Here is a 229959-nt window from a genome sequence, read left to right on the forward strand (position 1 = left end):
TATATATATATATATATATATATTAAGAAGACAAGGGAAGGGGAGTGAGGGGTTTGTTATATATTTGAGAAGCCAACATTGATACACTATAGATACGGCGTCTCTCATAGCCTTAGTCGCTTTGGGACGTTAAACCCCATAAACCAAACCAAACCATATATATTTATATCAAAAATTATTTCTTGGAAGCTGATTGATTAATATAAGATAGTCACCAGAAATTGAAAAACATAACAAGATTTAATTCACGACATTTCAGCTGGAGGACCAGTCTTTTTCGAGTGTATTCACTCGAACACATTCGAAAATACACTCGAAAAAGGCTGGTCCTCCAGCCGAAACGTCGTGAATTAAATCTTGTTATGTTTTTCAATTTCTGGCTCGTATCTGTAAAATTATAGGCACTATTCAATAAATGAAGAAGAAAGAAGCACAACGCGTGGCAACGCGCCGGTCTGCAGATTTTTATTTTACTTTCTGTAAATTTTGTGTAATCGGCAAAATGAACAAATTCTGTTTGCCGCCGGGACATCTGAAATTCGTACTGTTTCGGGGGATGGCAACAACCTGCACTCGGGATGGATGTGCTCTAGACCCATGCCCACAAGACCGGTGCCGTTAGTGGCTCGTGTCTGCATCTCTTTCATATCCTCTTTCACAACGATTAATTCCTTCTTGATGATATTTTGAGGTTTTCACACTAGTCATGCGTGCCGTGGACGAAAATCAGAAAAAGCTTCATTCGTCGTCGACTGCCTTGTACGGACATGCTTAATGTTTAACTTGTCAAGTCGTCTTCTGTAAACTAGATACTGTGGAGCGACATCCTGCTTAGAGATCCTGCCTCAATGTGCTGTGCGCCTCAAAGTTTACTCACAGCACCGTGAGGCGCAGTCAACCACTGACGTAACTCTGGGCACGGGTATAAATCGTCTGGTGCGATTATGCCGCTGGGGCTTTCATTTCCACTTCGGGTAGCCTCTGGTGAATGCCCTGTGACGTCATGAGTGACGTCTTTTTGTCCGTACCAATCAGCCATTGGCGCGCGTTGTCATCATTCTGTCTAATCAGGATGCCGCATTACAGCTGGTCTGTTATATACCAACGACGCCAACATCGCGTAAGCAGCAAACGTGGACTCAGCAGCTGCTACCGCTTTAGAACATTCGAGGTTGTTGTCCACACCGGATTTCTACGCCACCCTTGTTGTACAGGGAACAAACGCGGGTGAATGACAGCCTAGTAGAAGTCAAGAGGAAGAAATGGGCTTGGGCAGGGCATGTAACGCGAAGGCAAGATAACTGCTGGCCCTTAAGTGTACCGGAGTTGATTCCAAGAGAGGGCAAGCATAGCAGGGGGCTGGGGAAAGTTATGTGGGCGGATGAGATTAAGAAGTTTGCGATGATATTGTGGCTGCAGCTGGCAAAGAAGGGGGTTAAATGGAGAGACACGGTAGAGGTCTTTGCCCTGCAGGGGGGGTAGTCAGGCTGATGATGATGTTAAAAAAGTGGCTCCTTAGACCAAAAATTGATTACCACTATGCCTTAAACGGAAGCGTAAGCTTGGAAGCACCTTAGCCCTCCTAGTCCACAGCGCCAATGCGGCCAACGCGCGGATAAAATTATGTTGTTAGTTCATGCTTAGTTTAGTCTGTGTCATGCACCAATAGCCTTTTTTTGTACGGTCAAGCAGCGTGGTTGCTCCCTGTGAACCATTACTAACGAGGCCACATCCTCCCGTTCCTGTCTAGTGATACGTACCCAAAAATTCTGGACAAAAGCATACTTCAAGGGGAAAGGGTATATGAGGGAAATTTCTTAGTGTGTTGTAAGTTTTCACTGTAACAATCAATACATCCGCAGATCAACCACCGGCAGGCTTGCATTTTGTTCTGTTACTAACGTGTTCGTTATCGTCAAAAGTGTTCCCCATTAGTTTTCGTCTTAACTGCTCGATGCGAGCGACGGAAACACTACAAAAGATTTCGTTACATTGGAAAGAATGTACCATTATCTTCAATATTTCCATATCAGTACCTTACAGTTTTTCAATATTCAAAAATTTTTGAGCAGAAATGTCGGACATTCGCTACACGATAACGCTGTGCTAAAATTCCTTATTAATGCCAAAAAACACTACATGGCTATGTCGCGTTATGAAAACTAGTCCGCACGATTGTGTCGTCCATTGAAGATGTCCCAAGTTTTGATTATTTGTGTTAGTGCGTGATGAGATCGTCCTGTGGGAACAGTTTTGTTCATGATTTGTGATTATTTAATTAATTACACGCTAAAAATACACTTAGACGCCAAAATAGACACGGATGTCGATATAGTACATGGACATCAGAACAGTCCCGGACGTCGATATAGTATGTGGACGTATTGCTTTCGCATTGCTCCAATGCGGGTCGCCGCAATGATCTCAGAGTTTTTGCCACTTGCTCTCCATGTTACCAGAAAAATAGTATGAAAGAAAAATTGTGCCATTGTTTTTATTTGTTAATTTTTTTCTTTCCCGTAAATTCAGCTTTATAAGCACGTTCGAGCAGTCAAACATTCGCGTATGCAACAAACCGTCTCCTGTTCCGGCCCATGACCTTTGGATTCCTTCGGGCCACAACGTCTAAGTCGACGACCGCACGGGCAGAGACATGACATGACGACTCGCATTCATCCCATCTTTCTCGGCCCCGACCGCTTCCGTGGTTTCTCGCATCCAGATCCTCGCACGGACCCGCACAGCTTGAGGAAACACGCCCGAAGACGCAGCGTCGCAACCGTCACTCCATTTGCGGCACGGCCAAAAGCAATTCCCCTGGCGGCGAACACACGAAGCTCGGTCGAGCCGCGATGAACCGAAAACGGAGTGCAAAGATAAAACATGAAGATGAGGCAGGAAAAAAACGAAGACAAAAGGATGTTCGCGATACAGGCGGCAGGCCGCCAGGCTGCATCGCGAGAATCCACGACGAAAATCTCGTTAATCTCAATCGTCCGCGCTCAGCCCTGCAAGCACCACCAGGGTGCGCGGGCGGCAAGAACGCCCTTTTATTCCGCGGAGGTTGGCGGCAATCCGGAAACTCTCCCGAGGTTTGCCGATGTCACTTGCGTTTGCTGTGCCCTGCGTGTCCTCTTCGAGGCGTTAATGTGGTTCATCTTTTTCTTCTTCCTGCACTCATCTCCTTTCTCCTTCCTCTTTCACTCCCTTTTCTCTCTTTCTTTATTGTTGTTCCTTTTTTTTCTTCCGTTGCACAACTTTGCTTTTATTTTTTTCTTCCTGAAGCCGTCGCTCTTTCCTGGCAAACGCTAATTCGTTCGGATGACTCAGCTCTCGGCGATCTTCAGGAAACACCAGCTCCAAAGTTTGTGACAGACACTACTCAATTCTCCCTCTTGTTGTTTTTTTTCTCTCTCTCACTTTCACTCTCGTTGAGATCTGACAAGGTTTCTCTGTTCAGGTCCTCCTTCTGTCTGTTTCCTTTGAGGGGAAGGGTCTTTCGTTCGCGATACAGCGCCTCGCTATTGCCGAAGCTAGCAGGGCTTAAAACACTATCCTCGTGTGCTGAAAGCTTGCATGAAAAGAAAATGCCAAGAATAATGTCGAAAATTCGGAGGTATTTTTGATGCCTTTCGCGAGTCTGTTGAACGCTTCTCAGTGAATTCGGCGAGCCATTTTCTCGAAAGTCATTTTTTCCGCTTCGAGATGTCCATTATTTTCAATAAAGCTATAGCTAGAATCGGCGGCTATCAGGTTAGATGCCCAGCAATAAAAAAAAAACAAAAGCATCTGCGTTTAGAGACATCAATAACATTATCTATTCCTGTCATCACTGTGTAGAACAGCTTCTGCTTGTGATATCACTTGCACTCTTTTTCGGGAAGGCAAGATATGGTGATTGCGGAATTCATTGTGGTTCTCCTCCAGCGTCGGCATAATAAAGCTGTGCCTCTAAGTTTGATGCGCCGTAATTTTCGGACTACAGTCCGCATCCAGCATGCAATTGCCGCATATTACGTAGGGCTCATTTTTTTCTTAAAACATTTTTTTACTGCACTGTCCGCACCGATATGAAGCCCGCGAGAGCAACGTGTGCAACCAGAGCATTAAAATATACGTATACTCATAGCGCCAGCATCACAAAACATCCTAAGAGAATAAGCGTCGCAAATTCAATGTTCGTGTCCAACATTCTGGAACAAAAATCTGAAATATTGGGAAACTTTTAGACACTCTTATGGAAATATTGAAGGTAATGGTCGATTCTTGCAATAGGTAGAAAAATATTTCGTTTAAAGTGTCTTCATTGCTCGTATCGAGCAATTAAGACTGCCATAAAAAACCAATGGGGAACGCTTTTGTCGATAGCAAAAACGTTGATAGCACAAAACTCTAAGCCTGCCAATGGGATATCGGTGGATATATTGATCGTTATAGTGAAATATTACAATATATGAGCAAAATTGCGTCTATGAACTCTTTCCCGTTAAAAAATGGTTTTATCCAGAACTGTTGGGTATGATATCCCGCAATGTTGAAAAAACAAATGTACTGAGCGCACATACGGATAGTACGCAAAGAACAAAATTTCATCTTTTAAACAAAATAGCCCTCGGACTGTATAGAGGAAGCGCCGGTATCTTTTGAAACTCATAGGTTCTTCGGTTTCTATAAATTGGGCACATCTCCAGACCATACTGTTGCTTTTTAAATATTCTGTAAATTTCCTTGCAACCTCAGAGAGCAGTGGTACCAGCGGTGACAATGACGTCATTGTTGTTAGTGTCGCTGGAAATTTAAAAGTGCTTTCAAAATCTAAAACTTCCGTAAATCCGGTGCTTTACTGAATACATCTTGTAGCTCATAGGTTTTTCGAGTTCTGTAATTTAAAAAGAGGATACTTTCTCTTAAATTGCATGGCTAACGAACGCTTCGATGCTTTCCCAGCAATAGCGGCTTGTTTTGAGTCGCTGGCTGATAAGAGAGGCTCACGCAAGTAATATGATGAGCTATTACTCGAGAGATCAAGAAATTCAGTTTTATATAGTTTACAGTTCTGCTGGTATTTCTGGCACAACTATAGCTATGCCGAGCTTGCTACTTGCAAAAACGCTCTTTTTGGGTCTGCATTTTTTTTTTTGTCCCTCGTACATATACATTGCTGTCCTGCAGGGTCTCTAACGGATCATGAACCAAATAGCTAGAACTCTTGTACTCATGATGCAGAAAACGCCCGATCGCTCGAGATTGGGATTCCCAGCAGAGATTCGAATTAGACCCCAGTTAGACCAGTAGAATTGTGATAAATATTTCCGCCGATTTCGTCTCTTTGGCTCTAAGTTTCTGATCAAGGAATAGAATTTAAGGACGCATTGTGTACAAATTCATGCTTCTAAAGTCACATTTGTACTTGAAGGTACTTCAAGGCGTGAATTAATCACAGTTAATCCCATTTTTGAATCTACTCAGAAAGGACACCGTGATTACAACCAATAAGTAGGGTCTGTATAGTTTAGTTTTACTTCCAATGTGTGGGTGTGCGTTGATCGCAAATCAATGTCTGAATATAACAATAAGAAATGTACCCGTCATAATTTTATGCAATGATAGCAGAGTAGGAATTTCATAGCACTGTTAGATGCAGGTATTTTGGGGCTGCATTCCTTCTTCGTTTGTGAGTGACCTCTTCCACTGCTCTTGTGTTCAGCTGTTTGGGCTGTACAGGCGCGGGCAAAAGTAAACGGAGCACGCAACTGGCTTCGAATATTTTTCACGCGTCACCTAATTGAAATTTCCAGCAGTGGTACGCGCAAGCTGGTAGAGGAGGTTGGTGGGCTTTCTTGTAGACAAACAACGCTTCTTCATTACCCATGGAGAAAGCGTGATTGAACTTCGAACGCAATAGCGTGCTCCGTTTACTTATGGCCGCGCCTGTACGTCCCAGCAGAGGGTGCAGGGTTGTTTTCAAGCTGCTTCAACGCAGCTTTTTTCCCCGCGTCCTTTCTCAATGGTCACTTATGCATCCTTGACAGACTTAATAAAAAACTTCATTCATTCATTCATTTTGGGGGTACTTTTTTATGCAGCTGTCAGCACCGGTGATGTATACAGTCAGGCCGTATTGAAACGCGAACACGCATATGCGAAATGTCTACCCTGCAGCGAGATATTCCTTTACAATTGGTTTATGGATATGTGCTCCTTTGCCAAAAGTAACCGAGCAACAGGTGTTTGCTTCCTAGCCGTATAGTGGAGCATTTACTTCACCCCTGAAGACCGGAAGGTGTCAGAACGTAAGGGAAAGGGTTCACCTTACTCTACACAGAATCAGAGCTCATAAGCTGTTATAAGTGCTTCGCGACGGGGTTGAAAAACAAAACATCACTACACGATTACTTTTGGCAAAGACGGTACCTCGCTAGACCCTTTTTCTAGAAACATGAATCAGGCTAGGTGTATCCTGCGGCTAAAAGTGGAAGAGTAAAATGTCGTTTTGTTTTGTTCACAGGCACTGTTTACGTTTTATTCCAGCTTGACTGTACTTCCAGCTCAACTGCACTAGCCATATGCAAGGCATCGTCGGAGAACGAGGTTAGCGCTTTTTTTCACCCAAAGCCCGGACTTTGTGTCCTCATTCTGGGTTACAGCGAGAAGTTCGACGAAGGTGCGATGAACAGATCATCGACATAGTGGTTACCGAAACAGTGCCTCATAGGTGTGAATAACATACTGAAAACGTCACCTAACGCATTTCCAAGCTACAATCGCTGAAAGACAGCGTTGTGTCCCCTGTGTCGTCTCAATTCTTCTCCTTAACTCTCGCATTCCCTTTCCCACTTCGTTATGTGAAATTCGGCTAAGTTATCATTACCACTCATTCATTCTCTAATCCACGTAGTTCCCTCTATGTTTTCGAAAGTTCGCTAATCACTGACGTCATAGCTTCATGTCACAAACATTACGCACCTCGAACAAAGTACGCGGACTGGTTATGCAAGTTAGGGCAGCTCCGGGAACTTTTTTCAGACAGCCATATTTTAATATTTATAGTGTTGGTTTTCTCGCTCCTTCAAAAATACTTCCGCCAAACTTGACCCCCATGTTACATTTGATTCTGGCGCAAATCGGTTTTAGCCTCGCGTTTTCGGAACCTCAGTAAACATTTCTATGGGCATTGCATTCTCAACGTCATAAACATTTCTCGCATGTTAATAGCCGCTTCCTGCTTTTATAATAAAATTTTTAGTCTTGTATTAGGTCGTCCTAGAAATTTTAGGAAACGACTCATTGTTTTCAGTCGATAATTTAGCCATTCATGGTGCGTACGTGCTCTTTTCTTAATAAAATTTGTGAGGTCGTCACAGCGTCACGCGAAGTATTGTGTCTGGCCACGGACTTATTTTTGTTTTCGGTTTCTTGTGGCGAAGAGAAGGGACTCCAAGGAATGTGATGTGACTGTCAACTAAAACTATTCGAAAAATCACCGGAGTTGCTCGTGAATGGATTATAGGCACCAAAATTTCGCTTGCGTGTTTTCTGCTTTTAAATAATGCCTTTGACATTATTATACTTCTTGAAGAAAAATTGCAAAAAAAAACACCGGGTATGGGGCTCAAACCCGAGTCCATCGCCTCACCAGGGCAGGCACCCTACAGCAGCTGAGGTAACCGGGAAGGCTAGTATACCGAAGGGCGAGAGCGACTAGATCCACAACTTCCTAAAGCATTTGGCCAACACCTTTCCCATTTCGAGTTGTTCACTTTCCTGTAGCCTTACCATATGATAGCTCTCCCGGTTATTTCGGTTGACACAGCGACTGCCCCGATGAGGCAGTGGTTTGGGATTGGAACCTCGAACCAGGATCAGTTTTTCAAGTACAGAGTCTCTGCGTAAGTGGTTTAAGTTTTCTCTCTATGGAGAGATAAGTTAAACCACTAAGCCCTAAGGCTATATAACCTTAGGGCTGCGCTAAAGTGGGTGCTAATGAGTAGTTACTCCCTTGCTAAGAACCACAAGTGGTCAAAATTAAGCTAGAGCCCTCCACTACTATGTTTTTCGTTGGCCAGGTTCAGGAAGATAAACCTCACACAGTCCTCACGTACAGAGAAGCAGGAGATGCAGGAAATGCCGTTAGTAGTTTTGCCGTCTGATATGGAGCGCTACTCGGCCGCTGTCAGGTATAGTAAGCGAAGCTTCAAGTCTCTCGAGTAAGTTAACTCGTCTGAGCTTCTGACGACTCAGGATCCTCAGGAGGAAATGCTGCCCACCGCTGGATGCCCACGTTTCATGCACGAAGCTCTCAGCAAATGTCTGTCCGTAATTGGAGGAGTGATGCTGACAGGGCAACACAGCGATTCCGAGCTTGCTTGCTTGCTGTAGCACTTAGGTGCAGTCCGCCTATCCGTCACAGCTACCTAGAACTATGTATCAAAGCAGTCACTAAGCACATGTCAGCTACCTGATGCTACCTTCATGACAGACGTGGCAACGACGTCCAACTGGAGTAGACACGTGACACGTGGGTGGTTGGCTATTTCGATGATTTTTGCCCAGGTCTAACAGACAGGAGGATACCCCAAGCCTCATCGTTCATGTGCAAGGATGCGATAAGTGTCGCCGATGTTTTCCCAAGAGGCGTATCCAGCACGCAGAAACAGCCGCTTTGACAGACGTTCCTCACTGAGCAAAGCGGTCTCCGGACTGTCAAGGCTGTAAGCTAATTTGTGGGGGTAGACTGGGGAGAAACAGGGTTACAGCTCCCACACTTGTTCGCGCCTCCTGAAAAATACACAGGTGCCCACAGAGAGAAAAAATTAGATATTAGCTTTCACTTGCTTTTTTAATTCCAAAGCGTTTCATGTTATTCGAAAAAAGTAACGTGTTGTCAGCTATCGTCGCTGTGTTTGTTACGAGTAACGTTGCTCGCCTATCAACTTAGCTTCCGACTGGTGTTTTCAAATTGGCAGCCTTTGAACACTGGCTATCTCACGTTTCATGCTCTTATAGCCACATGTAGATGGATTGAGTGTCTCATGCAAAAAGAAACAACCATAGATAGTTACATAGTGCAATGAAGTATGTACGAAGCGACCATCTGGTAACATCACACACGTCAGTTTAATGAAAGGTCACTTCTGATCCATGGGCTACTAATCGGCCAGTGACAGATGGGCGGATTGGTTTACTATCAGAATTAAGCAGTTGACTGAGTAAATCACCGACCGACCGACCGACCGACCGACTGCCGATTAGCTGCCTTGATTAGTGTCTTTCCTCTGCAACCTGTCACTCACTTAGAATGAATCAGTTTTTGTTAATTACATCACAAGTAGCTATCCCCATGCCGACGCGTGAATTTTGCTCGCAAGTTGGGGTGTGGACACGTAAGAGGGAACAGGACGCTTTAGCTCCTCACTTCTGCAGCAAGGCGTGCCTTCAGAGTACTGCGGCAACTATTCGTTGTCCCACACACTCTTGAGCTTATTATTACATAATATCTGTCCTGGCATTTTGATAATGCAATCTAAAAGTGCCACGTTCAATGCAAACACTAGCCTCGTGCGAGCTTATCGTGAACGCGTTCTATATAGGCCGCCGACGCTGACCCCCAGAGCTTCCGTGGCCTTCTAATGGCAACGGCGTTTGACCCGAAGAAGGTTAATTAACCCACGCCACTAACATCGTCTATGCACGACGACGCGCCGAAGTCAGCCATAATTAAGACTGATTCCAATAAAGTCCCTTCGCGTTAATCTCGAATGCCACACACCGTTAATACACCGCGCTCGATATTCGCTCACTGCTTTGGGGCCGCATGCTGGCGTCTGCCGCTGGAACGAAGCAGTGGTAGCATATGGGCCGCGCACAGAAGCATCCGAGGTTGCACTGGCGATTTCGAGCATAAAAGGACGCCACGTGGCGCTCGATACCATTGAACGAGTGCAGTTGCAGGTCGAAAGAAAATGCTTGAGGTTTCATTTCATCTTGTGATGGGGGCATAGCATGACAACGTCGCATATTACCCTGGCTCATCGTTTAGCCCGGTGATTTCTGTATGTCGCATACTTTTCAGGCTCAATTAATGTCAGTACTTCTCGTGTTTGCTTATGACCGTATACGATGATGATGAATTTTTATGGCGCAAGGATGCATCTGCGGCCAAAGAGCGCCATGGCACAAGGTTTTTTCGTTTTGCTCAAGGTGGGGTCAAAGACCCGTTCCCAAGCATTTCACCCTAAAGAAGCCGAGCACTAGGTCAGGGAAGCATGCACCAATCGTTTCACCGGCTGGGTACCCGGCGGCACTGGGGGATCGAACCCCACACCTACCGCATTATAGGCGGATGCTCAAACGACTATAGTCCACCGCTGCGGTTATAACTATCCTCACGGCATCGCCCGAGCAGCGCCCTCCAAGATATTTATAGCGGCAAAAAGGACGCGGATAATGTCTTACGTATAGGAATACATATCGCATTACTGTTAGTCATTTTGGTGTCTGCTTGCAAGAGTTTATCACATGCTACCACCACTAAAAAAGATGAGCTTGCCGAAATATTTCCGAAGCTAAGTGACCATGCCTGCTTCAGGGTTCACTACAGAATTACTCGGTGAAAAAATTCACTGCTGTGGATAAACACCCAAGATTTCAACTTGTGCACTGGTTCATGAGCTGGCGATTTATAAATTTTATGAATTTCTAGGATGTCTCTCTGCACATAGTTATCGTCCTAACTTGACGTTCACAGAGGATCATAGTTTGCTCATTTTAACTGCATGGACGTATTAGTGTTTACTACAAAGCTATCGGTCCTTTTTATTTGTATTTTCTGAAATTTATGGCTAAGTCGAGAAGGAAGGCTGGCAGTTCACAGATCTAATCTGTCATTTTCATTTTCTGGGAATTGCAGGACTAAACAAACAAGATTCTAAAAAACCTTGTTGGCTGAAAAACGTAATTTAGATGAAAGCAGTGATAGAACCGGGGCTAGTTGGTTTTGCATCTTGTTTATAGAGCGCTACTAAACATCACAAGTGGCAGACGAAGAAAGACACGCAAAAAATGCTTTGTTTGTTGCGTGCGTTTTATCGTCTGCGATTTGTGTTGTGTAGTAGCACGCTTTAAGCAAGAAGTAATTTAGATGCCTGCGTTATTCATTTGCGCAGAACGCATATGCTTACTAAACACAGTTTACATGCGGGTATCCCATCATGAATTTTGGGCATAGTCCCCTAAACAAAATTTTAATAAGCTACACCAATAAAACGGCCGAATTTCATCAAGTGCCGCGAATTCTAGGTTAGGTATCAATTGAAGATCCCAAACTCCATGGAAAGGACGCAACCTTCGCCAAAAAGCAGCGTCCACATGGCTATAGCCGAGCATGGCACTACCTTCGGCGGCTTTCTCGTCTATCGCGAAGGCACAGCCCCTTGTGAAATCGCCAGGTAGCCAGGGAGGCGTGGTACACGTTTCGGCTGGCGCGGAATGTACGATAGGGCTCTGACGTGGCTTGCATGTGCGCCTGGCAACGGGAAGGAGTTATGGGCTCACCGGGGATTGGCACGAGGTGGCAGGTGAGGTGGTGGCAGGTGCTACCTCTTGCAGGCACCAGAACTGGCAAGCCAGGCTGGGCAGGAGGTGCCATGGGACGGGAGCTCGCAGGGGGATGGGCTTCCGTAGCCAAAGCGGGCTGCACCGTTTCTGCGGCAGGACGGTGAAGTAGCATGCTGGAAATATTGAATGTAGTCCGTGCTCTTTCCCTGGGCTCAAAGTTGGCCGTGTTGTGCATTCGTCATCTCTCCTCTGCGTCAGTTATCTTTTTGGCTTCGTGCACATTATGGAATACAAGCCAGCCCGTCAGCCCGCCCTTGTATAGAATGACAACCGCGTTTTTAAAGACCCTTCGAAGAGTGAATGCTTCCGTCCAGTAGATAATCATCCGCGCTTACTCGGCAATCGACTCTTATCTGTGTTGAACATTTGAGATAGCTGTCTTTGTTTCTCATTGTGTGGCCTAGCTTGCGCACATTCAGCATTCTTATGGGCAGTTTCTGTTTAGTTCGTGTCGGTGTTAATTTTGCCATTTCGTTAGAAGCTACTCATTTCGTATTTCTACTTTAAACTCTTGCGTTTTGTAGTTAAACATTTAGTACAGTATTTCATCGCATTACATTAAAGCACTGCTTCTTCTCTTACTTTTTTTTCTTGCTTCTTATGTATTGACGCCATAGTGTTAAAGGTCCCATTGGCCAGAAAATCCGGTGTCGGCATTGCCGGCGTTGTGAGCGAAAAAAAAATTGGCAGTGGTTTAGCTGTGGTTAAACGTGGAGGATTGCGAAAGTAACGAGGAGAGAGAGAGAGGCGATGGAGAGCCCGCGGCAGCGGCGCGGCCCCGGCACGCTAGCTATGCGCCGCTTCTGCGCATGCGCAACTGGAGAGTCACCCTCTGAGTCACCCGCGCAGCGACGGCGGCGGCGCGCCAGCTGTGCGCTGCGTGACGTCACTGCTCCTCGCGAATGCGCAGTATGGCCTTTCGTCAGCTCCGCGAAATGGCTCGGCGACTCGCGTAGTGTTGCTCTCGCAACAAAATCTCTGGTGTAGCTCTGGCAGGTGGTCCCCAGAGCGCAACCTAGAAGGCAGGTGGGCCACCTAGGTCACGCGACCTTACGGCGTCACCACTACTTGTCCGCCGGGTACTGAGAACACTGCACACCGTAGCAGGTGGCAGTTAAATTAATGATTGATCGCTCGGGAAGAGCAACTTCTGCCGCACAAGGCCCACTGTTGGGAGCACCTGCCGTCGCAGAAGATCGGGCGCATCGCTTAACCGCTGCACCACTGTGCCAAGCGTGGTATGAGGACTCCTAGGGATCTATGAATGTGAGTAGAAAATGACCTTCTGCGTATATGGGAATTAACTCATTACGCTATCGAGACATACCCTTTAGGCGGAGCTTAACTGCCCCTTCCAATTTTATATCTAATTGTATTCGTTGTTTGCTAACCCTAGTCGAATGTGTGATCTGTATTTTGAATATATACCTGGCAGGACGCCCCTATAAAGCACTAACATCCCTCTATATAGGTGCTAAAAAATCCTGCAGTAAAGGCTACAAATATTACCAGCCCCTCACTATACACTTGTCTGGAATCCTGGTTAGCGCTGACAGCAAAGAGACTTCACTCACTTGTCATTCCTCTCTGTTCGAGCTCAGTGATAGGGCTAGTTTCTTTTTCATAGAAGCTGTTGCCATTCAAAAAATCCTCTTATAGGCTACAAATCCGTCCGGCTGCGTTCACCGAACGCTAAACGTTGTTCTTGTTTCAAGTTGGGCATCCAACTAAGAGGTTTCGGGGGGAAGCTGGTAGACTGTGTTGTCAAGCTGGGACAGGCTGTTGTGGCAATGTGTTTAAGCGAAATTTGAAACAAATACCACGGGTGATCAATGTGATTAATGCATAGTGAACGCGATAGCATGTGGGCTGAAATTCAGTGAGCGCTTTGTGCTGAAGAACTTAATCCATACTCACCAAAGACATTTGGAGTTCTTTGTTCCCCCGCTATGGTGATTCAAATTTCCCGTTGTTCCATTGTTCCATATGAGTTCCTCCACGGTTGATTGTAAAACATTTTATTCGTCGTAAAGAGCTCGGTGCTAAGAGGTCTCGTTAAGGGGTCGAGAGTACATAGCCCTCGGCGACTTCGTCAGCAAACTCCACCGCCAAAACTTAAGTTCTGGGCTCAGAGCTAGCCAGCACGGACTCCCACCGCTCGAGAAAAGGAACGTTAACTAGACCACCCGGAGGTGGCTCTATTTTACAATCCCACAGGGTGGGATCGTAGTTGGCTCGTTGGCCACAATGTTTACAGTTTGGGTTGTATAGATCCGGATAAATATGCGCGAGGAGTGATGGGGTGCGTATCGATCTCGTCTGTAGACGACGCCACGTAACCTTTTGTTGTTTAGTCAGGCTTTTGTCCGGAGGGGGAAAAGTTCTTCTCTCTAGTTTGAAATGATTGGTGAGATCATGATAAGTGACCATGGAGTCGTTCGTGAAATTCAGGAAGCCAGACTCACCCACTGCCCGGTCGACGAAACCTCGGGCTTTATTGTGGGCTGCCTCGTTCCCCGGATTACCCGAATGGGCTGGAACCCATATCAGTTCGGAATAATTTGGTGAGAATTTGGTGACGTTAAGAATTCTAAGGGAAGTGTTTGTAATTCCACGCTAGTCAGGTGGCGCTGGTGGTTCAAATCTCCCGCCATGCCGTCCGACCTCATCCGTGCTCGTTAGATGGCGCTTCCCTTCGCTTTTCTTTTTTTGCCCTGGCGGCCGCGTGTTTCAGCGTTTGGAAGGAGACCTATCTTAATGAATGAATGAATGAGTGAATGAATGAATGAATGAATGAATGAATGAATGAATGAATGAATGAATGAATGAATGAATGAATGAATGAATGAATCCTTTATTGCAAGTGAGGGATAGTATTCAGCCGATGTTGAGGAATCGGGAGGAGGGAGGGGGTGTAGGTGCAGAGGCAATTTCTTGTCGGCCGTCTTCATAGCCTGCAGAGCTGCGCGTCGTAGGTCCGTTGACCTCTGTTAAACAACTTGAAGCAGGCCTCTCTCACTAAAGTATGTCACAATGGCATGTTGTGCTGCGTTGCTTGATCGTATCTGGTATGCTAGGGTGGTCGTGTCGTCACGTGGTATGTGCTGAATTTTGTGTCTCCCTCGCGAGAAAAATAGGCAAGTTCATAGAAGATGTAGACCTGCTCTAAAGTGTTCTTGGCAGTGGGTGCATCTGTTGTGCTTAGGCGTTTCGTGACTGGCAAGACAACACTTGTGAAGTATGTAAGGGGTGTACACTGCGTTTTCACTAACTTTAAGAAAATCTTTTATGGCCGATTGAGCTCTCCCGTAGTCTCAATCACCGGCGCTGATGTTGGTTCTGATGCCCGACGCCCGCTGTCTGCTTTCAGTTTGGTGCGAACGTAGTGCATAAATACGTTGCCGGGGGAGCCTTCATTGAACGTCGACTGCCAAAGCAGAGTGCGAGAGGTAGTGATGATAGTTGAAGAAGATGATGACATCCAAAACAAACACAAAGCGAAAGGCTAGCAGTTGTGCCATTTTATGAGACCAACGACATATAACATACAAAGCACCTGCCTCGCACTCGGGAGGTGCTGGGTTCGATCCTCAGAACCGCCAGATACCCAAAAATTTCAAATGAGCACCACATGTCCCCCAGCCTGGTGCTCGGCTTTTAAGGGGTGAAATGCTTGCGAAAAGGGCCGCATCAGAGCGATGACTATGTGGTAGATCAAGCACCTCTCATTCGGGAGGTACTAGGTTCGATTCCTTGTGCCAGCAAGTATATACCGGTTTTTAATATCTGAAAAATTTCCATTGACCTGGTACTCGCCTTTTCTCGGGTGAAATACTTGGGAAATGGGTCCTGGGAAAAACCTTTGCCACGTCGTCTGAAGCAGCGATCAGTGAAGCTCATCTGTTAGCGCCGCCAGGGGTTCGAAGCCCATTGATGGCCGTAAGAATGATAAGGTTTTTTTTTAAAAAAAAACTGCTTTCAGGGAGGCTGCTCACGTACAGACCGCTTCCTCCGGGATTTGGTTCGCATAAGCCTTCAAATGCGAACCTATTAATAGAGAACGATGGCGCATCACTCAATAATTAGTTTGCTCACTTACAGGAGCCTATGAGAGATGTCACCACTTCTGCATCAGATCAGACCTTACATAATATTTGACATGAGAAGACCAGAGCAGCAAATATTTCAATGCCCACCACAAAACAATGTAAATGCCACTTGGTAGAGCAGTCGCTGGCACCACGTCACCTGCGTCAGAGCTTGCCAAGTAAAGCTATGATTTGCCCATCGCATCGATGCCATTATCAGAAACTTCGATGAGAGCTTTTGAAGACTGCCATTGTTCTTTACTTGTTTATGTTCTCAATTACTTGCTGCAATGTTCTATTAAAATGACAGTTATTCCTGCGTGAAGAACGTTCAGCCAATGCAAGAGGCCAAAACTATCCAGTTAAGCCTTTCATGGCATTTAACAGCCGCTTTGATGATGTGAGTGGCTGACGTAACAGAACGTGCATTGACATCACCGGGATATGATCTCACACTACGTGGTACACGGCAGGTCACCATAGACACAAGTTCGTGCCATTACATGACAGCTGCCTCTGTGGCATAGTGCGCTTACGTCCGAGAACCTTGACGTCAAAATTTCGCGGAATACAACAGGCATTACCAATCATAAGAAAGCACTGCGCAATTACTGTGCGGATACAATGCAACTTTTTCGGTGAATTCTTGCACACAATAAGACTGGACGGCGGTTGCTTTCTTTTTTACAAGGATAGCTATACAAGTGCATTTCTCTGGGGCAACCAGCGTAGGTGTCGTAGTGTGTCGTAACAAAAACGCTGCAGTTCAGCCGTTCGTAAATGTGAATTTTTTTCGAGCTCATTGTGTAGTAGCCACACTTCAGAATGTAGAGCCTTAGCGAAAATCTCTCTGGCCATATGGCTTGTTTTTCAGCCATGTAGTTAAGCAGACAAGACTCAAACCCAGGCTTTTAATATACGCAGTGTATGGTACACTCTTAGCCTCACTTCTTCGAAGGTTTTGTTCTTCAGGGGTACCGTAAGTCCCCGACATTACGGTTCAGAAGCAAATCTTTAAGCCTGAAGACATTTCACAAAAGCTGTACTTTGTGCGACTACGTAATTAAGCCCGTAGGGTTTTGCTCATGTGTGCCTTGTTTGGATTCAGCACTAAAAATTGGGGCAAGGCGCGAGGGGGGAGGGGGGGGGGGCCCTAGCTAACGTCTCAGTTCCTTGAAAGAAACGAGGATAAAAATAATGCGGACATTTATTTTTAATGCATAGCGACGCAATCAAAACAGAAGAAAGTGTTCGTTAAGATATCTCAATCTTTATTCTACATGTACAAAAAGAAAAAGAACTCGGGGAGTTTACACACAACATTCAACATTTGACGCAGCTCTATAACGGCAGCGTCTCTCAACTTTGCGACAAAAATAATAAACATGATGAGGTTGAAGATGAAACAAACAGAATTGCACAAGTCGTGCCAGCTAAAGGGGTCACAGAACACACATTCATTCCGGAACGCCGGTGAGGATTCTCCAGAACGGCGACCGCAACCTGACTTAGGAAACCATGAGCGCATGCTGGCCACGAACTGTTTCTGTAAATATAACCATTTCACTTTAATGCTTCTATCTCACACTTTATACGACTAGACATCGACGCTAAATAAGTTCTTTCTGGGGAATAAAAGTAAGGAAACAACCATTAGTATTCGTAAGCACAACATGTGGGGGAATATAAAAGTACAAAAAGCGTGCGAAAGCACCGTAAGAAAAAGTGCGAGGAATTATTTGCGGCTGCTCGAAAAGCGCAACTCCAGCACATTTCGCACAAGTAGTAGTAAGTTGATTACATCGATGCCAAGGAGCATTCGCTTAACAATGAATGGCAGTTATTCAATAAAGGGGTTAGGAGACTGAAGCGCTCAGTGGCAACAGGTGGTTGCATTGCTTTGCGGGTATAGTGACTAACGCACAACGCTATTGGCAGAAAAAGAATAATGCACAACTGTAGTCAAACGGCAAGTAATGGCTATGTACAAATACACGGAGAAAAACCATAGTTCCATTTACAGCATCACTTCTCACTCTTATATACAAAAGTTATACATGTATTTATATGTAGTGGGCACAGCATCTTGTATGCTTTGTTAGAATTTGCAGCTCCGAGTCGCAGCGGCCCATTCGAGCAAGGCTTAAGACAAAGCAATGAAAACAAATTTGACGCATAGCCTCACCCCCGCAAGAATATGTGTACCTTCTCACGGCACACCTCTTCTAGAAAAGAACCCTCTACTTTTCCCATTAAAAGTCCTCATTTAATGAAAATGCATGAGTGAGGAAGAGTGACGAAAAAAATTTCCCCACATATTTTAATAACTCTTCATGCGACAGAGGAAAATATAAGACCTTCAATACATGCGCTACCTACTTATAAAGAATTAAACTAGACACAGCCCAAATTTTACAGTCGATATGCGCACGTTCGCAAAGAATGACTGGCAAAAGACCCGTTAGCGACTGGTTCAGGTATGTTAAAAACTAACAATGAAACGACATGACGGTATCATGAGTAAGATGTTAAGACTTATGTTATTACTAGCAGATGTTAGTTTAAAATGAAGTAAAACTGTGCCAAGGAGTAGAACTAGCGCTGAAAAAAAAACCCTACAAGCGTAAGCTGGCAGTGATTATAGAACAATATATCTACAAAAGAAGACTTGTCTTTGCTGCCGGAGAGTGGGAATCTCCGGAATCTCCGGTAAAACAAATTGAAAAGTTTGCTGCCGAAGATATGGTGACACTCAGCGCTAAGACACCTGGCGCATTGGATTATCAATTGATAGTTTTCATTAGTAACAATGACAAGGGCAACACAGCCTACTATAGCTCCCTTCTTTATATAGTACTTTATATATTACAACCACGACGCGTCACGAGATGCTAGTTGCGACTCACGTACAGTCAGAACTTCCGCCTAATTTGGTTCTGTTTCGTTGCTTCTAAAATTCCAAGCATACGAAAAGCCGCAACAAAAAAAATCAAGGAAAATTAATAGCTGAATCTTTCGAGCTAATCATCGACAATAGACGGAGAGCAAGGATATATGCCATATAGAGTATTTCGTGAAGTAAACATTCTACAATTTTCATATTTCTTTTTGTCTTCACCACGTACTCCCCCATACAGCTAATGTCACGTTGACACTTTTGTAAGCCGCCTGTTACGACTTTCCATGTAAATACGCTTTTCCAAAACAATACTTGACGTGCTTGCCCTCAGTCCTACAGCTGAAAAACAAAAAAGTTTGGATCACGCAACTTTTTGGAGGGAAAAGCGTACATATCTCTTAGAAATCACTTTAGACATCGCGATTCGTTCCCCCGAAATCATTCGTACCAGTTATTGAGCCGACTAGGCCAAGCAGACAGAAGGCATGGATCAGACACCAAAGGCAAGATTCTCCGTAACGACCTCCTTGCCCAATGAGACAAGTGATGCCTGCACAGGCAGTACTGTTTCCTTCCACGTTTCAGCAAGTTTGCTGCTCTGATTCAGAGAGCATCCAAGACTATGATCATGTTATCAAACACGGGATGAAACATGTGCGCCAGCTATATAATGTGCTTTCATTCACTGATGTTCTCGAAGCACAGCATTCGTTCCTTCCAGACTGCCAATAACCTTGTTCATCTAAATTTCGCCTCTCCCTTAAATGAGCCCAAAAAAAACTACTGCCTCCTTTAGCAGAGGCATACAGACTTCGTCCAAAACACTCTGGAAAAACAGAGCTTCACATGAGTTGCCCGTGAGGGACGCGAGGGTATAGAGCAAGGGGATTTTAGTGCCTCGTAAACATAATGAGAATGTCGAGAAGTTGGGAGAAAAAGTTCCTTAACTTCACAAAAGCCCGGAATAACTGCCAACACACAAAACCCCGCACATCTTTACCCGTACGTCCCAATGATATCCTTTGACAAACGGTGTTCTTCTGAGTCAAGACTTTCTTTTCTTCTTTACCGGACATCAGAGGAACTTTCTTTTCTACCGGATATCAGAGGCAAGATGAATCAAAGGTGACCTCCATGCACATAAATGGTTAGACCGGACTGCGAGACTAGGCCTCATGACTTTAGTTTCCGCGGTATGATGCGGTCCCGAGAAACGTCATGTACGGCCGACCCGTTGACCACCACATGATGTCCGTTCTCGGCTAGCAGCGATGCGGCGTTGTTGGAGGCCGGACTGCTGCCTCGGCGTCGGTTACGACGCGTCTTGGAGAACTCGTCGCCGAAGACGTCACCCGTGCGCAGTGCCGATATGAGGTCGTCGAATTCCCCCTTGTCCGTTGTGCCTCCACCGTTCAGAGTTCCGGGCCCACCCTTGAGACTGTTCAGGGACCCGTTGAGCGTCGCCGAGCCGTTGGCACGAAGTGCGGCCAGGCCGCGTAGGGTGCTGTCCTTACGCTCGCGCTTCTGTAAGAGAAAACATGAACCAACAGTTTACCTACCTGAAATCCATAAGTTACGACGCATGAAGGGTTACGGTCGTTAATATCGTCTTAGTCGTTAATATCTCTTAGTCCTTCACAAAAATCGCTCAGAGATAAAAAAAATCCCTGGCTCGGAAGTCAGGGTTTTGGTTTGGTTTATGGGGTTTAACGTCCCAAAGCGACTAAGACTATGAGAGAAGCCGTAGTGGAGGGCTCCGGAAATTTCGACCACCTGGGGTTTTTTAACGTGCACTGACATCGCACAGTACACGGGCCTCTAGAATTTCTCCTCCAAAGAAATTCAACCGCCGCGGCCGGGATCGAACCCGCGTCTTTAGGGTCAGCAGCCGAGCACCATAACCACTGAGCCACCGCGGCGGCGGAAGTCAGGGTTTTAGAAGTTGAGGGCTCGGAAGTGATGCCATCACAAGTCAGGGGCTCAGCACTAAAGGGCCTAAGTAGTCAATCGTCTCAGGAGCTTTCCTTTTCGGTCTCGCATTGCATTTAGCGATGTCAACGTTTGCCGACTGTCCACGAGGCACGCCGAGCTTTCACTCAGGGTGTGGTCGAGAATAATTCATCCGGAACACTTCATATCTCATTGTACATCTGATCACAGTGTAGAAAAAAAGGGCACCAAAGTTTTAAAATTAGTCCTGAGAGGGAAAGACAATGGCCTCAATAAGCAATACATACAAAGCTTCAATGGCGAGGTAGAGGTTGTAACGACGTTTTAAGTGAGCATATGTGTGAAAACAATGTGGATTTCGCTGCTAGCTGCAACTCACTTTCAGATAAAAAAACAACGGTTCGGTAAAAGCCGGGGTAAAAAGATGTAGACGGGGGATACAAAGCATTGTGTGCGTCCCTGCTGTGTCGTTCAGTCTATGTCTTGCAAGGCTGCCGAAACACCGCCAAGATGTGCTCCCCGTAAAAAGCAGCGTCTTCAAAGGGGGCACTCGCCTCGGCTTCCTGCCTGCTGCGGCGCTCCTCGTCCTCCTTCTTCCGCCTGAAGTTTTCGTTGTCGTTCTTGGCCTCGTTGAACGACGCCAGGAACGAGTCGAAGATGCTGAAGAACTCGTCGGGGGGCACCTGCGCAGGGTCCTCGCCGAAGCGCCGCGCCGTCTTCTCGTACTGCACGACGAGGAGCGAAGAAAACAACGTGACGGTGAGCCAATACATCATGCTAGGGAAGCGACCGTCATGCGCTTTCAACACGCTCTACTTACGCAAAAAAATCACTGCGTCAGAATTGAACTGGGGAAGGTCGCAAAAGCTGTGCTCAAACTGACTTCAATAGGAGTATTAGAATGCATGTTGAAACCACGAAGAAAGGCAAGGGACGAGGTATAAACCAACAAGGCAGATTTCGGAAATTCAGTGGAGTTTATTACACAGGTGCGTCAGATTTATACATTCATCGCAATAGCAACTCTTCAGAACGGGCTGGAAATGTGTAGAAAATCCAAGTGTTGATATTTTATTCACAGTAAGGGAAACATTTATTACTTAATAAAAGTGTCCACGTCCAATATGCGTAACACTAAAGCGAAACTGCCGCGTTCCGCCTAAAAGCTGCGGAAGAATGCGTCCTCACTTTGCGATTTTCTCCTTGTTTTACTGCCCTCACTTCCACGAATAACAATAAGAGCATGACCATGGACCATTCCTTCAAGAACAACTATTTCATGAGCAATGACATAAAAAAGTCATGTAACTCTTCTAAATCGTTCTACGGCTTCTCAGAAATCAAGGGGTTTTTTTTTCGCTTACTATAAGAAAACTGAGGCGCGAATAGTTAAAAAAACAAAGAAAGCATTAAAAACCTACAAGTAGGATATGAAGACCACAAGGACGCCTTGTCACTTGTTTTACTTTCTTTGTCCCTGTTAGCACAGCAGCATTTAAATCGCGCTTACAATAAACCAACACCAACTTGCACGTCGACTTTTCTACTTTGTTGACTTGCGTAATTTTATGACTTGCACATTATAACGAAAGTTTTTTTTTCGACAAATCTACCAGCCAGTGCAGACCTCGAACCCGGAGCCTTACGTTTGCTATTATGCACACCACTTACATTAGAGGCCGTATGCACTCGGAGCACATAACGCAACTCAAGACCACGTGCGGCCCTTCCGAATGTTCCGCTCTGTTTCCGACCTTATCACCCTGGCACTGCGCTTGACCGGTCGTTGCTCGTGATACGAAAGCGGCAAAGTAAGAAGACCGAAAGCAGCGCTGCGAGGCAGACTTATGTCAGTGATTCAGACCGTGTCCGGAGTTCACCAGTATCACCAGGAAGCCATGCAGAATTTGAATGCCTGCATTTTGGCGAGGATTTCCGTGCACTACGTTTGATACAGTCACGCGCTCAAGCACTGCTCGAAGCAACAAGGAAAAGAACGCTTGAACTGCAGGTATTCTGCGATTACTGCGGCAGTATATACTACGGAAGTAATCTATGAGTGAGAACCTTCAACTCTTCCTGTTCTTTATCAGCCGTGGTCACGTTATTCCACCAAACTCCATACTCTACTCACTCCATGTCACTCTCTACAATCACTGATTATGTTCGCCTACTCACGGCTGCCCATGCAATCCACTCTGACCTTTACAGACCACGGGGTCTTCATCTCTGCTCATTACGTATCCTGTACATGCACTTGGCTTTGGCCTTGGTTTGGTAACTATGTTTCGAAATGCGGTTTGCGCAGATTTCTTACGCTTCGGTGACCGAAACTTAAAACACGAAATTATTGTCTCCGGTATCGTGCTGCTACGCCGGACATTAGAGCTAGCGCGCATTGCTCCTTAATGTTTACTAACGTTATAGATATCGTTTTCCTCTCCATGTATGCTGCAGTGTTTTGACCTGCATATGCTCAGCAAAGACGATAATTGCGATGATGATAGTGATTATTATGAGCGAGGACAACAATTTTTCATGAATAATTTTATGCTATGCGCATGATTCTAATAGTGCAATTTCAAGGTTGATCTTGATGAGGATACTGATTCTGGTCTTGAATGAAGACTAATTGCTCGTACATCTATTGCGAATTCAAAACCCCATCATGGCATGACTGTATCGCATACGTACTTTTCTTATTTTTCCTAGTACTTCCCACCGCTCATGACACTCGGATGATAAAAAAATATAAGGGCGATCATTGGATCGATGCGGTGTAAATGCGACAGCGTTCTTCTTTCACTCGCCAATCTATTCCAGTTCTGATTCTATTCTAAATAAACTCTATTAAAATTCTGACTCCATTGCCTTTCACTTCCCAATCTACTGCACTTGTCATTCTTTTCCAATTCCGACCGCGCAACTCCGCAAAATGCGTTACACTGCTAGATCGCAGCGCCTCCTCATACCACTACGGACACAGTGGCGCTGCGGTTAAGCGATGCGCCACTGCACTGGCATGTGACTGCTTGAAACACCGACGCGAGTGGGGCTTATGAGACCCGGGTTGCTCTTCCCGAGCTTCCGTAAGGCTCATACGCAGCACCGCGATGGGCAGGTTGTGATAATGTCATAGATCATGTGACCTCTCCCAACCAATCATAGAACTTAGTGACAGAGAAGCCAGATTTTTTTTTTGTCCTTAGACGACAACCTGAACGTTATCGCATTAATACCAGTATAGGCTAAGTGTGCAATGACTGCATTCGGCGCAGCCTTCATAAAAATGATCTATAGGCAACCTATAGACTTATTATAGACTCTATTGCCTTCCTATAGATATTTCTCTTTTCTATTCATGGTCTATAGAAAAAAGTCTACTAAAATTGTATGGCCATAAATCTATAGATTGTCTATAGACTGTCTATAGCATTTGTATTGCCCATAGACTACTCTATGGGATTTGTCTATACAGAGTCCATAGACTTTATAATAAAGACAGAAGTCGGTAGAAAGTCTATAGGCTGTCTAAAAAAAATTTTGCAAGAGGGGAAGCAAAGCAGAGTGCTGCTCACCCTTGACTTCATGTCGAGGAAACTGTCCTCAAGCTCAGAGAACTTGTAGGTGGCACCGGTGATGAATTCCTTCATCACCAGGACGAACTTGTCACCTGGCTGGGCGGGCTGCCCGCGTAGGTAGTCGAGCTCTTTCTGAACCTCGCTCAGGCCGGTTTTCAGGTCTCTGATCTCCCTTTCCAGCTCGCCCAAGCTGCGAAGGAAAGCGTTGGGAATCTTTCAATGATTTCCTTATTACGTCATACCACCTGATATGGTTCGTTAATGTATAAGCTTATCTCTCTGGTAAAAACAGCGAAACATAAACAGGAAATTATAAAATATTTTCAAAACCGACAGAAGGAAGAGCGCTTGAGTGACAATGAAAAACAAAATAACAGTGTCAGAGCACTATTAGATGGGTAAACCTCGAGCAATATCGTCGTCTTCGTGAACTTCCATCTGCGGCGCAAAGACACAGGTGGAGTATTCTTTGTATTCGTCGCCGTCGTTATCGTTCATGCAATTTTGCTTTCGCACATTTATAAAGTTTAAGCAAAAATTATTCTTCATTTTTTTTAAGTAGCTCTAGTGCTGGAGCTGTACGTGCACTGCTCCTCCGCAATGTTGGTAGGTTGATCTGTCGCAATGGATAGTACAAGCTTGAAAGCTCAATACAAGCATTTTTCTACACTTCAATACTGCAGAAATTGCCCAGAAAGTTCAGTGGTGGCCGTAAGATTTCCAGCTACTTTAAAGATATAGCATGTTATAAACAAAGACAATCATTCCCTCAACCTTTCTCGTTATAGATAAAAGAAAACCATCTTTACTTACTTGACTTTTGCTGCTTTCTTGACGTGGGGAATGTCTTCCTCGAGTTTCAAAGTATCCTTGAACTGCAAATATAAGCGGCAACCTTATTACCACTCAAGCTTTTCCAAGGAAAAAAAAAAATGAAGTCAGTGCTAAGCTGCCCAATACACTGGCTTCAAGAACTCAGTTGCAGCCTCGCGCTTAGTATTTGGGAAGCGGTTAGCCCATTTTCTTCTCAAGTCACACTTAGATGGCGAGGCAGAACTAACTGATGCTTGGTTTGGTTTATTAAGGTTTGACGTCCCAAAGCGACTCAGGCTATAGAGGAACGCCGTAGTGAAGGGCTCCGGAAATTTCGACCACCTGGGGTTCTTTAACGTGCACTGACATCGCACAGTACACGGGCCTCTAGAATTTCGCCTCCATCGAAATTCAGCCGCCGCGGCCGGGATCGAAACCGCATCTTTCGGGTCAGCAGCCGGGTGCCGTAACCACTGAGCCACCGCGGCGGGTTTCTAACTGATGCGTTAATACTAATAACAAACACCTATTAAAAAACTCCGCTTCCTCTAAGCCCTACCTAATTCATGAACTTTCTTCTTCAAAGCACTTAATCAAACTCAATGTCTGATGAGAAGGAAAACATACCAACACGTACACTAAAACAAAAACAGGCAATTAATTTCTTAAAAATATAAAAATGCTTATTATAAAAGAGAAACAACGTTATAAGTTGTAAAGAGAGAAAGCTTTCGTCAAGTAAATCACTATTTCAACATATATCCAACAAAAGCATCTTCGCCTCAAGGAAGTGCGTCTGTCAGGTCTAAATAATCAAATAAGCGCCATACAGTGGTTGCAGCATTCAACATCACTAGCCTACACGTCAGCCCCCGTATTTCCTAGCGCGAAACTCGGTAACAAAAGTCTACAAAACTCAAGAGCACCTTCTTTTCCAGGGTCTCGATCAGGTAGTGCAGCAGGGTGAAGTTGCGGTTCGTACTGGACTTGGTGTCGGCCAGGTGGTTCAGGCTGGAGAGCTTGAAACCGACCGCATTTCCGCGTTGACCGCGATTCATGTAGTTCCCGAACGCCAGCACAACTTCGAGAAGCTTCTTGAGGCGTTTGCTGCGCTGTACTTCCTTCGACGCCTCCAGGACGGCTGAAATAAGAAACGACCACAGTGCTTGGCATCATCACCATCTAATTTCGACATTCATACGTCAGGCATATGGCTAGAATAAAAAGGTATGGGCAGCGAACGCATCGCGCGTCTTTGCAAATAGAATTGACCCTCGTTGTAACGAAGTTGAAGGGGCCGGCGACTGCTTCGTTTTACTCGTAGATTCGTTACAGTCCCTGTTGACCGAGCTTCCAAGGAGAATCATCATTCTTTCGTTATATCCAATATTTCGTTATGAACCGCTTCGTTATAACGAGGTTCGGCTGCATACTTCACGGCAATCTTTTCTGACGTTTCAGAGCATGTTACCTGCAAAGCGTTAACTCAAGTTACCTTTTGTGATCCCTATATGCAATGAATGCGGCAAACAAGAAATTGAATTAGCCTTTTCCCAGCGTTTCCTCCTTGGCAGTTCAATGAGAGCAGGTTCTCATTTCTACTAACATTGACACGGAGCAGTCGCTTCACGAATGGATCGTTTTTTCTCGAAACTCTTTTAGTGCCACAAAAAGTAAATGTCTTTACAACCTTACAACCATCACAGTATTGTTTGTACGCACATCCAAATGCTTATCCGTCGATTCTAGAAACTCACTCTGGGTCATTTGATGCGATTCCGTGATTTGCGAAGTGCCACAAATGCAAAGACACCGCTTGGACGCATATAGGGACTGGGCTCAGTATTAGTTATTAGCTTAAGCCTACGTGGCACTATGCAAGTCAGTGACGATTCGCGGAGTTCTGAGGCAGAAAATTTTGGACATTTGCGCCTAAAGCATTCTTAACGAGGGGACGAAGGTAAACGAGGGTGCCGTACTAACAGCACTCATGCCAACTATATTTACACTGCCTGTTAGCTACAAACGCTCAAGTTTTCCGCTGATATTCTGGCCCTCGCATCTGATGCGATTAGCGAGCTAAATATCTCGAAGCTGACTATAACATTCTTTAAAAAACATCTGCCGTGTACCCCTAGAAAGACATTCATGACTGAGTAAATGAATTAAGGACCTTCAGCAAAACCTCAGTCGATTTTGCAAAGCAGATTTACCTTTTGTTCTCAAACATATTTTCTTGCATCTGTGCATAAGCACATTCATGTCATTACATGGCAACCGTAGTCTAATCAATAAAACTGAAGCAGAAAAATAGTGAGCCGCAAAATGTCACTGCTTGAACTAAGTATCAGATTACGAGAGAGAACAGACGTCACAAGTATCATGAAGCGCTGAGAACCAGAAGCCGCCTAATCTTATGATGCACGTTTAAACTGAAGGAGCAGTCCCACTCGGCAGGGATGGTTGCAGCTTTCGATTTAATGGATTACGAATGCATTTTGTGCCATTTATATACTGTTTCATGTGCAGTCGAAAGAAAGATATCCTAAAGGTTGCTTAGGAAGTATGCACTCGAAGTCGACAATGCACCTTGTCAAAAACAGACTGCGAACTTAAGGTAGCTGAAAAGTAAGTTAAGAGTATAGAAAGAAAAGTCGAAAAAGAAATCTTCTATTGGCGCTCGTAATGTTCGGCGCGTTCCTGTCTTTTTTTTTTCTGTGTGTGCATATCTGAATGCAGAAGCTAGAGCCAGTGGGCGATCTCAACAGTAACCTAGCAGGCTCGTTTTGCTATCTGACTGTAACAATGTTAATGCTTTATATTACACTGTCGTACAGTTCTGAAAGTATATGTTTGCAGCGATGGGGGTTCGTTCGTCTTTTCTTTGTGTAATAGAGTCATCAGTTTATTGTTACTGAATTTTATGAGGGAGGTGTAAAGCTTGGCGCCGTTTCGTTTAGCTCGTGTATAGAGTCTGGAGCGAGCATAAGTGGAGCCTCTCTGCCGAGCGGACTACTCAAGGCGGTTAAGATGTCAGATGCCTTTAGATTAACCCCACTTCTGCCATCAAAGACCAACAAAGAAGCCTTGATAAAAAGGCGAAACATACAGCTGAGTTTTTATATGCAAACTAATCCAGATATGCACCCACTCAGAAACATAGAAGAGTAAATTGTGGGTGCTTCCGTAGTTCAAGAGAAGCGCAGTCTCTAGATATTAATAAGCATTGCAGTAACTAAGTCCCCTGCCACTGGTTATGGGAAATTCATACGTCGCGAGTAAAATAGATAATGAAAGTGATGGAACTGAACTAAGGCAATAGCATCGTTTGTTCCTGTCTAGTTCTGGTTGTGTACCAGTTTCCAACATGCATTTTTTTTGTTTCCCGAGAAATACAATTCAAGTATGAAACCATCTGAAGATCAGCCGACAACAATGCAGAAAAAATGCGCCTTTGCGTGTTCATGAGTAAAACTATACACAAACATTGAAAATTCAGTTATAATCAGAAAATAAAACTTCTTTACACAAAAAGGTCCTTCTTTTTATATATGTTTCCTTTGAAGCTAGAACATAAGCTTCAGGAAAGCATACAGGCGTCATGCAGTCCGACCGGTTAGACCTGGCTGAAAAACATCACTCATAACTCACCAACAATTTTCGGTTTGCAGTCAGACACCCTTTCCTGGAACTTTTTCTTGTAGTAAAGTGTCCTCAGTCGTTGCTCGTAGTGAATAATTCTAGAAAAAAGATGAAAGCCAATTTAAGCTTTAGTAAACCAAATTTTCAAATGGCAATGAAGTTAGCAGTAATTTCTGAAGGCATATAGAAATGCACATAACTTCTTCAAAGGAAAGTGTGATTGGCGAACGTAAGGACAGTATTCCTCTGCTACCCACCTGCTGATTTCGTAGAGAAATCTGTCCGCCTTCGCCATACTTTCCATCTCACTGCTGTGCTCCTCCAACAACGCTTTCTCTTCAGGGCTTGGAAGGAACTTGAGTAGCTGTCGGAGAAAAATAGGCTTGTTTATCCACTCACGCCCCCATAACATGTGCTCCCTCCTTTTTCAGTGTAAGTTGCGTAAGAATCAGCTAACCACGCTACTGCACCAGCAACTTTGACCAACACCTAGACAGAAGTTTAACCTATCTCTCACTACGTTGCTTCAGCTCCATACCAGGTCCTTTAGGAGCGATTTTTACCAAACGGCGTGCGGTATACTGTGAGAACGGTCGGAGGCAGATGTCTTCCGCCCGTTTTGCCGATGCTAAAACCGCCGCGCAATCACCGTAACCCTCCGACACTCGACATCAAAAAGCCTAATGTAATTTCGAAAAGCCACACTCTTTATAAAAACGCATTCCAAGAAAAATAACTAGATATAAAAGTGACTGAGAGCTTTAACGTTTCTTTATCAACATGTGAGAGCGCCATTCTTTGCATAGCGTCTATCTGCGCTACCAGAGTTGTGCGTCATACATTTAAGGGCGTCAAAAGATGGCAGGTAGAAAACATGCACAGCCTGCTGTTCTTTACATTTCCTTGAAGCTGAATACAGAAACTACCCACGAGCGGAAAACCTAAGTAAATTTGAAGCGTCGACGTCGCTGATCCTGAGGAGAACAGTGCGCTACATCAGAAACAAAACAACCTTTACAAGTTCAAAAGTTTTAAACACGTTTTTCTTCCATATTTAATCTTATCAAATTAATCTGCAGATTCATTTTTTATTGCATAAGGTAGACACTTCGGTTCGAGTATGAGTGCATTTGAAAGTAAAATTATAACCAAGACCTACGGACGTAATCAAAAAACATCCAATATATGGACGACTACAAGAATTTCTTTGCTGTATACCATTTCATTCCAGCACTAGCGGAGGAAAATAAGCTTATTTAAAGGGTCTTCACGAAGAATATAATAAGTTATTGAGGTAAATTGGCTATATGTTGTGTGCTCTCAAAGTAGCAGCGGTCAATAATTAGACAAATTCGTAGCTGCAAATCCTTCCACTCGCCCACTGTCAGAGAAGAATAATATATATCGGATGTCTTTTCGAGCACGATAGCTAGTTTTATGCTATCACTAGAGGAAATAGCATACCTCAACGAATAAGCCAGCAGACTGGCGTATTTTAATCAATGATATATTTAATCTTACAATCTAATGCATTGTTTTTCATTAGTTTGCTTGTTTTGTAACTCTCTCTCCTAAAGTATATTTATTATTTCACTGAAGTGAAGATCATCAGTCGTGAGCCAATTCTGTTTGTCATACCTGCTCTCATCTCGTCCAAGTTTCACAGTAGCCATCTTTCAGCGAAGAAGTTATTGAATGGGTTCGCTGTGTCTCGTGTGCATTAAAAGCAGTACGGTTATTAGAGAAACTAGTGCTATAGTGTTCTTAAACGAGTGCAAACCATGGAAATGCGGCTGGCGCACCTGTTCCACCATGTCCTTTGGCAGCTGGTCCTTGGAATCCATGGAGAGGATGGCCCGGCAAATCTCGTCGTTGGTCAGCCTCAGCTTGGACAGCAGGATGGTGCAGTTCTGGGCCCGGCGGCCATCGATGAGCGAGAGCTCCCGGACCCGAGGGCTTCGGCTCGTAAGGGCGGGAATGTCCTCCAGCGAGCCGTTGGTCTGGGAGAAGATAAAACCCCGTTAGCCCTAAGCCTAAAACTACAGGCCTAATTGTCACACAAATAACCACTCCTGGAAGACACACACACGTGCTGAATTCGTAATAAGGGAGTAATTACTCATTGACATCCACCCAAGCGCAGCCATACGGCTACAAAGGAAAGCTAGCTATACAGCTTTCTAAGAAGCTTCGCAGTTAAAGAAAAATTCGTCCTGGTCCGGGATTCGAACCCGGGACCACGGCTTCACCGGGGCAGTCGGTTTATTTGCGACTGGCTCTTTAATCGAAACTCGCTCATTATTCCATTCTGTTACAACTTTACATATTTCGAGGACGGTTATTGCTATAGTCCAGATCATCGCAGAATTAAGCTCGTGTAACAACACATGAGCTTATTTTATGAACAGCCGTTTTGTAAACTGTCATTTTGCGAACGGTCTCGTGTTATAAAGCTTTCTGCAAACAAACACAAGTTAACTCGCGCCAGCTGTGTGCAAGCCAAAAATGGCGAGGTCATTTTCAGGACATTGCTAAACTAGAACCTTGACCGGTTACTGAACTTCGTGGCAATACCTTTCGATAAGTTAACTGGTATCATGAGTTATTTTTCCGCTGGACACTGCCGTGGAGATGTACGTAAGAGGGGCCTTATGAAGGTTTTGCATTTCCAGTCCATGTGTGTGGTTCCATAGAGAGAAATTGGTCACTCGCTCTTCCGCTGAATTGAGAGCTAGCAGTGTAGTTTCCGAGGGAGGTTAGTAAACTGTTATGCATTTCCGATCGCAACAAGGTACGTACCCCGCACCCTTGCTGTTTCTGGTAGGCTGAGAACGTTCTGTCAATGTCGGCCAGGTCAATGTCCTTGTAAAGCTTTGTGTCGTCCAACTCCGTCCACACGGTGCCGTCAACCCTAGTCTGCAAAAGCCAAACGAGCATTAGAACACAGTCCGCCTTAGCATGGCCTTTCATAATTTTTTCCTCGGCCTTCATGGGGTTCGGCCCTACACCTGACTTCCATAGACTACGAATTAATATCATCCCAGGGACAGTATTATGTAATGATTAATTCCGTATTCATTTCGCTTTTTTTTCCTGCCATCGGTCGCTGTTCCACGTGACGTAGAACCTGGAAGAAATAGTCGCGCTGATAGCGGCCCAAACATGTCCCTATAATGCCCCTTGCACAAACGCGTCCTACATTTATGTCTATCTGGCGTATTAGCGCTGGCGCCGGCTGCGACGCCAACGAATGACGAAAAATGGCGACGCGTTTCCCATGTGCCTGGAAACTTACCGACGCTAATACCGCCTCGGTTGGGCTTCGAATCGGAAGAGCACGGTTCGCCTGGTTCGGCCGGACTAACTGCGATGGCTAGAGGCGGCGCGCGACCAGACAGGCCGTGTCTCTGATTGATTATGGTCGCCCATATATCTTGTTGTCTTCGTCGTAATTTAGGTCACGGCCAGATGAAATGAGAATGAAACGAGCCTTAACAAAATACGGCTCTAGAAGTCATTAACCACATTCCGTGCTCTTTATCTCAACGAACAACACAGCACAATGCTTGGACGACAGACTGCACGACATGACGGAACCGTGTCGGGACTTTTCTTCCTGCGTCTAATTCGATGGTTACACCTGGAAAAAAAAGTTTATAACAAGCGCCATTCAATGCCCTCCTATTTGTGCTGCAGCCGTGTCGTACTTGATGAAAAATCTCTATCAAATGCCAGCGCTATGCGCAATAATCAAGCGCTATAACTATTATGACAATTCGAAAACGACGGCCAAATAACCACCTTAAGAAATCAACACACAAATGCTGCAGATATGCAAGACTAGTAGAAACAACTAAGGCGCTCACCTCTGGCAACTTGGACCAGTTGAAAGATTTGAGAGGGTTCGTCGGCTGAGGAATGTTCTTTATCTTGGGCGTCCGTGACATCGGTGGCAAGCAAGGTGGCGGTGGAGGTGCCATGCCCATACCTTGGAGAAGGAAAAGCGTTTTTTCTTAAATTTTCAGTGCGACACAAGAGGTGCTGACACACGTCCCATCATACTTGATGAATCCTGGAAAGCGTGCTGTCGCAAAATGCGCATTCTAGATACTTTTGAGTCCGCGCAACGTGTGTCATATCTACATGCAGAGGCTTAACTGCGCCTTGTCCAGTAATAAGGGCGACTGGAAACATACAACCGTCAAAAATAAATGCGACATGTGCTGCTCCTTCATTACAATGTACTGCGCGATAGTAAATGGCATATACGTCCTGGTCAGGAACACCTTTAAGGAGCTGCGTGTTGTTGTCACTGCCGATGTTGTAAGCACTTTAAAAATCAACAGCCCAGTTAAAGACGAAGAGAGCACATGGATGGAGTGCTTTTTCTTCTGGTCCACCTTTTCGCAAGCTATTGTTTTTCAAAAATGCTTCGCCAGCTAACTGAAGAGTCCGCACTACTTGTAAGTAATGTCGCGGTACGATATTATAAAAAAAAGCTCTCTGACCAGAAAACCTGAAAAGAAGCATTGTTCATAGAGCTTAAAACCGCAGCTGGGATAAGCTGAAGATAATATCTAGCAGCAGGAGCAACGTTCTGAAAATGAGAATCTCGACGAAGCACTACGCCGAAGGCGTTATCGAGTACTGCGTTATGGAGCAGTGCGGCATTAAATGTTTTATATAATATCTCCTGTGCTTCCCCCAGTTCTAGAAACGTAACTAGGAACAGAATCGAAATCATCTTTCTTTCTACGGAACGTCTCTGGCAATCAGTACCTGCTTTTATTTACTCCAGTATTGCGGCACCAGCATGTATCACCAAAATTGTGCAAGCAAGTTCATTCGAAAGAGAATGTCCCATGGAACATGTTCCTCCGCAAAAGCTGATTTTTAAAATTTTACGCATCCAAATACACTTCCGTGTGTACGAAACTGCGTTTTACACACTTCCAGAATTTTCCTTTTTTTTTCTTTAATAGGACGGTTAGCAAAAAAGACAGGCTAGGCTTCATTTGGCTCTTGACTTGTGGATTTCTGCAACTACAATGGGCTTCAGTAGGGTCCCAGTAACGGTTTTCAGCGTAAATAAAAAGATGCACGTTTCAAAGCGGAAAGCAGAAGAGGAATACACCTCGTGCCCAATCCCAGAGTCTATAACTCCGAGAAAAAAGGGAGTTTCCTCACAGTTTACTCCCACCTACCAGGGAGTGGTGGGGGTGCCGGCGGCCCTCCCATCGAAGGCATCGGAGGAGGAGGCGGAGGTGGCGTACTCAACGAGCCAATCGGAGGCAGCGCGCCCGCAGGGAGGCTCCCTCTGTGGAGCGACAATCGAGAATCCTCCGGCAGGCCATTCCTCAGTGTGCTCGCAGCGTGGCTTCGCTCGCGCCTCTCGGAGTCCAGCTGCAGAGGCAAGCAAGTGGCCAGAATCATACCTCAGCCCGTAATCAGGCTGGTGACAATGCGCTGAATTCGTCACAATTACCAGCGTAAGCACAGCGTCCACTGCACGGCACAGGTATCTCCCACTATACTTTAATCAACTCTTCCCTGTACCAGCTGCGGTCACCTTTTATCCGCATAACTTCCTAATCCCTGCCGCACCCACTGCTATGCTTGCTTGCAGTTGCAATCAACTCCTTCACTGTGAGCGATCATCGGTAATCTCTTAGTTCCCGTGTTGAAGATAAGCCTATCATCAGAGTAACTACGACTAATAACGCAGATCAGCGAACCGACAGGGCCAACAGAGAAATCTTTAGGGCCGATATTTTCTTCAAGATTCCCTGCTTGGAAAAGCGCGTCAGTGCAGCTTTACACTACAATAATCACTGTAACAATCATTCCTGACTGGACGCAACTTGGTACAGGAAAGAAGCACCACGGTGGCTCAGCGACTTCCGGGTTGCTTTGTAAATAGTAAATAGCTCCTCCATACGTTACACTTTTTCACCATAATAAATAGCTTACCGGAAATGAACATAAATAAAAACAGGCCCGCGCTTTCGAACTAGTCTATAGCGACCGCATTTCATGGGAGCAAAACCCTCTTTCATGGAGATTTCCAAGGACCCCAGGTCAACTAAATTTATCCAGAATCCTCCGCTCCGGTGCACCTGAGTTCACAGTGCTACCCCGATTTTAAGAAAGGGCATTTATTTATGTTAATTCTGTAAAAGGAGCTATTCATTCCTTGTTTTTTTCTACCGCTACAAATGTACCCCATTATTATACGCTGTAAAATTAAAAGAATCATCCCTTAATACTCACAACACCACAAAGGGCTAACAGCAGGCTCCACTTCTTTCCTCGCAAACACAACGTAAATCCTTTGGGCAGGTAACCTCATAATAACCCTCGGCACGGATATGTCCACTCATAGGACACTCACACTGATCGTCAATTAGTCCCGCCCTGAGCCGACCGCAGCCACCCTATCCTTGAGAATTCCCTCTTTTCATCCCTCTGCCTGACTCCCTGCCACCCTGGCTACAAGTTCATTTCCTTGGAATACTCCCTCTCAAACTAAAGTGCCATAAGTTGTTTGTTCGCTAGATTACATGCCACATCTGTCATTTTCCTCTTCACGATTCAACATAGAATACCGTCAATCCAATTTTGCTTTCCATTTCACATTCTTTCTGTCTCCTAAAGCTACCCCTGCCATTTTCGTTTCCTTAATACACTGCGCTGCCCATTCTCTATTTCACGCTTCTTCGTTAGCCCGCACGTTAGTGATCCATGGCTGAGTGCCTCCAGGACACAATTGTTATGTACGTTCGTTTTGAACGATATCGGCAAACTGGCGCTCCTAATTTGAGGGCGTCCGCTACGTGTCCTTGCGTGAAATGTAAGTCATTACCGTATGTCAGCAGTTCTTCCTGTCACAGGAAGGAAGATTTTATTTTTAGACACTTTTGCTCGTCCCAGCATAATCTTTGTGTCTTGCATACTTCAAAAAACTAGAAAGGCATCGAATTGAGGTTGGAAGCAAAGCACATACCTTTTGCGTCATTTCCCTTATTCGGTACTCCAGTTCCTCGATCCTTTGCTTGTCCTCCAGGTGACTCACTGTCTCGCGTTCTAACTTATCCTTCGTCTTCGCCAGCGCTGTCTGAAGGTCCTCCTGTAAGAGTGGTCGTTTACTATTTGACCCCATTTCCACAAAATAATTACCTTTGTCTTATTACTGCATACTTTACACAGAGCATGCGGTATCCTTCAGGCGAGTTCTGGCAGAAACCGCGTCCAGAAGATCTAAAACGCTTTTTGTTCACGCGGTCTGCCACCCCGTGCCGCGCTGCACTGGACATTTATAATTAACCCGGGAATATCAACACTTAAGCACACATCCAAATGATTATTCATCCTTGTCAGAACTAATCAGTACGAGCGTGAAAACTACGTTACAAGTTGGGTTTTTGTAGCTCTAAGAGTAGGCCATCATTAATAACATAACCACATCTCCGCGCTTTATAGCTTTCTCATAACTAGAAGTTAAAATATCCCCACAGAGTTAATTGGTGGCTGTTCCTGGCAGTTTAAAAACGGCGGTTATGTCCAGGAAAACTGATCTTGCGGAAAAGAAACGCATGCCAAAATTCTGAGCTGCGGGGCTAGTGGCTGCGCTTGGTATGGCTTATAAAAACATTTCCTAGAATTCTGTCTTGCGCTTTCTTTGTTCAAGGAAACTATCCGTGGCAGTTTAATCCGACAGACACCGTTCAATTCGCTTGAAGGTCCGGTGCTGAGACAAAGCTTGAATGTCCCTCACCTTTTCCTGTACACTCTGTTCTAGTTCTTGCTCCTTCTTGACGATCTGCGTGGCCAGATCAATGTTTTCCTTCTCGAACCTCTCCGCATTCTCCTTGGCGATTCGTAGCTCCTCTTCCGTGGCAAGCCTGAGGAATACGGAGACATTGCCGTTAAGGGCCAACCAGAGGACAAATTTCAAGTAAACCCACTTTTTGGTATGTACTCACGTAGGCTTCACAAGCGAACTCTACGCGCTATTCAAGTGTTACGTTAATCATAATCTGCCAAAATGCATCCACTGCAAGACAAAGGCCTCCCTAAACGCTCTCCAGTTATCGCCGTCTTCAGTTATCCGCTGCCACCCAACCGCGGAAAACTCTTAATTCCTTCTCAACTGATTTTAAGAAACCTAGGAAGAATTACTGGGTGTCTGAAAGACACTTTCTTTGGAGTCCACTCTACGCGCCAAATTGCAATATCTTGCTCAGGTTCGTTTTTAGTTTCACTTTGTTATATTTGCGATATCATCAGCTTGAGCTTATCTCTTATCCACGATGCTTTTTTTTTGCTTGTCGAGGTTACCCCTTTCTGTTTGTGCAGTGTGACCTTACTGCACTGATAAGAGAGCATAAAATGAGTAGTGACAGATACTTTCTAATTCACCTTTGGCGCGTGAAATTAGACCAAAAGCTAGAACACAATGTACGAATTTCGTCTTTGACTCATTCAACAGTATGACACCATTCAGTTAGGCAAAGTGCATCCTGTAAGAGCTCACTCTAAAACAAACGCTTGCTAGAGCTACTGGGAACTAATGCGAAGTAAATACTTCGGCATTGCTGCGTGTGGCCCCTATTTCTGTTGGTTTTATAGTCACACCGAGCGACAGTATTTCATTCATTAAACATAACATAAAGTTAGGATTTCCAGAACTAGCATAAATAAACAAGGATAATCATATTTACACTAACAAATATTTAAAGATATGTTGGCATCATATGACAGTGAATAGTTGTCAATATTTCTGCAGTAAAAATACTTACTCCTTGAGTATTTTCTTCACGTTAATTTCAATGGGCGCAAGGTCATAGTTTTCTCCATTTTCTCCCTGGACGACAATTTGTTGAATGATCCGGTCAAACAGTATCCAGTGTTCTGCAGAGCCTCCAATATCTGAAGAACAAGAAAACAGAAATTAAACTATATTCAACGTGAAATAAAGCACTGGTTGACACTGTGGCGTCTACTGGAGTTCAGAAATCTTCGTTGTGCATTTCTACGAATGCTAGTCGTCATATTCTATGGCAGATCAATATGCTGGTTTCATAGCAAAACAGATCAGGAATTACTTTCATAACAGGTTCTATTCTAGCTCTTCAGTTCAATACTAGTTCTCTTTTCTTATTTCTTCAGTCCCAAATGCCAGACTAGCAAGTTTATAGTCCACAAGGCTGTCTTAGCTATTGCATAGAACAAAGCAGCATGAACAGTTGTTTATTAAGGATCCATAACCTGCATCTCTACCCACATGTGTGAGCAAACCACCAGTAAAGCGCAAATCTAAGTGTCAAGTTAAAACAATCAAGGAAGCATTAATTGAATAAAGAAATCCACGGTGCTTACATGGTATGAGTAGTGCATGATGAAGGAGGGAGAGAAAGTGCGGATAAGCTGGCGTCATGGAAAGCTTCTTTTTGATGGCTTCGACCATCGCTGTACAACTCTTCGTGTCTACGTGCGCCTGGTGAAAAAAAAATAAACAACCCGCGGTTGAAGCCAGATGCCTCGTCTACAACAACCGCCTGTTAGTGCTTTGTAAACGAGGACATGAACCTCAAATATGCCATAATTTCGGTGTACTATCACAAAGCCATAACGCACCATGTCGAACTTCCTTGCCAGCTCTTTTTCATCTTCAATCCGGACCATGTCAAAGATGTCGAGATGCCTGAAAGTGAAAAGAAAGGAAATCACTTGAACGAAAAATGGGCATTCAGCGCCTGTCAACGTCTCTTTCCCGCTCTTGTTCGTTTGTTTTCCGTATCTTTTCGTACAATTAGTCACCCTGCCAAGCCGAATCAGTCGGACCAAGTTTCCTTCATTTTTTTTTTTGCTACCAACTATCAAGCAGCGCATTCCACTTGCTTGCAACATCGAGTTATAGGTGCGTGCAAAAAGTACATTCCCAATACTAAATTGAACACAAATAGTGACGTTTTCCTACTGAATCTAATACGAATCGTGTAGCCGAATAACCAATCAAATAAGAATCAAATAGTGGTAGCCCCAAATGAAATGCAAATCAATTTTTTTACAAACGTTCGCACAACCAGCGAATATTCCTGCAAAGAGATTAATCCAGTGATACTGGCGCTGCGGTAAGGAGCTGTAACTTATCAAGTTACGGGTATAGCTGTCAACAGACACAATATTGTTCGCCAGTAAGGTTACGCAAAATAGACCGTGTACGAACTTTATGGCGGACATTATACGTGTAGAGAAATTACCTTCTGTTACTGATGACAACCAATAAACTAGCCCCACGTCTTAGTATATAGGAAGGTCTAAAGCTGCGTATCAACCATGGCATCAATTCGGGCATTAAGGCAGGGTTTGCTATACCTGGCTGAGCCATGCCCGCCGCTTAAGCTTGAAAGCCAGGTACGAGCATTCTGAACGTCGGCACACGAGCTAACCATGTCGCGGCGCTGGAATTCCATCATAAGCAGACTGGTGGCGGTAGCATCTTGTGCGGAACCCAGCTGGGACGTTTTGGAAACGGTTCTCGAAGAAAACAACGGCCTGATTGAACGAAAAATTGCGCGAAACAATCGAGAAGTATTCGAAAACTGAAGAGCGTATTAGACTGCTTTGGAATAACTTTCAGCATGTAATACTAGATTCATTCAACGGATTGAAAAGCAGATATCCGATTCACTGCTCAAGAACTTTGAAAATCCCCCCACCCCCACCAATTTACTCCATGTTTCGATGTTAATACCAAAGTACTGAATGTGTTGACTACATCGCTTTGTGTCTGCTATTTTCTTGTATAGCGACTTTTTTCCTTTCACGCATATTTCTCGGATACAGCATTCGATACCTTGACATCATTGTGCTGTCCACAAAACATGGTCCTGGTTCATCCCTTCGAATCACTGATGTAATATGCCAGTGGAATTGAGTGCAATTCGCATTTCACCTCAGCTGTATTGTACGCCTGCTTTAAAAACTGTGTAAGCGAACGTACGCATGCAAACCTGTCCGTTTTTTTTTTTTTTGGAGGACGCTCTCTCCTCCTCTTTTACAAGGGAATGAAAACATTGTGAATGGTAATGTTTCCCTTAATTTTATTCTGATGAATATATCATAAAGAAGGACTGCGTATTTCTACCCTCCTTTTCTCAGACGCCGTCAGAGAGGACTGCAGCTCATTTGAATGCGAAAATGACATAAGCGCTAAAAGATCATATGCGGGCATGCACGTAGCATGAAATAATATGATAACGTTGTAAAATTGCTGTCTAAGTAGCAGTAATGTCAAATACTACTCGGAACGTTATGCTGGTGCTAAAAATTCACAAATAACACTTTATGTAGTACCTTAAACATTAGTTTAGCCTTCAAACTAAGCACTTCCTCATGCTGCGTTAAATGTTGTTTTAATGCTCAAATCATGAATATAACGTGGTGGTACAAATTCCAAATGTGAATACTTAACTATAACTATAGAACAACTTTACCAATATGCTTCCTGCGCTCTTAGAACTTTTCCGACTGTTCGTGCCGTAACGGTTTTTTTTTTTTTGCGCTGGAAGAATTTTGCAGTGAAATACCTCAGATGGTACCTTCTATGGATTGCATGCAGAGGCCAGAAATTTAAATAGAAAACTTTTTATTACTCATTCACTATAATCTCCCTTGAAATTTCGTTCAAAGCTGTCTCATAAGCTTGAGACCATGATATCCACTAAAATGTGAGTAGATGATTTGTATCTATCAGTAAAACATTGTAATGTCTTTAAGCCTGCGGTTTAACTCTACTTCCCACCACACACACACATATATGTATATGTATGCGTATATGTATGCGCGTATGTATGCCTATAAGTATGAGTATACTTATGTGCGTGCGCGTGCGCATGTGCGTGCGTGCGTGTGCGTGTGCGCGTATGCGCGCGTGTGTGCGTGTGTGTAGACCTACACTACATGCTTAAAAACGTAGCAATAGTTCACTGACCAGTCGAAACGTCAGCAAACCCTTTTTATGTTTTGAGCGTGTATCAGTCTTCTTTATAAGTATACATAACTTCTGGTCCATACATGTTTTGTTAACCGCTGGCTGGAGACAACACTTGTGAGGTACAGGTTGAGATCTCTTCCTCTAACGTGTGGCCGTTAAACGAGATACTTTTTGGTAGAACATGGCACTTACACACGTATTCTGCTTTCTCGAGCTTCCCGGAGACTTTCGTTTCTGATACTACGCCTACTATATTCTGTGCTCGTCCCAACTAACCTGTCGAGAGTGGCGTTCTCGTGTCCCCTGAGCTTCTCGATGATGGGTTGGATGCCGAGCATGAGGAACTCGTAGCGGAGGTGCAGCCGGAACTCGAGGTGTTCCTGGCCCGGACCGTAGTTGAGGATGGCGTTCACGAATGACATGATGGCCGTCTTCAGGTTGACCTCGTCTCGATACACGCCCGTGCTCCGGTCCAGGTCGTTGAGCACGGTCTGTGGGCGACACAGGGAAGCGTTAGGAAGGGTGATTACGGACTGCTCGTAATGCGCGTATTTAGAAAACGCTGCTTAACCGGAAAATGACTAAAAATCTTCTGCATTGACTTCGTGTTTGGTGCAGTGCTTCTGGTCCTTTCACTGCATCTCGGGATCCTCATCTGTTTGCAGGGAAAGCGTTTAGACTTAACTGTGTGGGAAATTTAAACTTCTGCAGACTAAAGGAAAGGATGTCCTGTTCCTGAAACATCTCCAGATCTGTCCTTTTTATAGCGCAGAGAAGGTATTAAATCAAGATACCTAGTTAGGCCCGCTTTCCGTACAGGTTGTTCAAGGTCATTTAGTCGTCCACTTTCCTGTAGGCTATATTGACGATTCCAACAAACATATTTTTCATGGTTTCTTAACATCTGCAGTTCTCTTCCAGAAATAAAAACTGAAGAACGACCCCTCACTTTAAAAAGAAAAAATCATTGGTCCCGCCTCTCGGTTCTCTAGCTGGAGAGACTGTAGAGATGGGCAGGGGTGCAATCTCACCTGGAAGCGGGTGCGTTCGTAGGCGTGCTTCTGGAAGTGGAGCATGGCCTCCAGAACCTTCCGGTGGCCACCCGGCACCAGGCACATGGCGCCTAGTATTTCAAGCACGGCTATCTTGGTCTTGATATTCTCCGTGCTCAGGCTCTGGGCGATGGTGTTGATTGCCGTCGGGTGAGCCAACACGTGGGCCCGGCCATTCTGCAGTTCGGAGAGAACAAACCACTGTGGAACCTGCGCTTGGTGAACTGCAGAGTACCTTGATCCGGCTTTGGTACTGCTGTAATACGTAGGTACACCCATGGGCAAAAGTAACGACCCAGTTCTCTTTATTCATTGCAAATTCTGTTTGCTCTCCAACAACACTAATTATCGTATATATGTTTCACGGTATTGCAATTTTCTCAATACCGCCTTCAGTAACAAGTCATGCATTTACCACCTGGAAGCAGTATCTCATAATGGAAACAGGTCTATTTTGCTCTCGAGTGCACTTCTGAATGCAGCACCCCAGAGAGAACATCAAGGCACTGCTGGCGAATGAAGGCAAGAGGTGAGGGGGGTGGGGGAGGTATCCGTTACTCTCGTCAAGTTTAGGCCTTGCAGCAGTTAGCTACGTGCTCCGCAAAAGAAGGATGGAAATAACGCTCGGACTCCGACTAAAATGCTTAAGCAGTCGCAAGTTCTCTACCTGCACCAATCGCCACAACTGTTACAAGACACAAACATTATCCCCGGCGTAACATTGCTTCGCAGTCAAAACTGCCATGAATATATGTTATCAGCCATTTCATTCATGTGCACTGACGCAGATCTCGTTATACGTAATCATGAAGTCCACCTACGAACAAGTGGCTAATTTTGCCCCAAAATTTTTCATGCCTACACGTGGGTCGTGCTCAAACTGGCACACACTGCATTTGGTGTTAATTCCTATTTAAACGCCTGCGAATGAAAACAATAATGAACGAGACTGACAGAGTAAGTGTCTGGATAGTTTCTTTCTGTATAGGTGACGAATTAGAATTGGTCGGTGACACCAGCGTTGCTATTTTCTTTTTTGTGCCTTTCCCTCTGAAACATCGCTGTTAAGGGAGATTATCCGGAGCGATGAGAAAGCAGTCTTTGTAAGCTTAAAGCGGCCGCTCCCCACAACTTGGCCCGGCAGTCAGACGGTCCAGGTCGCGTGAGTAGATCAATCGAAGATGAAAGCAGAAGCGCGTCGTGCTGCCTCATTGAAATTTTTTTGCAGAGGTTGATCCCAGCTGCCACAGCACAGGAGTAAGTGCAGTTAAGTGGCAAAGGAATTTGTCCTCCTGACAGGTAGGCCTTACATCACAATCAGGAAAATGATGGCTCCCAAGCTACTCAGCGCAGGAGCTGTGTACGATAATCGCTGCTTAGGAAATAGCTCTGCCGACATCACGTTAGATTCCATGCATACACAGGGAAGCGCTCAACATTTACAAGAGCAGAGCTAAAGCGTACTTGTTATAGCAAAATTATTTTCCCCGAGAAGTACTGAAAGAAACAATTAAGTCGGAGACCTTATTTCTTGGTTTTGTCAAAGCTAAAACCATAAGAGGTAATAAGGGAGTAATTATTCATTGACATCCACCCAAGCGCAGCCATACGGCTACAAAGGAAAGCTGTACAGCTTTCTCAGAAACTTCGTAATTAAAGAAAAATTCGTCCTGGTCCGGGGTTCGAACCCGGGACCACCACCTGCCCGGGGCAACGGCTCTACAAATTAAGCTAACCAGGACGACAAGCTTATGGTAGGGCGAGAGCTTATTGATCAATGACTCAAAGTGGGAACAGTGTTTGAGAAGCCGGGTATCATCGAAGCCCATTGGTTGCAATCCTTGACTTTAAGCGCCATACTGTTTACTAATTGTGGGAACGTAGAGCCGCTTTCTTACCGAGTTGTTCATGAGTGCCTTGACGCAGCCGATGAGGGAGGTGTGGATGGGACTTTGAGCCGTGTTGTAGTCCATTCCAACGAGGAAATTCAAAAGGCAGATCAGCCCATCTTGGTCTAGGAAGCGCGTGACAAAGCTGCAAAGAAAGACACACGACGCATCAGTAAAACTAGGGAATAAATACTGGAGCATGTCAGAACAATTCAGCATGCCAAACACACATGTTGACGCAATGAACACGCTGCGTCCAATTTGTTATGATTACGCTGACAAACACTGTAAATTCTAATCTCATTACACTGATATCAGTTATTGAAGAATTGCAGCTTTTTGAAGCACCCAAGAAGTTTTAAACAGAAAATTCTTACTGATCCTTACCGACTGAAAAACCATGGAGCGATTTGTGTACTCGCGGTGCAACATGCCTTCTTTCAGGCTGCGATCGAGAGATGACCTGCGACGGGCACTAAAACATGATGCAATTAACCTGTGCCCTTCCTGTCAGTTCTCCTTGTCGAAATGTGGCCTCTGAAATCTGCTCCAGCATACTAGCTACCCGACTCATTTTCTAAATGGTCTTTTATTATAGGAGATCTTAGCAAGTTCCAAAACATTGCATACCTTCCTTCGCCGTGGTCGCAAATATAGTGACAGATGGCTGCACGCACCTCCGCAAAGCGGACGAGTGAGGCTTTTTTAACACTCAGGGCGAAATAACAGGAACCAGATTTGCAGGAGCTCCTAATCACGTAATACATGTGTTTATGGACAACAGTGTTTATGGACAACACAAACCGCAAATCGGCAATCTATGGGCCGCTCCCGTTGAACACAGAAAACTGGTTTCTACGCCGACAAGAAGTCATTATTGCCTTCTTTGAGTAAAACAGTTTGGGATATAATAATAATAGTTATAATATAAGAGCCCCAGTGTACAGTCGTTGCGGTTTTCTCTGTGTGAATAGGATCAGTATTGTTCACAATGTTTCGTGCGCAAAACTTGTTTTTTTTTTTCTTTTTGATTTTGTATGCTGTTGCGTAAAGCTTCACCTGTTTGGTTGTGTCCGCAGAGCAGTTTTCAGGTTGTCCAGAAGTTTGGCACGTGTGTTGACTTCCTCTTCTTCGCGTGGAAACAGCAACTGGAAATGAAAACGGAAGAATAAGTTGACTCGTGTCTGCAGCTATGGCATAAAATCTCTGTCGCCCAAGTAGTGCCAAGTTTTAAACGACGGCGCACTCTGCAGATTTTACTAAAGTACAGTGCTAAATGTAACCGGAAATTGTGCCTAAGAAAATCTTTTGTTAATAAACAAGTAATTATTGCGAAGTGTAGTTTGTATTAACACCTCTTTTGGGGCCAGTTGGTGCATACTTAAATTAGAGGAAAAAACTAGCGCCAAACCAGGCACACCACAAGAGAAGAACGACGTCGAAACGAGACACAGGCACTAACACACAGTTATGAGTTAGCGCTTCTCGTCTAGACTTTTTCTTCTCTTGTGGTGTGCGAGGTTTGGCGCTAGTTTTTTTCTCTAATTCATGTAGTTTGTTTACAACCAAAACTGTGGCGCCACTTCTTCCCTTCTACCTTTCAATGCGGCATTAAAAACGTTTGATCGTTTTTCTTGCATGTTCTGCGATGCTTCTACACCCAAAATCATCCAGCAAATGCCAGTTTCAGTTACTTATACAATGTTGGGCATGCATTGTGAACATAAAAAGCAGGCTGAGGAAGTTCAAAGTTTACCATAGACATGGCGTTTACTCGTTCGATGTAGTAGTCCGGGAAATGGGATGATGTCGTGTCGCGCTGCTCCTGGAACAGTATACAAACCACAAATAATTTTTGGTGCGCGTGTGTCTGGTACAAATTATGAGATGTTTCCATTGCTTCGATACAAACTTCCTTGGAATGCAAAGAAGCCTGAAGTTCGTGCTAGCTTTTCGTATTCTAGAAGGCAACATGGTTTAGTAGAACTCGTGTACGTGCTAGTTAATTCGTTGCAGTGAGTAATTACTAACGCCTTTGTAAAAAATGGCGAAAGGAAGAACATGAAACAGCTCTCATACACATCAGTTTGATGCAACTATACAAGCTTGCAATACCCTGAAAGACCGCATTCGCAGTATGCTACCAAGTAGACACATTTTCAAAGTGTCCAGATATACTTATAAACTCACTTGCAATCTCTAATTCAGGATAGTTGGGGCAGGCATAACTACAGTACGCTGGCTAAACTCGAGAGTCGTCAAAATAACGAGAATAAGGTTAGGCAAGAACTGTAGTACTCCGGACAGTCAAGAGAGTAGACAGGCACTTCCATTGAAAACGTCTGCAGGGTTCTAGTGCAAAGACGTTGGCTTTCAGATGTCAAAGGCTTGTTGAATATAAGGTTACCGGCTAAGGCCACTTTCGACCCCATGCTAGTGTGCCCCACTGACAGCACTTGCCAGATAGACGGCTAACTTCACGAACGGCTTGAAAAGATTCTGAACTAGAAGGAGCATTTTGGAACTCCTTACCGTTTTTTTACTCAGGTACAGCTGCCACTTCTTTTCCGGTGGTAGGTTGAACATCACCTCCTTCTTGGCCGCAGTGAGGTCAAGTTCGTCCTGAAATGCGCAATGCATCAAAATAACGAAAAAGCAACCAAAATGAAAAGAAGCGTCTTAAATTTTTCCCCTCAAGAATTATTCTCAGTTCTATTAAAAAATGTCAGCAAAATCTCGAGCAGAGCGGGACAAAGTATGCAATGCAAATGCAAATATGCAAATATATCATTTATATATGCCACTAACATAGGTCAATAAACATCTGACCATTCCCAACTGCGTCTGCCCTGCAGCGCATACGATAACCATGACTGCGACTAAACATGTGACTGTTCTTTGTAGCACACTGTAGGAAAGAATTCATCGTGGCTGTCACGTTAAGCTAGGCCCACAATAGGCACAAAAGTAATTTCCCCTCAATCACAGCATAACATTAATGTTTAGGGCGTTTAAAAGCAAATTAATAGACATCAAGCGTACAGCATGACGGTAAGCATACCTTCCTTGATGAGTTGCTTGATACCTCGTTATTCATTATTTTCCAGACATTTCTGTGAAGAATAACTTGCATATGACTGCTCAATGTGATTTCAAAGCAAACGCCATTGCATTTCGTTCTGAAACTTTTGCCCCCCAACCTGTTCCTTCCTTAGCCTGCGGTTCCAGTTAACCTCTGGCGCAATCTCACATAGCCGCATGAGCTGACTCTGCGGTCAATACACTCCATCTAGCGTGCTTCGCGCATGCAGTCGTTTTGCTACGGCGCACTTTAAAACGAAACGTATCACCCGTGTTACGGCATATTCAGCTGGTCGGCCCTGAACCGGTTTAAACCGGTCGCTTTTCAACGATGCTGCGACACGTTCTGCAAACTAGCTCGCATTCACGTTCCGCACGGCATAAAGCTTGAAACGTTAAGGCAGAAATTAAAATAAAATCCCCGATATTTGTAAGGGTACTAGTCAAGCCAATTCGTGACGGCCCAGGCGATGTATGGTGACGTCGACCTTGTCTTTTTTGGATACGTCTTCCCGCATAACGGTTGAGGTTAAACCATTATTAGGGTCGAGAACGGTATCTCGAGTCAAACTATTAAGAAAACAAGTTACCGTGTACACTAGACTAAAACTGCAGTAATGAATTGGCCACTCCCCCCCGGAATGCCGGTAATCTGGGCACACAAATCCGAAAAGAGCAACAGGCTTCGCTTGTGTATAAATTTCTTCACACGTAATGCTCCCCGGAAAGCGGTCAGATGACGGAAGCTGTTTGATGTAAGCTGCTTGCGAGTAAGCAGGGTCATGAAAATCGGCCGACGCCATTGGCTGGCAGGGGATTCTTTGACGAGGAAGAGTCGCTTTGTTCGTGCGTTGTATCCCACTATAGCAATTTCTTCCTTTGTTTTATATTTCTTGACCGTTTCGTCTTTATGTTGCCCAAGTCTGTGGCATCACTAATGTGTTTGTTACTGACGTCCAACCGGAGTGAGGCTATTAAAGCACCTTTCCTTCCCTCATAAGCAGCCAACCAGTCAGTTTAGTTGATCACGTGTGGTGTCGTTTAGCTGCTCCCAAAGAAGGCGTGTCGCTTCCACAACGGTAACCGACAAGATGAAATTCCACCAAACCACTCTTGGCTACACTGACCACCAGCTCGGCGAACTTGGCGTTGAGTTCGGCCTCGTCCGGCATCGGGTGGGTGGGCGTGAGTAGCGGGGGCGGGGCCATGGTGACCACGCCGTTCTCGACCACGTGGTAGGTGATCTCCGGCGGCTCGTCGGGACCCGAGGAGAAGCAGGAGCACAGGCCACCTCCGCCTCCGCCTGTGCCGGCCTTTCCGCCTCCCCCGCCGGCTCCGCCGCTCGCCCGATTGCCGGCAACGCCACGGCGCCTCCGCGCGGGCATGGCCGGCAGTCCTCCGGGAAGCGAGAGCACTAGTTGCTGCAATCCAGAGAGAAAGAGAGGAGGAGGTGAGTCTCTGGGAACAAGCCGAATGCTTATGTGACGTATGCGCCAAACTTTCTCAATAATACGACGAGCTTAACGACAGCCGGACGGCTGGACAGCAACTCGTCGCCGTTGTGCTGCCCTGAAAAGACGAGAGAGGGCGCTCACCATCCACTGCGCATGCGCAGTAAACGCACGGCTTAAACGGTATACGGCCGCGCTAGTACATTTTCGCTGTGCTAAACGTCGCTATCTGCTGACATTTGAAGCTTCGTTTTCAAGACGTTAGATGAGGCATTGCGAATTGAACGTTATAACTGTTGTTTCGTTGTATACGCAGACAAGCCTTGACCATGGCGGCCTTGAATGAGATGTAATGAAAACAGCGCGACGTACGAGGACAAAAAAATTCAGGGGGGGGGGGGGGGGGGGACTTTGTTGACTTAAAGAGCGATGAGGCGAAAGCCTTTAGCGCTGTGTTGCTGCTTGTGTCAGTGATGTGTGGTTAAGATGTTAATTAAGTACACAATTGTTTGTGAATCTTAATTTCTGGAGACACTGGAGGGCGTTTGGGAGGCATCCGTCTGATTCGACGCCTTTCTGCAAACACTCTACATATGCGTTGGCAGGAAGTAGCCATTAGCACTCTCGGCTATGGAACGGAAGGATGGTGGCTCGAATCCCATCGTGCACGAAGATTTTTTTCTAGCCTGACTAGAAAAAGTGGGACCCCTCTGCTGACAACCTTCTGTCGACAACGATGAGGCATTAAAGGCTTTCGCCTTAAATAGTAGAACACACACGACAGGACCAGCGCCTACTCGCACTTGAGTATTTCGCATACGCGCCTGCCGTGTCCTGAAGGCTTCTGGGAAAGCATTTTTTCTTTGTATCCATTATTTATTCGCAGACTGATTTATTTCACCGTTAACTTATGGCAAGGACTTTTTCGGGCTCGTGGAGGTGTGTTTAATACAGCAGATGTCCACGAATGAAAGCGTGTGCGCAGCGCAAGCTGCGTCATGCGCGTACAACTTAAGCAAGAATTCGTGGAATACAAATTTCTCAGGAATATTGAATAAACAAGCTGAACGCTGAATCAATCAATCAATAAAGATTAAAGGCAAACGTATCGAGTTTAGAGCGCAGTCAACCATCTACACTGCACGTCAGATGGTGCCCAACAATAAAACGAAGCTTATCTTTATTCTCGCTAAAACCAGAACACGATGATGGCCTCGCGATAACGGACGACACTGCCTGCTGCTACTAGCGCCACACCGCGTAGCTCTTCGCTCTGAGGTTTCTGGCGCTGACGTTTTGCATACGCCACCATGTACGCAGTTGGGCCAGTGTACGCATAGAAGCGTGCGTGAGCCCCACTGCGTCGAGCGCTCAGCCGTGAGCACGAAACGAGGTGGCATGGATGAGTAACGGAGCGTATGCTCAAACCAAACGAAACGTAATCTTCCACGTGTTTGCTTGGCCGGGATATGCAGCGTGGAAGGCGGTTTCGCTAGATTTTGAAGCGATCTCGGTTTTGTCTTGAGCTAGACTGTGTAAAAAAAGGAACGCATGATTCAGGATCAAAAGTCAAGACACCAGCGGATTTTAGCTAAAAGCCGGAAGACCCGGTGAAGCGTTATATTAGTTCAATGCCTGCTTTCTGCGAGCACATTAGAAAAGGAAGCTAGGTCGACAAGATCTCGTTTTCTGCCGCGGTTATGTTTATATGACCACAACACTAACCGCATTAGTGACTCACTTTGAGATTTCCGTGCGTGATGCCATAAGTGGCAGATGTGTATACAAACTTCCATTCCAGAAAACAGTTGCCCTAACATTGACTAACAAACCCAGCCCCCCAGTTTTTAATTGTTGTTTTGGTAGGCCATTACTGAACACAGTTTCTGAGTACAAGTACATTGGAGTAACATTTATGGCTAACATGTCGTGGTCTGTACACATTGATTCAATATGCGGCAAAGTCTTGCATGAAATCGGGTATTTGATTCGTACGTTATCTCCGGCCTGCCAAAAAGCACTGAACTTGTGATGTACAACTCTGTAATTCATCTTTTCCTTGGTTACGCGTCCTTAGCCTGCAGCCTTACCACACACTGTAACCGAAATTACGGAACTTGGGGCTGCGCGGAACCAAGCAGTTTGTTTCCATTTTTCGGCGTTATAGCCGTACCTTCTCCCATCGTCCGCACTCTCATTAGTCTTCAGAACATCGCCACACCAACGCGCCGAAGTTGTTACACTGCTCTGTGAATTCGCCTTACCGCCTGTCATTGCCTAACGTTGACTGAACAAACTTCCTCAAGAAGCTACCATTCGCTGCATATTTCCTTCTTAACCATCAACTAACTTAATAAATATAGCTTCCCTCAAACGACAGATGAATGGAGCTCGCTCCCTAGCAGGAGCCGTGCACTTCCACTGAACCAGTTTATAGGCAGTATCGAAACTAGTTAAGTTTATAGTTTGAGTGTGTGGGTACGCGTGGTATACTATGCCTGCGTGTTTTTTTCTGATGTAGAAGTGTTGGGGACCGGGTCCTTGTTCTATGATACCCTTTCTTGCTGTCGCCCTGGAAGGGCTGCAACATACATAAATAAATAAAGCAAATATGCCACTACCTGACTTGTGTCTTTGTACACTTGTCATTCTAGGCATGTTGCCAACATAACAATATAAAAGCACCTGCTTAGCTCAAAACTGATGGTTTATTGGTTTATTGGGGTTTAACGTCCCAAAGCGACTCAGGCTATGAGGGACGCCGTAGTGGAGGGCTCCGGAAATTTCGACCACCTGGGGTTCTTTAACGTGCACTGACATCGCACAGCCCACGGGCCTCAAGAATTTCGCCTCCACCGAAATTAAGCCGCCGGGGCTGGGATCGAACCCGCTTCTTTCGGACCAGCAGCCGACCGCCGTAACCACTGAGCCACCGCGGCGGGTGGCTCAAACTCAGGAATCGGACCAGTTTTCTGGCTAATAACGGGGGGGGGGGGGGGGGGGGGTGTAAAAGCCTAATTACGCGTACTACTTAGCACCTCAGTTTGTTTGTTTTTGTTTTTTATTAACGAGGCAACTGCTGCTTAAAGGCGCCTGTTTCATTGTCGCTTAAAACGACGGAACAAGTTTCGCTTTGACACTAGCATCAATTCTACCTCGGCGGAACTAAATGCATGCAGCTTCACGCCGAAGCTTCGAGCAAGAAGACGGAGCACAAGCGTCGGATCTGACCTTAATCAAAATTCGCATCACGCACAACGCAAAGGCGATGCATCTTGAGCAAACTAGTTAGAAAATACATGATTGCGCTTGATATACGAGGCCGTTGAAGCAATTCGACCGCATTCATATGCGCGCTTTAAGAGTCCGCATTTTCGAACAGTCTCTGCCGCCGATTCCGCATACAGATCTACAGATAATAGACATTAACCCTTCGCTTAGCTTTAGCGCTAATCTACTATTCATCCAAAGCTGCGATTAATCCTCTCACTGTCCTGATACCGCATCAAAAGCAAGGGATCCTTCCCCCGACGTCGAGATCAACGACAGATAGTTTTAGAAAAGTGTCTGGTCGGAACAGGTCCGTGATTTTAAACCGTACCTGCGTCAAAATTATTTTCAGCGCATTGTCTAGATCGTCATGCCCTTACTATCTCTCGCTGCGCTAACCACTAGGCAAGCTATTACCGGTGTCCTCGTCATCAGCCAGATAAACGCCTCTTCCACTGATCGTCACTTATCCCTGTCCTGATTCTGCCGCGACACTTTACCCATCAGACCTCCGAAAAAAAAAATCGCGAGGCTTAAAAAACAGAGTAAAAAATGTGCTGCCAGTTTCTGACGCTTCCCGCTCGTCGGCAAACGCAGTCATGCTTCGATAAGTTTACCTCTCGCGTCGAGTCGTCGAAATCCATCCTGGTAAGGGCTGTCGACACGACGACGGACCGTCGTACCATAACCGCATCGTTTCAGGCGCAGTCACATCGTAACGCACCACACATCAAGCCAAGGGCAACGGTGTCCACCCACCGACTACACCCGCGATCGCCACACAGCACAAAGTTCTCAGACAAAAGCAGGAACACGCTACTTAAGATGAAAGTCGCTTCCAAAACACGACACGGCACCGTCTTCATCTACAGCAGAGGTCATGCTAAGGCTCGCCTCTCAGGTTACACACGCAAAACGAAAAGAAAAGAAAAAACGCTCAGTTGAGGTGAAAGCAGCTCATTCAACGAGCGGCAGTCACGTCAGATGTCTGGCTCAAGAAAGCCGTCATCGAACGGCGCCGTTTGATGACGCTGTTGGCATACACTTCATGTAACGTGGTCCGCTTTCAGAGCTGGACGCACGCTGGCTAGATGGGTGATCGTTCGCAAGATAACGGCATCGCTGCTAAACGAGTGTGAAATTCGCTTTCACAGAACCACGTCACGGCTCTGTGTCTCACTGCTCCGAACATCCGAATGCGTCCGTTCAGTCTCGATTATACAGGAAAATGTTAACGCTGACAGCAACGTTGAGGCGTAAACGAGAAAGTGTTCAAATATTGAGCAATGGCAAATTATGTGGTCACTAGGGGGGTAGAACTAAAGTTTAGAGTTGGACTACACGCTTGTAAGCCAAGTTTCGATCGACAAGTACGCAAGCTAACATTGAAGCTCTCTTATCACTGATTATAATACTCTTAACCTATCATTAAACGCAAAGTATTCCTTTGTTCTTTGTGTAATGCAGTTTCATGCAGCGTCGTTTAGGACGAGCGACCTAAAATTCATAGCTTTTGCTTCTACAGAACGGCTGTTGGATGGTAGCAGGATGCTCTCAGTTCTCTAAAAAAAAATTAAGAATCAACGCACTGCTAACCGAACAATTATGTAGATTCTCTCAGTATTCCTTACGCACAAGTCTTTTCGTACGCTAATTTAAGCAATAACTCGTTTACGTTAATTCATTTATTCATTCATTCATTCATTCATCAACCTGGCTGGAATTTCCACGCGTTCGTTTAAAAGCGCGTAAGACAAGCTCTACAGCACTCTTCTCAGTGAAAATCAGTATCTCTATGCATTGCGCATTCATTACACAGGCCAAACTAATTTAATCCCTAATTGCGCGCAGTTCCCGCCTAATTCAAGATCGTTATCGAAGCCGCGTTCACCCTCCCTTCCGACCGCCGTAAATCATCTCCACCGTGACCCACAAAAGCTCCTGCATTCACGGCGATCCCTCACCCCGTGCAGTGCGAGGCCTATTACAATGTACCAACCTGACCACATACTGGACCCGCAGAGCTATGCAGTGCGGCGTGACCAATACATTGAACGATGATCGGCAGTGACCACGCACAGGCATGGGCCGATGGGTCATAGGATCGAGAGTGATATCGCTGAGTCCCCCTCGAGCTTCCTCCATCTCACCCTCAATTCCTTTTCAATCACTTCCGCAAGTCGAATGACGACCGTTTAGAGAGGAAGTGGTTTCTTGCTTCTGACTCGAGCACTCGTAGCCCGCTTTGAATTTTATGGCGGCAGGGTTAACCGCTGGGTTAACTAACCCCCGCATGGTAGACCATGTCAGCCATGCACCGCGATGTAGATCGCGACCCGGAAGCGAACAATGGAGAGCTATAGTAGTTTAACACGGGAACGTATCGTGGTTGTCGCGTTTCCGTTACGCCGAGGTGCATCATGGGCGAGCCGGAAACCGCAGCGCTTCTGTGGCGACATCAGTGAGAGCTCCGCTTAACAGAATAATGACAGAAATATAAAAGCTTAGTCTCAGGTCCTAACACTTACTAGCGAAGTCATTACTAAAACTTCATCACTAGCTCAGCTGTTGCCAATGTATCAGACAAACGAACTGCCAGGATGCTATCGATACGACATTCAATGACGCAGTAGATTGCAAAGGTGCTAAATATTGCTCGGTTGATATGCATTGGCTCCAAGAAGGACTCGGAACTCATGATGAGACCACGATCTTTAGCTTGCAGTAGGCAGCTGCACAGTGATTATTGAACGCCTGGTACCCAGAAATTGTTCCAGGGGTTCATATTAGGGTCCGTAACATGACCTCTAGTGTAGCTCTAGTAGCCGGCGTCTTCGCTTCGGCGGACGCGGTTGTTGCGACGTGCGTCTGTTCTTTCACTCTTTCTTCTCACTTTTTTTTTAACTCTCCTCTATCTGCCCGTGGCAGCGATAGTGGCTCGGCTCGAGCCAGTCGGCAGGCCCGTGCACTTTCCTTTTCATCCTTCTTTCTGTCCTATGAAACTTTAAAGCAATCGGAAAAGGGGTGCGACAAGCATACTTTGCACCCTTTTAGGTAGCCATAAAATAAGGGTGCCACTGTAAAGATCCCGTTCTTGCTATGGGTGCAACGAGCATACTTTGAACCCTTTTGAGAGGGTGGAAGAGTGTGAGTAATAGACACGGAAATGGACCCTTAAGGGTGCAAATTTTTTTACAGTGTAGTTACAACCTTATAGACCTATACCTACAGACCATAACCTCATGGACTTATACATCATAGACCTATAAGGCTCCTGTATTCTAATACATGGTCCTTGTGGGGAGTATCGTAACTACCGTAATCAAATACACTGCAGGAACAGTACGTTGTTGGTGGTGTCGACACCGATGCCGATGCCGAGACAGCAGTGATTCGCACGCACCACGGCGTGCCTTAACGCCCAATGTCGCCGTTGGGCGACGTTTCGGCACCGTGGCGCCGGTCGATCCGGCGCACGACTCCGGCAGCAGCGGAGCGCTTCCAAGAGAGGTCGCCCTCTCCTTCCCTCACCGCGGTCGGTCCGTCGAAAGAGGTCAACGGCCATCGGCGTTTCGCCGCCGAGCCGATCACGCATAAAAGGCTGCCCCATTGTCTGTGCGCCGCCGTCGCTTTGCCCACGCCGGAACCGGGCAACGACGCGAAACAACTCCGAGCAAAACAAGAACGAATTGAGAAGAAAGAACAGAAAAGAAAGATAGGAAGAAGCCGGAGCAAAGGCGCCGCTGCGGAGTTGGAGAAAGTGAAAAGCTCTTAGTGGCTGCTGGGGTGCAGGGCATCATCGCGCTGAAAGCCACGGTCTTATGTGGCCTGGGGTCGTGCGGCCGACGCCACAGCACGCAGCAAGCAGTGGAAGGTGGCGCAATACTCGTTCGTGGCGGTTGACCGGGCGCCCAGCAGAAAGCCGGTACGTATCTACACGACCGGCGGTTGCGTATACGCATGGACCGCACTTGAGGCCCGTCGCTTACTGTTCGTACAAATGCGTCGCTCGGTGGGTCGCGCAAGCCACCCGTTTGCAACCGGTATTTCGCGAAGCACATTCCAGCCTGGTGGGCTTACATCTGATGCTGATGGGCTTACTGTTTCACATCTACGCCGTTCCTCGAAGCGTATACCTGAGTACGCGAACGCTTATGCCCGCTTGTGCGTGGTTTTGATCAATCACCTCCCCCCCCCCTTTCCAACCCTCCAAGCTTCTTGTAATGGGTACAAGAGTGTCTGTGTTCCAGGGACGCTTCAAGAACAAGTGTTCGTGAGTTCGTGACGTGTGATAATGGACCGCCAGCTGTGATTTTAGTGTGTGCGGGCAGATTGAGTTAGACGTGCGGCACCTTGCGCTAATAGGAAAGTAGCTCGTCACGCTTCCAATTTGTCGGGATTGAGAGGCGCAGCGAAGAGTTCGCAGTGAATGAGCTTTCGTTTAGACCTTACTGATGGGCGACTGCAGTTTTTGCGGCCGCTTCAATTCATCTGCAAGCAGGTTTAAGCTTCGCCTTTTGAAAGCCTTCCTCGTGATCACGGAGGAGTAAAATAAAAAGAAAGCCATTTGGAGAGTGAGTTAGAATGATAATTGAAACGCTTAGTGACCGCTACTTGTTCGGGTATTAGCAAGGCCTCCGTTATTCAAGCGGTGGAGGGTTGTGAACCTTCGTACCTCATGGATCTTGGAGGACGCTGCCCAACCTCCGTACGTCAGAAATAGAGTAAGAGTTACGCTTTGCAGACAGTTTCATTGAGTTCTTTCAAGGATGTCAGGTGAATCAAATTTTATTGCTCTGATTGCACCCAGTGTATCGACAACTCCAACATCGCTGTTATACAAGTCATTGTCATTGTCATTGTCGTACAAGTCATTGTCATCGCACACCATTCCTAAAGAATGGAAACTAGCTAAAGTGACACCTATACACAAAACAGGAAGCATATCAGATCCCTCAAATTTCAGACCAATTTCACTAACAAGCACTGTATGCAAGTTACTAGAGCACATTATCTTAAAGCACATAACAACCTACTTAGAGGAAAATCAAATTTTAACACCTTTTCAGCACGGCTTTCGGAAAGGAGTTTCTACAGTCACACAACTAATCGAACTTACACATGACATATCCTTCGCTATTGATCAGCAGAAACAAATCGATCTCATTTTCTTACTTTTCGAAAGCTTTCGACCGCGTTTCACATTCCAAACTTATTGTGAAACTTAATGCAACCCTTGGAGCTGGCCCTATAGTAGATTGGATCGTTGATTATTTGACTGACCGTACTCAATTCGTCGAAATTAACAATGTTAAGTCCGAAACAACTAATGTTACATCCGGCGTGCCACAAGGTAGTGTTCTTGGCCCAGTATTATTTTTAATTTTTATAAACGACTTACCTACTAGTATTTCTCACAATATTAAACTTTTTGCCGATGACTGTGTACTTTACCAGGAAATTAACTGCGTCAATGACCATATAGCTTTAAATAACGCTTTAACAGCAGTGACCAAGTGGTGTGAAGAATGGCAGATTACTATTAATGTTAAAAAATCAGTTGCTTTATCCGTAACCAGAAAGATACACCAATCAAATTTTCAGTACGCATTAAACAATATTCCTCTTGATTCGGTGTCCGAATATAAATATTTGGGCATAACACTAACCTCTGACCTCAGATGGGATTCTCATGTTAACAATGTCACATCAACCGCCTTAAAACAGTTATTTTTCATTAACAGACGCCTCAAACTAGCACCATCAGAAACAAAGCTTCTTGCGTATAACACATATGTCAGACCAATTCTAGAGTATGCTAATGTTGTTTGGTTTCCTTTCACTAACAAGCTCATTAAACAAATAGAAGCAGTGCAGAGGAAGGCGGTCAGATGTATATTTAATAGACACAGGTTGACAGACTCACCAACAGAACTAATCAAACACGCAGGACTACTAACCCTTCAAAACAGAGCAAAACTAGCGCGCCTTAAAACCATGTACCAACTCGTACACAATCAATTAAAAGTCGCCACTTCAAGATACATATCACAATCACAAACGCGACAAACACGTAATAAACACATACACACTCTAAACGAGTTTTCATTCCGTGCTGACACTTTCAAATATTCATACTTCCCTCGTGCTATACGCGAATGGAAAACCTTGAACACATCCACTGTTAGTAGTCCATCATTGAATTCCTTTAGCACACGTGTGGAAAATCAGCTACTTATATCTTAGTATTTATTGAGTTCATATATGTCATTACCAAGTTATTCCTTCCGTTTGTGTTTTCACTTGTGGTATTATTGTCCGCCAAAATCATGTCACATGCTCCTCATTCTGGTTTATTTGTTATTCGTATCTTCTAATGTATAATCTCGTGTCATATTTTTTATGTACTTTGATTAATTGCCATTGCTATTTTTTTTGTGTGCCTCTGTACTTTGAATGCCCTCCCTGTTACGATCCCTGATGGGATTGACAGTATCGAATAAATAAATAAATAAATAAAATAAATTATAATCATAAAACTGTTGCAAATAAAAGACACGTGGATTGAAATAACGCTAAATTTTTTCGCTTCTCCAGGATGGCCTGGATTTTTCAGAACCACTCAGTTTACATCAGTAGACAACCATCAAATTTGCCAACGAAGAGTTGATACAGCAACGCGGAATAGTACTCCATTTCAGACTTTACTGCTTCGGAGTTTTCTCGACGACAACTCTGGTAGGGTCCTCATCCTGAATTTTATCAAGAAAGCTTTTGTAAAGAAAGGAAGACATTGAACAATCTCAGGTATAACCTGTCTTTTAAAAACCAAGTAACAGAAACATTTACCCGACTTGTCTTCCGCGCTGTGCAGTTACTAAATTGCTGCAGTGCAAACTAGTCCGGATGTACCCTGCTTTGACACTAACTCGTCGAAATCGACAAATTTTGTCGGGGCACAGCGCCGATGGTAACTGCGTTTTCGAAATTCTGAAAACTGATACGGACACTACTTAAGGTCGGGGGCTGCACGCGTCTAAATAAATAAGGAAACTAACGGCAAAGCTTAAAAATTAGCTAATCAATATTAGTTAACCAACCTACTAGTAAGCACGTCTTAGCTGTATTTTGATGCGCTACACTGCTTACAATGCTATGCCGAAAAAACCGCTCTTCAAACTCAAAAGGCTATTTTTATTTAAATTCCCAAACATCATAGGTGAAGCATCCAGTGTCATCTTACAGGAGTCAACAAGAGTTAAATAGAAGTAAAAATACACTTCCAGATTAACTTCTCATCTCAGTTTCATCGTATCCTACGAAGGTGTCGGTGCAATTTGTTACGCTAATTTCTGTACGCTCTGCACAGCTGCACTGAGAACCCTTCGTCTGGCTCACTTGTTACCCAGGGACGCTGGTTAACTTTCCGCGCAAATTAGATTAGGTATTCTGTTCCTCTCTCCTTCCTTTTTCTCTCTTTATTTATTTCCGCTCTATCCGGCTGAGTGGTCAGTTTCTTTGTTTTGCCTCTTCTGACCAGCGGTCTTCCGATGCTGAGCCAGCCACGGACGAATGGACAGCGCCTGGGTGCCAGAATACTGCCACAGAGTGTTGACCCGTAACGAAGTACGCGCACAAGTGTAAGATACCCCATAAGCTTGCACAGGCGAAAAAGCTGCTATTCTTTCTTTTCTTTTGTGTGTGGCACTTCTTTGTCTTGTTGTCGTTGTTTAACTTAGTGTATTGTCGTTTCCGTTTGCGTCGCCGCTTAATGACTTGGTTCGCGAGAAAAACCAGCCCGTATATGCATTACTGCCCGGGTCGTCGCCACGACACGTGGCCAAGCGGGTCGTTTCAAGAAGCGTGCTTCCAAGAAGCGAGAAGTACCGAGTAAATCGGAGTTGCCACCATCATTGGAGACGCTCGGACGAACACTTTAGAGAGGAGTTCGTGCCCGAGTGATTTTCGAACATCTGTGAGGCGCGCGCGGCAACATGACGCGGAAGTGACGACTGTCCTCCTGATGGGTGCTGCGTCGACTTGCTGTATTGCTTGCAGTCTTGCCGTCAATGTGGGGACGTTGGTACTTGGCAAAGGTTAATTATTTGTTTGCGCCGGGAATATCGCTGGCATACAGTGTGAAAGAAGTAAGACTCAGAAGGAAGAAAACTGAACAAGGCTCTGCTGACCTCTGTCCTTAATTGAGCTAAGACAGAACGCTACAAGTACCCAAGATACTCAGGGGAACGGGTAGCGTTCGTACCGTCTCTTTCGGTCTCCTGTCAGTCCTGTTGCGCAGTAGTGCTTCCTAACGTAGACGTAACCAAACCAGCCTAGTAGAAACCCGCCCTCTTAAGTAGGTGTGCCTATAGCGCTATGAGTCTAAGGACGTGTCCCAATCGGAACAGCATGTTTCAGCTGGTGATTTGAATTCAGATCCTGAGTTCTGATTGGACGGCGACGGATATCTATCTTGCTCCTTAGCGGATTCGGCGAACGGCTTCGGATCGCCCATTGGAATGCTCCGTAGGTGAGCTGCAGCACCAACGATACCCAAGTGTCTCTGCTGACTTTGCATTGTTCTTCTAGTTCCAAGAAAAAAAATACGCTTCCATCCTTTTCTAACTACTTCGGCACTAAGCGACAGCAAAAGATATGCTACCTCTTAACCGTACCCTCCTCCCCACCCCCAATCAGCCATAAGCCTCCAAAGAAGTTGATGTCACTGTGACTTGACCGTTTGAGTTAGGGGAGTCATGGTGCTTACTAACGCAGCATGGAATGAGTTCTGAGGTGCCCCGATTCCGCAATACGAACAGTACGCTCATTCATTGCGAAGGCATTTGTTGGCTTTTAATGAAAACTTCACGTACGATTACTTACTATACGTCTAATTAAGCTGTAGTTCCCACAGGCTTTGCTGCTAAAACAAGGAATCCAAACGACAGGCGTTGAAAGGGATATCAGGCATGGCGCTCTTGATCGTGAATGGCTCCTTTTTCTAATTAGTTCTAATTAGACATTCATGTCTATCGTATATGTATACTTAAGCGAAGACAAATGTAGCCCGGGATGGCAGAAAATCTGGCAGGGTATGAGGTTTGCAAATTTACAGGGCACGGTGGCCACTGTGGAGTCTGTAGAAGGATAATTGTTGGTCATTAAGTGGAGCTTTCTCTTCCTTTAGTCTAAAAGTAACTTGACTCATGACGATGATAATCTGGTGACAACAGAGATGGTTGTAACAGTGACTAGCTATGCTACCTGTAAAGTTGGCACGTTCTCTTTTGATGCTAAGACTTCCCCGAGGTCACTGACCTTGTCCCATTACGACCAAGAACGGATAGCTAGGCACTAAGAGCTCGGTTCCTCAGCCTCCTCTGGCTCGCTGCAGCAGGCGCCCTGCGTTGTCGTAAAGTCATTGTCGCGTTGCGCGAATGCCAGCGGCTAAGCAGTGTGAGGATGAGGGGAACGGGAGGGAAGGTGACCGGAGGTCGTCTGTCCGCGGGTGAAAGTGCTCCCCGCTGATGGCGACCGGTCATCCGTGACCAGACGCCCCAGGAACGCCGCGGCGATCCGCATGACCGCCGGACGACCACCGCCGCTTATAGCGACCTCGCTCGTGGTGAGTAGGTTCGTGCATGTGTGCGTGTGTGTTGGCATCGCTATGACGTCAATGTCCGCCGACGTGGCTCTGCCGGCAGCGGATGCGTCATTGTCCTACGAGTCCCTGGCCTTGTGGGCCGGCGCCAATGAGCCGTCTACAACGAATATTCGAGTAGAACGAAGCTGCAAGCTTCCTTGCTTGTGGGTGCTAAACAGAGGCATTGATATTGGAGATAATAAGTAGGCTTGTTGGTCAATGAATTAACTGGATAAACGACGAACAAAGAACACACCGGAGCGGACACAAAACTTCTGAACTGGACGAAACTGACCGTCTTGTTCACTAAATAACACCTACTTTCATTTTCTTCCTAATATTGATGCGTGGCATAAATCTTAAACCTTGATTCACTTATAATGCTTGGAATAACTTTAGTATATTTCACACCTAAACCACCCTCCTCCTTCCGAATGCAGTGATGTTTCGTTCGGATGCTGGCTTTTACAAAACTTCTGTAGAAAAAAATGTGGCAGAAATATGGATTTTTGGATTTAATTAAGGGAATTGTCGGCTACGGCCGACAATCCGTCCAGTCCTTCCGCCTGAGATTTGACAATCTGTTCGCTTCACCTTGTCTTAGGAAAAATTTCCTTCTCCACACTGGTTCGTTTGTGTTTCTGAACTGCGCCAAAATGATCCTCCTGACTCATTACCTCTGTTACACAATAAGGCTTCTCAGAGGCCATTTTGATCACATCGGGCTATCCGGAAGATTACTACTCTTTTCAGCACCGTCGAGTTTGTCGTCGTTTTCGTCTTGTTCCCAAGCCATGGAGAAGCCAACAACAATGGAAAGCACAGAAGTCGGACTAAGCTATGATAAACAGGCCTGCTGAATAACGCGCAAGATAAACGCCAACGTAGTGAAAAAGAAAGAAACCGGCGCTGAACACGGTAGCACTCCGGCGTACCCCCCGTGACGTCACCGGGGCAACCAGTCATCGTTATCGCCAGCTGGGGAAAACACGGATCGATATAGTCCGCCTTGCGCCAGGTCTCTCCCAGCGCCAAGGCAACGGCGGCTGCCAGCCAAGCCACCCTGAAGGAAAGGAAACGGCGGCGGCAGCCGGGGATTCCGCGTTTTTTCGCGTCCGGTGCAGCAGACTCCAGGGGCTGTGGCGTTAGTGGCGGTGTTGCCCTGATCTCTTTCGGCTGCACAGGCTGTAGACTCTGGAGATTTTCTCCGCTTGGGTTGGTCGGTCTCCGCGCCGCCAGGATAATCCCCTACGATTGCACCCCGCAACTGCTTTGCACGCTTTACTGCAGTCCCCAGGGAAAGACGCTGTGAGTGTCCAAGGCGTTCGTAACGTTTACGAAGAAAGAGAAGACGAAGTAGTCAGGAGAAAGCTCCTTTTAAACCTTCCAGAAAACCAGGACATTCCGGTTTTCTTTACGCGGAAATATTTGCGGACGGAAAACTTTTTCTTTTCCCGTACGTGTTCAGTGGAAGCTCCGTGAGGAATATCATTCGGAGCTCACGGCGGAGCGCCCCATTACCTTAGTGTGTTCTAAGCGAAAATTACCATGATCACTTTCTGGTCATTGAATGTCGTCGCCCTTGAGCGGTTTCTTTAATGAGTTTGTTCTGAAAATGAGAATTAGTTCAGGAGTACTTACGCCGCACAAACCGGGTAGGTGTATTTTACCTCGATAGCTTCATAAGAGCGGCTTTCGCTCGGGTAATCGTGTTCTGTGGGACAGCCATGACCATGTCCGAGCAAACGAATGTACTAAAACTGAGTAGTCCACTGCTAGTGTATTAATCTCTCCAACGAATCGTGTTGGTCCCTCCAGTCGAGTCCTCACATTAAAGTTCAATATAATAAGGTTTCTTGCTCATATCTGAATTTTCCGGTATGACACCAGTTTTTACACCAAGTCGTTGCTTGGTTGCTGCCAGACGACTTTTTTTTTTAACAGCCGGTTCTTTATATAGTTGGGTAGAACTCAAATGTGCACTGACCTGTTATTGTTCCTCCGCATGTGTAAACAGTTAGCTGTTAAAGCGCTTCTAGCTACCTAGACAAAGAATTTATCGCAGCTTGAAATTATGAGCGCAACCGGGCAATGACGAAGGCTCTTTGGTGGTCCACTGAACAGGAACCACGTTTTGTGTTCTAAGCATCAGACCGGCGCGGCTTCAGTGCTGTGAGCGCAAGAACTTTGATGTCTTTGTATTATTTGACAAAGTGAAACCTTAAGGTGGTCGTTTCGTTCAGTTGCGTGATTGGTTAATGTAGTGAAAAAAAAAGGGGGGGGGGGGGGGGGGGCGGGGGTGCAGAAACGCGCCGCAAGGTTTTGACACGGAATTATGACTTTCGTATAAAGAGCTTAGAAATTCGCGACAGTATTGTGGGGAAGACTTTGTCTATCGGAGAAAAATCTGCAGGCGGAAGTTCTAACATAGTATATACAGTGATAGTGCTGGTATTAATAAAATCAATTTTTAAAGCACCCACATTTCATATCGGAGAGAGTAGGCAACACAAAAAAGATTAACAGTTATCAATGCCGTATTAATGTATTCAGGTATTCATTTTTCCCTAATACAATTTTTGACTGGAACAGTGATGTGGTTTGCGCACCCAATTTTCAAACTGTTATTGAAATGATAGCTTGATGTACCTTATGTTATCTTATCGTTAATACTAACTAGTTGTGAAGTGATTTCTTCTTGTTTTCTTAGGTTGTGTTACCTTGCTGACATGTTCCCAATATCTTCTTTGCTTGTGATATTATATGTCGTTAATGCCCTACAATAATCCCTCATGGACGACGTAGGTACTTGTGATAAATAAATAAAAAGTTTAATAAAAATAACACACTATGGGTCATAGGCATTTGTTGCCAACTTCTTTTTTTAACCTGCACCCTTCTCTAGCAGACGACAGTTTAGAGCAGACGACATACATGTATACCATATCGCCCAGCCATCCACAACCACAGCAGTGTACGTGCAGCGGATGTTATCGACTGGTTTCCGTGTTCGTTGTCGTTAGCGTTCACCCGTGTGTGCACTCGGAAGTAATTGATTATCTGAGGGCCTCATCTCACCTGGCGCACTTGTCGAAAGGACGAAAAACATTACTAGGACCAAGACGCAGTTGGCGCAACCCATTTTCCTACCCGTACGCAGTACGCAAAGCCGGAAACTTCCGGCGCCAGAGATATCCGACCCGTCTGAACGCCGGAAAGGTTTGTCCAGGACGTGTCTGTTCCTCCACGCGTCTTATTTCCGGTCTCGCACACACTGTGTGACCGACACATGGGTGTTGAGGCGATTCGCTGCGCCGGGACTTCCTCTCCCGCCTGTCTAGTTGGCGGTGACGCGGAAGTGGTGTCGGGCTGTCCTCTACGCGAGACCCTGGGACAACCAGCCACTTCCGGTTGGTTCCGGAGTGTTCTTCACTAACAATCCGCGTCCCCAAGGTCACAGGTCACTGCTTGAGGCTCTAAGAACGTCGAGTAACGGCGGGACGAGAATATGAGATAACCAACGTACGTTCCTGTTTTGTTAATGCTTTTAAGGTGTCTGTGTGCTCATGATGAGCAGTCACTCATTTATAGTTTTCATTACTCCTTCCCTGCGGTGGTAACACTTCTTTTGCTGCGCTCTCCTGTGCAGCAGTTGTAGTTGGTTTGGTTTGGTTTATTGTGGTTTAACGTCCCAAAGCGACTTAGGCTATGAGGGACGCCGTAGTGAAGGGCGCCGGAAATTTCGACCACCTGAGGTTCTTTAACGTGCACTGACATCGTACAGTACACGGGCGTCAAGAATTTGCGGTCCTACATAGAACTTTAGGGTTTGGGTTTATGGGGTTTAACGTCCCAAAGCGACTAAGGCTATGAGAGACGCCGCAGTGGAGGACTCCGGAAATTTCGACCACCTGGGATTCTTTAACTTTAATACGTGCAATGTATGTATATATTTGTATAGGTTTAGGTGCGTGAATGGTACTTTTCTAAACCGAATCGAATACGAATAGTGTAGCTAGAAACCTAATCTGATACGAATTGAATAGTGGTGAGGCCAAATGAAATACAAATCGAATATTCTTCCAAATATTAGCTACTTGCGCGAATAATCGGACAAAACAAGCAATCGTGCGAAACTTTCAAGCGACAGTGGTGGCGCTGCGGTAGGTTGCTGTGCCTTGTGGAGTTAAACACTATAGCCATGGGCGTCCGGAGGGGGGGGGCAAGGGGGGGCGGCTGCACCCCCCTGGAAAATCACTCACTCGAACCGTGAGTGATGGCCGCACGCCAGGGGCGGTGGTGCGCTCAGTCAAAAGGGTAAAAGCAGCCCCGCATGGTCACATCTGCGAAATGCCGCGTCCGGGCGTGCGTCGTTCCGCCGTTTTCAAACCACGCCATCGTTAGCTCTACTGAAGGGCGACCTGTTCCAGACATACAGCGGCACCGGCGAGCATGTGTTTCGAGCCGCCTTGAGATGGGTGTCTGTTTCTTTGATCTCTAGAGAGATAGCGACACGGAGGCAGACAGTGCACGGGGCATCTTGTTTTCGCCTATCGTTACGCCGGTCACCGATGAATTCTTAAGGAGGGAAGGTAAAATCAGCCGTGTCCACCCCCGCTTTGTCGGGCTGCTCAGGGGCAAGCGGGCGATGAGTTGGCGCCGCCGCCGCTCGCTGTCTCCTCCGATCCACGGGTAGCGCAGTTCGGTAGAAGCGCCGCTTTCAGAATCTCCGGCAAAGGGGATTAGCTGCTTTTGTTCACGGCGACGCAGTCTCCCGAGGCGCCCCCACACCAGCGTTCTTTGCGTCTTCTGCGAAAACCAGCGCCTTTGGTCAACGCAGCCCGATGGCGCCTGCCTGGCTCGCCTGTCACCTCTGGCTGGGCCTCAAATCACAACAGCGCCCATGTACTGTGCGTGTCAGTGCATGGTAAAGAGACCCAGGTGGTCGACATTACCCGGAACTCTGTACTACTCCATCCCTCATAGCCTGAGTCGTTTTGGGGCTCTGAACCCCATAAAAACACAAAAACAAATTTTCCGACTGGAGTGGCGAGTGTCCCTTCCCCTCGGAAGTTGCGCGGCGTTCCTTTCACCCCCAAAGTGCGCATTCGGGGATACTGCGGCAAGTAAGCCCTTGCACGTGTGCGCGCCTCTGTGTTTGTGCTTGGGTGTTTTTAGTGGCCGGTTGTCAGCGAAGCTGAGAACAACCAAGACAGCGGACGAGAAAACGACGAGCGGAGAGCAGTGTGTGTGCGGTTGCTCGACTGTGCGGATGCGCAAGCAAGATGGAGCGAGGTGTATGAAGCTGCGAGCGTGCATTTATCTTGTAAATAAGTTTTCGTTGTATATATAGTCATCTTTTGTTTTCAACGTACGCGTTCAACAGTTTTTCCAATCAATGTGTATGATGAGTGTGCACCGAGAGCGTGTAATGAAGCACAGAAGTGAATTTATCACACGTGTAATTACGCAATTCGCCCAGAAAAATCCGAGGCGCCTACAGTTGCTGTTCAAGGAAGACTGACTGAGTGACTGTAGTTGCGTGTTTGTGAACATATTGTGCTGTGTGCTGGTCATCAATCCGGGTGAGTCGAGAACCCGTATGCAGCAAGACTGAGCACTCTTCTCCACGAAGTGATATAGCATCTTTTTGCATTTTTATTAATTTTAGTTGTTTCTTCGTTGATAAACTCCAATGTACCTCTGCTAGCCGCGCTTTAATTTGCTGTTTGTAATTTTTCTTTCATGTGTGCATTTTGTTTAATTTTTATTTATATATAAATAAATAAATTTACTCCGCAAATAGCGCCTTTCTGCTACGAACATACCCCCCCCCCCCCCCCCGGGGCACCAACGGGGCCCCCCCCTGCAAAAAATTCTGCGGACGCCCTTTACTATAGCCGTTAAAATACACAACAATAATCTCCACTGAGGGGTCGTAGCACGAAGTCAGTTTATTAACTGTACGACCCTGAAGTTGTCATGCTAATTATTCGAAAGGTATTCGAAAAATTGAGAACATGATCGATTTGTTTCGAATAACTTTGAGCATACACCATTTGATCCGTCCGAGCAACTGAATACGAGGATATTCGACTCGATATTAAAGGCATACGAATATTCGCGGACCCATAGTAATAGTAGTAAAGCATTTTATTTCAGGACCTAATCAGGCGCTGTATTTGTAAAGAATCTGATGTAAACTAAAATTTTGCAAACTTAATCATCAGTCCTTTGTGGCACCCTGCACGATATTACGAGTGGTCTCAGGAATTCATTGAACTGAGGAAACAAGCAAAAGAATTTCGTAGTTACCGAACTCGCCGTGAATAAGGGGAAGGATCAAAGTCACACTAAATTTCGTATGAATGCCATCTATCCTGTATTTTTTTTAATGGCCACAGGAAGGCTTCTTCAATGACAAGAAAATGACCTACAACTACCAGTTAGTGGAAGAACCCCGGCATTTTTTATTGCACTCTGTCCTTCATCGTTGAAACTATGTTTGCGGGGTTAGAAAGTGCCGTCATGTTTAAAACAAATGATTTGAAGAAAATAGCGCCAGAGCATGCAAACCACGAAAAGACAAGGACGAGACACAAAGCGCTAACTCACAACTAATTTTATTGAAACCAGGCAGCGCCTTTATATGGAGAAGTTTCACTGAAAAGAGGGAGGAGGGCAGGAAAGGTAAAGATTTCAAAGCGACCATCACAGCGAGCACACATGAGCAGGCGGTAACCAAAACAAAAACAAAAAAGTTAACAAAGATTATTTAAGGGCGGCATCTAAGAATTCGAACTCGGATGAAAAAAGTGAAACAGATGGGGTGCTGACACACCTATTGCCAAGTTTTCTTATGTGAAAAGCCTCCAGACATTCACGTGCCTTCTTATCTGCGCTTTTGCCAAGAATCTTAGTCTGACTGAATCGTGCCTCGCATCCGTCGCACCCCATAATATGCGCTACCAAATGTGCATATTTATCCTTTAAATCTGATAAATTTCGGGCATGTTCCCCCAAGCGCTCGTTGATGCAACGCCAAGTCTGGCCGACATAGGTCTTCCCACACGTTAAGGGGATAGCATAGACCACTCCTGCGGAACACATGATGAATGGAGAGTCGTGTCTTATCTGGCAACCCCGCTTTCTTGAGCTGCAAATACGGGGGCACAGCTTCTTCAGCTTGTTGGGGGCGGAAAAAACGACACTCACCCCATGCCTGTTGGCCACTTTCTTCAAGTTGTGAGCAGTTTTGTGCAAGTAAGGCACCACCAACGGCTTCTGTGACCTGCAACGATCCTCTCCGGAGATGCTTCGTGTTCCTTGCTTAAGTTTCTTTAGAAGGGTCTCGCAGACAGCAGTCAACACTGAGCAGGGGAACCCAGCCGCCGAAAGCCGGCTCACCTGATTGTGGAAGCTAGCCTGCAACCGATGCGGGCACGACTTTTTCAAAGAAGACTCCAAGCAATGCGACGCTATTGCTCTTTTCACCGTCTTTGAGTGCATAGAATCATAAGGCAAAAGATCTTTCTTCGCGCGCGGGTAATAGCCCCAGCAAACATGTCTCTCAAGAAAGGTTAGTTTCAGATCTAAAAATTGTAAGACGTTAGTGTCAGGAAGTTCATGGGTGAACGTGAGCCCAAGTCCATATTTGTTAAAAGCATTTAAAACTTCACCTACTGTAGAGGGGTAGGTGAAGGAAGTCTGCTTTTTTAAAAGCACTAAAAAAGCGGGGTTGCCAGATAAGACACGACTCTCCATTCATCATGTGTTCCGCAGGAGTGGTCTATGCTATCCCCTTAACGTGTGGGAAGACCTATGTCGGCCAGACTTGGCGTTGCATCAACGGGCGCTTGGGGGAACATGCCCGAAATTTATCAGATTTAAAGGATAAATATGCACATTTGGTAGCGCATATTATGGGGTGCGACGGATGCGAGGCACGATTCAGTCAGACTAAGATTCTTGGCAAAAGCGCAGATAAGAAGGCACGTGAATGTCTGGAGGCTTTTCACATAAGAAAACTTGGCAATAGGTGTGTCAGCACCCCATCTGTTTCACTTTTTTCATCCGAGTTCGAATTCTTAGATGCCGCCCTTAAATAATCTTTGTTAACTTTTTTGTTTTTGTTTTGGTTACCGCCTGCTCATGTGTGCTCGCTGTGATGGTCGCTTTGAAATCTTTACCTTTCCTGCCCTCCTCCCTCTTTTCAGTGAAACTTCTCCATATAAAGGCGCTGCCTGGTTTCAATAAAATTTGGTTTCAATAAAGTTAGCGCTTTGTGTCTCGTCCTTGTCTTTTCGTGGTTTGCATGCTCTGGCGCTATTTTCTTCAAATCAAGTATGCACCAACTCGCCCAAGAAGAAGTGTTAGTGCTAAAACAAATGACGTCAAGAAAACGTTGAACAAACGGTTTCACTGCACAAAGCCTCGTTGAATTCACCCAGACGCTCTAATTTCTCTCTTTTCGTGCTCTCGGTGATCTCAGTCTCAGACTATAATTGAGCGTGGGTCGTTGTTACCCAAGAACCGTACCGAGCTTTACACGATGACTCCCTGGAAACAAAAACCGCCTTCCGAGTCGCTACAACTCCACACTCGTCCTTGCTCACAAAGCCTTGGTACAATTCACCACACGCGCCCCAAGCGGTAAGTCGAGGTAAGAACAGCGATGAGGTCACGCTACACAAATTCAGTTCATTATGTCTTGTTACAACGTCGCGGGGAGAACTGCAATTACGGGCAGAGTGCGGACTGTGAGGGGGAAGGGGTGAATAGTCCGTTCGAGTCACGGTCGTTTAAGTCTTTGCGGCTTCCGGCTTTTTCGTTTTTCTTTTTAATTGTTTCCATCTACGTGATAGCAGGGCCAGCGCCGTATGGTTTCGTGCTCTGTTAAGCAGGAAGACTCCGTCGCGTGTTGGTCGTTCCCCGAGTTGATTAATGGTGGGCCGCGCTCTCCCAAACGTACTGACTCTGCGGCCTTGTTGGGCTGTGCAGCTCCGAGCTGCACAGCCTAACAAGGCCGTAGAGTCAGTACGTTTGGGAGAGTGAGGTCCGAGCTGCGCTTCGGGCATTTTGAGTGGGCGGTTGTTTCGATGCTGGACTTTGTACGGGAGTGGCAAAGCGATGCATTGTCAAAACAATAGCCAAGAGGCTTTTTTTGTTTACTTTCGGCACACAGCTTACCTTGCTGACTACGCGCGCACTGTAAGCAACATTTTGAAACCTCCCTACCATTTTAAAACTCATCATTGGACCAAACTTACAAAGCCATTGTCTGTCTTCATTGTTGAAATGAACGCTAACGACTCCCTTATGTGCGGTGCATTTTCTCAATAAACGAACTACAGCATCTCACGGCCATTTTCAGTGCATTATTTTTCCTGAGTTGTATTTTGTTTCCATTTATAAAATTCGTTGTTGTTCTTTCTTGCACTCTCAAACTATTGAATGACCATATTTATGACATTGCAATGTCGTTTTCGACCGAGAACATAAACAGAACCTAGTCAGAAGGAAGATCTCTCCATTTCTTTCTCACAATAAAAAAGGTTTTTGGAGACAGTAAGAACGAGGACACCATATTAATCATTTCTGGTGGAAAATGGTGCCAAGAGCCGTAATTACGTGAATCTAATTAAGTAAAAAGTCATTTCAATTTTCTCTCCTCATAAGGTGTAATTCAGGTTTTAAACTCATTATTGAACAACGAAAATCACCAGCAGTTTTATCAGCTGGACCACTAATGCAATGCAAACCACCGAGGGAGATCGTTCTCTTCAACATAACGAATCCATTTAATAATCTACGCTCAAAACTCCAGAACTACTTTTCTTTTGACTCCGAGTAACATGCGCTAATCAGCAGAGTGAGGACAAACTGCTAGTGGAACAACTCGCATTAATGTCGCTGGTGGCACTCCTGCGCACGTTGCACCTACCTGCTGGTCACCTTGTCTAGCATGCATAAGTTAAGGCAAATAGCGCATAAATATATATACTATTCTAGCCTGAGTCGCTTTGGGACGTTAAACCCCATAAACCGCAACATATATACTCTCTGTAGTTTCCATCCACTTTTCAATCTTTTCAGTAGTATCTATCTATCTATCTCACCTCAGTATATTTTCGCAATCTTTTCGCATTCTAAAGCTTTGTTCGCCATGGTGAGTCAGATTAGCTTTATCGATTGAACGCGTGTTAACATTCCGTCTTTCTGTTCCAGTTCTTCAACCAGTTCAACTCCAAACATGTTTCAGCTGCGCATTTAGTTTTCTGTACAATGACCGGAAATTTCCCTTTACCAACCGGCACTCGCTGAGCCCCGGAACTGATGCAATAAAAAAGGCCATTCGCAAGCGAAAAAAAAAAGAACGAATTGGACGTATCCACAAACAAAAATCGCGAACGACTTTCGTCTAGGGCGCTTTCTTCAAAACCCTCCAGACCAGCACAAAGAAGCCAACTGCCCACTTTCGCCGACCGAACCGTTTCCTTGAAAAGCCCCTCAATCGTGCTTCGATTTCGCGAAATGCGTCTTGGGAGCCGTCTTTCGTACTTTACTGGATAGCACAAAGCTAGTCGTCTCGAAAGCTACAAACCTAAACAACCGCAGCGCAATCCGGGACACACTGTTTTTTTGTTGTTGTTGTTCAGAGCACAGAAATTCTCGATTTCGAAGAGCCTAGCTATGTTCTGCTATCCACGGACATCCGCGTCGGCACGTTTTTGGGGACGGTAATGATTCGCGGACATCAATAAAGTGCGAGAAGGTAGGCTTAGCCGAGATAAAAGCAAAAAGAGTAACAAATTGAGCCGCACGGTGGCCAGCTGCGGAAAGAACAACACGCACCACGCGGTATATCGATCCCCGGAACCTACGTGCATGCCGTAACCCCGGGAGTTTTCTGTGCGAGGGTGCACGATGAAGGGACCTACTGCGCATGCTCAGATCAATACGTAATGCCTGTCCCTTTCCTCATTTTTCCTTCCCCTTTTTTCCCTCCTTTCGCATTTCCAACGCAGAGTCCGGAACGCCCATCGTGTTCGCAGCGTTGGGCCCAAACACCCTCCTCTCCACGATGGCCAGAGTTTGTTCACCTCTGCAAGCACCACGTGGTCTAGCACCAGCAGCACTTAGCCGGGTACGCACACGGCCGAGACGTTGCTACCTGGAATCTGCGAAAGCGTACTTGGGCTGCCTCTTTCTTCAAATCAATAAATCAATCAAGGAAAGGCTTCCAAGTGTTTCTAGAGATCAGGTGCGTGGCTAGGTTCTTCCTTTTAGCGGACGAGTCACTGAAAAATGCCAAATATCTGGAAGCTATCCGATCAATGTACACAATTTAGTTTCTCTCTTTAGGCAATCAGTAAATGAGGAAAGTTTACGACCAAATGCTACGTTCAGCGGATACGTACATGTCCCTGTACATTGCGTTCCCTTTGCAAATATTCAAGTAAATATCCCTCAACATGCGTTGTTTGAGGGCAATGTTTGTACAGTCGATCCCGGATATATCGAACTCGAAGGGGATCGCGAAAAAGTTCGATATATCAATAATTCGAAATATATAATATGCCTATTAGACGCTTATTTTAAAACTGCGCAAATCTCGGACAATTTCCCGGGATCGTAGCAAGTGGGAACTTACCGATTTACTCCTCTCAAGTCCACAAAAACGAAAGCACAACTCCACGATCAGCGCGCTTTATTTCGCAAGAAAAAAGTCAGTGAGCTTTGCTTGCCTCTTCCTCTGCACCATGCAGTTCATTAAGCTGTCCTCAAGCTTGTTGATAGTATCCAAATGAGAAAGTCCAGTGCCCTTCATTGCGCCACAACAGCGACGAATGACGCTGAATGCGGATGCAAGTTCAGCCGCAGTGCATGGCGGCTGGGCCTCTTCGCACAATCTTCGTCACTGCTCGGGTCCGCTTCCTCGGTATCGATGATGTCAGCCACGATGTGAGCAGGGTTTCCCTCTTCCCAGCTCCTTATGGCCATTCCCATTTCCTTTCACACCCCCCACAAAGTTCCCATCACGTGACTAAGAGCGCAGCTGTCCAAGGCCAGCGCCGCGTGAACTCTTATTAGGAGAAGCCCATTTGCAGGAGCGCGCGCTAGTGGAAGAAGCCCACTTCCAGGGTGGCGCATACTGGGAGAAGCGCACTTGCGGGGGCTCGGCATGGCACGGAGTTCGATATATCAAATATAGGGTGCACAGGAGTTCGATAAACGTAAACAAATTTCCTATACTTTTGCATGAGATTCCCAAGGGGATTCTACATCTGTTCGATATAGGCAATAATTCGATATATCCGGGTTCTATATATCCGGGATTGACTGTATACCATAAAAATACTAAGGAAATATTCGAACCTCCCAGAAGGGGTCTGTAGATTCGAAACCCATATAGAATATATCATTATTTGAATTGACGCGTTAAAGGTCTGAATGTTCTCATAACTCAAAAAGTTACCCATATAAGCGTGCGGGCATTTCCCTCCCTATTCTACTTCTGTTTTATTGCTTTTTCTCCTGCATTACAAGTAATTCGAGACAAGCTCCTCTAGTCCCATCGGCTGTCACCATACGGCTCACGGCTTTGAACATTCAAACATAGCACTCTGGCATCATCCGTGACGTAAGAAAGATAATGATCGAGTCACCTCACATTTAAGCGCTATTGGAAGCTAGGCTTAACGACACTAGCTGGTCGCTTTCCCCAATTTCCCCAATTCCCGGTAATGTTGCGGAGCTTTAAATAATGGAGCGCTTTTGCAGCTATCAAGTATTCAGAATGTCCTTCTGTCGACACCACCACAGGGCAAACAAATTCAGGTTTACTTCTTTCACTGCTTACTAAATGTTCACGTTATTACTACCGTTTAGATTCCCCTTTTGACGTCATAACGTGTAGGCCACGGATACAGTGGCCGCATAGTCCGAGGTGCAAGACTATGCTTGGACACTCAACATTCCTTCTCATTGCCGCAGTGACGTTTACCTGACCGGCTTACCTGCCTCAAAAATACACAACCTAATCTAAAAAGAAGCAAGTGCAGTATCGCCGCGTCTATTGTGACTAAAGAATGCCAGGCACAAAGCGCCAGTCGTTTGACACCCACCCTCTGATAGTGAGGACGGAATAACAATAATACTAACAATAAAAAAGAATTTCCTCGGGGCAAGCTTTCGAACCATTGCGACGGCGTTGGGCACAACCAGGGGGCGCGGCCAAGTCTGTCATAAACGCGTCACGACTCTAGCCGTTCGTGACCTCGTCGCCGACCGTGCTGCCCTCTGGAGAACGTTGCGCGATGCATGCTATTTCGCCATACACGCTCGACCTCTATGGCCGCTTTATGGCTGCCGTTGTTCTATGCGTCGCTCCATTTATTTATTTATTTGTTGCGCATAGTCGCCAAAGCAAAGTAAATGAGAAAATTCGCCCTTTACTGGGATAGGGTGTGAAAATGGCCTCCCGGCCAAGCTTTTACAGCACCGAGGACGAGGGGTAAAAAAAGTTGTTTTAAACAAGCAACACAAACAAAAAGATTGTAATTTATGTCTGTGTTTCTCGGGGAAAGGAGGGGGGGGGGGGGGGGGGGTTGGAATACGGCTGCTATATGCGAAGGAAACTTCGACATTACTGCAGAGGACTCTGGCACCTAGCGCGCGAAAAAAAAAGAAGCATGATATGAGCAAGAAAATATCAATATTTATAGAGGAAGGAAATTTCTATCGCGTTCATAATGTGCAGAAAAAAAAAGAATGTTTTATACAGCAGCAACGGGAGGAAATTTTTCCTGCTTTAGTCGTTTTCCCACTCTTGAGTGCATTATTTTACGCGGCATATCGTGCGTTCGCCTTCCGACGAAGTCGTTCAGGAAGATGAAAAAAAAAAAATGTCCCCAGCTCGGGAATTGGCTAGCACTGGCCTGGTGCAAATGGCGCAAGCGCTGCGTGGTTCTAGGCTATATAATGTGGCCTGGTCCATGGGCAGGCACTTACGACAGCTCGTCAGTACGGCACAATAATAGCCGAGGCAGTTTCGCGTTGCCTAGCATAGGGACAAAAAACAGCAGAAATTCTGTGAAGTGCTGATGGCGTTTATGACCTGTATTTTTCGTTCCTTTCATATTTTTTTCTTTTTCGTTTAGTTCAGTTCTACGTATAGGCTGGCGTTGGCCGTTTGCTTTCTCTGGTCAAGTCTGCGCTAGTAACTTCACCGTTTCATTCACTGCAAGCGGCTGGGCCGGAAGTTGTATCGCCAGTTTGCGGTCGCTGCGAGAGTGTCATTGCGTAATTGTGATATGCAAAGTTTCTTCGGGAATTAAAATTTCAATGCGCATTGAAGAAACATGATTAAACGAAACTAACCCTGAACTCTACACTAAACTGTCACAGGGCTCAACGTAGGACGGAAATGCGAAAAACAAAGCTAATTTAACTCTAAGAGATGCGGGTTTGCCGGAATGCGCCAACTTTGCAATTACGAAAACATCTAGGTGATATTGGCAGGAATACAGCCGCACCCGGCGTAACCAGGAGCTGCCAACAAGAAAACTGCACGAACCATGTTTAGTCTTCGATTGCACCGCTTATTGAAATGTGAAATTTTTCCATGACACAAGTAATTATAACAAACACTGTGAGTGTTGATCTCTTTCTGCGCACCAGTGGCTTCAGTTTGCTTGTGGATACATGAAATTGACACGCCGAGAGATGTATAGCTAAATTAAAAACCCGAGACATGGTTCAGGGGCCCTGGGGAATAGCACAAGCGGCATCTAGAAATCTTGTTTTTCGAATGAAATGGCATTAACAACACAAAATCACCGAGTAGCTTACAAGGCAACGCGCCGTGAACGTACCCAGGAACCACAGGGACACGCGAAATACAAGAATACAATCACGTGGGAAGGGGAGGGGGGGGGGGGGGGGCAAATTAATCACAGCACTACAACAAAATCAGCAAACGTCCCAACGAAAACGACCTGAAATCCATGTGATGTACGTGACCACTATAGCGTTGATTCGCTCACGAACCGCCGGGGCGCTGACCCCGTACGTTCAAGCATTTCCGCTTCTACTCGGGGGCCCATCGCCTCCAATCGAATCATCCGCGGCCAATAACCGCCCGACACGCACCGCATGCGTTTAATCATGCCTTCCCAGCACCCCGTCCGCACCGCAGGGTAGGGTCCTTCCGTATGGGCCCCACTCAGTGCTCGCCGACTTTAGCCTACGTGTTGTCTTCCCCCAACGGCGACTGGAACGGGAAGCCGATGGCTAAACACTGATAGACACATCCTCATTCCGCGTGGCCGCTGGGGGCCGCTTTATATGGGCTTTCGTATTGATTCTGACGACAAACAGCCACCCCGGACAGCTGGACGAGTGCTGCTGTGGATGACCTATTTCCTTCCCATGATTTCCTGGCACTGCGGGTGACTTCCTATACGAAGTTTACTAGCGGCACGAGATCTATCCTCACTAAATGAAGAACAGTTCAAACCTGTTCTTCATTTCCTGACAACGATCATTTCCACAGCAACGACCACTGTATGTTCGTGGTTGATGATGATAATGATGATGTCCTCAGGCTTAATGGTACATACCCACGTCGGGGGATCGGCCAGGGTGCATAGCGGATACAAACGCACACATGTACAAGGAATGAACTATTTTGATAATTTTGGGATGTAAAGCTAGAATTTGTACAAAACAAAAAATAAGGAAAAGGAAAAGTAGTGAATTCACATTCAAGCAGAGTGTTTGCGGCCAAGTTCTTCTTTTTTGTCGGTCGTGACGATATAGGTCGCTCTCTAGCTAAGTCGCTGTTTTAAACGCCATTTGTTTTAAACGCTTGTTCGACATTTGTTTTAAACGCTTCAGCAGCGACGGCCTGTTAAAATGCCCCTGCTTCCCCGTCGTGGACACAAAACGTTTTGCAGCTCATATCGATCTCAGGCGGCGCCGTCAGCTGGTAAGAATTTCTATTCTTCGAAGCAACCCTGAATGTACGATCAAGCACGAATGTATTAGAAGTTAAAGAGATGAAGGAAGAGTCCTCAATCTGACACGTCACCAGTCCGGCCATATTTTCTTTGTGCTTTAATCTTCGCACGGTCGTGCTGATACTAACGAGTTCCTGGTTGCTGAATTCCGCGTCCAATTAGCAGTTCCCACTGCGAAGGAACCGACTAATTGATTCATTCTGTATTCAGTTTATCTGCTTTCTTTCCTTTTCTTCAAGTCGCCAACACCCCTTCACACTTCCGTCATGAGAGCGTGGCTTATGTTTCACAGCGGCTAGCCTCAAAGCGTCGATCCATCAAGCCGTGCTACAATCTGACGGCGCCGCGCCGACATCACAGGCGCCGGCGCTGGGTGCCACGACGCGTGAAGTGTTACTTTTTTCATCGCTACCCTTTGAAGCTCACAGAGTTGTCCACTTGCAGAAGAGGCCTGCATTTCTTTATATTTGTTTTTCTCGTTTCGTGTGAACACAGCACCGGCCGTTTGGACAAAATGCACGGATAAGATAATCAACCAGAATCGATGATATTCAATCAGAAATTTAGAAAACATCATGAATTTCGGGTGGTCGTGTAAAAGGTAGAAGAGATAAGAGACGATCCTCAAGCTGACAAAGTAGGTACCATGTCAGGGGGAGAAGTGAATCTGCCGTGGCGCCGGGCCTGCAGAGAAGCAAAGAAAAGCGCAGGGCAGGGGTGTTGTGTGTGTGTGCCTCCTCTGTTTGACCTGCGTTTGTTTTCGCTACTTCCATCCTTCTGTGGTAACTGCAGTTGGTAATGGGAAGACGGGTTGAAAACTGCTGGAAAGAAGTAAGCTAAGCTTAGCTAAGCTGCTGGTAATGATCATGGCGATGACCTAAGAAATCACCTGCGAAGCTGGTTGTCATCCAAACGATGGCCCAAGGTACTAAGGCACTTGGTATATTAATATGCAGCACGGATCAAACCACATACTCTCTATTCACCAAAAAGTCTGTGATGCCGCTATTTCGCACAGATGTAAAGAACGTCAGTCCTGTTATCTTCGGTTATTATCGATGTTTGCGGAAGTAATTTTCAAAGAACGACTTCGTCATCAGGGGGCTGCTTTCAGTTCCAAACGTTTGTGCACCGAATCCTTTAAATTACCGAGGTTATTTATCAACATTTTCAAAGTTTGCAGACAGTTATTTCAGTGAATTCTTTGTACTTGTTGACTTTGTGCTGTTGACAGCGCATCACAAACTTGGATTTACGCAGTTTTCGGTAGCCATAAATAAGTAAACGCTATCTGGAGAACGCTGTGAAAACGACGAGGTATGGTGAACAGTCCTTGTCGTCGTTAAATGTGGCTCGCGCTGCATGCCGCGGCTATGGCAGAGTAGCGCCCATGCCTCGCGTACAACTTAAAAAGGGAAACATGGCGTGATGGCGTGAGCAGGGAGAATAAATAGCAACCCGGGGTTGCAACCCCGCGTGATGAGGGTGCCGACCCTTGTTAAAGACGCACTCCTCCGCCCCGTAGTGGCGACCGAATTAGGTGCCTCGGGACCAGGACTTGTCGACGCCAACCAATCGCTTTCATCTCTGCCCTGTAAACGAGGGCACATCATCTGTGCTAGTCCCGCTGCAAGAGTTTCGGCTCTGGAACTATAGTGACATTTCAAAGCACCTAGGTCACAGTCATTTGAGCAAGATGGTCACAGAAGTTTTGTTCTATATTTTTATTTCTTTTTGTAGCGTGGAAGCTGAGGGACCATAATAAAAAACAACATACACCTCATCATTTTTCGTTCATCAAAGCGAGGAGAACATCGCAGGATGCCTTCTCAATATATCCCGGTGATGTAACATATATGCAGCATTAGTTTCATGGGACGTGACTTTTACCTGCGGAGTGTATGATAAAACTGGACATGAAGCAGTGGTCTGCAAAACGTGTGTTAGTGCTCACGTAAACGCTAAATACACGTATCTGTTTCATTGGGGCCCAGTTTCGAAAGGACACTGGGGTTTATTACAACAAAAAAGAGCAATGCGCACTTCTCGAAGCAATTACCAGAAACAATTAAAACAACTTTGTAACTAAAGCAGAACAATCGAAACTAACCATTCTGCGTGAACATTGAATGTGCGCTTTAAACCACATCTGTTCATCAGGATGTAGAGATTCTTCATCTCACCTGTATAGTTTTTTTTTATATCCTGTTTTTGCTATTATATTAACTACACTTTTTTGGATGCACGCGGGCCTGCATATGAAGACCTCTTGCCCTTCAGGCTATACCGCGAGTTTGCCGGGAAGGTATACCCAAATAGCCCACACCTTATGCTTGAGTAAATACAGAAGTCTTCAGAAAAAAAAATAAAAATGAAGGCCCAGAAGACGTGCCACAAGCTTCCCTCTACCGCAAGCGCCTACAGTTCCTTTTACACCAGAAAGGCCGCTATACTACTGCCTATTCCGCTTTGCCCTTGTCCAAGGCGAGAGCAATTTCGTAATCCCGTCGCGGTCGACTAAAACAAGCCCGCGGAAGACTACGCCACACGCTTATTATACTGTCTAGCTGTCACGCCGGCGACGGCGCTTAACGCTTCTGGCGCGACGCTAAGCATCCTTGCGCAAGTCCTTCCAGTTGCCCCGCTTCTGGATGCAGCTACGCGGCAACCTTGCCGCGTGTACGTGCTAACACTGTCTGCCACCGGCAGTTTCTATTTGTTTTTCCTTATTTGTTCTAAGAAGCGACGATGACTGTACGTGAGGATTTAGCATGAATGCGTAACGCGACAAAAAGAAAGAAAAGAAGAACTCGCGGAATGACGCGCGAGGTTCCAGGAACAATCCTGGGCAAGTGCCTGGAGGAGGCGTCGCGAAAACCGCGTGGGTCACACCGACCACTCCGACCGATGACGACAACGACGTGACGGCAAGGTGGAGGAGGGAAGGGGAGGGGGGGTGGGCGGGGGGGTGACCGATATGCGTGTTCGAGAGCTTGCACCAGTGTATGTCCGAGCACTTACTTAAAGAGCACGCAGCCGCTTTGTCCAAGGGCGCATTCCTCTCTATCTCTCTCTTTCCTGCAGCAGCATCAATACCCAGAGTGTTCGCACGCCTTGACACCCACGGCTACTCCTATGTCTCCTGGCTTGTCTAGACACGGCCGTGAGTTCCAGTTTTTCCGAGACGCTGTTGTTACTAGACCTCAGAAGCGTATATGCATATTACACACGGATTTATTAGGTATACGAACGACGCGCAGAACGTACGAAGGATCTTTTAAAGTGGGTTTGACGTGGACCGTCTGTCCGTCGCTGGGAGCGTGAGGGTCTTCGGCGTGCGCTTCAAGAAGGGGGTGTGCCGTCATCGTGCCTCGTTCAGTGTTTGTGAAGTTTACGCTCGCGTCTGCCCTGAATTCGGTGTTGCGTTAAGTCGGTGTTCGATGCACATTTGTCGGCCTTCGCTTCGCCGAGACCTGTTTCCGTCCAGTGCACCGGATCGCTTCGAGCGCTGCAGCCTGGGAAAGGATAATTCAAGGTTTCACGGGAAACTGACGTATAATCTCGCGTGCCGTGAACAAGAATGCTGGGACTACTATACTAAACCGGGACTGCCTTTGGGTTTCTTTTTGTTCGGAGTTTTGTTTCTTTCGTGCTTTATTTGTTTACTGACCTGCTTATTTTTTTTTTTCATTTTCCTTTTTTCTTTCTAATTTCGTCCGCACATCAGTCGGCTGAAAGGGTCCCCTGTGATCTTTTGCACCCTTTAAAACGGAATGCTGTTTAAGTGGTGTGCTGCTAGCCCACTTTTAATGTTTGGCTGCCTTATGATATAGTCGGATAGAACTCAAGAATGAAGCGGCTTTTGCTCGGCAAAGGACCCCCTTCCAGTCAATGGCGTCGGCCGATTCTAATGAGCCTGCAAGCCTGGCAATGCAGGGCGGGGGGACTATCCCCTATCATCTTCTCTTACTCCCTGCATTGTCACCCTAGCAGGTTCATGAGAGTCGGCCGACGCCACTGGCTGGAAGGGGGTCCTTTGACGGGGAAAAACCGCTTCATTCTTGAGCTGTACCAGACTATAGGCGGTGACCTATATGTTTATTTCTTCCTTTCTCTGTCCCGCTTTTCCTTCCTCGTTTATAACTTGTCCTAAGTGTAAAGTGGACATCATAGCGCGTGTTCTAGTCATGCTGACAGGTAGTCACTGTTACAATAAATTATCTGCGGATTTTTAACGTATCGCCTATTAGTTGTTGCATTGCTTGGTCCTGCACTGTTGTAACTATTCGTTAACTGTTGGCGTCTGAATTGAACAAGAAATTCGACAGACGCATTTAAAAGAGCACTCTTTAATACGTACTACGGCCTCCGGTGTAACCTGCAAACTTGTGACTGTAACTTGTAAGTGCAAATTTTCAGTGGACGCGGTAGTATGAATTGGCAATACCTTTAAAACAATTCACTCTAATTTTGATGCGAAATAAGTTTGCTGTTCATCAGCCCGTTAAAAAGAAATGTCACATGGCACGTCAATATCCAGACGTTCTGAAAACCGCTAAAAAAGCGTTTTTAAGCATGCGCCCCGCCAACAATCTACTGTTATTTGACTGGCTCCTATGTGTTTAAGCTATCAACCCTGGGAAGTCGCCTGACCCTTCCCTTTCGTCATCAATCGGTGCTCCTTTTCTTTCTTTTTTCAAGTGGTACCGATAGCGAACGCATATAGAGTGGCTTATTTTAAATCAACTTTTACGCACCATCATGAGCGATGCGGGTCTTCATCATCATCATCATCATCGCTCATTATGTCCACTCACAACAATGAACTTTCTCAGTGATTTCTAATTAGCGACGTGGGCGCTCTCACCCATATCTGCGGGTGCTGTTTAGGTGAAGTGGGACAATTAATCGGCCAGCGAAGTGCCACGATGATAAGTAAACGCTCGTCAAACCTTTATCACGCTTGCCCCAGAGAACCGAGCAAGAGATAGAACCTTGAGCTTACGAACGAAAAAAAAAAAAAAAACTCAGCGCGTCACGATCGGATTACCTAACCAAGATCCGGGTGTGACAGTTGTCCTCTCTAACTTCCTACTTCAGCAGTGCGGTGCATCTAAATGTGCTGTGCATACGAAGAGTCACGTCCGGGTACCGTTACTCCGAGTAACACAGAATTCAAAGCTTCCTCGTCGACGACTCCGCGCACTGTTCTTATCTTTTCTGCCGCGCACTGTCACCACCTAATTGCCTGACACACACAAAAAACAACTACACTAAAGAGAACTGTTCTTTTAACGTAGCACGACGAACAACTACACTGAAAAGAAGCGTTCTTTTCATGTAGCGTCACGGTTACTTTAAACGCAGTGTGCGAAAGGAGAGTCAAGTCCCGGTACCGCTACGCCAAGTAACACACTACGCGAAACTTCCTCCACGACAGCTGCAAGCAGGTCTGTCCTTTTTGTGTTTTTGTTTTTATCTCTCCTATCCGGCTCCCACGGAAGTCCTCGAACCGCGCATAAGATCTAAACCCACGCGTCACCGGCCGCTACACGCACACTCCACACTCGGGAGAAAGTCGTCAGAGGTGTGGCCGGAACGAAAACTGTGTCGTCGCAATTCATTCGACAGCCCGTACCTTAAGTGCTAACTCGCCCTATAAGTTCTGCGCTTGCATGGGCCGAACTGCGAGACTGTTGCGAGCGGTGAAATCGTCGAGTGTTTTAAAGGAGCTCTCGCCTTCAGTTTCTCACAGGGCGTTTGCGTTTTTACTTGACGCGGCTTTAATTGACAGTGTTCACTCTTCGTACGGAGGCTTCATTGTTTGATTTGAAGCTGAGTCGCCGCGATTTCCGTCTGAGTGTTTGTGTTGTGCGCTCGACGCCACTCCATGTGTTTATCGGGTCAAACTCATTTCTGCTGAGAACGTAAAGTAGGTCGCTGGAGAGCGGTTCGACAGACCGTAGTGGCTGTCAAGCGATAAGCACGATTGTAGATATTTGCTGTCAAGACAGAGTCAAGAATACTTCTTACACCGTGTTCGAGAGTCTTTCGGAAGAGAAGCCCAAGGTAACCGGACTTTATCATATCAAGGCCAGGAGTTGCAGTCATCGCGCTTGTTATGTTTTTCGTTATCTGATCCTAAATTATATCATTAAACGCAAAGAATAGAAGAGCGAACACGGCTAGAGATAAAAAAAAAAGAATAGTTTTCATCTCCTCAGTTTCAACTCATTTATACCGAACTTCCAGTTTCTTCGAAGTGTCGCTCTGGTGCCGTCAACATTTTACCAAGACAAAAGGAGATGCACTTTCTTTCCTGACTTTCCTCTATGGTTATACGTCGGGCAATGCAAACTTCCAAAAGAAAAGGAGTGTTCTGCTAGAGGGAGAGGCCACCAGAAAAATAAAGGTCGGAAAATAAAGGCCACTTTGAACAAAGTCTAACTTTTGCATTGACTCGATGCGCTCCCGCAAAGCCCTTTTGTCTTTCCCTGCACCAAAAACGTTGCGCGGCGAAAAAACATCTCTAAAGCAGCCATGGTTTTGTTTTCAAAATCTTCGCAGACTTAGCATGGAAACCAACACTGAGCCCTTTGCCTCGAAGTCGAAGACTACGAAGCTTTAGCTGTGAAGAAGTGCGTTGTGCACTGTTCAGAGATCAAGCGTCAATTATCAAGAGATCAACAGACCCGTTGCTTTGAGGAGTTTGCAAAGCATTGCGGTGCCTACGTGTGACCGTTTGAGGTCAACTTTAGCGCTGAAATTTTCTACATTCAAGACGCCAGCACATTCAGGTCACGTAATACCGCTTCGTTTATTTTTCACGTGACATATACATGCACCACATAGAACAGTTTATTTGTACAGCCGCTGTGAAGAAATGTCGAATATTACCCTTCGACCAGTATATTATAAAAATTCTTCTCATTGGATTATAGTCAAACCTCGTTATAACGAAACTGTTTATAACGAGGTAATGGATATAACAAAGGAATGACGATTCCCCTTGGAAGCGCGGTCAACACGAGCTATAGTGAAGCTACGGTTGTAACGAAGTAATCGCCAAGCTCCTTCAACTTCATTATAACGAGATTCAAATGTATTCTATTGTCAAACGCCTCGCAGGCGTCACTGATCGCAGGCATAGCCGGGGAGTGGTGGAGTCTGAGCCAAGGGCAACTGACGAAAATGAACAGGACTAGCATATATTTCTCGCTTTATCCCGGTTTAATTCGCACGCAACAAACAAGTTTATTGTTACTTCAACACTGAACTTGAAAAGGCGCACAAAGACAGGAGTCGTGAGTCAGAAAGAACTTGCATAGAAGACAAACCAAGTATATGCATCCAACTGGTTCCCTGCTACAGTCGCTTACTTCGTGGTAATAATGCGCTCCCTTTCGTACTGCTTCGGCGTGTTCACAAGCGCCACCCATACGACGTCGGCTCACATCCCGACCAAAAGCGCTAAATGGCTTATCACCCTTTTTTGTAGTGCCGCCGAACGACGCTAGGAGGCGCCGCGAACAGAAAAAAAAAAACACAACGGCGCGCGCAGCGACGTTGCGAGGCGACCCCTGGGGGTCAAGACAAGAAAACCCTCACGGCAACGACGACGCCGTCGTTCCGGGCTGCTTATCGCGTGATGCGCCTCGGAAACGGAGCGCTATTATTTCTGTTTGTTGTTTTTTCCTTTTCTGTTTTTTGTTATCTTTTCTTTTTTTCCCGTTCCGGAAAATGGCGCCCCTCCGAGGGCCCTCACTCTCACGGTGGATACAAGAAGGCCTTTCTCAGTATCCGCCGAAGAAGAGGTTGCGCTCTTTGGTCGTGGGAAGGCTGCATATAGCCCGCGTTTTTTTTTTGTTTTTTTTTTATCATTCGTAGTCTGTTTATTGTCTGTTGCTCGCTTCCGACATGTGCCGTCGAGGAGCTTTGTTCCCGGGAGAAAATTCCCGCCAAGCTATGGCTGTATGAAAAAATGAAAGATGATGCATTTGGCACCTTGCTTGTTTTGTTGACTACTCCCTCGACAGCAGTCGCAGCGCCACCTATAAGATCTCCTTCCTTTGTTCTCTAGTTCTCCCGTCGCATCCTTCTGCATTCCGTGCAAGGCAGCAGCGTCATTCGGTTCGATTTTTCCCAAGGAAGCTGTAGACGTATTGCGGGACACCCCTCTAAGGCATGACAGGATGATTAGATCCTTGAACACGGTGGTAGTTAGTAGTAGTACGACAGACCACCTTCCTGGCTGCCCTTACGTAGCCCAAAGACAAAAATCCTATTTCTGAGAGCAAAAGCAAACAATTTCTGCTGGAAATAATATCTTTTTGTTGTTGCTTTAACACTCTCATGATGACATGTCGGCCTTAGGAGAAAACCCTGTGACGTCAGTACTGCAATGTCACGTGACCACCTTCTTACCAATGAGAACTGAACACATCGCCTTGTTTACATGCGGGATGTTGTGAACGTGCCGTGTGTGCACTCTAAACACGAATAAGCCTATAAGGGAGTAAAAAGGGGAGTAAGTTTAACTCTATTGCACCTCCTTTGTGCGCTATAGGACAGCTTAGTCTCTTTTTACTCCCTTATGTTTTGAGTGTGGAAAGAAGGAAGAGTGGCGCACTTGCCATTGCCACTTTGCTCCCAGGGAGAAGGATTTGCACAGGATTATTTCTCTCTCTCTTTTTGTCTGTATCTTTCTGTCTTCCTTCTACGCTTTAATTCCTTCTGTGTTTATTTTCCTATCTTCTCCGATGCTTTCTTCTTTAGACCAATTATTAAAGCCCCACGCGCTCACAGTCCTTGCACCCGGATTTCTCCTCGAGTCGCACTGAACCGTAATAGTCCTAAAATAAAAAGAAAACATGAAATAATCCCAAAGCCGAGCATGCGGGCGACCACCCGTACGGTATGTAAACAAACGTTTCCCGCTGACCGTGAGAGAAGAACCTGGCGGTGAGGAAGCGGCGGAGAGTAGGAGTCTTTAGGCAGGAAAGAGAGTGTAGGAAGTCGCCGATTATGCTTTAGCCCCCTGCGGTTCCAGTGAAAACTGCGGCTTGCTTCGAGTTCCCGCGGTACCAAGATTTGCCCGCACCGCGGAAGCCCCTAAAGCAGTAGAGCAAACTTTGCATCGCACAGAGAAGTGCCTTGTTTGTCGGTTCCCGCTGGTCGCTAGGTGCGTTACCACAGCTTTCGCTCGGCACGGCGCTCCCATACACTCCCTATGCGTGCACTGTGCTGTTTGCACAAGGAAAACAATTGAAGCCTCTTCTGGGCTGAGTTTGTTGTACGAATTCTTCGTTGTAACGAAAGGCTGCGTAAAAGGAGAGGTGCGCGGGGCGGTGGGCAGTTTGCTCATCCTATCTCTGCGAAGCACGTGGAATTCAGGTCACTGATTGTTCAAACACTAAAAAAAAAAAAACCTTATGCATACACTAAAACCGAAAATTGAGTGACTTGGTTGGCTGAAGACAAGGCCAACATCCTTGGACAAAAATTTGAATATCGGAAAATTGTAAGGTACTGTTAAAAAAATATTGAAGCTAATGGTCCATTATTTTGATGCGTGGCAGAAGTTTTTCCATCGCTCGCATTCAGCAGTTAAGACTGCCATAGAGAATGAATGGGGAACGCTTTTCACTATCTCAGATGCGCTAATAGCAAAAAAAAAAGAAAATGTAGGCCCGTGGACGGGAGGTCTGCAGTCATATTGATTATTATAGTAAAATCTTACAATATATGAAAAAATTGCGTTCATAAACTCTTACCCATTCAAAAATGCCTTTGACCAGAACTGTTCGGTAACTTTGATTGAAAGAGACAGACTTTTCGCTTGCGCTTTAGTACCTTCCTTAACCAGTTATATTGGCAACCATTGCAGTCTTTGTGTAGCCTCTTCCAACGAAAGGTAGCTTGGCGCTCTATTTGATTCTTCTGTCACAAAAAATTAGGGCAGTTTTCGCCCGATCCAAAACGCTGCCTGTGACTTCAGACTCAGATATGTTAGCACAAAACGCTGTGTCCTGAACAGACAAAACAGAGGCAATTCGCACAGCCTCCAAAACCTCTTCAGGCAGTTGTCCGGAGGATAAAAACAAATCGGTCATCGACATATCGCTTTCCTACACATTTTTGTTGGCCGGGGGAGGCTATAGGCCCCACTTACTGCTATTACAGGCGTCGTAATACACACGCGTCTCGCCATGAATAATACGCTCCGCTGCAAAGCGCACCGCTCCTTATCAGCCCTCAAACTCACTCCCTTGTTCGGCCTTCCACACAGATCGACCTCCTACCACTCCCCCCATCTGCCTGCCCGCATACATAGTACGAGTGGGGCCGAGCGGGCCGCCCGTAATTGTAACCAGGGCGGCGCCAAGGTCGGCCAGATGGCTCTGGCCGATGCACCGCCGAGCTACATCCTGACTCGCGCTCTGACCCGTCCTCCCCTCCTGCATCACTCGTCCGCTCCCACTCGAAGGCTCGTTAACGCGTTCAAGATGCGGAGCGACTCGCCTCGTTCGCCTGTCTTAGGGATGGAGAGGAGGTGAGGGGAGTGTAGAGAGAGAGAGAGAGGTGAGGCCCCAGTTCCTTTGTTTTGCAGCGATCGCGGTCATTCTCATCTTTGCTAGGCACGTGTGCCCTCCCCCCCCCCCCCCCCCCCCACACACACACACTCTTCTTGTGTTATGCCACGTGCCCGAGCCGTCGGAGACCTCTCCAGGGAACAAGTCAGGTCGCGGAGGGGTGGGACGCGTGCGAAGAACAACACGCGTCTGTGTGTTTCTATCTAACCGTCTCCCGCAGCTGCTGATGCACTCCTGTTTCGCTTTGACCTTTAACGAACGCCGGAGCAGTATTTAGAAGGATCGCTGCTTGTAAACAGCGTGTGTGGACGAGATCAACAGTGGGTAGGGAGTAACGCATGACGTCTAAGTTGAAGAGGTCAACGGTCATTGCCGCGAACGAACATCTTGGAATGATTCGTAATCCTGATTTTCGTGAAATTGAAAACAGGATCATTAAGTGCAGTTGAAATTGATAACGACCTTAGGAAGAACTTGCACAAAATTGAATTCTGTGTCCAAACAGCGCTATAATTTTATTATTACGTGTAGATTTTATTCCTGTATGGACACATATTTCCTTCGAAAGACCGCAAGCCTATTAACGCATGTCTCGACATCCGAGGAACACTGATAGATTATTTTGTACCGGCATCTGTATGACAAATGGAAACTATAGCCCTTGTTTTGACGGTCATATATGAAGCAGTACTTTTGCATCAGCAAACAACAAAGTGCAACGCATACTGCCTAGAAGTTTCTAAGTTATCCCTGAAGAACTAAGAGAGGGTGAGGGCCGCGAAGCTACAGCTATCACTTAGAAAGCTGCGCAGCTGCGTTTTGCGCCCATGTGGCTCCACCTAAATACACCCGATTATATGACAACTTCCAAAGATTACAAAAAATGTAGGCAGCATGGATTTCATGAGACACACCGACGAGCGCAGTATAGAAGCGGGAAAACCTAAAGATGACAATGATTTAATTTTAATGGCACGAGGTTAACTTGTGGCCAGAGGGTACCAAGGCTAACGAATTTGGACAATGACCCATTTGCTCAAGTATTTATTTTAAGAGGAAGCCAAGAACCAGGCCATTGAAATGCTTATACTCAATGGAAAGCCGGGAGGGGACCTGACTGCGCTAGGAATCGAACCCCATACCTCTCGCACAGGATGCGAGAGCTCAAACTAGGTATTAGGCCACAGATGCGGTAAGGAAACCTAAAGCCAATGCGAATAGCCTGTATTCGCGTATTCAGCCTCTTCAAAGAGTTACCCAAGGGCCGAGAAAACACGTGTGAGGAAAGAGGCCGGAGGTACGGGTGGGAGAGGAGGGGAGGTGCGGCTGACAAAAGATTCAAAGAAGACAGGGTTCTTTACAATCCTCGACGACGTCGTCGTAGTCGCCGCGGCCGCTGTCACGCTCGTTGTCAAGCCACACTTTCAGCACGCGACTCGACACGCAGGTCCGGCGGCGGTCACACGGAAACAAAGACGACGACAATCTTCCGTCGTCACTTGTCCGCCGGTGTCCCGTCCTCAAACCGCTGCTCGCATCTCAAGAGCACGCTTTGTGCAGTCGTTCCGGCGGTGACTAAACCACGAGGGACTCTTGTATGCCTCGCCAGCAGCCCGTGACGTCCCCTTTCTTCTTTATTTCCTTCTTTTGCTTTTCATCTCTCTTCGTTTCTTTCTTTCTGTCTAGTTCGTTTTCTCTCCCTAAGGCTTTCTTTCTTCGGTTATTTCTTTCTATCGTTCTTTTCTTCTTTGGAGCTGACCTCTCCCGCAAGTCCCTGTACGTCACAGCAGGCTTCTATGCCCAAGTAGCCAGTGGTGTGGCAACGCTCGGCGTGGATGATGGGATGGCTCGCTGCACGTATTCACTTCCGATGTGGGACGCCTTGATTAGGGGGTCAGCGCTCCTGGGGTGGGTGACGATTACTCGGGGCGCGGGGTCACTACCGGCTACACGCGCCTCGTGCTTCTGTAGCGCTTGTTGGCTCCGATGTGTCGGACAGTCGTCCATAGCCCAACCTCCTCAAGACATCTAGCAGTAGTAGTAACGCTATTGAGACGTGTGAGATGAAAGGGTTTTCTTTTTTTCTGTAAGGCGGCAACTGAAGCGTGCAGGTTAAAGATTTAAAATGCACTGGAAAGAAAGGAAAAGGGTGGCAGAGGAGAGGGCAGATGCAGACGACTCTAGATATTTCTAACTTTGGGGAGACCGAGCATTTCTTCGAATTACGCAGAATTCGAAGTAAGAGATACTTTTTGATGCGCTTGATGTGTACGGCACCAACGCGCCATTGTAAAATAAGTGAGTTTGAAATTGCCCTTACAGGAATTTCTTGTTAAACTCGGGGTCGTCGTCCGCGTGAAATGACGTCATCACAGAGCATGGCACGTGATCGACTGTCATTAGTCAGAGGATCAAAAACAGGGGTCACATTGGTCTGCCCAACGGTCTCATTATCGGGTTAAGTGATGTAGTAACTGTCATGTGAGCCGTTGTAACCATTTACTTGAGCCATGTGTAATAGCCTGCCGTTGTAATGTCATCAATTAATGTGGCAATACGTCTAATAACTCTATTAACCCCTTAAAGAACATCCTTTGGCTACCTGAAGGTAAAACCTCGAGTCACTGTCAATATTTTTTGCCACAAAAAAAACATTAAATGTTCGATGTCCGATAAACTTGATTTAATTATTTATTTATTTATTGAGAACATACTGCGAGCCATAGCTTTGGCCCAATCAGGAGGGACATTCCAATAAAATATAAAAGCCACAAAAACCATCAGCCACAACAGCCGCGTCTTAATACAGCACAATAAATCAAACAAACATCATAACAAACAAGACAACGAGCCATGCAATAAATCCTCGAACTTCTTCACAAAATGCTTGGATTTGCATAAAGCCGAAGGGAGATGATTCCACTCCGCGACAGTATTCGGGAAATAGCTGTATTTAAAACCATCGGTTCTAAAATTTAAAACCATTAGTAGTACCTAACCCTACAAAGCAGAACCCTTCCTAGAACACGCTAAAGGTAGCTGCGGTACGGCACAGCCTTCAACCGCACAAGTCCAGCGGCTAAAGTTACCCAACAAACACCGAGAAAGGCGAGCCTAGAGCGACGCTATTCTTGGGGATCGGTGTAAAGTAACCTAAGCGCGCGTTTTCGCGCCATGGTCGTACTATAGTATAGGTATCGAAAGTCGCGTGATTCGACTAGCGTGTCCAGCTGTGCAGCAAAAACAACAGGGTCCCGTAACGTCCCCGTACAGCGTCCTTCCACATTCCCCACGCCCACTCCATACCAGAGGTTCTGTTACTGGATCTCTGCAGCTCGTCAGGAGACCGACCATCCGTCTCGCACGCTTGCTGGGAATGCGGCTTCCATTCGCGCTCTCTTTCTTTTTTCGCTTCTTTCTTTCACTTTTCTTCCTGTCTCTCTATCCGTCTTTGTCCCTCCTTCTGTGCTTCTCTCTCTTCTGTGTGTGTGTGGGCGTGCGTGCATGTATGTGCGCTGTCGTTTTTTTTTTTTTTTTACATATATATGAGAATGCTTTTCAGCTGTCGTTGTCGCCGTCGTGAGCACCCGACAGTCACGCGTTCAGGGCTCTCAGTCATTGTCGTCTCTTTTTTCCCTGAGATTCTCGCCCGTCTCGGTTACCGTTCTCTGACCCCCCTCCCGCCAGTTGAGCTTACGAAGCACGAGAGGTCAGAGTTTGCGAAAATATTCACGACTTGCAGCTCTTCCTTGCCTTCTGTCAAAGACGACGAAGAAGCGAAGCTTCTGCTTCGAGCGACACAGTGTTTGTCACCGGCGATGCCATTGTTCGCGTGTCGTCAGTTACCTATACGCGTCAACGACCGCGAGCAGGCTTATGCGAAAAGCCTCGCTCCCTTGGCAGTTCTGAACGTTTTCAACCAGGGGAAAAAAAAACCGAGACGAAGAACGGAGCGACGAATTAGACATGTAATAATTTTTTGTTTTAATACGGAAGTTGACTTGACAAGAAGGAATAGGCTGTTCGAGAAACTTTCGCAGCCGTCCTTGTGAATGCGATTTCTTTTGCACCATCAATTAGTTAAAAAAGGAGTAAAATACATACAAAACATTTAATGATTGCTCAAATTACGCCAATATAGCCAATGCATTTCTAAGGAAAGGGTTACACGTGCGAGTGTTGCGCGTAGCGTACGCATGCTCATTACTAAGATGCTAGGGCACATCCTCGGCATACGTGTATGTGCATCTTCTAATATTCCACCCTAGCGTCCCACGTCAAAACGTGGTACGGTTTTAACGTACTTAAACTGAATAGACGTGCGACAGCAAGTGTTTAGCCTGTTGACTATTGGTTGTCATATGCTGGGTCGTCAGCACATCTGGCGACGATATTAGTTCATTCTCAATTCTCAACCCTTTTGGACGATATTAGTTCGATAGTAGTATTAGTTCATAAAGACGACAATGTGCAATGCACAGTGCGTGTGTGTGTACATTAGTTCGATAGTATTAGTTGATGAATACGACGATGTACAATACGCAACGCGAGAACGTGTTGCAGTTAAACACGAGGCGGGCCCGGCTGCGGCGATAGCACTACGCTCTCGCGCCGCGAGTTCTGAATCATAGGCGCGGCAATATTTACTTTCTATGTTTATGGTTTCGCCAAGGTCAACCTCAAGGTCACGCTTCACACATTAGCTGAGCCGTTTAGACCTCGTTAAGTGCTCTCGCACTCAAAAGTCCCTGTCCCCTACAGCGACATCAGATGGCGCCTTAATCTCCGCAGGTCACTTAAACGTCCTAATAATTAATTAACGGATGAATCTACCGACATACCGCAGGTCTAGGTACACTGCAACCGTATTTGCGCACTTTCAAGAGCTCGAAAACTTTGTTTTCACTGGTATTCTTCGCTGACCTCACTCGCGTGAAGAATACGGCCTCAACACATACACGCGTCCGTGCCCACGCAGAAAAGACCGCGGACGCGGAAGGCCGCAGGACCTCATTAAGAAGCAAGCTCGTGAATTCTTTCACTTATCGTAGCGGCTACTCGTCAGGCTTGAGTGGGCTTCGCCCTTCGGAGACGGCGCGCCGGTCACGCAGAGATGAAGTTGATCGCTGCAGACGCCTTTCTGTAGACGATTAAATGCGCACAGCTGTTGCGTTAATTAGGGTGGTGAGTATATGGGGTTTAACGTCTTGAAACGTCTTAAGAACGTCTTAAATTGGCTATGAGAGACGCAGTGATGGAGGGCTCCGAGTTAATTTCTACCAGTGAGGGTCCTTTAAAGTGCACCGACACTGCACAACACGCGGGCATGTTTTGCGTCTCCCCTCCGTCAGAATGTGACTGCCGCTGACGAGATTCGCTCCAGCGACCTTGGGATCAGCAGCAGGTCGGTAGGCATTCGATAAGCCACCGAGGAGGGTGCTGCTCAGTTAGGACTTCGTTATTTGAGGCAGAGAAAGATAAGGGTGTTCCGCTGATGCACAGCTTTGTTCAGGCGCGCAGCCACCCAGCCGTGTCTTCTGTGAGGCAATTTTCTAGCGTATACGTATACGCAGAAAGAGCTATTTTGAGCACATTCTGTGTTACTGAATATCCAGTCAACAAAAAAAAACAGCAGAATGTTGCCCAAAATACGAGAGAATGTTTTGCCGTTTTGTCGTAACGACAAATTTTTTTTGTTCTGTTGCAGTATTTTTCTGTATCATGTTTTTCTAGTTCGGTCGCTATAACAAGAGACAGCACAATACTACATGAAATTCTTCTATTACTTCAAAAAGTTCTTTCGTTACTACAAGTTTGTGGCGAAAAATGCAACAAAAAACGCGCTGTGACGGCAGGAAATTCTCTGTCCCGTTTATCGGCAGGGTTATAATCGAGAAACAAATCTGTTCGATGGATTTAATGCGGTCTGCACAGGTAATTAAGAGCCCAGGAGGTGGTTGCCCTTATCTACAGGCCATCTATAGACTTCTTATAGACTATAGTGCCTTCCTATAGAGATTTCCTTTTGTCTAGTTATAGTCAATAGACTGTTATAGACAAAACTCGACTAAAACAGTATGGGCATAAATATCTAGATTGTCGACAGATTGTCCATAGGATTTGTATTGCCTGTAGACCAGTCTACAAAATTTCTCTATAGAAATTCTATAAACTTCATAGAAAAAAGTGAATGGAGAGTCTATACACTATCTGAAGAAATTTTTGTAAAGGACATGGATATCTCATCACTCCCCGCAGCTGGGAACTGCAAAAATTCAAATTTATTTTGTTTAATTTTTTCCATTAGCCCACTCTTCCTGAAAGTAGGCAGACTTCCCACCATATGAATGGCCAAGTGGTCATAAGCTTCTGGTATATTTAGCACAAGGCACACGCACACATAACCAAGAAGTCCCTTAACTCCGCCAGCGGCTTCATTGTCTACCTCCACGAGTCGCTTTAAACGGGAACAGCCTATAAATATCCCACGCCAAAAGCAGCTTCCAAACTGTCGGATCATCGACGCGCGAAGCCGAGCTCCGTGTCACTGGCGAAGCGCGCCGACAGTCTCTGAGCCCGCTCTTTCAGTAAGCGGTTTTGGGACTCACTCCGACCGCTCAATCATGCGCGCCATTCTAAACGGACCGTCGAGAGTCAGTTCCTTCCGTTCATTGTGGGGCAGTGAGTGCACTCACTGAGCCGAGGTGCGCAGTTCCTGCCCGGTGTGTATGTAATCGTTTTTTGCTAAACTTAGGCGCTAAGCCGCAGAGGAATGAAATGAAAGGGCTTCAGCACGTCTTTAGGCGCTTCCGTGAAGAATAATCCCGAATGGAGTTTAGCCTGGTTGGCTCATGGTTTTGCTTTACTGGGTCGTCGTCACGTCTGGTGACAATATTAGTTGGATAACAGTATTATATAGTAGGATACAAAAAAAAAACAGCAGTTGCTAACACTGAGCCGCGGTCCCCGGTGTCTTGTATTACTCCTCTGGCCAATCGCAATAGTAAACGAAGTCAGGTTTTTAATGTTTGACTATATCAAACAATTTACGTATCAAAATTCAACAGCTCATAATTTTTTTTCTTGTGACAAGCTCCTTGTTTAGGTAACAAGAAATGTTTAGGCAGCGGACTACTTTTTCGTCGTGGAGGAATTCTGTGCGCGGAGGCTGAATGTGAGCGGAGCTTCACTGCAGACCTAAGTTGTATCCAATTATAGTTGATGAACACGACGATGTGCAATGAATTAGTTCAAGAATTAGTTCAGTATTAGTTCAGTATTAGTTCAAGAAGACGACAATGTTCAATGCACAGCGCAAGACTGTGCTGCAGTTCAACACGAGGCGTGATAGGCTGCGGCGATGGCATAGTGCTCAGTGAGCAGCGAAGCTGATGTGTTCGCGCCTCCGCAGGTTCGAATCCCACCTGAGGCAATACTTATTTGTCTATTCAAGGTAAAGGCATCAGCAATGAACCGGCTTTTTCAACTCTGATCATGAAGTAGAGCCTTCGGTCTAAAAAAGTTAGCATGGATGTAGTTCGTTCCATAGCATATCTGTATTTGAGGCACTGAGAGTTCAGTGTATCCTATTTACACTAGTTCCAAAACTTCGTTTCAGTATAAAGACCTCATATGTGAGTCGATTTATGGACACTGTGATAAGTGTTTTTTTTTTTTTTTGCAGACACCTAAGAAGACGTTGACTAATATTCTAAGCTAGCGCTCGAGTTTGTGCATACGAATGCGGCAATGTGCAAATCAAGTACGCGAAGCCACAGCCATTTGCATCCAGATACGAGTTGAGACCACACGCCGTCCCAGGCAACGTCTTTGAGTACCATCATTTTAAATTCAGTTCCAGTACAACAGCCAAAATTATTGTGCATCCCTCATATCAAGAAGTAAGGGACATGGTAAAAAAGCAGTCACCTTGAACAGCGTGGAAACAGCTGAAAACCGTTATTGCCCTATTCGAGAGCGCTCTGGTCCCGGTCACAAATTTTCTTTAGACTGTTTATAGACTGTTCACAGACTTCTGTCTTGAAGTATATGGACATTCTATAGACGAATTCTATGCGTTAGTCTATAGGCAATACAAATCCTACAGACAGTCTGTATACAATCTACAGATTGATGGCCACATACATTTAGTAGACTTTTTTCTATAGATCGTCTGCAGACTATGAATAGACAAAAGGAAATACCAACAGGAAGGCAACAGAGTCTATAAGAAGTCGGTAGACAGCGCATAGATCATTTTTATAAAGACCCTCTTGTCTAGCAAACAAAACGACAAGTGATTGTGCAACTGGCGATCAACAAAACAAACATTAAGAGTCGAAAACAAACAACGCTTCTCGCAATTATTTCCGCGGTCGAATGCATTCATCCGGCCAAACCCTACAGCCAGGCCGGATATGAAGCTCGCAGTTCCCCACATCACAGGGCGGATCAAGCGATCTTTAAGACAACCCCATAGACAGTGGCGCCTTTTTTGCCCCTCTAGGCATATTTGAGAACCTCTATAAACGCCGCAACAGCCCCAGCCGCGAAGCGTGACTGCACGCACGGGTCCCGGTCTGGATGCGGGTGAAGAGAAAATTGGTCGCGCCGTCGAAGCGTCCCGGGGGCGCTGTAGTCGCATGACGAGGCTCTGCCACTCGTGGTGGACTGCGAACAAGTTTCGAAGCGATCTCGTACAGGCGTGAGTTTGTACCCGCTTGCACGTCCGTTTGTATTTCAATTTTTTTTTCTAAACTGAACTCGCCTTCTTTTTTCCAGCTGGAGGAGCTCTGTAGACGGGTTGCCGGGGAATGTTTTAATGGGTGCATTTTTTGAAGCGCCATCGATCATTCGGGAAACTTAAATGCCGGCAAAATCGGCGCAGCCGCAGGAGCGAGGGGAGAAAAGAAGGATATAAAGAACTCCCCGAACAAAGCTGACAGGGCTAACAGAGATCTGATTTTCCTTGCCGCCTCGATCAAAGATGAACAGCACTGCGGAGCTAAAAAAATAAGCCGACCAAGAAAGTGTCAGTCACGAAGATAATTTATTTTTTCAAGTTTTTTTTTTTCACAAAAACCAGTTCAAGGCTGTCCGTCATCAAAGGCAGATACGCTCTTAATCGTAGTCAGCCGCAGTTGTTGGCGTTGTTTTAATACGAAAGATGGGGTGACAAGAAATACGCAGAGTTGCATTTCATTTTATTTTTGCGCGAACCTTTGTATTTCGTTTTATTCTTGCGCGAATCTACGAGGATCAGACATTTCGGAGAAGTATGTGATGGGCACCAAAAGCATGAGCATGTCCCAAAGAAATGATTATAGCAGAATTTTTTACAAATTAATTTCCTCCTCTGTTTTCAGACAACAGAATGCTTGTTTGAGGTCATTATTTCAGGTTTGTGACGTAGCGCTGCTTGCTCGCATGAACCAAGTGAACTGATAGCATAACGGGTTCGTCCGTCGTTCGCTCCGCCCAGTGCGCAGAAGCACAATGACGGCACATGTATCCTGTATCCACCATGTATCCTGTCACGCTTGGTAAGGTGAGCTCTTCTTGCTTCACGAGTAAAATATAACATGCACATATTTGTTTCCCGTACATGTATCTGATGCGCGCTATCTTTGCGACCACAACACGCGCACGGTAGCTCTTCTGCGCATGCGTTAAAACTAAACTGCGTGCCCTTTCACATCAGTTCGAGTATGTTGCTGGCGGATAGGAATCAATACATATATTGAGGCGGTTCTGAGGAGAAGTTGCTTTTGTCTCATTTTGGTTCTGTTCTGCCATTAGATTTCTTAATGATATATTTAGATAGCGATTACCACCAATCAGTAGTTTGAAAACGAACTCTACCAATGATTGCGAGCCCCCAAGGACGCATTTTTTGTTTTATAAACGATATCATAATTTGCTATCAATGCGTTTGGCGCTTAATCGGTAGTTCAAAGCTCTGCCAGATAATCGCAGGACAGTTTTGTTAATAAAGCCGAAAGTAAGAAAAGAATATCTCTGTAGCATTTTTTTTTCGGTAACTAGACATTCTTGAATAAGTAAAATAAAAGAGAAACGCTTTCGAAGCTGCCGCCAACGACATCCACCGGTTTTCATCTACCCGGTGCTTATGTCTTCTCTCTCCTTTTTTTTTTCTTTTTTTGGCAGCCCCATAACGCTAAGAAACCCTTCTATCACAGGACTTCCCAGGCCTGAGCCACACCCCCTCAAAGTGAGGCAGACTACAATAAAACTGCTCGAAAACTAGTCCAGAACTATTCTCGACTACGGCGAAATAAAACTCTTCCTTTTTGCATCTCCCAGCACCAATTTCGCGATCCCGTTACCCCACTGTAGGGCGTTTCGTGCGCGTTCCGAGCGGTGTTCACAGAATGTAACCCTGCCCCCCCCCCCCCCCCCCCCCCCCCACACACACACTCTTATTGCCCGTCCTTCACCCCAAAATAGCTCGTTGGGTTCGCGCAAAAACAACGGGCGTCCCACGCAAGGAGCATAGGAAGTATACGTCAATCACAATCATTCTTCCTGGCAGTAGCCTATATCCTGCATCCCACGCCTCCACACCTACCCCGCACGTTATAATTTTTTTTTTCGTTTCTGTCGGAAAGAAAAAAAAAACTAGTTTAGTCGTGCGGGATACCAAGCTGGCAGTAAAGTGTAGCTCGTCAACACTCCCCCCCCCCCCCCCTCCCCCCTCTTCATGGCACCGCAAATTCGGCTCCGCTTCTCTGACAGAGCCTTCACTTAGTTTAGCGGCCCGCAGACGCGAGTACGCTATATGCAGTGTTCGCTAAAAGAAGCCTTCGTTGTCGGAGGAAAAATGCCCTGCTCGTAAACGCGCCCATACCAGACCTTTCCTCACTTACGGGCCAGGAGCAGCGTCGGCTATCGGGACGACGCTATTTTCTGGCAGCTCCTCCGACACGCTTATACTATATCAGCGACGTTCTCTTCCAAACGCATTATCTCTCCTAGGTCTCCAGAGGGAGAGTTTCCGCGTTATGTTTTTTCTTGGTTATAAGCCTTCCGGCTTTTGTTGGTCCTCGCGTCGGTAATACGTGGCTCCAACGATCGCGTGCTAGGATAATAGGTGAGAAAAAAAGACGAGGATATGCTGCTTCTTTTTTTTTCTACGTGGTTGTTTTCTCTGTGGTTCTCGATTCCCTAAATAGCTCTGGGTATAGGAGTCCTTTGCAGATTTCCGTCAAGCAGGGAAAAGATGGGAGATGGAAGGCGATGGCTTTCTCCGAAAGGGTGTCGCAAAGAAGAACGGTCTGCGAAAACGACTGCAAAGCCTGTTCACAAGGAAAAAGTGCGGCATCGATCTTTAAAGCACGTTTTGCGGTAGTGCACGGAACGGTAGAACTGCGAACAGTGGCTCGGCAGATTCGACTTTAAGGTGATCGGCTCGAAGCGTTGTTCTTCATTTTGGTTGGTTGGTTAATGGGGGTTTACCGTCCCAAAGCGACACACGCAATGAGAGACGCCGTAGTGGAGGGCTCCGGAAATTTCGATCACCTGGGGTTCTTTAACGTGCACTGACAGAGTACTGTACACGGGCCTCTAGAATTTCGCCTCCATCGAAATTCGACCGCCGCGGCCGGGATCGAACCCGCGTCTTTCGGGTCAGCAGCCGAGCACCATAACCACTGAGTGAGTGAGTGAGTGAGTGAGTGAGTGAGTGAGTGAGTGAGTGAGTGAGTGAGTGAGTGAGTGAGTGAGTGAGTGAGTGAGTGAGTGAGTGAGTGAGTGAACGAGTATGAGTGAGTGAGTGAGTGAGTGAGTGAGTGAGTGAGTGAGTGAGTGAGTGAGTGAGTGAGTGAGTGAGTGAGTGAGTGAGTGAGTGAGTGAGTGAGTGAGTGAGTGAGTGAGTGAGTGAGTGAGTGAGTGAGTGAGTGAGTGAGTGATTTCAATCCCAGCGTGTTTCCTGAACTTTCTATCCTCCATATAACCTCAGCAAACCTCATAGCAAAGTCGATATCCGTAACTTCAACCGTTTTCTAGTTTCTTTATTACCTTCGCTTGCTAAAAAATACCCATTCCCCAAACGCAATGATATCAGCTGTGCTCTAGATACCCAGTAGGAGTGACCTCATTGCATTGTCCAGTGGATTACAGTTTTCCTCTTTTCCTCAATTATTTACACTATGGGTACTACCCTGCATGACAGCTCCACCTATATAGTAGCTCCGCCATCTTCCATTACACTATAGCATTGTACCAAGCACTATGCAAACTCGGTCGCGATCAAGGCTGCCCTATTTTTAAACACCCTGTGTTTACCGTTGTCCGCAGTTTCTTTCCCGCCCTGTGTTCAATTTATGCAATCAGGATATACTAATTAGACAACATGAAAATTTTCCACCGAACTCCTTCTCTAGCCCTCTCACCCTGCAACAAATGTATCCTTACTGTTTCTCTTTCTACCCACCCCTAATGAGATTCCGCCCCGATAACCATCGCCTGGTGCCCCGAGGTCTACATTTTCCACTGGGGCCCCCCCAAAGCAGTTAAAACAACCACGGGCGCCCTAACGCAGCACGATGAGCTCGGAGCGACTTCGAAGAGCCCCCCAATGCAATCTGGACGCCCATTATATGTGCAGAGCGGCCGTCCAGCCAAGCGATGCACAGGGCCCCCCTCGGGCGCAAGTCCCGGACCAGACCTATGGACGGGTCAGTGGGTCAGTGGACGACGGCCATTGAGGATCATTGAAAGCAACTGCATCGGCGGCTGCCCGGGCACCGAAGACGAGCCGCCGAGAAGGTAGAGTCAGTGGAGAGAGGGTAAGGCCCAGCCGTCTATTACGATACAAAGAGGAGAGCACTCCGCTAAGACAGAGGACGACCAGTACGGCCCCATCGCCTCCTCGGCAAATGTGTAACAACTCGGTCGGCCTTGGTCACGTCGGGGTCGTTAGAGGGCCGCAGATTGTGCGTGCATGCGCTGGGCAGCGGTGGCTTTTGATCGACGCTGGGAGCACGCGTCGGTCGGGAGCGGCTCGATTAGGGATACGAGCACGAACGCTTCGGGCGCCGCCGACAATGAACAACGGGTGAAGGAGCGTGGCCGCGCTACCATCTCTGCGGCGCGGAGACGTCGCTTAAGGCGCGAACCGACCTGAAGATCAACAGTTCTGGGTGTCTATCCTTGCAGCGAAGATGCAGGCTGGTGTAGCAGTTTCGTTTTGGCTCGAAGTGTGACGGTCTGTGTGCGCAAAAAAAGGCGTAACGCTTCATTAACAAAAAACATTGCGAATAAGCCCCTGCTTTGTTTGGCATCGTTTCTTTCATTTTTTTTGTGCTTCTAATTCGTTTAGCTCGAAGTGTGACGTACTGTGCGCACAAAAAGGGGTAACGTATCGTGAATAAAAAAAAAAATCCGTTTGTGAATGGGCGCCCGCCTTGTTTCTCATCGTTTCTTTCATATTTTTTATTCTTCTAATCTTGCAGAGTTAACAAAATCCACTTCGCATTACCGCTTGTAGCGATAAACAGCGGTTAGTATTAGAGGTTTACGAATTGTGGTAGGAGGAAAGTTTGTTCTCTCTTTTTTTTTGATTGAGCTAATGCGACGCAGATCTTAGTACCTCATTGCCATCTGCGTGGCCAAATGTTTTCACGTTTCGAACCGTTCTTGATACCTGCTCCTAATCCACTGCCAATGTGAAGGTTTTCTTTTTTTTAACTCACTCTGTATATTCTCAAATGGGAATATCAGCGGGCATGCTCTTTCTCAAAGTACTGGCAAACAATCTTCCTGGACGAAAGTGACTGCTCATACTAAAGACTCCACATCCCTGAATTCTACTTTGTCCCGATCTTCTACGATGCTTGATCACCGCTCTGCTCGCGCCAGTGCATCGTTTTGCAGACGTCTGCTGTTTTTTTGTTTATTTTGTTTTAATCCCCGGCTGCACCAAACCAGCGAACTGGTTGTGGCCCGTAAGCAAGAGAATGCGGCCATTCATAACACGAGGACACTGGACGTCGCCTTTCTTCTAACACCGGCTCTAAGAACCCGCCGCTTTCTCCTGTCACGTATAAGTAAAACAAAAAAAATAGACGGCAGACAAAGTCGAAGCCGAAGCCCGGCCAACGCTGTACGCAGACGAACACGACGCGCGTTCTGTCGTGAGCCCAACTGTCTCTCCAAAAGTGGCCCACGGCAAGCGAAGCAGTGGATGTGTATTGCGCACACAGCGTTCGTCAAGAGTGGAAAGAAAGCGTAGATGACGGAAGAGTCGCGTAAAGGTTAAATGCGACCGCGACGTGTCCTCCTGCGCTGTTCTTGTGTTTTGTTGGCGTTGTCTCCGACTGCCGCGTGTATGTGAGTGCTCGCACGATGACTACATAGTGGCCTCGCTTGGAAGGTGGCTGGCTGTGCGGGTAGGATGACAGCTTCGGCGGCTGCGTTACGCAGAAGGAAAGAAAGGGGGGGAAGGGCGACGGCCACAAGTGAACATCACCCGAAAAGGCTGAGGGGGAAAGGGGTGACGCGGTGAGAAGAAAGGAGGTCGCCAGAAGCCAGTAAGCAAAGAGGTGAAGGGGGGGGGGGGGGGGTATACTGGGAGGCTATAGGGAGGATTTCATAACGGGGTCTGCATACAGCTGTCGAGATGGTCATAGCGAGCGCAGTGCAAATAGTGTATTTGCGCGTGAGTAAGTGAGCCTGAACAGAGGTTGACCCTTTCCCATGTTTGCGAGAGTTCCATTAGAAAAAAAAAAGCAGAGAGGTGCGTTTTTGCGTTGGATATTAATATGCATGCTTGTCCCTGTTACGTGTGCGTGCAAAAAGTCTGACTCGAGACCTGCACTCTGAGCACAAATACGCCTATATCGGAGTAAAAATGGAGCACGATTACTCCCTTTTTACACCCCCTCCCTCTCTTTATCTATTTAGATTGTGACATCGCTGCAGTAGCAACCCGTCTCTCACGCTTGAGTCGGCTGTTCGTTTCTATCAACTCGTAACTTTGGAAAGTTTGGTTCAGTCAGGTGAGTAGAGTGGGTACCAACGGAAGGGATGAGGATGATAGTGTAAAACATTTATCATCAACATCATCACGTTCCTTGGCACCCACATGGGACGGGAAATATGTCCCAACATTCGAGGGTGGCAGATAGTCACGTGAGGAGACGAGAGCAGGAAATTTGGTCGAAATATCTGATCTGACACAGGGCAGCGATAATTAGAGATTATCGGAAAAGGACTTGGTACCGCAGTAATACGTTTGATGATAGTGATGGCCATGGAGATAGTCATCACGGAGGAGAGACTGGCACCAAACAAGAGCTGAAAAAATCCCCAGCGCTTCGGGACCAGCTCAACCTCTTCTTCTGGGGCGACTAATGCACAGCACGCTGCAAGCAGCAGGCCTCGCCTCGCTTCCGTGTTCCCGTGATGGAGTCCATTCACGTAGTCAGGAGGTAGAGACATCGGGCACCTGTTCTTGTTCCCTTTTGTGTTCCAGATATGGCACAATTCCAGTTAAAGCCTCTGTAAGAGATAGTCACCATAAACCCGTGGTTGCTTTGTTGGTGATGGTGGTTACCTGGACTACGTATGAGGCAGATATCACCGAAGCTGCTACAGCCAGCAGCCTCTAAAAGACAAACTGCGGAGGTATATCAGCCATAGTTCGCCTCCCGATGGACTTTAATCGTTCGTCTTAAGTACTGAGGAGTGCATTTAACCGTATTAGGCATTTTCGGCTCAGAGTCCAGAGAATATCGCGTCGCCGTACGTTAAGTTAGCCTGTGTAGAACGATTACCTCGTCCTAATGACAAAGACGCTACTTTTAAAGAAAACTGAGCTTTTTTAAGCTGGACACGCTAAAAAAAATTAGAGATGTTATCCGCAAGCGACCGATTTGGCAAACGAAAGGCGATGCGTCAAGAAAGTGTTAGCCATGAATCCCTGAGGCTTGGCAACAACGCCTATCGTTTCAAAACTGTGATCACTGAGTTCATTTCAGCCTTGACGTCACGAAGTTTAAATGAGGGGCGGAAAAATTCTTTAATTCAATTTTTCTCGCTAGTGCAAGTGTGTTTGACTTCAATGGCAAGCATCGGAACAGCCAGAGAGAGTCATAGAATCAACTTTTTGTCCAAAAAATTGGCTGTTGCTTAACTCAGTTATGCCTGGATGTGCGTAGCGAGAGGTACGATTAATCTCACTGTTTAGCTCGGTTGTCTCTACGGTTACATCTTTATCGTCTAGCTTGGTACGTGCCAGTGTTTAGGTTTTGTTGTCACCTATCGACGAAGGCTGGCTTCTTTCAGTCTCTCCGACTCACTTTCCATATCTGCCGACGAATCCCACCGAGCCGCTCCTTCTACATATACGATGCAACCCCGGCTCCTCCTCTGTTGTTGCAACGCGGTTTCACCAGCTCCTCCTCTGACGTCATGCCAGATGGCGCGGCGAGCGGCGCTGCCAACTGTGGCGGTTGCTAGGCAACGGCTCAGCTCGCGGTGTGGCTACCGGCCACAGCGAAACGGCGAGACTACGGCCAATGTAGCTCTCGCTACAAAAGAAAATTTGGATGGATGTCGTCTTCAGTCAACCTTTAAGGCATACGCTGAACACACGAGCCGCACACACCCACGCTAGCACTAACGCCATTGCACAGCTCATGCGTGAAGAGTCTTCTATTGCGGGTAAGCACCCCGGTGCATATATAATAAGAACCCGTGACGGCACGTAGTACAGGCTGCTTGTGCTGAGCACGCGTGCAAACACGCCGTGACGGCCTTCATGCAGCTGGGAGATTGCTCGCGCAGCCGCGTGGGATGCGAAACCAATTGCTGGCCGAGATGTACGCGCGGCGCGTCCATATAGGAATAGCAAGAGCGGCGTAAACGCGCCGCTCACGCGTTGCGGAGACGTTACGTTTGCGCGAACGGCGCTTAGAGGCGAGCGAACGTGGATGCAATCGATGGTTTGCTTTGTTTATTTTTTTTTCACCACTCAGCTTCGATGAACGCATAGACAGAGAGAGTGCCTCCGATAATGGTGCTATAGAAGCTCTGGGTTAGACTCGGCAAAGCGTGGGGCGGAACTCTGCTGAAGAGGTTGTCTTGAAATTGTGGCCCCACTTGGGATCTCGTCTCTATTTATTTATTTATTGATACCCTAAGGGTAGAAACATCACCGAGGGGAGTGGGTTAATTACAACCATGTATATAAAGACAGCGAGAATTTGACAGCACAAGAAATAACGGTCATGTCAACAGTATACAGGTAATACTCACAGAGCAGGTTGTAAGATCGTAGCTTAATATGGAATTTTTATTTGTGCGTCACATGGTAGAGTACAGAGTGGCAAAAATATAAACGAAACGAAGTTATTCCGCGTGTAGAGTAATAATCATTGCTCGAATACTATATACTGCGTACGGTCGACTGAAATAATGAAGGTTGGGTGATCATTTCATCAGAGGAGGGAAGGCGATTCCAGGTTATAGACGTGCACAGAATGAAAGAATCGGAGAATGTTTAAGTGTTACATGTAAATGCGCAAACTTTATGCACGTGGTCTAATCTGCGGTTTGACTTTCTGAACGACCTGCATTAGCAGACAGTTAGAGCTGCCGTTTATGTATTTCTTTATGCAGCTTCGCACTCGCTTAATTCGAACTTCAGAATAACACGAACCGACACTTTAGTCTCGTCAACATATGAGTAGTTTACTATACATAACCGCCACTGAAGCCCGCTTGCCCCGAAGATTGAAAAGTCAGGCAGCGTATCGACTATGCTGATTCGAAATGGAAGCACTGTGGTGAAAGCCAGGCTGCATTTTTTGCCATGAACTTCGGTCATGCAGGTAACGGCAAAGATCTCCAACGAATTTTCACACGGGGCAACTCAAAGGTCGAACACTTTCTCTAAGGTGTGAAAGTAATAATTCCCCACGATATAAAAAAAAAAGGCAAAAACACACGGTTCTGAACAATAGCCAGCCAGCGAGCAACGAATCGTGCCGCTTCCAAGGGAATGATTCACCTTGTAGCGGTGTCGTTCAACGCCTATGTGAAGAATCGCAATAGCTCAGAAGCGGCCGGGGTGAATTTAGCCGACGACTGTGACTATCTTAACTATGCCTCCGCACGCATCCGTCATTGTTAAGCATCAGCAAAAGCTTGAACACGGAAGCCTTTGCGTTTTGTTCTCGCAGTGTACTTTATGGCCGGCGCTACGATTCGAAGGGATGTCAGGGACAACAAACGCGACTTTGTCACAAAATGATCTGTGTGGTCACTATAGTTGTGCCACGTTATTACCCATTATGGGCCAACGATCTTCCCACAGGTTCTGCTTTTCTGCGCTTTTATTGCGTAGTATTCATCTTTATATTTCTTATGTTTACGCTGACTTCATGTCATATTATGTTCATTCTCTCGAGATATCGCAATATTTATTACTCTATATCTCTACTCTACTCTATATAATTACTCTATAAAGCATCTCTCGCATTTTTTCGTTCTTTCGAAAATATGCCTTTCATCCTAGTTTTCTTCGTGATGCGGACGCACTTGCACAAACCTCACTAATCTTTTCTTTCTATTTTTTTTTTCAGACGCGGCCATTTAAAGAGCAGAGTTAAAAGCTTTGAGCATCTTTCCAACATCATAGAAGTATCCAATAACTTTGTATTTAGCGCACGATGGTCTCAGTTGCTAAAACACCGAAACAGCATTCCCGAGCTACTGTTATACTCTAGCAAGTGTCGTTTATGATCCTGTTGTGCTGTAATTTTATACAGATGTCTCCATCGGCTGAAGGCAAGCAGTACCCAGCGCCTCTGCCTCTCTTAGCACGCCTTTGCAAAAAATAAAAATCTCTATTTACGACAGCGACCGAACGCAGCTGCATTTCCGCCATACTCGCACGACAGGCGGAAAGATCACCTCTATTTAGCTGGACGCCACAAGTCGTGGGACGCATCATTGGAACCCGCACAGATACAAGGCCGGTTTGACCAACCTGGCTCCCATCCAATCGACCACGCGAACCAGATGCTTCCTGCTCGATCGAAACATCCCGATAGCTTGCAAAGTGCGGGGGTATTTATGCAGTGCGGAGCCTTTGGTGTTTCGACAGAGGAAGACGAGTCGGGAAGGACAGAACATTACTTCCACAGGTTGTCGTGCACTATGTCTCTGGCAAGCTTGACGCGCAACTCCGAACTCAATACGTGGCTCTTTCAGTATACCGTATGTGAGATTTAATTAGGTGTTGCCACTGGCATCTGCGTCTGCACTTAAACTATCCGATCGACGAGTAGTAAATCATGCCGGAATAAGAAAAAATCCGTATTTTGGCTATTGTCCAAAGGTTAGAAAGAAAGAAAGAAAGAAAGAAAGAAAGAAAGAAAGAAAGAAAGAAGGAAAGAAAGGAAGAAAGAAAGAAAGGAAGAAAGAGAGCAAGAAAGAAAGAAAGGAAGAAAGAAAGAGAGAAAGGAAGGAAGCGAGAGAGAGTAAGAAACAGAGAGGGAAGGAAAGAAAGAAATAAAGAGAGAAAGAAAGCAGGAAAGAAAGAAAGAAAGAGAGAGAGAAAGAAATAAAGAAAGAAAGAAGGAAAGAAAGAAAGGAAGAAAGTAAGGAAGAAAGAAAGAAAGGAAGAAAGAAAGAGAGAAAGGAAGGAAGCGAGAGAGAGTAAGAAACATAGAGGGAAGGAAAGAAAGAAATAAAGAGAGAAAGAAAGCAGGAAAGAAAGAAAGAAAGAAAGAAAGAAAGAGAGAGAGAAAGAAATAAAGAAAGAAAGAAGGAAAGAAAGAAAGGAAGAAAGTAAGGAAGAAAGAAAGAGAGAAAGGAAGGAAGCGAGAGAGAGTAAGAACAGAGAGGGAAGGAAAGAAAGAAATAAAGAGAGAAAGAAAGCAGGAAAGAAAGAAAGAAAGAAAGAAAGAGAGAGAGAGAGAAAGAAATAAAGAAAGAAAGAAGGAAAGAAAGAAAGAAAGTAAGGAAGAAAGAAAGAAAGGAAGAAAGAAAGAGAGAAAGGAAGGAAGCGAGAGAGAGTAAGAAACAGAGAGGGAAGGAAAGAAAGAAATAAAGAGAGAAAGAAAGCAGGAAAGAAAGAAAGAAAGAAAGAGAGAGAGAAAGAAATAAAGAAAGAAAGAAGGAAAGAAAGAAAGGAAGAAAGTAAGGAAGAAAGAAAGAAAGGAAGAAAGAAAGAGAGAAAGGAAGGAAGCGAGAGAGAGTAAGAAACAGAGAGGGAAGGAAAGAAAGAAATAAAGAGAGAAAGAAAGCAGGAAAGAAAGAAAGAAAGAGAGAGAGAAAGAAATAAAGAAAGAAAGAAGGAAAGAAAGAAAGAAAGGAAGAAAGTAAGGAAGAAAGAAAGAAAGGAAGAAAGAAAGAGAGAAAGGAAGGAAGCGAGAGAGAGTAAGAAACAGAGAGGGAAGGAAAGAAAGAAATAAAGAGAGAAAGAAAGCAGGAAAGAAAGAAAGAAAGAAAGAGAGAGAGAAAGAAATAAAGAAAGAAAGAAGGAAAGAAAGAAAGGAAGAAAGTAAGGAAGAAAGAAAGAAAGGAAGAAAGAAAGAGAGAAAGGAAGGAAGCGAGAGAGAGTAAGAAACAGAGGGAAGGAAAGAAAGAAATAAAGAGAGAAAGAAAGCAGGAAAGAAAGAAAGAAAGAAAGAGAGAGAGAAAGAAAGAAAGAAAGAAAGAAAGAAAGAAAGAAGGAAAGAAAGAAAGGAAGAAAGTAAGGAAGAAAGAAAGGAAGAAAGAAAGAGAGAAAGGAAGGAAGCAAGAGAGAGTAAGAAACATAGAGGGAAGGAAAGAAAGAAATAAAGAGAGAAAGAAAGCAGGAAAGAAAGAAAGAAAGAAAGAGAGAGAGAAAGAAATAAAGAAAGAAAGAAGGAAAGAAAGAAAGGAAGAAAGTAAGGAAGAAAGAAAGAAAGGAAGAAAGAAAGAGAGAAAGGAAGGAAGCGAGAGAGAGTAAGAAACAGAGAGGGAAGGAAAGAAAGAAATAAAGAGAGAAAGAAAGCAGGAAAGAAAGAAAGAAAGAAAGAGAGAGAGAAAGAAATAAAGAAAGAAAGAAGGAAAGAAAGAAAGGAAGAAAGTAAGGAAGAAAGAAAGAAAGGAAGAAAGAAAGAGAGAAAGGAAGGAAGCGAGAGAGAGTAAGAAACAGAGAGGGAAGGAAAGAAAGAAATAAAGAGAGAAAGAAAGCAGGAAAGAAAGAAAGAAAGAAAGAGAGAGAGAAAGAAATAAAGAAAGAAAGAAGGAAAGAAAGAAAGGAAGAAAGTAAGGAAGAAAGAAAGAAAGGAAGAAAGAAAGAGAGAAAGGAAGGAAGCGAGAGAGAGTAAGAAACAGAGAGGGAAGGAAAGAAAGAAATAAAGAGAGAAAGAAAGCAGGAAAGAAAGAAAGAAAGAGAGAGAGAAAGAAATAAAGAAAGAAAGAAGGAAAGAAAGAAAGAAAGGAAGAAAGTAAGGAAGAAAGAAAGAAAGGAAGAAAGAAAGAGAGAAAGGAAGGAAGCGAGAGAGAGTAAGAAACAGAGAGGGAAGGAAAGAAAGAAATAAAGAGAGAAAGAAAGCAGGAAAGAAAGAAAGAAAGAAAGAGAGAAAGAAATAAAGAAAGAAAGAAGGAAAGAAAGAAAGGAAGAAAGTAAGGAAGAAAGAAAGAAAGGAAGAAAGAAAGAGAGAAAGGAAGGAAGCGAGAGAGAGTAAGAAACAGAGAGGGAAGGAAAGAAAGAAATAAAGGGAGAAAGAAAGCAGGAAAGAAAGAAAGAAAGAGAGAGAGAAAGAAATAAAGAAAGAAAGAAGGAAAGAAAGAAAGGAAGGAAGTAAGGAAGAAAGAAAGAAAGGAAGAAAGAAAGAGAGAAAGGAAGGAAGCGAGAGAGAGTAAGAAACAGAGAGGGAAGGAAAGAAAGAAATAAAGAGAGAAAGAAAGCAGGAAAGAAAGAAAGAAAGAGAGAGAGAAAGAAATAAAGAAAGAAAGAAGGAAAGAAAGAAAGGAAGAAAGTAAGGAAGAAAGAAAGAAAGGAAGAAAGAAAGAGAGAAAGGAAGGAAGCGAGAGAGAGTAAGAAACAGAGAGGGAAGGAAAGAAAGAAATAAAGAGAGAAAGAAAGCAGGAAAGAAAGAAAGAAAGAAAGAGAGAGAGAAAGAAATAAAGAAAGAAAGAAGGAAAGAAAGAAAGGAAGAAAGTAAGGAAGAAAGAAAGGAAGAAAGAAAGAGAGAAAGGAAGGAAGCGAGAGAGAGTAAGAAACAGAGAGGGAAGGAAAGAAAGAAATAAAGAGAGAAAGAAAGCAGGAAAGAAAGAAAGAAAGAAAGAAAGAAAGAAAGAGAGAGAGAAAGAAATAAAGAAAGAAAGAAAGAAGGAAAGAAAGGAAGAAAGTAAGGAAGAAAGAAAGAAAGAGAGAAAGAAAGAGAGAAAGAAGGAAAAAAAGAAAGAAGGAAGGAAAGAAAGAAAGTAGGAAGGAAAGAAAGAAAGAAAGAAAGAAAGAAGGAAAGAAAGAAGGAAAGAAAGAAAGAAAGAAAGAAAGAAAGAAAGAAAGAAAGAAAGAAAGAAAGAAAGAAAGAAAGAAAGAAAGAAAGAAAGAAAGAAAGAAAGAAAAGAAAGATAGAAAGAAAGAAAGTGTGCATGTCACTTCTCCTACCACGTCTACGCGTACATTCAGCAGATGCCACAGGAGCAGGTCTCCCATCCGAAGCCCCAGCATACGGCTGGCGCCGTCGGGGACTAAGTACACGGGGCGCCTGGCTTCTTCGGAGTGGGTGCCCTTTGTGTCGTTTCTTTCCTAGCGGGCGACGGTCTGCTCTGGTATCTGCGAGCTTCTCCGCGATGAGTTCGGGTCGGTATACAGGCGATCCCCTTATCGGATGTCTGAGCTAAAGCAGGACACTCCGCGCATTCGGGTATCCCCGAGGCCCCACGACTGCTAGCCCCCGTCGGGTTCCTCGTCTTACCTTCTTTATCGCGCTGCCTTTACCTGATTTGCTTTCTTCCGTCTATTTTTAGTGCCTACACCTAGTAACCCTCTCGCTTTTTCTCTTTCATTGATTTTTTGCGCGGCTAAGAAAAGCAGCTTATCCTACGAGATATCCTTCCCCTGGTTCTGGGCTGCTTTTTTTGTGTCGAATGTGTACTTTTCCAGAAGTTAACCTCTTCTATGAAGGGGGAAGTAGCTAATAAAAGCATCGTTATCACGGGAGATATCCAGGTTTGCTTGGCCGTCACCCTGTTCTGCCTTCGTCTAACTCGATTTGCTCAAGCGTTTACTTTACCGCGTTATTCCAGCAGAGTTAGAACTGTATCATTTCGAACGGGATTCAGAGGCACCGGTATTCAGTGTACAAAACTAAACTTGTCTCAGCAGAACAAAGAACAGGACAAGGCATCACGAAAAAAAAATATGTGGAGAGTGGCTTCGTAGTTGAATTCCGTGAACAGGATTTGCACAGACAACCGTAGAAGCAGCCGTGTGCTAGCATGAGTTAGAAGGAGCAGTCGACACAGGATTGCCGCCAGAAAACTTTATACTCTACAACAAGAAAGAACAGCTTTGTTAAGCTGCTCTCCTTTCCGGGTTAGAGCAACTCACTAACATCATGTTTTTACGCTACGCGCGTAACTTCTGTTCTGATTCGCATCACTGGACCACACGTGTATCATTCCTATCCTCTTCTGCAACTGCGGGAGGGAAGTAGTTTTCACAATTGCTTTCGCTATCATACTTGCAGAAAGATAAGAGTCGCTTCTATCTACGTGACGCATCTGGCCCAAAAAACAACCTTCGAATTCGGAACACGCGGATCATTATTTCTTGTATCCTAAAGCATACAAACAACGCTTATAAATCTCCTGATACCACTGGCTGATCGTTATCCTCTTTTAACGAGGATCATTTAATCATTTTTAGCTGGTAACAAAGCTTCGGAGCAAGTTTTGTGACTAAGGCCCCAGCAACTCACGAGCAAGTGCCTCCGCCAGAATCTTGGCTTGCGGCCGCAGCTCTGTGGTATGAACGTCATGAAGAACGTCAGCAAAGAGTGCAACATGTTTTGAAGAAGATTAAGTTACCTTTTTTCCTAGCCGCCGCGGTGGCTCAGCGGTTATGGTGCTCGGCTGCTGACCCGAAAGACGCGGGTTCGATCCCGGCCGCGGCGGCTAGAATTTCTTTGGAGGAGAAATTCTAGAGGCCCGTGTACTGTGCGATGTCAGTGCACGTTAAAGAACCCCAGGTGGTCGAAATTTCCGGAGCCCTCCACTACGGCGTCTCTCATAGCCTTAGTCGCTTTGGGACGTTAAACCCCAATAAACCAAACCAAACCTTTTTTCCCCAAGAAAGGACGTTCAATTTAGTCACGAGCTCTTCGGGTTTGTAGTTCGTTCACGTGTGATCTGTAGCATGAGAACTAATAAGCACGTGATCACTGAGCCGCAGCCAGCGTCATAAGCCATTTGCGTGTATGAATCACACCGTACTATCTCCAAATAGAAAGATGCACCCCAATTCATCGAGGTGTCGCCGCGGGGTTGGTCTAGGCGGAGCACAGGTTCTATCCCATAGCGTAACGCAGAATTGTCATGGCCGGTAGACAAGTACGTTTCATTTGTCGCTAATTTTATCGTAGTCCATCGAAATTTGATAAAACATCTTTTCCTAAAGCAAGCTTTAAACATAGCAAAAGATTGGTTTGGTTTGGTTTATGGGGTTTAACGTCCCAAAGCGACTAAGGCTATGAGAGACGCCGTAGTGAAGGGCTCCGGAAATTTCGACCACCTGGGGTTCTTTAACGTGCACTGACATCGCACAGTACACAGGCCTCTAGAATTTCTCCTCCAAAGAAATTCTAGCCGCCGCGGCCGGGATCGAACCCGCGTCTTTTGGGTCAGCAGCCGAGCACCATAGCCGCTGAGCCACCGCGGCGGCAAAACATAGCAAAAGAATACCGCAGATCTGTAAAGGGCGGGGAGCGGGGTGGACGTTAGCAAATCTTGAGGAAATTAGATACACGAAGGTCACTCTGATACCGTGACATTACTTTTTTTCTTTCGACAACTTGGCAACACATACATACAGAGACATACAGATTCCTGAAAAACACTTGGACGCAACAAGCTTCCGGTCTCGGTGGTCAATTTACCTTTTGTCATTTTGGCAAGAGCAACGCATGATGCGACGGAAGCTCTTACTGTTGAGACAGATGTCGCCGAAAGTAGCGAGGATTTTCTTTTTTTTTTTCGCTTTCCTGCCAGATGAACTGACAGACACGCTGCAGAAGCTACCAATAGTTCATTTGCTTCTCTTACATCTGGCATCGTTAATGCGTACCGTGCGTCACTGTGCCGCCTAAAGCTCCATATCACGTTTCAGTAACTTCTTATAGGGCCGGCTATCTTGCTTTCACTTCGTCGGTGCACCTTTTAATCACGTTTAACCTTGATGATCGTCCAACGAAAACAACTTTCACTGCCCACAGGGACATCGCATGGCGCATTTGGAATCACAGTCTTTACAAGACGCGGTAAAGACGGACGTTGCAATATTCAGTACGACACTCCAAACAGGGAAAAAAAAATATATAGAGTTTTCGTTCCCCACTGCAGTTGCCAGAATAGGCATCGAACTCTAAATACCCACAGTGTTTTTAAGCCATACATGGCGAAGGTTGGAACCGTTTCCGCTGCGACCGGATATAGTATCCATAAAGCCACTTTGAAAGTCGCCCGTTCCAGAAATTCCCCACCGTATAAGCCAGTGACGAAATCGGATATCTCGGTAACGATCGAAGAAGCGCTCGTTCGATGTCCGACGCAGTTTCTTTGCCAAAGTGGGTTTTCCAACAACTGGCTCCTTCACTGGCGCCAGTAGATGGCGCGGTGTGACGTCACACCGGTGCAGCGGCGTCGTGAATGAACGTGACCGGGAAATATCCCGATCGCCCCAAGGTCACGGAACAGTGTCTATACCCGAACCGTTGCGCCAAAGGCTGTTACGTGAGCAGGGTGTATAGCGTGACAGAGAAAGCAAGAGCGATGTTCCATATCGCCGCGCACACGCAGACACACAGACGCGCACTGGATGAGACTTGGTCGCAGGTTTTATTACACGGCCGCCGTGCCGAAGGACACGGTCGGCGGACGTCTACTCGTACATTCCCGCACGTACGCACGTATACGAACGTTTCGCTACTGTGTTGCAAGAATACGATTCATGCTGGAATGTTTAATTTATAGCGCCTCTCTTTCTACTTTGCGACCGGTGCTGCGTGAAGTGGAGTTGGAGACACCAAGAGCGTAACACGCCAGGAAGTTTTTTGAAGTGGTTGGCCAACTTTAATAGTTATGGAGCGGAGTGTTTTAGCATAGTGTCTCATTTCTTGGTCTCCAGTACATACGGTACCGCTTCCATTCTAATTTCCAAGTTTATATCTTCTATAAACACCTTTTCATCGCAGAACAAACATCTCTATGTGTACCCAGACAAGCTTTGCTATTTTTTAATATTCTAAGCACATGAACCCGACTGTGAGTTAGTGATGCCTCAAAATACTTTATCTCGATAGGTTTATTTTGGCCGCAAAAAAAAAAAAGAAAATTATACAGCCTCAGTAAATATGAGTCTAGAGTTGGGACTTATCTATGCTTTTTTGCAGTATATTGTAGGCTAACAAAATCGCGCTCATGATATCCGGACACGCCGAAAATACAACCGGCTTTAAGGGATATTAATATATTTCCTCGCACTTTGTCTGTACATCGTCCAGTCATAATTTCAACTTCGATTTCACCACGCTTTTCAGCCGTGAATGCTTCACAACCAATACCTCTCATGTTGCTTTTCTTTTTAGCATTTTTCGATAACTTCAGACTGCGTTGGTTTGAATGAAAGTGCACCAGAACTTACGGTAAAGTTAGCAAAAATTTTCACACTTTGGGAAAATATAGGTCTATCGGAGTTATGGTCAGAACCATAGTGGCATAGAAAGACCACAGTGTTTGGCTGCGAGAGCACGAGGTCGCAGGTTCGATAACCAGCCACAGCGATATCATTTCAGTTTAATCGAAACGCAGCAATACCAGCATGGTCAGCAGGTCCCATAGGACGTTAACGAACCTCAGTTAGCCGAAATTTTGCTCAGAGCCTACCACTACACACTCCTAGTTCTAGATTGCGCAAACATGTTCGTTTCACCTTTTTCCAGGCAAGCGTGAATAAGTGCACTACTTTAGGCTTAAGTTGTAATAACCAGCTCGAAAGCAATTATTGCGCACGCGGCAAAACTAACCAATAGCACCACAAGACAGAAACACAAGTCTCTTGAAAACGCCGCAGGGTTAACAGGTGTAAAAAAATATCTGGCAGGGGTCAGCGCGATTTGAGTTAACAAGCACCAGAGAAGACAACCGCTAACCAAAATGCAAGACGCAGTCAATATTTTGCTGGCATCGTCGTGGAATTATCGCTCGTATCTTGCGACCATACACTGTATCCCTCGCCGGTGCGGTTTTATCATGGAAACGTATACTAGCCTAACCGGTTCAAGGCCTTCTTACGCCATATCTGAGAAGAACCCCGCGCACATATGCAACGTGAATAGCGCCGGTCATTAATAAACATCAAACCGGATACGTCCGCACTTTACATAGGAACAAACAGACGCGAACCGTTAGGAAGACTGCGCTCAAGGCATCGAAACATCTAGCTGTATAACCCCGCGCTCCTACGCATATGGTCTCATGCATACACAAAGTGAATACCTTTCACAAGGCTCTCGGCAAAGCGAGCGAGCCTCATTCATGACGTAGCTCGTCTTCAGGGTCGACGGGTACGTGTAGCGCTTTTGTAATCACCCAAACGAGAAGGTTATAATGTAACTAAAGGGGTAAGTGCGCATCCCTGTGCAACATTAAACTGGTGTTAGCTGATTACCCGATGAGCCGAAAAAAAGCAAAACGCTGAGAAAGCATGTGAGTATCGAGCGTTAGCAATATCGAACGAATATTGCGTCATTCGCCATTCATATCTGGTGGAAAATTTTTGTTATATCCGGATATCTTCTTTCTTTAGGCCACCACATACAGTGAAAGAAGAAAAATCGTTTGACACCACCTCGAATGCCCTAGGTCAATTAGTTTGGCCTTAAAGGACGTTTGAAGTTTCAAGAAATCATGGTTTGGGGAACCAAAGGTCTTCGGTGCGAATCCCTGTGATACGCTTCGCTTTGATTCGTCTAGTAATATTATGCTCCTTGACGCGCTGAATCGTTGGATACCACTCCGAACATTTTTCGCCAATGACCTTGTGAATGACCTTGAACGACCTTGTGTTTCACACTAACGCGACCTTGAGCAATGCGAGAATTATAGCTCATGCTCTAAAAGCTGTTTTCACCTCTAGCGGTCGTTTGTGATGTGTTCGCACTTCGGCTATCGTACTGATGGCTTTTACAGTGAGGTCGCCTATTTGTTATCGTATCGTTGGTTATCGTTCGCTGTATATAATCGTATCTGTGTCCATCTGTGTAGTTTGTTGTCGTACCGTTGCTTATCGTTGGCTGTCGTTGGCTACATGTTATCTTATCCATTGCATCGGCTCTCGTATCGTTGACTATCTAATAGCTCTCCATCCACGAGCTTCTTCTTACGAGGAAAACAACGAACTCAACAGACCGCCTTTAGACTGCCGTTCAGCTATTACATCCACGAAGTCCATGAGTTTTTTTTTCTTTTTTTAGCGAGGTTGCCCTGTATAAACATGAGTAATTGAAAAGACAAACAACCTCGCCTCTCTTTCCCCGAGGCGATCTCTCTATAACATGGCCAAAGACAAAGAAAGCCAAGACAATCCAAAACAAAAAAAAAACGAAAACAAAATACAGAAAGCCTTTGTATGTTGTTCATCGCCTCGACTGTTTACATGAGAGCGGAGTCTATGGGGAGTGGGAGGCGAGGAATCCAGAGGTAATACTGCGCCCTCTAGGTGAATTGCTGCTTCAAGGCTATTTCTTGTTTAAACGCAACCCTTGGTGCTATGCGGCCAAACGCAGTTGCTCCTCTTGGCTGACTGCATCAGACATCCCGAGGCGGCATATTGTTATCTATATACACAGCTCTCCCAAAGTTTGCTACGAGACTGACTCCTACTACTTCCATGCTAAGCACGTATGCACGTGGGTAGGCGCATGACTCCTCCATCTCGTTATCCTGCGTCTTAAAGGCGCGCCGGCCATGACTCGCTCGTGTGCCTGTGTTGTGCATCGGACTTTATAAAGACACGCTCCTGCTCCCTAGCTTTCTTCGAAGCGCGCGTCGCTGTAAATACGATGTGTTTTGTATTCGCGATTCGCAAAACCGCAATTCCCTTGACTCTGAAAGCAGGAGGGTTGCGGGCGAGAGAGAAGACCTCGACTTTCGCGTCGCGTGCTGTTCTGAATTAATTATCGAGTTCCGTTTCTGTATGCGGGGTGTCGCCTTGCGACCTCTTGTGACACTTTTTGTTCTTCCTCTTTATTATATGCGAAGTAATTGTAGTAGCAAGAATGTCTTCGCTCGCCATGCGTAGGAAACAAAGTAACTAGGAAAAACGGGAAGCGAGCCAGAAAAAAAAATGGCAATGTCGACAATGTGAACAGCATCACGTTCCTACGCGAAGACAAGAGAGTACAAATTAGCTGCCTCGCGTTAGCGGCCGCGGCCGCATTATCGCGTGTAGATCTCAACGTGGTGCACTTACTTCGAGCTTGTTTTGGATAACGGCCAATGTAGGCTGTAAGTCCCATCTTGCGAGTTTTCTCTTCTCGGGCTCGCCTCCTTGCGAGAACACTCACATAGAAGAGTGTTAGCTTGCGTCCTAAGTTTTATTCTTAATGTACTTCTAAACGCACTTCACACGGTCGCATATAACGGAAACCAATTCATTCATTCGTGCGCAAGAAATCCCGACCGTACTGACTACTGAGGCATCATAACGAAGACGTCCGCACCTAGACTCGGAACAGAAAGGTGTAAAAAGAGAGTAAGCTGAACTCTAGTACACTTTCTTTTATAGGGGGTACTCACTTCGTGAGACAGGCGCCATTTTGGTGCACAGTGCGCAGCTTTAGCGGTACAGTCCAAAGCAGGTGGCGACTAAGCCAATTAGATACAGCACGCCGCCTATCGCCGTTCTCGATGTGCACCAATATGGCGGCTACTGAGGCTGGAGTGAATACCCCGTATAAGGGAGTGCGCCAGATGACGACATACTCCCTTTTTACTCCCATATAAGGCACAGTCGTGTCTAGAGTGCATATAGATGAACGCAATCTTCGCAGGAGAATTGTTCACCTTTGTGTCTATTGGTGGATAGTCATGCGATGGCTTTCGACTCGGAACAAATACTACCTGCTCCGTGTTGTGCGCAAGTCTCGAGAATGACTAGCGCGCTCTAGAAACGGCTCTCCCAGCAATACGGGGAAGTAGGTCTAAGTCACAAGCTATCTTGAATTGCACTTTCTGGAATAAATAAATTATACATCCTTGCGTACAATAGCATTAAACACTGTGGATACTTTGTCAATCTTCACGGAAAAAATAAATTGCACTTTCTTCCACACAGAAGTACTCAAACTTCTAGGATATCTAGAGAAGCTTCCTGAAATAAAAAAATTACATATCTTTTCGTAGAGCACCGTCGGTCTGCGTGGGTACCTACGAAAGCTTCCTCGTATTTATACCATTTCATAGGGAACCATTTACCTCTTAAAACACCGAGAGGAAAACTTTATTCACATAACTTCATGTATGTCGAAAAACCGAAGTTCACCATTTCCTGCTTTCACCACATAAAACAGAAGAGCCATAACTGACCTCCACTTTAACTCGCGTACACAACGACTAAATGAAAGCATAAACGTCGTTAGGCAACAAAACAAGCCACTTCGCAGCCTCGTCCGTCCACATCAGGGGTATTTAGAGCGTGGGTTCAATGTCAAGAGCCGCCTTCTGGCTCGCTTGCTGTCGTCGCTACCGCGTGCCTTCGAAGTCGCCCGTTAATGCGGCGCTACCTAAATGAAGGACCGCGGGTGTCCGTGGCGTCCTCGCCAGGACCGCCGCTGCATCGTGACTGCTTCCAAACACGGCGCCGTCCGCCGTCGTCGAGGGAAAGGGGGGAAGTAGGAGAGAGCGAGAACTGCAGAGCCTACAAGGTCGACAGAAATCAGAAAAAGGAAAAAGAACGGGAATGAATATAAAACCGGTGGCAAGCGCAGCCCAGTCGTGAGCACGACACTCTCCTCTACCTCTCCTCTGCGTCCACTCCCTTTCCCTTTTTACCTCTCCGGAATGTGGGACACTCCGCGCGACGACGAAGACGACCATGTGCGAGCAGCAGCAGCAGCAAGAGCCGGCTTATTACGGAGGCGCCTCTGGTTCCCGGCTGCACGTTGAAACAAACGCCAAATACGCTGCCTTCCCCGCGCATGTTTTTTTTTCTTCGTTATAACCGTCACTACGCTATTCGCGTACTTCTTCCCTTAGCTATCCTAAGAAGAGACTCCTGCCGCTGCTGTCGGCGATGAGAGGCTTCCTGAAGTGAGCGTGTGTCCCTCTGTGCCGCATTTTCGTCGTGTCTTGATTATTTTTTTTTTTTGCTGCGCTTGCTCGGGGAAATAGGAGGATGTTGTGTTGCTGTTTATAGTCGGGCGCCAAGAAGATTGGATCCGCGTCGCATTTACTTTTTCTCTTCTTTCGCTTTTCTCTTCTCCCCGGTGTAGTAGGAACGTGCGTTGGAGAAGAGTACAGGAGTCTTTGGCGTGCGGGCCTCGCTTCGTATATGCGCTCTTCACGCTACGGATGCGGGAACAGGGGCAGATATAGGAAGGACTGCAGTCAGGAAGGCCTGGTTATTTCTGCGCACTTCAGGCAGTGAGTGAGCCGGGTAGTAGAAATAAATGGAATAGAATGATGCTCAACGAACAACACTTTCTTCTTCTTGCAATGGGAACGCCACCTTAGACGGAACGACACAGGAACGATGAACAAAACGACGAACAGAACGAGCGCTTACTTTGAATGGCTTTTATTTTATAAGGCGGGAAAAGCTTTTCACGGAATCTCATTCTCTTCGTCTTCCCTGGGTCGTTCCGTGAAAGTTAGCGCTTCCAATGCAAAAATGCTGTACCAACTAGCACCAGTCGTCGGTTGATATCTTTCTTTCCTAACTTCAATGAAGTCGTTGAAGAGTGCTCGTAACGAAGAGGAAAGGTAGATGGAGTGGCGAGCTAAATAAAAATTCATGGTGCATACTGAGACTGGTGTAAAACACGGACGGAAGTATCGTCCTGATTTTCTCCAGTCCGTTGTCTCCTCTGCGCCGGTTTATCACAATCAAGGAAGACCAACTATCTCAACCGCAAGCATTAGTACTGCGATCAAGCTGACATGAGTGAAAGAAGAATTTTTCACAGAGAAAAAGCTTGTAGGGTCCCATTCTACAAGAAATAGTAACATTCACTGCTCTAAACTCGGTCATTCGGTTTTTCATGCGTATCATTGCTCCTCTAAACATGAATACACCTATAAGAGAATACAAACGAAGTAAACACTCCAATAGCACATTCCCTTCTATAAAAAAAAGAGTAAGATGTCCTCTAGCGCTTGCAAAAAAAGTTATAGACAGTCTATGGACTGTCTATTGACTTCTGTCTCTAAAGTCTATAGACTCTCTATAGACAAATCCTAGAGGACAATCTATAGGCAATACAAATGACATAGACAGTCTATAGACAATCAATAGATTTATGGCCATACACTTTTAGTAGACTTTTATTTATAGACAGTCCACAGACTATGAGTAGACAAAAAGCAATATCTATAGAAAGTGAATAGAGTCAATGAGAAGTCTATAGACTGTCTATCGACCATTTTTATAAGGCACTCCGTTTTATAAAAGGAAGTAAGCTGTCTACTAGCACACTCCGTTTAATAAAACAGGAGAGTTTACACCTGTTTAACTCCCTTCTGTTTATAGTGTAGCGTGATCATACGAGGGCAGAAGAAGACAAACAACACAGACGCTAGGCTAATTAAGAGCATCGGTCGTTTACGCTTCAGAAACCAATTTGAACATTTATTCTATCTACAGCGTATACTTCCCCGAGGACACGATGCAAGCGGATCCTAACAACTAGTCGCGACTGCGCATATAGCAACAGCTCCGGGGAAAAACACGAGCATACCTCGGATCTTTTGTTTCCTGATTACCGTGTTTTGCCACCTGCATAGCCGGCCGGCTCTTTTCCAAGGTATGCGGAAATACCACCGTAAAAGGGGCTTTCGACGTCGCTACTAACGTTCCCGAGCTGTGTTTGCTCGCCACTTTGCGCGTTATAGGCTCGTATCGCCGACTCGGCAACAGCGTTAATGGTATGGAAGCCCGATAAGGCTAAGAGGAAGTTCTGACCTTGGGCTTGGTGATAAGGGTGATAGCTAAATGGTATTTGAATTCCATCCTTCCGGCACGCTGTAGAGCTCCAAAGCGCCTTTATCGCTGGCTTTGTTTGTAGGTAAACAAGGCGCGGAATACGAAGCGCGGTCCGTAAGAATAATCCAGCCGTATTCAAGGTGCCAAGGGCATGGCGACGAAATGTGGTACTAAGCGAAATGGGCTCATACGTCCTACCGCAGCCTTGGAAGGGCAGTGTGTTGTAATAATAAGTTCTACGGCGAGGACAAAATGACTCGAATGCGCGCGATTCTTAAAGAAACACAGCTATCAGCGCAATATTTGAGACTGGTGACTTTTAAGGCGAAAGCCTTTAATGCCTCATCGTTGTTAGCAGAAGGTTGTTAGCAGAGGTGTCACGCTTTTTCTAGTCAGGGCAGAGAAAAAATTTTTGTGCGCGATGGGATTCGAACCACCATACTTCCGTTCCGCAGTCAAGCGTGCTAATAGCTACGCCACTTCCTGCCAACGCCTATGTAGTTCTCTTTGTCTAGGACGCTGGAAAGTGGTCGCAAAAAGGCGTCGAATCAGACAGATGCCTCCCAAACACCCTCCAGTGTCTCCAGCATTTAATATTGACAGACAATTGTGTACTTAACATCTTAACGACATATCAGTGACACATGCAGCAACACCGCGCTAAAGGCTTTCGCCTCACCGCACTTTAGGTCAACAAAGTGCCCCCCCCCCCCCCCCCCCCCCTGAATTTTTCTCTGTAACAGTACACAGCGGTTATTACTATCAGCGCATTATACGCTACAGTGGAAACAGTCTTGTCACGCAAAGGCAAGGTTTAGAAAGATGCAGTGCCGGCTTTAGGTGCACTATCCTGTTTGCATGTAATACACTTCTCTATTGTTCACCAGTCGAGGTGCCTTCGTAATTATGGCTTCTTACCCCAACGTCATCGGTTCGGTTCTGAACACGTCAGCTCCACTTCGGTGGAGGTTGTATGCAAAGACGATCCGGCACTGGCACTTAGGAGCGCGTATTATACTCAGCCCCAGGTGGTAGAAGTTAATCCGAAGGCATACATTGTCGATATCGTTTCTCTGGTCACAACAATCTATCATCAACAGCAGCAGACTAACTACGTGAATCACAGGGCAAAGGACTCTCCTATATTCCTTCAATTGACCCTATCTCGTGCCACTTGCAGCCATCTTATCTCAGCAAACTTCTTAACCTTATCCGGCCACACGACTATCTGAAGCCACTTGCTACGCTTGCCTCCTCTTGGAATCCACTCTGTTACCCTTAAGGACCATCGGTTATCTTGCTTTCACATTACACGAACAGTACAAGCCCATTCCATCCTATTGATTTCTAGTAGGATATCATTAACCCGCGTTTGTTCCCTCCCCACTCCGCCCGCTTCCAGTCTCTTAACGTTACACCTATCATTTTCCTTTCCATAGCTCGTCTCGTTGTCCTTAACTAAAGCTGAACCCTTTTCGTTAGCCTCCACGTTTCTGCCCCATAGGGGAGTACCGGTAAGATACAGCCGCTGTATACATTTCTCTTCAGGGATATTGGTAAACTGTCATTAATAACCTGCAATCAAGTGCCTCCCAAATGCGCGAACCCCTTTCTTATTATCGAGTTATTTCACATCTCGTCGTCCCTATCTGTGGTTACTACCTACCCTGAGTAGAAGTATTCACTTATTACTTTCAACACTTTGCTGCCTATCCTAAACTGTTGTTCCCTTCTCACACTGATGAAAATTAGTAGGCTCACTGTGCAGCTCTCCCTGTCTAGGTACTCGCTCATGCTTTGCAGTTTGACCCCTGAGTTACTTAGCAAAGCAATATTAACAGTAAATCTGACAGTGTTAAGGTATTCTCCACTAGCTTTCATCCCGAACTAGTCCCATTCTGGTTCTCTAAACACCTCCTGCAAACACGCGGTGATTGGCATTGGCGAGATCGTGTCTCCCTGCCTGACACCCTTCGTGATGTGTTCCTTACCACTTTCCTTATAGAAGATTATGGTTGGTGGGGCATTATTAAAAATGTATTAATATTTCACAATCGTTCGATGTAGTTTTTTTAACCGAACTTAGTGTTGAAGAACTTATGCTCAGCTAAAGTCCACACAATGCGCGCTGTCAGAAGTAAACACAAAGGAAGAAAGGACCCTCCGCCGTTCTGTTTTAACCTACTTCAACTTCATTCCGCCCCCCTCCTCCACCTTAGCAACTGGCTCGGGAAGAAAAAAAAATATCTGGGTTAAGAAAGCTGCGAACGTTATCGGCTCCGACGACATCGTTACGTAATTCCCACGACCTTGACCAGGCGAACTGCTTCGGGCTCACTTCAACACCGCGACTATACGAGTCTCCAGCATACCACCGCAGTCATTCCTTTTTTTCCCGCTCGCACGAAAGCAGAAAACAGGAGTTGAGAAAGAAAACAAAAAAAAAAGAGAGTTCCGAAAATCGGGTATTTCATCGCCCAGGAGCAGAGCAATTTACTCGACCAATGGTTTCGAACAAGAAGAAACCGATAAAAAAAAAGTACGTCCATTGCTTTGTTGCCGTTGTTGTTCACGGGTTCTTTTTGTTGTTGTTTGTCGGTAGTTCATTGTTATTCACCGCTCCAGCTCGACCACCGGCACAGACGCTCGAACAGCCACTACGCTCTCTCGAAGTGCTCGGCTTCGAACAACCCACAGCCGTCAACGACAAAGCGTATCGCGCGCACTTCAGACCGGCGCGCCCGCTTCTTTTGTACGCATTTCCCCCTCTCCCGAGCCCGTTGCCGGGGCGGCTCAAGCTGCGTGTGTAGCAATTTGGCCGGCTCCAAATTGTTCTTTCGGAGCAACTCATATGCGTTCGCTCGAACGCAGCGTCGGCTGACCGACAACAACACGGCGCTTTTTTTTTTTTTTCGTCGACGACGAGGAGGAAATAACGACGCCATTGTTCTTTCGGAGAACGTTGGACGCAACCAGGCACGTGGCTGACTGCTTTCTGAGATGTTTCTTCCGTGGAGACATAAATACAAAGACAGATAGCCGAACGCCTATTTACGAAACCTGGGCGGTGCAGCACGCGACTGCAGCGCCACTGACAGCAGCGACGTTGCCTGGCATGACTCCGCATTTTTGAGTGAAGTGAACCCACTATGGTCGGATACAACTAAAGAACGCAGCGGTTTTTCCCCGTCAGAGGATCCCCTTCCAGCCAATGGCGTCGGCCGACTCTCATGACCCTGCTAGTGTGACAAAATAGGCTATGGTGGATAAAGGGGGTTAATCCCTTCTCCCCATGGTCAGGGGTGCACCACTCTCTCCATTGTGACGCCGCTGCCTGCAGTATCACGCTAGCAGGGTCATGAGAATCGACCGACGCCATCGGCTGGAAGGAGTTCCTTTGACGGGGAGAAGCCGCTGTGTTCTTGAGTTATAACCGACTGTAGAGCTTTTGCGACGTGCTTGTTTTGTTTTCTTCGTTGTCTCAAAAGCACAAAGGCAAACGAGCGCAGGATTTCATTAGAGTAATTAGCCGGCCTTGCCTAAAATGACAGCGCTAAAAGCGCTTCCTTTATACAACTTTCTCGAGCACATGTGGAGATATTCAGATACATAAGGCTTACTGTTCCGTATCTCTATTACATGTCACATTAATCCTGGAGAAGTCGCCGCGGTGGCTCAGTGGTTATGGTGCTCGGCTGCTGACCCAAAAGACGCGGGTTCCATCCCGGCCGCGGCAGTCTCATTTCGACAAAAGCGAAATGCTGGAGGCCAGTGTACTGTGCGATGTCAGTTCACGTTAAAGAACCACAGGTGGTCGAAATTATCCGGAGTTCTCCACTACGGCGACCCTCAGAGCCTGAGTCCTTTTGGGGCGTTAAACCCCCATGATTCCAGAAATTAATCTCGGAGGGTAACTACCAACACACCGTGTGTGAATGTCGCCATGATTAACATGTACGCGGCTTTTTCGTACACTGTGTTGAACAACAGGTGCTGGTTCTAGCTGCGGGCGGGCTGCAGTGGTTCCATGCAGGAACGTGTTTCGTTGCTATTGTCGTAGTTATAGCGGACTGCACGGTTTTCATTAATGTGCTTTTAGGTTGTAACTGTTTCCAAACCTCCACATTAGATTTTTGGGTGTATCGTACCATTCAGTTTGTCAGTTCTAATACAATACGAGAAACGCAAGGCCGGGGGTGCTGTATCGGCCACAGTTTGAAGATATCCGCCCCGAGGCCGCGAGAGTGCAATAAGTGGGACGCTGAGAACCAAATCCCCGCTAATAAGGGGCGCAGACGTTTACAGCTGCCTCAGGGAGGTCTTTCCGAACGCCCGACTCCGCTGCTTCGAGACTGCAGACAACGAAGGACTTCTTTTTATAACAATGGAAATGAGCTCTTTTACATTGACAATGAGCTTGGCTGCGGTGAGGAGATGTATGCGATACGGAGGTGTGTAACGACGCTGTTATTGGCCGCCAGGTGGCGTTCGCCCAGGCCGGGCGGCGCAGAGGTTCTTTTGCATATAGCGCGGGCTATGATGCATATGTACCTCACCTTGATATCAAAGCAGTATTGTCGAAAGAAAAGAGACCACCGTGGGCGTGGCTCAGGCAAGAAACAAGCCCTGTCTATTCGCTAGCATGGCGTGGAGTGTTACGGTATTGCGTGTTATGGGTAGGGTATGGTATTGGTGTGGTATGGTATTGTATATTATGGGTAAGGTATGGGTATGGTACGGTATCATATGGTATGGTAGGTGTAAGGTACGGGTAAGGTATGGATATGTTACGAGTAATGGTATGGTATGGGTATGGTATGGGTATGGTATGCGTATGGTATGGGTATGGTATGGGTATGGTATGCGTATGGTATGGGTATGGTATGGGTATGGTATGCGTATGGTATGGGTATGGTATGGTATGGTATGGTATAGAGCTGAACGTCTGTAAGGAGTAAGTGAGGTATGAGAGACCTCGCTTTGAAAGCCCAAGACCGATTTTAACAACGTGGGGTGCTTTGAGGAGCACTGACATCAGACAACAGACGGGCGCTTCTTCCATTTCCTCCCTCAAGGATATGCGCTTCCGGGGCCGAGATTCGATCTCACGACCTTTGGCAGTCCGTGTGTACTGAGGGGTTCATCTGAGTGCCCTACGTAGCAGAGATAAATGGAAGATAAGTTTGTCTAGTAGCAGGCGTAATCTGCCCGATGATAGCGAATTATTGACTAATTGACATCAACAAGAGCTGAAGGTGCGCTAAATGTATGTTGAGAAATCCTAAAGCTGTCCTACGTTTGTGATCACACTTTGATGATGCTCTATGTCAGACTTCAAAGAAGTAATTCTGAGAAATTAGAAAATGAAAAACTGAAATTTTTTCTTTAGCGCAAAGAATCTTTCGAGCAGTATTTCACTCGCGGTACGTCCGGCAGCTAGGCGCCGACATAGGCTTCTATAAAGCGTGCCACCCAAGTGGAATATGAAGGGGCGCGACACGCCTTGTTAAACCCGGAGGACAGGTGTTAACGCGATACATGGCGGAATGTAGCACAACGTTGCGGGAATTCACTTTCAGCCTACCTCTTTCGAACACGAAACGACGCTTCCAGGAAACAATTTCGCGCTTCGCTGCTTCTTTCATGTAAGCCCTATATCCGTAGGGTACGGCTTCTGCAGCTGGTACGGCTCGTTTCGCTAGTCTGAATGGTGTCCTAGCATTTCAGGTTTCAACCGAGAAACGAAGAATAACCGAGTCAAGCGCGATGTCGTAGAAACATTTTCCTGCGACTCTGCCTCAGTAGATCTAAATATATATATTTCGCGCATATGAAATCCCGAGCTAAGATGCGGTGGCTATTTTCGGCGCGAGTACTTATGCTCCGAGAGAAAGAGACGAAAAAGAAATCAAAAAGAGCATTTCAGTCTTTTCCTATTGCGTGTCAGCAGCTGACGGATGGCGTGAGACGAGCTACTCTACGTGTCCTATTCTCTAGTTGAATATGAAAAATAAATACCGGCTCGGAAAAAGAGCCGACGGTTTCAACGCCCGTAAGCCGAGTTCGCCCCTCTGTCAGACCCTCTCAACTCAGACAAATCGCGCCCTCTTCCGCCTCGATGAGCGACAGCCGTGCGCTGAGGATGTCGGGGCTGGAGTAAAGCGACTGCTCGGAAAGATTCATGTAAGCACTTCCGAGGTTCGCGGAGAAAGTGGTCGCGTTCTTCAGTCTGACTCAGCTGCATCAGTGTTCGCACCGCTCGTGGCCACAACGAAGGCCCAACTGAATGCAACTCCCGAAGTTATTGTTCAACCACAAGGAGAAAAATGACATGGTTTGATGTGGTATGGAATGTACAATACGGTACGCTATGGCACAGTAAAGTGCGGCACAGTACGATATGGAATGGTATGGCATGGTCAAGAGGAAGAAATGGGTTTGGGCAGGGCATGTTATGCGATGGCAAGATAACCGCTGGTCCTTAAGGGTAACGGAGTGGATTCCAAGAGGAGGAGAGCGTGACGGGGGCGACAGAAAGTTAGGTGGGTGGATGAGGTTAAGTTTGGGGGGGTACGGTGGCTGCAGCTGGCAAATGCCAGGGTTAATGGGAGAAACAGGTGAGAGGTCTTTGCCCTGCAGTGGGCGTATTCATGCTGATGATGATGATGGTATGGTACGGTTGGTTTATAGGGTTCAACGTCCCAAAGCGGCTCAGGCTATGAGGGACACCGTAGTGAAGGGCTGCGGGAATTTCGGTCACGTAAGGTTGTTCAACTTGCACTGATATTGCACAGTACACGTTACTTATGGTTACAGTTATGGTATGGTATGGTATGGTATGGTATTGTATGGTATGGTATGGTATGGTATGGTATGGTATGGTATGGTATGGTATGGTATGGTATGGTATGGTATGGTATGGTATGGTATGGTATGGTATGGTATGGTATGGTGTGTGTGTGATATTTCATGATATGTAGGGTTTACCGTCCGGAGTCAGCCCTAAGCGCAGGCCTTAATCGCAGCAGCAATCTCTTGTAATCGGTTAATCAATCTTGTATCCTTTAATAAGCTCCGCAAAACCATATACGTCGCACATGATGCCGCCATACAAAGAACGAGTCATGCAAGTAGGTGCAATTGAATCGTAACGTTGTGTCGAGCCATACACTGAAGCTGCTAATATACAAGACGCAGCCTGCGCCCATTACACGCCAGGGGGTGCCCCGATCTCTCAAATTACTAGATGATTGAGGAAGACACGCAGTTCTCACGCGTGAAATTGAGGCTCAGTAGGATAAAAGTCATAGGTAAAAAGCCCCCGAAATAGTCTAGAAAATGTAGTGTAAAGCGCAAGAAACTCAGATTGCTAGCTTGTGGGGAGACCACGAAACTCGCTAGACACTGAAGTGGCTAGCGTACGCAGGGAGCGAAAGCGCGACTGCTTTATTGTGTTTTCTTTTTTTTTTTCAGGTCTTGTTTTCTCCGCCGCTCCACTTTTTTTTTTCGAGACCAACTCGCTGCGCGTCCCGAGAATGCTGCCGTCCTTCCAAGTTCTCTTCTTTCTTGTCCATTCTTCTTCTATCTTTCTTTTCCTTTCCACCTTTTGACTTTTTCCGCATAACCTTTATTACATTTCTTTTCCCGTTTATTGTCTTCTCAGGCAGAGAGACGAGAGAGAAAAGGGGGGGCACGAGCGAGGAACCAGGTTGACCTGGAAGGCGAGACAACTCTACTCGTCCGGAATGCTGCTGCCCGATCCAAGCGAGCTTCCAGCCTGCACCCCCTCCCCCTTCTCTCTCTCTCCACTCCATTCTCCTCGTCTTCTTTTCCTGACACCTCTGACCCTGAAGGCGAGAGCATCGCACGCCGACCCCTTTTGTCCTCGACATTCCGTCCGAGCACGGTGCAAATATTTGAGCCAGACCTCTTCCTTTTCTACTTCTCTTTCCATTTCTTTTCTTTCCATCTCTCGTCTCTTCTTTTCATCTGCATCCGTCGGATTAAATCACTTCGCTACCATGCGCTTCATTTACTACAGCGGAGTTGGCGCGGAGAACTAGTTTACGTAACGACTTCGTAAGCCGGCTCATGAAGATATGCATGACTGCCAGGCCGTCTGTGCGAGTCTGCCTGCGGCTAGGCGTCTCGAGGCAATCTGGAAGCAAGAGCGGTGAACTAACTGGACAGCTTGTACTACTACACGCCAGAGGTCGCGGGTCAATACACCAGGCCTCGGGGATGGCGGGGACGACTACTTGACCAATGCATATAGCTGCAGGCGCCTAAAGGCCTGCAGGCAAGGCATACATATGTGCTGGATTTACGCGCCCAGATAGGTCCAACGGCTTTGCCTCTAAGCGCTAGAGGGAGATGATTACCCCGACGAAGACGTGGAGTGTAGGAGAAAGTGTAATCGTTATACGGCTCGATGCGCGGGAATTCGAGCGGGTAATCTAGCGGCGTGCTGAATATGCAGCGCTATATCTCCCACGCGACACCGTATAAGGAGATCATTCTTCTGAAAATCCGGCATCGGCCGTCATCCGACGTCTGTCGGAAAAAAATCCCAGAATTTCTGAAATAAGAACATAGAAAACGAAGATAGCTGGTGTTGGGATTCAAACCCAGGCCCTCTGTGTGCCTGGAGGCCACGCACCGCATAGGCCACGAACGGTCGTTGGTTCAAGCGTCTCAGAGGGGCACTTATAGTGAACGCGTTGGGGTGTGTATGACTTAGCAACGTGTGTTTGGGATGTGTACTGATCTTACAGTAATTGAAAATAAAAAACTAATATCAGTATGCTAATTAGGAGTAACAAATTGCGCGGAATGAAAAGGCGATGTTATGGTGCTTCATTGTACCCAAACAAATGGTATGTGTGAATATGTAGTGGTGTAGTATGTCACGCACTGTAACCTAGATAGTAATTGGTAATAGGTAATGTGATCGGTAATTGTGATTGAAATCGATGATCGTGATGGGTGATGTGATTGTGGATTGGTAATCAGCGAGAAATGAGAAATAAAATTAATAAAGAAAGAAAATACAAAGAGGAGAAGGCGCTATCGCGCGCGTCTACTCTTAGGCGAAGCTTAAGCTTCCCCCTAATTTTTATGCTGTGGCACCTTTTTTCTCACCATCACGAGTTACGCTTAAGACGCAAGCCAGAAACTCTATGTCTGACGTAGCAGTCTGCCTCTATCTAGGGTCCCTCTTGTTTGCCTTCGATTAAAAGTCGAAAACTGTCGACATTCATTCATTTTACGTAATTAGTGACGAGTAGCGAATTCAAAATGGGACAAAATTTACGGCCCCGGAAGTGACGCTTCACCTGACGCGCCACAACCCGTCGTCACAAAAGCAGCGGAGAGTGCGGTCGCGGCTGCTTGTGTAGTTTATAACGGCTGTAGTGCGACACAACTCAAGATCAAAGCGGCTTTTCCCCAACAATGAACCCACTTCCAGCCAATGGCGTCTGCCGATTCTCATAACTCTGCTAGCATGACAATGAAGGGAGTGGTAGAATATTAATTAATTAATTAAAATTAATTTTTCACAGCGAGGCATATCCACAGTGACCCCATCCAAGCAATACGCAATTTGGTACAGCACAGACTGGTGTGTACGTTCCTGTGATTTACGTTTGAAACATTCGAAGAAGGATTTTGCAAGCTTTTTAATTCTCTTCTTTGATGCGCGGTAAACTCACCGCATGTATTACCTCAGTTTCGAAGAAGTATCCATTCGAAACAGATGTGAAATCTTAGGACCCGCATAATTGTCGACCTGTCCATTTTTTTTTTTTTTAAACAAGGATGTGAGAAACATATAGGTAAAGTCAGGCGGTTGGCCGAGCAGGACACGTTCCACACAGTAAGAACCCTTTGTGCCCACAACTTGCGATAAACGCAACCGTGCAAACACAACAAGGTGAGATTAGATTAAACACTAACGGTGACACGGTTTAGCACACCTCGGCAACAGAGCTTGCCTGAGGAGCCCAAACAACCCTTTTGAGTTCTTGTGTCTTTCGAACCCTAATCATCGTCCATGTGACAACCACGCCGTTTGCACAACGTCATGAAAATGAAAACAACACTGAAGGCTGACTTCCCCGAAGGTATAGGGCAGGAAAAAGCATTCGAGAGATAATTAAAAAAAAACAGAGAAAAAAGAAGCTGTGAAGTGCCTTTCTGTTGCAGGTCAGCAAGTTCTTTTTTGGTTCACAACAGAATGAATGAATGAATGTTTAAGTCGGCAAGCGCATAAAAAATTCCCTACATCGAACAGAAATTCCAAATCGATCCAAAGAGCCAAACGAGGTCAGTCCAAGTGAAAGATGCGCTCGGGGTTTTAGTATTACTGACTCTCAGTGCACGTTAAAGAACCTCAGGTGGTCGAAATTTCCGGAGCCCTTCACTACGGCTTCCCTCATAGCCTGAGTCGCTTTGGGACGTTAAACCCCTTAAACAAACCAACCAATCCCAAGCCAAAGCGGCATCCGCGTTCATGTGTACACCTTATCCTCATGCTTACTAGCCATTGTTGCCAACATTTTGGAAACTTCTACTGATATAGTCAGGCGTTACTGGATGTATCAAAAACGGGGCGTACTAAACTGCCAACCTAAACCAACCAACCAAAGCGACTCAGGCTATGAGGGACGCCGTAGTGAAGGGCTCTGGAAATTTCGACCACCTGGGGTTCTTTAACGTGCACTAACATCGCACAGTACACGGGCCTCTAGAATTTCGCCTCCAATGAAATTCAGCCGCCGCGGCCGGTATCGAACCCGCATCTTTCGGGTCAGCAGCCGAGCGCCGTAACCACTGAGCCACCGCGGCGAGGTAAAATTGGTTTTTGAGGAAAGGAAATGGCACAGTAACTATCTCACGTACTTTGGTGGACGCCCGAACCACGCAGTAAGGGAAGGGGTAAAGGAAGGAGTGAAAGAATAAAGGAAGAACGGTAGTTAAATGGATTTCAACTGAGCGGCTAACGTTATCTCTATTTTCGCACTTTCAGAGGCTCTGAAATTGCCTTCCTGCGGTGTTACGTGAGTTGGTATACGTTTCAGCAGGGACAAGCGTCGTTTCGTTCCAAGAATATCACCGGGCCCCGTATGGCAGCAGGCGGTGTGTAACATATAGCTGCCGTCGTCAGAAGCCAAAGTCTCTTTAGGAGAGCTCGCGTGAGATACTGTAGCCTCCACCGTTATAGAGCGACTTCGCGTGCGCTGCCATTATACACTGACTCCAGCGATCACGTAACGCTCGCAGCGTGGTGTATATACGAGGCGCGTAGAGACACAGATGGTCGTCGATCCGAGTCCCGCGATGTTTGGGAGTAGAACGCACTTGCGTTCTCGGAACGCGCTCGGACAAAGTTCCGAGGAACAAACGTAGCTGTGACACCTGTGTTGGAGAAAAGCGGAGCGCGTCTCGCAGGTAAACCGACTGCCTCGGGACGCGCGCGTGATTTGGAGCGACTGCTTATGCGATGGAAGTACCGTATTTACTCGCGTAGTGGACGCTCTTTTTGTCAAAACGATTTCTGACGCGGTGGCTCAGCGGTTAAGGCGCTCGACTCCGATCCGGAGAAAAAAAATTCAGGGGGGCACTTTGCTGATCTTAAGTGCGGTGAGGCGAAAGCCTTAAGTGCGGTGTTGCTGCTTGTGTCACTGATGTTTGGTTAAGATCTTAAGCTTCGCCTCTGAGAGTGGAACGCGGCAGCGTCTTGCAACGCTGCCAGGGAGTCCACAGAACGCCATCGCCCGTTTGGCTGTACGCCTTGCTCGCCGGTAACCTGGTTTTTGAAGAAAGGAAATTATCTGTATCGCATATCTCGGTAGACACCAGAATGACGCTTAAGCTTCGCCTTTAGTAGTGGAACGTGACAGCGTGGATGGAAGGATGGATGGAAACAACTTTATTACACACAAAAAATGGCTGAGGCTTAGCTTAGGTTAAGCCTAGTCAGATGCGAAGCATATTGTCGCCGAGTTGCATATCGAGCACGCCGCTTGGCTAGACGTTCTTCCCGCTCTTCATCAGTCTCTGCAGCACGCCGCAACTTTTGCTTCTCATTCCAACGAGCAGCCCTGTCTCCAGGAGGCATCTCTATCCCGTGTACGCCTAGCAGAGTTGTTGTTGTTGTTGTGACTGAGAGAAGGATGAAAAGGAAATTGCACGGGCCTGCTACTGGCTCGAGCCAAGCCACCACCGCTGCCACGTGCAGATAGAGGAGAGTTAAAAGATCAGATGAAGGAGAGAGAGGAAAGACGCGCGTCGCAGCAACAACTGCGTCCGCCGGAGCGCACGCTGCTCAAAAAACAGATAAGCGGCCGAAGCCGCGCTCGCCGAAGCGAGAACAGATACAGGCGCACCCCCTTGTATACCGCCGCTCCAGCATCACGTGTTCACTACAGCGCACCTAGCGGCAGAAGCAGGAAACACATTGGTCGCGACGCCTCGCGCGACGGCGCGAGCTGGGGCCCCGTTTCTCATCTGCTGTGACGTCACGCACAACGTGGTCATCCTTGGTCACGACGCCGCGCGCGACGGCGCGAGTTGGGCCCCCGTTTTTTCATCTGCTGTGACGTCACGCATCACGTGGTATGATATGGAGGTCACGAAAGGTCAATGGTAACGACACCGCCGCGCTCGAGGAGCTGGGTTGGGCTATTTTAGTATGCTTCGCATAAAAAAAATGTTCCAGGGCGGTCCCCTACTGGTCCAGGAGTCCACGGGCTTGTGCTTCACGTAAAGCCCGATCCACCAGCCATTTCTGGCCGGCGGGCTGAGCGGTCCGTAAAGCAGCCTCCCAGGAGGATGGGGGGTACTGCGTGTTGTAGCGCTGCCAGGCAGTCCACGGAACGCCACCCATTCGGCGCGATGCCTTGCCCTTTGAACGCGACGCTTTTTTGAGGAAAGGAAATGGCGCGGTAATACTCTGTCATCTCGGTGGACACCCGAACCGCACCGTACAGGAAGGGAGGAACGCCACCACCCGTTCAGCGCGCAGCTACCGGCGCTTGTATTCCGGTCCTGTAGGAGGGAGGGCTTACAGAGTCTCGTTAAATCTCGCACGGTGCCCGGATGCTCTCGTTTCAGTGCCCGGATGAGTGGAATTCGGTGCCCGGATGTTGGCTCTCGGTCTCGGCGTGATGTCACCACACTGCCGACAACGGGAGCTAAAAGCATTTCAGGCTTAATATGAGGAACTTTGGCGGCTAAAAGGGGTGAAAGGCGAAAGCCTGAGTGCTGCATTCTGTTACGAGGTTGTTCACTTCACTTTCTGTTGGGGCATTAATTAACTGCCAATCAATGACGCTTAATCTTTGCCTTTACGAGTGGAACGCGACAGCGTGTTGTAGCGCTGTAGCACGGAACGCCTCCACGCGGTCGGCGCGATGCGTTTCCCTTTGAACGCAACGCTTTTTGAGGAATGGAAATGGCGCTGTAATTCTCTGTCATCTCGATGGACACCCGAACCGCACCGTACAGGAAGGAGGAAGTGGGATTGATAGAGGGGCCGTAATGAAGAAAATGAAAATTGTATTTGAGGAAAGGAAATTACGCAGTAACTGACTCACTTATCTCGGTGGACACGAGTCCAAAATTGTATTTGAGGAAAGGAAATTGCGCAGTATCTATAGCTGTCTCACATATTTCGGTGGACACCCGTCAAAATTCGTGCGCAGTGACGTCACGACCATTTTGACCAATCTGAAACGCGGACAAATTTGCTAACACGTCTTGATCACGACAGTATGAGCCATTAAAGGTTTTCGGCTTAAAAATGTTTTGCAACGCTGCCAGGGGGTCAACAGAACGCCATCACCCAATCGGCTCTACGCCTTGCTCTTGGGCAAGTTGGTTTTTGAGGAAAGGAAATATATCTGCCTCACATATCTCGGTGGACACCTGAACCTCGCCGTAAGGGAAGGGAGGAAGATGGGAGTGAAAGAAGACGCCGCATTCCAAACTATCGAGCTGGCATGGCGGAGTGGTTAGCGTGCTCGTCTCGCACTCCGGAGACCCTGGTTCGATTCCCCAACTCGACGAATTTTCTACTCGGTTTTATCTATTTATCTGGTCTGACTAGAAAGGTTAATTAGGCTAATTTGTTATTAAGCAATTCACTAAATTCAGTCCCACTTACTAGAGCATCACTATACCATCCCTTTAATTGGTTGCGTGGTTACTATCAAAAGTACAATTCGCTCGGTTGAAATTCGCACACTGTGACGTCACGACCTTTTCGACCACTTGATAAGCGTGACATTTCTGTCGACACCTCCTGCTTACAACTATGAGGCATTAAAGGTTTACTCCTTAATATCGCGTCATTAGCCATCTTCGCTATATCCGCTACACATTTTTCGTTATATCCTGATATATACTTTGTTTATGCCAACGTGTTCAGCACAAGAAGACAAATCGTGTGACGCCACTTCGAATGTCTCCCGTCAATTAGTTTGGCCGTAATAGACATTTGAAGCTTCAAGAAGTCATGGTTTGGGGACCCAAAGGTCGTCGGTGTCAATCCCTGTGATAGGCTACGCATTGATTCGACTATCAATCTTATGCTCCGCAACGCGCTGAATCGTTTGATACCACTCCGAACAATCTACGAAAATTAGATAGTGCACAATTTGTATACCAATATGGTACATACCCCTGGTCCCACTTGGATGGCCTTGGTGTTTCATACTAACCCGACCTTGAGTAAAGGGAGCAGAACAGAGAACGCTTGGGTAACCGCAAGTCGGCTGATCGCGGGTTCAACCCGGCGTGCTTTCCTTAACTTTCTTGAACACTTTTTGTTTTTGGACACACACGTTCCCTGTGAGTGTGTGTGTGCATAGGGCGACATCAGTTTCCGCAATGTATCTTTGTTTTTGTAGAGGGACGGATGTCCCTTTTATGCGTAGCATTGGGCGCGGCCGGGCAGCCACCAAACCACGTGACGACAGGCGGAGGAAAAGCTGGGCCCCAACTCACGCGGTCGCGCGCGGCCGCAGCCACCACCTGACTCCCGCTCCTCCCGCTAGGGGCGCTGCGCCGGCGCGTGACGTCACGGAGGAAAAGCTGCTGAGAAAATCGAGTGCCGCCAAGCAATACCTCGCGCAAAAAGACCGCGCAATATGCAACGCATTCTTGGCTTAACCAAGCTAAGCCTGGGCATCTTTTTTTATCGAGAGTCCAAATAAACTTCTATGTGCGACTGTTGTCGCTTTATTGTATCTTTTTCGTGACGAGTTATCGGGCGACGCCAGTCGCTGTGTTGCAACTTTTTTTACGCATTTTTTAGGGTCCAATAAAATTCGCTTCAGTGTGCGTCATTTAACTTTAAAGGAAAGGTATGAAACCGATGCAGAGCGGCAGCTTCGAAAGCGAGGAAAGGCGCATGGGAAATGCCCAACATTATGGCCTATTTTTCGTCACTTTAAATAGTCGCAAGCGATGTGTACGAGAAAGTGACGGTCACGCCACATGCGTGTGCAGTCAATTTGGTACTCGCAAAAAATAAGTAAAAGGCAAGGCAAAAAAGTGGTAGGGTTTCAACGTAGTTAAACCGAGTAGGCGTGCAAAATAATCTGTTCATTCTTCACATGCCTTGGTTGGCGTTAGTACGTCTGGAGTAGTGGTTTCGCAGTAATACTACCACACTGAGATGAATGTATAGCAGGGTTAGAACTCATGAACGAAGCGGCAGACTCAACTCAAAGGAGGCGCTACATTAAATGGCGTCGACCCATTGCCATGATGTCGTGATTAATCGCTTAGCGCCAGCTTGCGTGACATCGCAGGAGGCTGGTAGTTAACCACGGTTTAACCGGATGAATCGAAAGCTTCAGTCCTATCCGACTAAATTTAAAAGAACTGTTGAATTCGGCATCAACACAGAGGGGATGTAATCAAAACATAACAAAGGCCAAAACAGGACGCTAACCGATTGCGATACAGGCAAGAACATTATAACAGCCGCAGCTTCGTTATAGCCCGTGTTGACTGGGCTCCCAAGGGGAATCGTCATTTCTTCGTTATATCCGTTATTTCGTTATGAACCACTTCGTTATACCGAGGTTCGACTGTAAACTCAAGAACATAGCCTCGCGAATCCTGTTGGAATGAAACGAAGAACGGACCCCTCTGGCTGAAGAAGACTAAAAGGCTGATGTTTAACGCGATTACCCCGGTTGCCACGGGGTCGATCGAGTTGGTCGTCGATCAGAGTTGCCAGTCAAAGAAACAGGAAAGCGCGGCAGTTTGGGCTCTCAGTGCTTCGCCAAATGGGTTACGACGTTCACTGCAGGATAGCACTCGCGCATTGCGCGATAATATTTTTGTTTCTTTTCTTACATCTCACTCGCCGGGTTCGGTCAGCCCTGCGTCTTTCCCTGCTCCGCTTCCCAGTTTCACGCTATCGAAGTCCGGAGATTTCATTCCACCGCGAACACTTCCTACTGAGGTTTCCGTTGCAATGTAAGCCGCTATCTTGAATCGCGACCGCTTTGCAATCGGGGCACCAACCCGCTAAGAAAGAAAATCTTTCTTTTTTTCTTTAACATGTGCGTGTGCGTGTTAGAGTTCTTGGGAAATACGAGGGACTTGGAAAAGAAGCAGAGTGGATAGGACCAAGGGAGGCCAATGGTAAGAACGTTTTGTTGGTTGAATGACACCCGGAAGAGGATGTAGGGGTGATTGCAAACTCGCTTGGCGCGCGAGAGCTGGCTCGGGTTTGTTTGACCGCAATTGGCCGATTTCGTGAACGGTGCAATGGGCAAGGACAATAAAAAAAAAAATCGGCGCACAGCTCTACTTGTTCACAACGCAAGCGCCCCTTGCAACGAGTGCGTGTGGCACCACCTCGTGCCCACAGTTTTTTCTGCATTTTTGTTTGTTTTTTACACAGTGTTCGTTGTGTTGTGTTGTGCTTTTTATGGCGCATAACCGGCTGCGGGATACGGTGGCCCCAGCTGGCAAATGACAGAGTTAAAGGCAGAGACATGGGAGAAGCCTTTGCCCTGCAGCTGATGACGACGATGATGAATCGGCTGGGAACGTCATGCGCTGAATAAGTTCAACATGTGCGTTGCGCTCAAGGTACTAAAGGTGTTTAAAATTCCGGCAGGCGGTACAGCATTGCGAAGCACAAAATACAGTGCGAAAGCCCAGTTTTTTTCATGTGGACACCACAGCCACGTACATTAAAGCGCGATTTAGGTGTCCACTGACCCAGGGAGGCAATTATGTGCACCTTCAACTTTTTAGTCATCAATACCCAATGTATTCTGCATGTTAATTCTTAGCCCCACCATTCTGCTCTGCCTGTCTAACTGGTTGATCATGCTTTGCAGTTCTTGTCCTGAGTGGCTTAGCAAGGCAATGTCATCAGCGAATCGCAAATTACTCAGGTATTCTCCATTAACTCTTATCCCTAACTGTTCCCATTCCAATCCCCAGAATACCTCGTGTAAGCAGGCAGTGAAGAGCATTGGCGAGATCGTGTCTCCCTGCCTGACACCTTTCCGTATTGGAATTTTATTGCTGACTTTATGGAGAACTATAGTAGCTGTGCAATCGTTATAAATATCTTCCAATATTTTCACATAACACTCTTCCACACCCTGATTCCGCAATGCCTGCATGACAGCTGAGGTTTCCACTGAGTCAAATGCTTTCTCGTAATCGATGAAGGCTATATATAGGGGTTGGTTATATTCTGCGCATTTCTCTATCACCTGATTGATAGTGTGAATGTGGTCTATTGCGGGGATACAGTGGCCGCAGCTGGCAAAGGGCAGGGTTAATTGGAGAGACATGGGAGAGGCCTTTGCCCTGCAGTGGGTGTAGTCAGGCTGATGATGATGATGACCCAATGTATACGCCGGTGGCCTATGCTTCATTGCCGCGTTTCTGTAGCAGTGTTGTCAACGCCAACGCGTATTGCTCTAGTACCGTGTTTCTGCCACAACGTTGTCGGCGCTAACGAATGCAGCGCACATCTCTCTGTCACTACCGTTACATAGCTCAAAGCACGAATATTAGTTTTAGAGTAGTTATTCTTGATAAAGAACATGATATGCAATGCACAGCGGAAGAGTGTGTCACAGTTTAACACGAGGCGTGATCGGCTGCGGTGATATCATAGTGTTCTCGTGCACTGGCCAGCGAAGCTGATCTCTTCGCGCCGCCACGGGTTCGTATCGCAGTGGCGCCAGTTTTATTTTATTTTGAAGACAGAAATCTATGCAGGAGACTGGACACAGAAAAGATGCAGACAGGACGAGCGTCCTGTCTCCGGCGTAGTTTTATATCTTCAGAATGCCTTACCAACTAGCCTCTCATCACACACTTCCAGAACTTATTTTATTTATTTATTTATTTATTTATTTATTTATTTATTTATTTATTTATTTATTTATTTATTTATTTATTTATTTATGATTTAATCGAAGCCACCTTCGAGGTCAAGCATCACACAAACCTGTGAGCCGGTTTTACCTCAAGAAGTACGGCTTTCGCTGTAAAAGTCAGCTTGTTTCAGACATTCCCTTCATTTAGGAACATAAAAGTACATTAAGAACCTACAGCTCTGTCATCATCAGCGCGTCAACGCCCACTTCAGGACAAAGGCTTCTCCCAATGATTTAGAATTAACGCACTCCTAAAGCACCTGCAGCGGTCACATTATTCCCAAAAAATTATATCACCCGCCCATTTGACTCTCTACAATTGCATTTTGTCTTAAGAGGAAACTGGAGGAATAATGATAGGCGCATTGAACGTAAAAAGTGAAGTAAACAACGTAGCTTTCTTCTTTAGCCATACGGCTGCGCTAAGTCAGGTTTAAATAATTAATCTCCCTTAGTTGAAATCTACACTATGGCGTATGACACTAAAGACAGTGTGGACTGAGAATAAATCATGTGTCTGTTTTGAGTGAAGTGTCTATGCTTTGATCGCGAAAGACCTCCATCACGCACCGTTCATTCGGCTGCCCTGCTTACGAATGTGCATAGTAATGCACGCGAGTTATCGGTCCAGTTCTCCGCCACGCCCAAACACTACAGTGCCCTGGGTATGACGTGCAATGCAGGCTGTTCGAACATTTCTGTAGTTATTATTTCTTTTTAGGAGAGAGTATAAAATCCCCACACCATTGCAGAAGCGCCATTTGGAGAAAACACCTAAATGAAAAGTGACAGTGCCAGCTGCCACACTGTAGAAAAAAAGGCAAAAAAAATCAACATGAGTACAGCAGCATTAACAGGCGAGAGATTCGCTTTGAATGTTACCATCGACTTTTTGTATCTCCCTGTGCTTGTGAATGCAGGTTTATCTTTCTTAGACGATCAGAAAATACCTACTTTTGTAACTTTGTGCATAGAGTAAAAATATACAGCCGAACCTTGTGATAACAAAGTTCAAGGAGCACGGAGATTACTTCACTATAACCGTAGCTTCGTTATAGCCCATGTCTTGCTCGTGTCTTCGTTATATCCATTATTTCGTTATAATTAGGTTCGGCTGTATTTCTTCGTAATGTCGCTCGTTATTGCATTCTGCAGTGTTAAGGGCCGGAGCAGGATTGCCAGGCTAATGTGGACCACTTGGAGTTGTTTTACATGCACTGAAGTACAAGCACATGATAGTTTTGCATTTCATGTTCTTCAAAATGCGGCAGCCATGAATAGCAGTCGCACCCGTGACATCTTTAACCTCAAGCCGAGTCACCGCAGCGGGTAGAAGAACAACACCCTGTAGCGTAAGCACGCGACTGTCGCAGCTATTTGTGCCCTACACTATCATAGCCATGTTTGGAAGAAAATCTGCCACAACAGCTTTGCGAAAACAATGGTACGGATTGGTGATTGATGAAATCATCTCGTCTCGCGGAATGCTAACGACATTTCTCCGAGGTCTCTGCCTTTCGCGTGACTCACACGGAGTTGGTTAGCTCGTGACCGGTCTCCTCAGCTCAGCAGCTGTTCTCGTGACGTTAGGAGCCGCGTAGTTTACCTCAATAAAACAGCCCCGCTCTCTTTTTGATGCGAAGGGTATAACCATGTACAGAACGTCACGGATCATGTACCACAGACAAGAACAGGAAAAGTCAAACATCGATATGCCAAAAATAAATGAAAAGAGAATAAGTAACTATCACGTGATCAATGCGCTAACTAGCAGAAGTGACATCTGTCAGCGCGGTGTGGCGTCTTCCAGACGTACCATTATCAGCATCATATTAAACGCGAGCAAGATAACTGAAACACATACGATCAGCAAAATGAGATCTTAGCTGAGAGATGTGAAATACCAGAGCAGTTGATTTTCACTTCTAAGGCGTGAGGATCGCTCTTTAGAGGTGTTCATAGACCCGCCTACATTTCCTCTCCAGTAGCCGATTATTTATGTGCTTTTCTGTTCACGTTTCAGTTGCCCTGTTATAGAGTTTTGTTTGATTCTGATGATACGCCAGCAGAACCGAAAACTGAAGAACTGCTGTCCATATCTTCGAACAGCGAGAATGGACCGGGACGGCCAATATGCTGATGATACGCACATACATGCATACGATCAAAGTTTACTGTTTCGATGTCGGTACGTGTTGCTATGTGGTTTACAGCTTGACTTATCTTAAGTGGCTGCTAGATTGTTGATAAGAACTGGACTAAACGTGCGCGTTAAGAAGAGATGTTTTTACGTCTGCTCACTTGGGTAACTACAATGAACTAGAATATAAAATATTACGAAACATTTAGATAAACTACAATTCAAAATACTATACCGCAGTCCACTAGGAACAAGCTTTTCCAGTTAAGTGTAGCTTAAACGACTCGGGAGTTGTTCAGCCAACGTGGTCATATATGAGCTCGCGTCGCTGTTGCCATAGCAACGCCTCGCCCACGACCCGTTATTCTACCGGCATTCGTCTACAGCCGGCGACCGTCATAACCGCAACGCATGCGCGCACCTCTGCTAGATATGATCTGATCTACCGATTAGATATCCCTTTGTTTTTGCTAACTGATCGATGCAACAATTACGTTAATCTATTTCGACGTAAGCCATCTTCTGTGTGCCGCCTTGGTAAAAAGTAAAGCGTCCGAGGGGGGGGGGGGGGGGGGTATTTGTTCTAAGCTGTCTAGCGGGGCCCTTGCTGAATTCGTGGAGTTCTTTACCTTCAGGAGAGGCGATAATTAAGTCCCTGCCGCCTTCAACACATTTGAAACACCGGCTACGCATTACGAGCTATACAGCATAGACAAAAAGCGGACCACAAGGGCTCTAAACTCCTCACAAAGTCTGTAGATAGGTATCAGTGCTTTCTTGGTCCTCACGGATGAACTAATTTCCAGCACTCAATGTCGGGAATGTAGGAAGAATTTTGCCACGAAAATTTCCCTGTTATTGATTTTGTCTTTTAGCATTGAAAAAATCAAGAAATCAAACAATAAACGCAGCCGTTCCCTGTATATTTTTTTCCTCTAAATAGCATCTAAACGGCTTGTGGAATTCAGTCCCCACAGCGCTATTATTGGGAAAGAAAAGCGCCTGCTCAGAATCGATCCTAGCGATGTACCTCACAAACACGAATGCGGCATTTCCTTCAACGACCTTTTAACGCATAATTCCCTGGAGCACGTTTTAGAGACGTGATTTCAAAAGAAACTACAAAAGAAAAGAAAAAAGGAGGAGCTGTTTCCTGACAACAGCTGTGCTCAAGAGCACAATACCCGCACGGAGGGTATAGTTCAAGACCAGCTGTTAACAAAGATACTGCGAATTAAAGAGCAAAATGTTAGCACCGCTCAGTCGATGGGGTAGGAATTCAAAATTCAAATGCGCCGCTGAACCGGCTCAAGGCAGTCATGATGAATGTACCCGCATCCTTAGACCGTATGGATCGCTTCAAAATTGATAAGCGTGTTTGGATGTTTTCGAGCGTATTCCAGATGTTCTATTAGTCAATGCTATACATTCCCCTGTAAGTTACGTAGGCCACATATTTTGCACCGAAATGCAACCGACATGTCTTTTTCGATAATTATGATAGTTTCGATTTCACCCGAGTTAAGGACCTTCAGAAACGACGAAGGGTTTGAATTCTCAAAAATGAAACGCGTTTCCATGGTAATTTAAAGTCGCACGCAGTGCAAATTTTCAGAGAGAGTCTGAAGTGTTACGTCGGCAGTTATCTGCCAGACGTGATCGAGAGCCATGCACGGTGATTCGAATAAACTGATATCTAATTAAGCTTTTATAAGAAGCTGATGTGTTCTCTAATGCTGTCGAGCAATATTTAACATTCACCGTACACTTAAACCCGAGCTAAGGGCACAACTAAAAACAGATCTTGGCAAATAGCGCCCCCTTTTTTTTAGTTATTCGCACATTTCCAGCCACACGTCAACAAAAATAAAAACACATTCGATAAACATATTATGGGCGATACGCACCTTCACCGTAGACGTTTTCCCATTGGGAGTCGCGGTATCCATATTGACTTGTCTCTTCGATTCAGCCCCTCCACGATGGTGACTGACCCCGCCTCCCTTCAGCTCGGAGTGCGGTCGAAGAAGCCCCCACACTCGCGGTCACTCAGCGACGACGCACCCAGCTTCGTCACCCCTGTTCCCATCCCATTGATGCGGCGTTGCCGGTGACGAACACGAGGACGCACGAAACTGTATATATCCACCAGGCGATGCGAAGAAGAACAGCGTGCGTAAGCAAATGGAGTGCGTGTCTCACAAACGGAAGCTTGAAGCACTTATAGCGAAGGTGCCACACGGCGACACTGAGCAGACGATAAAGCGCGCGCGCGATGGTCAACGCGGAACTGTGTTGTGAAAGGCGCGCAGCTGCGCGCGCCGCGTTTTCCACCACCGCTGGAGAGCGCGAGTCAGCGGCAAGCACTGAAGCCAGGCGATGTTTCGTCGTCTGCTCCGAAAGCGTCCCTGTGGCGGCGGCGCTGCTGTCGCTCCAGAGCCGCGTTTGACGTAGAGAGGAGGACAAGCGCTCGCGCGTACGGCAAGCGAGCGTTGCAGGGGGGGGTAAAGCGTCGCGCCTTGAAGCTCTTCGTGTATGATGTTTTCTAGAGCACTACTTTGGCTGGCGCGCGGCGGTAGAGACCGCAACGTAGTCTCAGCTGAGCGGGGTTGCCTGTTTTGCTTGCATTTGCTTTGTGGGGGCGGGTGGCTGGCTGGACGGAGGGCCTACGCTAGGCGCGCGACGAGCGCTTTACAGTTCATTGATTTGTTTGACCCTGCTAGCTCAGCTCCGAGTTTCAAGCCCCCGGGTTATCTCCGTTTCGCTTTTCACGTGTTTGCTTCTTCCATATCCGAGCATGGAGGGAATAGGCACATCTGCAGACGGTCTCGCCAGCGCCATTCCTTCTCGTGGGCTTTTGGGGGAGATTAGTCGTCGGTTTCCGGTGTGGTGTACGTGGCATGCGCCAGACGCGTGGTCTGATGGAGGGTGAAAGTGAGGGCGAGAACAAGGGGGAGAGAGTCGGTGAGAGAGGTTGAGTTACGCTTTTGACTCATCTCTGAAAGGTCCCGGGGGCATTTTCTGGCCAGCTGTGCGAGCGCTCACGGTTTGCTCGTCGAAGCCTCTGTTCAGCTGAACAAAGCAGACGCAGCTGTCGCGGGAGAGTTTACGCACATGTGTAACGGGAAGCAAGGTTCTCGTTAGCGGCCGCGGAAGCAACAGCCATAGTTGTCAATATCGCTGCTTTCAAACTCATTTTGTTTCGCGTTTCTGTTTCTAATTCGCCCTTTCAATTTTTTTTTCTTCTCTTAAATGAGAACTGAATGATAAGTTACGCTTCAAGCTGTGATAGGATACCGGAATAGACGAAAGGGTATGTTGTTCAACTTAGGACTGGATTGATATTCTCTCTGCAGTTTCATAGATATGGGGTTTCGAAGTTATGTGTCGCGGTTAGGTTTCTGTGAATTTGACTGATCGAACATTGTGTTTGTCGGGTTGATGTACTGCCTTGAAAAAATTGAAGAGGAATCAAGAGAGAGTCTTCACCATGCACATCAACTTAACAGACAGTGCCATTAGAAAACTAAACATGCGTTACGTGAACAGTCGACGGTACATTTAATACTTGGCGTTCACTAAACACTGTTTTCCAGGTTGCTGCAATAGCATGCTTTTCTTGTATTGGTCTCTAATCGGGTGGTAATAACGAGGATGACGAAACATTACTCTTTATTGGGGCACAGGAAATCCTCAAGAACATGTGAATTCTGGTTCTGTACATGCACGTTGTCCAATGTGGCGTGTAGTTCAGAGAGCTATTGGTGATTTTTTGGAACTCGGCGCCATGCTGCGGCGGCGGCGCGAGCTAGTCTAAGGAGGATCGGCGCTCGGCGAACTTCCTCATTTGCCTCGATGCCTGAGCGGTTGATTCGCAGGCATATCGAGACGTTCTTGACAGATTATTGCTGTACAAATATATTTGAAGAGCGCTTTCACATGGATGTTTGCACGCTAACGAAATAGAACATTCGTTAAGCGTCGATGCGCGAGTTTTCTGCTGCCAGCAATACTGAGAGAGCATGGCGACAAGATATTTTTTCAGGCAACGTGTCCAGGACCATGGCAGCGCATTTATTAGTAGGCCCCAAGCCTATATTTCTAAAAAGAGGGTTTGCCTGAATTTGAAGAGCGAATGTAAATAAGTGGCGTGGTTTGTTATGAAATATCGGCGAGCAGACGACAAGTGCGAGTGCATTGAGAAATCTTAAAAAAAGCGCGATTCTACCTATGCTGACCCCGGGAGCAGTGCCCCGTTGTATTGCCATTTTAGAACGATTAAAGCGCCCTCTCTTGGTCCTGAAAATGACCAACAAGGCCCAAGAAGCGCAGGTAGTTGGCTCAATATTGGAAACGTATTGGCATAGGACAGTCCAACAAAGGACCAGAGTGAAACAACAATTTCCAGTATTGGGCCGATTACGTGTGCTGCTTAGGGGAATGACCTTTAAGAGGCGGTGCAATCATTCTGGCGGAGTGAAGGTGAGAAGCTATGCCTGAATAAGAAAGCGCACCTTGGGACATCTGAGGAAGAGAAAGGTTGGTCAGATGGTTCTTGATAATCACGAAGTTAACAAGCAAGGTGCTTGCCAACGTTTCGACATTGTCTTCGTCTGGGACATCTCGGACAACTGGTACGTTAACGGGATGTAAAGACTTAGTAGCCGTTAAACTAGCAGTGGACGATGAAGAAACTTTCCTTGAAAATTTGCGCGGAATTAAGCTTCTTTCCCAAAGGGCTGGTTGTACAGATGCATCCTATATCGTCTGCCACACCACCGTGGGAAACACAAGTTTTCCAACTCCCAGAGACCTAGAATGTCAAGTACGAGGAATTAGAATCAGTGTAAATGTATTCGCCGACCATAAAAGACGCTCCAGGAATGAGGAAGCGAAGCGGACGTGGTTTTATTCGAGTGCCGACAACCACAATGTGCGTGAGGCATTCCCCGAAGCGTCGTCGTTATCAGCTGCCGATCAAGGTAAACGTAACGCCAGCGCCTCGCGCTGCGATGTTTGCTCAGTAAAATCTCCAAAACAACAAAAAATATAAAAGAAAGTCATCCGCGAAGCGCAGACATTAACAACCTTGAGAAACGATCGTTTACTGCCGGGCCGCGGGGCAAAGTAGGTGAACGACCGTAGCGATAAAAGCGCTGTGTCACCAGAGCCCTCTAATCCGATAGGCATCAAACAGCGAGGCGGTCATTGGGCCTCGTCGCTTGCTTCTTCCAGGGAGCAAAAACAAAGGAGAAGGCAGTGGATAAGCATAATAAAGAGCAAAGGGAAAACGAAAACAAAGAAGAGAGACCGCTAAATTAATCTCCGCAGCCGTCGCTTCAATCTGTGCCGGCGCTTGATAAAAGAGGGCGCCAGAAAACACCCCGAAGGCGGGGTAGCGTTTAAGATCCCGATCTGGCCAGGAGAACGAAGAGCAGGGCAGAGGAGCGAGGGGGGGGGGGGGGGGGGGGGGGGACGAAGGCGCTAAATGGGCAGGCGAATGGCACGCTGGGAAAGAAAAATAGTGGGCCGGTAGCAAAACACTTCGGTGGTGTGCGCCGGGGAACTTTCCTCGAGCCATTTTTCGCAGCGAAGCGACTTCCTTTTTGGGTGTACTGGGTTGTCATGGTAACTGGCTTCGTTTCTATAAGTCTGCTGTTGCAGGCACGTCACATGACAGATATAATTTCTCGTAGGGTGTTATGTGGGTTACGTGCACCTATGACCATGAAGCACAGAAAGTGAACATGGGAGGGAAAAGACTCAGGGTACTTGCCTTCGTCTGGGCAAAGCGTTCATCATTTATTTATTTATTTATTTATTTATTTATTTATTTATTATACCCTAAGGGCCATTATGGCATTACAGAGGGGAGTGGTTACAAAAAAAAATGAAATCAATTTAACAAACAGGAGTTAATGAAACAGGCTAGGTACAAACATGACTCATACACCTCGAGCATCCACTTCTGCGCATCTGAAATCATTCTTCGCCCAGACAGCAAGAGATTGGAACGAACTTCCCGCTGAAGCTTTCATCCATCCTGGCCTGGAATCCTTCAAATCATTCATCACTGATTTATTTAAATGATATGTATGCCCCCTCCTCAAGAAATGCCCCTAGTGGGCCTTTGAGGTACTAATAAATATATGACCCTTACACATACATTATAGCTAAGGTGTTCAGGAGAGAGAAAAAAGAAAAGAAAACAAAAAAACACAATAACACAGTATAAAATGCATCCTAGTTAAACAATGTTATCTATAGCATTCTTGAATAAATGATTATTGGGGATGGCGGCCGTCGAAGAAGGAAGGTGATTGCACTCATTCGATGTGCGGGGCACGAATGACTGGAAAAAAGTTTCTGGTCTGCAGAAAGGGATGCCAACCTTATGAATGTGATCTAGTCTCGGCGATACGTACTGCGATGGTGAGATAAGTTCAGCAGTTCGGCATTGGCGGGGTTTAAATAGAGCCTTCATTTCGAAGAGGATTCACTTGTCATCGTCTGGGCAAAGAGTTCCCCATTGGCGGGGTTTGATTAGTTCTTTCACTCTGACGAAGATTCCTCCTCGAAGTGAAGACCCTATTTAACCCCCGCCAATGATGAACTTTTTGCCAAAATGAAAACAAGTTCTCTTGTCGAAACGTTGGAATGCATCCTGAGGCTTTCCCCTCTCTTGTTCACTGCGTATATCAAGAACCATCTGCCATGATAACCATGATAACCATGAAGCGTTATATAAAAGGTTAAACTCTGGATGCGTGGGAGGATGCGAGGAGGCAAAGTGCCGGTGTAGAGCGGTGTTATCAGCTAAACAAGGGCAGATTTCGATAGCATCGATAATGTGCGATTCCTGCAGTGAAATTTTCAATAATTTTCGTTTATGCTTGAAAAAAAAAACATCGAATTTTCCCAACATTGTGCAACGCCGCATTTCCGACTTGTTTCTTAAATAAAGGTAAAAGTGACCACTGCCAGGAATTCAGAAGGCCTGCTATTAAGTCATTCGCTGTCTAAGCTAATTGAAATTGCAGGCAACTATACCAGCACATGGCGGTCTGACCTTTAATGTTGCTCTTGATTTATTACGTGCGTCAATATCTGTGGTTAGTTTTGTATTTTTGGAGAGTTCAGAATTCGGCTGAATTTTCATATTTTCCTCGTTAAGTAATAAGTTATATTCAAGAAATTTACCATTATTTCCAGTGTCTGCAAGGCACAGGCCTAGAAAAGTGAAACATTTGAAATTCAGGTATTTCATCGCCTATTTTCATTGCTGGCGAATTACAAAGTTAAAAAGGACGATTCACAACCGAGTTGCGCCTTTTACTGTTTATTGCTGGCCAAAGTGATTAAGCAGACGGCGAATTAGCAGGGTGCGATCAACAATCACGTGTCGCTGTAACGTTTGAAAAATTTTGTTAGCTGAGTAAATATGATGTTTTATTATAGTTTATGCCACCTTCAACTCCCACAACTCTGAACAAGATTAATTTACAACTTATGAAAGGGCTCTCTGACCGTATGGTGTTCTGAACGCGGCTCTGTATGAGAGCTGAACAAGCTGTTCAGATTGGCGAAATCAAAGACCATTTTTTCTTTTCCGGTGACAATGCAGTGGTACCACCGCTTTCGCAATCACACCCCTCATGCAATAGCTGCGTTACATCGCAGTCACTTTCTTTATTATTTTAAAAAAACATATCTAATGAAAGGCTACGTAATTTTGGCAACCGTATTTTCGATGCCCGCGGTTAAAACGATCAACTAAAATGTCTAGTGCACATGGTTAGTGCGAGGCGCTATGTCAGTCGAGATAAGAAGCCCTGTCACCTCAGGTCGGAACTGCCTCCCGAGGACTGTCGTGAAGTCGCAGGACACGCATACAATGCGGACGTGAAAAGAATCGCAGCCAATGCACAACAGTACGCCGTCAATGGAATAAAAAGTCAGCGCTAGAAGAAGATGAAAAAAACTATATTAATCACACGCCCCTAAACGAAGGTTTTAGACATGAGTCCCTTGTTGTTTGGGTCCACAACAACAACATTCCGGGGTATGCAAACTGCAAAATTTTCTGAAACATTTGCAGCTGAAGATATTCCTCCTGATCAGAGCAATCATTGAGGGATTACCGGATGCACCGAGTGATGACGCGATAACATGGGCAGACCCGTACACGCTACCTAGTGCATTGTTACATCAGGGTATCAAGAAAATAAAGGCGGGTCACATCTCTTACTGTAGGCAGACTACTGGTTTCCAGTAACTCCAGAAAGCTGATTACGGTGGAAAGCGATCACTACTAACGTAGCTTGTGAGGAAGAACTCCGACCAGCGTGTGTTCGAAAGGGGGACAGTCGAGGTGTCGAATGGAGAGAGAGAGAAAGAGGAACGGCGACGGTGGTATGGATTCGAAGAAAGGGGAAAAGAAGGGGGAGGATTGTAGGATCGTGTGTGCGTGTGTGTGTGGGGGGGGGGGGGGGGTGAGGGGGGTCTCTCGTTGGTCCACGAAAGCGGCGCACACCCCGTTAGAGCACGCGCAAGGGACAATTGACACCATTCCTGATGGAATCACCTTCTTCCCACTCGCTTGTCCGTCTACGCCGCTACCCTCCTCCTCGTTCAATCTCCCTCTCCCTCAATGACGTTCTTCGTGCTCCACTGTGCACGAGTCAACGGAGGGATGGGACTATAGGCCCCGCCGGCAATGTCTGGTCAGAGGGTCGGGTCAGTCGCAGCACCACCGCAGAGGCGATGATCACGACTATAGGCTAACTGCTTCGACACACAAAAGATTGCTTGCAAGGTTTGACCGCTGGGTCGAGCGGTCCTCTTCGTTCGCTAATTGGAACGGCTCCTTTGCTCGTATACCATGTCGGCTGAGAAACGGCTCCGGACGCATTGGAATGTGCCTACAGTGAATTGGAATGCGTCTGGGAGAACTGAGCCAGCAATTGGTCACGAGTTGCTGATATCTAATTCTCCACATCCACTAGCGAATAACGAGACAAAATAAATACGAGACTTCGAGGTGGCAACATTTGAAAGCTCTGCCATACCAGTGCGTCTGATTCCAGTACGTGGAAAAAAAGTAAATATCCATGGCATAGGAACACATAATGTGAATGCGTGGTATATATCACACAAAAGGATAAGTGGGAGACAACGGTACTGCGGAGTGCCTTCTGCTGCGAAATTCGTTAAATCAGAATCGCTTCCAAAGCGTATACTATTTTAGCAACCCTTTGATGCTGCTCTGTTCACATTCTGCCGAGGGCTAGAAAATATGTTCTCAAAAGTGGTAACAGCGAAAACGGGGTCATGGCCGCCCCTACCACAAATGAGAAAACTTGTATCTACGTCTGTCTTCCCGAGTGTGTCCCAGTGTTCTACAGTTGACCACCTCTTTTTGCTACTTTTTTTGTCCTGTCTGTCTTCTTGTCAGTCGTATTGTCTGTCTCTCCATCCATTCATTTGTCTGTCTGTCTGTCTGTCTGTCTGTCTGTCTGTCTGTCCGTCTGTCTGTCTGCCTCTCCGTCTGTCTGTCTGTCTGTCTGTCTGTCTGTCTGTCTGTCTGTCCGTCCGTCCGTCCGTCCGTCCGTCCTTCTGTCTGTCTGCCTGTCTGTCTGTCTGTCTGTCTGTCCGTCCTCCTGTTTGTCCTTCTCTCCATCCGTCCATTCTTCTGTCTGTCTGTCCGCTGTCCGTCCGTCCTTCTGTCTGTCCGTCTGTCGTTCTGTCCGTCCGTCCGTCTTTCTGTCCTTCTCTCCATCCGTCCATCCTTCCGTCTGTCTGTCTGTCTGTCTGTCCGTGGTCCGTCCGTCCTTCTGTCTGTCTGTCCTTCTTTATATCCGTCCATCCTTCTGTCTGTCTGTCTATCCGCTGTCCGTCCGTCCGTCCGTCTGTCTATCTGTCCTTCTCTCCATCCGTCCATGCTTCTGTCCGTCTGTCCGCTGTCCATCCGTCCGTCTGTTTGTACGTCCGTCTATCTGTCTGTCCGTCCGTCCGTCCGTCCGTCCGTCCGTCCGTCCGTCTGTCTGTCTGTCTGTCTGTCTGTCTGTCTGTCTGTCTGTCTGTCTGTCTGTCTGTCTGTCTGTCTGTCTGTCTGTCTGTCTGTCTGTCTGTCTGTCTGTCTGTCTGTCTGTCTGTCTCTCTGTCTCTCTGTCTGTCTGTCTGTCTCTCTGTCTGTCTGTCTGTCTGTTCGTCCGTCCGTCCATACGTTCGTTTGTCCGCTGTTTGTCTGTTTGTCCGCTCGCCCATCCGTCTGTCTGTCGGTCCGTCCGTACGTTTGCCTGCCTTCCTGTTGGGGTGATTACCATCACGCACTAAGTCTTACTGCTTTAGCATGCCACACACAACACGCGAAGAATTCGCGAACTGCGTGTCCTCAGCAGGCCGGCAGCAAGTCGACCAACGCGGACCTGCCCGGAGCCAGGAAGCATCTTGCACAGCGCCGAGCAGAAACGTCCCTCCCGGGCCCACCTGTCGACCAGGGGGACCCTCATCAACGTGTCGACCTCAATTCGCAGGCGCAGTCGAACGATCGGATTATACGTATTAGGCTCCATCGGCTCTGGTTGCGCAAGGGGTCCGTCTGCTCCGTCTTTCGCGTGCTATTCGGAGTCCGGTTGTCCGATGCTTGCCGCCAATGGAGAACTAGATTCAAAACTCCGAGCCTGCCTTGGGAACCGCGCTAGAGTGATTCTGTGGCCGTAACGGTAAGATCTTGCCCTACAGGAAGCAAAACATGCGCGGTGCCCTGCCTCTGTTTACCGCTACTGACTGCTGGCTTCTGTGTTCCGCGTTTATTGCTTTGAGCTGCGCAGGCGCGTTTGGTGCGACCAGCGAGTGCTGGGTCTACATACGCGGCGATATACCGTATACATTGTTTTAGAGTATGGAATTCTTTTTTCTACGCTCCCGTATTTATTTACTTAGTTGTTTCAAGTGGAAACAACTCAACGTACGAAAGACAGAAAATAAGCAAGGAGCAGAATAGACAAGTGCTGTTCCTTTCAATAAAGTCTCTTCGTTTTGTCTTTTCTTTCGTTTGGACTGTTTCCACCAGTAATTAAGTATATCCAACCAGCTCATTGCCCATCCTACTTACTTATTTACCTAATTATCCATTAGTATTGCAATATGTGAGGGGCGGGTTATTCAACACGTCATTCGTTCAACTGAAGATCAAAACAATGATATATAAGTCTGAAGCACGACGACCCTTGACGTTGAAGGAAAATGCATTGTTCCCACTACGGAATGTTCTTAACACAGCGAACACCTTCGCGGTTAATTATCTTCTTTTGTAACGGCGACGTTACAAGTTGCAAACTTGATATCTTCAGCACTTAAGAAGCAAGCTTCAATGTACTTGTATTGAGTGATGCTCCATTCCGTAACCGAAAATCCTCTTAATTAGACGCAAAAATTCTTGTTTCAGGCCCTTTTCTCTGCGACAAATTGAAAACTCCGTCAATTTGGAAAAAGTGAGAAAATTTCTGTTCTTAAAATTCCCGGAGACTACGTAAAGATTAACTTGTCGCCCAAATTTACGACTGGAATTCCCTGAAAGTAGGAAAATTCCCCGAATGTAACAAGACTACTTGTATTAGCCTCCAGAAGAAAATGTGAAAATTTTAACAAATCCTTTAAAAAGTGCCTTGTGTTTCCATGTTCATTCCGAAGAGCTCGAAATACATTGGAGAGCTGCGTCTTCTGACAAATTCGTGGCTGTGCATGGAAACGTTAAGCCTAGCAAGATATGTTTCGTCGAAGGGTGGTGGCATGGAGAAAAATATTGACGGTCGATCTGCGTACCTAGGCCAAATGTGAATTCGATGCGCTAGCTGCTCGGTCTTCGCTTCGGTTTCCTGATTACAGATCCATTGTTCAGGAATGAAAGTTGTTCGAATAGCGAGAATGTGTTAATGTCCATATATGCGGAATTGTTCATGCTTTACATTACATTCATAGATCCCTGGTAGTCCTCACGCCACTCCTGTTACCAGTCATGGGTAACAATCGATGTTACGAAACAATGCCGTTCGCTCTCGAAGGACGAAGTATCCTGCCCTTGGTTTGGTTTGGTTTGGTTTGTTGGGGTTTAACGTCCCAAAGCAACTAAGGCTATGAGAGACGCCGTAGTGGAGGGCTCCGGAAATTTCGACCACCTGGGGTTCTTTAACGTGCACTGACATCGCACAGTACACGGGCCTCTAGAATTTCGCCTTCATCGAAATTCAGCCACCGCGGCCGGGATCGAACCCGCGTCTCTCGGGACAGCAGCCGAGCGCCGTAACCACTGAGCCACCGCGGCGGGGCTATCCTGCCCTTGTAGAGGCGAATACGAAGGCAGAACGGCGAGCGGAGTGAATGAGCAAAAGGTGAAACAAAATAAACACTCGCTCGCCATCGCATAACGTCACGCAATTTCGTGTTCACTTCCACTTCCGACTTCCGGTTGGCATGCTGCTTTCAATCGAAAAATAAATGAGAAACGAACAAGGTAGAACTCTATTAAATCTGAAAACGGAGACTTACGTGAAACCTTTTTCTTTTTTTTTAAAAAAAAAAGAATCATCCCAGTGAAACAATTTCCGCCTGTCAGCATTGCATGCAAGCTCAGCTTTCACGAGTGATTTCCCTTCCTACTTTCATCCTTTCCACTTTCAACCTTCCTCCTTTCCTCCTTCCGGGATACAAACATGCTCGAAAATAAATTCCGAGCCACTCTCTGGAAAGCGCTTTGATCAACTCTGTATCAGGTTACGCGGAGAATTCGCGCGTAGCTTGCATCCGTTATCGCATAGAGGTAGCTCTTCACGGCACTCTGGTTTCCTACGGGTAAATAAACACCTGCGTTTTCAAGGAAGTATGCACGCGGCCGTTCTGCGTTCCCTGCGTCGTGGCGAATACTGAGAGCGTTTTTGAGGCCACGTCACGCCCGCTTTGCTCCGCGTGTTACTTTGCCCTTGATTTATGCGCTGAAGCTTCCAGCCCTGGCTCGGGAACCTCCTAAAGCCCATACCTGCTATGTTGAATGCTGAAGCAGCTATCCGTACGTCAAGCCTGAATTTGCGCGCTACTTCGGTTACTGTGTAAAGACGTTTATATAAGGCCGGTGAATTCGAGTTTTCAGGCAAGACAAGCCTGATTGTGCACGCCACTTCGGTTGCTGTGTAAAGACATTTATATAAGGCCGGTGAATTCGAGTTTTCAGGCAAGACAAGCCTGATTGTGCACGCCACTTCGGTTACTGTGTAAAGACGTTTATATAAGGCCGGTGAATTCGAGTTTTCAGGCAAGACAAGCCTGATTGTGCGCGCCACTTCGGTTACTGTGCAAACAAGTTTATATAAGGCCGGTGGATTCGAGTTTTCAGGCAAGACAAGCCTGAATGTGCACGCCACTTCGGTTGCTGTGCAAATAAGTTTATATAAGGCCGGTGGATTCGAGTTTTCAGTCAAGACAAGCCTGAATGTGCCCGCGACTTCGGTTACTGTGTAAAGAAGTTTATATAAGGCCGGTGGATTCGAGTTTTCAGGCAAGACTTCCTCTTAGGAAAACTGCTAGCAGTTCCGGGATGTCAACCCTTTTCTTATGTCTCGCTTCGTCTTTAAAACTACATGATGACATCTGATTTTGTTATACATTCCGGAGAGTTTAAGTTATTAGTGGCAATTTATTGTTAAGGAAAATAAAAATAAATATGGAAGGAGCGGATGCTACTAGCCGCGGCATCTGCCATCGAAACGTGAAACACCTGAGCTGCGGCTAGCGGGAATTAAGGGAAAGGGAAAGAAAGGGGGAGATTTAGAAGAAAGGATAGTGGTAGGGCGGCAATATACACCATGTGTAAAAACGGAATATTTAAATAGGAGAGTTTGCGACTTTAAACGAAAACATGCGGTGATGATTAGATGTTCAGTGCGTTTTCTAACTGTTTCGTGAGCATTTGTAGTTATCACTTCGTCTTCTTGATGTTATTATCTTCTTTGTTAACCATGAGCATTACTGTATCAGGCCTCTCACTGTTAGCGGGCACCTTACGTTGAACGAATTAATAAATCACAGGTGTTTTACTGCCGGCAGCAGGCAAACCCCGATTGCGACGGCTGATCCCCGTCGGAACACAAATCTGCACCGTTTAAGAAAGTCACTGTGGATAAAGATCGATTCTGTATCGAAGTCATGACACGTCGAATGCCAGGGGGCAAAAAGACCCAGCTTTATTGAGCAGCGCGTATTTATACCCCGAGTAGGGCGAGGGGGCAAGCGCAGCGCTTCGGTTCATAACGCTTATCAGTTGCCCGTTTCAGCTGGCCTTGCGCACGCTGCCCGTCGCACATACGATACAGATTCAGTACCGCTTAGTATGCATGCCTACTTCATAAAGAGTGTACTTCAGGACAAAGGGCTCACCGTGTGACCTTCGTCAGCAGTGAAGCAGATTGTACAAACTTTCTAAGTTAGAACTTGATAAGTTAGAACTTAGAACTTAGAACTTTCTAAAGCTCGCCACTGCATCTAATTCTCGATCTTCCCATTATTTTCGCGTCCACTGTTACACCCTACGCTTTGCGATGAGGTGCTGTCCATGAAGGCAACATGAGTAACTTTGGCAGAATTTGGATAGATAGTGTCAACATGAGCACTCCGCTTGGTTTCATAAACGGACTTCAGCACGATTGGTCAGTATGGATGAGAAGGAGTAAATTTCACAAGATTCTGAACGCAACAGCAGTCGAATCGTGTAAGAACGAATAAAAGTACCGCGTTAATCGCATACCCAACAATTCTGGACAAAAACATATTTGAACGGCAAAGAGTTTGTGAGCGCAATTTTTTCACATATTGCAACATATCACTATGACAATCAATATATCCTCAGATCACCCGACAGCAGTCTTGCATTTTTTTTTTCTATTAATGTTTCTGCTATCGTCAAAAGCATTCCCCATTGGTTTTCTATGACAGTCTTAACTGCTCGATTCGAGCGACGGAAACGCTACAAAAGAAAGATTATGCGATGTATCAGAAGAATGAAACATTACATATCTTTATGCCAGTACCTTGCAGTTTTCCAATATTCAAAATTATTGGACATGGTTCATATAATCCTGGCGCAGCAACTCCACAGTGAATCAACTTTCCACTCGTCGCGGCCGGCAACAAGCTTTCAATTCTTGATACAGTAGTGCAGCTTAAGCCTAGTTTCACGAAGCCAAAGGGCTGCGCTTCTTGAACCCGAAAATTCTATCAAAATACAAGAAATCAAATTCATCGGCTACGTTTATCGGAGAACCTAAACTTCGTTAAACCGCGAAATTCGTAGTATCCGTGAATTTCGCCACGCAGTGCAACACATGCCAATTTGCGGCGTGCCGCTGCAAAGCAGTCAGCAGTTCTCGGTCAGTTGCTTGCCGCTTTCACTGTGTTGCCTGAAGCTTATTCACACCACGGTCGGTTCGGAGGCGGTGATTAAAGGCTGTACCCCGTTCTGGACCACACACACACACGCACACACTCATCTATGCGGTGAGCTCTTTGACCAGCGCAAGCGTTCGGCGACGTGTGTAATCATAGCCGGGGGCCGCCTCTACGAGAATGCCGCATACCGCTCCAAGCGTTGCCGGTTTTTCCAAACAAGAACGCGGGCGTCCCTAGCGTATACTTAAGCCTAAACAGGCCAGCTTAGATTGCGGCTTCGGCTTTTGTGGCAGTTAGTCACGAGAAAATTGCACACTTCCTTAGTCTCCCGTACCACTAAGAGGATTAAGAATCTAAAACAACAAACTCCGTTCAGTTTCCTTAAGGCTCTTAGTCGCTCCATTCATAACACAGACCACTCGCCACGCCGCTTACTCATTCGGCCTACGTCACTCGTTCCAGCTTTTGAGAGTGGAAACCTCCATCAGTCGACGGCTAAGAAGGCTTAACAAAACAGCACCGCGCCTTTCATAAAGGGGAACTGCGCTGAAGGAAATGACTCAGGCGCATTAAACGCGGTGTCTGTCACATGAGTGAGCTGTAAACGACATTTTATAACCGCGGGCCAGCGTTTCTTGCCCAACGAACCACTCCCGCTGTTTATCTGACGCTCGTTGGCGTGTTTGCGCATGTTGCCGATTTCGCGCGCTTTCGCTCATATCCGGGCTTGCCACACTTTCTGGCGCCCAACGTGGGTCTAGCCGGCGGTTGCGTATCGAAGCGGAAATTAATACAGTCATAGTGCACGGCGAAAATATAATAACAATAGAGCAGCTTCTGTCACACAGTAAATGTAGCAATCCACCCCGAGTGTCTGATTGATGTCTGAAAAGTTGATGACGCGCATGAGTTACTCACTGGGTAAGTGGACACCTCAACCGCCTTTTTTAGGTACGTGGAGATGCTGTCCGCCTGCAAAAAAATTGCTTTCGCATGATATTTCAAGGTTATTAATGCTAAACCGCCATCTAATATTCTTTTTTAAAACGCGGGGGGGGGGGGGGGAGCCTTCTCAGCTGAACGGTAATCAACAATCCCAGCCCTCAAGCCTGGATACCTCTTAATCTAAGCATCAAGATTTCTTTGTTTTTCATTTATTGCTCCTTATCAGGTGCTACTTACGGCTGACTTGGAAATTACAGAATCAGGATGCTCATTGCATCATCTACACAGCCACCGGTTATCCACACGTTGTTCTCCAAGGAAGCGCGAAATACCGCCACTTGCGTTACCTTCTGTGCTCTACGTATATGTATACTTTTGCATTCGTACCTGAATTATGGAAAGCTCAAAGTACGAAATGAAAATCAAGCCTTCGAAGTGTGCTCCTCAAAGCCTCCGTAGTCTTATTTTGACAAGAATGCTGTAACGCATAGTCCCAAGAATGCAAGAACTGGAATTCTAACCCCGCAGAAATATCAAAAGGCGTACGCCGTCGCTTATTGCGAAAAGACTTGCAAGGAGACAACAGTCTCTTTCTGTTTCGTCGTAATCGCCACCTTCGAACGTGCGACAAGCGGGGTGGGCGTAGAGCAAAGGCTGTGATTTTCAGGCGTGTTGCTGCAATGTAACGAACCGAGAGGAAGACAAAGCATTGACGAAAGGCGATCACGACATGTACAACAGCGTGACCCGGTGGCGGCACTGCTGATTGACAGTGGTGATTACAGACATCAGGTGGCGTGCTACGCGCCAGCGTGGTCGTAGCCAACCGTGAAATCCAGCACCAGTGCCTCGACTGGAGACGAACGCCACCTTATGACACATTGCTAGTTAATGGCAGGTTGAAAGTACAGAGTACGTATATGCCACTGTGAGCCATGTGCGTGTGGTTGACCATTTGTGAGGGCTCGTATTCACTGTCGGCGTGAACGCAGGGGTATCGACGAGTCTAAATCACATCGACGAACCTCTTGGTACGCGTATTAGTGGTCTGAATTAATCGAACACCTTCCACACGGCCCCTTTCAGGTCCCGCAATTCTCGTATCCTGTGATCACCTGTGTCAGAGCGCCTGTCCTGTCTACTTCTGAGCCGTCTGTGTCCTTTTTTGCGCTATGTTTTCGAAGAAAAATTCTTGTACGCCTCGACGACCTTAATTTAATGACCGTTACGATAATTGGTGCCGGGAATTTCTTACCAGCCTCATCATACGGAAGCTTACACTGTACTGAATCAACAAATGAATTATTGATGTCACTGGACCCAAGTAAAGAGGAGTAAATTCGAGAATTCATGCAGTAAGGATGCAGTTTGGAGGGCAAGTCTTAAACTCCAACAGAATATACCTCGGAAGCAATGACATGATAAGACCGATCAGAACAGTGGGCTATAGCATAATACAACAATTCTATTGTTTCAATTCTACTCGATCCTTACCGTTAATTACGCCTACTGGTACAGTGATAACATGGTTACGGCGTCAACTGCGGGAATTAATAAAAGCGGTAATACGCGCTAATAGAATTGAAATAGTTTCTTTCTATCACCCTGGCCATGTCCGGTACACTTCTCCGTTCTTAAGCAAGCATTCTTTCAGGCGTCAAGGAAGCATTCTTCGAGGCATACATCGCTGAGGATTATGTAGAGGCGCTTCATTCTACAACTCCGTAAATTTTGCCTCGAACAAAGTGTTAGTGTTTCTTTCCATTCGTCCCAAAGATTGAACGACAAGCGGACTCCTCAGTTCAGTGAGACAGTCCAAGAACGTAGGAGACGCGTACAAGAAGCGCCTCCACCTCGGCCGACGCTTCGTCGGCGCTGGCCCGGTCACTTCCTCCAAGTCGCTCTGATTTCTGGTCGCCTCTCTAACGGCCGCTCACGGACGCACGCTAAACTGCCCCGGGCGCCTATGTGGCCCCGAAGTACGACGTCGCCGCCGAATGCCGCGCCCATCATACTCGTCCCCTTCCTTGCTTCTTCGGCCGTTGCCTGCACAGGCGCTTAACGTCCGTCGTATGTATACAGTATGTAGCACCACGGGAGCGCGGGTACATACCGTACTGACGCGAGTATAAGGCCTCGGCAGTCGTACTATGCCTCTTCACTTGTGGAGCTCTTGAAGAGTAAAATTACAGTAGAATTTTTATTTTATTGAACCCATTCTGATACGTAGAAAGATAGCTAAGAAGCTTTTTTTGACCGAAGAATTTTTCTTGAGTGTCCCAATAAAATCCGAGTGTTAATATATGCAGCCAACTGCCGTAATATGTACTGCCACAATATAAAACTGGCTAAACAAGAAGAAAGCGTAGCGCATCAAACATAATTTAATCAGAAATTAATGCATGTTTATGACGTTTTATTCGGAATTAAGTTTTTTCGATATGGTGCATTTAATACAGGAATTTGTATTACTCCATGTAAGCGCTACTGAGTAAATTGAAGCTCATGGTAATGCGGGGAAGTTCTAAAGGGAGAAATCGATGTGGTCGAGGGAAGTATTTCTTATAAAATGTTTTTAGATAGTCTCTAGACTGTCCATAGATTTTTGTCTATAAAGTCCGTGCACTACCCATAGGCAAATTTTATAGACTACTCTATAGGCTGTACAAATCCAACAGACGGTCTGTAGACAATCTATAGATTTAGATTTAGCGTTTATGGGGGTTTAACGTCACAGTGCGACTCAGGCTATGAGGGACGCCGTAGTTAAGAACTCTGGAAATTTCGACCACCTGGGGTTCTTTAGCGTGCACTGACATCGCACAGTACACGATCCACTAGAATTTCGCCTAGAACGAAATTCGACTGCCGCGGCCGGGGTCGAACCCGCGTCTTTTGGGTCAGCAGTCGAGCGCCGTAACTACTGAGCCACCGCGGCGGGCCCAATCTATAGGTTTGTGGCTACACACTTTTAGTAGATCTTTTTTTCTATAGGAAGTCAATAGGGAGGCAACAGGGTTCATAAAATGTCTATGGATAGTCCTTAGACCATTTTTATAAGGCTAATGCCAAAAACTGACCATCTATGGATTGTTGAGAAAACAGGGGCCACTTCATTTGGGCGGATAGAGTCCTAGCGATGGCAGGAGACAGGTAACGCGATGAGATTATGCGAATTTCGTGACATACGGGGGCCACGGCTGGCGTGAGACGGGGCCAAGTGATTTGAGAACGGCTCGGTCAAAATGGGCCCATTTGCAGTCTGTTCTGCAAGGCACTAGAAGCACCCTGAAAGAGGCAATGCTTGTTATGTCACGGGTGCCATTTTGTTGTACAGTGCGCAAAACAAGCAGGGCAGGCCGGAGCAGTCAGTGATAAGCCGATTAGACACACGCCCGGCGTTTCACCGGGCTCAATCTCCACCAAAATGGCGGCTACTGTGACATCAGCGCATACTCTCTTTAGTATAAATTCGTGTTCATTATTGTTCTAAGTGGCAGTCTAGCAAGTATAGTCTCACCCTCGCACCACAGGCTCGGAAAGCCTTTCATCGTTTATCGCCGAATGGCAAAAGCACAAATTAGAGGCCGAAATGAAATAAGCTTAGCGCCGCCGCGGTGGCTCAGTGTTGCTGCAGAGCCTCCCGAGTGGCTCTCAAGACTAGAGCCGTTGTGTATGTTGCGGGAATTTTAAGCTGACGAAGCCAGTCTCGTGCTGGCTGACCACGACAGTGTCGTATGTATATAGCGTTATGTGTATTTTTGTTGTACAATGTCATGAGCCAAAGACAGGCAATAAAGAAAAAAAAAAAGCCGCGGTGGCTCAGTGGCTATGGTGCTCGGCTGCTGGCCCGAAAGACGCGGGTTCGATCCCGGCCGCGGCGGTTGAATTTTTTTGGAGGAGAAATTCGAGGCCCGTGTACTGTGCGATGTCAATGCACGTTAAAGAACCCCAGGTGGTCGAAATTCCCGGAGCCCTCCACTACGGCGTCTCTCATAGCCTCAGTCGCTTTGGTTTGGTTTGGTTTGGTTTGGTGTTTATTTTCTTCCAAAAATGAAAGGGGAAGCCAAAGCAAAAGGCGGTAGGCCTGGCTAGGCCTTGGCTCCCTGATACAGGCGGCAGCACGCACCTTTAGCGCCTATGCAGGACAAACAAAGAAACTAAATAATATAACAACAATATGACACAAACAAGCATGAATTGAGTAAATCAATGACACCAAATAAAATAACAATATGAACCCCATAAACCAAACCAAACCGAAATAAGCTTTTTGTTGGAACTCCCTTCCAACAACCTGTAGCTGTCAGACTGCTTGCTTACTGCCTCCTTTACCCGTAAGCTGAGCAGTCCGGAGCGCATGAAAAACTCGAGGGAAATATGGCCTCCTTGTAAAGCTAAAAAATAAAATACATTAAACATGTCTCAATAAAAGCATTCGTACTTTTAGTTTCTCAGTAGGCCGCACACCAGGGCACCCTAAATAGAACTCTGTAACAAACAGAACGCGATCCGTCGGAGCGTAAAAGCCTTTAGGCCGACCGTTTGGCTATTCGGAATCAAAAAATTAGAGGTCACTGCGGCGACCCGCATTGGGAGAATGCGTAAGCATTGACGCCTCATCTGCACTCGTCGCCTCTCTTTGACTTTCTTTATCATTTTCTTTTTGTTTGTAATTAATTTAACTACTGAGCTAGCGTAATTATCTGATGCTTTTATTAATGATCGATTTATTTACTCTGATTATGGCATAGAGTTTCTTACTATTACCTAGAGGGAAAGCTGGCGGCGCTGCACTTCAGCCACCATGGACGCTCAAAGCATCATGGGGCGGTGAGCTACTTGTTGCGGAACAGTCGTAGTTTTTCGGGAACACGGAGTGTCATTACTAAGATGTTTCATTCCAAAAACGCTGTTCGTGTGCGCGCAGACTACTTTCGCGCGAACGCAGTGTGCAAAAACCATAGTAGTAAAAACGCGACGACACACGACGCCAATAAAAGGTTTTACTTTTCCGAAATGCCATTAAAAAACCTTTTAAAGTATTTAAACAACAACATTTTTTTTAAACATATTTGCTTTCAAAAACGCGCCTGTTAATTACGAAATATTAGTTTTTTTTAGTGTTCATCACTTGGCCAATAGGAAAGCTAGTTATCTCTTATTTTGGGCAAACTTTGCACTTAAATGCTTTTCTGCTCGTTTTTTGCAATCATTACGCAAGATATTGAATGTTAGGACATTCGTAGTTATCGAACAGCTTTATTTTTTCATTAATTTTTGGCCAAAAGTTGTAGTTCTGCAGTCGGTAGCTCACCGCCCCATGATGCTTTGAGCGCCCATGGTGGCTGAAGTGGTCTCGAGGGGTCTCCATGCAAACTCCCATAGAGGGGTCGCCAGCTTTCCCTCTAGGTAATAGTAAGAAACTCTATGGATATAGCTTCTTTTATCTCAGTCACCCATATTGTTTTGTTTTTTTTTTTCAAATTTGGCGCCGTGGTTGCTTTCCCGTCCACTTACTATATCCCCATCCAGCATATTCAACCGTCCATTGGTTTTTGCTGATAACTAATTAAATAATTAATGCATGTCCATTAAACTTTTTGTTCGATTAATTATCACTCATGAAAAAGATTTTAATTCATTTCAGAGTTGAATAACACATCGCGGGCTAGTTGCTTCATCGAAAGGCAGAACAGCGCAAGCTACACAGGGACAAGAAAGCAGACGACACACACAAAGCGCTGTGTGTGTCTCGTCTGCTTTCATGTCCCTGTGTAGCTTGCGCTGTTCTGCCTTGTCATTTCAAACTTTATTTTCACTCCTTTGCCTATTTTTGCACTATTTTTCCGTCCACGCTGTTTTCCCGTCCACTCAATATATTGAAGTCCGCGCTATTTAGACACTTGTTCGACATTTTTTACTGTAATTAATCAACTGGTCATTCGATCGACATAACTTTTTTTGCACAGCATCCTCACATCATTCTCTTTCGATTGCAACCACTCGTTTGATGCTACTTCTGCGAACGTCACAACTGCTGCGGACACGTTTTGCGGACACGTTTTGGTGACACGACCCTGCCGGCGTAGCCTAGAAGTGCTTCGCATTTATAACAGGGACTATATCCGCGTAAACACGGCACACGGACAAAGCTACAACTGCGCGAGCAACAAAGTCAGTCTGGACTGGCGAAAAGATAGGTCTGGAAACTAGGTTTCCATTCGGCAGACGAGTGGCTCGTGTTAGTAGTTTGGGCGTACGCGAATAGACGCTTGTCCTTTTCGCCGACTGCACGGGGGGAGATGAAGGATGAGGTGGGGCGTATCCGATGCGCGAACTAAGTTTCTTCTTTTTTATTTTTTTGTTTGGGCTCGCACCCACCGGCTTAAGGCTGCCTCTGTCTTTCCTCCTGCGCAAATGTGAACGGTTATACTTCTCGAGAAATATCACCCGCGCGCTGATGCGAGTTGTTCAGCTGGATTGGAAATGGACGCGGAAAACGTGAGAAGGATGGAGATTATAGGTACGCGTGACGGGCGCCCCCTGAGCGTTTTTCGCGCCATCCTATAAATGGCAGGCTGCTAAGACATCTAGAGGTGCTGGAAAAGAACGCGAAATATATTCTAAACATCCCCCTGTTTCCACTGATTTTCCTGGAGCATCTGTCTTCCATTCCATCGCTCCCAGAACTGGTCTTAGCCCCTTTTATGATTGCGCAGTAAATGTCCGTCTGTATCTGTTCGTCTGTCTTTACAGAGTCGTCTGCAGGCGCGCTTGAGCCCTACTAAGCAGTGCAACTGCCAGTTTGTTGATGTGCATATCTAAAGATGAAGCAAAGAAGTGCACAACAGATGAGGACGACGGGACGGACAACACGAGCTCTTACTCGTCCAGAACTATCCCAGAATGCATATCTCAACCAGGAATATATCTGTCAATAGATATCTAATCGTTCTGTAATGGCGGTCTTTAATTTGTCCACTGAAGCTTTCGTCTGCCTTTCTGGTCCTTGTCTGTTAAACCCCATTGACCACTAGTGGGTTTAAATGATTAGCTGCTGCTAATGCAAAATACTACTGATATGTTTGCCGTGTGCTGCTTCCTATCGTAGCTTATTTATCCGACTGTTTAACCCTCTGTTTGTCAGCCTTTCCATCTGCGTCTATGCTTATCTAATAACAGTGATGTCTCGCGCAAAACTGTCCTTCACTGCTTGGTATTTGCAAGCAAAGTATCCGAGTGCAATAGGAGAGAAGTTTCCCCAGAAAGCTCTCGCCTGGTAAAAGCAGCTGCTGGAAACTCCAAAGCAGACGGAGAAGCTATGAAGCGATGGCTTGTTGTCGCTTGGACCACAAGAGAACTCTAGCTGGAACTCGATATTAATCTTCCTTCCTCCTGTACGGTAATATAGTTTTACTGAAGTTTTCGGCGCTCATGTAAAATCTGCAGGTGCGCACGAAACTCTATGACGTCATCAATTTGGTTAGAGGACGTTACTTTCGTTCGCCCTTGAGCACAATATGAAAAATAAACGCTTTTTTCTCAACCGCTGTGTTCAGCTGCAGGCAAGGAAAAGAGCGCCGGGTGCTTCAAACGTCAAGATGTGCGTTTGTAGGAGGTCTTGAGAAATCATACTATTTCGCAGCTTTCTCAGCTAATTTGTTATTTCATTGACTTTTTAGTTTTTATCAATCACCAAAGTTATAAATCGTGTTGCATTAATTTTCATTAGCTTATGATTTGTCGCCTGCAGGAAAAGTTCCCTGCAGAAAAGTTGTGCATGCTCTCACGTATGTGCCTGTGTGCGTGATTTCTTTTCTATTTTCATAAAATTTACGGCTTGGGAAACAGCCGCTGCAGATACAGCGCACGCCCATTGAAAATGTCACGCCCACAGTCAGAATTGGAAAACAGAGACCTTTATGTCTCCTCGCGCAATACCCTTTCTGAGGACCATCGGGCGCAAGCTAAATCCGTCCTGCGTGACTCACCGCGGACCGAGTCTGCGCGCGAAACGATCGAAGCTGCAGACCTGACCGAATAACGGCACTTTCCCCCGCCACTGCCAGTGTCAGGGTCAAGGGACGTGCCGCGAAGAGCAGACGCGGTGGCGCCATCTTTCGACGAGACTCCGTGGCGCCGTCTCGCTTCCGAGAAGCGTCAGCAGCGCCGCCTTCTCTCTTCCCCGGATAGAGGGCGCTGCGGCGCTTTCCCTCGCTCGCTTCACTGTTTGTTGTTTAGCGCGGCGCAGGCTGCATGCTCTCTATCAGTGACGCCGCTTCGTCTGGAAAGTTTCTTCTGGACAGACTCATTTCCTGTCCGCATGCTGGACCCCACGCATGCGATGGAAAGCCACGCCCCATGACGTCACTCTTGGAGAGCCGATGATGCATTTCCGGACCGGACGGCTTGCGAGAGCAGTCGTGAATACCGAGCGACTTTCTGATAGCCATTAACGGTGGCCTTGTTGCAAGCTTTATTTTTTTCTTCGCTCTTTTTTCTGCGGAGCACTGAGAAAAACGCTAATTACATGAAAGTAAAAAGGACAGACAGTCCACCATCTGTCTTGTCCTTGAAGTGCCACATCGGCACAACGTGCTACAATTTTGTAAGTTGTTATTTCTCTGTAACAAATTCTGATTTTACAGAAATTAGTCATTTTAAGATGGCGTTGCTTCAAGTAAAATTCAGTGCAAAGTAGGCGATCTATTTTATCTTGTACACCGTCTCAAGTAAGTAACAAAAAATAGTGAGTCTGTAGCATTCCCTGCAGCGTCTGTTTCTTGTAGCAAATATTTATTTACACACATGTCTATTTTTGCTGTCAAAGCTTTTCCTTTTTATCATTTTATCGAGCGAACATGGATGGAACTATATCATCATCGCCTTTAAAGGCGTCCTGAGTCCACGCAGGTACAAAATTATCTCCAACTAATTTCAAAATACTGGTGTATATTGAAATTATTCCAGTATTCGCCACCTTACGTAACCACAGTTGTTTCATTTATGGTCGTAGCAACGTTTTATCCCCATTGGAGAAAATAAAGCGCGCTAAAGATGGAAGGTGGAAGAGTCAGAACATTTAGAAAAGTTTCGCTATCTCAAGGACAGCCCTACGTTGCCGCCGGAACACGTAGCTTCCTTGCTAACGTAATCAATAGTTAAATAAACAATACAGAAAAAGGTTGCTGGTAGACAATCGTTATTGGTTCTGCCTTTCTTAAATTTCTCTCACAGCTACTGAAAGGCTAACGCTAGCTGTTGGGCCAGTTGATGCATCGTGAGATGGTGGCTGAAGGGGAAGTAATAGTAATGTGAAGATGACAGAAGTGGGTAAAAGGTGTGGCATAAACGCCACGCTTTCCGCGCCTTGCCAACTGTCTGCCCATTGCGATGAAAACGGAAACGAGAGGGCGAACGAAGCGGCATTTCAAAGTTAATGATGTAAAACCCTTTCTCTAGTGCAAAACGGGGGTGTGTACGGGTCTCTGGTGGCCACTGGAGAAAGTGCCAAGGCCAGACAGGCAGCGGCATAAACAATCGCTTGCTAGTACATAAGACATCCCTAGACGCAAACCACAGAGGGCATTTAGTGGTTCATTGCCGCAGCTGCAAAAGAAAAAAAAAACACTATAAGGCGATGTTCCACTGTGTGACCATTTTGGGGAGGGGTAGGGCCAGATATAAGCGGGAAATTTTAAAAAGCTTTTCACATTAATTATCACAAGAAAAAAAGTGTAATTTCTGCGTCTTAATTTTTAATGAGAAAGGAGAGTGAAGATCGGAAACAAATGGAAAAGAATTAATCTCACATTGCAGCGGTCTGAGGGGAATGTGATGAAAATGCGAATGCGTGGGAGATTTTGTGCGCAATGTTTGTTTAAAGAAATCACAGTTCAAATCCAACGCTCGTTCTTGTCAGACGCTCTTTTTCTTGTATCCGTGTCAGTGTGTTTGGCTGGTACCTTTTAATGTTCTATTGAAACATTTCTCAACGTTATCTTTCTCTATTCCCACATTCGAATGAATCTTCCCCATGCGAACACATTCAGTCAGAGGTATATCTTGGTCGTGACCTCAAAACAAGGGCTTTGGTGTTTTTTCCTAGAAACAGTACCACGGTGCCGTCTAATTCTTGGTGTCGTGAATTCCAGGCAGCTCTAAACGTTGTCGAAACATGCACCAATCTATTCACTCCAAGAAGATTCATTTTGCCGGCCAAATTCACATACGCTCTCGAACTTTCTCGTTCCTTCTCGCTTAGAACCAATCCTCAGTTCTCAACACATAGCTAACTTTTTAATACATCCCCATCGATCAGTATTAGGCACGAAAATTTATTTTGGTTTCGTAGCTGTGAAATGCAGCAGCACGGTGCGGGGCTCACGATTCAGTTTTTCTTACATGCCTGAACTTTTACTTTTAATAATTCTACAGTCGTTCTTGCAAACAAAGCTACAAAGTTGTAGTATTTCATTTTTTTTTTATTCATTTCCCCGAAACGCTTTTCTTTTTATTTTTCAGCGCATGCACCTTTCCTTCTCTGTCCCCTCTTCCCGACCCCTGCTCCCGCGACGGTGGCTTCTCCGCACCCACTAGTGCGTGACGACTAAGCCATCCGCACGGGAGGGGATAGAGAGGCTTTGCGGGGAAACGCGCTGCATGAATGCTCTTTATGAACACAAGAAACCCCCGCGCGCTCTCTCTCGCTCCACCCCGTTTTGCTTCAGGTTCTGTTTGCTTAGAAGAGCAGGCAGGGGTTCAGAAATGTAGGTGTTCCGGGAATTGAATACCGCGGAGCAGTATTCATTCTGTTCGCGAGCTTCCCTACGCCGTTGTCTGTGCCTCGGCGCTGAAAGAGTTCTGGGGGTGCGGTACGCTCGAATAGAAACGCAAGACGGAGTAAAATTACTCGATGTGTTAAGCCTTCTTGTTGCAATTAAGGCATAAAAGGCACGGCGGGAGCTGATTTGAATATGCTGACTCGGAAGGGCTCAGAGGTCAGGCTTAACAACTACACTTTTTACAGTTCTAGTTTGAAGTAACAATGTTCACCGTTATATTCAGGTTAAAAAAGTAACAACATGCTGAGTACGCGGGAAGAAAGTGCAGAAATTTCTCTCAGTGCAATCATCGCGTATTGTATTCTCTGGTAAACCATTTGCGTTAGGGGATACCGAAATATCAGCCCAGTGAACTCTCAACAAACAATGGTGTAATCGACGAATTGTGTAAACTCCTACAATAGATATTCAGCAAAATAAGCAAAAAAAAAACTTTCATGCATATCGCTTTCGCTCTTTGATTCTTGCATCTTTAGGGGCTATAATCCTCAAATCGTTTTCCAGCCCTGATAAAGTTGACCACAATGCCATTATCCTTTGTCTCGTTTAGCTATCTTCTAGTCTTTGTAATACTACAATTATGTCCTGGCAGTAAAAACGCGCGGAAAGATTGTTCGCTCCCCTCTGAAAGACAGCAAAATGGACGCGAAGTTAATGGTGTAGATAAGACTCATCATTAGGAGATTTTTTGAACTCTTTCTTTTCATGCAAGCACTGTGGCAAAGCTATTGCCAGCAACCTGAAAGTCCCTCTCAATCGAAACACAGTTCTCTTTCTTTCTTTCTTTCTTTCTTTCTTTCTTTCTTTCTTTCTTTCTTTCTTTCTTTCTTTCTTTCTTTCTTTCTTTCTTTCTTTCTTTCTTTCTTTTTTTCTTTCTTTCTGTCTTTTTTCTTTCTCTCTTTCTTTCCTTCTTCCTATCTTTGTTTCTTTCCTTCTTTCGTTCTTTCTTTCTTTCCCACTTTTTCCGTTCTTTCTTTCTTTCCTTCTTTCTTTCTTTTTGTCTTTCATCCTTTCCTTCTTTCTTCATTTCTTCCTTTACATATTTCTGTCTTGCTCTCTTTCTTTCATAATGTTTTTGTTCAGCTTCTTTTCTGATTTGCTTCTTTTTCTGTCTAGCATCCTTGCGTCCTTTATTTAGTTATTTTTCTTTGTTTCATTTCATACCTTGATTCTTTTCGCACCTTCCTTCCTTCCTTCCTTCCTTCCTTCCTTGCTTCCTTCCTTCCTTCCTTCCTAGTCTCATTGCGGCTGAAATGCACTGTGGCGTTCCCTCTGCTTGCATACCTACCAACTCCCTTCCACCGCAGCGTCGTACATCGCATTTGTCTGGCGCACCGCGTCGAATTTCATCGCAAGTGTCATTAGGGCCCCGCACCCAGCGGATGGCTCGGTCTTCCGCAGTTTTATGAACAAGTTTCAGATCGCCCAGCTTTGGCGCTAATTTCCGGCTCTCCCCCCCCCCCCCCCCCCCTGTTCTCTACCAGCACCGCCCTTAATTATAGTGAAGGCCCAGAGAAGTGCCTTATATTGTATCTTATTACTTCCTTCCTGCTGTTCCCTTTTATTTTCTTTCAAACAAACTTTATCTTGGTGTGCCGCGACAACACTAGAAACAGCAGCAAAAGTAATCAACTCTGGCAGAGCACAGCCGAGCTTGCGCGGAAAGGCTTCTACTAATTTGCATTTCAAAAGCGGGCTCTCTTTATTCCTCTAGAGACGCTGTCGGTGCAGCTTCGACAAGAAAAGCTTCGTATCCCAGTATTTACGGCCGAAGAAAAACAAACACGCTCAAATATCGAACCGCCTCATGTTGCTTCATGTAGGAAAGTTGGTATCTTGTCCGTTATATGCAGCGACCACGCTCGCAAGAGTTTCTGCGTCTCCTGCAGGGTTTATTAAAAAAAAAAAGAAATGAATATAGCCCGAAGCGCACGCTCTGTACGAGAAAGTACTGTTCTAAAGCCGGCATTTTTATTTCCGCATGTGATTAAACCAGCATCTTAATCCTCTCAATTATAATTCGGCTTAATTCTTACTCGGGCACAACCATTAAGGCCTGCTTTCCCTCTTACACGAAGCAAAAGTCTGGTTATGCTTTCTCGGTTCTAGCTTCCTACCCGAAAGCGCAAATACAGTACCGAGAGTTGCACTGGACACTACAAAGCTTAAATCTCCTCCCAAAAAGTACCAATATATCAACAGTTTAGAGGGATAGTTCTCTCCAAGATGACCGCTTATTCAATTCTTCACCACCTGTACTCATGCACCACTTCATATAAACGGCAATATGAGCACGATGGCTGATGATTTTAGAGATACGTTGACGTCCAAACACTTTGTCAACACATACTGACTAGGCGGTAAGCATGTCCGCCACGTCGATGCCTTGCTAGAACGAATACGTCATGAGCATGGTAAGAGCAACTAAAGGAAATTAAAACCGCATTCCTCAATAAACTTTTCTTTTAGACTATTTAAAGCCCGGCAATACATGTGCTACACTTTTCCGGAAAACCTATGCAAACCGCTTGATTCGGCGCTTTGAATCACGCATCGGCATCGCAATCACCTCTTCAAGGGTTACCTTGCGGCTTCTGCTCTGCTGGATGTTATCTTTATCCCGAGTCTCCAGAGTAGACGTCAGCCCGCAAGCACTGGTAGAGCTAATATACGGCGGGACAACCCAGACGTCCAACAACCTTAACACAGTCTCTGACCGAAATCCGAGCAGTAAAATGCCCTGCCCCTTGGATGAACACGCGCTGTCGAAAACGGCCGGTACTACCCACTTACCAGGAAGCTCTGGTGAAGAACTTTAGAGTCATCCCCGATTCGTAATGCGAGACTCGGTGCATTAAAAACCTCCTTTATTTGTCTCTCCTAGATACCACCGATACGAAAGTCTGGAACGCTACCCTTTCTCGTTCATCAGTGGAGTGCGAACAGGTTTAAAATAAAGCAGAACCGTATCAAATTCATAAGTAAGTTTACGGTGCAAAGATTACACGTGGTCTGAAAATCGCGTGTACACTATCACGCCTGAGTTCATAACAGTCGTGAGGTTATGCCTGGGGTCATAAGACCGCCACTATTCCGAGCGCTCGGCGCGCAGAGTCTCCACCACGCGCCATAACATCAACACACTAGTAAGCGTACCCCGCACACCGGAAGTTGTGTCTGGCTTTTCAGTGCTCCAGCCTCCGCTGCAACCGCGCGAAACCCCGGGCATCAAGAGAGCCAATGCTCCCGAGGTTCAACAACCTGGTGACGTCGTCCCAATGCCTCTCTTCCGATCCCTAGGCGCACACGACGAGCGAGCCGGAGAAGAGCGCCGGGATTTCTGGAAACCCAATTCTCCCGAATCGGGAAGCAGCGGAGCGCCACCGCCGCTCGTTCGCTCCCGTTCCCGGAGCGATGCCCTCGCTTCCCGAGCGGGGGCCCAGCGCTTGGCCTTGACTCTACTGTAGAGAGCGAGCAGAGCCAGCGAGCGTGTCGTTCTGTTTGCGCCGGCGCGCCGGCGCCAACTCTAGCGGCTCCACTGGAGACGCATTAGACAAAAGGCTAGTGACCTCGACTGCATAATAGCTTTCGATGAGTGTTGCGCAGTTTGGGTGCGGAATAGACGGCGCTTACTCACCGGAATCTTGGAGCCTGTGTCGGGCCGACGTCCCTCCACACAACGGCCGCCATGATGGGCGCCCCGTCTGTCGCCATGGCAACCGGGAGAGGAGCGAGAGCAGTGGGGAAAAGATGAGAGGGATAGGGTGGGTGGGGAGAAGAAATTTTGTTTCTCTTCTCCCGCGCGCTTCTCGCTTTCCCTCTCTCCCCCACGACGAGAGCTTCGATCGGGTGTTCGAGGGGGCATCGCTTCTCTCCTGAGCTCCCCGCGTCCTTCGCGTCCAGTCGTCGCGCGGTTTCTTTTATCATTATTATTTTGGGGAAGGGGAGACGGAAAAACGGGAATGCAAATTGCGAGACAGGTGCAAGTTTTATGGAGTTTGCGAGCAGATTGGCACTGGCTCTTTATTGGATCGCGAAAACGTCTGCATGGTGTGGACTTCGGCAATGTGATTATTTTGGCTACCACTAGAAATAGGGACGGCCTGAAATATGAAAGGCACACTAGAAAGACACCGCGTTTCACTTGTTGTTGTTGTTGTTATTTTACCTGCTGTACGACGTTTGGGAAAGCTCTTTTGAGACACTGAAAACTGGACTAGGGACTTACGCCACAACCACGTTCCAATGTGTTTGAAGGATAAACTAGAAGATAACTATTTCTTCGTCTCAACCATTCCAAATAGATTCTCGTGGCACCATTGCAAACACACGCTCGTTGGCTACTCAAGTCAATAAATTAATTCATCCTCAACTTTATCAGCTAACTTTTGGACATGTAGCGTTTTGGTCATGAAAGCTGGCTGATCGAATCGCGTTTTTTTTTGTGCCAAACGCACCGAAGTGTAGCGAAATACATTTTATATATTTTTTGAGTTCATTAACATAATATCGCGTGAAGTGACTCTTATCAGACGTGCTTCAAGCAGTATTTTTAAGAAGGTTATCATGGTACTTTCCAAGTATCCTCTAAGAACGCCTTAGTAATAACTGTTCCTTGCAGAAAGGAAAAGAACATGACTTCTCATTTCTCCTTGGTCTTCGGATGGTGACGTGGTTCCACAATGTTGACGTCATTGGTCTTTCGTATATTGCGCACACCCCTACATCGATAACTACGACGCGAACTCCGTCACCCGTGTTCATGATAGGGATGGGGCTATAAAGAAATGGTTTGGTTTGGTCTATTGGGGTTTAACTTCCCAAATCAACTCAGACTATGAGGGACGCCGTAGTGAAGGACTCCTTAAATTTCGACCACCTGGGGTTCTTTAACGTGTACTGAAATCGCACAGCACACGGGCCTCTAGAAATTCGCCTCCATCGAAATTCGACCGCCGACGGCCGGGATCGAACCCGCGTCTTTCGGGTCAGCAGCCGAGCGCCGTAACCACTGAGCCACCGCGGCGGGGCGGAAAAACTTGAAAATAAATTTTTTCTACACTACGGAGGAATGGACCATTACCTTCAATGTTTCTTTAACAGTACCTTACACTTTTCAAACATTAAAAAAAAATGTTCCCAGAATGTTGAACGTGATACTATATTTTTATATAGAAAACTTTTATATTACTGCAATTACTGTTTTTCCAGAGTGCGACGGCGGCGGGGACGAGGATGAAACTGAACTCCTAGTTCGCTACTCAGCGAGTGTCCCTCGAGGCAGCACTACGCCAATTGGACGAGCGCCCCCTGACGGTGATCCAGGTTCCTGGAGCGTTACCTGCACTTTCTTCGGAGCAGAAGGCGACCGAAGTGCTACTTGGATATTTAGAAGGCACAGACATTACCGTCCTCCAGTAGACGAACTGAGGGAGTCTTTCGCTTGCCACAACAGTACAGTGAAGCACGCGGAGAGCTGTACTTCAGTCTTTTTTTTTTCAGTCCCTTTATTCCGCTCCTCAGCGGCTCGATAGCCAACCGGACATTGCGCCAGGTTAACCTCATTAACTTTCCTTTCACCTTTCTATCACTCTCTCTCTCTCTCTTGAGCTGAATAGACCCATGGTTTACACAAAGGGGTGCCGCTCTCCTGCCCTCCCAACTAGCCTGACTGATTCAAAATTTCAGCAATGTGTATCGTTTCAGGCGCCGCCTAGCGGCATTGCAAAGCACGACGCAAGCACACCTGGCGAGACGCGGTGGCGCGGCTATGGCCCCAAAATGAACTGCCGCACATGCTTTTCTCTAATGTCTTAGCCGATAGGTGCACGATGCAAACGCACGAATTACACACTGCTGCGGGAAGCTGTATTGCGGCAGCTAAGCTTTTAGTAACTGTAGTAACTCTCTGTCGGTGTCATCACCCTGATAAGATCCTTACCTATCTCTGTCTGACGTATGCATCTCGTTCAAAATTGATGACGAGTAGCGGAAAGCTGCTGCACTGCTTTCATCCTCTATAGCTTACCTCTCGGCCTACCTTAACGTATAAAGAAAACCCAGCAAACGTCAGCAGACAGCTGTCTCTTTTGCTTGGCGTCATCTAGCAACAATATTCTTAGCTTCAATTTAGCCTTGGATGAGAACGAGCTGTTAATCCCGATCTCGAATCAATATCAGCGAATACTTTGTAGACTGCTAGCTGGCTTACGACTTAGATCCTTAAAATTGTGTCGTCAGCGCTGGAACGCCGATCAATGCGAGCCTGCCAGTCGAATCACGATAGAAAGCTACGACCAATGCGGACGTCAGTCTAACAAAATGACAATATCGATAATGTTGATTGTACGTAATTTGTTGCTTCCCCGTGTGAATTTCAATATTCGATATTATTCTTTACTCTGCCATTGTTCTTGCAGTGAACCGAGTGTTCCTCTAGATGCTTGTAGAGTACTGTGCTTTGGACACTCGCTATGTGCGTTATGGTCAATGTATAATTTGTACATTCATTATTCTCCTTGATCGGCAATGCTATTCTGCTGTACTCATAGTGGAGGGTCAATCAATTTGTCTTTGACCTTTCCTCCTACTAGAGAAAAAAAGGTACTCTATATAAACACCGATGACCAGGAAATCAGCTGCTTTGGCAAAGGAGGGTGGCCGTTCTTGTCATAGGGTGCTCCTGGTATATCCCCTGGTGTTCTGAATTGCAGGCTCGAGGAGCCGTCCTCAACTATCTCTTAACAAACGAGCGTCCGAAGTTGTGTAGGGAAAGCGAGCTGGTGCCACTATGCGTAAGGGACTAGAGGGTACATGGCGAGCGTTTATGAAGAGAAAGTGCACTCCAGGACACCTTAAATGTATGCCGCTCATGGGCTGCACCAAACACTCACACTCACACCAAACACTCACTTGGGCACGTAACACCATTCGTGTCTAAGCAAGACTGCCCAGCTTATACCCTTATACTACCAGGTATGCAGGGTGTATTCGACACGGGACACACGCACTGAGACTACATTGGGCCAGGCGAGTGTGTGCTATCCATACACAAGTCCTGCAAACTTGGCTCCAGCAGTTATCCAAAGAACTACTGAATGCACTGTAACCGAAAGTAATGCACGCAGCTGTTTGTTTTTAATGTTGTTTTAATGAGTTCGATGAGGTCTTTCTCGGAGGGTGGTGGGTCTTGTGCGCTGAGTACCAGGTGAAGAAGACAACGGCTGCACCCGGCCATCCTCCCCGTGTTCCAGTGCCAAGACATGGCACGGCGAGAGGGGCGGCGCGGGTGCTTCGCGAATGCTATAAATAATTGTGGTGGGGGAGAGGGAGGGCGGCCAGAAGACCGGCCGTCGAAGTAGCGACACACGTTGTGGGAGAGGAGGACGACGATGGCGATGACAGTAACCGGTACCGGCCGGTGAACGGTGCGGTGGTCGGCGCTCAGTCGGTCTCGTTGCACGCGCTGTACAGGTTGAAGCAGTCCTCGCCACTACGGCCGCTCCTGGTCGCGTTGTACGTGCGCTGCATGGGCGACGCCTTTTGGGCCTGCAGGGCGTAACTGGCGGCGTACCTGAGCGGAAAACGAGGAGAGTGAAGGATTAGAAAGGGCGTGTCATACACAGTCAGTCAAGAAAGCCACAACAATCGATTAAATGTATCGACTGCGATGGCGATAATCTTGATTATCATGTCCCCCGCAAGTGCAGCTTTTGTAACCAGGCTGCACGCTTTGCTTCTCAGTCGTACATTAAAGCTATTATGCCAGCCCTCAAGCTCTAAACCTTTGTATGGTAAGGTGAACCCCTGGCCTCACCTTCACAGAACTTTTTGACCTTTAGGGATGCCGCAAAGTCTCTGCTATATCAATGAGAAGCCCACCATGCGGCCTGGTTACTTTCGGTAAAGACTGTACGTCCATCGCAGGCCAAAGGCCTTTACCAAGTCCTTCCAATTAACCCGCTCTTGTGCCAGCTGTGGCAACCCTATCCCCGCTCACAGACAAGTACATAACCGAGAGACCACATTAGACCCCCTTGTGGTAGACATTTTCTTCTGGCAAAAGCATACTTCCAGAAGTGAATTACAAATTGCTTAGCGCAAGGGGGAAACGTCATAGTCTATCTCGTCGTTCAGTTTAGATGTATGCATGAAATGCAATGCTATAAACGCATAGCGCAGTCTAGGATGGTTCATCGATGGTTGAAGGCGCACACGGGTATGGGCCAAGGCCTTTTGCTGCCGACTGTGCGCCTGCCTTCACGCTTCAGTTTTTCGAGTTGAGTAGCGCGCATGGCGCTGATTTTGCGCATTAAGAAGGATCTGCTATCAGCCGCCTTTATTAGCTTGCTCGCGGCTTCCCTCGCCGCTTTTTAGGCTTTGCGTGCCGCTGCATTCAAACGCTTTTCTTTTTAGAAATGGGCAGCGCACTCAGAGGCCCTTGCTGCTGGGGCTGCTTGTCTCACTTTGACCAAATATCTGTGAGTACACGTTGCAAAAACACGTAGGACGCTGCAGACTGATCATAATTGCCATTTACTGTAAATACTTGAACCCTCTAGCGTTTTAATGGTATGCATTTTTCAACTCGTTTGGCACAACAGTAACCCTTCATTAGTTAAGTACAGATTAGTTTTCATCGATGCTCTGTTCCCGCGGCTAGAGATTAGAATGCAACTGGTGACCTCTGGTTCCTATCATATCTTCGTAACCCTCCTGAGCACAGGAAGTGTGGTTCAAGAGTTTTTTGGATATCGCATTCCATTGCCGAAGAGGTGTGCCCCACGGAAGCAGTGCAAACGTGCTCGTGCCGGTGCCGAAACGTCCTGAAATTCCGCCACCCCGTGCAGCATGCTGGTGGCCTAAGATAAGATGCATGTCTCTGGCAGCGACGACTTGTCACCGCGTCACCACCACGCTACCTGACCCTAACTACGTGCTCATGAGTTCCGCCTTTAATCGTGCAAGGTGTCTACATCGTGCCGATTACACTGAAACAGGTGTGTTGCATAAACTTTCTATCGAATTATATATACGTGTTGTGTAGTACCTGTTTTATTTGGCTTTTGCGATGGGGGCGGCAAGGGCGCAAGGTGTGCATGCGTTCATGTACATTCCCTACAAGAGAGTCGCCGCTCGACCGCTGCATGAAGAGACTCGCGCACTGCGATGTCTCGAGCCAGAATAGCAGCGCCCAGCCTGCGTTAAACGCCTAAAATTACGTCGCTTACGGCACGTTCTTCAGAACGTCGACTCACCAGCAATGCAGTAACGCCCAAACCAAGTTTCCTAGCAAAAAAGCCTCAATCACTTTAACGCTTTGCGCAAATAAGAATCGGTGTAATAGTGAAGGCAGTCATTCCTTCTCCTCCAGCCTACCAATCCAAAATGGCTACCCAGAGTGTTGGGTACATATCATCATCATCATCATCATCATCATCATCATCATCAACCTGACTAGGCCCACTTCAGGACAAAGGCCTCTCCCAAGTCTCTTTAATTAATCCTGTCCTATGCCACATATAATCTTAATTGGCACATATATGCTTAATTAAGGCACAGGTGTGGCACTCGAGCTTTTACAGAGGGAGAACCAAATGACGTTCAGCGTTCATTTAGCCAGCTTCATGTTCTATGCTTCATTGATGACGTGGGGAGATAGGTTTTGCAATTTCACAGTCCTAATACCGGTGCCGCATCAAATACGCCGATGATCTTTAGGCTTTCCCCCACTGAGCTTAACAGGTCTACTCCGGACTGACGAGAAGCCACTTGCAGGAATCACATCACTGTTCATGAATTACAGCGGCACACTTTGCCAACTTTGTTTAGCAGGAGCAGTTTCTGATAAACACAAACCTTGAAAGTTCAACGAGAAAAGTTCGATGGTGACAGATAGTTTTGATATCATCATTATCATCATCAGCCTGACTATACCCACGGCAGGGCAAAGGCCTCTCCCATGTCTCTCCAATTAACCCTGTCCTTTGCCAGTTGCGGCCACCGTATCCCCGCAAACTTCTTAATCTCATCCGCCCACCTAACTTTCTGCCGCCCCCTGCTACGCTTGCCTTCTCTCGGAATCCATCCACTCTGTTACCCTTAAAGGGCAGCTGCAGCATTTTTTTTAGAATTTCGCGATATTCAAGGTTTCAAATCTATATAGGCTGTAGGTAAAGCATGCCAAGTGTTTTTGCACTAGCATTTAAAATAGTGACGTCGTCGACAATTGAATTTTGCGCTTCTCCTCAATGCACCGGAGGAGTGCAGAGAAATTGAGCGTGACGTCACGGAAGGTATGATTTCAAATTATCGCTGTTATCAGCCACACCCTGCCCTGGCTCGTTAGACGCTGCCAAACAACTCTCGGCAGGGTTTGCCTTCGATGACGTTGTTTTTTTTTTCCTTCAAAGCAGGCGTTTGTGCGTTGGAAATGTACCGATACCTTCGATGACGTCATAATGCGCCCCCCCCCCCCCCCCCCCACTTGGCGTTGTGCACTGCAGAGATGCTTGAAGGGCGTTCGGATCTTAATCGGTGATTACTACACTACTTCAAGTGCTAGCCCAAAAAGACTTCGCATGCTTTACCTGAAAGTTTCATACATTCGACCCTCTTAAGTTCGTTGATTTCTAAAACCTATACAGTTTCTCTTTAAGGACCACCGGTTATCTTGCCTTCACATTACATGCCCTATCGAAGCCCATTTCTTCCTCTTGATTTCGACTAGGTTGTCATGACGATGGTTAATTAGGATGTCATGGCAAGGGTTAATTGCATGAGTTAAGACACTCACCCTCCAAACTGTGCCACGAGGTACCCGACCTCGTGAGCTTCTTTCACGGCGTCTCGGCTCGCCTCGCAGAGGTATCGCTGCATGCAGTTGTCATCCTTGGTCATGACCGACTTGACGAATCCCTTGAGCATGGTGGTTCCGGCCAGGGCCGCGTCGTCCAGGGCGCCTCGGAAGCCCCGCGCCGTCGAAGAGCGCGCGCGGTTGCCGAACGTCGTCTTGAGCATGTCCAGCACCGTGACCAGCAGATTCAAGATTTGCCTGCAAGAGTCAAAGTGATCCAGAAAAAAAAAAGACGTTATGAAAACCTTTTGCTCAAAACTGGAACCGGTTCTTCAGTGTGCATAACTTTACCTTACAAGGAAGCAACCACATCACCTAAAATATTCCAAGATTACGGCCATTGAGTAAAGGTGTTAGAGGTCTTCAATGGCTCGACGGTACCGAATATATACTGATGCTGTATGCCCAGACATCAGCGGCATGGCTATAAGTCACGGGCTGCCTAAACATCACAAGGGGTGGGACAGATGTGATTTTCATTTTAAAAATGCACCGCTAAGTTCAATCGCAAAGAAAGACAATGCGAAAAAAGGCTTGGCGAAAAACAACCAGACAAGCACACTAGGACCCTTCCAGAGGAGCACAAACACAGAGTAATAGCCTTTCGTTTAGAAAACATTTAGCGTCGCATTTAGCTACTGGGCCAAAATTGCTTTTCTTGTAGCGATTCGTTTTTCTTGTATCCCTTGTGTCTGACAGCGTATCCGCATATATGACACGTATCCGTATATATGACACTCCTCTGTTAACACATAGATAAGTTATGGATACTCTTCAAAAGGAGCACGCAGTACAGCGCCTGTACCTACGGCATTGCAGGACACTTTCGGTCAAGGGATTTCTCTGCCAAAAGTATCCAGGATGGCCTTACTGCTTCTCATGCTATCAGGATATATTGTTATCCAGAGGAGGATAGCAAATGAAGGAAGATAGCGGTGGTGCAGGTGCACGTAAACTAGTTTTCCTCAGCGCACCGTCGCCTCTCACTTTTTTTCATGGCACGACAGCCTGTTTACTTTTGGCAAAGACGGTCATCATCATCATCCTGATTACGCCCACTGCACGGTAAAAAGGCATCTCCATGTCTCTCCAATTAACGCTGTCCTTCGCCAGTTGCGGCTACCGTATCCCCTCAAATTTCTTAATCTCATCGGCCCACCTAACTTTCTGCCGCTCCCTGCTACACTCGCCTTCTCTTGGAATCCACTCCGTTACCCTTAAGGCCCAGCGGTTATCTTGCCTTCGCATTACATGGCCTGCCCAGGCCCATTTCATCCTCGTTACTCTGACTAGGATGTCATGAACCCGCGTTTGTTCCCTCACATCACGCAAAGACGGTACATCACGCAAAATAGCGTGACCGCCCTTAGTGTACCTTTCCTCCTTCTACAGCTGCTGCACTACTAAGTACCTAAAAGCGACGGGTCTAAAAGACAGTCAGAAGCATTCACGTAGACTCTATTGCGTGCTCATGTTGGCAGGACTCCCCCTTTTCTCCTTTCCAATGTTCCGTCCTTCTATCCACATTCCGCTTGTAAACGCTTGCCACCCTAATATTAGTCGGTTTAACCTCCTCCCTTCTCGAACCTACCGTTTTACAATTTCCCTCTCTCGGTGGTGAATGACTGACACTTTGCGTTTCAGGCGGCTACTTAAGTAAACGCAGCGGTGTGTGCTGTAAATGCTAATCACACGCATGGGCAAGGTTCCATGCTCAGGACCTTCTGGTACAAGCGCCAACAAAAGCAGCCCACTTGCCTGGACGTGGCCGCACTCTCTTCGTCGCTGCCAAAGACGAGCTTGACGAGTGTCTTGACCAGGTTCTTGGTGTTCATGAACTGCGTCAGCTCCTTCTTGGGGTCCGCGTCGTACTTGAACTTGCGCTCGTCCAGCCGGGGCGCCCTCCGAGACGCGGGAGGAGCGCCACCGATCACCGGTGCTGCCACAGACTCGCTGGCCGTGACCCCCGGCTTGGAGCCCGTCTCGTTGGGCAGTGCATTCACCGCAATGCAGGCTAACCACAGCGTCACTCCGGCCACCACCACGAGGCGTCTGCTAGAAGAGGACGTCATCTGGGGAAGACAAAAAGGAAGATCGAGAAATGGCCGAGGTCATGGTATGCTCCATTAGCGGATGGGTCTATTAGCGGGACCTCCATCATTTTTCCGCCCGCCCCAGATGAAGAAGTGACAACAAAATTACTACATGGCACCTTATCCTAAGGACCGCATGACATGTTTAGAAAGAGTGCCCAGTGAAGAGCGCGCATGTCCTCTGGCCTCAAGGGCCTAATGAATAACACATTGCTCAATCAGTAACCAGAATTTTGAGGTCGGTAGCACTACCAGGCGAATTTCACGATTTCGGGCATACGTACAGTCTTTGTCAAAAGTAATCAGGCTGCACGTTTTTTCTCCTCAGTCGTGTATTAAAGCTATTATGACAGCCCTCAAGCTCTAAATCTCTGTATGGTAAGAAGAACCCCTGTTCTCACCTTCAAACAACTTTCTGATCTTTTGGGAAGCCGTGAGGGCTCTGTTATAAGAATGAGAAGTAAACCATGGAGCCTGGTTACTTTTGACAAAGACTGTACGTACGTTCCTGTAGCCTGCTTTGTGACAGGAGGCCCACCTGCCCATCGGGCTGTGAGCAACCTGCCATGTGTGTACACCTGAGAGGCCTTCACCTGGGTGAAGGCCTTTAGGCTTTTAAGGGAAGACCTTATGGTAAAGGCTTTTAGGGTGAAGGTCATCATGGTAAATGCTGCTAGTGTTAAGGCCTTCATGGCACATAGCTTCCGGGTAAAAGCCTCTAGGGCAAAGGCCCTCATAGCAAAGACAAATGCCTTTGGCACGTCAGCATTTGAAGTGCCCACCGTAACGTGCTGCCACACGATATTTGCGCTTAGCGATGCTTAACCGTCTGCTATTTTTCTTTTATGACACATTACGAATACGTTTACCGCAAAGCTCATCGTACAGCCATCCCTATGTAAAAAACCGCGGTTCTTTAGAAGAAATGAAGTCATTACAGTAATCAAGTGGCGGCACTAATACGACTGACTGAAAGAACTAAGCGTTTTTCGCTGTATCTCTGCTCAGGAAAATCAAAATGCTAAGATTTGTAATTTATAGCTTATGTATAGTTTTCATTTACAGTCTAACCTCGTTATAACAAAGCGGTTTATTGGAAAATAACGATATAACGAAGGAATGCCAATTCCACTCTGAAGCTCTGTCAGCACGGGCTATAAAGAAGCTACGGCTATAACGAAGTAATCACCGGGCTCCTTCAACTTCGCCCTAGCGAGGTTAAACTGTACTTCTGTTTATGTAGCACCTTTAAAGCTTCCCAGTACCAGAACACGGTGTCATATAGCCCGCGATTCCGTCTACCTTTCGACGCTAGGCGACCGTCACCGCGCCGTCTTAAACGACTGCCCGTGGGACCCGGACACCGCATTCCGCCAGTGACCCACTTCTCCACGGGCCAGAGATCTCTTTCAGGGCGAACACGGAGTTTCTCAAGCGTACGACGCGTGCTACAACGGTCGCCTGTGCCTAGCCGGCAGAATGCCCGCAGGCTGCGGACCCATTCATCTGAGCTCCCTCGCGTATAGCCCATATGCGTCCCGTTCTACACAAGAGCCGCGCAGCTTTTGGTGATCTTTCTGCGTCACCTCCGGCTTAGTCCGCTGGGCGGAACGCGACGATGCACGCGACTGTCATCGCTTTGACGACGCCTGCACAATTGACTCGAACAAAATGCTGCCTCCGAGATCTGTAGCCGAGCCGCCAGAGTCCGTGCTGCATGACAGTAATCGCGAAGGTGGTGTCGTTGTCGTTAGCGTCGTCTCATTCGTTCCTGAAATTTACCAGGCGAACTTTTTCAGTCATTCAAAGAGGTTGGTCCTTCTTTAGTCTGGACAAAGCACGACCTCTCTGCCAAATAGCCGCTTATCCAGCTGAACATGCGGCCTCCAATCTCAGCAGCTTCTAATGCGTCCAAAATGGCCTCAGTGCATTGGACCCTGGACTGCGCCTCCGTCTTATATGTGATGTAGCGAGTCGTGAAGCAATATTATGTGCCGTCTATGGCTGAGTGTTGCCTTCGCAAATAATTATGCTTTCCGGATTGTGACGGCCGACTGCCCTTCTTGTGTAAACTGTGTCTGTGAAGAGACAATCAGTCATATCCTGTGTGAGTGCCCTGTCTTTGTGACCGAAAGACATAAGCTGCGTTGTGCTCTGGACCGCCTTGATCCTCGCCCTTTCACAGAGGCCAAGATCCTCGGTCCGTGGCCACAACAGTCGACTGCCATCAAAGCATACAGGCCACTGTTTTTTTTTTTTTTTTGAGAGAGACTGCTCTGACTGACAGATTGTGGCTGTGTTTCCCGTTCTTTCTCTCTTCCCTCTTTAATCCCCTCATTCCCTTCCCCTGTGCAGGGTAGCCAACTGGAAACCTTTCTGATTAGCATCCCTGCCTTTCCCCCGTCTCTGCCCTATCAGCTGCTAACATCATAATCGGGAAAGTTAGTTATGTGTTGGGCCGACACAGCTATAATTCTGGCAACCATCGAAGTAGTTTAATAGTTTTGGCGTTTGGCTGCTGAGCCTATGGTAACAGGGTCATGCCTCGGCCGCGGCAACCACATTGTGATGGGGATGAAATGCGAAAACGCATGGTGTATGTTTCTTCGTTGTTTTACACGTCAAGTGTACCTTCTCGTTTTTTTTGCCGTTACTTAAAGTGTTACTCACTTACTGTTACTGACACTTATTTTAGAGACATTGTCTACTTCCTCATTTTGTTACAAACTTAATCGCGCTCACAATGCCTACTGATAGAGCCCACAACTACTGCGCCAGTGCATGAGACCATTCTTTTTATCAACCACGACAATTCCTAGTGGAGATTTTATTACCTAAAACCCAGATTTGGAGTTCTGCAGCCTGCCCTTTGAAGACCAATAGATGTTGGCCAGTGTACATAGGGTACTGCGTTCTCATCACAAAGAGACCACTCTAACCGAAGTGAGCCAGAAAGGTCCAAAAAGCGATATCCAGGTGTCGACACCATCGGCCAATTGAGCAGGTAAAATCAGTATGTGGACACTGTTTTTTTGTGTGCGGATCCCAGAAGCTAAACTGCATCGCCATTCACTCTAAAACTATGGCAACCAGCCCTTTTCGATAAAGACGTCACAAATTTCAATCGGCTGGCGGGAAAATATTTCAATCCAATTTTCTCGGTGACAGTTTCATTTCTTGCTCCGTAAAAATCAGTATGGACTAAAAGAGACAGAAAATTAATTTTTGATCAGAAAATTCATTGGACAGAAATGTCCGCAATGTGCCTGTAATATTTGCTTAGATACAAAGAGATAAATTCGTCATACGGAGTACGAATGCACACATCTAGGAGCTCACTACTGTTTCACTCAGCACTACTAACTTCTTTCTTTCGATAATTTCTTTAGGTAGTATATAGATTGCCCATACACGTTTGTCTATAAAGTCTAGATGCTGTCTACAGACAAATCTTCGAGAGTAGTCTACAGAAAATAAAAATCTATTGACAGTCTAAGAGAATCTGTAGATTGATGGCCATACACTTTGACTAGACTTCTGTCTGCAGACAGTCCTTAGACTGTGAATAGACAAAAGGAAATATCTATAGAAAGGCTATAGAGTCTATATGAAGTCTATAAGCTATCTATAGACCACTTTTATAGGGTTCAGCGGCAGACTGCTAGAGACTCACGAATGTTCCAGCTCATGGCTGCTAAACTTTTAAGCTGTTAATTGCATTGCTATCGACGACTGAATGCTTCAGCAGAGGGTTAGAAGAATCAGCTTGAAGAGTCGACAGACTCTAATCATCCAAGGGTAGTAGCTCCAGCACCCCGCTAAGAACGCATCAACCGAGAACATCAGCAATGCGTTTACATCCACAACCCGGGTAAGTACCCAGTGTTTCTTTTTTTTTTCTTATTCCACTCAGCGGAATTCGGGAGAACGCGAGGTTTACGGATTCGAAGACCAAAATAAAAACAGGAAAACTGGGGGACCATCTTCTGGCGCGAAGCACTTAAGAAGTGTTCGACCCAAATACCGCCACGCATCCCGGACTTGCAGGGCGACACGTTGACATATTTCTTGAAGCCTGCCGTCAGCGCCGCTCCCGAGAAGCAGGAAATCCGGGTGGGCCCGAAGTAAAGATCATTATGCGAACTCCTGCTCGAAATCCGGCACCTCTGGAGGCCGCGTTACATTTTCCTCCGTCTCTCTATATTTTTTCTTTAAGCGCCTGTCCCCAGAACTGGTCCAAACGAAGCGTATCCGCGTGGCTGACCTTTGGGACTGTTCTTCCAGCCGCGACATCCGTCACGCTTCAGTGCTTAACTCTGGGGTAATGCGAGCGTGAAAGACCTACGCGTGATATTTCATGCTCGTGAAAGAAAAACAAAATTTATAGGGAAGGAAGATAGAAAAAGGTCACGAGGTAAGTTCCCAGATAGGACGCGCAGACATGTGTATGAGTACTTTTGGTGCGAGGTACCTTGCCGCAATGTTCTGGGTCAATAATGGGGAATTTTAGTGGTGCGTGCTCTCAAGAAGTGGATCGGAAGTAACAAATAAAGAACAGGTCTCGTGGTAAGGATGTAGACTATGCGCGCTAATAACTTACAGTTCCTACGCGGAAAGCTTCTTCGACAAGTTCTGGGTCAGAAGTAGTAGGTTTTAGCGATGCGTGCTTTCAAAAAGTGAATCGAAAGTAACAAATAAAGAACAAGGTGTATAGTTAAGGATGTAGACTATGCACGCTAGGAACTTGTATTCCTACCCGGAAAACTTCTTCTATAAGTTCGGGGTCAGAGGTAGTGGGTTTTAGTGAAGCTTGGTCTAAAAATGAAACTGGAAATCATTAAAAAAAAACAAAGTAAATAATAATCTGGAGATTAGCGTCCCGAGGGAAGACGTTAATAAGTTCAGATACTTTTATGGAAAGTCTCTAGAAAATGTTTTTGGTCAGCCATGGCGACATTTAGCTACCCGTTGACTTATAAAAAAAATTGTATCAGGCTAATAAAGAGGGACGGTTCGAGATGAGTACAGGAACGAAACGGTTTACAAGCGCCTAAACTCATAGAGTGCGAAGCCTACTCGCGACAATCTAGCTCAGTAATAACAAGGTTTTTTTATGCGTGCCTTCAAGGCACTGTTCCGCTTTCATAATTCCACAAAGACAAGTACTCTGCAACTGATCATACGGCGCATGCGCAGACCTCTGAGTGGAGCAGATTTGAGTTGAAGTTGCAAGCTACTAGTGGGATCAGCCTTGCGGTTTTTCTGCCAGCAATTGCTCCACTGCAGCGAAACTTAGATGTTAATTTAGCTCGGGTACTTCAGACACGGATATACGACCCGGTCGAAGCACAAGCAATGTAAAACGTAACTAGGATATGCGTTGCTTAGGAGAGTTAGACAGTTCTCTAAAGTTCGCTACTTCGCGGTGGGCGCTTCCAATATGTTTTCTATTCAATTCGACTAGCCTCATCATTTTGCTCTTCGTAAACAGATATGATCACATGAACATCGCAGCTTCCTGTGGTGTGATTCCGAGCTTTAACGGCCGCACATATTTTCAAGTTTTTGAAGATATTAAGAACAACCTGCGTACGAATCAGTGATAAAAATTGTTGTAAACATTATCGAGTAAGCATGGTATTTGTGAAGCGACGAGTATCAACAACTTCTTTCATCTTTTTTTTTTTCATTTATTCACCAATCTTAGATAAATCGCACATTTTTATCTTTACTATTTCCTCAAAACCTTGCTCAAGAACCGTTTTCTACCAAATCATTACACACCTGAGTGAGCATGTAGGACTACTATACAGCTGCATTTTTTGTTTCAAGCTTAAACTGCTCTTTCGAATGCATTTTGCAAAACAAGCTATGGTACGGTCCATCTTACATACTTTGCTTTATCGATATTGAAGATACTGCGCTCTTCGTGCTAGTCATCAATGAACAGTTTATTTAAGATCTACAGTTATTCAATTTTCTGTATTCTTGTATACTGCGACAATTGTTTTGTCCGGTTCATTTTGCCTGCTCATTTCCGAATGTCGCATATTACACCTGAAGATAGTTTTGTAACTCCAGACACCTTTCTTCTTGCACCCTACGACACTCAAAAGCGCTACTGTAAATTGAAAGACGAATTAGCTAAGCCCTTACGGGTCCTGTTCAGCAAACACGTGATCGACTACTGTTAACGTCGTCAAGCTTCCTTGCTTTTTAAATTAAAGGCATTCTCTGCCTTTTTCGTCTCATTCCTTCGAACGTTTGATACCACCTTTCCTTTAAGAATGGAAAAGTTCCAATTACTTCCCATCTATAGTAATAAAGCAGTACCATTCGCCTTCGGTTACTATAGTTTCAGCTTTCGGACATCCTTCAAGGGCTTGTTTGCTCTCGGATCGTTCTGGAAACTTCGATCTCAAATCAAAAACTATTCTTAAGATAGAAACATCGACCTGCGCGGAAAGCATAAGAAGTTCAGCTACTGTAGCCGCCAGTCAAAGGGTTTTGATTATTCACATGCGAATTTTGGCATTGCTCTAAACTACCATTCAAACATATGACGCCATTGATACATATACAGGACGCCAGTGATGTTAACGCCTCATAGAATCACTTAAACTTACGCACGAATGACTCCAAAATTGATTTTCAATGGACTCTAGTCAAACCGTGTTGGACTGAGTGAGCATTGCTTTAGGAATGTCAAAGCTGAAAAGATCAAAGCATGACAGATTAAAAGCTATAGTAGAGAACGGCCATCCCAACTAAGCACTAAAATGGCGCCTTCAAGAAGCACTGGGGTATGCGTTTCCCTAGCTAGTAGGCACCGTCCAGGCGAGCTTTGTAACTACAGCTGAGCTGTAACATCATACGATCATACCATACGATCATACGATCATACCATAGCTTGTTTTGCAAAATGCATTCGAAAGAGCAGTTTAAGCTTGAAAAAAAAAATGCAGCAGTAAGTAGTCCTAAATTCTCACTCGGGTGTGTAATGATTTTGTAGAAAACGGTTCTTGAGCAAGGTATTGAGGAAATAGTAAAGTTAAAAATATGCGATTTTTGTTTGAATTCTGGCTTCATGCGTTCTCACCAACCCTGAAACAACCAGCGCGAACATTCAGGACAGTAAGAAAAATCGCCTCCTCCTTATTGTTCTGTGTCTTTCCGCTACTTGTTCCATGATGAACAACCAAGCGCAAATGTCCTTGCAAGTTCCCCACCTGCCTTAATCCCGAAACACGTCATCTGTCCTTACAAACTCCAGCTTTTGTTCTTGCGATGCTGGGCACATCAATAATGATAAACTGCAACCGGCTGGTAATTCCAAACAAGCAACGCCGCAGGCATCTCAGGGAGACACTGCTCGGAGGCACGCATTCCACAGTCTCGGCGCGCTCTCCGACAGCCGGCCGGAACGAGAGGTCATGCTTTAACCGCTTGCGTTATTGTTACCCGCGGGAACGGAACAAAAATAACAAGAGGCAACGACGCCACCGTCTACGAAGACCGCCTCCTGTTCCTGTCCCGGCGAGTAGACCAGCTGGTCCGGCCCTCCTCCCCCTCCCCTCGCGAAGCAGCCACTCTCTCTCTCTCCATCCTCCATTCCATCGCAGTCTTCTTCTGCGGTGGCAAGCCCTCTCACCTAGAGTGACCTGCATTCCGTAACGGGACGGGAGAACTTCGTGCAGATCTGGCCCCGACGGTCGAGCTTCTCTCGGCAAGTCCAGACCGGTCTTCGAACAAGACCGGAGCCTTTTTTGTCCTCTAGTTCCTGCCCTGGCGAGCGCACCTTCTGCTGTTGCTGCCCCTACTACTACTGCCGCTGCCGATGCGGCTTCTTAAAGAGAAGCCCGGGGAGAAGACAGGAAGAGGCGGCCGATGTGGGAATAATGAAAAACCAGAAACCGGGCAAAGTCATCCGACTTCCCATGCCTTGCTCCCAGCGCTGCTCTTTCCACCAAACCGATCTTTGCGAGGACGAGGAGGAGAGGGATGCTCCTGGAGGAGGGAAGAACCGTTATGTCGGCAACACTGAAAGAAGAGAGAGAGAGATAGGAAGAAAGAGGAGAGGGACTACGGACGTCGGTGAAGACCTGCGCTCGACACGCAAGAGAGCGGCTCCAAAAAAAAAGGAGCTAAAGAAGACGCAGGCCAAACAGGTAGAAATAAAGGTAGGAAAGAAGGTAAAGGTAGAACGGCGGGTGAGGAGGATCTCAGATGGCTGCGACGGCGGTCAAGGTCAGCCCAGTCCGCGTCTTCAGTATCGGGGTCGCGGAGCGATGACCCGGTTTTGTGTTTGCTTTGATCGTTCGCTCCGCCGCTGTCTCGGTACGTTTCTTTCTCGATTTTATTCTCTTCTTTCTGCCTCTTCTCGTCTTTCGCGACGCCCTAACGTCGCCTTCCGCTAAAAGAGCACAAAGTAGCGAACAAAAGAAAAGAAAGAAATAAGAAGAAAAAGACGGTATCTTCAAAGAACCTAGCGGTTCCTCCTCGAAACTGCCGCGTCGCGGGCTATTTCGAAGAACTTGGCCGAAGATGTTGGACTTCTTTTTGAACCGTTCGTTTTTGCATCCCTTGAACCAGTTCGCAGCATACGTGCACGGGTGGTCACGTTCATTGTGTCTCCAAGTGTAAGCGCCCTGCGAGATATCTGGTTTCGAACGAAAACCCAGAAAAGATACGAGGAGTCTGTTCTCCACGTGTGCGTACTAGTTCTACAATTTCGACAACGCCCATGACCGATTTCCAGGGGTATCGCACTATGTGGAATCTAACCTTAAGATCTCTAGATGTGTAGAATATGCAGCGCACTGCTCTTGCGGAAAGTTAATCACCAAGTACAAAGCGGATTTGTAAGGTTCGTCCGTACCGGTCATTGCCGGTTCCTGCTCAATCTGGTTCGAACAGGAAGGAACCGATATCGAGCAGCGGCTTGTTCGGTCAATGCAAAGGTCACATTCCTCTAATCCTATTTGTTTTCAGAATGATAGAAGACCTTCCCGATCGATAAGGAGTACCTTTCCGGGTGTGTCATGTCTTCTAAGCTGTGCTCCGCCCAACAGCGTGTGATAAATGAGAATATGGAAATGAGTGCAGGCTGAGTAAAAAAAAGGGGGGGGGGGGGGGGCATATTGTATGATTCTGAACTGGAATATCCAGGCATAATCTTCATTTCGCCGCTTTTCACCATGTAAATAATCAGCTCATTTCTGCTCATAGGTTATTTTGCACTTTACTTTATCAAGTCTTAACTCTTCTAAGAATCTTGTTTCCTAGATTAATGACTATTTTCCCGTGCTTATCTCCCGACGGCTACCTGGCCTCTACTAGAAAGACGAGTCTTATTCAAAAGGTTTTTCGCTCATGTGCATACTTTTACACTGGAGACGCTAATTACAAAAATATACAATCGTGCTTGTTCAGTCAAAGATGAAAACTACTTTTACAAATTTTGCAGAATCGCAAAATGACATTTCGTGAAGTGTTCACAATTAGTACTGCGTTTTGATGGCTGTCTTGAGCAGAGATGAGGAAGCTGTGATTCGCTTTTTTTTCTAATGCCACCTTATTGCTTTGCTACTTGTTTATTCTCAAATCTATCTGCACTGTCTTCTTTTTAGAAAACTATCTCAAAGCACTTTCTTGGTGGAGTCACCTGCGCTTTTCTTTTCACTGGGCTTTAAAATGAATCTAACTTTCTAATTAACTAAACATCATTCACATTTATTTGAACTGTGGTACATATTTTACTACTGTTAAGATAACCTGAGCGCCAGCAACTTTTCAGTGCTTATACCAAGCGAATACCATCAGATATACGTTGATGGCTACATTCTATATAGGCACGTCAACATTCGCATAATTGCCTATCCTCTGATAACATCTTTAAACTGAGACCCTGTCTCATTATTTCCATCCCTGTCACACAAGAATCTCTCCTCTGAATAACTTAGAAAGCTTCTTTTCTACAGTTGCTCAAACTGCGCGTTCTTTTAACACACTACAAAACCCTTCACGTATTTTACATTTCTCGCCGGTTACTGCATACTTACAAAATACCGGAAATACAGGTTAAGCATCACGTTAGAGCGAATTCAACCTATTGAAAGTTGTTTGAGCCTTTTTCGTTTCTTCAAATGAGAATGTGCATTGTATGTTCAAATGTTCAAATGAGAATGTGCATTGTATGTTTGACCGTCTTTGCTTTTCTTCTAAATACAGTGCCAGGTTTGAAGTGGTACCATATTTTCGACAAAAATATTACCTTCTAGCTTTTCATCATGGGCAGAGTCTTCACTACTTTTATTTGTTTCCTTTGCATTTGATTTCTTTCACTACTGAAAGTTAGGCTGCTGTGATTTTGAACATGACAACTGTCTTCATTTGCCCCATAAGAGCGTAGCTTTTTTCTCCCATGTTACAAGTGAATTGTTGCAGGTATCTTCACAGTTTACCATACATCACGAAATTTAGTACACATTCACTGAGCATTTTAGCAATGCCGAATTCCTTACCATATTAGCAAGGAAAAGCCAAATCTTTGAATTTTTCTTTTCTAAATGAAAACATACCAGCATAATAACTTCGTCAGTCAGATACCCGCGAGGCTGTTAGGCACTCAGTGATTTCTTTCCCACGAGCTCCAAAGCAAAGCTTCCTCACTGTGATAAACTTTTCACTGAGCAGAAATATTGCTCATTTGCAATTCTGCATTTGCCCAGAATGTGTTCACAGAACTTCTTACAAAACTTTTACCGGGTCCAGTTGGGACAGGATATTTTTCTTCACACAATGTTCTTCAGTGCTGTTAAAAGCCCATTTTCGATTTTTTTCCAAATTTCCTTCTCCGAGGACTTTTTCCATTAGGAAAGCATAAATATCGTACTGTCATCAGCCCTGTATTCATCATTATCTTTAATCGTAAATTAAAGGCAAAATGAGCAGTGTAAGTAGCTTGGCGCTGTTTTGTGACAAGCGTACCGATCTCACAGGCTTTGTTTAGAGTTTGCGTCACGGCGGTTGTCTTCAGATTGGCATGACAGCCTTTCTCCCAGAAGATCCATGGGGAAGAGACATGACAACGTTTTTATTTCAACCATGATAATCAAGATTAGGTAATGGCTCTTGCGTTTTCTTTTTTTTAACTTGACAGGCATCTGTCCAGAATAGCAACGCGTTTCACACAATGACATTTCACCGTTTGCAGTAAGTGTCAGGTTAATCTTAAGAAGCGAGAAAGGCGTTCGCAACAGCAAGTAGTCGATCGATATTTACAGTACAGTTTTTTATGGCGCTTAGAGAGTTGATGGGAATCACTTGTCAGCATAGTTAAACATTCCAGTAGTTAGATGGGACTATCAATAATACGGAAGAGTGTGCTGCGTGTTAAGCATTTAAGTGCCGTGACGTTTTCTTTGTGGAAACATTAACAAGCTCAAGGCCGCCACGGTGCCTCAGTGCTTATGGCGCTCGGCTGCTGACCCGAAATACGCGGGTTCGATTCCGGCCGCGGAGGTCGCACTTCGATGGAAGCGAAATTCTAGAGGCCCGTGTACTGTGCGATGTCAGTGCATGTTAAAGAGCCCCATTTGGTATAAATTTCCAAAGCCCTTCACTATGGCGTCCCTCATAGCCTGGGTCACTTTGGGACGTTAAACCCCCATAAACCATTGACAAGCTGACATGAAATAGTATAAATTTATTCTGCTTTAGAGAAGTTGTTCCACAAGCTGCACTAGGTAGATGGCAATAAAACAAACCTGTTGAAAGTGCTTAATGTGTGCTTGACTGGTGTAGAACTTGAATGAATTGCTTCCACGCGGAAGAACCTACCCCTCCTGCATCCTCCAAGGTCAAGTTCTTTAAGGTTATGCTCCTATTTAGAGCTGATCACAAAGTTGCGATAAGATAAAATACTCAGTGTTTCTCTTGGGGCACCCACTTCTTCTGTCCACCCTAAATGTTCTCTGCTGGAACAGTGCTAGCCAGGGAACTGATCACATTTTGGTCTATTCATGATGTCAGAAGCGAGATCTATTTTCTTTTTAATATTAATAGTTTGTTTCTTCTCATCATTGTTTTTTTTCTGGAACCAGCCTTTCAGCTAAAGTAGCCTTGATATAACTTACTGTGATAATTTTACGCTGATCATCATCATCAGCCTGACTACGTCCACCGGAGGACAGGGCCTCTCCCATGTCTCTCCGATTAACCCTGTCCTATGCCAGCTGCAGCCCCCTTAACGCCGCAAGTTTCGTTTATCTCATCCGCCCACCTAACTTTTTGCCGCCCGCTAAACCGCTAAACTAAAATTCACGCAAATTCAAATGATCGGGATTTAATGCCTTCATAAGGGCTGAAGAGAGACACTATTTGCCTAGCTATTCGACCACAGTTGGGCCAGACATCGTATTTGAGGATATCTCTCTGTATTCTTGCTTTGAGATGACACCAGTAGGCATGCATGATTTTGAAAGTACGACTGTATACTATGTGTATTGAATATGTGTCTAACCTTAAGCTTTGCCACGCGCAAGCAATTATGCACATTGATGCGGTCATGTTATGACGAAGAGAAAGAGAAAAATAAACGGCATACAAATCCCGTCGTAGCAGAACTTAGCGGAGATATTTAGTGGACACTCCCCGAAAGTGAACGGATGGTCACCATGCTATACTATGTAGTTGCCACATCGATGCGAGATAATGGGACGCTCAAGGTAAATCATGCGCTGCTAATTACCGGCGCATGTAGCGAGCTCCTTAATTCGGTTGTCTCCTTGGGAACGCTTTATAGTTTTGGGTCATCGTTATTGAGAAATTTGTCGATTGTGTAGTGACGTCTCTCAGCCAACCCTTTCTCTTCCCTTTTTGTGAGCCGTTTTTTTTTTGTCTCAATTTCTTCCACGGCATTTCACCCTGACATATGAGCGTAAGGTTGGCAATGAATTAAAAACAAACTATTAAGGTTTATATTTTGACTGCCCATTCATTGGTTTAGTCCATAAGTGAGCATGTAATCGATTCTCTCGTGGTTTATCGAACGTACTGAGCGCTCTCTGAATTTTGCAGGACATGAATCTGCATAGGCTTATTCCTCTCTCCTTTTTCAAGCCTAGTAAATCTTGAGCAAGAAAATTTCTCTAAGGTGAATGCTATACCGAAGCCATCTATTGAATTAACAATGATTTTCATAGTATTCATCCATAAAAGCAACCATACCTAAGTTAAATGACAAATATTTGTGAATAATTAACCTAAGTGGCTAGTTTGATGCCATGTCCCCAATACCCTTGCACATCCTCATTTCTCCAGAACGAGACGCTCGCATCCTGCTCCCACAGGATCCATTGCCGCACAGAAGCCATTGCCGCCTCTCCTAGAACTTGCCATGGAACTAAATGTACTCTTTGCATCGAGTGCATCGTCATTAGCATTTCTCGTGAGGTCATCCCATACCGTAGCCTAGAAATCCTCCAGTCAAACTTGCGGCCACCACCCACGCACCCTTGTACGTAGTCTGTCTTTAACAGTAAACCGGATACCTTCGTGCGTGGTCACAGCGGCACCGTTCCGTAACGACCATGAGCTCTCCTGGCAACCAGGACTTCTAAGAATAGTTATCGGCCTCCAGCGCGGCAGGCGTAGGGATTCACTGTCGACCATGCGATCTTCGGCAATACCCCCCCTCTTCAGGGTCAAGTTCACTCACCTCGGTGTACTTTGCGTGTCTTGCGGTCTTCAAGACGGCTTAAGGGGAACGTCCGAATGTCCTCGCGCGCGGGCGGGCTCCGGACGAGCTGGTCTACGGAGCTGGGTGGGCGATTGACCCTGGAAGTCCCAACGACGACTCCTGTTTCTGATGGTCGCTGTGGGTTGGTGATCTTCAAGCCGTGCTGTGGCCGGCAGTAGTGCAGGCCAGCGCCACTGGTCCGAATGCTTTTATAGGGCGAGAGGCAAGGCAGCGCAGTCTCCCTCTCTCTTCCACGTCCTCCTCGTCGTCAGCCTTGTCCTTCTCCTTCTCGCGCTACTCCCGGCCGTCCTCGAACTTGGCGCGTATAGTCTCGACATTATCCACTGGGGAGTGGGTAAAGGTTGGCGGGAGAGGGGCAGGCAGACGCTTCTTCCCTCGCTCTCTACGGGCCGCGCCAGACCCGGAAACCTACAAGTCAGGTCACGCCGAAAAGCTCGCCCGCCTTCTTTCCCGCGTCGGTCGCGCTGGCGGATGCCAGAGCCAAGCGCGAGCGCACACAGGGACTGCACTTCTTTTCTTCCTAAGCGGTCCGCGAAACAGCACGCGCTGCTGCTTTCGGTGCCAATAGAAACGTGCGTGCGTTTGTGTGCGAGAGCCGAGCGTGTGAAAATGTTTACTACAATTAGTCATGAGAGAGCCTCCGGGCAGGCAGCTCGGTGGTTTCTCAGCGGCATTGCAAGAGGTGAAGGTAGACGGATTAGACACGGTCCTCCGGTTTGGCCGATCGCAGTTCTGGAATGAAGACAAGAGGGGGCTTGTTTCTGTGTGGCCTGGCGGCGTAGTCTCGTGGGAATTAGACACGCTGCGACGAGCGCGCTTATCGCACTGAAACACTACTTTGTGGGCAGCGGGGGGTCAGAGGTATACAATGAACGAAGGAGGATGTTTTACATAGTTTATATACAAGAGATGCTAGAGAAACGGTGCAACAATCTTCCAGTATCGCCTGTGTTATCAAACGCAACATCTATGACCGTTAGACTGAGGCACAAACGTATAGCGATCGAGAGAGATAGTTCATTTACACATAGACAAGTACAGAGTCTTTCGAGCTTTAAAACGATAGAGGTCAGTGACCACTAAGGCTTCCTCAGTAACATGAGTGCAATTGCGTGTTTGGACGCACTCTTATCTTATTGCCGTCCCTGATAAGTGAGGTTCAGGATTAAGAAGCCGTTCCGGAAAACCCCGCAAAACGAGGCACTCGGAAAATCTGGGGTACGTATACGAATATGCAAATTCCCCTCCGTCGTTGCCGTTGGTGCGGCAGTTTTCTTTGAGGCAGCGCCACAACTGCGAACCGGGACGCCACAGGTTTTGTGACTGCTTCTATTTGCTAGCCAGAACGTTAACAGGTGAATAAGAAGTGTTCTTTCTGTTCCCCCTTACAAAAAAAAATTTTAGGCAGTCGATAAAGTGTCTATAGGCTTCTGTGTATAAAGTCTGTAGACTGTCTACAGACAAATCCTAGAGAACAGTCTACAGGAAATAGACAAAGTCTATAGCAATCCCTCATGTAATACCCCATTCCTGGGGCATTTGAGGTATTGATAATAAATAAATAAAAACTGATACGAGAGTGTATAGAGAATATATAGATTTAAGACCATACACTTTTAGTAGACTTCTGTCTATAGGCAGTCTATAGACCGTGAATAGACAAAAACCAATATCTATAGGAAGTCAACAGAGTCAATAAGAATTCTATAGACTGTCTATGGACCATTTTTATGAAGGCCAAAGGCTACCTAGCAACGGGGTTTGCATCTCAGCCACACAGTGGAGCCTTTACGGCACCCCTAAAAACCAAAAGGTCTCGAAAGGTGAGGATAATGGTTTTCCTTTCCTAATGCAGATCTAGAGCTTAAGGGCTGCCATAAGTGATCCGCTACACGGCTAGAAAGCAGAACCCGTTGGCTGCTTATTTTATGCTAAGACGGTGCTTTGCACTGATATATCTTCTCTTCAAGATCATAGCGCTCCCAAACTTCATTGATTTCCATTCAGAACTGCTCCCGATGGCTACCGTACTGTCATTCTCGATTGAAGAACACAACAAAACATTTTCTGTTGTCACGACAGATTTTCCTGTAGTATTTTGGATCCAGACAACAGAATTTCTTGTAGTAACAACAATATTTTTTTGTAGTATTGAGCAGTCTCCTGCAGTAACGGCTGTGCCACTTCTGTCGCAACAACGGATAGAAAAGATCTCTCGTACCGACAGGATGACAAAAAATTGTGTTGTATTTTGGGACAGCCGCTGTCCTATTTTTTGACTGCGATATGAAATAATAGCACCCCATAAATTCTTAGTTGCAGCAGTAAGCAGTCGCCTAACCGTTTGTATAAGAATGATTTAGCCTGCCGTTACCGAAGAGCATTACCGTTACTGGCGGTCGTTGTCTAGTACTGAATGAATGTGCGGGCTGCATTCGGAACGGCAACGGTAAACTGAACGTTCTGCTAATTCGCATGTGCAAAGAACACTTATCAAAATGTCGATGGCGATAACGATAGCTACCGCCGGCCGTCTAGAATGCAAGCGCAAGTGGCCTTCAGAAGCCACCAGCCTGGCACATTTGGTTTTGGTGGTCGGCGGTAGCAGTACGCAGTGGTTGTATACGGTAGTGGCATACAGTGATGCTATGTTACAATTTTAAGGCGGAAGCCTTTAATGCCTCATCGTTGTAAGCAGGGGTTGTCGACAGAAATGTCACGCCTTTCAATTGGTCGAAACGGTCGTGACGTCACAGTGCGCGAATTTCAAACGGGGCCAATTGTACTTTGGCTAGTAACCATTCAATTGATTAAAGGGATCGTATAGTGATGCTCCAAGTAAGTGGGACTGAGTTTAGTTAATTGCTTACTTAACCAATTAGCCTTTCTAGTCAGACCAGATAAATAAGTAAAACCGACTAGGAAATTGGCCGAGCTCGGAACTCGAACCTCGGTCTCCGGAGTGTGAGACGAGCACGCTACCACTCCGCCATGCCAGCTCAATGGTTTGGGATGAACAAAGGCGCGTCTAGTGAATATGGTGTCTTCGTTCATTCCCATCGTCTTCCCTTCCCGTTACGAAGAGGTTTAGGTGTCCACCGAGATATGAGAGACAGATACATTTCCTTTCCTCAAAAACCAATTTACCGACGAGCAAGGCATAGAGCCGAACGGGCGATGGCGTTCAATGGACTCCCTGGCAGCGTTGCAAGACGCTGTCGCGTTCCGCTCTTTGAGGCGAAGCTTAACACCTTAACCACACATCAGTGACACAAGCAGCAACACCACGCTTAAGGCTTTCGCCTCACCGCACTTTAGGTCAACAAAGTGCCCCCTGATTTTTTTCTGTTCACGGAAAGCTGAAACGCTCTAATTAGTAATAAAATACTAATTGAGCTCGAAGAGAAATTTTCAGCAAACTGGTGGAATTTCTCATGCTCTAAAGATAAGCCTTTCATTTAAGGCCCGCCGCAGCAAACGGTTGCGGATTACTTTCAATTTTCTCCTGAACTGAAGCTGCCATTTGGTTGTTCCTCTGCAATTATACAAAGAAGCTATAGAGCCAGTATCTCCAAATCCATTGCTGAGAACCATACCTGTTACACTGTTCGTTGATTCCTTAAAACCATCTATGTTGGCAGGGAGTGAAAAAGAACATCCTTGTTTGACAAAAAATTGCGAGGACACTTTGGCAGCTGAAGTGTTGAGAGGCGAAAGCCGAGGACACTATGCCGTGACGACTTTCGGTGGATGTGACGTCACACCGTTCTCGTGACTGTATCGATACCCAAATTAAGCATCTTTCGGGGAGCTTAAGTCCGCACTCTTTATACCGAGTCCAAAATGTACTTGCACTATCTTCGTTACGTGCATTATGCAAATTATACACACCAAGTCAGCAAGCAAAACTACAGTTTTAGTTTAGTTTATTGGGGTTTTACGTCCCGAAGCAACTAAGGCTATGAGGGACGCCGTAGTGAAGGGCTCCGGAAATTTCGACCACCTGGGGTTCTTTAACGTGCACTGACATCGCACAGTACACGGGCCTCTATAATTTCGCCTTCACGAAATTCAGCCGCCGCGGCCGGTATCGAACCCGCGTCTTTCGGGTCAGCAGCCGAGCGCCGTAACCACTGAGCAAAACTACAGACGTATTTCATTAACGTCAATTGCATGCAAGTTACTTGAGCACATAATTTATTCTAGCCTAATCTCTCGTCTTGAATCCAACTGCTTCTTCACGCCTAACCCGTGTGGTTTTCGCAAACACAGTCTCTGTGAAACACATCTTCTCGCTTTTACTATTGATTTATTTTCTGCTTTAGATTGCTCAACTTTTGTGAACTATATTTTTGTTGATCTTGCAAAGGCATTTGACACTGCATCCCATTATTTATTTATTTATTTATTTATTTATTTATTTATTTATTTATTTATTTATTTATTTATTTATTTATTTATTTATTTATTTATTTATTTATTCAAAATACCTTACAGGGCCCAGAAAGGCATTGAGTAAGGGGAGCAAAAACAACACTACTTCGTTTTTGAGGAAAGAAAATGACGCAGTATCTGTCGCACATCATAGAGTTTCTTACTATTACCTAGAGGGAAAGCTGGCAGCCCGTCTATGGGAGTTTGCATGGCGACGCCTCGAGACCACTTCAGCCACCATGGGCGCTCAAAGCATCATGGGGCGGTGAGCTACTTGTTGCGGAACTGCAACTTTTGGCCAAAAAATAATAGAAAAATAAAGCTGTTTGATAACTACAAACGTCCTAACATTTGTAACGACGAAGAAGTTCTTGTTCCGGCGAAGACGACGACGAACGTCTGACCGTTGTGTTGAGCGGCATTGCCATCGCTTTGTGTGTGAGCTCTCGGTGCTCGACCTGTGTGTCTACGAGGCCTGTGTCTCTGCGTCTACCACCGGCGCCCTGCTCCTCTAACCGTCCCAGTGCCCATCTTACATTTGGTGGAGGTGCGGGGTAGAAATCTCCATCGTGGAGCTGCGTAGCCGCACTCTTCCCACGCTTGAAATGCCAGAAGACGCCCAAAATCAATCTGTGCAAACGGGACCAGCTCTCATCTGCGCCGGCTCCCTTCGCCAGCGAGATCCGGCAATCTTCAGCGGAGCCGATGAGAATGACGTGGAAGACTGGCTCGCGTCATACGAACGGGTGAGCCTGTACAATAGATGGGACGACGATACGAAGCTGAACAACGCAATTTTTTATCTAACGGGGGTCGCTAACCTCTGGTATCGGAACCATGAGGGAGACATCCGAACATGGACAGCCTTCAAAACGAAGCTTGCCGAAGTCTTTGGTCGCCCCACTGTCCGGAAACTTCGGGCTGAACAGCGTTTGCGTGAACGCTCGCAGCACGTCGGCGAAAGCTTCACCAGCTATATAGAAGAAGTCATTGACTTATGCAAACGTGTCAATGCGAACATGTCCGAAGCCGACAAGATAAAACACATCTTGAAAGGTATCGACGATGATGCCTTTCAGATGCTATTGGCCCGCGACTTGCGCACCGTTAAGGAAGTGTTCACGCTCTGCCAAAGCTTCGAGGAGCTGCGCAAACAGCGGTTATTGACTCGGAAACACCAACAAGCCCAGGTTGAATCGCTTTCTGGACTGGCGCCTGCAGCTGACAACACCTCTATGCTGCAACAAATCAAAGATTTCGTCCGTGAAGAGGTAGCTCGGCAACTTTCTCTTCTGCCTAGCCCTCAACAGGCGCCGCCTTATTTGGCCCCGGCTCTTCGACAGGCTATACAAGACCAGGTTACTGAGGCGCTTCCATCCTTCCATCCTCCGCCACCTGTCGCCGCACCCTTGATTTACGCCGATGCTGCTCCTAGGTCTGTCACCAGTCCCATGCCTTGCGCCGACGTCGCCCCAAGACCTGTAGCCGGTCCTCGGACTTACGCCGACGTTCTAGTACAGCCCCCGCCGTCGTCCTATCCTACAATGTACGTGCCTGTGCAAGCGTCGGCACCTGCCCTGCGACCAGCTCGAAGAGCAAGCAATCCGTGGCGCACCAGTGACAACCGTCCTGTATGCTACACTTGCGGAGTGCCTGGCCACGTCGCGCGCTACTGCCGTCGCCATCTCCAAGCGCCAGCCCCACGTGCGCAATCTTCGGGGTACTGGCCTTCAACCCGTCAGTATTCTGAGCCTGTCGACCAAACGCCAAGTCGTCCTTACTCCCCTGATCGTTCAGCCCTCTCCAGCCGCCGCTCCCCTTCGCCTCGACGCCGCTCTATCTCCCCCATGCGACGTCGCCCTGATTCTCCTCAGCAGGAAAACTAGGCGCCGCAGTTCCGGAGGCAAGAACTGCGCCCCCGTCGAAATTTCGAAGACCTCATCGATCACCTGCAAACCTTATTGATGTTTTTGTTGAGGGCGTGTCTGTGATGGCTCTGATAGACACCGGTGCAGCGATTTCGGTAATGGACGAAAAGTTATGTACTTCTTTAAAGAAAGTTAAGACGCCAGTTTCGGGACTCACGCTGCGCACGGCCAGCGCACAGCCGATTACGCCGTTAGCAGCATGCACCGCTCGAGTTCGAATCCAGGACACACTATACTCCATCGAGTTCGTCGTGCTGCCTTCTTGCTCACATGCTTTAATTTTAGGGTGGGATTTCCTGTCGCGTCACGAAGCTGTCATCGACTGCGCTCGCGCAGAAGTTGGGTTCTCCGCTTTGCCTAATGTCTCGCCAGACGCTGCTCCTTCTGTTCCGTGCGCTAAAGCCGTCGTCACTGAAGACATCATCCTTCCTCCCAGCTCCACTGCGCTTGTAAGCATCTCTTGTGACTCTGTTTGTGATGACGTTGTTCTCTTCACGCCAGCCTGCACTTTCCTGCGTCGCAAGTCCCTCCCGCTGCCCTACGCTGTGCTCACTATTTCCGCAGGCCTTTCCGTGCTATGGGTCTCTAACCCGTTTTCCTTCCCTACTGCTTTGCGCCATGGCGAATGTCTCGGCAGTTTACAATCTATTGCGTCCATTCTCACCTGTGAGGACCCCGCCGATTCACCTCATCTAGCCATGACTGCGCTCAGCCCTCCATCTTCTGCGCCTGATTCCTCCACTACAGACCTCTTCCTTCGCTCTATCGCCACCGATCTTCCTTCCCCGCAACGGACGCAGCTTCTTAACCTCCTTCACCAGTTCCGCTCCTCCTTCGACTGTCATCGGAGTTCCTTGGGCCAAACTTCCACGGTCACCCATCGTGTCGACACCGGCACGCGCCAGTGCGGCAGCGCCCCTATCCTGTATCTGCCACCGAGCGCCATGTTATCGAAGAGCAAGTTGATAAAATGCTCCAAGACGGCGTGATCCAGCCCTCCAGTAGCCCTTGGGCTTCGCCTGTTGTGCTGGTCAAGAAGAAAGACGGCTCCATCCGATTTTGTGTCGACTACCGCCGCCTTAATAAGATTACGCGGAAGGATGTCTACCCTCTTCCGCGCATCGATGACGCTTTGGACTGTTTGCAAGGGGCCGAACTATTTTCTTCCCTCGATCTTCGTTCCGGATATTGGCAGGTCCCCATGGAAGCGGCCGATCGCCCCAAAACCGCTTTTGTAACCCCCGACGGCTTATACGAATTTACAGTTATGCCATTCGGCCTTTGTAATGCGCCTGCAACATTTGAGAGGATGATGGACACCATTTTGCGGGGATTAAAATGGAAGGTATGCCTCTGCTATCTCGACGACATCGTCGTCTTTTCTGCGGATTTTGACACCCACCTTCATCGCCTGAGGCATGTCTTGAACTGCCTTTCTGACGCCGGTTTGCAGCTAAACTTGAAGAAATGCCGTTTTGCCGCTCGTAAACTCACTATCTTAGGGCACGTTGTCTCGAAGGAAGGCGTTTCTCCAGAACCAGCCAAACTTCGAGCGGTCGCTGCTTTTCCCAAGCCTACATCTGTCAAAGAACTGCGCAGCTTCCTTGGCCTGTGTTCCTACTTTCGCAGATTTATCCGAAACTTTGCATCGATTGCTGCCCCTTTAACACAACTCCTATCCAGCAGCTCCGACTTTTCACAGTGGTCACCCGCATGCGACAACGCGTTTTATACCTTACGCCGCATCCTCACCGCACCACCTATCCTGCGCCATTTCGACCCGACGGCCCCTACCGAGGTCCACACCGACGCCAGTGGTGTTGGTCTCGGAGCTGTACTCGCGCAGCGCAAACCTGGCTTTCATGAGTACGTTGTCGCCTATGCAAGCCGCACCCTGACGAAGGCAGAGTCCAATTACTCAGTGACGGAAAAAGAGTGTTTGGCTATCGTTTGGGCTCTTACCAAATTCCGCCCTTATCTCTATGGTCGTCCCTTTGATGTCGTGACGGACCACCATGGGCTTTGCTGGTTATCCTCCCTGAAAGACCCCTCCGGCCGCCTCGCAAGATGGGCTCTTCGTATGCAGGAATACGATGCCCGTGTAGTTTATCGCACCGGACGCAAGCACCAAGATGCCGACGCCCTTTCTCGCTGCCCACTTCCGGTTGAGCTCGCCGGCCTCTCAACACTCGACGACTCCCCTCCGTTGCTTCAAATCAACGACATGCCTTCAGCGCAGCGCATGGACCCTTGGATTGCGTCTCTGCTTGATTTCCTCTCTAACACTACGGCGGCTTCTCCATCACGCGCTCTCCGTCGCCAAGCTCCTCACTTCGCCATTCGTGACAATCTCCTTTACCGCCGCAACTACAGCGCAGATGGTCGCAAGTGGTTATTGGTTGTTCCTCGCCACCTCCGCTCGCAAGTCTGTGATTATTTCCACGCTGACCCACAATGCGGACACGCAGGAGTATTCAAAACATACAATCGGATCCGGCTGCGTTACTACTGGCGCGGAATGTATAACTTCATCCTTAAGCACATCCGCTCATGCCTGCCCTGCCAACGTCGCAAGCGCCCTGCCCACCCTTCTGCAGGCGAGTTGCAGCCACTACCTTGCCCACCGCGCCCATTCGACCGCGTAGGCATTGATTTGTATGGACCTCTTCCCTACACTGCAGCCGGTAACCGTTGGGCTATCGTCGCAGTTGACCACTTGACGAGGTATGCAGAAACCGCCGCCCTTCCATCCGCCTCAGCGTCTGACGTCGCCTCCTTCATTTTGCGACGGTTCATTCTTCGCCACGGCGCACCGCGCGAACTGCTGAGTGACAGAGGCCGCGTTTTCTTATCGGACGTTGTGCAAGCCTTGCTCCGCAAGTGCAACATCATTCACCGAACCAGCTCTGCCGTACCCTCGGCGATATGCTCTCTATATACGTCTCATCAGACCATTCCAACTGGGATCTCGTCCTTCCGTATGTGACGTACGCCTATAACACCGCAACGCAGTCGACTACTGGCTTCTCTCCGTTCTATCTTCTTTACGGCCGTCATCCTTCTGCTCCACTCGATACCATTCTCCCATACCAGCCTGACTCATCTGAGTGTACTCCTATTTCGCAAGCTGCACGACACGCAGAAGAGTGTCGCCAAATCGCCCGTTCTCTCACAACTGAGGCCCAATACCGTCGGAAATCCCGCCACGACAGCCAACACACGTCCCCGCACTTTTCTTCTGGTAGCCTCGTGTGGCTCTGGGTTCCATCCAGTACTCCAGGCCTCTCCTCGAAACTTCTTGCGAAGTTTCATGGCCCCTACCGAGTTGTGGAGTGCACCTCGCCTGTTAATTACGTGGTGGAACCGCTGATGCCGTCTTCTGATCTTCGCCGGCGCGGACGCGAGACTGTTCACGTGCAGCGCCTAAAGCCGTATTATGACCCTGCCATCTCACCCACCCCGTAAGTCGCCAGGATGGCTCCCCTCCTTCCCGGGGGGGCAGTTGTAACGACGAAGAAGTTCTTGTTCCGGCGAAGACGACGACGAACGTCTGACCGTTGTGTTGAGCGGCATTGCCATCGCTTTGTGTGTGAGCTCTCGGTGCTCGACCTGTGTGTCTACGAGGCCTGTGTCTCTGCGTCTACCACCGGCGCCCTGCTCCTCTAACCGTCCCAGTGCCCATCTTACACATTCAATATCTTGTCTTATGATTGCAACAAACGAGCAGAAAAGGATTTAAGTGCAAAGTTTGCCCAAGCTAAGAGACGACTCGCTCTCCTATTGGCCAAGTAAAGAACACTATAAAAACTAATATTGCGTAATTAACAGTAGCACTTTTAAAAGTAAATATGTTTTAAAAAAAAATGTTGTTGCTTAGATACTTTAAGAGGTTTTTTAATGGCATTTCGGAAAAGTAAAACCTTTTATTGGCGTCGTGTGTCGTCGCGTTTTCACTACTATGGCTTTTGCACACTGCGTTCGCGCGAAAGTCGTCTGCGCACACACGGACAGCGTTTTTGAAATGAAACATCTTAGTAATGACACTCCGTGTTCCTGAAAAACTGCAACTGTTCCGCAACAAGTAGCTCACCGCCCCATGATGCTTTGAGCGTCCATGGTGGCTGAAGTGCAGCGCCGCCAGCTTTCCCTCTAGGTACATATCGGTGGTAACCTGAACCGCGCCGTAAGGGAAGGAAGGAAGGTGGTAGTGAAAGAAGAGAGAGAAAGAGGTGCCGTAGTAGAGAATAAATTGGTAAATTAGTAAATTGGTTTTTGAGAAAAGGAAATGGCGCAGTATCTGTCTCACATATCTCGGCGGACACCTGAACCGCACCGTAAGGGAAGGGAGGAAGGTGGGAGTGAAAGAAGAAAGAGAGAAAGAGGTGCTGGAGTGGAGGTCTCCGGAATAATTTCGACCACCTGGGGATCTTCAACGCGCACTGACATCGCACAGCACAAGGGCGCCTTTCGCGTTACACTACTTGCTTGCTTTCCCGCAAAGACCACCGATTTTTTAAGTTGGCGTGCCAAGCTGCAAAACTGACCTTCTCGCCTACATGTAGCGAGTCACGCTATCGGAAAGTTAACTTTCGAGTGTCACTAAGAGCGTTGAACCCGAGTAAGAACGATTTCGCGTTAATCATCCGGACGCTCGACTATCTTAACCCTAGTGATAATGATGATCATGTTCGCAGGTGTAATGGCATCATCATCATTATCCCAGTGATAAGCTGAGACATTGCGTCAATATGAGAGTTCGTTTTTTCTTATCCCGACACTTCAAAAAGAGAAGCAAAAAAGTTATATTGTATGCCCCAGGCATGCATGACCTGATATGCATAACCCAGGTATGCTTGGCCTGATATCCATGACCAGGTATGCATGACATTGCATGACCCAGTCTCAAATGGGCCTGTTGAGACACATTGGTCGTAAAGCTAGTGACAGGCGAGTTCGACAGCGCATGTAATTCTTAGTATTAATTTGTTTTTCTCTTAATGGGTATTCACGGTACCATTTATTATGCCTCAGTCACCATGCTGCGACGCAAGCTTCTATACTTGGATCGCTTGCACGCTAACTTCCAGTGACGTCACTGTGGTCATCTTGCCCTGAAAGGAGCCTAACGGGGCCTCATGAAGCCATCACGAAGAGGTTCTTCATGTTAAAGTGCTCCACGCACTCACCGACTCATCCTCTCGTTCACTCGCTCACTCACTCGTCGTTAACACTGTGCAAATTATCTCAAGCTGTTTTATACTTTGAATACACTTAACAATGCTCTATTTTATCATTTATTTTATCCTGATTCTTTTTTGAAAGAACTTTGAGGAAACAAAATCGGCTGGTACGAAAGAACTGCTTGTGTGCCAAATTGGATCTCGTGCACTCATCTTTCAAGAGCGCGGAATTCTTAAACTTAGTAGAGTTAGTCTCTTCCTCAAACTTGATGAGTTTCGCCGCAAGCTTAGAAAATGAGCTGTGTTTGTCGACCTTCTTTCTCACTTCACTCGAAAAGAAAAAAACAAAACTGAGAAATAAAATACAACCCCGACAGCCCGACAAAGCTCTCAGTCTCTCGCCGCCTTCTTCGGAGCGGCGAGGAACAACAACAACAAAAAAAAAAAAACAGCCGGGCCTAAGAGAACAACGCCCGCTCGCTTTCCAACAACGGCGAGCTCACCTCGCGAATACCGGTCACGAGTTTATTCCAAGCTAGCGCTGACGACGCCACCTGTCCGCCTAAAAAGAAAGCGTATAGAGTACACGTCCCCACTTTCTTTTCTTCGTTTTTATGATGGACGACACACTGAGCCCGACAAAGCGACACGGGCTCTCAGACGTGAGCTCAACTCTCCGGGCAGGGCGTCACCATCAACCTGCCACACAAGAACCGTGCAACGCTACGGAGACTACGAAGTGCGCCCAAGCCGGTCGTTCCAGTGCGCCGAAGAAGATAGTGGCGCGGGGGGACATGCTCACGTACGGACATGCCCCATAACCACGGTAGAGAAAGCGGAGGCGTTGCTTATGATCCGTCTAGAAAAGCTTTTCTTTTTTGCGGGTCCTCAAGTCCTTGATCGGTACGTTCGCATGCTGTAGATGGCGTAGCAATCGACAAGCTTTCCTAAATAAATGAAGAACGAAAATGTACTGACATGCCCCACAAAAACGGTAGAGAAAACGGAGGCGTTGCTTAAGATCCGTCTAGAAAAGCTTTTTCTTTTTGCATGTCTTCAAGTCCTTGATCGGTACGTTCGCATGCTGCAGATGGCGTAGCAATCGACAAGCTTTCCTAAATAAATAATGAACGGACATGTACGGACATGCCCCATAACCACGGTAGAGTAAACGGATGCGTTGCTTATGATCCGTCTAGAAAATTTATTCCTTTTGCATGTCTTCAAGTCCTTGATCGGTACGTTCGCATGCTGCAGATGGCGTAACAAGCGACAAGCTTTCCTACATAAATAAAGAACGCGAAATTCTTAAATACTGACACTGTGAAATTCGAGTTTCGCGACTGCTATGGTCATGCTGGGTTAGAGAAGACGTGGCTGGTAGAGAATAGAACTGATCGAACACATATGACGAAGTGCTTTGTAGCGCTGCAATTATAGCCTGGCTGATACCGATGTTAATGATGTCGGTGGCGATCAAAGAGCTCTGCTTCACACTGGATAAATCTGAAGACGTAAGAGCGGATGTCTTCGTTCGCTCCTGTCCTGCAGACACAGACATGTCCACAGGACAGCCGTGTTTAAATGACAGAGGCAGTCAGGGAGGATTTATTACGCATCTCGACGGAGCGCTGCGTAGTACGTGTATGCCCGCAGTGCTTCCATCTTGATGCCTCTAGTATATCTCACCTCCGAACAGCCCGGCTCTCTACCCTTCGTCCCACTGCATGCTTTTGAGAGACAGTGGGGCAGCTCTTTCGGTGTGTGTGTTGGGTCTCGGTAACACGCCCGCCGCTTTGTGCTTCGAGAAAGGCACCCGTTTCTCTGGGCCGCCAGAGTGAACCTGCACTGCTCTGGTTCGCTCGATGCGTTCGCCTTCAACGCTCGGGACGACGCGACACACAGCCACCACCTCCCTTCTTCGCATATTCGTTAACAATGACGCCTCGGCCTTAATGGTTCTCATCTTGACGGCCCAGATTAAGGTTATCTGTACTCCGCCTCTTTTGGGACCCTCGCCAACGTCTTCACAACCCGGTTGCCGACGCGGTGGAATGATGCGCACATAAGGAGAGCGCTGATGCTTGCAGCGCGATGCCAAGAACTGACGCTTCGCACCGGTGATCCCAAGAGAATGTTGTTCGGTGGAAAAGGAACGGCTCCACTGTGTCCTCAACTCTGCGCGTGAAAAACGTGAGCGCGCAAGACGTGAAGACATCGAGTGGAGGGCTTGTTAGCTTTGCGAACGATGTTTAACAAAACAGCGAAAAAAAAAAAACTCCACACCTTTTCCTTGTCTTGATTCGTGAAGCAGTGACAGCGATGTCTGTATCATCTTCGGGCCAGCCGTATGGAAGTCAGTACTCATTATTTCGCTCAAAGCATTGACAGGCTCCGGCACAAGGCAATGACAGTGGGCATCAGTGGCTACGGTATAACTCATCACCTCAATGTATTATAGGTGCTCAGTAAAGCCGTCGCATCTCCTCTGTCGCCCCTGATTCCGCTGTGAACCGGCAGAATTCCTTGCGAATCCAGCATACCGCTGTAAAATGTGTGTGAGTAGAATAACATACACTACTTGTGTGCGTTTGACGTATGCAAGTTTTCTGGTTTGGTTTGGTTTATGGGGTTTAACGTCCCAAAGCGACTCAGGCTATCAGAGACGCCGTAGTGGAAGGCTCCGGAAATTTCGACCCCCTAGGGTTCCTTAACGTGCACTGACATCGCTCAGTACACGGGCCTCTAGAATTTCGCCTCCATCGAAATGCGACCGCCACGGCCGGGATCGAACCCGCGTATTTCGGGTCAGCAGCCGAGTGCCATAACCACTGAGCCACCGCGGCGGCCGAAAATAAGGAAAGAGTAAGAAAGAGAAAGAAATGAACACGAAAAGGAACAAATTTTCCCTTTACACCTTAGTTTCTCGGTTTCAGAATCACCCACTCCGCATTAACATTTGAAGTTCGTGACTGTAGGCCTATAGTACACCAACACTATAGCCCTGCAGCGGCGTGTGAGACACGTGCTTCAAAACCCAGAAGAGGGAAATTCAACGAAAATTCTCTCTCACACGTGACGTGTATTACCTGCGGAAACGCACTCGGCACGGACCTTACTGGGAGGTCCCCAGAAAGGATGCCCACACTAACTCTCCTGATGGTGTGGCCTTCTGCAGCATCCACCGTGGAGGCATCGTCAGAAAATAAAAACAGTTTCATTAATCCTCACGACCAGCAAGCACGAAGACACACAGACGCTGGCACACACACACACACACACCAGGGTGGCGCTGCCATAAAGAAAAAGAGAACGGTCTCCGGGAGATGCGACCTTGGTCCGCTCATTACCTTTTCCTTCTCTTCTTCACTGCTCTTTCTTCGTCCTTCCTTCTTCCTCGGAAATGGCGCGGCTGACCCAGACTCGCGGCGAGTGCTGTTACAGCAGCGGTTGCAACGGCGGACGTGTTTCCCGTCCGTGAATCTGGAAAGGGGGCGGGGAGAAGGCGGACAGAGGAAAGGGGAAGGAAGGAGGAGAGGAGGAGGAGGAGGAGGGAGGCACTCCTTCTTCCGTCGCTTGTGGTGGTGGGAGGCCCCGGATCTGCCTCTGGTGCGCCGCACGGAGCCGCGAGAGCACACGTGACAGCAGAAAAAGAAGCCGCGCTTTCACGCTGCGCGAGCCCAGGAGGTCCCGTACCGCCACTGAGCCGGACAAGAAATCCGGCTAGGTGCCTGCATGTGTCCCTTGCGTGAGGATTGTATGTTTACCAGCTGTAGGACATCGATGAATGTCTAGTGAAGAGCAAGTAAGAACAAGAAGATAGGTCGACCAGGCGTGTCCGGTTAGCTGCCATGAATCTTACGAGGCAACAAGGAACCCCCCTATACGCCTACGAGTGTCCCAAATGTGGGGAAAACATGCATGCTTTTACGAGAATATCAATAGACGTGTAGTGAACGGCGAGTTAGAACAGGGAGGTGTACCAGATTTATCGCTTGTGCGCTAGGCTTACGAAGGAATAAGAAATCCCACTCTGTGTTTTTGTATTGCCCTATCCATCGCAATACATCGCCAGGGTGTGAAATTGGCATATTTAAAGGTAGCGAAGAGATCTATAGCGACTACACAGCCAGCATAGCCATCCACAGGGAAATGAATCGTATCCCAAAGAGTAACGATGTCAGGCAGGAAGACAAGATATCTCCAGTACTATTCACCGCGTGCTTACAGAAGCTATTAGGGAAATTAATCAAATCCCAAAGAGTTACGATGTCAGGCAGCAAGACACGATATCTCCAGTACTATTCACCGCGTGCTTACAGAAGTTATTAGGGAAATGAATCAAATCCCAAAGAGTAACGATGTCAAGCAGGAAGACTCGATATCTCCAGTACTATTCACCGCGTGCTTACAGAAGCTGTTTAGATAACTAGATTACGAAAGGTAGAGGGTCAAAGTTAATGAGGAATACCTTAGTAGTTTCAGATTTGTTGGCAGTGTCGCGTTCTTAACGAATTAAGGGGACATAATACAGAGCACGTTCGAGAACCTAAACAAATGCAAATGAGAACGGACGGTCAAAAAATTAATATGAAGAAAGCTAAGGCAACGCTCAACAGTCTTGGAAGGGAACTGCAGTTCGCGATAGGCACAGAGGCAGTGATTGGAAGGGGTAAGAGATTATGTGTATTTAGGGCAAGTAGTGACCGCATATCCGGTTCACGAGAGCGAAATAACTAGCAGAATAAGAAGGGTGTGGAGTGCATTTGGCATGCACTCTCAGGTGATGAATAGCAGCTTACTGGTATCCATCAAGGAGAAAGTCTACAACAGCTGCATCTTACCGGTACTCACCTATTGGGCAGAAACATGGAGGCTAACCAAAAAAGTATTCAGCTTAAGTTAAGGACAACGCAGCGAGTTATGGAAAGCAAAACGATAGTTAAAACGTAAGGAAGAGGGCAGAGTGGGTCAGGGAGCAAAACTGATCTTATGGCATCCAAGCTTAAATCAAGAAGAAGAAACAGGCATGGACCGGACATGTAATGCGGATAGATTATAACCGACGACCTCTCAAGGTAACGGAGAGGATTCTAAGAGGAAGCGAGCGAAGCAGGAGGCGGCAGAGAATCAGGTTGGTGGAGGGACATAAGGTGGCTTGTCCCGCTGTGGACGTGGCTGATGATGATGTTGATGCTGGTAAACATGATGTCCCCGTATTAGGAACGTGTGCTTGCTTGCAATTAAAATAGAAAAGAAGGGGCGAAGGTAGGAAGGTCAGGGAGATTAACCAGACTTTTGTCCGGTTGTCTAACCTGCGCTTGCGAAAGAGGCTGAGGCGGAGAAACCATGGGAATACAACACACGCGCACCCTTGGCCACAAAATTGAGTGGACACTTTGGCAATTGAAGTGTTGAGAGGCGAAAGCCGAGAACACTATGCCGTGACGACTTCCGGTGGATGTGACGTCACACCGTCCCCGTGGCTATATCGATACCCAGATTGTACTTCTTTCGGGGATCTTAAGTGTTAATTACGCTTAATTAGACATTTTCCCATATAATTTGACAGAAATCCGACATTTTTCCGACCATTCTGTGATGATTTTCACTATGCCGTGACAACTTCCGGTGGATGTGACGTCACACCGTTCCCGTGGCTATGTCAACGTCCGCGTTATTTCGACACAGTTTCGACATTTGTGCCAATAAAAATAAATAATTAATCTGCTGACATCAAAGTTAGCTTCTATGTTCATTTTTTCCTCCTCAGTCTGAAGCAACCATTGGTTTTCTTCTATCTTTTTCAGTTCCCGAGTTAAACGCGTGTGACACACTTTGTTAACGGACGACAGTATGACCCATTAAAAGGTTTTCACCTTAAAATTCATAAACGGTCCCTGATACCCGTGAGCCTTATGTAAAGCAGAAACAATCGATGGGTTTTGTGTGCCATACAACGGTGAGGACACGTTTAAAATATCTGAGCAGATATGCTGAACTCATCGAGCACGTGGTCTGGCAATGATCTGTGCTTAGCTCTGCAGACATCTCGAATGTATCATGCATGTCACCTCGGTTTCGAGTGTGTTCGTTAGAAAGTGCCTCTCACACTGGGCATAATGTCGCCCCTGCGCCACTGAATGGTTATAAGCGAACAAGGAAGCGCTTGTTCTCGGCACGTGTACATAGTAAAAAGCGCGGCAAATGCGCGCCAAGTAAGCCGTGTAAAACTGCTGTAATAGTATGTAAAGCCCAGTACGATGCACGAAAGTAAGTATGTATAGGCGAGCCAGCATGAATCTAGGCACCTTTCGTCAACAAGGAAACTAGAAACACAGGTTGGGTGAGTGTCCCTCGTAGAAGCGTTTCTGATGTTCTGCAAGTTTCAATTAATAATTTATAGAACGACAAGAGCACATCCTGGCCAGTTGTTGAGCGTAAGCTTTCACTTCTTGATGGCACATGAAGGCTACGCTTGTAAAAATGGTCCATAGACTTGTTATAGACTCTATTGCCTTCCTATAGACATTTCTCTTCGTCCATCCATAGTCTAAAGACTGTCTATAGACAAAAGTCTATTAAAAGTGTATGGCCATAAATCTATAGATTGTCTACAGACTGTCTACAGCATTTGTTTTGCCTGTCTCTAGGATTTGTCTATGGAGAGTATATAGAGTTCATAGACAGAAGTCTATACATTGTCCGAAAAAATCTGTAAGGCTAAGATTCATATCGGGAATCTATGTGTCTACACCACTCTGCCTACATTAGGAAAAAAGTCACATTGTGCTCGTATTTTCAGCAGAAGTTTTGGTGGCATTCAAAATGAAGAAGTGCCTGCTGAAAATTTACACAATTTCAACATTCGCTTTCCTGAGGACTACTGTCGCTCACGAGCGTTCCGTTCGTGGCAAATGTAAATTAAAGCGAAATTGCGATATATTGGTCATCCTTGCAGGATTCTCTCATTCTAATTAATGTCACCGAAGATTTTCTGCAAAAGCTGCTCTTCGTTAGTTCTTTATCTCAAATGGTATATTAGGATCAAGGTCCAGGAAGGAAGGCTGAAGCTCCCACGGCACCCTGTGAGAGGGTTAATATGTGAAATTGCAGTCACCGACCCACACGTATCTACGTACACGCTATACCGGTATATAATGCCCAGTTCACATTACGGCGAAAGCAGTAAAAGTAGTCTTAAGTGATCTCCGTCATTTTATTACATCCAGATGCGATAAAAGTAAATTTCGGTTTGTCGCTAGCGAAAATAGTGAGGTTCTGGTTAAGTTATAACCGCCATTTTCGCTCCTATCAACGCTTTGCGCTAATCTGCACTGTAAAGGCATCCTGCTGGCATGTCAGATACCCTAAAATCACAAGATCAGGCGACGGTCCTCAAAACAGCCGAAGAACTATAGCGGTCGTGCTTCCCACGAGTTTATTCACGACTCTTGAGATAAACAAGAGTCAATGCTTGAAATCCCTTGCTCTAGATCGTGCTTAAGCGCTCCGCCAACGTGCACATTACCACACATCTCACGTCCAGGCAAGCAAAGACGTCCTTGCTGCTATCGCCCCCCTTTATCTCTCATTAACCCCGCCGCTTGCAGCGCCCAGGAGCAACCCCACTCTCCGGTCTCCTCACAGTCATGACGTCACATCACGCACCCCAGTATCCCTCTCAACGTCCGAGATGGCGGAGGATGTGGAGCAGATGGAACTTTACTTCCGGACCTCCAGCCGGATCTCGCCGGGTCTAGCGCCTGGAGGGAGAACGAGCTCTTCACGCAAACGCGTCCCGCATGCAGAATAAACTCCGCTGGGACGACGACTACGGCCAAGAAACGCGAGCGGCGATGCCCGGTCGGGCTTATACGCGTCGCGCAGGGCGTCTGCAACAGAAGCAGCATTTACGTCCCCGACTTCCTCTCATTACTATACGAGATCGTGCGCTCGTCCCAAAAGGCCGTCGCTGCGGCGTCGATTCCGAACGGTCTCTCCTCCGGGCTTGGGCGGGGAAGAGATGCGTCCTTGCTGAGGTCGGCTCGCCGCTCGGTCTCCCCTCCCTTTCTCACTCCGCACGCATGTACGGGCTTCTGGTTCGCACAACGCCTGCGGCTTCGGCCGCAGCAACGAACTGGGCGCCGCCGCCATCTTCCCTCCTCCGCCAGCTGCGGACGCCCATAGAAGCCCGGCAGCGGCGGAGCCGGAGCGGCGACGTCTTTCTGGGTCAGACCGATGATCGACCGACCTTGGCCCTCGTCGGCTTGGTTCTTAGGTGGCGCTCGCCCCCCCTTCGTACTCTTCTGTTCCTCCGCTCGCGTTTTTTTTTTCTTTGTATACTTTTGGCGTTCCTTGGTTTAGATCTTCTGTCTCCGTCTGTCGTCTCTCCCCTATTCTGTATTGTGTTCTTCTCCGTAGCTTTTGTTTCTGGTAAGCGTCTTTGTAGCCTGGTCCGAGAGGTCGGACGCTCCAGTAGTGCGTCTGCGAGTTTGGCACCCACGGAAGGTGTTTTCCGGGCACTCGTTTTGAAGACACTCCAAAAGCTTTCGTCTTATAGGTTGTCCAAGTTGTATATATACACGTTGGCCAATCAATAACTGCGAGCAACTTTGATCATTTTTGTTGCTGATGACGAGACCGATGGTTAAGACATCATCATCATCAGCCTGACTACTTCCACTGCAGTGCAAAGGCCTCTCCCATGTCTCTCCAATTAACCCTGAACTTCGCCAGTTGCGGCTACCGTATTCCCACAAATTTCTTAATCTCATCCGCCCCCCTAACTTTCTGCCGCCCCCTGCTACGCTTGCCTTCTCTTGGAATCCACTCCGTTACCCTTAAGGTGCGCCGCCGCGGTGGCTCAGTGGTTATGGTGCTCGGCTGCTGACCCGAAAGACGCGGGCTCAATCCCGGCGGTGGCGGTTGAATTTCTTTGGAGGAGAAATTATAGAGGCCCGTGTACTGTGCGATGTCTGTGCACGTTAAAGAACCCCAGGTGGTCGAAATTTCCGGAGCCCTCCACTACGGCGTCTCTCATAGCCTTAGTCGCTTTGGGACGTTAAACCCCATAAACCAACCCACCATAAGGTGCAGCAGTTATCCTGCCTTCGCATTACATGCCCGGCCCAAGCCCAGTTCTTCCTCTTGATTTTCGCTAGGATGTCATTAACCCGCGTTTGTTCCCTCACCCACTCCGCCCGCTTCCTAACATTTTTCTTTCCATAGCTCGCTGCGTTGTCCTTAACTTAAATGGTTAAGACAAACCGTAGCCAATGATGACTATGGCAGTAGCCACCCCTGCGAACGTACTGAACTGTCGTGAAAGATGTGTTTATTTGAAGAGCAGGGCCCGTAGACCGCCATTTGTACCGACTCCTTTTTAGCAAGATTCCTTACTGGACACGCTGCTTGATTGGGCATGGGTGAGGCTTAAAAGACTTCCGCCTCCAGTGGACGCGCGATTGAGTCACTCTGAGCTGTTCGAAATAGAAAAGAACTGAGACAGAAAAATTAGCTTGCATTAACAATAACCTCGGACATATTCGCTACCTCCCGGAGGTGAGGTCATTGCACAGTGCGCGGAGCGATATCTGCCATTATTCAGTTTCGCCGAGTCTGCTGTTTCTATTAACTGCAGGGCGAGGAGTCGCCGTCGTGTCTTGAGTGATCGCTTTTCCGTAATCGAGCGACACTAGTCGCGAACTGTACTCTTGTATTTTTTGAGGGACTGTGGTCCCTTATCGTGTAACCATGGGGTACAATAAAATTCTCTTGAGAACTGTTTATTTTAGGACTACTTCAGTGCAAATCGAAAGCTCAGAACCAAACTCGTTGATAAGCGAAACTGCGACACGTGCAGTAAATATTCAAGTTATTTTGTCCTTTTTGTTGTTGAAGTATGACGAAAATTTTAAAATTGTGCAGATTGGAGTGTAATTTCTTGATGTCGATGTGTGGGTAGTATTGATTTCCCTGGTAATAATCTTTACTAGAAGTGCGGCACATCAAACGCTACTTCCATTTACAAACATGTTCATCTCATATGCTCCTTTAGCTCGAAGAAGTCGTTATTTATTGCTTCCTTTTCGCTAAGTTATAATGCAGTTCGAAACGTTATAATGCAATTGGCAAAATCCATTCTTCCGATATGTAGCAAAATATTTCTTTTAAAGTGTTTAGATTGAACTGGTGGAGGCCCACCGACAGGCCCAATACATCAGGCTCACACAAACCTCCACAGGTCGGTATATCCTGGACTCCCTCGGAATCAGAATACCGGCCAACGACCCAACCCTCCTCGCCATCCCACGACCCCTTCACCAGGAGATCCTCATCAGGCCGCTCCCGAGGAATATGCACCCGTCCCACCATGAGCAGCGCCGCAGAGCCCGTGCGAAGGCACTCCATCGAGCGTACGGCCCCGAGCCGGACGCCGTATGGGTGGACGCTGCCTGCACGGGTGATGAAGCGACAGCAGCTGTAGTGGACTCCTCTTTATCCGCCCTCCTCACATTACCTCTCCCTCCAGACACGTCCCCAGAGGCTGCAGAGGAAGCCGCCATTGCCCTTGCTATAACCCGCACGGAAGCCCGGTACATTTTAAGCGATTCTAAAACTGCGATTCTAAATTTTGCTCGAGGCCGAGTCCATGTCCCTGCTTTTGGCATACTGGACTCGCCCGATGCCCCCCCGCCCCGCCAAGTGGAGCTGATATGGGTGCCCGCGCACTCCGGGAATCCCGGAAACGAGGCCGCCAACCTTTTAGCCCGAGGTTCTTTAAACCGGGCTCAGGTGGCCTCTGATCGGGGATTCACGAAGGAGCGCATGCACTCATTCAGTGAGCTGACCCAGGCGCACAGAGCCTTACGCCAGCTCTACCCACCGCCCCACCCCTCCCTAGATAACAAACACGCAACACTCTGGCGCAGACTACAGACACACACACTCCCTTCACCCCTTACCCTAGCCCATTATCATCCCTCCTTCCCCACTCCGGCATGCACTCTATGCCCAGAACCCTTCGCCTCTTCCCTCCACATCATTTCCCTCTGCCCGGCGGACCCTCCCCCGCGGGACCTAGAGAACCTCAAGATCTGGGAGGATTGGGAGACCCTGCTGCGCTCGGAGGACCCGGCCGTGCAGACCATCGCCACCGGCCGTGCTGCCAGTGTTATGGACCTTCGGAACATAAACACTTGAGTGCAGTGGGGTCGTGCGGGGACCCTGGGGCGTGCCCCGAATTCCTCTGTAAATAAAGTTTCTCTCTCTCTCTCTGGGGATCATTAACGTGCACTGACATCACACAGCACAAGGGCGGCTTTTGCGTTTACTGTGTGTAGAATCGGACGAGCAACGGCTACTGTGTATAGATCTCCAAACTAGTTCACTACTTTTGTGCTATTCGAATTCACTCACTTCCCCTGCCCCTTCCAGAGAGGCATGGGAGACTGCCCTCCTCAACTACTCCTCGCTTGAGTCCCAAAGGGCTCTGGTGAAACGGGCGAGAGACGGGGCATTGTCATGCGGTGTCCCGGACTAGGGACGCCGACCATGTAGCGGGGCCACTCTGTGGCTCCCAAACTCTATTTCATCAATTAAAAGTTTTCACCACCACCACCGCTACTTGGTGCTTGTCACGCGTCAAAATTCAACACAACCGCGGGCTCGAGGGGACTTGCCACTCCCGTCATCGGCTACCGACGACTCCGAAGACACGCATGGCAGAACGCACGCGCCTAAAAGAGTCGCCACCCTGAAATGCGCTTCCACCTCAGCAGCCTCTCGCGATCACACACGTTCGCTCCGTGCTTCGCGGCGGTAGGTATTTTGGGGACGAACGCCATGCGGAAAACCACAAGGCTCCGCTGGCACCCGAGCACGGACGACCTGGCAACGGAGGCGACGACGAAGAAGACGTCGAGAAACTCCAAGGACCCACAAAAATAAAACCCAAAACCGAAGAAACAGTATAGGCGAGGACATCCTCGCTTTTGAGGAACTCCTCCAACGTTTCTTTCTTTGCTTCGTTCGTTTCATCTTTCCGCGGTTCAGTGGTGGTTGACCTCAAACGCGTCGCGAATTAAATAACAAGCAGCAAAGGCCTGCAAGGATATACGGCTATCGAAGGAGGAAGAGAGGAGGGGAATGGGGGGGGGGGGGGGGGGTCTATGGATGGGCCTCCTTCTTCTCTGTCGATAGGAATCGTGTCATGTTTGTCGACGAGGCCTTTGCAGGGTGCGAGCGCTGGAACACTCACACCCGCTATAAAGCACCGCGCGCGGCGCCTCGTTCGCTCACGGACTACATACACAGCTTCCCGCTGGCGGAGGCGTTGATTCTGGCTTCTGTGTGCGAACGGCTTTCACCCGACACAAGTTCTGTCGCCAGGCTTCCAGTTGAAGTAGATAGGATGAAGAAGTGTTGCTTTCGCTACTGGGGCCCAGTTCTGCTCATTGAGAGAGAGAACTGTGCTGAGAGAGCAACAAGGAATTCGAGAGAGTGATCAGCTCTGCTCGCCTATGGATGCTCGGGATGATGGATAAAACACTGGATAAAAGACGTCATAAAATGAGCACATTTCTCGCGATGTACAGCAGGAGCAACCAAGATCACTTCTTCAGGGGAAACGAGCGGGTCCACCCAACTGCAAGCTTTTTGATGTGTGCAGAATAATCTGACCTCGTGAGAGGAATACACGGCCGTCGCTGTTCACCACGTCATTAAATGCTGGGACGACAGAATTAGTAGTATCAGGACTCAGAGATGAAAATTTTGAATGTCCTGAGGCTGCATTGAGGAACACAAGTGATGGTCAACGCTGACCACTATGCAGTATGAACGAAGAAAAGTTAATTACAGTTGACGTTGGAGAGTTAACGAGTTCAAGCCGCTGATGATCCGAGAATAAGGAATAGGAATCTACCGGGGATAGTGTTATGAGAAGAACAATGTGAAGTCACGGGTAATCCAAAGGCTGTCACTGAAGGCCGAGAACCATGTGACGAAACAAAAGCATGCAATTTGACTGTCGAAACATTTCAAGCCACTGTTAACGCATGTGCTGCGTGAAGTGGGTAAGGAAGCTAATGATTGAGATGAGCATATGCAAGCCTCCAGAGGTCCAGACACTAGGTGGTGAATTTGGAAGGTAAACAAGATGAAACCACTACTGATGCAGGGGCACGTAAAGCCATCGAGCAGAACTTGCTAGAGTGGGTAATGACCCAGAAACCACTTAGCGCAAGCCGAATGGATTCGCATAGAGAAATGAACGAACTCTAGTTAGTTTACCACACAACACATATAACATTGTTATTGAGCGTACGGAGTATCATCATCATCATCGTCATCATCAACACCGCCTAACTACGTTTCGCTGCAAGGCAAAGGCTTCCCTCAGATGCCTAGAACTAAACCTGTTCTGTTCCAGCTGCGGCCACCTTACTCCCGCAAACTTCCAAGCCGTCATCCGCGCACCTGACAGTCTGCCACCCCCTCCTGCGCTTAACTCTTCTTGGAATCCACTCCGTTACCCTTAGGGGACCATCCGTTACCTTGCCAGCGCATTACATTCCCTGCCTATGTCCATTTTTTCGTCTTATATGGAGCATATGAAATATATACAAGTAAAATGGTGTGACGTTCAGAAATTGCATAGACACTGCGAGATGCATACGCTCAGTTTCCAATCGAGAGGCGGCTCGTTCGTTATATTCTGGGAGCTCAATGTTCGTCGGTGCCTCGCTGGATGTCCAATTGCTCTTATCTGAAAGACAACTTTACCTTACTTACCGAACTTACTTCTGTTTGATCTGGACCTTTTTCGCACCATTTCCGCCGGTCAGAATGAACCAGCCAGTACAATCGGAAATTCGGACCGCCACGAATGAAAATCTAACAGAATTTCACGCCAACAAGCAGTCTGCTTTCGAAAGGATCCACAACCTCGACCACCCTGTGACCATCTTGACTACTACAAACCACCACAATGTACCGTCTTTTTCAAAAATATACAGCCTAGGGTGTTTTCTTCCGAGCCTCTTAAGCACATTTGACAGTCCTAATCTTGGGAGGGTTGAGGACTTAAGTTCCTCCTGCCTTTGTGAGATTAGGGTGCCTGAGTATACAAGAGGAGCCACGCTGCTGGGCTCAAAAGCAGACCCCTTGGGCTGTATACTTTTGACAAAGACTGTACGTGTGGAACAGCATCGCGAATTCCGTCCCCCCCCCCCCCCCCCCCCCTTTTTACGCTGACACCCACTATGCCCGCCGGCTTCTGCATATACGTGCCGGTGATGTCGATCGCGAACGTGGGTTGCCCGTACCCCTTTTGAGAGCCCTTCTGGAAGGTTACCCACGCGGATGTTATCGCGGTGTCATCGGGAACGCGTCCTCCTCTTCCCGCCTCGTTCAGACCCAAGTGCAACACAAGTTCGAGCACGCCATCGTTTTGCATGTGCGCACTCGGGTGCGCACTGAGAGGTGTACGTGCACTACGGAGTATCGGGAAGACAGGAAAAAGAGAGAAATAATGATCTTGGAGTGTATACTGTTCCTGGTGCGCGGACGAGGCTTCAGGAATTCGAGAGCAGCCCTCCAGCGGTGGAGGGTAAGGACGGGTGATCCCAGCCGCTTCGAGGAAGCCACGAGCGACGCCAGGAGACGTGGATTTATATACGACCCCGGAGGAAAATGACGACGGCGACCGTGTGTGCACGGTCCGTGCGATGCCTTGAGGTGCTTTCGCTATGTCCGCGTGAAAGGAGCACTTGATCCGAAAACGCCCCAGTCTTGCATTTACAGCAGTGTTAGGACGTGATCTTTGCAATGAAACGAGCAGCACCAAGATTCTAAACTGCGGGCACTGGGCTCTGCGGACCAACGTTTACAGAACTTCAAAACTGCTGCCTGCGGAAACAAGGTTGTGTAGTAAGATGACGAGTTGGGCTAGTTCTACATTACTCATCTCAAAAGAGAAGAGCGAACCAGGCGCCCACAAAATTATTTACCAAGCTTCCAAACCGCAGATACCAGACCCTCTGGACCAACGTTTACCAAACTTCGGAACTGCGAACAAAAGGCCCTCTGGGCCAACGTTTATAAATATAAATGTTGCTTAGGACTGTAAGGAGATAGCGCCACCCAGCGGCGTTCGTGAGGAGAAGAAGACAAAGCACGAGGAGCGCGTGCGGAGGGGAACGCGGGGCAGGTCGAAGAGGATTACGTGGCAGAGAAGAGAAGAGCGCGGTGGGCGACGGACGTGGACGAGTTCTGCTGGCTCCCCGAGTTCCGGGCTTGGGCCTTAGCCGCAGACGTCCGGGCCACCAGACCTGGACATCCATCGTCGAGAGCCTCAACCACCAGGCCCAGGCGCCACTCTTCTCCGACCACCCGTCAGCTGCTCCACACAGGCCGCCTCTGGCGCCTACGTGACCTTTTCCGGGATACCAGACCTGGGAACCGTGCCGGGTGCCCACGAACGCTGTCGCTGCGGTAGCCTTTCATCGACGTTGGAACGCCAAGAGACTCCTTGACTGCCCGACACCCAGCCAGTCCTCCCCGCTCGTTGCTCGAATAAGACAAGTAGTGTGAACTTTCCTCTTTGACTCTTTTTCCTGTATTTATCATAAGCACTTTGTTCTGTTCCCCCGTGTGTTTTTCCCGTGTATTGTTGCGTTGTTCTCTTGTTCCTTTCCTTTCTTCTCGCTCGTATTGTAATTGGTTTCCTTTCCGTTAAAAGCCGCCTCGTTTATTGTTTGTACTTTGGTGTTTGTTGAAAATAAGACCTGCAATCTCACAGAGTCCTCACAAATTTGGCGTCCACGACAGGACGAGGTCGGTTATTATTTCTTTGCCTGTTGTGTTAATTTAGGAACAATATGAGCGCTTCAGATTTGGTTACTTTAGGCGAGCGCATGGGCTTGTGCGGCGCGGAGTTACGAGCGTGGGTGGAGGACGAGCTTCGTAAGGCACGGGAAGAGAGAGCCGCGGAGCGTGAAGCTGCTAAGCAGAAATTGGAATTAGAGGCACGAAATTTAGAGGCGGAGCGTGAAGCTGCGAAGCAGAAATTGGAATTAGAGGCACGGAATTTAGAGGCTGAGCGTGAAGCTGCGAAGCAGAAATTGGAATTAGAGGCACGGAATTTAGAGACGGAGAAACAGAAATTGGAGTTAGAGGCGCGGAACTTGCAGCTACAAATAAGGCTCATGGAGGGTGGCGCAAATCCTCCGAGTGACCGTGGAGAGCGTAGCGTCGCACCGGCTAGCTCCATTAACCCGCACAGCCTCATACCACAGTTCAATGAAGCGCGGGATGACCTCGATGCCTACTTAAAGAGATTTGAGCATGTGGCCACGGGGCAGGGTTGGCCAAAAGAAAAGTGGGCAACGGCGTTGAGCTTGTGCCTTGGTGGCGAAGCACTTAGGGTCTTCGGTCGGCTCTCGCCTGAGGATTCCGTGGATTATGACAAAGCGAAGCTTGCCTTGCTTCAGAGGTTTAGGTTCACCGCGGAAGGTTACCGAGAGAAGTTTCGCCAGAGCAAGCCCCAGGATGGAGAAACGGCCTCGCAATATGCTGCCAGGTTGTTTAGCTTCTTTGACCGTTGGGTCGAGATGCGGGGAGAAGGCCGCACTTTTGAGGTGGTCCGCGAGATGGTCGTGAGCGAACAATTTCTGAACAACTGTCATTCTCGTTTAGCCCTTTTCTTACGTGAGCGGGAGGGCAAGACAGTTGCCAAGCTGGCGGAGGCTGCCGATCATTTTCTTGAAGCACAGCGGCAAAATAACTTGTTGTTCTTCAAAGAACAGGGGGAGCATACGATGAATAAAGCCAAGGACGAGGTTTCAGGTTCACAATCTCGCCTGCGGTGTTTTCTTTGCGAGAAGACTGGGCACAAGGCGGCGGATTGTCGGACGAAGCCGAAGCAATCGTATTGCACCTGGTGCCGCGAGGTAGGACATGATGCCCAGTCGTGCAAAGCTAAGAGGCCAGGAGACCGTGAGGAGTCCGCCTGTTGCATGACACCTCGATATTCACATCCCGATAGCACTGCAGTGGTAACGCGCGTAGAGGGCCAGTTGGGGGAGATGGTCTGTCCTTCCAACCCGGTGGAAATTGCTATGCCCGTGGCGCACGGTGAGGTGTTCGGCCAGTCTAGTTCGGTATTACGGGATACGGGCAGCACCGGCATTGTTGTGCGTGAGTCTCTTGTACCGGCAGCGGCGCTTACAGGGAAACAGGCTACATTATTCTTGGCCAATGGGACCCGTGTAGAAGTTCCGGAAGCGGAGGTGGTGATTTCCTCACCATACTTTTCGGGTAAGGCCATCGCGCGGTGTTTATCTACACCCCTGTACGACATCATAATAGGCAATGTCCCTGGCGCTAAACCTCCATTCCCGGTTGACCCGCCAGTTCTCACTGATCAGGCAGTTTCCCTTGCCATGACGGGTGCGGTCGATGTTCCTTCCCTTATGGTGACAGCAAAGGTTTCAGAGAGTAGTAAAAGCCCCACTCTGAACACACTCCACTTGTCACGGCCGGAGTTTCGCCTCAAACAGGAAGAAGACCCGAGCTTAGAGGTGTGTCGCAGGAAGTTGGGGCAAATATTTCATGGCAAGGGACAGACCACCCACTCTTTTGACACAGCTGACGGTGTTCTTTTCCGAACGTACCAAGTGTGTCCTGGCCGAGTCGTTGAGCAAGCGGTGGTACCGAAGGGCTTACGCACGCAAGTTCTTAAGTTGGCACATAAGAGTGCATTATCCGGCCATCATGGAATACGGCAAACAATAGCTAGGGTGCTCAGTGAGTTTTACTGGCCCGGTGTACAGGCTGACATTAAGAGTTATGTCAGATCGTGTGATATGTGTCAGCAAACTGTGTTGAAGGCAAGGGAGAACAGAGTGAATAACATCGTAGGACGGGAACATGTAAAATCATGGTGGAAACCGAGGTCGGTTTGGAGAAAACGGTTTCACAAAGGAAAACGGAAGTTCTAGCCGGAAAAGTTCTCGCGACGGTGAAGTGGTTTGATGTGAACAATGGAATACGGAAGAATGTAGCCCACACCTGTTCTTGTTGGAATTGTTTTTGTTTGTTCATGTTTGTTTCTGAGGGTCGGCTATCTACTTTTTATGCCTTCCGTGTTTCTTCGCCCTCTATGGACGCTTTACGTTGACTTTCCATGTGCTCTCTGTGCTGTGTGTGCGAAGGTCTGTGAACGCTTCGAACATTGACGACCGTCGTATTGTGTGTGGTGTGTAGTGTGCGCGCTGTGGTGCGGTGTTCTGTGTTGCGATCGTCGAACGCGTCTGGTGTCGCTCTCCTGAAGTTGAGTTCTTTCCCTTGGAAAAAACTTCCGAAGAGGGGGCCTTCTGTAAGGAGATAGCGCCACCCAGCGACGTTCGTGAGGAGAAGAAGACAAAGCACGAGGAGCGCGTGCGGAGGGGAACGCGGGGCAGGTCGAAGAGGATTACGTGGCAGAGAAGAGAAGAGCGCGGTGGGCGACGGACGTGGACGAGTTCTGCTGGCTCCCCGAGTTCCGGGCTTGGGCCTTAGCCGCAGACGTCCGGGCCACCAGACCTGGACATCCATCGTCGAGAGCCTCAACCACCAGGCCCAGGCGCCACTCTTCTCCGACCACCCGTCAGCTGCTCCACACAGGCCGCCTCTGGCGCCTACGTGACCTTTTCCGGGATACCAGACCTGGGAACCGTGCCGGGTGCCCACGAACGCTGTCGCTGCGGTAGCCTTTCATCGACGTTGGAACGCCAAGAGACTCCTTGACTGCCCGACACCCAGCCAGTCCTCCCCGCTCGTTGCTCGAATAAGACAAGTAGTGTGAACTTTCCTCTTTGACTCTTTTTCCTGTATTTATCATAAGCACTTTGTTCTGTTCCCCCGTGTGTTTTTCCCGTGTATTGTTGCGTTGTTCTCTTGTTCCTTTCCTTTCTTCTCGCTCATATTGTAATTGGTTTCCTTTCCGTTAAAAGCCGCCTCGTTTATTGTTTGTACTTTGGTGTTTGTTGAAAATAAGACCTGCAATCTCACAGAGTCCTCACAAGGACCATGGCAGTTAACATACTCCTCCGGTTTCGGACAACGGGTCGATTTTGCAGCGGTGGGAGTGATTTCCACGCCACCTGCACAGAGTGCTTTACCACAAGTCTACCAAGATCTGCCACGTTGAACGTTGGACGCAAAGACGAGACTGGTGACACAAGCGGTCATCCTGTTTCGGAGTGGGTGCTGACATCCATCCATCTGTCTGTTCACTCTCGTTGTCAAGGGGTCATTCCAAGCCGACTGATCTAGACTTTCTGCTCGATCACCTAAGATTTCCTTCAAAAAATGTCGCGGTTCTTTGCGTTATTATGCCAAACATTAACCCAGCTTGTTTCTGGAGAAAAAAACTTGTTCGTGCCGGGGATGCCAAGTTTCGAAACGGTAGCAAAACCTAGTCTAACAAAACATTTGTAGAAATAATATATATTTTAGGATGGCATTTTTATGTAGATGAAGCAGATAACATTTTCATGCCCAATAATCTGAAATGAATTGGTTTTATTTTTCTTTAAATTTAAAAACATGAAAAAATACAAAAAATATGCCATTTTCAATTTATTAATCAAATTTTTCTGTTATAACAGTAATAATACTATTTTCCCAAGCTGTAAAGAAGCAAAGATGCCGATAAAAAAATTAAGACATTTATAAAACATAAGCTGTGTGAGGAAAAATTCGAAATTGCAGGCAGTCAGCAAAAGCCGCGCGACAGTTTTTTTGCGATATTTCCTGCGGAAACGCGATTGCCTTTGGCGCCATCACATCTTACATTTCAGTAACGGTGTCCTTTGTCAGCTAGCACATGCCGTATTACCTCTCACTTAAAACCGCGGTGGCTCAATGGTTATGCAGCTCGGCTGATCAGAAAGACGCGGGTTAAATTCCAGCCGCGGCAGCAGAATTTCGATGCAGGCGAAATTCTAGAGGCCCACGTTCTGTGCGATGTCAGAGCACGTTAATGAACCCCAGGTGGTCAAAATATCCGGAGCCTTTCACTACGGCTCTCTCATAGCCTGAGTCGCTTTTGGACGTTGAACCCCCATAAACCAAACCAAACCACTTGAAACATTTGGCGGTTCGTCAGAACTGGCCGTCAAACCTCTGTAATTTTCAGGCACATAACCTTGTTATTATGTATTTTACATGATTCGGCAGGAGAAAAGACGGAACCACAGAATCAGGAAATACATCGGAAGACGGCTTGTTTATGTCCAACCCTACGCACCTTGCGGCCCAACTTTCCCCATTATTACGTTATTAAGTAATTACGCTTTTGCTAAACGTCCCAACCCCTCAGTACTGGCGTCATAGTGTACTGTGCGACAGCGATGCCCAACGCAAAAAAAAAAAGCTTGGTGGTGCACCAGACACCACACCGCTTCAAAGGAGATGCCCCACCAACCATCCATTCATCTGTCCATCCGCAATAGCCATCTCCAGCAAGGCGCAGTAAAAATCTGAGCGATTCATATTTGCCGTCACGACGCACGCATCTCGCGATGGCACAAGATCTCTGCATTCGCAACAAAATTGGATACGCAGACGGCATTACGCACAAGAAACGAAAATATCTTGGTATAGTCGCGTGACCATCTGCCCTCGCACGGGCGCGCCAAGTTAACTCACGATTGGAACTAGGGAACAAAAGCGACAAAAAAAAATATCGCGCGGCTCACAAAAGAAAAAAAAAGGGGGGGGGGGGGGGGCATGGAGAAGGCAGCGCTCACCCGTGAGTACCTTCGGTACTTCGAAGATTTTTATTTCTTTCTCTCTTTCGTTCTTCCCCCATTTCTATTCTGTATTTCCTTCTCAATCGTCGCGCAGACAGTTCACGCACGCTCGAGTGCAATCCGAGTGCAGACGGTGCATTCGATTCGGCGCGTTTGACGCCGGCGTGGTTGTAATGGTATCATCGCCTCCGCACGCACGCGTACATACGCTCGCACGAATGCACGCACGTACACGATTAAACACACAAACACACACAAAAGCCAAACTCAACCCAGGCTATGCGAGGCCTGGAACGATACAGCACTACGCCCAGAAACCGTGCATTGTGTCTGGGCACGATTCTACTCCCTTCTGCGCTGTTGTTTTTTGTTTTCTTTTTTTGGATGGTGCAGGGGCAAGGTTGCTCTTCATCTGGGCGTGCTTTGCGATCCCCTGGGTACACGCGGTCACGTGAACGACCCCGATTTCTTGATGACTGGATGGGATAAGGTGCCTCTGGAATGATATTTTTCTTTTTTTTTTTTTGCCGGCCTGCAAGACACACAGCCGACCTGCACAGCGGCGGGTCAGTGCGACTAGGGAGGAGCATCGCATTGTTGTGTGCTAATCGACGCGTCGCTCGCCGGGAATTCCCTTCTCGGTCATTTGCCAAGCGCCTATACAGACTGCGCCAATGCGAAAGGGAACACAGTGTCCAAGTTCGAGGGTCAGTGTTCCGCTTAATTTTGTGTCGACCTCCAAGAGCTAGTGTAAAGAGGCTTGTTCTGCAACAGAACTCACTGATAAGCTTAAGCGAAGGAAATTCCAGCATCGCCACGAGCAGTAATCGCTAAACGAATACCAATTATGTGTTCTCTGTCCTGTTGTGCCAAATTGCCCACGAAGTTTTCGTGATACTCTGGAGATCGTGGGACTCCAAGCTTTCGTCTATTTGTCGCTTGCGAATAAGGTTCAGGTCGAGATAGATTGTACAGCTGATTCCATCGACAGGCGGGAACTTGACCCGCGGTATATACCAGATTGGTTCCAATGTTGCGAGTATCTCGCGTTGCGGACTCATCAGAAGACAGCACTGTATCCCTTAGAACACTCTGTTACTCCAACTATCTAGTGGAAATCGGCGAAGCTCGAAGCTCTTTAATTTCCTCCCTGTCACACAAGACTATAGGTAGAGTGGAGACAACTACACTTTGGCAAATGTCGTTGTTGTTGTTGTTGTTGTTGTTGTTGTTGTTGTTGTTGTTGTTGTTGTTGTTGTTGTTGTTGTTGTTGTTGTTGTTGTTGTTGTTGTTGTTGTTGTTGTTGTTGTTGTTGTTGTTGTTGTTGTCGTCCTTTCAAAAGATGGCACATACCCACACTGGGGGATCGGCCAAGAATCGAGAGGCCGAGGTTGATATTCACCTCTACATAATAAAGGCAAAAGAAAACCACACGGGAGAGCAACACCGGTGGATTGAACAACAAACAATTCTTCTCCCAACCTCTTCCTTTTCCACCGTGTGTTCCGTGCCCAATACCCTCTTGACTGCTCCTTCGGTGGAGACACCCCTTGCCTGCCATACATTCCATTTCGTTCATTTATTTGAGCACATATGGAGACAGATGGAGGCGGCCAAGGTTAAAGGTCATAAGCTGTCATTAGCGTGAGAGGTGTCTAGCCTCCTTCACATATTAGCGGGTTGGCGTTAGGAAATAATCATAGAAATAAACAAGGGCGGCAGATTACATTTCAACGAACACAGAAACTGTTATTTTACAGCACATAATAAGTTAGGCACAAATAGCGCTTCGTTTTGCAGTAATGATTAAATGATGCACTTCAGTACGAAGATTAACTTAAATGGTAGCATGGTTTGGGCATCTATCACCTAGGCATACCGGCTTCCAGGTAATTGTAACCTGGGCAGGGTGTCTGCGATCATCTGCCGACCGTAATTCGTTCTCGAATAACGGATGTACCACAGTTTAAAAGTACACGTATTGTACTTTGGTGTATTTTGTTTTCAATTTGCTGTGCTTACCAGTAAGTTGCTTGTATGCTGTGTGTGTCTGAAAAACTTTGTTACACGAATATGACAAAGAGGAAGTTTGAG

At 46.8% G+C, this 229959-nt stretch overlaps 2 protein-coding genes across 3 annotated transcripts; both read right to left on the reverse strand.

Annotated features, from left to right (window-relative positions):
* Positions 1-16954: 16954 nt before the first annotated feature.
* Positions 16955-143941, reverse strand: DAAM (disheveled-associated activator of morphogenesis-like protein). Of its 2 annotated transcripts, none has more exons than XM_089560773.1 (24): positions 143490-143941; positions 47737-48030; positions 46061-46150; positions 45285-45353; positions 44588-44676; positions 43538-43673; positions 41619-41816; positions 40864-41078; positions 38226-38292; positions 37968-38085; positions 37388-37517; positions 36364-36490; positions 35593-35715; positions 33794-33992; positions 32456-32577; positions 31389-31505; positions 30392-30589; positions 28847-28953; positions 28599-28687; positions 25874-26088; positions 24948-25009; positions 24132-24324; positions 21108-21278; positions 16955-20127 (listed from the first exon to the last, which is right to left on the reverse strand). In XM_089560773.1, the coding sequence occupies exons 1-24, from the start codon at positions 143529-143531 to the stop codon at positions 19777-19779; spliced, it is 3522 nt and encodes a 1173-aa protein (XP_089416899.1). In that variant the 5' UTR covers positions 143532-143941; the 3' UTR covers positions 16955-19776. The 2 variants fall into 2 exon arrangements, with proteins under 2 accessions (XP_089416899.1, XP_089416900.1); XM_089560774.1 differs by lacking the exon at positions 143490-143941 and adding an exon at positions 51948-52031.
* Positions 143942-176126: 32185 nt separating this feature from the next.
* Positions 176127-181739, reverse strand: LOC149330054 (uncharacterized). Its single transcript, XM_089559722.1, has 3 exons — positions 181421-181739; positions 179608-179866; positions 176127-176385 (listed from the first exon to the last, which is right to left on the reverse strand). Exons 1-3 carry the CDS (start codon positions 181737-181739, stop codon positions 176256-176258), a joined length of 708 nt encoding a protein of 235 aa, XP_089415848.1. The 3' UTR covers positions 176127-176255.
* Positions 181740-229959: the final 48220 nt, after the last annotated feature.

This window comes from Amblyomma mixtum, chromosome 9 (genome assembly GCF_055824585.1).
Source record: "Amblyomma mixtum isolate Tamu chromosome 9, ASM5582458v1, whole genome shotgun sequence".
NCBI lineage: Eukaryota > Metazoa > Arthropoda > Arachnida > Ixodida > Ixodidae > Amblyomma > Amblyomma mixtum.

Coding starts and splice junctions, on each gene's coding strand:
- LOC149330054 (XM_089559722.1), bottom strand. CDS start 181,739: ATGACGTCCTCTTCTAGCAGACGCCTCGTGGTGGTGGCCGGAGTGACG. Junction 179,867..181,420: donor TGCGGCCACGTCCAGGCAAG/TGGGCTGCTTTT, acceptor TTGACTCTTGCA/GGCAAATCTTGAATCTGCTG. Junction 176,386..179,607: donor CTCGTGGCACAGTTTGGAGG/GTGAGTGTCTTA, acceptor TTTTCCGCTCAG/GTACGCCGCCAGTTACGCCC.
- DAAM (XM_089560774.1), bottom strand. CDS start 52,016: ATGGTACGACGGTCCGTCGTCGTGTCGACAGCCCTTACCAGGATGGAT. Junction 37,518..37,967: donor TCATGCACTACTCATACCAT/GTAAGCACCGTG, acceptor CTTGTTCTTCAG/ATATTGGAGGCTCTGCAGAA. Junction 24,325..24,947: donor AAGAAAGCAGCAAAAGTCAA/GTAAGTAAAGAT, acceptor TTTCCTTCGCAG/CTTGGGCGAGCTGGAAAGGG.